Source organism: Suncus etruscus, chromosome 7 (assembly GCF_024139225.1).
Source record: "Suncus etruscus isolate mSunEtr1 chromosome 7, mSunEtr1.pri.cur, whole genome shotgun sequence".
Lineage (NCBI taxonomy): Eukaryota > Metazoa > Chordata > Mammalia > Eulipotyphla > Soricidae > Suncus > Suncus etruscus.
Genome location: NC_064854.1, coordinates 5574361 through 5850286, shown reverse-complemented (window position 1 = coordinate 5850286; position 275926 = coordinate 5574361). Strand labels below are relative to the sequence as shown.

General features: G+C 36.5%; 1 protein-coding gene and 1 non-coding gene across 2 annotated transcripts; one reads left to right on the top strand and one right to left on the bottom strand.

Moving 5' to 3' along the window:
- Positions 1-65708: 65708 nt before the first annotated feature.
- On the bottom strand, positions 65709-65809 carry LOC126014873 (small nucleolar RNA U13). The gene has a single exon (XR_007497835.1). It is a non-coding gene; the product is annotated as a small nucleolar RNA U13 (small nucleolar RNA).
- A 43365-nt stretch (positions 65810-109174) lies between these two features.
- VWC2 (von Willebrand factor C domain containing 2) lies at positions 109175-275422 on the top strand. The gene is made up of 3 exons (XM_049777284.1): positions 109175-109996; positions 147338-147467; positions 275024-275422. The coding sequence occupies exons 1-3, from the start codon at positions 109295-109297 to the stop codon at positions 275173-275175; spliced, it is 984 nt and encodes a 327-aa protein (XP_049633241.1). The 5' UTR covers positions 109175-109294; the 3' UTR covers positions 275176-275422.
- Positions 275423-275926: the final 504 nt, after the last annotated feature.

Below are 275926 nucleotides of genomic sequence, written 5' to 3'. Positions count from 1 at the left end.
TGTTTATTTTTATATTTTTTAAAATCTGTTTAAATCAGGTTTAAGGTACATACCTTGCCTGCTGTACTATCTCTCCAGATCGGTTTCATTTCATTCCCAACCGCAAGTTAGACTTTCTTTTACATGTGTATTTTTCATTCATATTAATTTTTGATAGAATATTAATGTTTTGATTTTTGTTTTGTTAATGTTAAGTGTTAAGAGGAGCCATCACCAAATTTAAAGTTTTCTAGGGATTTCTACTCTTAAGCTTGGAAATTTTATGAATTGATTAATTACATGTAGATGGTCTATATGGAGAATTTCCTGTGAGAAATAAGATCTAAATTTTATAGCTTTGAGCATAGGGCCACCTGATTCATTCCTGATACTACACATGGTCTTCAAGCACTCCCAAGAGTAATCCCTGAGCACAAAGCCAGGATTATAGCATAAGGATCATCTGTGTGGCCCAGAAACAAAAAATAGTATTCTGAGTTTCAAGAAACATATACTTCTCAACCATGAAGAACATTTCACATCTCAAACTGATATGTGAAATCTCTACTTTCCCCACTCTGAAGAGTCTGTGTTCTCTTGTGCACAACTCCCTCTCTCTTCCTCTTCAGATTTGTAAAAGCAATTTTTAAATACAAATTTTATATAAATAAGTAAATGTCTTTGTCCCACAAAGTGAAAAAAACTTTTTGTTTCTTTGTAAGAATGTCTGACTCAGCCTCTAGGAAAATCAATATGGAGACTTTTCTAGTGACAGAATTTTCTATTGACAGATAAATGAATAAAAGTGTTATGATATGTAAAGGAATAAAATATAGCCATAAGAAAATATAAAATTACACATTTGCTGCAATTTGGATGGAGCCAGAAAATATGCTGAGCAAAGTAAATTAGATAAAAAAAATAACAAATACTCACTTGTAAAATACAAATAAAGTCAAGAAAATGGGTGGTATTAAAATATAATAGACCCTTGGTCTTTATTTACAATACTGAGAATGCAAAGTAAAAGGTCAGTTGGTAGGAGGAAAATGATGAGTCGACCTGAATGTTGGTTGAGTGCCTGGGACATGTGATGTTGCAAAGGGGAGGTGACTGTATAAGTCAGTTATAATTAATACATGAATACTACTATAATTGTGTGGAACTATAATAATCAAAGAAATTTTAATTTGTATGTCAGAATGGGGTTAAAGGAGTACAATGGGACCCTGAGACATTGATGGAATCAATGATGGTATTCATTTTGGGTGTGGAATTGAAACATATGCCTGAGCTTTTATTAATAATATTGCAAATAATAGTAAATAATAATGATATAATTTGTTAAAATAGTCCTTAGAAAAACAATGACGGTCAATCAGGAAAGATAAAACCAAGGAAGAGCCTATGGGAGGCATCACTGTATCCAGCTTTTCCAATGGAAGTCAGCTGGAACAATTTATCTAGCAGGATCGTAACTCAACACGTGGAACACATGTCCTGCTTTCCCTTAATGCCCTAAACACATAGAACTCATACCTTGCTTTCCCCTACGCACAGATCTCACATCCTAATTTTTCCTAACCTGATTGGCTGAAGCATATTGTAAGTATCCTTTTCTCACCTAAAATAAATTGAGTAATTTCCTTGAGATTGATCCCAGATGGTTTGAATCTATATGTGCTCGCCCTATGCTATCTGGCCCCAGGCTACGCCATTCTTCCTGGGCATGGTCTCAAACTCGCCCAGGATCTGACATCACTGGCATCTTCTGCTTTTGACATTCAATATGAAGCAGGAGACAAGCAGTAACAGGTATTTTTAGACAGATGAGTTCCCCTGTGTTTTTCACCAGAGGGAAAATGGGCCAATGGTCCCCGAATGAGCATTGTCCATTCAGTTGTTGTATGTAAACTGGGCCTCCGGCAGACCTAATGGGTGCCGTCCCTTTTGTCATCCTAGGTTTTGTATCTTCACTTTGTTTCTCCAGCTTTCTCTCTCTTTACCAACCTTAGGTATTATACTAAAAGGGATAAAGCTACATTAGGCAGTTTGCTGCATGTCCTGTGGCCCCAAGGACCAAAATTTACATCTGCACAGAAAAAATCATTACAGTAGACCACCAGGAAAATCACTCTGTAGTAAGAGCCAGAAAATGTTTTTTAACTGGGACACTTTGTAGAGCATGTTGTATTTAGCAGCCTGCATCCAATTTAGGGACCAAACCGTCCTTCTATCAACTTTTCCACCAATATCTCTGCACTCCAATGCACTCCAACATAGCCTTACAAATTTAGACCCCTCCTTTTCATCTCTTTATGAATATTTTCCTCCTGCCCAAACAGAACCACCTCAACCCCTTGTAGGTCAACTTCTAGATTCAGCTCTGTTTACCAAAAACATGGGTGTTCCTGATATTTCTTTCACCTTTCATCTCAGGAAACTCACTCCATTCTCTACCACAAGTCAACTACCCTCTGCTTATTATCTACCTCTTCCTTTGTCACCAAACCTCCTAATAATGTGGGTCCTTTTTCTACTCCATTTCATCAGACTTACTAAGGTCAATTCCCTCCAATGGGCTTGAATTCTACCCTGTCTTTACTGTTCTGGAACACTACTCACTTGTTCTCTTTACATCTTTCAGGAACTCAATAGTTGTTAAAGAGGATGGAATCCAAGCCTCTTGGACCAGGTCCATCTTCCACTCCATACAGAAATCTCTTAATACCGCCCCATTCAGATTGGAAGGATGTGGCCAGGGTTACCCTACCAGGTTCCTTGTTTCTACAGTGGGAATCCTTTTTTTGTGACCAATGTCACAAGGTGGGTTGGCATAATAGTAAATATAGTGCATCTCCACTCCAGAGGTGGAAATTCTCCACCTGCTAGTGTTGGGGGCCAATGGGAAAAACCCTCATACCCTAATCCAACAGCATCTGGGCTACTTTGATCAGGTATGCTTTTGCGCAATGGATTTCTGAAAACATTTTACTCCTACAAATGAAATTTCCCAAGCTACTTATCTTGCTTTGTTTGCCAAAAGGCCACATAGATTTTATTGAAGCTCTAAAGAGAGGATTGAACGTAAGATCTCTGTCCCCCCTCTTACAAAAGGAAATTCTGCACCAATTTGTTCGGAGGGGATGGACTCTGAGAGCAAAAGGGTTTGTGAGGGCATGAGGTATGGTCCTTAAAGAGACTGGATTGTTAGAAAATAGGTTGATGGGTTTGTCTCCTAACAGGCAGCGGCCATGACCACTTGTCCTTCAGGAGCCCCCTCCCAAAAAAAAAACCCAAAAAAACCTAATTCCATTAAAATTAATTTAACACAATATTTTACCCCTTATTTAGTTAGGAAATTACAAAAGTTGATGTGTCTGGTTTTGTGGACAAGTCTCCACCCACTCCAAAGAGACAGAGGAGACCTGGGCACCTGTCATATTATTACCTGTCAAGATTGCATTGCAGCATTGCCCAAGATAAAGGAATATGTCGCTGTCTTAGCCTCCACCCACAATGCTCTTTCTTGCCCTACTATCTTCCTTACATACCAATTACTCTGCATCCCCTTCAGCCCAGTAGAAATTTTCTGTCATTTAAGCCAACTTATGCAAATGAGCTAAAATAGGTAGTGGAATATATGACCTATGTTATTTATTAATACAACTATATTATTGCCCAACTCATGGGAGCCTAGAGGCACAGAAAAACCATTTAAAATTTGAATATGCCTCAAATTATGTACCTCCTATTATTATTTACACTTTTGGATTTATCATCAGTAAAGCCAAAGGACAGCATTATTTCAAATTTTCAATTGGATTTGGCCTCCAGTATCATTAACACTAGAAATGCACAGGATGAACAAAAGCCTACAAATTATTAAATGTGAAAAATTAGGGTTAAAATTGGCACACTACAACTAGATAGCTGCAAATATTATTCATTTAGGGGGAAGATCTTTTATAACAGACAGTGTCCTTATAGTGCTTATATCACTGTCAAAGGCTGCTGAAGAAAATGAAAACTTCTAAGGCAAGATTCTAACTTGTAAAATCTTTAAGGTTGCTGTTGCTATGAGTCCTAAACCCATACACTTGGTATGAAATCCACAATGGCCTTTGAATTACAAAATTGTATGAGTTAAAGGAGCTTATAAAGGAAGTTGTTTAGATAAGGAACTTTTCTATAGTCTTTGGAAATCCTTAGTTTTTGTAATATATAAAGAAGACAAGGAAATGGAAAAAGCTGATTGATTTGAGAATGGTGAATGCAGCAATTTAAGCTCCAATACACTTACAGCCAAGTGTACTCTTAATAGCAGTGATTCCTAGAAATTAGAAATTATGATAACTGATTTAAAATTTCCTTACTTTCTCTTTGACAGAGGCCATGAGGACAGCCTTTCCCAGTGTCTTAGAGAATATAATTATGTCCCTCAGAACAGAACTTTTAATGCTAACAATTTCTCTGTCTTAAATTGACATACTAGACCATACTTGCCGGCTTTATACCAATAAAGCTTCTTTGACCCGTTTCAATATAAAATAGCCAGGGATCAGAGTCCAGTGTATGAGTTTGGGAAACATGGGGCAAAGCTCCATTCAGCTAACAGGGTTACTTTTGCCCTGAGAACTGTCCTTTCCTTTCTCAGTCCAACATCAGTTTTATCCCTGTCACCCTAGATGGGTCAGAATAACAGCTGGAGCAAATTGATTGATCAACTGTGTGTGTGTGTGTGTGTGTGTGTGTGTGTGTGTGTGTGTGTTGGACACTATTATGTTTGTAATTAATGTCTCTATGTATTGTACTTAAGCAAAGCCCTTTTTCTGTGCGCATCTATCCCAGCCATTATTTGTTGCTGCCCCTTAGATGATCTAACTAACTAGCTATGTTAGATGATGTTAGATGACCTAACTTCATAAGATGTCACATCTCTTTTGTTTGTTTGTTTGTTTGTTTTTCGGGCCACACTCATTTGATGCTCAGGGGTTACTCCTGGCTAAGCGCTCAGAAATTGCCCCTGGCTTGGGGGGACCATATGGGACACCGGGGGATAGAACCGGTCCTTCCTTGGCTAGCACTTGCAAGGCAGACATCTTACATCTAGCGCTACCTCGCCGGCCCCAAGATGTCACATCTTTAATGACATAACAATCGCAGAGTCCATTATCCCTTCAGATCAACACCCTTGGACCCTCGAGTGCTGCTCCCCTCTTGTTTGGTACCCCTTCAAGCTTTGTGCCACTAGAATAAGAGGACTTCTACTTGTGATCAGACCACATTGATCAGCTTTTCGAGTGCGGCTCTGGCACAAGGACTGATTTCAGCCTGGGATTTTATCCAGCAGCTTTGGGAGATCATTGATATCTCCATTGCTTCCAGGGCCCCTTCCAGTGACAGATTAAAGCATTCACTTAAATAGTCATCCAAAACCCAGGTAACTTAGATTTTATCAGAGCAGACGAAGGCGGGATATTTGTATTTCTTGGGGAACAATGTTGTTATTCTATCAGTGAACCAGGGATAGTGGAAATTAGCATCATCTGATGGATAGCTGTAGCAACCAGGCCATATAAGCCTAGTATATTCCCATGGGCCTACTTCATTTTCTCCCCTACCATTTTTTATATAGCACCCTGCCTATAACCAATTTACCAATCAAAGTTCCCCATCCATAGACATTTTGTTCTATGACTCATTACAAATAAATTATTTGTAATAAATATTATTTGTAAATAATTCGTAAATAAAATTATTTGTCTTAAATTATTACAAATAAATTACATAATTGTAAGAATGGAGAGTTAGCTTTTATATACTTATATACTTGTGGCAATATCCTTGTTTGCATAGATCCAGTTAAATGGATGTCATAGTAAAGGATGGTAAAGAGGTTCCTATCTAGTAGGCCTAGGAACTCCCGAATTCAAATGTTGTAGGTGGATTTAAAAAAAAACTAAATTTTTTCATGTAGGCTTGACCCTTAGATTGGCCTTACATGCTAACACCCAAAAATATGGATTCCATTGAGGACCTCAGATGAACATGGGGCAGGCTTTGTATCATATGACATTGGACATGAGTGAGTCGAAAAGCTCAATTATATTTGTTACAAGGGAGATGCCTTAAAGTGACAGCCACAACTAGAAGAAAATGGGCAAAATGGAGCCTCTATCTCCAAGACATAGAAGGACCCTTTGGGGTTAGGTAAACTAAAATATGGGCTTGAAGCCTGCAGTTGAAAATATGACCAAATTCTCCTTGGAAAATGCCATGCCACCTTGCTCTAATATAAATATAGGTTATAGTAACTATTTCAGTGCTTACTAAATCTGTGAAAAATACAGCCACATTTATTAAAGACAAAGGCAGAGAGAAATCAGAGTCTCAATATTAACTGTGATTTTTAAACATATCAGATTTAGAGTTATATGTCGGTCATGCTTAGTTTAGATGCCATATGCACAATTTTCTGTATGACAACTAAAATGGACTTTACTGATGAGTATATAATATGAGAATACTTTGGGGAGTTTGGTTCAAAGATGAACCAGAAAGGCTGATCTCCTGGGCCAATGGAAGAGCACATCCATTGTTAAATTTTATTTTATCTCACAGTATTTTTTAAATTTTATTTTATTGAAACAATTGTGACCTACAGAGTCCTTCACAGTTGAATTTCAGATATACAATGAGTCAGGGACCTTCCCATTACCACTGTCAACTTGGGAGACGTAGGTCTCTTTGGGCTGCCATTGGTAGTATGTGGAACATTATCAGCCTAGTTTTGGTTTGAGATCAAGCCCAAGTTTCTACTGGAAAGACACCTCTCTCCTCTGGTGGCATTTGTTCCTGGAATTCTCGTTTATTGGGGGTGGAAATAATACTCTGTTGGCTTTGATCTAGATCATTCAGGAGAAGCTCTCTTTTAGTGAAGAGGGACAAAGAAAATAATATTTGTAGTTAAATTCAGTCTGGTCTCTCCTATGGGGGGGTGCAGCCAAGAGGGGCTGAGTTAATAATAGTTTTAAGTAATTTGTTGAGTACAGTATTGTTTCCTTTTATTATTATTTGGAAAATATATTCCAGCATGTCATCATCTCTAATAATATGAATAATGGCAGATCTTTGAAAGACACAGAATAGGGTAAAAGTCTTTAATTAAATATCCAAAAGACCAGAATAGATTTAATCCAAATTGGGATTAGAGTTTTTGATCCACAGAGGAATCACGGCTTTGATCCACAGAATTATAATTTTGATCCCCAAGAGGGCCATTACACTCTTCTTGTTCTGGATGCCAGCTTTTAGCCCAGAATAGTAGGACAGGTGGCAAAAGTCAACAGGAGCCAGGAGTCCGGTAAACAGATTCTTCAGCAATTCAGCAGCCACCATCTAGCAGGAGCAATCCAGCTGACTCCAGATTTATATACCTCCAGGCTTTATGTACCTACCCCCCAAGCCTACTCTCCTCCAATAATATGGGGCTAGAGTCTGGTAATTGATGTCCTAACCCTTAATGGTACAATGTATTAATTATTAATTATAAAGTCTTAGTGGTGTGGATGGATGGTGAGGTCTTTTTTGGCTTGGCCTGGTGCCTGCAACCCTTTCAGCCAGTGGGTCTTTAGGTATCAGTTAAGGACTCTAAGCTAAGCAGCCTCTTTCCTGCTGCTCTGCATCCATCCTGTCTCTTATTTCTCCCCTTGCTGTGTTGCTCTTCTCCTCTCCGACCATGCAACCCCTTTATTAACAACCACAAACCCTTCCCAGCTGTGGTAGTGTCTCACCTTCCAGGTGAGATGGGCAGGAAGTTGGGGAGGTGTAGCAGTACAGTAGCACTCTTATGACTGATTAAAAGCCATTAAAGTCTTTATTTCCTTATAGTCTACCATTAATTTTTTGATGCAATGAATCTGTTATCATGTTGTTTGAATTATTTTTTATTTTAACAGCATACTGTAAATACATCTCCAAAATAAATGTAATTGAATACTTTGAGCTTGATTTTAATAGAAACATTCTGGCTTATTTTTTTTAATATTGTAAAAAGCATTTAATGGCTTTGCCAATTAAGATAAATATATTTAACAGGATGCATGCAGATCCAGTGTTGAGAAAAATGCATATAATAATCTAAGATTGACCTATAAAAATTCTGTTCATCTGTGAAACCAAATTATTGAAGAGTATTTAAATATACAGTTATTTGAAAAGCTTGGAAAAAGTAGAGTAGAATAAAATATGATCACATTTTGTTTTCAACACTACTGCATATCCCTCTACAGTTAAGAAGGGGTTTTTTACTAACACTATTTTTGAGAAGTTAGATATTATGTCAAATGTCTCAGATGACATACTTCTTCTGCAAACCTAAATTACTAATTGTTACTAGCCATATTAGACATTTTTCCCTTCACATTGAGTAAAAAATCACTCATATAGTCCCTTGTCTTTAAGAAAACTTATTTGGAGTAGATAAAATAGTGGGACTGTGCTTGAATTTTTATTGACTCTCTAAAGGTGTAGAGGGTGAATTGGCATTGAAAGTACCAATCTCTAGGTGGTTATCAGAGATGAAGTGAGAGTGTTAGCAGGAAAATCCATCTTCTCTGTCAACAATTTGTAATTGAGACAATAAAAACTTAAATTAACCCATTAATCATTTAAACAAAGTGACTTGGAATATAAATCTGAGTCTGGAACAGCCACATATATAAAAACATGAAAAATAAAAATAAAGAGTAAAAATGAGATATAGAGGATTTGGAGAAAGACAGAAAGAAGTGACAGATAGGTAAATAATGAAGTGAGTAATAAAAAATCAGCTTCTCAAAGAAATGAATGAAGAAGCGCCTTGTCCACTATTGTCATATTTTTCAAGTTTACTTTCTGATTCTATGATCTGTGTGAGATTACCAATTATCATTCATAGCTTCTTATTTTGTTTGTTTAGACTAGTCTCAATTTACTCTCTTGAAAATATATTATAAAATTAGCTATACAACTTCCTTAAAGCTAAGAAAATGTAATGAAATATATAGAGAAAATGGTAATAAAATAGCACAGCCTATGAATTAAAAAAATTGTGAGATTTCAGTCAAATCATGAGGAAAAGTTAAATTAAAAAATTTAGCACTAGGGCCCGGAGAGATAGCACAGTGGCGTTTGCCTTGCAAGCAGCCGATCCAGGATTAAAGGTGGTTGGTTCGAATCCGGTGTCCCATATGGTCCCCCGTGCCTGCCAGGAACTATTTCTGAGCAGACAGCCAGGAATCACCCCTGAGCAACGCCGGGTGTGGCCCCTCCAAAAAAATTTTTTTAGCACTAGATCACTCTGAGGACTTCAAGGGAAACCTCTCCTGTGCCTGTCTGTGTTTCTGAATATCTGAAGGTCTCCTCAGAGGCCTAGGAAGCGCACCCCCAAAGAACTGCATTTTGAAGCTGCCCAGTGAGTAACCTCTGGCTGTGGGGGTCGCCATCCAATAAGCTGAGCTCTCTGGCCTGCAGAGGCTCCACCCTGCTGTGCCTTTGATCACTCTGAGGACTTCAAGGAAAACTTCTCCTGTGCCTGTCTGTGTTTCTGAATAGCTGAAGGTCCCCTCAGAGGCTTAGGGAGTGCACCCCCAAAAAACTGTCAACTACAGGCAGCAGAAGAATGCGGCTGTGCACTCCTTTTAACCAATGAACCCCACCACAACATGCAGGAAAAACCACACTACAAGCATGACAATGGGGAAACCTCACAGGCAAACACCAGGCACAGAGAATGAAGACGAAAGCTCAAATGACCTAATAAATTCCAACCACCTGATTAACCTCTTGGATAAGGAACTTAAAATAGCAATATAAAAGATGTTTGTAGAACTCAAAGAAAGCATAGATCTATCTGAACAGAACACAAAGACAGACATCAGAAAACTCCAAACTGAAATAGCAGATATGAAAAACACAGTAGCTCAACTGAAAACCTCAGTGATGGCCTCAACAGCAGTGTAACAGCAGCTGAGGAGAGAATCAGAGTACTGGACGATGAGATGTAGAAAAACTCAACACAGCAGAAGAAACTGGAAAAAAACATTACGACAAATGATCAGGCAATGGAAAAAGTACTCAAGGAATGCGAACAGAAGAAAATAGAAGTCTTTGATAAACTCAACAGAAACAACATAAGAATCATTGGAGTCCCAGAGACCCAGATAGGAGATCTCCAGGAAGAATCAACTGTCAAAGACATCATCAAAGAAATACTCCCAGAGTTAAAGACTACATGCAAACAAATCCTGCATACCCGAAGAGTACCAACTAAAAGAGACCCAAAGAAAAACATCCCAAGACACATCCTTGTTACAATGACAAATCCCACAGATAGAGATAGAATACTGAAAGCAGCAAGATCAAAAAGGGAAATTACATTCAAAGGAGCATGCCTAAGACTTACAGCAGACATGTCACAAGAAACTCTCAAGGCCAGAAGACAGTGTTGGAATATTGTGACAAGACTGAATGAAATGAATGCCTCACCGAGAATATTGCACCCAGCCCAACTCACGTTCAGGTTTGAAGGAAGAATACACAGCTTCATGGATAAACAACAGCTCAGAAACTTCACAGATGATAAACCAGCCTTAAAGGAAAAACTGACAGGTCTACTCTAAGACACGAGAGACCAAAAAACACAGCACACTTATCTACAAAGATGACATTAAATCCTATGACAATCATTTCCTTAATTGTCAATAGACTAAATTCACCAATTAAAAGACACAGAGTGGCAAAATGGGTAAAAAAATGAATCCAACCTTCTGCTGCCTACAAGAAACACAACTGAATAGTTAGAACAAACATAGATTCAAAATAAAAGGCTGGAAGAAAATCATGCAACAACACCCTCAAAAAAGCTGGGGTGGCCATATTAATATCTGATGACACCAACTTTATACTCAGAAAAGTGGTAAGAGACAAAGATAGACACTATGTACTAATCAAGGGAAATGTGCAACAGGAAGAAATCAGACTATTAAACATATATGCACCCAATGAGAGACCAGCAAATTATCTAATACAGTTACTGACAAATCTGAAAGAAGAAATCAATAATAACACAAGTATTGTGGGAGACCTCAACACGGCCCTATCAACACTTGATAGGTCAACCAGACTGAAACCCAACAAAAACATACTAGCCCTGAAAAAAGTAATGGAAGAAAGAGGACTAGTAGATATATAGAGGACATTCCATCTCAAAAAACCTGGATATTGTCCTGGAGAGATAGCACAGCAGTGTTTGCCTTGTAAGCAGCCGATCCAGGACTTAAGGTGGTTGGTTCAAACCCCGGTGTCCCATATGGTTCCCCGTGCCTGCCAGGAGCTATTTCTGAGCAGACAGCCAGGAGTAAACCCTGAGCACCGCTGGGTGTGGCCCAAAAATAAAAACAAAAAAAACAAAAAACAAACAAACAAACAAAAAACAACAAACCTAGATACACATTCTTCTCCAATGTACATGGGTCATTCTCCAGGATAGACTACATGCTGACTCATAAAACATACCTCCATAAAATCAAGAGGATAGAAATCTTGCAGGCTACTTTTGCTGACCACAAGGCTCTGAACTTAGATGTGAACTAGAAAGCCACACAGAAGAAAACTTTAACAATTGGAAATTAAATACCCTGCTACTGAACAACCAGTGGGTCTGAGATAAAATCAAAAAGGAAATCAAAACTTTCCTGGAAACAAATGACAATGAAGACACAAACTGCCAGAATCTATGGGACACAGCAAAAGTGGTCCTGAGAGGAAAATTTATAGCTCTACAAGCACACATAAGGAAGGAGGAAGGAGCATACCTGAATAACTTAATGATGCAGCTCAAAAAATTAGAAAATGACCAACAAAAAGAACCAAAAATAAGGAGACAGAAGGAAATAACAAAGCTGAAAGCAGAAACCAATGAATTGGAAAATCAAAAAACAATCCGAAAGATCAATGAAAGCAGAAGTTGGTTTTTTGAAAAAGTAAACAAGATTGATAGACCATTGGCAAAACTCACAAATAAAAAGAGAGAGAGACAGAGAGAGACAGAGAAATCTGATAACTCGTATAAGAAATGAAAAGGGGGAGATCACAACAGATATTGCAGAGATCCAAAGGGTAATCAGAGACTACTTTGAGAAACTTTATGCTACTAAACATGAGAACCTAGAAGAAATGGAAAAATTCATGGACAATTATAACCTTCCACATTTAAGTAAGGAGGATGTAGCATATCTAAACACCCCCATCACTATTGAGGAAATTGAAACTGTAATCAAACATCTGCCCAGAAATAAAAGCCCAGGCCCAGATGGATTTCCTAATAAATTTTTTCAAATCTTTTGAGAGGAGCTACTACCAATCCTAGCCAGGCTCTTCCATGAAATTGAAAAAAAAAAAAAAAAAAAAAGGAACACTCCCAAACAGCTTTTATGAAGCCAACATCACCTTGATACCAAAACCAGACAGAGATGCTGTCCAAAAAGAAAATTACAGACCAATATCCCTGATAAATGCTGATGCAAAGATCGTCAACAAAATCCTGGCAAATAGGATCCAATGCATCATCAAGAAGATCATATACTATGACCAAGTAGGTTTCATCCCAGGAATGCAAGGATGGTTTAACATCCGTAAATCTATCAGCATCATATACAACATCAACAAGAAGAAAAATAAAAATCACATGATCATATCAGTAGACACAGAGAAAGCATTTGATAAGGTCCAACACCCATTCTTGATCAAAACTCTCAGCAAGATGGGAATCAAAGGAACCTTTCTCAATCTATTTGAAGCCATCTACCACAAGCCAATGGCAAATATTATCCTCAATGAAGAAGAACTAAAATCCTTTCCTCTAAATTCTGGTACAAGACAAGGCTGTCCACTCTCACCACTCCTCTTCAACATAGTACTGGAAGTTCTTGCTATAGCGATCAGGCAAGAAAAAGATATCAAGGGAATCCAGATAGGAAATGAAGAAGTCAAGCTCTCATTGTTTGCAGATGACATGATACTCTACTTAGAAAACCCTAAAGACTCTACCAAAAGGCTTCTAGAAACAATAGACTCATATTGCAAGGTGGCAGGCTACAAAATTAACACACAGAAATCAATGGCCTTTTTATATACCAATAATGGTAGTGAAGAGAAGGAAGTCAAGAAGGCAATCCCATTCACATTAGTGCCACACAAACTCAAATATCTTGGAGTCAACTTGACTAAAGATGTGAAGGACCTATACAAAGAAAACTATAAAGTCCTGCTCCAAGAAATAAGAGAGGACACATGGAAATGGAAACACATACCCTGCTCATGGATTGACAGGATTACCATCATTAAAATGACAATACTCCCCAAAGCATATACAGATTTAATGTGATCCCCTTAAAAATACCCATGACATTCTTCAAAGAAGTGGATCACACACTTATGAAGTTCATCTGGAACAATAAACACCCTCAAATAGCTAAAACACTCCTAGGGAAAAGGAAAATTGGAGGCATTACTTTCCCCAACTTTAAACTGTACTACAAAGCAATAGTTATCAAAACAGCATGGTATTGGAATAAAGACAGACCCTCAGATCAGTGGAATAGGCTTGAGTTCTCAGACAATGTTCCCAGACATACAATTATCTAATTTTTGACAAAGGAGCAAGAAATTCTAAGTGGAGCAGGGAAAACCTCTTTAACAGTGGTGCTGGCAGAACTGGTTAGCCACTTGCAAAAAAACAAACATAGACCCCCAGTTAACATCATGTACGAAGGTAAAATAGAAATGGATTAAACACCGTGATATCAGACCTGATTCCATAAGGTATATAGAACAACACGTTGGAAAAACACTCCATAACATTGAGACTAAAGGCATCTTCAAGGAGGAAACTGCACTTTCCAAACAAGTGGAAGCAGAGATCAACATATGGGGATGCATTAAACTGAGAAGCTTCTGCATCTCAAAAGAAATAGTGCCCAGGATACAAGAGCCACCCACCAAGTGGGAGAACCTATTCACCCAACACCCATCAGATAAGGGGCTAATATCCAAAATATACAGGGCACTGACAGAACTTTAAAAATATATCTAATCTCATCAAAAAATGGGGAGAAGAAATGAACAGACACTTTGATAAAAAAAAAAAATACAAATGGCCAAAAGGCACATGAAAAAATGTTCCTGGTCACTAATCATCTTCAATACAAGATGAGATACCATCTCACACCACAGTGATTGGCATATATCACAAAGAATGAGAACAACCAGTGCTGTGGGCGGCTGTAGAGAAAAAGGAACTCTTATCTGTTGTGTATGTAAATATTTTAGGGGATTATTATATTACTGACCCTACCCTGATCCGTGATTGTGCCCTACCCTAGGGTGCGACCTGGCATTCTGCCCCCACCTTAGGGTGGTACCTGATTCTGCTTCCACCATTGGGTGGTATCTGATCCCACCATTGGGTGGTACCTGATTCTGGGGGATAAAAACAAGGGTCTGTGGAAGGCGAGAGGCTTTTGGTTGGAACTGATGCTGAATCTTTGGATTTCAGTCTTGTCCACCGAATAAAGCTAATATTTCCACAAGCCTGACTGTCTGCAAGCTGTTTACCTGCCGTTTCACCTCAGAACTGTCGTCTGGACAGGGTGGCAGACACGTGCTCCGAGCTGGAGGGGAAAGACCTCATCCTTCATCTCTCCATCAGTCAACCTCTTCAGTGGTTGACTTGCAACACTTATCCACTGCTGGTGGGAATGCCGTCTAGTCCAACCTCTATGGAAAGCGATATGGAAAATCCTCCAAAATCTGGAAATTGAGCTCCCATTCGACCCAGCTATTCCACTCCTAGGGATATACCCTAAGAACCAAGAATACAATACAAAAACCCCCTTTTCACACCTATATTTATTGCAGCACTATTCACAATAGCCAGGCTCTGGAAACAACAAGATGCCCTTCAACAGATGAAAGGCTAAAGAAATTGTGGTATATATACACAATGGAATATTATGCAGCTGTCAGGAGAGATGAAGTCATGAAATTTTCCTATACATGGATGTACATGAAATCTATCATGCTGAGTGAAATAAGTCAGAGGGAGAGAGAGAGATGCAGAATAGTCTCACTCATCTATGGGTTTAAAGAAAAATAAAAGTCATTTTTGCAACAATCCTCAGAGACAATGAGGAGGGCTGGAACTTCCAGGTCACTTCATGAAGCTCACCACAAAGAGTGGTGAGTGCAGTCATAGAAATAACTACACAGAGAAGTACCATAATCATGTGAATGAATGAATGAGGGAACTGGAAAGCCTATTTGGAGTACAGTGAGGGTGGGGTGGGATGAAAGGAGATTTGGGACATTGGTGATGGGAATGTTGCACTGGTGTAGGGGGTGTTCTTTACATGACTGAAACCTAATCACAATCATATATGTAATCAAGATGTTTAAATAAAGGAAGAAAATTAGCACTAACTTATGTGAAGTAACTTGTGTTAGTTTATTAGGCATTAAACAATTCTCAGTTGGGCATATTACCTATAATAATATATCAATACATCCTTTATTCTAACCCAGCTATTGAAGCCATAACTTTTATTAGCATGTGTATCCAAGCCCTTCTATATCAAAAATTTGAATTAGATCTCTGGCCTCTTCAGATTGATTAATCATGAAACTCATGATTCTTTTCTTCTTTTGACTTTTTGACTTTTTATTTATTTTTTATTCTTTTCTTCTATCTATAGTATAAAACCATTGTGTTTTAGGGTCTATTACTTTTAATTGTCTCGTGTTTATTTAACAAGCATATGTTTTTACTTAATTTAATTTTGATGTTACAAAAATGGTTCCTCATGCATAGAATCCCAACATGACATCTCTTACGAGCGTATTTATTTCCCTGTCTCAACTCCATCTTTTGTATGAGTTACCACATTAATTTTCTTGTAAATCTTTGCTAACTCACTGTGTATCTTTAAGTTAGGGTCTGTTCTTTATTTATAAAAACAATGTCTGGAAAAAACTAGATATTTGACATGGCAAGCACACATCTGAGTAGTAGCATTGTTGTGGGTAAGAAGTTGCCTCATCTTGTAAACTCTCTTCATTTACTGTTTATTTCCCAAACTCACTGATGTTACAACTTTCAACATTAGAATAGTTGTGTTCAGACTTGTCTCCTTGACCAAACATGAATTACCTACAAATTAGAAAAGCTGATACAGTAGAAGAATAACTGGGTCACTGTCCTTACTATTCAAATTAATTTTTGATTGTAGACATAAATAATTCATTTACATGTTGTCCTTTGTGGGAGCTAAGGACTTGAAATAGGCATATTAATTGTTTGATCCATACATAATTAATTAAGAGACAAACATCAATGCTTTTATTCTATTAACATAGAGATAGAATATTTAATATGCTAAATATATTTGATGTAAGTTTAATATGAGTGACAAAATATATAGATGTGTTTCACACTTGAAGAGAAATTATTATAATTAAAATCTCTAACTTGAACTGCAGTTATAGTAAAATGAGTAGGGCATTTGTCTTGCATGGGTCCTATTCATATTTTATTTCTGCTATCCCATATATTGCCCTGAACAGGCTAGAGGAATTTCCAGAGAGCTGAGCCATAAGTCACCCCAGAGCATCACTGGTATAGCCCCCAAAACTATAGACCCCAATAATCTTTTATTTTGCTACTGGGCCACTTCAACAAGATAAGTTTACTCAGCTTAATTCTTTACCTAAAATAAGACCTATAGATGTGCATGCCTTTTTTGATATAATAAAATATTACACAAATTATTATAATCATTAGGCTTTAAAAATTATACATACATCTAATATTAAGATGGCTGGTTCCAGGGCCAGAGCAGTGGCATTAGAAGTAAGGTGTCTGCCTTGCAAGTGCTGCCCTAGGATGGACTGCAGTTCGTCTGGGGCCAGAGTAGTGGCGCTAGAGGTAAGATGTCTGCCTTGCAAGCACTAGCTTAGGACTAACACATTTTGATCCTCCAGCGTCCCATATGGTCCTCCAAACCAGGGGCGATTTCTGAGCGCATAGCCAGGAGTAACCCCTATGTGCTACCAGGTGTGATCCAAAAACCAAAAAATATATATTCACTTGTTAAGAAATCAATTTTATTAATTTTTGTTAAAGAAATCATTTTTATTGTATAAAGTACTCCCCAATAATTCAAATTTCTGTATAACATGTAAAATATTGATAACTAAATTATCTAACCTATTTTCCTGGATATATTTGAAGATAAACTTCCAATTTTTCTGTTAATTTTAATATTTTATTTTTGTAAATTATCTGAGGCAAGAGTACAGCTTCTGAGTTTCACTCTACAGCCATTGATTTCTTCTAGGCAAGGATCCTCACAAATAAAAAAAAAACCACTATAAATGTAATGAGAAAAAATTGCAGATTTCCACCACATGTAGTGAGTGAAGATAATAGTTCTGAAGACTCAACAAACATCAGCCAACTATATAACCTTTCTGATCAAGAGTTGAGAAGAAATGTTAAGGCTGTCCAAAGATCTCAAAGAAAACATGGAATAGACAACCCATCAGACTCGCTAGGATCTGAGACTAGAACAAGAAAATTTCAAAGGAAATATCAGGACTGAAAAATTTGATAGACAAAATGAAAACACTTACTGGAAAGCCTCAATTACAGAGTGACAGCTGCTTAAGACGGAATCAGTGAGCTGGAAGATGAGCTGTATAAAATATCTATTCAACCTAAGAAATTCAAACAGGGCCTTAAAAACTGAACAGAAGATGGGAAATATCTCCCAAATAAGTGAAAAATATAAATAGACCTTGCTATAAATTTAACAGAATATAAGAATAATTTGGGTCATAAAGGGTCAGAAAGAAAACCCTAAGAAGAAACAAGTCAAAGACAGCATAATTGAGAAATTCCAGGAGCTGAAGAGTGATTGCAAGATCATTCTGGGTTCATAAAGAGTAGCAGCAGAAAGAAATACAAATAAAAGCAACCTGAGGCATATTCTAGTCACAATGGTGAAACCATCTGTAGAGAAAGAGTACTGAAAAGGAAATGCCAAAAATAGAAATTACAGGCAAAGAAGCAAACTTAAATTTACAGCACTGTTATCAAAAGAAACCCTCCAGCCCCAACGGCAGTGGTGAAATAAAGTAAAAAGAAAAGAAAAAAAAAAACCTCAATGAAATGAATACCTCACAGTTCAAAGTAAAAAATTGGAGAATACTCCTCAAAGTAAATAACTTCATTAAAATAACTGGAGTGCCAATCTAAATCAGAAGACATAGACTCTAGGCGTAAAAAGATTATATGTAACAGCAAGACTTATGTCTTAATAATCAAGTTTTATGTCTATAGGAAGAAATCACACTCCTAAATAAAAATTCACCAATGGGGAGCCAGAAAAATCCTTATGACATCAAATGGGCTAAAAGTACACAAGGATATCTGGCCTTGAAGGAATGAATGGAAGAGAGTAGTTATATATATACATATATGTATGACTTTTTATCCTTACCAAACTGAATATGCATTCTTCTTCAATGCACAAGGGGTATTCTTCAAGTAAGATAAAATTTGGGAGTGTAAAACATATCTCAATAAAATCAAGAGGATAGAAATTGTATTGACTATTCATGGGGCTGAAGCAATAGCACAACAGTGGGGCATTTGCCTGGCATGTGACTGACACAAGACGGACCTTGGTTTGATCCCCAGCGTCCCATAGGGTTCCCTGAGCCAGGAACAATTTTTGAGTGCAGAGCCAGGAGTAACCCCTGAACATAACCGGATGTGGACCAAAAAGAAAAAAATAATAAAAATACACTGCTGAAATTCATATGGAGCAATAAATGTCAAGAAATAGCTAAAGCAATTAATATGTAAATAAGAGGAAAGCAGTAATCATTAGTCATTAAAACAACATGGCTCTGGAATAAAAACAGACCCAGAGATCAATGGAACAGACAAGAATATTCTGATATTAACATATAGGTATGTTGGGTTACTTATTCTATCCTTAGGTGTCTATTAATTAATTTATATTAAAGGGACAAAAAGTACAACATGGAGCAAGGAAAGCCTGTTCAATAAATGGTGCTGGGAGAACTGATCAATTAAATAAAGAAATAGTGAACTTAGACCTTTATTGAATGCTGTTCACAAAACGTGGATTAAATATCAGACCTAAAACCACAAGGTAGGTAGAGATAAACATATGAAGAATAGCCTATTACATTGAAGCTTAAGAAATCTTCAAGGAAGAAACACTACTGGCCAAGCAAGCAGAAGCAAGCATAAACAAATGGGGCTATTTGAAACTGAGAAGCTTCTGTATTTCAAAGGAAATGGTGACTAGGATACAGAGACTATCTCTGGAATGGGAAAAACAATTCACATAAGATCTATTTAATGAGACATTTATGTTTAACATATACAAATCCCTGCTAGAACTCGGCAAGAAAAGAACATTTAACAACATCCAACAATGAGGATGAGAAATGAACAGACATTTCCCTTAAAATGAAATACTGATAGCCAATAGTACATCATATCTTCTATATCACTAATCTCCAGGAGCTTTAAATCTAAAATACAGTGAGATATCATCTCACGCCACAGAGACTGGCACACATCACAAAGAAAAAGAACAAGCAGTAGATGTAGGCAGAAAGGGACTCTCGTTCTCTACTTGTAGGAATGATGACTAGTTCAATTATTTTTGAAAAATAATACAGATATTTCTCAAAAAATGTTAAATTGAGTTTTGATATTATCCAGGAGTACTACTCCTAGGGATATATCCTTTAAACACAAAACACAATTCAGAAAAGCCTTCTGCATTCTTATCTTCATCACAAAAATATTTATAATAGCCAGAGCCTGGATACAACCCAGTTGTATCCCAGTGGTTAAAGAAACTATGGTACATTTACACTATGAAATGCCATGCAGCTGATAAGAAAAGTGAATAAAGAAATTTGCTTATACCTGGATGGATATGAAGATTATTATTCTGAATGTAATGAGTCAGTGTGAAAGGTATCAGCATAGAAAAATCTAACTCATTTATGGGATTTAAGAAAAAATAAACGATAGTATGGTAATAATATCTAGACAATTTCAGTTGAGATCCAGGAGAAACAATAGATAGTAGGAAGCTTGCCACAAATAGTTAAGCAATAAAGTTAGGGTACAGAAAGGACAACTATGACAATGATAATGGGAACTGATCACTCTGGACAATATCTTTCTTCTCTTTTGGACAATATCTTGATGTTGAATGGAAATAAAGCAATATGCATGGTACGCCTTCATTAACAATTGTGCAAAAATGTGAGAGAGGAGTTAAATGGCTGTCCTTGAGGCAGGCAGCAGTGAGGTGGGAGGAAAATTGGGGACATTATGACAGGAAATGTTCAGGGGTGAAGGAGGCTATACTTTTTAAGAGTGAAACCCAATAATGATCAACTATAATTGTTTTTAAATAAATGAAAAAAAGAGAAAGTTAAAAATATTCATGGTTGAGTCGATGGCTTCCAATTTCTACCACTAATCCATTCATTGGTTTTCTCCTCCTTCCACCCATGTCCCTAAGACCACTTTCATTTTTTAAACCGGACTACTCATTGGGAACATCTGGTGATGAATTTTGTAACAGCAATGATGTCATAGATAATACACTTAAGTGAATGATAAATATGTAGGCTTGGCCTGTTACCAGTTTATTCAACATGATTTCCACTTAATGCAGTTAGAATCGGCAGCTACGGTTGAGATACCGTCTTTAGGATTGAAATCCTGGAATGGTCAACTGAAACAATTGTTCTGAAAGTCTCCATGGGAATTTTTCACAACTTTCCCTCTTCTTTATCCAACCAATACTAAACCGTTTATCTCTCAAACCACTTGTACACTAAAGCCACTTTCGTGTGTTCTGACTTTGGACCAATGGACCTGTAACAGCTTTATACAATAACTGATTCAGCTTCTTGAGTAATTCCTGTAAGATGTTCTTCCTTCAATTCTTTGTGCAGTGTCTAAAGAAGTGAGATGTCCACAAGTAGAACTAGTAGTGTCTGTCTTCTAAAAATTCTGAAGAAATACACTTGTTATCTTTAAAAATCCCCCAAACTTGTTACCTTAAATAATAGTCATAATTATGTTTGTTCCCATGCCTGAATCTACAAAACAGAGAGAGTGAATAAATATAAATCCACAAACCTATGAGTTCCTGTAGACCAGTGCTTCTCAATTATTTTCTGTCATGCCCCCCTAGGAAGAAAAAAAAACATTTTTCACACCCCCACCTGCAACTGTAAATAGTATCTTTATTTAAAAAAAAACTTTAACCTGCAAAACAAAATTTATAAAATAATTTGAGCTTATTTTTTCCTCAGAGGTGATGTCTGGATTAATGGCTACAATGAGCACGTTTTGCAATGCATAGCTTTTCGAAGCTGGGTCTGAAGCAGGACACAGCAACTCTCAGCTCCAGAGACATACAGAGACATAAACACGGGGCTTAGCTTGTTATGACAGTCTTTGCTGAGGTGAAAGGAGCCCCATTTTACGGAACCTCACCCTCGGGGGGTGGGGGGGCGCCCCACTATTTGAGAACCACTGTGACAGATTGTGATGTTAATGTACTCAAATACTCAAGAAAGTATCTGCAAAGATGCCTCCTTAAAGTGAATTCATTCATATTCTCTTTTCAGCTTTATTGTTTTCCACAAAGCAGAACAGGTCCCAAAAACATTATAATAGAGTTATCAATCATATTATTATTACCTCAAAAATTTATTTTTATGAGCACAAGGATGCTCTCCTAAGTTTTCATGGGACGCTAGGAACAGAAGTTATTCTCTCAATTCTATGTTTTACCATTAAGTGATATATGATTAGTTTATATTCATATTATCACAAAAATTAACATAGTCATTAAACTAGTTTTCCATGTTATATTTTATTTTGGAATTTATTATTGTTGAATTTTCTAATCTATATGAGAAAATACTACTTAATTAAAAAGTATTCATGTTATTTATTGGTACTTACTGCTTATTGCAGAAAGCTAATTAGCGAAGATTAATGGAGTAAAATGACTGATTAATAGTTAGGTTTAAACTTAATTATCTCAAGCTAATTTTATTTTTTTCTTATGTTTAACTTGTAATTATCACAGTATTACTCATTAAAAGTTTTGGTTATTAAAAATCATTTTAGGGCTGGAGTGATAGCACAGCAGTAGGGCTTTTGCCTTGCACAGGGCCGGCCTAGGACGGACCCGTGTTCAATTTCTAGTATTTTATATGGCCCCCCAAATCTGCCTGAGTGATTTCTGAGCATTTCTGGGTATGGCCCAATCCCCCAAATCATTCTATAAATTATGATTCTAACTTGCCTTTATTTTAAATTACTTTTAAATAAGGTAAATCATTCTTACATTACAAGTAAGAAAGTAAAATCCGTTAAATACTTGCCCAAATTCCCATCTTCATTGTTAATAGTTCAAAATTGATGTTGTTGACTTTTTTTTGGTTGAATATATGGCTTTTTTGGAATTTATAGTGAAAGTTTTCAACATGTTATATGTTTTGTACCACGAATATTTTAACAATAATGTAAACAATATACCATAGCATATTGTTCTGTGAATCATTTTCCTCAATTGTAATTTTTCATTTCTTATAATTAAATAAAGTGTATATATTTTAAACTCTCAAGTGCTGAAGTTAAGTGTTGATTAAAGATAAATAAGCAATGATTTAAGCATAAATGTAAGTTTTAATCAAGTAACATCTGTCATTTGTTGTATTGTTTGTCCTCTCAGAAGTCCTTTATTTATGAAAAATGGCTCTTACATTATATTCTCATGAGATTACTTCAAGGACAAAATGAGGAATGAGGTAATGTCTATAAATCCCATTGCATTGTGACTGGCACATCAAAAATGCTGAATTATCCTTGGGTCCTTTTCTTCACCCTTGGTCATACATAAAAGTATTTCAACTTCGTCTAACTAAATCTCTGTGCATAAATCACAATCCATTTGTCTTAATGACCCTTGCCTTACTGTTATGGGTCTGATAAATGTTGTGTATTGAAGATTAGAGCAGGCAAAAATATTCAAATCTTTATGTGATCAATACAAATCAGTGGTTTTGTATCAAAAACAAGGGTATTTTTCTCCAGAATAAAATGCATTAAGTTTACACTTAGGATAATGAAAGTTGGGATAGATAAAAGTAAGTAGTATGTAAATAAAAATTTCCTGGTAACAAATCCCTTGTAGCTTCCACTAATCAAGAATACTCAATATTGGTTTGTGGTTGTAGATAGCAAGTTATCATTTATTTAAAATAGTAAGCCCATATTAAAATATACTATCACAGTGATATTAAGAGCCTATATTAAATTTTCCATGATTTTTTTCATGAAAAAAAATAAAATCATGAAAATCCCCTAATTATATTTATCAACATGGCACTGCCTTAGGACATGTCCTTTTAGTATCATAACTCAGAGCCAAATTAAGATCTTTGAAGATGCTTTAGAAATAGCTCAGTTGACAGGATTATATGCTCTGTAAATGCAAGGCCCTAAGTTTTATTGCAGCACAGCATTATGTTTTTTGACTTCTAGGTTATATCCCTAGGAGTGGTATTGGATAATAGACAGAAGCTCAATTCCTAGTTTTTGGAAAACTATCCATAGCTTTTTCCAAAAATCTGGACCAGTTCCCACCAGTAGAGTATGAGATTCCCTTTCCCACTGCATCATGCCAGCACTTCTTGTTCATTGTGATGTGTGCCAGTCTCTGTGGTATGAGATGAGATCTCATTGTTTTGACTTGCATCTCCCTGATGATTAATGTTGTGAAACACTTTTTCATGTGCCTTTTGAATATCTGTATTGCTTCTTTGAGGAGATTTCTATTCACTTCTACTCCCCAATTTTGGCTGAGGTTAGTTTTTTCCTGCAAAGTTCTACCAGAACCTTGTACATCTTAGATAATAATTCCTTATCAGATGTTAATGGGAAAATACTTACTCTGATTCCATGAATAGTATTTGTATCCTACTCACCATTTCATTAGAGATAAAGAAGATTCAAAGTCTTATAGAATCCCATTTATTTATATCTGCTTTCACTTGCTTGGACAGTAGTGTTTTATCCTTGAAGATACCTTTAACAGCAATTTTATGGAGTGTTCTTACTAGGTTTTTTTTGTTTCCATCCATGTGTTTCTCTAGGCTTATAAGCAAAAGCCTTAAATACTTTGTTGTCCAATATTTGCTACATATATCTTGATTAGAATTAGTACTTTTTGCTCTATTGCTCTCTATTTAAAAAAAAAAGACCGTCCCTGAATCTTATTATTCTTTCAATTGAGTACTATGAGATCAGAAATAAGTCTGTCTTTTGAGATTTTTAAAATCAATTTCAAATGACTTCCCTAATTTTTTTCATACTTTGAGTCTGTGTCTATCCTTATGTTGCTATGTGTTTTTTTTTATCAGAAGCAAGTGGATGTATTTTGTTTTCTAGTTTATCCTGATACTCTGTGTCTATTAATTTTTTTCCCTTTGTGGCCACATCCAACAATATTCAGGGGTATTCCTGACCCTGTTTCAGTAATCATTCCTACCAGTCATCACGTGACTATGAGATACTGGTGATTAAAACTTTATGCCACTTGGAAGGCAAATCCCATGTAATATCTCTCTACCTCCTATTCCTGACCTTTTGATGGGATAGTTTAGTTCATTAAAATTCAGATTTTTATTGATATCATTGAGTGTTTTGCTATTTTACTTTGAGGGTTGTGGTTTTGAACATTCGCTATGATTTATATAAGTGCCTTTTCATTCAGAGCATGTTCATTCAGACCTAGTTTCACTGTCACAAATATTGACAGCTTTGGTTTGCTTGAGAATGTCATTTATTTCTTCATGCCATCTAAATTAGAACTTCGCAAAGTAGTGAACTCTACATTGAAAGTGTCTTTCATTCAATTATTTTAATATATTATTCCAAACTTTTCTTGCCTGTATAATTTTGTATGGACAATCAATTATTATTTTTCCTTATTTTAATGTTTTTTCTTCTACCTTGCTGATTTAAGAAATCCTTCTCTATTTGGACCTTTCATTTGCATTAATGTTTGTCTTGGAATTGTTTTGTTTGACTTTATTTTATTTAGTACTGTTTTGGCTTCTTAACACGTGCATTGCCTTTTTCCAGAAATGGTGAAATTTTCCCATAAATCTTTCTTCCCCTTTCCTTTTTATTGACCTTCAATATATTCATATAATTTAATCTTTGCTCATTTAGTACCTTATTATCTGCCATCCCTTTGTCTCTCTTTTCTTTGTCTACTTCCTTATCAATACTGGCTTGTGTTTTATCTCTAAGTTTGTCTACTTGGCTTTCCCCTGTGACATTCTTCTAAGTGGGTTTAAATAGAATATTTTCCAGTTCCATTTGTATGGAATCTCTCATTCTCTGAAAAAGTTCATCATTAAATTGGTTGAGTTTATCATCTATTGATTGCTTGATTTCACTGGTGAGTGTTAGCTTAATTCCTGCTGCCAGTACAGTGAATGTAATTTTATCTCCTCATCAATGAGGCTGAAGCATTTTGATGGGCGTTAGGACTTGCCTCGGTTGTCCCTACTGTGACTACACATAAGCTTTTTGGTTTTTCCACTTTTCAGTGATTTTGTGAATATTAATGGTGCCTGTTTAGATTCACAGTTACTTAAGAACTTCTCTGTTGAGTTTTTTATGCCATATGGCTACATAGTTTGTTCAGTTTATTTTCTTGTATAGATTTTTAATTTAATAGTATACTTACATATTATTTTGTTTCTATTAAAGGCACTTGTCAACAAGTAATCTCACGGTCTGTGAGCAATATGACTTTTTTTTTATCTTGACATCAATAGTGAGTAAATAATATTTATTCTAGAATATCCAAGAAGGACAAAACAAGTTCTCCATGTTGAATCTTCACTGTGGTGCTATTCTTGAACCATTTGGCAGATGAAACTCCATAAAGAAACTGTTTCGGGGGTTCTCCTAGAGGCAAAAAATTGCATGCACAGTTAGTTGAGTGTGCCCATAAATTTTTCCACTTGTTAATTAATTAAACTGAAATTTAAGACTGTTCACTGTCTGAGAAATAGAAGTGCTATGTTACACATGGCCCTGATATAAGAGATGTAAGTAATAATGCTTAGTGCATCTGCATGGTTTAGGCTTTAAAGAATAGATGGGAATGGTTTTATGTCTAGTTTTGGCTTATTGGCAGAGGGGAGTGTCCTAAAACCCAGGCTAGTACAAATGTGGTAAGTTGTTTCAGAACAAATTCCCTTTAAATTGAGTGATGTTATCTCATCAAGACGAAGAAACAATGGAGGGCACCAAGACCAAACAGTTGTATGAACATTGAGTAGAAATAAAAAATGATCAGACTTAAACACAAAATGCAAAGCCAACAACAACAAAATCGATACCCAAGATGCAACAGGCTAGACACAGAAGGGACTACTTATACTAGCAGCACAGGAGGCAAAGGAGGGGCGATATAGGATGCATGCTGGGAACAGGGGTGGAAGGAGGACAACATTGGTGGTGGGAATACCCATGATTCAATGTCACTATGTACCTAAAATACTACTGTGAATGATTTGTAAACCACTTTGGTCAAAATAAAAACTACTATTAAAAAATGTTGAAAACTTAGAAATAGGGATTGCATGATAAATCACTATATCCTTCTATCTCCAATTAGAACCTAGAACAATCAACTATTGGAGTGACATCTTTATCTTTTATTTTATTTTTAATAGTTAAATTATCTAATTGAATCACCAGGAGATGTACAGTTAAAACATTGTTCATGGTTGAGTTTTAGTCATTCCATGTTTGGCACCCATCACTTCCCCAATATTTTTCCTGCCATCCATATTCTGAGTTTCCCTCTCATTCTACCTCCTGCTTTCTCCTTACCTGCCTCTGTGTCCTTTACTCTTTTAACTATCATTTCTCTCTCACTCTGCTATTTTTTTCATATGCTTCTATATCATTTCTTTTTTTGTTTGTTTGTTTTTGGGGGGGCCACACCCGGAGGCACAGAGAGCCCGGGTCTGTTCCAAACCATCTGCAAGCAAGGCAAATGTCCTACTGCTGTTTTATCACTCCAGCCCTTTTGTATTTCTTTTTTATATATCTTCTTTCTTCTGGGGTTAGAGGCATACCCAGAAATGTTCAAGGATTACTACTGGCTCAGCATTCAGAGATTATTTCTAGCAGTCCTCAAGATATTATATGGGATACCAGAGAACAACTCTAGTCAGTCATATACTTTTACTAGAGGCAAGTGCCTTACCCCTGTACTGTCTATCCTGCTCCCATTTTTTATATTTTCTTATATACATTTTTAATTTAATAGTATAATTAAACATTATTCTGTCTCTATTAAAGGCACTTGTCAGCAAGTAATCTCACAGTCTGTGAGCAATGTGATTTTTTATCTTGACATCAATAGTGTGTAAATAACATATATTCTAGAATATTCAAGAAGGCCAAAACAAGTTCTCCATTTTGGATCTTCACTGTGGCGCTATTCTTGAACCATTTGGCAGATGAAACCCCATAAAGTAAATGTTTCGGGGATTCTCCTGGAGGCAAAAATTTCAGATGCACCATCGCTCCAAACATAGGGAAGGACATCACCAAGAGAGATGCCAAGTCCCTCATAAATTGTGGTTCCTATTCAAGCTTGACTTTGAGCCATCCCTCCTCCCTCACAGAGAGCTCTCGTTTAAAAAGTGATGACCTATCAACAGTATGTTGCTCCCCAGGCACTGTTAAGCCCCAATATTTGTGCTTATCTTCTCCCTCCTGCCTCACTTATCCCTATTTATGTTTCTGCTATGTCCTTCCTGCCAACATCCTGCACAAATACCAGTTCCTCTGGTCTTATATAAGCATTGTTGGAATGAAATAAAGTATCTCTAGTCATCAACCTGGGACCCATTTTTTTCCCCCAATCATAAGCTCAGGAAAGAAATGTCCTCAATCCTAAAGACACTAGAGGGATACAAGTTGACCATTGCCAGGCAACTCGTTTTGCACACCCCAAATATAGTTAAGTATATAATTAGTAATATCCAAAAAATAAAAGAAGAGGATACTGAAAGTGAAAGGCATGTGACATTTGGACACTGGCTAATAAAAAAGATACTTACTCCATGAGATCTTTGCTTTCTTCTTACGTCCACCTGCATATATTTATTATAACACGGTTCTAAAGGGGGTATTCTGTAAGAAAGTAATTACATCCAGGTGGTATTTAATTTTTTTCTTCTTTGCTTATAATCACCCCTGATTATAAATAAGTGAAATTTAATATTGTGTTCATAATTTAGGTGTCTTCACCTTGTGAAAATTAACCACAGCATTTCTGTATTTCTGTGTTTTTATATGCAAATTAAGACACATGAGAACTTAAATCAACAGAACTGAGTCTAAATCTCCAGCCGTTCATTCAACTTGATTCTGAGCAGTTTTCTGCCTTATAATAGTCTACATTTAAAAGTAAAAATATCTTAGTATTTTTACAGTCAGTGTTCCTGGGGAGATAGTTTCAGCCTATAAAAGTACCTGGAGGACAGCATTTCCCTTTGGTTATTATTATAAGAGCTTGCTTTCTATAACCATTTTCCAACTTTTCATCATGAAACAATTTAACAAATGTTCAGTTTAAATTAGCTGTTAAGTTAATAACTCACTTATTTTTTGTAAAAATAAATTGCACTCTTTGTATCCGAATAAAGATAGAGTTTTTATTTTAGCTAATAATGCATCTGAGAACTTAGATATTCTCTACACAGTCTAAGTAGTAGGTGAGCTTTAGTAGATAAAAAATTTCATCTCCTATTGATGCTGCACACAAATCTTGTTGTGTTTGTTAATATAGTCTTTCAGGCCTTGGCTTTAACTGGGTGATAGCAGGCCAAAAATCATAATGTGAAGCAATGAGTATTTATTTATGTAATTACTTGATTTGCATAGCTTATTCCACTCCCATCTAGGGTTGCGTAGACTTAGCCAAGATCTGGGATGCGAGGGTGAGAGTACGCAAATGTTTAGTGCAACATCTCCCTCTGCAATTCATTTGTTGACTGGCTTAGATAAATCATTAACACTCCAGACCTCAATATCCCACCCTGTGTAACAGTGGTGATAAGTATAACTAATGTAAAAGTATTAAATCTATTCTAGCATATGTACAAATCTAAGGAAGCCAGCCATCTTAATTTCCTGAAATAATCAACATTTATTGTTTCAAAATTATATGAAATCAAAATTACTTTATTAATTTCTACTTCAATCACTGGTCACACACTTCCTATAAAACTAGAACCCTATATTGAGTATTTTTATGAAGTGTATTTTTAGGAAATTGGCCCCTTAGCTCACTTAGTTAATACAGGTACATTGCTTTGAAGATAGATGCTACCTATCAAAATTTATTATTGTAATTTTCAAATACTTCTCAAGGAGAGCCCCATATGCAAATGAAACATTATGAAGAAAGAAATAATTGGAAGATTCTTTTGTGGGAAATCGTCTTCTGGCTGACGAATTAATTGTCGCTAATAGAGTACAATGGATTGAGTCACTGAATCAATTCTTCAGGAATAATCAAGCATCTGCCATCCCTTGGTGAGGGCTAATTAAACTATAGACGAGGATAATTGTCATTACTCCTGGGGTAAACAAAGGTGACATCAAAGCGGCTGAGGTTGTCCATATATCAATTAATTATTGTATTTAATATACATAATGTGCATTAGAGATTCACATTTTATGTAGTAATTGATGATGGTAGTAGGGAGGGTGAGCTATGAAAGATAACTAGAGAGTTATTTTCTACTAATACAGAAGCTATGAAAGGAAAGTGCTTTAACCAGCAACTGGCTAAATATTATAGGCACAGGATTAGATAATCCTGGAGCATTTAAAAAAAAGTGACATTTGTTTGTTCTGTATGTTTACAGTACCAGGGATTAAATTCAAGGGCATAAACATACAAGTTAAGAGTTCCTCCACTAAGCTACACCCCAAGCCTGAGAGGAGGTGGTATTTGAATGGGTGACTGGCTATTTAAGACAAATAAGAAATTAATAAAATTATGGAAGAGAGGGAGGAAAGACTATGCAGCTCTGACTTTTAAGCAGTAAAAGATGACCATTCTCAAAACTATATTGAACATATGACAGTGCTTGGAATGGACAAACTGGGCAGTGATAGCCATGATGATAAATGAGAGCAGTGGCAAAAGTCTTCTGATATCATCTGCATTATTACTTAGAAAACCAAATTCTGTTATTAGAGAGGAATATCTAATGTACACATTTCTAATCTTTCCTCAGTCATTGAAGTTTCCCTTTTCAATGAATGTACCTCAAATTAAAGACAAGATAAGTATAAATAATGTTAAAGTATTAAGTCTATTCTAGCATATGTACAAATTTAAGGAAGCCAGGCATCTTAATTTCCTGAAATAATCAACATTTATTGTTTCAGGATTATATGAAATCAAAATTACTTTATTAATTTATACTTCAACTCACTGGTCACACACTTTCTGTAAAACTAGAACTCTATGTTGAGTATTTTTATGAAGTGTAATTTTAGGAAATTGGCCCCTTATATATGGGGGTAGCTAATTGTTTGCTATTTTAGATCACAGCTCCTACCTCTTCCCTAAAAGTCAAGAGTAGAGGGTCCTGCAGCGGCAATGATAAAACAGGAGGTAATGTATTTGTGTTACATGATATAGTAATGATTTTGACCCTGGTTTGAACTTCTGGCAGCATATAATGATCGCATGTAACAGTCAGGTTTCACTCATGAACATAGATCCAGGCATAACCCATAAGCACCTGAGGATGTGGCCCCAAAACACTCCCCAATAAGAACAAATAAGCAGACAATTCCTTTCCAAACTTAAGGCAGCTAGGCACTGTGAAAGATAAGTTGAGTTCTGCCTTATTAAACAGTATTTGACTCTTCACAGGTTATAAATATGGAAACAAGGGCACAAGACCCAACAAAGCTAGAAGAAATTAAGAAAGTGGCATGCAGACAACCCAGGACGAACCTGGGTTCAATCCCTGGCATCCCATATGGTCCCCTGAGCCTGCCAGGAATGATTTCTGAGCACAGAGCCAAGAGTAACTCCTGAGAATTGCTTGGTGTGACTCCCTCCAAAAAAAAAGATGCTAAAGCATGCCATGTCAGTCATCTCTTTCCCCACACAGCTGCCTATGAACCATGTTCTTTGTGAGGACCTTGACTATGTGCAATATCTATTATATTAATTACTTTCCGATTCAGCATATAAAAAGGACCTTTAATTGGACTGTGCAACATTCAGTTTCTATGTGGAGAAGTGTAGTCCACTGAAGTTCATCCCAGAATCTTTCCCAGAGTAGGAGAGTTAGTTACCCAGTCATGAATACTTTTTATTCACACCCAAGACTCAAGAAAGAATAAAATATATGTATTTGAATTTGTCTTGTAAATAATAATATAATAAATATGTGATTGTACCAGTTGTTTTATTTTGGACCCATCCTGTTGGTCCTATGGATTACTATTGGCTGTGCTCATGAGTCACTCCCAGGGGAGCTTGGGGAAATCATAAGAGATGCTGGATATCAAAAAAAGGTCAGCTTCATGTAATGCCAGTACCTGGTAAGCACCCTCTGTACCATCTATTCATGTTCTGGAAAATGAATTATACTATATCTAATATTCTTGCTTAAGAAAATAGAAATCTACTTTCAAAATGGTTTGTGAAATCCCTTGATCTCAGAGTATTATAATGAGAAGGAAAAATAGAGTGGTGGGAGAAAAAGATATTTGAGGAAAAATGAGAGGTGCTGGTCAATAAAGATTTAATTACATCTTGGGGCCTAAGAGATAGTTCAGTAGTATGGCATTTGCCTTGCATGGGGCCAACCCATTTCTGGCATCCCACATGGTCCCCCCAAGCCAGCCAGGAGCAATTTCTGAGTGCAGAGCTAGGAGTAACCCCTCAGCACTGCCAGATGTGGCTCTAAAAAAAATTAGTTACATATATGGTTCAAAAGAAGGACATAGCTAAATATCTAAACTATTGAGTCAACAACACTGAAATCATGATACCCCAAATTTAACAGCACAATGCAAAATGGTACTCTGTGTAGTTATCAGAAGAGGAAGAAGAGATGTGAGAAGGAATCTGGGAGGTTGACAGTGGTGGAGAAATTGTTGGGACATTGTATTTCTAAAACACAACCATAAATAACTTTGTAAATCATAGCACTTTAATAAAAATTCTTAATTACATGTTATCTGCATACAATTCCAAAATGACACATGCTTGACTGCCTTCCAGTCTATTTTTCTCCATTTCACCAAAAATTTCAGTAAGACCCTAGAAATGTAGGTTTATTCATCTGTGATGAATAAATTTTAAAATATTGTACAAATTGGCCCAAATTAGAAAGCCTTTGTTTTTATTATATAAATTAATGACCAAATGCCTATTATCCTGCACATGAAGATATTTACATGATATTATCTCTACAATGTCAGAGAAATAAAATAAATAAATGAGAGAAATACTTATAAACCCCATGGTTTGTAAAAAACTTTCATACAAAATATATAAAGATTTCTTATATACAAAGATAAATTACCCAGCTTAAATATCAGCAAGGATTTGAATAGACATTTTCCTTTAAAAAGACACAAAAATGGCAAATAAGCACATTGAAAGGTTTTCAACATTTTTAATCGTATCAAACTTTATGCCTAATGCACAATAAGTTACTACGTCACATCTGTCAAAAATTAAAAAGACAATAAAGCATGTTGGAAAGAATGTGCTGAGTCTCAAAATAATTTACAATTAAAGCAGCTAGTCACCAAAATAAAAAATACTCATGTTCGGAGGGGCGGGGCTTTGGACCCCGGGTGCGAGCGCGAACTGGTCGTCCCAGTGAGCCACGCAAGGTGCAGAATGCTTTTGAAAGCCAAGGACTCTTGACTGTGGAGAGAGCATAAAAACCGGCTAACCTTTGCAAAAGCTGGCTCCCTGTGTGTGACACCAGGCGGGGAAAATCCGCGAAAGTACACCGGCCCAGTGGGGCTCAGCTGTGAAAGACTGTGAGTGTGACCTGTCTATGTCTGTCTACTGTCCTCTTGCATGAAACTCTTGCGAGTGGGGCAAAAAGAGCCTCCAGAAACCTCGCTCGCCCAGACGCCATTTTCAGGGAGGGACTTCAGAGCATAAAAACCGGCTAACCTTTGCAAAAGCTGGCTCCCTGTGTGTGACACCAGGCGGGGAAAATCCGCAAAAGTACACCGGCCCAGTGGGGCTCAGCTGTGAAAGACTGTGAGTGTGACCTGTCTATGTCTGTCTACTGTCCTCTTGCGTGAAACTCTTGCGAGTGGGGCAAAAAGAGGCTCAGAGGAGCACGGCCGCTCCGCTTCGCTACGCGGCCGTGCACTCTTTCTAAGGAAAGAACTCCATTGCAACAAGAAGGAAAAATCACACTAAGAACGGCGCTATATCACAGAAGCAAACATTTCTCTCTGGACTGTCTTCTCTGTTGCATGCTCGGGCCTAAGATTTGTCCCAGTGTGAGGCTTCATCCACGGAGGACTCCCCTCCCTTAGAGGCAAGTCAGCCCATCCAGAAAGGGAGGAGCCAGAGGAGTGTGCTGCCTACATCATATAGACAATGAATACCACTACAACACGTAGAAAAAACCCACAATACAAGTGTGACAATGGGGAAACAACGCAGGCCAGCATCAGACATAGAGAATGAAGATGACAATTCTGAGGACCAGATAATGACTGAACAACTAATCAACCTCTCAGATAAGGACTTTAGACTAGCAATATGGAAGATGCTCAACAGACTCCAAGAAACCATGGATCGAGTTGAACAGAACACTAATAAGAACCAAGAAAATATGAAGGCAGAAATGACAAAACTCCAAACTGAAATAACATGTCAACTAACAGGACTGAAAAAGTCAGTAAACGAAGTGAATGACAAAATGGATAAGCTCTGGGACAGGGTATCAGAAGCTGAGAATAGACTTGGTGCTGTGGAAGATGAGATACATAACAATTCCATACAGCAGGAGAGATTGGACAAAAAACTTAAAGCAAATGAGCAGACAATGGAAAAATTAGTCAAAGAATGGGAACAGACGAAAATAGAAGTCTATGATAAGCTCAACAGAAACAACTTAAGAATCATTGGAGTCCCAGAGACCCAGGAAGAAAATTTCCAGGAAGAATCAATGGTCAAGAACATCATTAAAGAGAAACTTCCAGAGCTAAAGAATATATGTGATCAAATCCTGCATGCCCGAAGAGTACCAACCAAAAGAGACCCCAGAAAAACCACCCCAAGACACATCCTAGTCACAATGACAAATCCCACAGATAGAGACAGAATTCTGAAAACAGCAAGATCAAAAGGGGAAATCATGTTCAAGCAAGCTTCCCTGAGATTTACAGCAGACCTGTCACCAGAAACGCTCAATGCCAGAAAGCAGTGGTGGGATATTGTGACAAGACTGAATGAAATGAATGCTTCACCCAGAATACTATACCCAGCAAAACTCACTTTCCGGTTTGATGGAAGAATACATGGTTTCACAGACAAAAAACAGCTCAGAAACTTCACAGACACAAAACCAGTCTTAAGAGAAAAACTGAAAGACCTAATCTAAGACAAGACTACCCAAAAGACACACCAAATTTTGAAATAAAGATGGCGTTAAATCCCAGGACAATTCTTTCTCTCAACGTCAATGGACTAAATGCACCAGTTAAGAGACACAGAGTGGCTAAATGGATCAAAAAAACTCAATCCAACCTTCTGCTGCCTACAAGAAACGCACCTGAATAGTCAGAACAAACATAGACTCAAAATAAAAGGCTGGAGAAAAGTTATCCAAGCAAACAACACCCATAAAAAAGCTGGAGTGGCCATACTAATATCAGATAATGCAAACTTTATACTCAGGAAGGTTGTAAGGGACAAAGACGGACATTTTATATTAATCAAGGGGTACGTAGAGCAGGAAGAATTCACTCTCCTAAACATATATGCACCGAATGAGGGGCCAGCAAAATATTTAATACAACTGTTGACAAATCTGAAAAATAATGTCAACAACAACACAATAATTGTGGGGGACCTTAACACGGCTTTGTCAACACTGGACAGGTCAACCAGACTGAAACCCAACAAGAATATACTAGACCTGAGGAGAGAAATGGAAGAAAGAGGCTTAGTGGATATATATAGGACACTCCATCCCCAGAAACCTGGATACACATTCTTCTCCAATGTACATGGGACATTCTCCAGGATAGACTACATGCTGGCACATAAAACATACCTCCATAAGATCAAGAGGATAGAAATTTTGCAGACTACCTTCGCTGACCACAAGGCTCTGAAATTATTTGTGAACTCCAAAGGGACTCAGAAGAAACACTTTAACACCTGGAAGTTAAACAGCCTCATGCTCAATAACCAGTGGGTCCGAGATGAAATCAAGGAGGAAATAAAAAGGTTCCTGGAAACAAATGACAATAAAGACACAAACTCTCAGAACTTATGGGACACAGCAAAAGCAGTACTGAGAGGAAAATTTATAGCTTTGCAAGCACACATCAGGAAGGAAGAAGGAGCTTACCTGAGTAGCTTAATGACACAGCTAATAGAACTAGAAAATGCTCAACAAAAGGACCCAAGAATAGGAAGACAGAAGGAAATAACAAAGCTGAGAGCAGAAATCAACGAAGTGGAAACTCAAAAAACAATACGAAAGATCAACGAAAGCAGAAGTTGGTTCTTTGAAAAAATAAACAAGATTGATAGACCACTGGCAAACCTAACAAAGAAAGAGAGAGAGAGAAACTTGATAACTCGTATCAGGAATGAAAAAGGAGAGATCACTACTGATATGACAGAGATTCAAAGGGTAATCAGAAACTACTTTGAAAAACTCTACGCCACTAAAAATGAGAACCTGGAAGAAATGGATAAATTCTTGGACTCTTATAATCTTCCACGGTTGAAGGAAGAGGATGTAGCATATCTAAACACCCCCATCACCATTGATGAAATTAAAACAGTAATCAAATGTCTGCCGAAAAACAAAAGCCCAGGTCCAGATGGATTCACTAATGAATTCTATCAAACTTTCCAAGAGGAACTACTGCCAATCTTGGCAAGACTCTTTCATGAAATTGAACAAACAGAAACACTTCCAAATAGCTTTTATGAAGCCAACATCACCTTGATATCTAAACCAGACAGAGACGCTACCAAAAAAGAAAATTACAGACCAATATCACTGATGAATGCAGATGCAAAGATCCTCAACAAAATCCTGGCAAATAGGATTCAATGCCTCGTTAAGAAGATCATCCACTACGATCAAGTAGGTTTCATCCCAGGAATGCAAGGCTGGTTTAACATCCGTAAATCTATCAACATAATACACAACATCAATAACAAGAAAAATAAAAACCACATGATCATATCAATAGATGCAGAGAAAGCATTTGATAAGGTCCAACACCCATTCTTGATCAAAACTCTCAGCAAGATGGGAATGGAGGGAACCTTTCTCAATATAGTGAAGGCCATCTACCACAAGCCAGTGGCAAATATTATCCTCAATGGAGAAAAACTGAAAGCCTTCCCTCTAAATTCTGGCACAAGACAAGGCTGTCCTCTCTCACCACTCCTATTCAACATAGCACTGGAAGTACTTGCTATAGCGATTAGGCAAGAAAAGGATATCAAGGGAATCCAGATAGGAAAGGAAGAAGTCAAGCTCTCACTGTTTGCAGATGACATGATACTCTACTTAGAAAACCCTAAAGACTCTATCAAAAAGCTTCTAGAAACAATAGACTCATATAGCAAGGTGGCAGGCTACAAAATTAACACACAAAAATCAATGGCCTTTCTATATACCAATAGTAATAAGGATGAAATGGACATTAAGAAAACAACCCCATTCACAATAGTACCACACAAACTCAAATATCTTGGAATCAACTTGACTAAATATGTGAAGGACCTATACAAAGAAAACTATAAAACTCTGCTCCAAGAAATAAGAGAGGACACACGGAAATGGAAACACATACCCTGCTCATGGATTGGCAGGATTAACATCATCAAAATGTCAATACTCCCCAAGGCATTATACAGATTTAATGCCATCCCTCTAAAGATACCCATGACATTCTTCAAAGAAGTGGATCAGACACTTTTGAAATTCATTTGGAACAATAAACACCCTCGAATAGCTAAAGCAATCATTGGGAAAAAGAATATGGGAGGAATTACTTTTCCCAACTTTAAACTGTACTACAAAGCAACAATTATCAAAACAGCATGGTATTGGAATAAGGATAGGTCCTCAGATCAGTGGAATAGGCTTGAATACTCAGAAAATGTTCCCCAGAGATACAACCATCTAATTTTTGATAAAGGAGCAGGAAATCCTAAATGGAGCAGGGAAAGCCTCTTCAACAAGTGGTGTTGGCACAATTGGATAGCCACTTGCAAAAAATTAAACTTAGACCCCCAGCTAACATCATGTACAAAGGTAAAATCCAAATGGATTAAAGACCTCGATATCAGCCCCAAAACCATAAGATATATAGAACAGCACATAGGCAAAACACTCCAGGACATTACAGGCATCTTCAAGGAGGAAACTGCACTCTCCAAGCAAGTGAAAGCAGAGATTAACAGATGGGAATATATTAAGTTGAGAAGCTTCTGCACCTCAAAGGAAATAGTGCCCAGGATACAAGAGCCACCCACTGAGTGGGAGAAACTATTCACCCAATACCCATCAGATAAGGGGCTAATCTCCAAAATATACAAGGCACTGACAGAACTTTACAAGAAAAAAACATCTAACCCCATCAAAAAATGGGGAGAAGAAATGAACAGACACTTTGACAAAGAAGAAATACGCATGGCCAAAAGACACATGAAAAAATGCTCCACATCACTAATCATCAGGGAGATGCAAATCAAAACAACGATGAGATACCACCTCACACCCCAGAGAATGGCACACATCACAAAGAATGAGAATAAACAGTGTTGGCGGGGATGTGGAGAGAAAGGAACTCTTATCCACTGCTGGTGGGAATGCTGTCTAGTTCAACCTTTATGGAAAGCGATATGGAGATTCCTCCAAAAACTGGAAATCGAGCTCCCATACGATCCAGCTATACCACTCCTAGGAATATACCCTAGGAACACAAAAATACAATACAAAAACCCCTTCCTTACACCTATATTCATTGCAGCTCTATTTACCATAGCAAGACTCTGGAAACAACCAAGATGCCCTTCAACAGACGAATGGCTAAAGAAACTGTGGTACATATACACAATGGAATATTATGCAGCTGTCAGGAGAGATGAAGTCATGAAATTTTCCTATACATGGATGTACATGGAATCTATTATGCTGAGTGAAATAAGTCAGAGAGAGAGAGAAAAACGCAGAATGGTCTCACTCATCTATGGGTTTTAAGAAAAATGAAAGACACCCTTGTAATAATAATTTTCAGACACAAAAGAGAAAAGAGCTGGAAGTTCCAGCTCACCTCAGGAAGCTCACCACAAAGAGTGATGAGTTTAGTTAGAGAAATAACTACATTTTGAACTGTCCTAATATTGAGAATGTATGAGGGAAATGTAGAGCCTGTTTAGGGTATAGGCGGGGGTTGGGGGGGGAGGAGGGAGATTTGGGACTTGGGTGATGGGAATATTGCACTGGTGATGGGTGGTGTTCCTTTTATGACTGAAACCCAAACACAATCATGTATGTAATCAAGGTGTTTAAATAAAAAAAAATTAAAAAAAAATACTCATGTTCATTATTCTATTGTTTGTAATGCTATAAAATCAATAGGAAATGGAGAAAACTTGTTACTAGACTCTCATACTCCAGACAAGAACAGTGAGTGCAACAAGAAGTAAAAGAAAACAAACAAGAGAAAAGGACTATTGATAGGCACAGGGTTTCTTTATATTGTACAAATATTCTAAAATTACAGTGATGTTTATACAATTCTACAGGTATAATGAAAAATATGACACACTGAGGAGCTGAAAGTTATGAATCTCAATTACATTTTAAGCTTCGCCATAAAGGAAATAGAACGCTATTGATTTAATTCATCACTGTAACCTGAATAATTTCCTATTATAATTTCCTATTCAAATTATTTGAATAATTTCCTATTCAAATTACTATTAAGTCCATATAACTTATAAAGCTCTCAAACTTATTAAAACCTTGACGCCAGTGTAGGAGGACTTCTAGATAGCTGTCTTTGCATGGCAGAGGAAATGAGCAAATCCCTGGAAGAGAAAACCTAAGGTGAAATATCAGATAATTTATTCAAAATTGAACTGCAGCTGGTAAAGAATGTCAAGGGTCCTATCCCTGATCTTGAAGACAAAACACAGCCAGCACCACAAAAATAAAGGAATAGAAAAGAGAGTTTAAAATTGGAAGTGTAAAATATTTAATGCATAATAGCAAGAGAGAAAAGGAATATTTGAGTCATAATAAGTCATAAAAAGATGAGAGAGTCTAGGGGCTGGAGCAATTGTAAGTGGTTGGGCATTTGCCTTGATATAGCTGACTTGGGTTTGATCCTCAGCCTTCTATATGGTCCCCTGAGCTCGCCAGGAGCAATTTCTGAATGCAGAGCCAGGATTAACCTCTGAACACTACTGGGTGAGACACCAAAAACAAATAAAAAATAGAGAGAGCCAGTCTAATGGAAGAGATAATACTTAATGACTTCCCAGTTATTGGAGAGAGACATGTGCACAGATTCAAGAGACCTTGAGAGTATCACAAAATAAAACCAAATAGAGGAACATGAAGACACATCTTTGGTGGTAGGAATGTTGCACTGGTGAAGAGAGGTGTCCTTTTTATGACTGAAATCCAACTACAAACATGTTTGTAATCATGATGCTTAAATAAAGATATTGCTAAAAATAAATCAAATTTCAAAAACTAAAAATATATGTAATTTATTTAAAGCAGGAGGGGAGAGAAAAATCTGAAACAAAAGAGAGATAATATAAAATTCACAAAAGATCTCTTCTACAAAACCATACAAGAATGATATTTAAAACACTTTATGATTAAAATATTCAGCATAGGGTCCTCTCCCTTGCAAGGCTTCCATTTTGATTTAAGGAGAGGCTACAATTAATTTCATATGAAAAATTATTCCATATATTTTCCGTACTTAACCCATCCTTTCAACAAATACTAAATAATCTGCCAAAAATTCAAGTGGGCTGAGCAAAAATAGCCAAGATCTTCATAGTAAATATATTACAAATCAATTTGTATTAATAATTATCTGGGGGACATAGAAATAGTATAGTGAGTAAGACACATATCTTTCATACATGTGAGGTATGTTCAATCCCAGTCCCACATATGTCTCCTTGAGCACCAACCAACAGAAATGATAGTTGGATGTAGAATCAGAAGTTTGAGAACCAGCAGATTTTGCTCCCAAACAAAGAAAAATTATCTCAATGTCAAAAAAACTAAACTCTCTAATTAATCAAAAAGAATAGAGTAGCTAAATGGGTCAGGTAGCAAAATTCAGCTATGTGCTGTTTCCAAGAGTTACCCTTAAATTCAAAAACAAATGTGGTCTCAGATTGGAAAAATGGAAAACAATCATACAAGACAAAATAGATTTTTTTTAAACATGATCAGAACAGATATACTTGTATCATTCCAAATAGCATCAAAACTTAAAGATGGGGATTGATACCACTTAATGTTAACTCTTATTAACTTATATGCACAGTATTAAGGAACAACAAATTTTAGAAATATTCTATATGCAAGATCTAAAGAGACACTGTAGTGGAAACACATCATTTACAGACTTCACCAACCACTCTTAACTATTCAAAATATCCAATTAAACTACAAAAATGGAGGAATTATCTATAGAAAAACTCAAATCTATTGTAACATTTTCTATAAAATCAGCATTACATAAAATCATTGTGTTATCATAATATAAATAACATCATACAAAACATTACATATAAATCAACAATAATGAAAACAGCAGGTACAAATGCTACCTAAAAGGAAAATTTCAGACCAACTTCCAAATTCTTTAATCCAAATTCTTGCTCACTTTCAGTTCAATAAATTTACAGTGAGCATACACTGACATCATAATTCTAGTCAGCTATCCCCACAAGAACACTCAAATAACATCTCTACACTGCAAAAGTCACAGTGGAAAAGCAACGCAGAACTGTACCTTGCTTAGTAAATGAAGTTAGTAGCTATGAAGACCAAACTAGTAATAAGGATGTGTATAACCTCACTGATGAAGACTAGAGAGAAAATGTGGAAAATGTTTATGGGACTTAAACAGATAATGGAAGACAGCCTGTAAAAATCCAAAGGATATGAGGGCTAAAATAAAAAAAATAAAATCAGAAATCACAGAATTAAAAATGTACTATGTGGCATCCAGAGAGGTAGGGCAAGCGGTAGGGTGTTTACCTTGCACTTGTCTGACCTAGGACAGACCACGGTTTGATCCCCCACTGTCCCATGTGGTCCACAAAGTCAGGAGCGATTTCTGAGTGCATAGCCAGGAGTAACCCTTGAGCGTTACTGGGTGTGGCCAAAAACAAACAAATAAATAAATAAACAAAACAAAAAATAAAAGAACAGCAAACCAGAGAAGTTCTTTACTGTGATGAACAGGAAAGGGCTGAGTAAAGTATAGAACTGACCCACCTTTCCTGAAAGGAAAAAGGCCCACAGTCATTGATCTAGCCAGTCACTTTCCTAGGTGGCAGAGATTGATAGAGAGAAAGCATCAGTTTTCCTTCCGTGTGTGGGATACTGCCGCCTCTTCTCCCTTCTCCCAAATAGTCACCCCAAGAATCCTCACCAGCATCACTAAGAATGAGAGTTTCTTTTCCACCACATTGTTATTAATACTAGTTTTCTTGATTTTTTTGTATGATCTGCCATTTCCAATGATGTGAAATATCTCTGTTGTTTTTTTGTATTTGTATTTCTTTGATATAAGTGATGATGTTGACTTTTCATATTTAATGGCATAAGAAAATATCTGCTCCACTCATCTCTGCATTTTTTAAAATGCTAATCTGATTGGCAGCTTTGACTCTTGTCCAGTGGGGATCAGTAGTAAAGAATTAGACAAATAAAAAAACTTATGAAGACAAACACATATGGACTGTGTTAGTTTTAGGGTTGCCTAGGAAGCCATCAGTGTGCTCAGAGGCAGGTCATTTATTTAATACAATATCACTCCTTCACGACACTGGAGTCTTAACGAGTGAGTCATTGTGGACTGACATAATACAGACAGTAAAGACTTAGCAGTTAAAAGACATTAAACACATCATCCTTCAATAGGTAGCTGGAGAGCAGAGGCAGGGGATTTTACATAGCCTAGCAGAAAGCAACCTTAAAGTATAATACTCTGACAATTTTCTGTTCTATTTTTGCCACTCTACCCTTACAGCTAAAGATCTATCATGTTTTTGTCATGCTACGCCTATGGCATTATTATATGATGTTGGGGAATATTTGAAGCACACAGGTATTTGTCATGGACCCTATGCTTTCCTGCTATTCAAATCTTTTCTGGGTGCATCTTCACAAGCACTTTATATTCTCAGATCTAAAATATTTTCCAAGAGGAGTAAATCAACTGCGGGGATTTTAGTTAATTGTCTGACTTCACATATTTGATTCAATATTTTATTGTATTTTTATATTTAATTTGCTAAGTAGAATTTTGACCTTATTTTTAAAATGTATTATAGTCTCAGTAATATGGTTATAATGCTAAAGTTTATAAAATGGATGCACACTGTTACTAAGTACCACAACACTCAAAGGATTCTCCACTACTGTTCTTTTTGTTTGTTTTTTGTTATTTCGGGCCACACCCATTAGATGCTCAGGGGTTACTCCTAGCTAAGCGCTCAGAAATTGCCCCTGGCTTGGGGGGACCATATGGGACGCCGGGGGATCGAACTACAGTCCTTCCTTGGCTAGCGCTTGCAAGGCAGACACCTTACCTCTAGCGCCACCTCGCCGGCCCCTCCACTACTGTTCTTATGTCGCATCTTGTCCAGTGTTCATCACATCTCTCGCCCCCATTATTTTTATGTTCAATGTGAACAGTTTAATTTGTACATTCATTAATATGTTGAATAAAGAGATACAAGAGCAAGTATATATGCATAGAATATCAATGGTTATAAAACCTTTAGATATATATTATATTTATTTAATGCTGAAGAAAAATCTATAGTAATAAATGGGGCTCATTGTTTGAAAAGTTTTTATCACATATTTTGCCATTATATATGCTATTATGTATTTTAGCATTTCCATTATTTCCAAAGTTAATTGCAATGTATTTAAGTATAATTGAACATAACAAATAAATGCACTCAAATTTAATCTCTTACACACAAAAGTTCAAAGTTTCTATCAGGAGCATCCTTAAACAGTTCTACGAATAATTATGAGGAAGAAAGATGAGAGATCATACAGTGAGTAAAGTACTTATTGTGCCCATGGCTGACTGATGTTCAATTTCTGATACCACATACACTCTTGCAAATATTTTCAGAATAATATGTCATTTTAGAGCCAGAAATTAATGTTTTTGAGATATCAATTTATAATACCACAGAGACTAATACTCAACAAAATAAATAACCATTTTAGCATGAATGTGGTCAGAAAAAAGGACCCTCATTCATTTCTGATTGAAATGTTTAATAGTTCAGCTTTTCAAAAATATCTGGAATTTCTCCAAAAATTAGAATGTAACTTTTATATAACCAGCATTTATACTTCTGAAATATATCCCAAGGGCCCAAAATCACAATGCAGAAGACATCTCTACTTCTATGTTTATTGCAGCATAAGTCACAATATTTAAAATCTGAAAAGAACACAAGTATTTGAGTAAAAAATATTATTTGGTAAATAAACTGTGGTTCAAATATGCAATGACTTATTACATGACCATAAAAAGACATGGAGTAATGCAACTTACTGCTTCTTGGATTTGGAGAGTATCAAGTTAAGTGAAGTTAGTCAGAGGGAGAAGGACAGACATGGAATGACCTCTCTCAAGTGTGTATATAATGAAATATAGTATGGGAATAGAAAATGCTCAATGATAATAAAAATGAAAAGTATGAGAACTGGTCTTGATGAAAAAGTTGTACATTGAGGTGGTGGTGGGGAGGTAGGAGAGGGAATGAAATAGTAAGACAGTCATGGGAAAAAAGTACCCTCCATAGAGGCAGTTTTGGGAGTAGGGGGTAGAGAAAAACTTGGGACATGATGAAGGGAAATATCTGCTGGTGAATGCATTGGTGGTGGAACATGTTGTGCCTAAAACAGCATCGTGACTAATTTTGTAGCATTGTAATCGATAGTGATTTAATTAAAAATCAACACATAATTTAAAATTTAGAATTTTGATCAACTTTGTAGTTTATAGTAATGTTAAAATTTCTATTATCAATGTACAATATTACAAAATACCGTAAACACTATATTGTCCATGAATCTCTTCTTCTATACTTATGTCACTTCTTGTCAAATCTTCCTTACATCCTATAAACTCCTTTTATTAAACTCAGGTCAAGAGTTTGACACTGTCTATTCACTCACATGTAAAAACGATAAACCAAGATTATAGATTCTTTCCTACTGTTAGAAAAGCAAGTTACGTATATTACCTGGATATAATAAGTTCACACAGGTGTACCATTACTCTTACAGGAATAAAGATGAGAGTGTTTCCACTGCATATTCCATGGAAGGAAAAGGGGAAACTATATCTGTAGTGAGATTTGAAAAGATACATAATGAAATGAGTGTGGAGGGGAGGAAGTAGAGATGCTGAGGATGAAACCCAGGGTTTCAGTAATGCAAGTGTTCAACTACTGAGCATTCTGGAAATAAAGCTCAATATTAAAAAAAAATTCTCAAATTTGCATTACCCTGTAAGAAAAAAATATTTTTGAAAACATTTTGATTTTGTGCTCTGCCCAACAGTGCTCAGAACTCTATGCTTAGAGATCATTCCCGGTGAGTACCAGGGGTCCAAATTCAGTGCCAAGTATTGAAATAGATGGTCTATATGTGAAGGGAGTACTCTATCTACCACTGTACTTCTTCAACTATAGAAAGGGGTTCTTAAACTACATTGCAGAACATACTTTTTTGTTTGTTTGTTTGTTTGGGACTACACCTGGCAGCGCTCAGGGTTTACTCCTGGCTCTTTGCTCAGAAATTGCTCCTGGCAGGCATGGGAGACTATATGGGATGCTTGGGATCAAACCCTGGTTAGCGCATGCAGGGCGAATACCCTAACCACTGTGCTATTGCTTTGGCCCCGAAAAGAACATAATTTGTTGCCATTATTTCCTTCATTATAATTGAAAATAATGTGAATTTGGGAAAAATAAAGGATAATTATCAAATTTATTGTATACCCAGATATCAACCGATGATTATATGCAGGGCAAAATTCAAAATTATAAAAATATAATAGGAATACAATTTCTTCTAATGTGATGCAAAAGAGCCACAGGCACCTTAGATCAATGCACCCTGAGGGGAAGAGAGGCACTAGGACAAGCAGATGGGGTTTTTCATCCAACCCAGATGGGCTCTGCCCAACACATAGTCTAAGAAAATGAAACAGACAGAAAAACCAGCAGTAGAGTGCTTTTTAATTCTGGAAAAACATTTCCACCCCAGGTCAGTGACCTCTGAGAAGAGTGTGGCCTCTCTGCTTCACTTCATAGACATGTGATTCTTTAATCTAGGCAATGAGTTCCACCACAGCAACATATAAAAATATCACCACACTGCAAAGGTCACAGTTGTAAAACAACACTGTACCCCATCATGCAAATATACTGGTTTGTTGTTTAAAATAATATTGAAGGCCCTTAGGAGCTGGATGGTGATGGATGGCTTTTCTTCTCCAGCCCGGGACCACGTGGCTTTGCAACCCCCTTCAGCTGTCCGGGTGGCAGCAAAGAGAAAATTTACTCACATGCAGGCTTCAGGAAATATCAGTTTTTCATGAAATATCATGAAAGTATTCATGAAGGATCAGATTCATGCCCTATTCACCACATGTGTGGTCTATCATAACCATTTACGCTGGATCCTTATTCAGTCCTGCATTCTAAATGGTCCCTCAGCCATCTCTTTCTCTGGCTTCCTCCTCCATTCTCCATCCAGCCAAAAATCCCCTTTTGCCTCTGAGGCAAAACCTTTTATAACCTTCCAAGACCCCTCCCAGAAATGAGAGGATCTATTAGCAGGTAAGATTACACCAGAGGAAATGGGGGTGGGTGATGGTGGTGGTTACACTGGTTGATTCATTATCTTAGCTATTATACTAGGTGTGGCAATGAACAATGATTTATATATGTCATTGTGAATGAAGGTTTTTAAATCTTCGGGGTAGATACCCTAAAGAGGAATTGCTGGGTTATATGGCAGGTCAATTGTAACTTTATTGAGTACTCTCAATATCATTTTCTAAAGCGTTGAGCAACATTCCACCATTTTTTTTTCCCACCACATCCCTGCCAGTATAGATGGTTCCTACAGGTTTTTTTATGTGCCATTCTCACTGGTGTGTGAAGAATTCTGATGGCTGTGCTGATTTGGATTTAACTAATAATAAGGGATATTGGGCTCTCTTATCATGCACCTATTAAAAAGTTTCATTTGTATAGCAGAGTTAGATTATATTTAGTAATTATTAAGGAAAATGGATTTGGAGATTAAAATATTACTTATTTCAGTTTTAAATTACATTAGCACATTAATTGTTAAATGATAACCAGCCTATCTGTGAATTTTTAAGGCAGACATGGAGTTCATTCTAGCTATGAATATATTGAAGGTATCCTCTTCCAACATAAGTTGTTTGGTCCACATTGACAAAATAATGCTAAATGAATTATGCATTCATATAGCTATAATATCTGCAAAACTTGCTGAACTTTTAAAATCAGCAGCCAATGCAGCACCTTGCTTGTTTAGGATGTTACTTCTGTTCTTAAACCTCATGAGGCAATCTCTACTAAATTCAGACTTTTTTTCCTATGGCTAGCTTCCTCAGCCCCCTGTAATCACAAAATGAAAGGAAATTTAGGGTCTCTCTCTCTCTCACTCTCTCTCTCTCTCTCTCTCTCTAAATTTGTCCTTTACAGATATGCATGCAATACTATGACTGTTTTTTGATTTTCTCTCTAGACTACCAAACTTTGTTTTTTCCACAATAAAACAGTTCAGTTTCTACGCATTCCTGCATTAACTAAAGAAGCCTTTAGAAACCCCTTCAAAAATGTTCCTTTACATTCACCATTTGACTAAGTGACATAACAGGCTTCTATTGGGCTTTGAAATGCATTCCTCCCTTTATTACTAATGATACCCCATAGAAAAACATAAATAACTAAACAACCAAGAATATACAGTAAAATTGTCATCTAGAATTGAAGGTGAGATAAAGCATTTTGCAGACAAAATGTATGAAATTTGCCAACAAAAATTTGCTCTGCACAAATTGGTAAAGGTTTCTGGGCTGGAACTATATTACAGTGCACAGGGCACTCATCTTGTGTCTAGCATGGGGTAGACCCTCGGGTTTCTATATGGTTTAAGGAGTACACAGGAGGGATCTCTGAGTGCAGAGCTTGGAGAAAGTCTCAAGCACCACCAGGTGCAATCTTCCCATCCACTACAAAGAAATAAATATTAGTTTTCTCTGCAAAGTTAAAATATGTGACATGTTGAATAAAGAAAACTTACAAATCAATCTCGCCCTTAAATATAGATATTAAGTAAATATAGGGAATTAGTCACTCATAAGGAAAATGTAAATGTTGAAAACTAAAATCAATATGTACAGTTACAACATTTAAATGTACAAATATGATGTCAAAAACATAAAATGTGATATATTAGTATAAAATTATGTAATATTAATACATCAATAAATCACAATATAAATTTTGATCACTGTAGTTTTTATCATCTTAAATAAAATGCATTTGACGAAATTCAACATCCATTGAAAATTATGCATTAATAAATTGGGTTTAAAGAGAATATTCAGTCTATAAATGTCATATGACAAGTCCTATATTATCTAATAAATCTGTCAGGAGTTATCCTTGAGAGCAGAGCCAGATGAAGCCCTGAGTAACATTGGGTATAACCCCAAACAAAATTGAACGAACAGAAATTTAAAAAAGCATATGTTGTAGATATGTTATAATTAGAGAACCCTGAAACAAAGAAGAGACACACAGGATCAAGGTGAAAACTCAAATATTTGAAGTGTATAATTTGCACTTCTGAGGTCTTTAACACATTTCCCCCAAACTCTATGCACCACTGAGTATGTCCTTAGACAGCCCAAGACCAGTTCAGGAGTTGTCCTGGTGGTCTTGAAAATGGACAGGTTTTTTTCTCTGTACCACTGAGTTTACTAAGCACTTTCTTGCCACATCTAAACACCAAGACATTAAGTACTTCCCTCTGAAAAATTTATTTTGTATTTAGCAGACATGGAAGGAAATACCAACCACAGGTATATTGAAACTTCGGGAATTTTATGGAGATTAAACAGGCATTCAATGTGTTCCTTTCAGAAGCAATTTTAAAATAAAGCTTAATTTTATTAAGAAACTCAAATGTACAGAAAATATGTTCACAATAGAAAATGATTCAAACTAAGAAACAAAATAATAAATTGGGTACTCTCTAGAAGTGACCCAAGTAGAAGACAATCTGGAGGTCAACTGCTTCAAGCAGAAATAAAACAGATAAATTCACTAGCTCAGTTATTGTGGCAAAGAGATATATGGTAGCCTTTCTGTACTTCGTCCAGCTGCCTATGTTCACAGCAGTTGCATTAGGAATGGTAAAGTGCAAGAGGCCACCCTGCCAGAGGCCAAGAAGGCATGACTTAGACAAGAAAAAGCATTTTTTGGAGACCAGGTTTAATAAGGGAATAGTGAGGTTAGAGAAGCTAGGGACCTTACAACCAATCCCCAGGGAGAAAGAGAGAGTGTAAGAGAGCTAAGGTTGAGACTAAGGCCAGGGATCAGTCAGAGAGAGGAACAGAGAAGAGGGAAAGGCCAGAGAAACAGGACAGTAGAAACAGCGAGTCCAGCCAACAGTTTTTTCCAGTATTCTGGCATCAACCTTCCAGTGTAGCTGTCCAGGAAATGTAGCCAGCTCTTGGAGAAACAGTCAGGAAAAACAATCACCCTGCAATCGAGCTAAATATATAGCAAATACCTCTACATTAAAATTATCAGGGGGTCCCTTCTAACTGATTTCTCCACTCATACAGTGACAGACCCATTTTATGGCTGTTTAGGGTCTATGGGGGCCTATATAATACAAGGGATAGGGATGCCTTGGTAGCATCTCCATACCAAAAAAAAGAGAGTATTTTGATAAACTGACTAGAGAATTTATTCTGTCACTATGTCAGGGTTTATCACCATCAAATATTCAATAAGATCACTAAACCAAACTAAATACAAGGAACTGTCGGTGATATTTTGAGAAGACAGTTTTAACTAATTAGAAACTCGAGAAACTAGTAGTATCTATGCTTCTCAGTTTGGCCATCTTGGGCCAAGTCTATGTTCCCCAAATCTAACGTCACTTCTGTAGATTAAGTGTAAACCTATTCTCCTTTTTCCTTCTGGTAAAACCATTCTACCTTTTCCAAAACCAGGAACCATAGTCTTGCAAAATTCTCAGGTTCAATTGAATATTGAATATTTGCGAAGGATAGAGTCTCATTAGGCCTCAAAATAATATTTATTTCCTTGTACAGATTACATATGCATTCAAAATCCCCAACACACAACAAGCAACAGTGTGTTGTTCTGTAATGGCACTGTCTTTCCTTTCACTTTGTTCATTTTTTTTTAAATAAACATTTTTATAGGCAGTATGTTCCCAGTGGTTCAGGTGCTCAGACGAGTGCTGTAGAGCTGATGGGTGTTGACTAGTGTTTTAATGCTATTGGACACCTGGTAGAACTTGAGAATAGATTTACACACTAAGATGCACCAAAAGTCATAGGGTGCCCCATTGTTTCCAGCTATATCAAACTTTTCCATTAGCAGTCAATATCGTACGCCTAAGAATTTTCCTCATTCATATGTAGTATCTGAAAGAACAAAGGAAAATGATAGACAAACTCTGAATTTTTATGAAATAATTCAGAATTAAGACTGTGGATGGGGCAGATACCTTGAAGGGGAGAAATACTTGTATTCACATATCACTTACTGGGTTTGTAGCAAAGGTGTATACTCACAAAGATTTATAACATTTCCAAAACTTGTATCAAAAGTTGAAGAAAGAAAATAAATAGAATTTCTCTGAAATAAAATGAGTGGACACTGGGGATAAGAGACAGTGTTCAATATCATTTATTATGAGAGAAATACAAATCAAGACAACAATGAGAAATCATAAAAGACCAGTGAGAATAATATATCGAATACTGGGGGGGGGGGGAATCTGTGTTGGAAGGGATGTGGTGGAAGTGAAATCTCATCCATTGTGTGAAAGCTTAAACACCTTTGGAAAAAAGTCTAGTCTTACATTAAATATTACGCCAACAACAGTCCATTACCAGCCAGCCATAAAAGGGGCCTTCCCTTTTATGAAAGACCCTAATCATAATTGTCTGGCTGAATCTATAAACTATCACCTTCGGGGAAGACTTTGGATGGAGAATTGTTGGCAGTTAGAAGAGATGATCAAAACAATAATTAGACTGAACTGTTTCTACTCCTGGCGAGGGCATTTCTCCATGATTTTGACAGACCTTTGACTAACTTAGGCTGTATCCTTTTGGACTATTTATCCTCTTTACATTGTATACCTGTTCCTTTCACCTGGCCCTCAATCTGATCCTTTCCTGGTTCCAAACCCATCTCTCTCTTCTTCCATCTCTCTCACCTGGCCTAAAGGTTTGTCATAGACCCCTGATATTCTCTTAGAAATAATTAAAATATTTTGTCAGAGTCTCGCCTGCAGGCCTTTGTGGAGACTAGCAGCATGGGCCCATGTCTAGAAATTTATATCGATCAGTGTGAAGATTTCTTAGTAAGGTAGTAATCAACTATTATAAAGGCTAGTGATGCAACTTCTAAGTATCTACCACCAGATAACAAAAATATTCTGGGGCCGGCGAGGTGGCACTTGAGGTAAGGTATCTGCCTTGCAAGCGCTAGCCAAGGAAAGATCTCGACCGCGGTTCGATCCCCCGGAGTGCCATATGGTCCCCCCAAGCCAGGGGCAATTTCTGAGCCCTTAGCCAGGAGTAACCCCTGAGCATCAGATGGGTGTGGCCCGAAAAAAAATATTCCTTTAAACGGATATACGCACATCATTATTCTTTGCAGCTCTGATTATAGTAACTACTCTATGAAATCAATCTATGACAGAATAACGGATTATGAAGATAGGGTATACATGCATTATGGAATACTATGCAGTGGCAAGGAAAATGAGATCATGCAATTTTCCGCATTTTGTATAGAACTAGAAGATGATATCATGTTATATAAAGTGAGGCAGAAGAACAAATGCAGGATATTCTGTAGATAACACAATTGGATGGAATAATGCATCTATAAAATAATAATAATAAATAATTAATAACAATAAAATAATAACTATCACTTAGGACTCCCGTATATAGGAAGAAGGATAGAAAGTAAAATAAATTTGGAGATATAATAAAATTGAGAAGTATCGGGGAGAGTGTTTATGTATGAACTGTAGTGCTTCAGTGGTGTGAAGAAGAGGTAAATCTATATATAAAGTGGTAAATATGTATATAAACCCCAGGGCCAACAATGCAGAAATAGAAAATTGAAACTGCAACAAACACAAATAGAAATCTGCCTGCCATCCAGTTATTCTCTATACCCCAGCTCAGTGCAATCATCCTATTTTTATCCTTATTTTAGCTTCCCTCATATAACTAGATATCTTCTAGTTATCCATGCTGGAATGAATTGCATAATTTCATCATTATTTACAGCTTCATCGTATTCCAATATGTATATGTCATATCTTCATGATGTACTCATATATTTGTTGTACACCTAGATTGATTCAACATCTTAGATACTGTTCTGCAGATCCAAACTTCAACAACCAAACTTAAAATATGTCTTTCAAGATTGCAGGCTGGGGAATAATGGGAGGGAACCTGCAGACACGGGTAGAGGGAAGTTGATTGACACTGGTAGTAATATTGGTGTTGGGACATGTAGGTCTAAAATTAGACTATAAATAACTTTTTAAAATGTGGTGTTTTAACCAGATGTTTAATGAGCCTGCCCAGTAAGCTGGTTGAGGGGTTTGATTGGGAAGATAGAAAGAAACTGGGAAGGGAAATTGACAATGGTGTTTGGACTAGTGCTGGAATATAAGTGTTCATAAAACTCAGATATGAATAAGTTTAATTCATGATATCACAATAAAAATTAAAATTTAAAAATATTTTAGCCAAGGTTTTAATAATAAAATATGAAATAAAATTTTGCTCACACAATTTCTCCTCACTCTGCTCAGAGTTGATAATTAAACAAAAAGTTTTAAACCATAGTGGTATTTTCTATATTCTTTGGATGATCCTTTAGAAGCAGAGAGGTTCTAGTCACCACCAGACTTTCCCTGAACTAGTGTGTAATATAGAATTGCTGCAGACATGCCATTTTCAGGATATTTTGCTTGAAGTCTCTAAATTGTCTGGGCTTTTCCCATGGACGACCCTTAGCTTGCAGAAATAAAATGAACTTTCTAAGTTCAACTTGTTTACATAATTTTCTCTGTCAAGAACTGGAGAATTTCCAAGTAACATAATGATTGGCAAGTAAAAGAAAACAAAGGACACATATCTCAGAGATACAACTCTAGAAATCAAATTACTGAAAAATATTTCACTGTGTACTTTCAAACCTTTGCAGTATCACACTTAAGAACATATTTTTTGCTTTCAATAGATGGTATAATTCCTTTGTATTCACAAAGCTCTAGGAGGACAGTGTCTGTGAGTGGCCATAAGCTACCTAATATTCTTTTATGGACTCAAGAAGTAAGACTCATCTTTGGAAGTGACTTCACATTTATAAAATACACATTATTTAGAATAGACAGTCACTTTTGAGAGGTAAACAAAAGTCTGAGTAAAATCATAATGAGAACAATGACACACTGATTCCCTATTCTATTCAACATGATTGAGATGCTGTTGGAAGCTGAAAGACATTAGACGATACAAATCTCAATTTAGGATGCAACTATGATATTCTTCACCAAGTCAGAGTTCAGCAATGATGTAACCTGATGCCTACAGAAGATACCACATTTAGAAGACACCACATTTTACCAAGGAGTTTTCAAAAGAGTAAATGGGAAGAATGACCTACCTCCACTCAAGAGCAATACTTATTAATAGGTAAAATGAAAGACTGTTAAAAATCCATAGATACTTCCCACTACAGTTAATATCAAAATATAATCCAGTGTTTCCATTTAACTTTCTAGTTTCTCCTATTAATTATGAGAACACTGATATTTGTTATATTTGAAGAAATCTCATATTAAGAGGAAAGTACATTTTGAAAAATAGGGAAATAAAATAATAGGAATGTATGAAACATAGGGAAAAGGCTGGGAGAATATAAAAATGAAATAAATGGGGGGCCTGAATGATGATGCAGTGGTAGGGCGTCCCCAGGATGAACCTCTGTTCAATTCCTGGCATCTCATATGGTCCCCCTAGCCAAAAGTGATTTCTGACAAAGAGCCAGGAGTGACCCCTGAGCATCATCGGATGTGCCCCCCCAAACAAACAAAAAACAACAAAATAAATACCTTTAAAAAAAGAAAAAATACTACTCTATAAATAATTAAACATAAGTATCAACTATATGCACATGAGTCTAGACATAAATTTTATTATTAAGGACCACCCCTAGCAGTGCTCAGGGGTTACCCCTGGCTCTGTATTAAGAATTACTCCTGGTGGTATTCCAGAGACAATATGTGATGCCAGGGATTAAACCAGGTTGGCTGGTGCAAAGCAATGTATATATTTATTTAATGAAAAATAAATAACTATATTTCATTAGAAACCTGTACTTCCATAATAAATAGAATTAAGTATATACATGTATATATTTGACAGATCGTGATGTTAAGTGATGTTAAGATAGTTCATAGATTTTAAAATATATCCAAAAGGAATAAAGGGCCCACAAAAATAACTTGACTGCACAACTTAGGAAATTGGAAAAGGACCAAGAGGAACCCAGAGCAGGCAGGAGGAAGTAAATGATAAAACTCAGGGAAGAAATTAATATATTGAAAGAGAAGACAATTATAGTTGAAAATGATAACTCTAAAAAAACTAGGTGCTGAAAGTCGGTAAAGTCATATACATAATACCTATTTAGTAAAAATTTTACCAACCATAGTGTTCAAAGAAAAAAAGGAAGAGAGGGAAAGAGAGAAAGGTAAGAAAATTTTCTGCCACAGACACAGGCAGAGGAAGGACAAGTGGGAAACTGGGAAACGTTGGTGGCAAAAACTGTGCACTGGTGAAGGGATGGGTGTTGACCATTCTATGACAGATATGTAATCCTGAACAACCTTGTAATTATGAATCTCATGGAGATTCAGGTAAAGAATTCGTTTACCAAAATTTTAAATTATAAAAAAGAAATTAATGTATTGAAATACAAAAAATAAAACCCAAGAGATTAATCAACTCAGAGTTGGTTCTTTGACAAAAATTAACAAGATAAGAAAACTCTAGCAAGATTCACAAATCGAAAAGGCAAGGGGCCGGGGTAGTGGTGCTAACGGTATGGCGTCTGCCTTGCAAGCACTAGCCTAGGATGGACGGTGTTTCGATCCCCCAGCGTCCCATATGGTCCCCCAAGCCAGGAGCAATTTCTGAGCACATAGCCAGGAGTAACCCCTGAACATCAATGGTTGTAGCCCAAAAACAAAAACAAACAAACAAAAAAAAACAAAACAAAAAATACAAACATAAAAAACAAATCCAAAGGCAAGAATATTCTAATAAGTCAAATCATAAATGAAGGTTTGGTTGCGATTGGTTTCTTTTCCAATGAAAGCCAAATTTCCCTTTTTAGCATAAATATACTTTTATGCTTTGTAGGTCTATTTAAATTCCCCTCTTAAATTTTTCTTCATTCTCTTCACCCTTACTAATTTTACATTTTTGAATGTATTTATTTCATATGAATATTAAAATGTATTAGCCCAAAATTATACATAATATTATTTTTGCGGGGGGTTCACACCTGGCAGCACTCAGGGGTTACTCCTGGCTCCATGCTCAGAAATCGCTCCTGGCAGGCTTGGGGGACCATATGGGATGCCAGGATTTGAACCACCGTCCTTCTGCATGAAAGGTAAATGCCCTACCTCCATGCCCTCTCTCCGGCCCCCATGTTTTTAGTTTTTTACTTTATATACTTGCAAGACAGATTTTAAATAATCTACTACTTCAAAACAATAAATCATAAAACTCTAAGTTATCAGAAAATGGTAGTGATGTCCTATTTCTGGGGTAGTTTAGCTTGAAGATTGGTGAAACTTAAGTAAGGAATAAGCCCTTGGTTGACAATATCTTTAGTCAAATCTCTCTAGTCCATAACATGATATCTTGTTGGACCAGGCAGTGGTCCTCAAACTATGGTCCGTGGGACACATATTGTATTTGCATCTGTTTTGTTTCTTCATTGCAAAATAAGATATATGCTGTGTGCATAAGAATTCGTTCATAAGTTTTGCTTTTACTAGAGTCAGACCCTCCAATGGTCTGAGGGACAGTGAACTGGCCCCCTGTTTAAAAAGTTTGAGGACCCCTGGACCAGGAGCTAATCACATTACTAACTCCTGCATTTCCCTCCTCATTTGTGAAAGAGATCTTAGAGCCAGAAATATCATAGAGAACTCAATATTCCAGATCAAGAGGCTGATGAAGACCAATTACATTAATTATAAGAATGAAAATATATACTGTTATTAAACATTTAATAAAATAATCATAGCAAGTAGTATATAAATGTATGTGCATGAAGATTATACTTCTACTATCATTTATACCAGATAAACCAACAAGTAAGCTGCATAGATCCCCCCCAAAGTAATTTTTTTTTCTTTTTGAGCCACACCTGGCAGTGCTCAGGAGTTACTCCTGGCTCTGCTCTCAGAAATAGCTCCTGGCTCGGGGGACCATATGGAATGCTGGGGATCAAACCCACGTTTGTGCTGGGTCAGCCGTGTGCAAGGCAAACACCCTAACATTGTGCTACCACTCGCTCCCCCCAAGTAATTTTTAATGAAAGTTCTAAAGCATCTACTTATATTTTGTGAAGTAAAATCTAAGGAGGAAATAGTTTTTTATTTAAAAATATTTATATACAACATTTAAATATATATCCCTATAGTTATAATCTACATAAATTATAGAGGATAAAATTTGTGAAGCATGCCTTTGGTTTGGGATTACATCACATGAATAAAAAAATTGTTCTATTCTGCATAAAACCCTCAAGAGAGGAAACATCACCAGGGAGCCAGGGTATGCCAATAAAATGGTAGAACATTATTGAATATGACATTTGGATAAACAACATTTCAGTAGTTATCAGGATATATTCTTTCTGTGTAATGTCACTTTATGTAACATTCATGACAATTTTATTTTATATTGAAAAACATGATGACCAATCAATTTTCAAAGGGCAATACTTCCTTTCCTTGCAGTATTCAACTTGTATTGCCACTTTTTCTTTTTATTTTTATATGACAGTTAATCAGGCTTTATATTTCCCTTGTTGACCTTTATTTCAATTGAGAAAAATTGCTCCAGGTGGAATTTGTTAGAAATTTTCCTCCTCTGTTTCGAACTGAGTTGGAGGCTCTCTAATTAAGGTATTTCTATTCTATTATAATATTTCTGTGGCATTTGCTACATTTTAATAAATTCATTAATATGCACATTGTAGAAGAATAGGGAACATATATAAAGAACATTATATTTTATAGAAAGAACCATAATTAGTATATTTATTCATATCCTTCCATGTTTCTATTTAAATAGATTACAGTTGTTCTCTAGTTTTAATGATATCCAATTTCCCTTATAATATAATACTTTCATATATCAAAATAGCATTTTTTTTTTGGTTTTTGGATCACACCGGGAGGCACTCAGAGGTTACTCCTGGCTCTGTGCAAATAGCTTATTTATTAAGAAAAAAAACTTCTATGCCATAATTTCTTTTAAAACATCTTTTATTAATTATTCTAGAAAATCTTTTCTAAGTAAAGACAGACCTGTAGGGATATAAATTGACAAGAGCTCTTGGGAGATTCTGTATGTTAATACTCTATTTTTATCAATGAACTAATTTACTACAAACCATTTACAGCTAATATTATGCATAGATGGAAATCGTTTAAGATGTGTGAAGGAAATAAAAGTGAATTGTGAATCGGATTGAATTCTAATTTCGCAGGGTTTAATGATACTGTCAGAAAATAGGCGAGTTCTCGAGTAAACATTTTTTTCATCAGGCTACATAAAATGTGAGAAAAACTTTAGGAATGAAATAAAAAGAGGTTCAGAAATATGTCATGATTACACATGATTACACATGATTAAATGGGAGCTACCAAGGCATGAACAGAATAAAACTCTGTGGGAAAAATCACATTTAATTGAATGCTTCAAATTGATGAGCCTCAAGTCAAAAATGACTAACCAGTAGCCATTAAGAAAGAAAGGACTACAAATAATATAATACTGTTATAAAAAATACTGTTATACTGGAGCCGGAGCAATAGTACAGCGGTAGGGTGTTTGCCTTGCATATGGCTGATCTAGGATGAACCTCGTTTCTATCCCGGCATCCCATATGGTCTCCAGAGCCTTCCAGGAGAGATTTCTGAGCAGAGAGCCAGGAGTAATCCCTGAGCGTCACTGGGTGTGGCCCCCAAACCAAAAATGAAAAAATACTATTATATAAAACATATATAAAATATTTATATAAAATAGAAATATTTAAAATAGTTTAAAATATAAATATATACAATTAAAATACTGTTACATAAATGCTGTTCTTTTAAGTATCTACAGTGGTACCAGTTACCCTGAAGGAAGATGGATGTGGTGTAAAGATATTCTTACCTCAAGAGATTGGAATTATGTCCTTACCATCAGACTCAGCATGGAGGAGGGATGGCACTAAAACTAGGCCAGGGTTGGCGCTTAAATTAGGCAACATTTATATAAGCCAAAATGTGTCAGGAAGATTTGCTAGACAATTTTCAAGGAAAAGAAGATCGACCATTTGCAATTGCTTTCTTTTATGAGAAAATATGTCTATTAATCATGCATCTTCCTGGTTTTCAGTAAATAATGCTGACTTTCTTTAGGGAATACTGAAAAATTAAAGCTCAGAACTTATGTCCTCTAGTGACACTGGTAACAGCAGTGGAATAAAAATTAAATTAATATGTATTAGGCTATCTCTTTTGAACCTGAAAAAGATTAAATGCAGGCAGAAACCTGGAATCAAGTTCTTGTTGTTGTTGTGATACTTGGAGGTTTAGGAAACATATTCTACCAAAAATTACCAGAACTATCAGAACCCAGGGACTCATACATGCTAGATACAACATCCCACTGAAAGTCTGTGTCTAGCTGTGAATACCATTAAATAAAAGTTATGCCCCAGTTTGTGAAGGGGACTAGAACTTTTTTAAAATTTATTTTTAATTTTTATTTCAAATTTTTATTTCAATTTTTATTGAAACCATTGTGATTTACAAAATCCTTTATAGTTGGGTTTCAGACATAACAGAATCAGGATCAATTCCACTATGAAAATCCACTTTCCCCCCATTAATGTCCCCCAAGTGTATCCCATACCACCCCATTGCTCCGCAGCCTACCAATATAACAGGCCCATTTTAAGTTTAAACTGTTAAAGTTTGGGTCTCTTTATTCCATTGCTGTTATCTTTTGGCTTGGATATTTAATTTTGTCCTTTTTAACACTAGTAATGTGCTTGAGACCACTTTGCCCTTGGCCCACATTGTTCATATTCATGTTTCTACTCTTCTACTTAGTTTCTTTTCTTCCTTTTCTTTCTTTCTTTCTTTCTTTCTTTCTTTCTTTCTTTCTTTCTTTCTTTCTTTCTTTCTTTCTTTCTTTCTTTCTTTTCTCTCTCTCTTTCTTTCTTTCTTTCTCTCTTTCTCTCTCTCTCTCTCTCTTTCTTTCTTTCTTTCTTTCTTTCTTTCTTTCTTTCTTTCTTTCTTTCTTTCTTTCTTTCTTTCTTTCTTTCTTTCTCCTTTCTTCTTTCTTTCTTTCTTTCTTTCTCTCTTTCTCTCTCTCTCTTTCTTTCTTTCTTTCTTTCTTTCTTTCTTTCTTTCTTTCTTTCTCTCTCTCTCGCTTTCTTTCTTTCTTTCTTTCTTTCTTTCTCTCTCTTTCTTCTTTCTTTCTTTCTTTCTCTCTTTCTCTCTTTCTTTCTTTCTTTCTTTCTTTCTTTCTTTCTTTCTTCTTTCTCTCTCTTTTTCTTTCTTTCTTTCTTTCTTTCTTTCTTTCTTTCTTTCTTTCTTTCTTTCTTTCTTTCTCTTTCTTTCTTTCTTTCTTTCTTTCTCTCTCTCTTTCTTTCTTTCTTTCTTTCTTTCTTTCTCTCTCTCTTTCTTTCTTTCTTTCTCTCTCTCTTTCTTTCTTTCTTTCTCTCTCTCTTTCTTTCTTTCTCTCTCTTTCTTTCTTTCTTTCTTTCTTTCTTGCTTTCTTTCTTTCTCTCTCTTTCTTTCTTTCTTTCTTACTTTCTTTCTTTCTCTCTTTCTTTCTCTCTTTCTTTCTTTCTTTCTTTCTTTCTCTCTCTCTTTCTCTCTCTCTTTCTTTCTTTCTTTCTCTCTCTCTTTCTTCTTTCTTTCTTTCTTTCTTTCTCTCTTTCTTTCTTTCTCTCTTTCTTTCTTTCTTTCTTTCTTTCTTTCTTTCTTTCTTTCTTTCTCTTTCTTTCTTTCTCTCTCTCTCTCTTTCTTTCTTTCTTTCTTTCTTTCTTTCTTTCTTTCTTTCTTTCTCTCTCTTTCTTTCTTTCTCTCTCTCTTTCTTTCTTTCTCTCTCTCTTTCTTTCTTTCTCTCTCTCTCTTTCTTTCTCTCTTTCTTTCTTTCTTTCTTTCTTTCTTTCTTTCTTTCTTTCTTTCTTTCTTTCTTTCTTTCTTTCTTTCTTTCTTTCTTTCTTTCTTTCTTTCTCTCTTTCTTTCTCTCTCTCTTTCTTTCTTTCTTTCTTTCTCTCTCTCTTTCTTTCTTTCTTTCTTTCTTTCTTTTTTCTCTCTCTCTTTCTCTCTTTCTCTCTCTTTCTTTCTTTCTCTCTCTCTCTCTCTTTCTCTCTCTCTCTCTTTCTCTCTCTCTCTTTCTTTCTTTCTTTCTTTCTTTCTCTCTCTCTTTCTTTTTCTTCTTTCTTTCTCTCTCTCTTTCTTTCTTTCTCTCTCTCTCTTTCTTTCTTTCTTTCTTTCTTTCTCTCTCTCTTTCTTTCTTTCTTTCTTTCTTTCTTTCTCTCTCTCTCTTTCTTTCTTTCTTTCTTTCTTTCTTTCTTTCTCTCTCTCTCTCTCTTTCTTTCTTTCTTTCTTTCTTTCTTTCTCTTTCTTTCTTTCTCTCTCTCTTTCTCTCTCTCTTTCTTTCTTTTTTTCTTTTTTCTCTCTCTTTCTCTCTCTTTCTTTCTTTCTTTCTTTCTCTTTCTTTCTTTCTTTCTTTTTTCTCTCTCTCTTTCTCTCTTTTTCTTTCTTTCTTTCTTTCTTTCTTTCTTTCTTTCTCTCTCTCTCTCTCTTTCTCTCTCTCTCTCTTTCTTTCTTTCTTTCTTTTTTCTCTCTCTCTTTCTCTCTCTTTCTTTCTTTCTTTCTTTCTTTTTTCTCTCTCTCTTTCTCTCTCTCTCTTTCTTTCTTTCTTTCTTTCTTTCTCTCTCTCTCTTTCTTTCTTTCTTTCTTTCTCTCTCTTTCTTTCTTTCTTTCTTTTCTTTCTTTCTTTCTCTTTCTTTCTTTCTTTCTTTCTTTCTTTCTTTCTTTCTTTCTTTCTTTCTTTCTTTCTTTATTTTTTCTCTCTCTTTTTCTCTCTTTCTCTTTCTTTCTTTCTTTCTTTCTTTCTTTCTTTCTTTCTTTCTTTCTTTCTTTCTTTCTTTCTTTCTTTCTTTCTTTCTTTCTTTCTTTCTTTCTTTCTTTCTTTCTTTCTTTCTTTCTTTCTTTCTTTCTTTCTTTCTTTCTTTCTTTCTTTCTTTCTTTCTTTCTTTCTTTCTTTCTTTCTTTCTTTCTCTGCCACACCCGGTGATGCTCAGGGGTTACTCCTGGCTATGCGCTCAGAAGTCACTCCTGGCTTGGGGGACTATATGGGATGCCAGGGGATGGAACCACGGTCCGTCCTAGGCTAGCGCTGGCAAGGCAGACACCTTACCTCTAGTGCCACCATGCCGGCCCTACTTAGTTTCTTTGCTCCTTGCTATACTCTGGTGGCAAGTGTGTTCAAGAAAACTCCCATTTAGACCATTGTGTTTCTTCATGCAGCTATTCTAAATACCACATATAAGTGATTTCATTCTGTATTTATCCTTCTTATCTGGCTCACTTCACTTATCATAATACCTTCCTGTTCCATCCATGTTGCAGGAAATTGCATGGTTGCATCATTCTTTGCAGCTATGTAGTAGTCCATTGTATAGATGTATCACAGATTCAAGATCCACTCTTCTGTTTGTTGATATCTAGGTTAATTCCAAGTCTTTGCTATTGAACTGAATGCTGCAATGAATACCGGTGTGTATTCTTTTAGGTAACTGTTTTTCTGTCCTGGGGATAGACACCCTAAAGAGAGATTTCTGGGTCATATGGCAGTTCATTTTTGAGTTTACTGAAAACCATCCATACTATTTTTCACAGGAGTTGGACTAGGCAGCATTCGAAATATAGCGAAGACAAAGGAAATAAAGGGAAGGAAGGAGCATGGAGATAGAATGACTGGCATGTAATGCACTGAGGCCACTTTCCAATAAGACTGTGAAAAAAAATCAGTCCCTAAATTTTCTCCGGATAAGATGCTTTTTAAAGCATATTTGCCACCCTTCAGTCCTCAATCTTCGAAAAGAAGATTAATTGTTTTAATTAATTAATTAAATTAATTAAATCACATTTAATTACTGTAATGTCAAATTGAGGGAGGACTAGTATCCTAAGATAAGTAAGATATGCCACCCACAAATCAACTTGAGTGTGCATAAATCTAAGGAACCCAGAAGTAGAGAAAATATATTCAGAACCTCAAACCTTCATCCTCGGAATTTACTAGCCACTTCCCCATTTGAAGTTGATTATAAATTTACTCAAAGAATAAATGTAGATGATCATAGTATCTGAAAAAAGTTCAGCCTCAATTATCATCAGGAAAATGCAAATATATTAATGAGATAGCATATCATACCAGTGAGAATGATGTATATTAACATATACTAAAATGTACCAATCTCAAAGACTGTACACATTGTATGTCACAACAAGTCTACATAAAATCAAGAATATAGAAGTCACATAAATTTTTCTCTCAGACATAATACTTTTAAAATGAACATTAGCCATTAACGTGAATGGGAAAGAAGCAAAATACTTGAAAACTAAACTATTCTGAGTAACTGGTGGGTGGTAAAAGAAATAGGAAAATAAATAAATAGATTCCTGGAAATGAACAGAATGAAGACACTAATTGTCAAGAATATATTACACACAAAAAATGATAGAAATAAGGAAATTCATAGGAATGCAAATATTTGAAGATGATGTGTTACTATACTTAGGTAACCCTACAGATTATAAAAAAATAATGCAATAAACTTGTATAGTAATGTGCCAGACTACAAAATTACCATGCAGAAATCTCAGCACTCCTCCCCTTACAAGCAGTTAAGTAGACGATAGAGACATAAAATTAGCAATGCCATTCAAAACTGTGCCACAAAAGAATCTAGTACCTGGTAATCATCTTTAAAAAGGAGGTTAGAGATGTATATAATGAAAACTATAATTCACTGCAAAGAGAGAAAAAAAGAAGATACATAGAAATGGAAACACATACTCTTATCATGTATTAGAATGTCAAAATAAAAATCCTACTCAAATCGCTTTAAGGATTAAATTCATAATTTTTAATAAAATGCATTATTTTTAAAGACATACTGGTAGATTAAATACTAGTGAAATTTGTATGGAGTAATAAAAACCTTGGATAGACAAAGCAACACTAGGGAAATAAATTATGAAAGGATTTTCCCCAACTTTGAATTGTATTATAAATTAATATTAATAAAGACTACACAGTACTGGTATAAGAACAAACTCTATGATCAATAGAAGAAAATTGAGATCCCAAAGATAGATATTCCCAAGTATATAGTCATTTAATCTTTGATGAGGGAGTAAAGAAATTCAGCAATACTGTTTCTTCAGGAATGGCATTAGAAAAACTGGTCAGTGATACTTGAAAAAATTCAGATCCTTATCTTAAACTACGCACAAAAAATAATTGAAAATAGATTGAATACAATGACAACAGTCTGGACTCCATATATTATGCTAACAAATGGTTTAATGCTAGTGGCTAATTAAATGGAAGCAAAAATAAACAAATTTCTCTACATCAAATTAAGAAGCTTCTGCACTGAAGCAAAAATTATAACCAGAATAGGAAGACACCCACAGACTAGATAGAATAATTTAATACCAGTCATTTGACAAATGATTAATATCCAAGAAAAATAATGTACCTTTTGTACTTAAAGAGAAATTATACTTAAATATGAATAGAGGTTAAATACAAACTTGGTCAAAGAATATAATGACAATAAGTATGCAAAAAATGTTCTACCTCAGTTATCACTAGAAAATGCAAATAAAAATAAAAATGAGATATTTTATCATACCAATGAGAATGGTGCCCATCAAAATGTACCAAAATATCCAGTGTTGATGTGGCTGAAGTTGAAAAGACCCTTGAACCATGGCTTGTGGGAATGTCTTCTACTGTTTTAACCTTCTTAGAAATATGAATACAATTAAAATGATTAATTGAAATACCATAGAACTGCCCAATTACACTTCTCTGCATATATTTTGTATATTTTGTCCCTATATTTATTGCAGCACTATTCACAATAGCTAAGATTGGTAAATAAACCAAATGTGTATGAGCAAATAATAGTTCAAAGAGACTGGTTTATATTCAGAAAAGAAAACTATTCAGCTATAACAAAAAGATAAAAAAAGAAAATGGGATGAAACTAGAAGACATAATGTTGAGTGAAGTCAATCAAAGGAGAGTAACAGAGCAACATCTGACCTCATGGGACATTTAAACAATATAAGGGAACAACCAATTGCTAAAGGAAGCTAAATCAGAAATAAAAATGGAGACATGACAATTGATACCATAGACATTTAAAGGATCATCAGGAATAATCTTGAAAATGCTTATGCCATGATATAGGCTGGAAGAAGCTAAATTTGGGGACACCTATAAACTCCAAAAGTTAAATCAAGAAAAAATGGAAATGCTAAAAGGAACAATGGTTATTTAAAAAATAAAAATGGCAATGTAAAAACTCTCCCCAATATCAAAATTCAGATCCAACTGGGTTCACAAGTAAATTATTTCAAACCTTTAAACCTTTAAAACCTATTATTATTAAATTATTATTATTAATCTACCAATATAATGCACTGGTAGATTCCAAGGTACTTGATTTTCTGAGGCACACTTGTGTATAGCATTTTTTAAAATATTTTGCTTTTCTCTTTCACTATTTGTATATAGACAAGCCATGAACATTTTTGCATGTTAAATTTGTAGCTTGCCACTTTACTGTAACAATATATTTTTTCTAGATGCTTTTTGTAGTCTTTAGGATTTTGTATATATAGTAGAATTCAATTCACAGTGATAATTTGAGTTCTTCCCTTTCGATCTGTATGCCCTGATAAATTCTTGTGATATATTTGTGCTATGAAAGTAGTTCTAGTACAATAGTTAATAGAAGTGATGAGAGTTGTACAACCTTGTGTCTTGCCTGACTTTAGGGAGAAAGTTTTAAGATTTTTCTCCATTAAGTATATTGTCAGTTCTTGGTAAGTGGCTTTGACTATATTGAGAAAAGTACTTTTAATTTCCATTTTATTAAGAGTTTTATCGTTGATGTGTGTTATATCTTATAAATGCTTTATCTGCATCTACTGAGATGATCATACAACTTTTTTTTTCATGACAGAAGGGTCATGTGCCGATGTAATAAGGTTGTAGGGTGGCACATATCACATAGGCATGTGAAAATCCAATCATCATGCTTATGAACCAGAAAAGGATTGATCATACAATTTTTTTTATTGATTTGGTGATTATGTTGGTTTATCCGCATATGTTAAACCATCCTTGCATCCCTGGGATGAATCCTACCTGGCTATGATATATGATCATTTTGATGCATTATTAGATTCTGTTTCCTATGAATTTGTTAAGGATCTTTGCATCCATGTTTATCAAGGATATCAGTCTGCACTTTTCTTTTTTGTGTGTGCTTTCTGTCTGTGTTTGGTAGCAGAGTCATGTCTGCTTCATTAAACCTCTTTGGGAATGTTTCTTCAATTTCCTGAAAGTGTCTGAAAATAATTGACAGTAGGTTCACCTTAATAGTTTGCAAGAAATCACAAATGAATACATCTAGATAAAGAAATTATGACACCTCTACACAAGAGAATATTATACAGTTGTTAGGAAAAAACAACTCATGAAATTTGGTTTTACATTGGTAGCTCAGTAGAGTCTACTGCTGAGTGAAATGAGTCAGAGGAAGAGGGACAGAAATAGAATGATTGTACTAATCTGTGCAAATTTAAAAAATAGTCTGAGAACAGTACTTAAAGATAATAGAAATAATGGGTGGGAAGTGCAGGGAAGGGAAGTGCAAGAGAAGGGACCACTATAACAATAATAGTTGAAAATTATTATGCTGTGGTCAATAACTGGGAATTGAAGGAAGTAAAGTGATATGTATGATACCCTTTTAGAATTTTTTTGCAACCACCGTATCTAGAATTTAAAAAAAAAAAGAGAGAGAAAGAGAAGAAAAGTGTCTGCCATAGAGGCAGGCTGGATTTGAAACTTGCAGAGAGGATGGGATGACAGGAGTTTAACTGGGGATATTGTTGGCCCAAACTGAACATACTTAAAGGGATGGGAGTTGTGATACTGTATGACAACACTTGACTATCAACAACTTTTAACTCAATGATTAATGAAAAAAGACCTACTGAGAATCCTTCTCAGGCTCTCTTAGAAAGTCAAAGAAACAGAAACCTTATTAAACAGTTTATATGATAACAAAAGCAGACAAAGATACAGAAACCTTTTTAAACAGTTTATATGATAACAAAAGCAGACAAAGATATTCCAAAAATTCATCCAAAAATATTATACACCATGCCAAGTAGAATTAATCCAGAGGTTGCAAGAATGATTTGCCATATACAAATCGACTGAAATAATACAGCATGTATGCCAGAGTCCAGATAAATGGGTCTGAAGTAGGGTTGCAATGAGGATTAAGAAAACAAGACAAATATTAGAGAGGCAGCAACATGGGGTGAAGGGGTTAACTGCCTCGTGGACAGAGAGTAACATCTGTGCTCCACATAGGATATTTACTTCACAGGAATAATCAATTATAGAAAGAAGTATGCTGAACAAATTCCTACCTAATACTAATTAAGCCTAAGGGAGGTTTTACATTTTGTAAAGGGATGTGTAAGGAAAGAGGAAAGTAAAGTAAAATCTCTGAAGATTGTCTTTCTCCAAGAGGGTGGCAGATAAAAGACTGAGCAGGATTCTTGTCCCCAAGATGTTCCTTCTGGATCCCACCAGCATTAAGGTAAGAGTCCTCAGATTTCTATCTGTACCTTCTCTGGGACTATCAGCTCCCTTACTAAACTTATTTACTTCTTGGAAATCTTGATGTTTGACACATATCAATATAAAGAAGAGTAAAAATCGCACGATCATATCAATTGATGAAAAAGTAGTATTTGACTAAATCCAGAACCCATTCATGAAAAGAAATTTCAATTAAATGGGAGCTTACAGAACTTTTCTATAAATAGCTAAAGCCATCTACCACAAAACCATAGCAAACATTGTATTCAATAGTGACAAATGAAAGTTTTTTTTCTTCAAGATCAGATGCAAGACAAGGCTGTCAATTCTCTCCACTACTATTTAATATAGCATTGGTAGTCCTTGCCATAGAACTTGGATTTAAAAAAAATGAGATGGTAGGGGCTGGAGTGATAGCACAGATACCAGAACCTATGGTGGTTGGTTTGAATCCCGGCATCTCATGTGGTCCCTGTGCCTGCCAGGAGCGATTTCTGAGCAGATAGCCAGGAGTAACCCTGAGCACCGCCAGGTGTGGCCCAAAAACAAAACAAAACAAAAAAATGAGATGGTAATTATACCCAGATAGAAAAGAAAATTAAATTCTCAGCTTTGAAATGATATATAATGAGAAATCTCTAAGATGCCACAAAAAAAAACTTGCATAAACAATAGGTTTTATAGCATCTTGGCAGACTACAAAATCAATACCAATAATTCATGACTCTTATATATGCAAATAGTTAAGTAGAGGAAAGACAAATATTTTAGAAACAATCCAATATACAATTGGACCTCAGAAAAATCAAGTAATTAGGAGTAATCTTAACAAACTAAGTAAAAAAAAACCTACATAAAGAAAATTATAAATCACTACCAAAATAAATAAAAGAGGACATGAGTAAATGGAAACACACCCTCCATTTATGGATTGGAATGATTAATGTTGTCAGACTGAAAATAACGTCCAAATAATTAGAGGTTAAATGTAGCCCCTATATAAACACTCATGACATTTTCCAAAGAAACAGATAAATCTATGTTTAAATTTATATGGAGTAATAAAGCCCCCATCTTAAAAGCCAAAGTAATCTTAGGCAAAAGGAAACACTCATGACATTTTCCAAAGAAACAGATAAATCTATGTTTAAATTTATATGGAGTAATAAAGCCCCCATCTTAAAAGCCAAAGTAATCTTAGGCAAAAGGAAGACAGGAGGTTTCACTTTATCCAACTTCAAACTTTATTATAAAGAAAAAGACAGGTTTTAAGATCAATGAAATAGAATTTAAATTAAAAACGCTGAACTGCAGATATATTGAGTTCATTTTCAATAAAGGTGCAAAAAGTATGAGGTGGAGCAAAAAAGCTTCTTCAACAAGTGTTCATATACTGGTTGGTCACATAGAAAAAAAAAGATGAATTCAGATTCTGTAACACAAGGCACAAAGTAAAATAAAAAAAAATTGACCTTCAGACATGGTATTAAATAGAAGTCGTGGCTTGGGGCCGGCGAGATAGCATGGAGGTAAGGCTTTTGCCTTCCATGCAGAAAGTCAGTGGTTTGAACCCCGGCATCCCACATGGTCCCCTGAGCCTGCCAGGGGCAATTTCTGAGCGTAGAGTCAGGAGTAACCCCTGAGCACTGCCGGATGTGTCCCAGAAACCAAAAATAAATAATAGAAGTCTGAGTTTGGTTTTTGCATGTGGTTGACCAGTTGTCGCCATATCACTTGTTAAGGAGGTTTTCCTTGCTCCACTTGCTGTTTCTTGCGTCTTTATCAAAGATTAGTTGATTATATGTCTGGGAATCAATCCCTAAATACTCACCTGAAGCTAAGTCTACTTCAATACTTGAACTACTCTTGTCAAAGCATTCGTTTCATGAAGATTTGTCACTATATCCCATCACTGAATTTGGGCCTGTGGATTGCTTGCAACAAATCTGCTGTAAATCTAAGGATGCTCCTTCGTACATAATTTTTATCTTTGATCTTGCTGTTTTAGTATTCTAATCAATGAATCAATCAATCTAATCAAAGTTTAATCAATGAAACCAGGATGTTTCTTGCAGTGCTTTCCTTTGGAACATTTTAGTTGGTACTTTTGGGCATGCATGATTTGGCTTCATGCACTCTTTAACTCTGGGTGTTTCTCTGCAATGATATTCTGGACTGTTGATTATTCATAGAGGATTTTCTTCCTGGGCCTCTAGGACTCAAAGGATTCTTATATTGCTTCTGTTGAGTTTATCAATAACTCCTATTTTCATCTGCTCACATTCTTTGATGATTATTTTCCATTGTCTGATCATTGTTTTAAGGCTCTTTTCCAACCTCTTTTGTTGTATTAAGTTGCTATGCATGGCATCTCCCAGGTCACTGATTCTGTCCTCAGCTTCTGTTACTCTGAGGTATTCTAATTAGTTTTTTATTTCACCTAACAAGTGTTTCAGTCCTGTTATTTCAGTTTGAAATTTTCTCATTTTTACATTCATATACTCTTGATTCTTATTTTTGGTTCATTCAGCTCATTCTATGATTTCTTTGAGTTATTTAATCATTCTCCAGATTTCCTCTCTAAAGTCTTTAACAAAGAGGCTAGATAGGTGGCTGGTACTTATTGGGCGTGCAGAGCATAATGGTATTCTGCATTTTTTGCCATTATGTCCTTTGCAGTGTGGTGTTTTCTACATGTTATGTTGGGATTCATTGACCAGAGGATATCTATCACCACAGAGCAAAGCAGCTGTGAATCAGAGCAGTCTCATTGTGTCCCTTCTGGGCCATATTTCTGCCACTTCCAGGATTTGGGGCAAGCTTACAATACCATTTATTAACCCTCCAGATGGTTCCCTTCAGCTGCTACTATTTTATTAAAATTTTTTGAATCCATGTTCAAAATCTTCACAAATGATATTGATCTACAATTTTCTTTTGATAGAATTTTGTAAGCTTTGAGTATAATTATAAAGTTGGTTAGACAGAAAGTGTTAGGAAGGATGCTTATTTCTTATATATTTTGGAAAAATGTAATTATCAAAATCTGCATCTTTGATGGAACTGGAGGGTATCTTTTTAAGACAAAATGAGAAGAAGAAAGACAAATGAACTCACTTAATTATGGTATATTGAATAACAGGAATGGCAATGTATGGTATCAAAATGGGAACACATAGATTGATTTCAGAGTGAAGAAGGATAAGGAAGGAAAGAAACTAAGTACAGGAAGAGGTAGATGGAGCTAGAAAAGGGTAACAAGGTAGAGGACAGGTGTCTTATGTTGTATTGTTTATATATAATTAAACAACAGAACCAACAAAATTCAAAGATTAATATCCAAACTGCAAAACCCACAACATTTCAAATGTGCCTGTTAAGAAGATAGGCTTAGGATTAGGTGAAAAATTCAAAATGTTGTTGGAAGTAAATAACATTGGTGATAAGTGATAGAAAATTGTTTGTCTGAAATATACCTATGAATAACTTTCCAAATAAGGCTGGTTCATTGTAATTTTTAATAAAATATATGTAGGGCCCAGAGCTGTGGCACAGCAGTAGCGTGTTTGCCTTGCATGTGGCTGACCAGGGACAGACCATGTTTTGATCCAGAAGCCTCCCATATGGTCCTCTGAGCCAGGAGTGATTTCTGAGCTCATAGTCAGGAATAACCCTTGAACGTCACTGGGTGTGGGCCAAAAACAAAACAAAAAAAATTAAAATATATGGAGAAATAATGACTAAATTATGTTTAAAGTAAATTTACAATCATAATTTTAACATAATGATTTTAATATCCACTCAGTAAATAATAGAAAATACAAAAAAAATAAATATAAAAGATGTGAATAATATTATAATCCAAATTGCATTGACATTAACCCTGCCTGCATCACCAAAATATTTGGTAATTAGAAGGGGTCTCTGTCCATGGGATATTTATCAGATAGTGAATATGTAATTTATCAGACAGAGAATATGTAATTGATAAAATAATTTTGTATATTTTAAGATATTGTATTATCATAAACAAGTATTTTCAAACTGAATTTAAATCAAGTTAAAAAATCAATGCCAAAATAACAAAGAAATAATATAATGATAAATCTTTTCCTGTGGATTACAAAAATCAGATTCTTAATTGGGGGAAAGAAAAATAGGAAGAGGTGAGCTAGAATTGATAGAAATTTCTTCTGGTGTAGTGATGGAACTTTGTACATAAAAAATTTACACTGTTTAAACCATGGTATCTAAATTGTATAATTTTGAAAAAGTAAATGCTCAAGATAATCTCTAATTCCAAATATTAGGGAAAATTCGCAGCATAGTTTAACTTAGAAATGAGACCAAAAAAAAACAAAAAAACAAAACTCCATATGTACTTTAAATTGGTTGATGAAAAGAATGTCAACTGTGCTCATTAAAGTGAATTTGTTGGATATGTAATCACCCAGAAAACAAATATGTTCAGCTAGAAAAATGGAGAGAAACTGGAAAGGTGATTTAGGAACTCTTAATCACAAATTACTGGAAGGCAGAAGGCTTTATTGGTGGGGTCCTGCATTCACTCTTCTATCTGGCACATCATTCAGAAGAAGACAAAGCAGAGAAATTTTCATTAGCTGCTCCAGGCCAGCTTGATATGTAAAAGCCTAGCTAGGTTAGATTAGCATAGCTAGGCAATTTGTTCATGTTTGCTTTTCTTCCTGTGTTTACTGATTCTAAAAGCAATTCATACAGTAGGTGAAGGACAATCAGAGCTCTCAGTCACAAGGCTGTAAGCCCCTGAACCCATGCTTTTCTCTCTCATGTGTTTTGTTTTCTGAATTCTTGCAGCTCCCTTCCTCAGGCCTGTTAAATTGGAGCTGCTCTCCAGTGTACATTTAAGTTATAAATAGTTATGTTTATTTTATTTTCTCAAGCTTATATTTTGTATAACTTAAAAAGTAAACTTAGTACTAAGTTGTATTTGGAAAACTTGGGAAAGAGTGCAATGCCATTATGCAATTATGCATGTTCTTTTTTTTGTTTGTTTTGTTTTTGGGCCACACCCGGCAGTGCTCAGGGGTTACTTACTCCTGGCTGTCTGCTCAGAAATAGCTCCTGGCAGGCACGGGGGACCATATGGGACACCGGGATTCAAACCAACCACCTTTGGTCCTTGATCGGCTGCTTGCAAGGCAAACGCCATTGTGTTATCTCTCCAGGCCCCATTATGCATGTTCTATTTGAATAAAAATATAAGAGGCTGGAGCGATAGCACAGCAGTAGGGAGTTTGCCTTGCATGCAGCTGCCCAGGATGGACCTGGGTTCGATCCCCGGCATCTCATATCGTCCCCCAAGCCAGGAGTGATTTCTGAATGTATAGCCAGGAGAGGCCACTGAGTGTCACCGGGTGTGACCCAAAAACCAACATACAAAAATCATATAAAAACATTTTTTTCAACTATTAAAATATTTTCATTTTATTGTTAAAATTCAAGCTCATAATTTTTAATATGAAGAAATGAGAATATATACAATATATATTTACAATTTATATTTGCAATATAACTTTTTTTAAAATATGTATTCCAGAAAGTAATATAATAATATTTCTTAATATTTAAAACAATTAAAATTAAATTAAAAATATAAATGTACAAATATTTCGATTAACTTTACAAAATAAATGATGCAAAAGTCATATTTTAAAGTTATTCAGAATAGAACTTTAAAATTTTTTTCTATCATAAAAATATATGGGTAGCAATTAAGGGGGACAGATATTAAGAACATTTACTATTTTATAATATACATAGATGTTTGATAATATTGTATATCTGGGATTTATATAAGTCTTATTTTAGGTTGAGTGTATCTTCATAAATTTTCAAATAAAAATGACCAACTCATACCACAATGTCCAGTAATTTTAGGTTAAAATGCAAATGCAAATTAAGTGTATTTTTTTATTTAATTTTTTGAGGGGGGTTTGGGGCCACACCCGGCAGTGCACAGGGGTTACTCCTGGCTATCTGCTCAGAAATAGCTCCTGGCAGGCACGGGGGACCATATGAGACACCGGGATTCAAACCAACCACCTTAGGTCCTGCATCGGCTGCTTGCAAGGCAAACACCGCTGTGCTATCTCTCCGGCCCCTTAAAAGTGTATTGAGGTTACATTCTCTACTCAATAAAGAAAACAAAAAAATTTAAATTGCTGATTGAAAGCTAGAATGATTCTTATATATCAGAGAGCCAGACTGGTACCTCAAGTACTATATAGGGTCCCTTCAGCACTGATGGTATCTAGAAGAGTTTATAGTAAGCCTTGAGTAACATTAGGCATCCCCAAAATAACTAATTAAATAAATGTTGAAAACCTTGGTTTCGCTAAGGAAGTTGGACAATGGGAATTTTAATATATGAGAAATCTCACATTTATGGGTTAGATTGGTTAGGATGCTTGCCTTTTACTTGACCAGAATTTGATCCCTGCCATTCTGTGTCATCCTGAGTAGCAGGTTCCTGGGTTCAGAGAGAATATTAAGCTCTAAGCATCCTATGTGTCCTAAAACCCAAAATAATTTAATAAATTTACATTTAAAAAAAATAAAACTCACGTGCTGGAAGTATAAACTTTACAGCCATTTGAGGGAAGTCATTGAGCAATGCATTATAAAATTATAAATATGCAATGTCACAGCAATTTGACCTTTCCCCAAAAAAAGACAGGGTATGAAAGAATATATGCTCATATCAACTTTTTTCTTAAAAGCCAGAAGTAGAATAAACTGACATATTCTTTATTAAGTAGATGAATAACATATTACGGTAGCAAATACAGAAGCACGTCAACAATCAAAATCAATGGCTTTCTGGGTCGAAATCAGGCCTTTGCCTGCCTGAACAGGCAGAACTAAACAGGCAGGAGAGTCTCAAGATATTTCTCTTGAAATCTGCTTTAATAAGTAAAAGAGAGCGGCTGGAGCGATAGCATAGCAGGTAGGGAATTTGCCTTGCACGAGGCCAACCAGTGATGAACCTGGGTTCAATCCCTCGGCATCCTATATGGTCTCCTGAGCCTGCCAGGAGTGATTTCTAAGCACAGAACCAGGATTAACCCCTGAGTGCTGCAGGGTGTGATCCAAAAACAAAAGCAATAACAACAACCAAAACAAAAAAAGCAGGGAGAGTAGAGGCCAGGGGACGTATTACAAACATATAGGCCTAGAGAGGGAGGTAGTGATTGAGGAGGGAGGAGAAGACAGACAGACAGACAGACAGACACACACACACACACACACACACACACACACACACACAGAGTCAGACAGACAAACAGACAGACAAGAGCTGAGTTTGAGACCAGGATAAGGTCAGAGGGTCAGGGGTCAATCTTCTCCACAACTGCCAGCACTCTCACCATAACCCTCCCTGGGGTAGGGACTTTGTATACCCCCAGTCAACTGCCAGTAATGTATGGGCCTTCATAAATGGGGCTTTTATGGGTTTTATGGTTATTACATGGTTGTTAAGGGGTTTTACATTAATGTAGGGTAAGATTTCTGGATTCAAGCCCCCCCCAAAATTTTTTTTTTCAAAAACAAGCCAGACAACAAGGCTGTAGGCATTGAGTCGAAGATGTAATTTCAAACTGTGACCTGGAACATAGAAGAGAAATAATGATATTCCAGTATGGGTGGGTGATAATTTTAATGTATCAGGGAAACACAATAAAATTTAACTTGTTTGTATATGCCCACCAAGACATGTATTTCTATATTGAAAGTCTATCTTAAATGTCTATATTGAAGCTCTAATTCGGTACAGGGTCCAAATGATTTTAATAACACATTTTATCTAGAAGAGATGAATTTAGGCTGTTTCTTTGAGCAGTAAAGTAAGTTCTAAAAAGGAGAAATAGAATTTGATCAGGAACCAAAACAACAGCCATTCATGTTTTCTGATTTCCTCCCCCGGAAATATAGTGCTACATAACTCTGGGTATAAAAAAAAAATCTTAGTTTTCATTAATAGTATAATTTTCAGAGTGTAATCTGTCATTTCTTGCTTTATTCTGTGTGTAAGTCAGGCCATATCTACTATTCCTTGATGCTTTTGGCAGGTTTACCTTTATTTTTTTTAGGAAACACAAGTAAAGTGTGAAATGGAATCATTTTCTGAGAGAGGCAGGGCACTTTTTGGGTGGGAGTGTTAGTCCTGAAGGGGTTGGTTGCCTGATGGAATATATAGAAAATTTTGGGAGTTTCTGTCCTTTGGCTCGGCGTTTGGGCGTGCCCCTCCCCCCAGAGACCCCTGCGGCCCGGCTGGGGAGGCCTGAGTGAGTTTCTGTCCTGTTGCTCGGCGTTTGGGCCGGCCCCTCCCCCCAGGGTGGTGCCTAGAACGGCAAGTTGAGCGACCCGAATAGACGGGGGAGATAGGGAGATAGGGAGATAGGGCCAGCCATCTGGACTTGCAGGTGACCTAGAGCAGTCCACCCCCCTGGACCCTGGAGTGGACCAGGGACTCCCCAAGGGCTTGGACAGAGCCTGCAGGGTCGAACTGAGGGAACTCATTCAAGGGAGGCTTGGAGGGGGCGGAGCTCCATTGAATCCCAGAGAAAGGAGGGTGGATTGAGAACTAGGCTCAATAGCGCCAGTAGACATTGTGGCCAGGAGTGGAACTGTACCGCTGACAGAAATAAGGAGCAGAAAAGGGACAAGACCCACTGCAGGAAGGCTGAACTCTAGGTAGCAAAGGGGAGGAGAAAGCGCTAGGTTCAACAAACTCACCCAACAGCCCCTCTAGAAACACCTTCAGGAAGGAGACCAAAGCAGGCCGAAATTAGAAGCCACAGCACTCCAAAACACACCATTAAATACAAAGAATTATGCGTAAATCAAGGAGATCTCTTATAACTGGAGACACCATGACAAGCCCTATCAAGTTTCCAAGTCCACCAAAACGCACAGATCCAGGGGAAGAAGACCTAAAAGCGGTCATGAGGAAGGAAATGCAAGAATTACTAAAACAAATGAAAGAAACCCTAGCAACCGAGTGTAAGAAATCCATGGACGAACGAATCAGCCAAATTAAAGAAGAAATGTCAAAGAACATGAGAGATTCCATACAAAAAGAAGTGAAGGATTTAAAAGACAAAGTAGCAAGCCTTACGAGTAGAAACACAGAGTTGGAGAAGCACATCGAAGAACTCGAAGGAAAACTGCAATCAAAAAATGATAAAGAAACCAACAAAGAAATAAAAGGCAAAGCACTGGAAGGAAAAATCCAATATCTAATGAACAAGGACAAAAAAAACAATCTAAGAATTGTGGGTATACCAGAAGGGGAAGAAATAGGGAAGGGGGAAGAACAGGTGGTCAGGGAGATAATAACAGAGAACTTTCCCACCCTCTGGAAAGACAATTCAGGACAAATCCAAGAAGTCAAGAGAGTCCCTAATAAAATAGACCCTAATAAACCCACACCAAGACATATAATAATCCAAATGGCAAAAAACAAAGAGAAAGAGGAACTCCTGAAAGCAATAAGGGAGAAAAAAAACCTCAAGTACAAAGGAAAGGACATAAGAATCAAACCAGATCTCCCATTTGAAATAATTCAAGCAAGAAGACAGTGGAATGACATATTTAAACGACTGAATGAAAGAAATTTCCAACCCAGGATCCAATACCCAGCAAAACTATCATTCATATGGGAGGGCAGACTAAAAACATTCTCAAACATGAACGGACTTGAACTATTTGTGCAAACTAAGCCGATCCTAAGCGACTTACTCAGAGACGAATTACACAGTCCAAACCCCCGATTGTAACAACAACCACTCCACACAATACAACTGCACAACAGTCCTCTCTATCAATAATTTCCCTAAATGTTAACGGACTAAACTCTCCAATTAAAAGACACATAGTAGAGAACTGGGTTAGGAAAAATAAACTGGACTTCTGCTGTCTGCAAGAAACACACCTACAGTTACAGGATAAGCACAGGCTTAGAATAAAAGGATGGAAAGTAATTATTCAGGCCAATGGAAAACAAAAAAGAGCAGGGACAGCCATTCTTATATCAGACCATATTGTATTCAACCTCAAGAAAGTGATCAGAGACAAAGAGGGTCACTACTTACTGATCAGGGGAACATTAGATCAAGATACACTAACCCTGGTCAATATCTATGCACCTACTGTAGAGTCACCAAAATATGTGAGGCAACTACTGGAAAACCTGGAGAAACACATGAAGGGAATTGTGATAATAGTAGGGGACCTCAATACTCCACTATCACCACTGGACAGATCCTCCAAACAGAAAAATAGCAAAGAAATAAGAGCTCTAAATGAAAAATTAGAAGATTTAGGGCTAATAGACTTATATAGAGCCTTCCATCCCCAGAAAGTAGAATATACATTTTTCTCAAACCCACATGGAACCTTCTCCAAAATAGACCATGTCTTAGGATACAAAGCCAACCTATATAAGACCACAAAGGTAAGGATCATTAGAAGTACCCTTTCAGATCACTATGCAACAGAGCTTATAATTGATGTCAAGAAGAAGCAATGGAGGAAAACTAATTCCTGGAGATTAAACAACATGCTGCTTAACAACAGCTGGATCAAAGAACAACTCAAGGAAGAAATAAAAAAATTCCTTGAGACGAATGACAATGAAGAGACAACATGTCAAAATTTATGGGACACAGCAAAAGCAGTAATTAGGGGGAAACTCATAGCAATACAGGCCTATGTCAAGAAACAGGAAAATAACAAAACCAACAGTTTAAAAGATCACCTCAAAGAATTGGAGCAACAGCAACAGAGAAATCCAACCACAACCAGAAGGCAAGAAATAATAAAAACCAGAGCAGAAATAAACAACATAGAAACTAAGAAAACAATACAAAAAAATCAATGAGACCAGGAGTTGGTTTTTCGAAAAAATAAACAAGATAGATAAACCATTGGCAAAACTCACCAAAAAAAAAAAAAGAGGGAAAACACCCAAATCACTAGGATCACGAATGAAAGGGGAGAGATTACAACAGAACCCCAAGAAATACAACATATCATGAGATCATATTATGAACAACTTTATTCAACTAGGCTAGAGAACCCACTAGAAATCGACAGATTCTTGGACAAACACCCTCTTCCAAGACTGGAAAAGGAAGATCTAGAAAGTTTAAACAGTCCAATCACTTCAGAGGAAATTGAAGATGTAATTAAAAAACTTCCTAAGAACAAATGCCCAGGTCCAGATGGATTTACAGGTGAATTCTATCAAACATTTCAAGAAGACTTTTTACCACTGTTCCATAGGCTTTTCCAAACCATAGGAAAAACAGGAATCCTACCCAACTCCTTTTATGAGGCTAATATCACACTCATTCCCAAAGAAGGCAAAGACACCACCAAAAAAGAAAACTACAGACCAATCTCACTAATGAACATAGATGCAAAGATACTCAACAAAATCTTAGCAAACCGAATCCAACACTTCATCAAAAAGATCATACATCACGATCAAGTGGGATTCATACCAGGAATGCAAGGTTGGTTCAACATACACAAATCAATAAATATGATACATCACATCAACAACATGAAAGACAAAAACCACATGATCATATCAATCGATGCCAAGAAGGCGTTTGACAAAATCCAACATCCTTTCATGTTAAAGACACTCAGCAAAATAGGTTTAGAAGGCACCTTCCTTAAGATAGTTACAGCTATTTATGAAAAGCCTACAGCCAACATTATACTTAATGGCGAGAAACTAGAAGCATTCCCACTAAGGTCAGGGACTAGACAAGGCTGTCCACTCTCTCCACTCTTATTCAATATAACCTTAGAAGTCCTAGCAATCGCAATCCAACAAGAGAAGGGAATCAAAGGAATTCAAGTAGGGAAAGAGGAACACAAGCTAGCTCTATTTGCTGATGATATGATGATATACATCAAAAACCCTAAAGAGTCCACAGAAAAACTTCTAGAAAAAATCAACCAATACAGCAAAGTGGCTGGATACAAAGTCAATACACAAAAGACAGTAGCGTTTTTATATACAAACAATGAAGTTGAGGAGAGAGAGAGATTAAAAATACAATCCCATTTAAGATAGTATCAAAAAATATCAAATATCTAGGAATCAACCTTACAAGAGAAGTGAAAGACCTATACCAGGGAAACTTCAAAACACTTCAGAAAGAAATTGTAGACGATCTAAAGAAATGGAAGAACATCCCATCCTCATGGATAGGTAGAATTAACATAGTCAAAATGACTATCTTACCCAAACTGCTATGTAGATTTAATGCAATCCCTATCCAAATCCAGGCATGATTCTTTAAAGAAATAGAACAATCAATTACAAAATTCATCTGGAACCACAAAAGACCCAGGATAGCCAAACACATACTGAAAAATGAGAAGTTGGGAGGCATTTCATTACCTAACTTGAAACTATACTATAATGCCATAGTAATTAAAACAGCATGGTACTGGAACAGAGACAGGACCTCAGACCAGTGGATCAGAACAGAATTCCCAGACATAAACCCTCAGATATACAGCCAACTAATATTTGATAAAAGAGGCAAGAATATGAAATGGAACAAAGAAAGCCTATTCAACAAATGGTGTTGGTACAACTGGAAACTCACATGTACGAAAGTGAAAATCGACCCATATCTCACTCCTTATACAAAAGTCAACTCAAAATGGATCAAAGAACTGGAAATTAGACCTGAATCTATAAAGTTTATCGAGAATAAAATAGGCAGAACACTCGAAGACCTTTATATCAAAAGGGTCTTTGAGACTGGAGCACCAATGGCAAGAACGTTAGCATCAAATATAAACAAATGGGACTACATCAAACTAAAAAGCTTCTGCATGGCAAAAGAAACCCTACTTAATGCAAGAAGACAGCTAACAGAATGGGAAAAAATCTTTTCACTTGATATATCAGATAAAGGGCTGATATCTAGAACATACAAAGCGCTCAGAAAGCTGAGCCCCTCAAAACCAAATAAAGCCATAAAAAATGGGGAGATGAAATGAATAGACACTTCTCTGAGGAAGACAGAAGGATGGCCAACAAACACATGAAAACATGCTCACCTTCACTCATCATCAGGGAGATCCAAATCAAGACAACAATGAGATACCACCTCACACCAGTGAGGTTGGCTCACATTAAAAATAATGGAAACAACTTTTGTTGGCGAGGATGCGGTATGAAAGGAACTCTCATCCACTGCTGGTGGGAATGCCCCCTAGTCCAACATCTTTGGAGAAAAGTCTGGAGAGTGCTCAAAGAACTCAGAATTGAGCTGCCATTTGACCCAGTAATTGCTCTCCTAGGCATATACCCCCAAGATGGAAGGACATTCATTCCAAAATACGTATACACCCCACTATTTATTGCAGCAATCAGTATAATAGCCAAATCTTGGAACCAACCTTGATGTCCAACAACAGATGAATGGATCATTAAGATGTGGTATATATATATATATACAATGGAATATTACATGGCAGTTAGAAATGATACAATCACAGACTTTGCAGCAACGTGGATGGACCTAGATCATGTTATGTTAAACGAAGTAAGTCAGAAGACAAAAGAAAAATACAGAATGGTAGCACTATTCTGAAACACCTAGAACACATATTTTATACACAACTAATACTTAACAATCAAATAACAGGGTTTAACATGGTAGAAACTCCGAACACTGTAATAGTCAACATATACGTGGGAGCAGTGTCCAAAATACATGAAAAAGGAATAATGCAAAATTTTGATTACACAATATACCATAAAGAAACAATAACAACAGAAACGGCAGCATAGAGAGAACAGGTAGGTAATCAGACTTCTACAACAAAAGCCCACAATAATCCCTTGGAGTTCGTATACAGGAACACAAGTATAGAACACCAAGGGAAATCACGGACTGCAATGGCAACATACCATAACACTACCTTTTAATGCCTTTATCTTACTATATTTTAAATAACTTCTCAGCTTTTCTGTCCACAGGCACCCTTGGATACAAAGGGCGGACAAACTAAGGGGGCAATTCGGGATACCACACGGGATACCATACCTTGTATGCACTACGAGATGGCCACAAGAAAACTCTTTAACATACACTTTATCTCTAGGTAATATCTCCATTTAGGAATTGAAGCACGTGATCATTCAGATCATCGAAGCAGTACCTGAGACGTACAGACTTAAACCACAGGCTCGATTCTTCGAACACTTTTAATTAAACCAGCATTCCCTTGCTATTCTCTCCTCTCTTCTTACTACTTTTCTTTTCTTTTCTTTTTTTTCTCTATTCTGCTTAATACTTTTTTCCCTTTTTCTTCCCCTTTTCTCTCTAAGGTATTTTCTCTTTTCTCTTCCTTCATACCCTTCCCATATACCTTCCCCTTTCTCCCCTCCGGAAATCCAACTATCCCTTTACCGCTCAATCCCATCCAGATCTTCCACCATATTAAAATTTTTCACCCTCAGTCCTTATTCTATTAGGCATCAAGATCGACCTCCTACTCAACGATCCAGTACCCTGCACCCAGGCGAGGGGACACCCAGATAAACCCTCACCTCGTCTCCTGAAAGAAAAGTCAGCCAACTCCCCTGTGGACTCATGCTGCGAGGCCCTCCCTATTAACTCTCCCTAACGCTGACTGTTCCTTGAAATTGGGCCTAGCTCCAAAAGTATCCCCAATGCAAGAACTCTTCCAAGACCTCCCTGCCGCAAATTTTAATAATCTGAAGAAGGTCAGGGGATGTGTTAGGAAGATGCCTGGGAACCCACACACCACAAGAAAAACCCAAAAGACAATGGGAAAAACTGTACTTCCAACATAGGCATAAAACCTGTAATACACCACCTCTTACCTGCTCTCCCCCAAATGTAAGGTAGTCCTCTGCACCACTTTGGTTCCTTAAAAACTTCGCTAACTTATTTTATTTTTATTTATTAATTTTTGTTTTGTTTTGTTTTTTTGTTTTTGTTATGTTTTGTTTTGTTTTTAATTTATTTCTTTATCTTTTTTAAATTATTGTCCTACATATATATTGGTGAGCACATACTTTTTTAATTCCCCTTTTTTTTTCCCCCCTCATTTTTGGGTATGTGACCCATCAATCCACCCACAAATATACAAACATTATAATGTAGCACCACTTCCCCCGGCAAAGGCACACTAAGTAAAGGGGAAATCTTACATAAAAAAAAAAATAACTAACAAGTTTAAGAAAAATCATTTAAGTTCAGTTTAAAAGTTTTTAAACAATTGGCGATTGTTAATTATAAAATTTTTTTTTGAATGCTGAAGTCTTACAGAAGTCAGGAGGCATTCCCATGGCATTCAAAAATAACCATTTTACCTCCTGCCAAGCTGTTTTCTTACAGACTTCCTGCAGCTTCCCGCAGTCCTGTCCTCATTCACTTCAAATCAGCCTGTCACCCCTCCTGCTAGCCCACCATTCCTGCCAGACCTGTTTCTGACTGACTCTGCCTAAGGGGAATGCGGAATGATACTCTGCCTGGCAGTCCTTCTATAAACCTTCAGCATGCCCACTGCTACCAACAACCCTGCTGACCTCCACTGGGGAGCTGAGACTCATCAAGGCATACCTTTGACACAGGTCATGGGTGTGGGACCTTGCTTACTCGGACCATATATGCGCCCCCCCTGTCCAACTATCAAACATTTGCAATCAAACCATTGTGGTTAATAACACTTCCATCTTCATTGAAGCCCCCAGCTCCACTGGACATTCTCCCCATATTGTTACTAAAATGTTTCTTGCTTATCATGACTATTAGCTTTGTTAATGCCTAGATTAACCATCAAACCTGTTGGTCCAGTTTCCACCTCGAACCTCATCCTGCAGATGGTCAACGCCTCCACCATCACTGACCATGCCTATCTGCTATTCATCTCAACCGCCCTTCTGCTTTGGCGACCCCCTGCCTGTCTCTGACCCCTTCGCTCTGCAATCCAGCCCCAAGCCTCACTTCGGCATCACCTTGGAACAGGTGGTGGAACTTGAACTTTGCCTTTTGGTACCCAATATGATTCCCCCTAAAATTGTAATCAAATTCTTGTCGTTGATTTCTCCTTTCAGTTCATGATTGCCCCCAATTTAACGTTTTTTGCCTGTTTCACTAGTTTATCTCCCCCATTGTTTTACATTTGTTTCTTTAGTCCTAGTACCACTGTGTTTTGGTTGTTTTAATGCCTAAATTGACTGTTAGATCAAAAATTGCCTTATTACCTCTTAAATATAATCTTGTGTCTCTCCCCCGCTGCAGTACAAAATCAAACACTGCCATCACCCTAGCCTTATTAAAAGGCCTAGGTGTTATTGGTGTAAGCACAAATATTTATTCATTGGTTCATACTCTAGAATCTGCTAATGCCTTATAACTGTTGCTAAAAATGTTTACAAACTTAAAGAAGTTTACACTATTGTTGATTTCCTAGCAAAGAGTGCAGAATAACCGCCGTGGTTCAAAATTAACATTTTTTGAGGGAGGGGGGAATTTGTGTCATCCTTAGAGTAAAATGTTGCTTTTTAAAATAAATTCGGCTTAGCTAGAGATAGCATTCAACACATAGAGGATAATTTAGTAAATAGATAAAAAGATATAGAGCAGAGTGAGAGCTGGTACAAAAATTGGTTTTCTACCACTCCATGGATAACAACAGTGCTCCCAGTCTTTTTGGGGCCCTTCATTGGCTTTATGTTGCTTGTTTCCTTTGGTCCTTGGGCTTTTCGCAAACTCACCACCTTCGTAAAGAATCAAGTGGATGAAGCAACCAGAAAGGACTCAAAGGTTCTATACCAACAACTATGCACCTCAGAAGACCAGCTGACACCTGACATCTCCCCTCCTGCCAACTCTCCGCCACTTAAGTTTGAAGTTATCAAGGAGCTGGCGCATAGACCTCAATCTGTGTGCTTGCGCCTTGCCAAGCTTTGGAAACGACTGAATCAAGGGTAGCAGATGCGGTGACTGGAAGCCCCACACCTCTTCACCCAGTGTGGCCAGTCCACCGAGGCACGTCTGTCCCTTCCATATTGTATACTAAAGAGGGGGAGATGTGGGAGATCGAGCACCCCACATATCAAAGGAACTCTGAATGAATTTTCCACCGCCTGCCTGATTCAAGCCACAAAAGTTTGCATAGCCCCGAACCAACAGAAAACTCTGCAAATAAATTTAGCTCAGCACAAAGAATCTGGCTTAACCAGATGCCTTAACCTTTCCATGGAACCTGTTTTTGTAACTGCTCTCAAGCATGTAGTTATAGATATGTTTTTGTAAAGTTTAAATTATGATCCTTATTGCTTGCACAACAGATAGATCTAAATGGAAAATAGGCTAAACAAATAATTGTATTTGCGTAAATATCAATTAGCTATTTGTTTAAGAATTTGCTTCCCCTCCCCCCATCCTACCAGGTTCCTCTTTATCCTTCCCGCCATCAAAATGTGTTTATTCTCCCATTGGTTAAAATTGTTGTACTTGTAAAAAAAAAATAAGATAAAATAAAAGAATTTCCATACAGTTTCCCCATGGAGTCTGAACCAGATAATATTGTCACTAATTGTGAAAAGGGTTACTTTTGTTACCATATTCCCAACAACATAGATTGTTTTGTTTGTAATCATTTTTATTTATGCTATTGTCACTGGTGTGCTATGGTTTCTTGTTGTTTTGACTTGTATTTTCCTCATAATAAACAGCATGAACACGTAAAAAAAATTTATTAAGTAGTTTATCACATATTTTAATTTACCTTCAAAATAACAATAAAATTATGTATCAGCAAAAAAAAAAAGAAAATTTTGGAGGTACACCAGTGTTGGATATACAGACATTCAGAAAATTAATATGCTTAGCTAGAAAGATGTTAGTCTGAGAAGGGCCTAAAGGGTAATTTAGGGACCTTTAATCACTAAATACTGGAATGCAGGCATCCTTACAAAAGGCTTTATTAGTGTATTCCTATTTTTACTCTAATCTGTCACCTCTTCTAGAAGAAAAATTCAGAGATCTTTGTATCAGATACATTAGGATAATCTTGATATGTAAAGACCTAGCCAGTCAAATTAGCATATATATGTAACAGTCCATTAGTGTTTGCTCTTCTTCCTACATTTACTGGTTCCAAATATTAAATACTGTAGATGAAAGATAGTCCTGGCTCTCAATCCACAAGGCTATGACCTCCTATTTTTCTCTCTTATGTTTGTCTTCCTTTCTTTCTGTGTGTGTGTGTGTGTGTGTGTGTGTGTGTCTTTTGGGGCCACCCCCAGTGATGCTCAACAATTACTCCTGATGGGTTCAGAATTTCACATAGGATGCTAGGGATCAAACCCCAGGTTGGTTGTGTGCAAAGCAAACACTTTACCCATTGTACTATACCAGTCCTATTTGTCTTTTCTGAATCCTCAAACTTCAGACCCATTATCCTAAATTTGGTCCCTGGCATACTAATGTGTATTGTGTGTGTGTGTGTGTGTGTATTGTGTGTGTGTGTGTGTATGTATGTGTACTGATAACACATATTCATTTGTCAAATTCCTTAAAGAATTTAAAATCTCTGGTTTGTTTTATGAAAAAATGTTTAAAAATGTTTGATAATAAAGTTTATAAGGTTGGGAAGGAGGAAAATGGGAGACATTGGTGGTGGGAAGATTGCACTGGTGATGAAGGGGGTGCTCTTTTTTTATAACTGAAACCCAACTATCAACATGTTTGTAATCATAATGTTTAAATAAAGATATTAATTAAAAAATAAAATAAAATATCCAGAACTCCAAAAATAATAAAAGACTGTACTTAAGAATATACAAACCCTCATTTAGTTCACAAATTGCTGTTTTAGATTGCTGATTCCATCCTTGATACAATTATAATACAGAATCAATAAGAACCACTATGAGCTTTAATAAATGCCATATTAAACGGAGGAACTTGTGGAGATTATGCTATGAAAAGAGAGAAAATAGTGAAAATGTGGGCAGCTATGCTAATGAATGATTGTAACAGCTTAAGTAGAGAAAAATGTTGGAAAATTCAGATCCCCCAGGACAAATCTTCTCATTACAGTGCAAAAGAGACAAGTGATTAGAGATGTTAGTGTCCCTCACTGGGAGATGCTTCAGGAATGTTCTTTCCTAAATCCTTTAAAATAACTTGGTTAGGTTTATTTCTATCTGATCGGGAAATTTAGTTTTATATTTGTAATATTTAAATGTGCATTGTTTTCACTTAGGTAAAATTACAAGATTTTCAAAAACATCACGGGGGGTCTGTGATAATATTTTCTTTTTGTAAAGGGATACATATGTTATTCAACACTAGGAAATGCTGAGTATTTCTAAATGGTTTTATAATTGGAAGAGATCCAAAAATCAGATTAGATGCTGGTCTGCCAGGAAAAAAAAAGTAACAGAGCTGGCAAAGATAACTGCACAATTCAGAAACAGTCTTGCCTCTGAAAGCATAGTGGCAGATCTGCTGGGATAGCATGAAAGGAATTTTTGTTTATCAAAAGCAGTGGTTTTATTTCTGAGTGAGTGAGCATGCTTGAGAAAATTGAAGATAGAACTAAAAACTATTTACAGTCAAGCCATTATGGTAGAATTTTCATGTCTGCAGAGATATTTAAAGCAAGTATTTGAATTGTGATATATCTGAATTCGACGAATTATCTATTTTTATATGTTAGTACTTTAGAAATTGCAGAAGAGAGAATATTATGATTCAAATTAACTTGAGCAAAAATACATACATTTTAATATATACATTTTACTTTTACTAAAAAACATCACTGAAAGACTTCCTAGAGGCTAAAAAAGACCCCAAATAACATTTTCAGGAATTAATTTGTCTTGTTTTAGTGCTTCAATTTTCTTCTCAGCCTCCCTATTTTAGGTAGAATTACAATCTTTTATTTCCATGGTGGGGTGCAGACAGTGTGGGTCACACTCAATGTTGTTCGAAGGTATTTCCATTCCAGTGTATAAAGATTATATCAGGTTAAAACCAGGTTAAGATCAGGAGTTCACACAGATCTAGAAATCATCAGAATATTAGGAAAATAAATCCCTTGGGTACGTTATGCAAAATATATAATCCAGCCATTTAAAAATCAACCATAGCCTATATAGTATCTACAACACTTGATTACTCTGGCATTTTAGCCTGAGTTTAATAAGAATAATGTCCAATGGGAAATAGAGACAATTTTAAAGCAGAAGTCATAGTCTTTACCCCTAAATCTCGATAAGATGACATAATCACATGAATATTCCTAACCATCCACAGTCATTCAGGGACTTTGATGTGGTTGGCTCTGTGAGAAAATCAGATTAATACTAAATAGATAATATAATAAATCTGATTAGTAATCATTTGCATATACATGCTGAGTGGAAAATATTTACATATCTATTTTATATAAGCATAAAATATAAAATTATATGAATGCTTAGTAGCAATATATTTGGGTATAAGGAAGACATTATTTGAGTGCAAGAGAATTATTTGGACACAAATTAGTGAATTCGTTTTAAACAGAAGTAACTTAGGTAAACTATACTTAAAGCTTTAAGCTTTAGTCATCAAATTTCTTGATTAAAAACTTGATTGGTTTTTACATTAATAGAAAACAGAATGTGAATCATATATTAGGACAACTTAAATAGCATGAATATAAGAAATAGATTGATGGATGGTACAAGAGACTAACACTATATGTGTATGGTAGAAAAGCCATGTTCACCATCAAATTCTAGGGGACATGTAGGTGGCTTCTTCATTGACAGGTGGTAGGTATAATGTGGTAAGACTATGACTATGATATCGTTTAAATACCATAGAATTTATTTTTAACATATTTAAACATAAAAGTGAATCATCAAAATGCAGAAAGTACTGTCTTCTTAACCCAGGACTATGGAGAAAATGCAGACATTTTCTGATGCTTAAGGAGAGGAGTTTATTTTATTCCGTGTATTCAATGAAGTTTAACTTGCATGTTCATACATGGGAGGAAAAATAGAAGTGTTTGAAAAATGTACAGAAAAAAATTAATATACCTATAACCCATAAGAATCAATGCAAATCAGTTTTGTTTATGATTATTTATTGTTGAAGGTTAGGTAATGTGATTGCAATATTGTGAACATTCATAGTTTTAATGAACAAAGCTATTGTACCTTTACCAAATACACAAAAGTTTATCCCACCACTATGAATGTGTTATTTCTAGTTCATTATATTATTCCTTGCCCACATTGCTTTTCAATTCTAAGGTATATTTTTTGTTTTATTTGTTTGGTTTTTGTTTTTTAGGCCATACTCAGTGGCACTCATAGGTAACTCCTGGCTCTGCACTTAGAAATCACTCCTGTCGGGTTTGGGGGACCATATAAGATGCCACGAATAGAAAACAGTTCATCCCAAGCCAGCCACATGCAAGGCAAACACTCTACTACTATACTATCACTCCAGTCCCTACATTCTAGTTTTGAAGTCAAAAGTCAATTACCTGTCCTCATGTGGTGCTATCCATCTCCTTGTTTAGTTTCTGTATTATATACAGATGGGTGATATTATCTAGTATTTGTTAATATCCCTTCAACTGACTTATCGTTTTAGTCACAATTTTATCTCATTTACATCATATTGCATTACTTAATTTCTATTGTGACATAATATTCCACTTTGTATATGTATACCCCAACTTATTCATATAATCATCTTTCATTGGCCACTCGTGTTATTTCTATGCTGGCTATTTAACTTACTGGGGCTAAGAAATAATTACAAAGAAACATAAAAAAGTCAAAGTCAAAATTATAAAATGTTTTGAATTAATGCTTTTACAGTGTTGGGACAGATATCCAGAAGTGCATTTGTATGGAAACCCTATTCTGAGTTTTTAAAGAAATACCCATATTCATAGATAACGACACAGACAACCACAATACGCAAAAAAAATTTTCAAAAGGTTTTTTTCAAAAAACTTACCAAAAAGTTGAAATCTTTCAAGAAATCTTTAATAATATAGAGCTGTTTTTATGATGAAGCAGTATGCAGAGGTTCGGTGGCAACAGACAGCTTCAAGATATATAGAGAACACATACATCAAAATGCGCTTGTGTCATGGTAGTTGCATTTATTTATTATTTCAATTATAAACATTTGTCATGCTTTGGCTATGTGCCACAGATGTTACAGGACCTATAAACTAGAAATATAGCCTTATAGTGATTAGAATTAATGGGGTTGGGCCTCAAATATGAAAGATAACTAAGCAAATATAGACATTATTCTGTAAGTGAGTTGAGATTTGAATATAAATTAAGACAATTAAAGAATTCATAGACAGATTTATGTTATGTTTGGTGTCACCTGGTTCTAATTTGAAGAAGCAACCTTCATTTCCTGAGGATGAATCAATAGATGTTGTTGATTTATGGGAATCTTTATGTACAGGAAAAATCTGTTTAATTGGGCCAGATAACACCATCGAATAGTATTGTGCCCTATAGAAACCTTCCTCACTTTCCCTCATTCTTTGAAACTAGTCATGTATCAGGATCACTACTTGAAATTTCTATACTTTTGCTTTAATTTCATATTTGTCTTTTAGTCACTATCCTTGTTCCTTTATAACTGATACTAAATATTCTCATATTTTGAATTTGTGGAAAATAGTTTTGGGTAAAGATGCCTGCTGTTATAGGTCCTTTAACTTCAAGTCAAGGAATTTATGATAATATGCTAATCACATTCTCTGTAACCTAGCTAACAACTGAAGCCCAAACTCTAAGCTCCAAGTGTATTCTCCACTGCCTTTCTTCAGGATGAATTTGTCATAACGCTCTATCTCCTAGTTTGCTGCTCCTCTCTGGTAATATCTGGAAAAGCGCTAGAATGCATCGAATATTTCAAAGCATCTTTGTTATGCCAGAAGCTACTCAGGTGGGGAGTGAGGAAAGAAGTCCACAAAGAAAGATACATTTGCCTTACTCTGATGGAAGACATACGTAAAACTCAACCACCTGGAAATACCCTTCACTCTTTAAGCCACATTCTAGAACCTCCCGTGCCCGTGGAGTCTGGCAGCATGGTGCACATGCCACATGGTCTGAACTGGACACACTGAGTCCAGACGTGAAGAGCAGCATGGTGAGCTGCCCCAGCACCCCAGAGGCTACCTACCACTTGGTGCGCATGTCCCCAATGCCTACATGGGACCCAGTGCGATTTACAGAGCAGCCAGGTGAGTGCTCCCACCCCCCAGAGGATGTAGGGGTTGCACATGTCCAGATGGGATCCAGCAAGATTCGCAGAGATGCTTGCCACCTCAGGTGGTGGCAGCATGTTTCAAAAACCCCAAGGTCCAAACGGGACCCAGAGAGACATTCAGAATGGTGTGGTGAGCTGTTCCCAACACCTGGCGGCTACAGCTTGGTGAGCACATCCTCCTGGACAGGACTTAGTCAGATGTACAGAGCAGCATGCTGAGCTATACCCATCCCCAGAGGGTGCAGCATTTTGTGCACAGCTAGCAGCCCAGATAGGACCCAGCAAGACATGCAGAGCAGTGTAGTGAGCTGCTCCTACCACTGGAGGTACCAGAATGCTTCACATGCCCCATGACCCAAAAGAACCCAGTGAGAGCTGTACAAACGGAAGTGTGAACGCTCCACTCTGCTCCACATCCTCTTCTATCTCCTAGTCCATGAACCCAAGTGCAATGAGTAGAAGACACAACACTGCAAAGGACATAATAGGGAAAACAACGCAGAACACCACCATGCTTAGAAAATGAAGATGGTAGCTTGGCAGACCCAACATGTAACAGCCACCTTATAGCCTCTCCAATAAAAACTTAAGGAGGAAATATGAGGGATGTTTAAAGAACTCAAAGAAACCGTGGAATGAATGAATGAACCACAAATAAGAATCAAGAGTGTTGCAAGTAAGCCCCTGAAGAGGTTGACTGATGGAGGGATGGAGGATGAGGTCTTTCCCCTCCAGCTCGGAGCATGCGTCTGCCACCCCGTCCAGTCGGAGGTTCTGAGGTGAAGCGGCGGGTAAACAGCTCGCAGACAGTCAGGCTTGTGGAAATATTAGCTTTATTCGGTAGACAAGACTGAAGTCCAAAGCCTCAGCATCAGTTCCAGCCAAAAGCCCCTCGCCTTCCACAGACCCTTGTTTTTAGCCCCCAGAATCAGGTACCACCTTAGGGTGGGGGCAGAATGCCAGGTCACACCCTAGGGTAGGGTACAATCACCAATCAGGGTAGGGTCAGTAACATAATAATCCCATAAAATATTTACATACACAACAAAGAGGATATGAGATAAAAACTTAGAAAACTTTGGTGGAAGATGTAGTGCTGAAATTTTTATGTATGAAACTCTACCAGCTTTGTAAACCACAGTGTTTAAAATAAAATCTTTGTGTGAGTGAGAAAGAAAGAGAAAAAGAGAGAGAGAGATCTGTCAAACGAAACAACCCAAGTGCCCGACAGCATATGAGTAAATAAAGAAGCTTTGGTGTATCTACACATATAGAATATTACTCAGCTTTAAAAAAAGATACTGTCTTGCTCCTTTGGTTTCTACATGAATAGAACTAGAAAAAAATAAGTAAAATAAGTATCAATTTATATGATCACACTCATGTGTTGCCTATAAAGACACAAAGACTAGACAATGACTCATAAAAACATAACAGAATTGATGAGTAGAGTGATCTGATAGTATACAATAGAGAATGATGGAAGGTTATTGGGATTTTGGTGGCAGTGTGCATAGTGTAGTAACATTGTAAACCTAAAATATATACATCTGTATTCTTGACATCCTTACTATAATAAGCATTTTAATAAATCAAAATAAAAACCTATATATTTTAATAAAAAAGAAATGATAAAACTTCAAACTGAAATAACAGGACTTAAAAAATTGATAGATGAAATAAAAACTCCCTGTAGTAGCAGAGTAACAAATGCTGAGGACAGAAGGAGTGATCTGAAAGACAAGACATATAACACCTCCATACAATAGAAGAGATTTAAAAAAAGAGTATCAAATAAACCAAACAGACAACAATCGAATTCTAGTAGAAACTCAATAGAGACTACATAAGAATCATTGGAGGCGAAGAGATCCAAAAGTAAAACCCCCAATCAAGAGCATCATTGCTGAGAAGTTTCCAGAGCTAAAAAGTGCATGCAACTACATTCTGGATGCCCAAAGAATACCCAGGTAAAAGATATCCAAAGAAAATCATCCCAAGTCACAACCTAGTCACAATAATGAACACACAGTTAGATACAGAATACTGAAAGCAGCAAGATCAAAAAAGAAAATTATATACAATGGTTTCCTTGAGATTCACAACAGATTTATCATGAGCAAACCTCTAGTCCCAAAGGCAGTGATGAGTAGCAGTGACAAATCACAATGAAATAAATTCTTCACTAAGAAAACATCACCATGCCAGACTTTCATTCAGATTTGAAGGAAGGATAAACAACTTCACAGATAAAGAACAGCTTAGAAACTTTACAGACTCAAACCAACTTTAAAAGAAGAGTTGAAGGGTCTACTGTGAGGCAATACAGACCCAACAAGCTCACCAAACTCTGACAAAAAGATGACAGTAAATACCATGGCAATCATCACTCTAAATGTCAGTGGACTAAATGCCCCAGCTAAGAAAAATAAAGTGACAAAATGAATCAGAAGACTGAATCTTATATTTTGATGCCTATCAGAAACACATCTAAATAGGTGAGCAAATATAGTCTCAAAATCAAAGGTTGGAGAACAAACATCATAGAAAACAACTCCCTTAAAAAGGCTTGGCGGTCGTACTAATATCAGACCACATAGGCTTTAGGCTTAAAAGTTTAGACAAGATAGAGATGGCCATGTATTACTAATCAAGGGATGTGTACACTAAGAAGAAATTACACTTCTAAATATATGAAAACACAATTATGGTTCAGAAAAAATCTTAAAACAACTGCTGATAATCTTAAAGAAAGACATAAAGAGCAACACAATAATAGTGGGAGACCTCAACGCTGTCCTGACACCCCTGGATGGGTCGGTCAACCAGGCTAAAAATTACAAATATATACTGGATCTGAAAGACAAAATAGAAGAGTAAAATGGCAAGTATATATAGAGCTCTTCATCTCCAGAAAATTAAATACACATTCTTCTTTGAAGGACATGGAGAATTCTCCAAAATGGGCCACAGACTGGCTCAGAAACATACCTTCATAAAATTAGGAGGATAAAAATTGTTTCTACTATTTTTTCAGACCATGATACACTGAAAATAGAAGTGAATTACAAACAGAAATGTAGATATGACTTTAAAAGTAAGAAATTAAGCAGCTCAGTAGTGAACAACCAGTGGGTCAGAGATTAAATCAAAAAGGAAATCAAAAGATTCCTGGAAACAAATGAGAATGAAGACACAAATCATCAAGATCTATAGTACACATCAAAAGTGGTGTTAAGAGGAAAATTTATATCTTTATAAGCATTCATCAGAAAGGAATAAATGGCTCAGATAAATAACTTAATGATCCAACTTAAGAAATTAGAAAAGAGCTATAAAATGAGCCAAAAGTAGGCAGACAGAAAGAAACATAATTAAAAAAATAAAAATAAAAAAAAATTAAAAAAAAATTATTTTGTTTGTTTTTGGTTACTGGGCCATACCTGTGATGCTCAGGGCCTACTCTAGTTTTTGCATTTAGGGGTTATTCCTACAAGTGCTTAGAGACCATATGAGGCACCAGGGATACAACCTAGTTCAAATATGTGTGAAGAGGAGGACGGAAGAAAAAATATGTGAGAAGCAAATTCTTTGCCAGCTATACTATCTTTAGTCCTCACCATCTCTTTATCAAACATTTAAATTTATTATTGCTGATGAATTTTACCTTTGAATTATCCATTGGTTTTTCTTTCCTGTTAATTGTCTTTCGTTGTCCCAGATTAATTGCTTTCTATAGATATTTTTAAATTATCTTTAAATTGTTAAGTAATTATTTAATATGTAATATAATTATTCAATAAATTATTTTAAAATTAATTTCTATCATAATAAATGATATTGTCCTTAATAAAAACATAGAGTTGGAATTAATTAACTGGACACTCCCACAAAAATCAAAAATACCAATGAAAGCAAGATTTGGTTCTTTGAAAAAAATTGATTATGACAAGCAGAATCAGAAATGAAAAGAGCCATGTCAATACAGATATTAGAGAAATTCAAAGAGTTATCAGAGATTACTCTGAGAATCTTTATGACACAAAGAAACCTGGAATAAATAAATAAATTCTTAATTCCTGTAATATTTCAAGGTTGAACAAGATGAGCTGTAATACTTGAAGGAACCTATCACTATTGAGAAAATTAAAAGTGTAATCAATCAATGGACTCCCCCAAAACAAAAGCCAAGGTCCAGCTTGATTCACAAGTGTATTCTGTCAAATCTTCAAAGAGGATCTACTACCAGCCATCTATATGATCTTGCAGTAAGTTGAAGAAACAGAAACATTCCCAAAGAGTTACTATGATGTTACTTTTACCCTGATTCAAAAAGCAAAGGCACCACCAAAAAAAAAAAAAAAAAAAAGGGAAACATAGGCCCATCTATTAGATGAAGACAGATGCAAAGATCATCAACAAATATTAGCAAATAGAATCCTTTAACTTGTCAAGAATCTTATGTACCATGACCAACTAGGATTAATTCCAGGGCTGCAAGAATGATTTAACATATGCAAGTTAGTCAATATATATACCATATAAATAAATAAAAGCCATATGATCATACCAAAAGATGATAGAAAGCATTTGACAGGCCGGAAAGATAGCACAGTGGTAGGGCATTTGCCTTGCAAGTGGGCAACCCAGGACCAACGTTGGTTAGAATCCTGGCATCCTATATGGTTTCTAGTGCCTGCCAAGAGTGATTTCTGAGCACAGAGCCAGGAATAACCCCAAAATGCCGATGGGTGTGGCCTAAAAGCCAAAAAAAGAAAAGAAAAAAAGAAAGCATTTGACATAGTTCATTTATGATTATAAACTCCGAACAAGATGGGAATTTAAGGAACTTTTCTCAATTTTGTCAAAGCCATATATCAAACCCATTTATATTCAGTAGGGAAAAACTATAAGCCTTTCCAATAAGATCTGACATAAGAAAAGGATGAACTCTAGTTCCAGAGGTCTGTCTGAGACATATGCAACAGAATGGGACTTCTGGAAACATAACAAAAGACGCTATCCCAGGCCCCCGTCCTAGGATCAGCGCAAAGACCAGGACCACAGAAGACGGATTAAAACGACACTGAAAGAACAGAACTTCTAGAACCACAAAGAAAGACTTCATCATAATTTCCACTCCCTGACCTGTGCAGATACCAACACCTCTAGATACAGAGGTCTGATGTTATCACCCAGGTCGGAGCAGAAGTCTTCCAAACACCACAAAAGCACCAAGCGGAGAGTAAATGAACCTGAAAGGAGTCTATAGTTAATCCCATGACAATATACTCCAAGGGTGGAGAATCCCTGTTTCTCTTAGGCAAAGGAAATTCCTTTTCGAATGACCCCAATATTTACTGTGCATGTGCAGGAGGGAAAAAAAAAGAAAAGAAAAAGGCAAAAAGCACAAAACAATTATTATTATTATTATTATTATTATTATTATTATTATTATTATTTATCTATTTTTTGTTGATTTCTTTGTTGTGGTTTGGCTATTAAAGTGGATATCTCCATTTATATTTATTTATTTATTTATTTTCTTCTTTTCTTTTCTTTTCTTTATGGGCTCTGCCATGTTTTTTGTGTGTGTGTGTGGTTTTTGGGTCACACCCGGCAGTGCTCAGGGGTTATTCCTGGCTCCAGGCTCAGAAATTGCTCCTGGCAGGCACGGGGGACCATATGGGAAGCCGGATTCGAACTGATGACCTCCTGCATGAAAGGCAAACGCCTTACCTCCATGCTATCTCTCCGGCCCCTAGCTCTGCCACATTTTTTATCTCAATACCATGGCTTTTATGTGGTGCTTACCCTTTTTTTTTTTTTTTTGGAGTGCTCACTGGATATTTTATTTGACACTTCTTTTTGACACTTCTTTTTGTACTGTTGTGGTGTTTCACCTTTTCCCCCTTCGTCTCTCAAACCAAGGATGAAAACCTCAAGGACTCCGCCCATTTCCGGAGTATTTGATTTTTTTTTCTTTTTTCCCCAGGTTATTACTTTTCTCTTCTTCAAACAAAACCACATAACTTGAACTATCTAGTCCCACCTCCTAATTGGGGGGGGGGACAAGGGAGGTACCAAGACCAAACAGGTGTAAGACCACTAAGTAGTAAGCTAGGCACAATGGGGACCACTTATTCTAGCAGCCCTGGGGGTGAGGGAAGAAGATATGAGAGGGAGGAAGAGAACGGAGGTGGAGGGAGGACAATTCGGTGATGGGAATTCCTCTGATTTTATGTTAATATGTACCTAAAATATTATTGTCAACAATATGTAAGCCACTATGATTAAAATAAAAATTATATTAGAAAAAAGAAAAGGATGTCCCTCTTATTGCTTCTATTTGATACAGTACTGCAATTATTTTCCATAGCAATTTGGTGAGAAAAAGACAGAGATGTAATCCACATAGTAGACTGAAATGTTTTGTTTGCAGATGACAGAACAAAGAAGCTAGAAAATTCTAAAGACTGCACATAAAGCTTCTAGAAACAATCGATCTAACAAGTGAAGTAACTGGGTACTAAATTAATACTCATAAATTTATAGCTTTTTTATACACAGATAATGAAAGATAAAATAGATATTAAAAACAATTTTATTTAAAATTGTGCCTCAGAAAATCAAGAACTTTTGAGTCAACTTAACTAAATAGGTCAAAGATCTTCAAGAAATAAAATAGAACATGAGGAAATATAAATATATACCCTGCACATGGATTGAGAGAATTAACATCATTAAAATATCCATATTTTCTAAAGCATTAACAGATTTATTGAAATCCCTATAAAAATACTCATGACATCTTTCAAAGTAGTGGATCAGATGCTCCTGAAATTTATATGCAGCAATAAACATCTCCAAATAGCTAAAGCAATCCTTGGTAAAAAGAAGATGAAAGGTGGGGCCAGAGCGATAGCACAGTGGTAGGGCATTTGCCTTGCACACAGTCAATACAGGATGGACCCTGGTTTGATTCCAGCATCCCATATGGTCCCCTGAGCCTTTCAGGAGTGATTTCTGAGTGCAGACCCAGGAGTAACCCCTGAGCACCATCAGGTGTGACCCCTTTAAAAGAGAAAAAAACAAAAACAAAACGAAAAAGGTTTCACTTTACCAACTTTAAACTGTATTATAAAGCAGTAGTCACTAAAACAGCATGGTATTGAAATAAAGACAAACCCTCAGCTCAATGGACATTTAGCCCTCATATGATACAGTAATATCACTATTAGGATAAATTAGGAACACAGAAACACAGCACAGAAATGCCCAGCCTTCTGCACTCCTATGTTCATCACAGCACTATTTACAATAGTCATATTTTGGAAACAACTCAGGTGCCTGAAAACAGATGAGTGGCTAAATGAACTGTGGTATATATCCACATAATGGAACACTACACATCCATTAGGAAAAATAAAGTCATGAAATTATCTTGTACAGAAGTGGACATGGATAGTATTATGCTGAGTGAAGTGAGTCAGAGGGAAAGGGGTATACATAAAATAATCTTACTCATTTGTGGGATATAAGTAAAACAAGAGATACCATGGACATAATATCCAGAGACACTAGAGATGAGAATTGGGAGGTACAGTCTTGAGTAGGAATCTTGCCATAAATATTAGTGAGTGCTATTTGAGTAGTTGGAATTGATTATTCTGTACAAGAACTCAGTGCTGAATAGGGAAATAGTGACATCAAGGCACCCCACCATTAACAATATGTCTAAAACTCTATGTCAGAAACCAAAGAGAAAGTAAGAGAAGAGGCAAACTGCTTGCCCCAGAGAGAGGCATGGATGGGGGAGCGGGGAGTGAGAGGAAAATGGGAGACATCAGTTGCAGGAGGGTGCACTGGTGAGTGTGGTGTACATTCTATGACTGAAACTCAACAATGAATAATTTTGTAACCATGGTGCTTAAATGGTGCAATTAAATATTTTATAAAAACATTGTACTGTCACATCCTAGCAAAAACTGCCTTGAACAGTCCGAGAGCAGTTAAAATAATTATGCTAGATCTGGATTTCCAGAGACTAATCTGATTCCTATCTCCTGGAGAGAAAGTTATACTTAGGCCAGAGAAGTATTCATGAGAAATCCCATACATCATAGAAATGTTTAAGAGAGGATTCCACATTCTTTGTAGCAAACCAGAAAAGCTTAATCAGAGTAACATGGCACCAAGAATGTGTTTAGATATTCTCCTTAGAAAATGTTCAAAAGTAAGATTGAAAACCTTAATATAACCAAGAATTTTCCATCTGTTTGGTGTTCCCAGGTTCTTTACTGCAAGGCAAAATAGTCTGTCATCTTTAGTGTGACAGTTTTGTCTAACTCATTTTTTGTACTTTTCAAATTTATGAATTAGGGTCAGAGCTACAGCACAGTGGCAGTGTGTTTGCCTTGCATGGGACCAATTCAAGAAGTACCCTGGTTCAATTTCTGGCATCGCAGATGGTTTCCGAACCTGTCAGGAGCGATTTCTGAGCACAGAGCCAGGAGTAACCCCTGAGCCCCACCAGGTGTGATCCTCAAACAAACAAACAAACAAAATACAATTTGTAAATTCTCCTCTTTGTTTTACAAAGATTTCTTTTGAAAATTTTTATTGACTTTTATATATGTGGTTAGCAATGTTAACACAATAGTTGACTTTATAATTTATTAAAAAATACCTTTGAAAATATTCTTCCCTGGCAAATTATTTACCACTGATTTAGAAGAATGTCTGTGAATTATGCAATTGATTTTCTGCACAAATACTTCAGTCATTTGGCATCATGACAGAAGAGATAAGATCCAAAGTGAGTGTAATCAGGTAGCTGAATAACAAGCTTTGGGAGTGGTAACTCTCAAAGTCAGGCCTGCACAAAAATGGGTGAAAAAGAGTGAAGTTGCTGCCTCTGCCAATTAAAGTCTATTATAGAACTGAACTTTTAATTAGCAACTGCCTTGACAATTTGGATTTTGAGAGAACATTCATTAAAACTTTACCTAAGCAGTGAAAGTAGCTTCTCCCACTCATTAAGGGGAGGTAACTATCAACTATCTGCCTGAACCACGAAAATTCTGCTGACCCAGTATTTCAGGTGACAGTGATATTTACTCCCTCTAGCCCCTCAAAATGAAGGTGTACAGCTAATTGTTGCACTGTCCTAATTATAAAATATATATTTAAGTTAAAGTAAAGCATCAATTTAAAAAAAAGCAAGTTATTATTTTTTTTTTCCAAACAAAGAGCAGCAGGATACATTGAAAAGCTCTGGATTCTCTCCCAACAGAGCTGCCACTGTTACCCTATATGGTTTCATTTTTTCACACCTGGAACTTAAGTTCCATTAAGTTCTTTATTCTCAGGAAACAATGCTGAATTTCCTCATCTACATAGACTGGAAATATTGGAGGCAGACTACGTCTCTCCCTTCCCTTATAGAAAATGGTTGCTTGTTTTGGGTTGGCATGTTTAGATATGCTCAAGACATACTCTTGGTTCTTTGCTGGAGATATCATTCTTGGCATTGTTCAGGGCACCATCTGTGGACTTCAAGGGGTCATATGTGGAGTTGAAGATTGAATTGTGGTTAGCAAAATTCAAAATAAATACTTGCATTTCTGTATTATTTTGCCAGATCCCTAGCAAAGTTATGTATTTGAAAAAAAAATGTTTTGTAATGTTCATTAAAATAGGCATAATTCGGGGCCGGTGAGGTGGCGCTAGAGGTAAGGTGTCTGCCTTGCAAGCACTAGCCAAGGAAGGACAGCGGTTCGATCCCCTGGTGTCCCATATGGTCCCCCCAAGGAAGGGGCAATTTCTGAGCGCTTAGCCAGGAGTAACCCCTGAGCATCAAATGGGTCTGGCCCAAAAAAACAAAAACAAAAAAAAGGCATAATTCTCTTTTTTTTTTTGCATAATTCTTTAAAAAAAAGAAAAGAAAAAGCCCCCCTCAATATTCTGAGGGAGTTCTTTGTTGAGAAAATTCACAATACTGAGTATTCCTATTTCTATAAGACCCTCTGTCTCCTGTGATTCTCATTCTATTATTATTGTTATTTTTATTTTTATTATTATTAATTATTGGTGGTGCTCAGGCCTTACTCCTGGCTCTACCATCAGGCATCATTCCTCGTGGCGTTCAAGGACCACATGGGTTGCTTCATGCAAGGCAAACACACTACCTGCTGTGCTATCACTCCAACCCTTTAGCAATTCTTTCTATGTTATATCTTTTTGGTCATTTTAACCTGAAAAACACATTTCATATTTCATTTCAGAATGTCTTTCTGCTCTCAAGTTACAAATACATGCCATGCTACCTTCTATTCCCACATTCAAATTCCTTGCATATTTCTAGGAGCAAAATTGAGTCTTCCAACTTTCCCTTCTGATATGGCTGATATGCCATAGGCTCATGGCAAAGCTGTTATTGCTCACTGAGACAAATATTATCTGTATCTTGGGTGTAGAAACCTTACAGGATAAAAATTAAGTAATCTTCATCAAGGCAACATGGATCGAACAATGTTGTACAAAGAAACACTCCACGTAATGTCTATTTATCTTTTATTATTTTTTCTACTTATTTATTATTTTTACTTTTTGTCTACAACTATTATAATAGTTTCTAACTACATAATTCAAACACCACACCATTTTCAGTATACCTACCTTGCTTCTCCAAGAAACTAACACCTTTCTCTCTCATCTTCTCCACTCAATTGTATGGATCAGTGCTCCCAATTTGTCTAACTATTTTTGCTTCCAGATTGTGTTATTTTATTTTATTTATTTTTAATAAAATCTTTATTTAAGCACCATGATTACAAGCATATTTGTAGTTGGGTTTCAGTTATAAAAAAAGAACACCCTCCCTTCACCTGTGCAACCTTCCCACCACCAATCCCCCCCCATCCCACATATGAGAGAGATCATTCTGAATCTCTTCCTCTCATTCTGACTTCATTCAGCATATCTATGTTGCTGTAAATTGTTCGAGTTTATTCTTTCTTAAAGATGCATAGTATTTTATTGTGTGTATACACCACAACTTGATATATTCATCTATAATTGGAACATAGAATTGGTTCTATATCTTGGTTATTGTACATGTATAGAAATTAATATAAATGTGCATGCCATCCTTTCAAATTAATCCTTTTGTGTTTGGGGAACAAATCCCAAAATGTGATATAACTGTTCGTTTTATTTCTATTTTTTGAGAATTTTCCACATTACTTCCATAGAGGTTGAATCAGTTGCCTTTCTCATCAACACTAGATGAGGGTCATATTTTTACTGCAAGTTTGCCAACACTGGCTATCTCCAGATCTTTTGGAATGGGCAATTCTCAAAGGTGATATCTCATTATTGTTGTATTTGCATTTCCATAATTATACTTTGTGAGGAGCACCTTTTCATATGCCTGGATATATGTCTTCTTTGGAGAACTGTCTTTTCATTTCTTCACCAGGAGTTATTGGATTTTTTGAAGGTGAGTTTTGTGAGAGTTTTATAGATCTTGGTTATCAAATTACCAAGAAAAAGAATTTTGTGCAGAAGTATTATGTGCAAACATTTTCTTCCATTAGGTAGAATATCTTTGTATTAAAGTTTGAGTTGTGTTTGGCTTATGGAAGCATTTTAATTTGATTTGATCCCATTTGGTTGTTTTTATTTTTGTTGTCTTTACCACTGTGGTAACCTCATTGGAGTCCTCTCTGCATCTGTAGGGCATTTGCCTTGCATGCAGCTGACCTGGAACGTATCTAGGTTTGATTCCCAACATCCAATATTGTCCCCCAAGCCTGCCAGGGATAATTTCTGAGTGCAGAGCCAGGAGTAACTCCTGAACACTACCAAGTGATAGCCCAAAACCCTAAATAAATGCATTAATTAATTAATAAATGAATGAATGAATAAATCAATAAGAAGAGTCCTGTGACCAATTTCCTGGAGAGCTCTGCTGATGTTTTCTTCAATGCACTTTATGGATTCTGGTCTAATCTCAAGGTCTTTAAACCACTTTGAGTTTACACTTGTGAAGCGTATGATATATGGTTTTAATTTCTTTTTTCCTTTTTTAAAAGATGGCTATCATGATTTCCCTACATTTATTGAAGAGATTATTTGCAGCATTTCTCATATTAGTTATTTTTTCATATATTATCTGGCCTTAAATCTGGATACCTATCTCAAGATTCTCAATTTTTTTTCATTAGTCTGCCAGTGCACCTTTGTACTAGGACTATGTGATTTTGATGATATATTTTTGTTGTTTAATTCAAAGTTGGGAAATATATTATCTCCCATCATTTCTTGTTTTCTTTGAATTGCTTTTATAATCTGGGGAGTTTTGTAGTTCTATACAAATTAAGTAAATATTGTTCTGTGTGTTTTAAAATGTATATTAGAATTGAATAGTACATTAAATTTATATTAAAATTGTACTGGAATTCTAATGAATTTGTATAGTACTTTGGGTAGGAGGTTCATTTAAACAACATTGATTCTTCCAATCAACAAAATGAGATGTGTCTTCCTTTTCCAGTTATCTTCTAATTCTCTTAGCAGTAATTTATAGTTTTTCTCTATATGTCTACTATCTCTTTATTTAGTTTTTCCTATATATTTGATTTTCTGACCACTATTTTGAAGGGCATATTCTTTAATTTCTTTTTACCTGGTTCATTTTTTTATAGATAGGAATGCCACTGATACTATAAATATTAATTTAGTATCCAGCTGCCTTAATGAATTTGTTTGTTATTTATAGAAGTATTTTTGTCTTTGGGGAGGTTTCAATATATAGATTATGTCATCTGAAAATAGTGGTACTTTTTTTTTGTTTGTTTGTTTGTCTTTTGGTGGTGCTCAGGGGTTACTCCTGGCTCTGTGCACAGAAATCGCTCCTGAGAGATTAAGAGGACCATATGCGATGCCAGGAATTGAAGCGGGGTGCAGCCTGGGTCAGCCGCTTGCAAGGGAAATTCCCAACTGCTGTGCTATCTCTCTGGCCCCTAACTAGCGGTGATTTTACTTCTTCGTTTCCAATTTGGATTTTGTTCATATCTTCTCTTGTCTGATTTCTGTCGCAAAATCTTCCAAAACTATGGAGCATAAGAGTGGGAACAGCAAATGTTCTTGCCTTGGGCCTGATGGTAGAGGAAATTCAGTTTTCACCACTGAGTATGCTATTGACTGTGAGCTTTCCATTAATAGCTGTTTCTATCTTGAGACATGTTTCTTTTTATTATTTTGGGGAGGCGTTTTATCATGAGCTGGTGGTAGATATTGTCAAAAGACTTCTCTAAACTGATTGCTATATAATTTACATGTTATTGCTCTATGATTTACATGTTCATTTTTATTGATATGTCACATTACATTAATTGATTTGTGCTTATGCCATCTTTGTATGAACACCACCTGGGATTAGCCCAACCTGTTTTATATGTGTTTCTAGATGAAACTCATAAGGATTTTGTTGAGGATTTTTGCATTAATGTTCATCAGACATGTTCATTTATAATTTCCTTTCTTAGTAGTTTCTCTGTCTGATTTAGATATCAATGTGGATGTAGCCTTCATATAAGGTGTCTGGGAAGACACCTCAATATTTCCTTAATATTTTGTAAGAGCGAGATTAGTATGGCACTAAAACTTCTTTGAAGTTTTGGCAGAAGTTTCTTGTGAATCCTGGGGTTCTTTTGTCCTTGGGGAAAATCTTTCCGTTCAACTTTATTTACGAAAGATTAGTATATTCGATCTTTATAATATTTTTTGGTTTAATCTTGAGAATATACTTCTAAGAAATCATCTATCTCTTTTAGGTTCTAGAGCTTGGCTGCATAAATAATTTCTATTATATTTTGTATTTCTGCGTTGTCTGTCATCTCTAATCCTATTTTTTAATCTTTTTTTTTTTTTTTTTTTTTTTGGTTTATGGGCCACACCCGGCGGTGCTCAGGGGTTACTCCTGGCTGTCTGCTCAGAAATAGTTCCTGGCAGGTACGGGGGACCATATGGGACACCGGGATTTGAACCAACCACCTTTGGTCCTGAATCGGCTGCTTGCAAGGCAAACACCGTTGTGCTATCTCTCCGGGCCCTAATCTTCTTTTCTTAATGAGCTTAGTAGTGGTTTTGTTGATCTTGCTTCTTTCAAAGAACCTGTTCCTGGTTTCTTTCATATATTTTTTAAAATTTTTAACATCGTTCATTTCCACAATTTTATACTGTCCTCTGACTTTTATTTGCTTTGGGATTCATTTTATTGTTTTTTTTTTTTAGTTGACATATTGACTTGTTAATTTGAGCCTATTCCTTCTTCCTGGTGCGTACTTCAATAGCTGTATATTTCCAGCTTAGTACTGATTTAGCTGTGTCCAGTAAATTTTGGTAGTTGGTGTCTTAATTTTTATTTTTGGAAGATTTTTTTCTTGTGTGTATTCTTCTTGGATCCAATTTTTGTTTAGCAGTATGTTGTTTAGTTTCTAGTTAATTTGTTTTTGACTCTTTTAATGGTTTATTTCCACTTTTGTGGCTTTATGATCTGAGATTCTTGGTAGGAACTCTACTTATGTATGTTTATATTGTGTACCAGGATACTGTCTATTATAGAGACTATCTTGTGCAACACGGAGAAGAATGTGTATTCAGTTTTTCAGTGACCAGTGCTATGAATCTGTATATTGGACAGTTTTTGAAGATGCTCATTTAGGTCTCTTGCTTTTTTATTTACATTTTTCATGAATGAACAATCTAATTATAGAATATTGAAGCCTCTTACCACTCTATTGCTACCATTGCTATTTTTCTCAGGTCTCTCAATAATTATTTGACAAATAGAGCTCTATTTGGTGCATATATGTTCGTGAGAGTTAAGTGATTATGATCTAATAATTTCTTGATCAGCATATGTGACATCCTTCAATATATATTACATTTTTAGAGCTTAGGATAATTTTATTTTATAACTCATTTTTATTATAAGATAACACTGCGAGATAAACAGTTAAGAAGTCGTCCCTAATTGAACTTGAGTCATTCAACATTCCAACACACATCCCTTTCTCAGAGCTTATTTCTCACCAGCGATATCTCCTTTTTGTCCTTGCAGACACTGTGATTTTTAATATTGTTCTGTAAGTATATCAAGCATATCACTTTACACCTTCCAGCACCCAGAGCCTGATTTCGAGAGAAAAGGGCACACATATGAATCTGTACATTCTCAGAGATTCCCAGACAACACTAAGAATTTCTATTTTAGCAATGAATATTATCCATTGAAAGTATTTCATTTTGAGATGAATTTTAATAGATAATTTTCCTCCCTTAAAAAAAAGTAACATATCTACGAAGATAAAATAAATTACTTTGGGGCCGGGCGGTGGCGCTACAGGTAAGGTGCCTGCCTTGCCTGCGCTAGCCTAGGACGGACAGCAGTTCGATCCCCCGGCGTCCCATATGGTCCCCCAAGCCAGGAGCGACTTCTGAGCGCATAGCCAGGAGTAACCCCTGAGTGTTACCGGGTGTGGCCCAAAAACCAAAAAAAAAATAAATAAATAAAAAAAATAAATTACTTTGACTAACCCAGAAGCCAGCTGAAAGTTCAGCAAACCCAGGAGTTAATTCAAATGGCCCTTTTGTGACAGACATATAGAGGGTTAGCAGGTTCCATAGGGGTGACCGAGGCTGAGAAGAGAAAGGCCAATTCACAGAGTCTCCGGTGCAATTAATTTGAAGTTTTTTGAGCTGCAATTGATTTAAAATAATTCGAGACTTCCAAATGTAAAAAAGAAGGAAAGAAACTCCTAATAGTCTGCTGCGTTAATTTGGCATTCGAGGTCCAAAGTTATTTCCAATTTGATTCCAGTTTTCCCACTGTAGCAAAACCAAGCTGTCCAAGGAATAGAAAGCAGGAGGAGGCCAATTAGGAAGGAAGACACTAGGGTAATGTAAAGAGAAAGGAAAGGGGAAGGAAAAGTCAGGGTTAGGGAAGGGAAGGAAAGGGGAGAGAAGGGAAGGGGGAATGGGAAAGGAAAGGGGAATGGAAGGGAAAGAACATGGGAAAGGTGAAAGGGGAAAACAGCAAAGAAAGGGGAATGGGCAGGGAAAGGAAGGGAAGGGAAGGAAAAGGAAAGGGGAATGGGTAGGGGAGGGGGAAAGGGAAAAGAATGGGTAGGGAAAGGGGAAAGGGAAAGTAATGAGAATGGGAAGGGAACGAAGGGAAGGGAAAGGGAAATGGGAAAGGAAAGGGGAAGGGAAAGAAAGGGAAGAGAAGTGAGGGGAAAGAGAATGCAAAGGAAAAGGGGAGTTCGAAGGGAAAGGGGAGTTCGAAGGGGAAGGGGAAGGGGAAGGGAGGAGAAGAGAGAGGAGTGGAGGAAAGGGAAGGGAGGGAAGGGGAAGGGAATGGAAAGAAGGGAGGGTTGAGGAGGGAAGGGGAGGGAAGGGGAAGGGAGAGAATGAAAGGGGAAGGGAGGAAAGGGGAGGAGAGATAAGAAAAGGAAAGGGGAGGGGAGGGAAGAAAATCAGAGACCCGAGATGAGATGAAAGGTCTAGGGGAGGGCAAGATTCCAAGGAGCAGCCCTGGAGCACACCCAGCCTGCCAGCCCTGCGGCTGCGACTGGGGAGTTGCGCAGGCCGTGGCTTGCAGGCAGACAGGTGTGTGACGCGACGGGCCACGCAGAGGCGAGTGGGTTGAGGTCACAGAACACCACAGCAGCGAGGGGAGCCTCCAGGGCGACGCCCCCCACCCCCAAGCTAGAACCGCAGTGCCCGGACACCGGGTGAGCTGGGGAGGCAGGAGCGCGTCCGGGAGCGATTTCCAGCCGCGCCCCAAGATCCGTGTCTCCATCCTTCCAGCGCGCCTCGGTCGCTCCATCCTCGGGATTGCTTGGGCAGGAGAGTTCGGGCACCTACCGGGGGGGAAAGAAGCCCACCCTGCCCTTTGGAGACAACTAGCCTTGGAGAAGGCAGCGAGGACCAGACCAGAGGTGTGTGCAGGGGAGACCCCCATGGACGCTGCAGAAACGCCCGGCCAAGGAGAAACACCTGGTGGGATCCTTCATAAGGGTGCAAGTGCTTGGCGATGGCTAAGGTCTCTGTGTCCACTGGCGTCTGCTGTTCCTGCGCCCACCCGGGACCTGGGTCTGCCTCAGATTTTGCAGCCCAGCCCGTGCCTGTAAAACTGGAGCATTCCTTCTACTGAGGGTGCTTATGGCCAGGGGCGCGCCGGCTTGAACCCTGGTCCCATCTCTCCTCCCTGGCTATCTGCATCTCTACCAGGAGCTTCTACAGCCGGGTGACTATCAGTGGGAAGCACTCTGCTTGCCAGGGCTAGGAGGGCGTGAGCAGAAGACCCCTCAAGGAAATATGGAGCTCCTGATTAAGGGTGAGAGGTGGCACAGCCCGGAGTGCGCCTAGCTGCAGGTGGAGTAGAGGCAACTTGCAGCAAAGGAGTGTCGTTGCATGCTGTGGCTTCTAAGACTCTCAGGTTCCCTTTGGGAGGGAGACAGAAACTTTGGGCTCCAGAAAGGCTTGGGGAAGGATAGCCCAGCGTGTGGGAGACTCTGCCCATCCTGCATCCCCCCCAATGTTTCAGGGAGGGGTCTGTCCCAGAACCAGACCCTCTAATCAGTTAAAAAAAATAATTTTAATAATAATGACAAGAGGAAACCAGCGCAGCAGCAGCAGCCTAGTATTGGAGCCCCTACCGAAACTTTGGGGATCCTGATCCTAGTTGGAGGTTGGGCGCACGGTGCTGTGGGGTGCAGAGAAGCCTGGCCAGCGCCTTCTTTCTGGAAGCGCAGCCTTCAAAAGTTGTTGGAAGCCGGAGGGCAGTTGCCTCGCAAGTGGCTCACTTAAGGTTCGATCCCCGGCATCCCATATGGTCCCTCCTGAGCCTTGCCAGGAAAAAAACAAAAACCAAATAAAAATCGAAGGACTAATCTTTCACTCCCCTTTCACCAGGAAACCTTCCCCTGCGTCCCTGCTGTGTCACCAATAGCTGCCTCTGCTGCAGAACACCAGTGTGGCACCTCTGAAAAAGTGAGCGAGCTAGTGAGGGGTCCAGTCCGGGTCCGTGCGCCTGGGGTCCCCGGGGTCTCCAAGGGGACCAACCCATCTGGGCGCCAAACAAACCCTCCTCTCCCACTTCCTCCTCCCTAGCTGCTCGCCAAGGGCCCGAAGGGAGAGAGCTAGATGCTGCACAGCCGGCTCGGTCCTGGAACTCGGTTCCACGAAGGGCTCCGCGCGTGGGGATGTCCAGGAACCCGGCTGCGCGCCTCCACCAGGCAGGCGGCTCCTCCCGCCCGCTTGCGCGCTCCGGCCCGTTAGTCTAGGACCCAGCCCCGCGCCAGGGCAGAGGGCTGGCGGGAGCCCTTGGGGGTGCCCAGCCGGCTGCTGCGGCCTCGTCTCCGCGGGGAGGGACAGCGGCACCCCGGGGGGCCGTGGAGGAGCCCAGCCTCGCCTTGCGCTGCGCTCCCCGCCTGTGCGCGCGCGGGGACGCGGCCAGGGGACGCCCAGCTGCAGGGCCATGGCAGCGGGCGCGCTGTCCAGCTCCGTCCTGGTCACCTGCTGCCTGACCGTGGCTCTGTGCAGCCCCAGCCTCCCGCTGGAGACCTTGGCACAGGCGCCCGAGCTGCCCGGCCAGGAGAAGAGGGACCACGCGCCCCGGGACGCGCCGGAGAGGGACCCGGCGGGCGACGGTGGAGGTGGCCGGGACTGGAGGGGCAAAGGCGGCCGTGCGCTCTCCGGCCGGGAGGCTTGGAGCAAGCAGAAGCAGCAGCAGCAGCAGCAGCAGCAGCAGCAGCAGGCCTGGATGGTTCCAGGCTGGGCGCCCCCAAGCCGAGATCTGCAGGTTCGGTCCCGGGGAGACCTTCCGCCACCGCCGCCCCGGGAACCCCTGGCCTCCTCTGCGCCGCAGGGGTCCAACCTCCCTGAACTGGTCCCCACGCCCGAGCCGCTGGAGGAATACGTGTACCCCGACTACCGGGGCAAAGGCTGCGTGGACGAGAGTGGGTTCGTGTACGCCATCGGGGAGAACTTTGCGCCCGGGCCCTCCGCCTGCCCCTGCCTGTGCACCGAGGAAGGGCCACTGTGCGCGCCCCCCGAGTGTCCCCGGCTGCACCCTCGCTGCATCCACGTCGACACCAGCCAGTGCTGCCCGCAGTGCAAGGAGAGGAAGAACTACTGTGAATTCCGGGGCCAGACCTACCAGACCCTGGAGGAGTTCGTGGTAAGAGGCCTCTGCCCCCCCTCTTCCCTCCCTGTGCGACTTTAAGACTTCTAGGAAAGGGGGCGTCCTCCTCCCGCTCTCCCCATTGCATGATGTCCCCCACTCTGATGAAGAGTTCTCTGGTTCTTAGAGGTGTACCGAGTTTTCCCCTCTCTCTCTCTCTCTTTTCCTTAATCCAAACTGTCTTTATTTTTTTTTTCAGTGTAGAGATTATTATTTTTCTTTTGGAATCAACGTGGCCAACACGCAGGAATTCCCTTTGCTTTTCCACCATGAAATGCTTTTATTATTATTATTATTATTATTATTATTATTGTTAGAATGAGGCCCTTGGCACTGAAGGAAGCATCCAAACACTTATGAGTACTTGATTTTTCTGTTTCTACTTTGAGTGGATTGCAATATGCTCCCCTTGTTTTCAAACACAGGCTAATTTGCCTACCACTCACGTGGGTAAGATACATTCTTCGCTCATAGTTAATTAACGGAGGCAATGCACCTAGATAAGCCATTTCCTCAGCTTGTGCATTCAGGGCATCATGCAGATGTTCTAAAATTCAGAGACAAGAGTGGCTTATTGCGTGCCAACACAGAGCAGATGAGAAAAACAAGAAGCAACTTTTCAGGTTAAACACTTGTCTTCGTTTAGATTAGCGGCTACTAACCTAATCTAAGATGTATATGAGATCTTCAGCTATATAGTTTTTTGCGGGTCAATTCGGTTTAGCCTGTGCCGGTCTATACCATTGACTGTTTTCTCTTATGTCTAATTTTTGGAGAAGAAATGAGCGCAAAATATTTAAATAAGTGTGTTGGTAATTGTGCTTACTAGTTCGATTCAATGATCAAACTAAAATGATTGAACTCTGCAGCATCACCCTCACATTCCATGCAATGAACCCCAAGCTTGTCCCTTATTTCAAAGGATGAAAGTGATGCCTTCATCAGTCTCTGCTCATTCCCAGTGGTTGATGTCTGAAAGCCTAGTCTTCCCACTGGTGATCCATGGAGAAGCTTTTACAAGCAACCACTGTGCAATTAATCCCCCCAATATATGTTTCCCTGGGAGTAATCTGGACTTTGCCATTTGATTTGCATGCTAGAGATTTTCCATGCTGGCACCAGAGGGCATCCTGGCATCTCCAGTCCTCAAAGATGAGCAGTGCATTTGGGTGTGTGTGTGGGGGGGGGGGAATGAATCCTGCAGGGGTTTCCAGGGGTTCTACATGATAATTTGGGCTCAAAGATATGCAACTGAGTTTGCAGATTCAGGATGTTGCCCAGAACTTGAAGGAACCTAACAAACTACTAATAGAAGACAAATGTAATTCAGGCAGGAAAGATTTATAATGAAAGCATGGTAGGATTTAGTTAGAAAACAAGAATCATCACTCTGGCTTGACAACTAAGTAGGACAAGATGGGAACACAATATATCTCCCCTCTGGGTTTCTTTTAGTTTGTTTTGTTTGGGGCTTCTGTTGGTAAGAAAAAAAATAAAAAAGAACAAATGAGTCAACTCTATTTAACATCTGTATGACAAAAGGACAGATCTTCCTAAGATTTATCCAACTTCGGACACCCAATTCTGGTTCTAGAAATTTCTGTTTGATAATACTTCACATTGGGGCTGGAGCAGTGGCGCTAGTGGAAAGGTGTCTGCCTGGCAAGCCTATGACAGACGGACCTTGGTTTGATTCCCCGGCGTCCCATATGGTCCCCCCAAGCTGGAAGTTATTTCTGAGCACATGGCCAGGAGTATCCCCTGAGCGTCAACCGGTATGCCCCCCCCCCAAATTAAAAATAAACCTTAAGAATAATACTCCACATTTTTAAAAATTGAATTCTTTTGAGAAACAAAGACAGCTTTGATTAAAAACAAAAACAAAATACAACCTATGAGGCCCTGGTTTTAGATAATAAAAACCATGCCCTTTTATCAAAGAGCTTCTTGTCTGTAGGAAAATCTGTCGGACATTGTATTTTTCAGGCCATAAGACGCACTCCTCCCTCTCCCCCAAAGTGCGTCTTATGGAGCAAATGCTGCCTGGAGCTGAAACCTAAGTGCAGGGGAGGAGAGCATCTAAAAACTATGTGTGCCTTATGGTCAGTGAAGGTCGCTTATAGAGTGAAAAATACAGTACTCTGAGGCTCCACATTCAACATAATAATGAGGGTTGAAAGTTAACCATATGTGCTGAGAAGGTCTAAAGGAGACCATTTTATCTTGACCTGGAAGGAATGGACACAACAAAATTCCCTTGAGTGCTTTAGAGCCATACTGGGAAAAAAAAAATCTAAGAAATATAGACTCAAAAATAGCACTTAAAACTAGCATTAAAAAAATCACTTTCTTTTTGCACTATATACCCCTTCCTCTTTTCTTAGAGTGGCTCAAGAGGTAAACGATGGAATTAAGAACAGTAACACATCACAGAGTAGTCATGTGTTGACATAAGTTCACAGGTAGAAAGAAAATTAAGGGCCCGGAGAGATAGCACAGAGGTGTTTGCCTTGCAAGCAGCCGATCCAGGACCAAAGGTGGTTGGTTTGAATCCCAGTGTCCCAGGAGCTATTTCTGAGCAGACAGCCAGGAGTAACCCCTGAGCACCGCTGGGTGTGACCCAAAAACAAACAAAAAACAAAAAACAAAAAAAAAAAACAAAAAGAAAGAAAGAAAGAAAATTAAGATACTTATTTTAGTATCTAAGTTTTAGATTCTAAGTTCTGGGTACTTTTTAGCTGCCTTTTCTTATGGGGTGGAAGATCTCTCTCTTTTTTTATTATTTATTTAAATTCTTGGTTTCAAAAGTTAATGACTGGTGGCTGGAAAGATACTATAGTAGAGAGAATGTTAGCCTTGCATCTGACAAACCCAGTTCAAGCCCAAGCACTCAATATTGTCCCCTGATCATTGCCAAGGATGTGAATACAGATCCGGGTTTAAGTCCTGAATACTGACAGATGCAGAGCCCACAAACAAACAAAAAGCCAAAAGTTGACCACTTTGGATACAAAAGAGGATGATAACAAAAGGGAAATGGAAATCATTATGATCTTTAGAAGAATTTAAAAATATCAGTCAGGCTCTTTTTAGGCTGTGAAGTCCATCTTTCATCAAGTGACACTTTATTCTTAACTTTTAGCAGCTAATTACTAACTGCTGTGGAAAACGCAAGTGAATTATATCCCCGCTCCTATAATATGTCCAGCTATCTAATTATTTCATTGTATATATCCTGCTTGTTCATTTCTATTAGAATAAGGTAATTTTCTAAGCATTTCTCTGATTTAGTGTTGTTCTGCACAAGTGTTTTAGTGTCTCTCTTTTGGCTTTTTTTCAGTAGACAGAAGAGAATTCAGTATTTTGTTGTGGCTATTGAAGTTATGCATCAAGTCTTATTTTTATACATAAGACCAAGAGGTCATTTTCTTATAATAATGGGAAACCGCATGATTCTGAGGGCCGTCAACAGTCATATCTGCACGTTCACTTTAGTCAATGAGGCTTGACAAAAATGACATTTTTTCTATGGTATGCAATTTATATTTGTTTAAAAAAATTAATTCAGTTGCGGGGTGGGGGTTCTATAGGGTCATATTTGCAAAGCTAGTGACTGTAAAAAGAGAGGTTAATGAAGGCAACCTGTGAGGAATTCTTCAGTTGGAAGGAAGTAAAAGACCTTCTTCTCCCTGTCATTGTGTTTGACTTCCTTTGGGCATGTGACTACTTTTTGTCATCTATCTACATGCTTTGTGTTCTCTGCTCTTTGCCACACTACAACTTGGGTTAATACTCAGTTCACTTTCAATCAGTATCAACAAAATACCTCACTGCGTTCACAAAATATAATATAATAGACTCCTCTTTATAGAGAAGTTTGTAATTTGAATATCAAAAATGCAATTACTAGCAGGATTTTATAGACTACTCAAATTATACCAACTATTCTCTACTCCAGTAGATATCAGCAGGCACCGACTTTAAATAAGGAAGCTAATTTTTTGGTCTATAATTTTTATAAATGGTTTTTATGTACTTTCTGCTTTCTTTATTCATTAGCAGGACTGCTAACATTTTACTATTGGCTACATTTAGTAAAGATTTTATTGTTTTAGGAATCTAAGATCAAGGATTGTCTTCTTTGGATTCTCTATCATTTCTGTTTCTTCATGTGACCTTATTCTTCTCAGCATGTGTCTGATATTTACTATTCTTGTCTTGTAAGAATATTGATAAGTTCAATTGGTATCAACCATCTGACTGTCTTCATTTCATCTTAATTACCCTTTTTAAAGACCCAATCTTTAAAGACAATTAAAACTTGAGGAATTAAGATTAAGAATTAGATCAATTTGGGTGGAAATCCATCAGTACAGATGGGTGTCAGAATCCAGCCTGTAGCACAAATTCTTCATAACTAGAATTGACCTCTAACCATGGGTCCAGGAAATATAAGGAATGTGATGCCAGAAAGATGCAGTCACTACTTTAGGTACAAGAAATATTTAAAAGAAGGTACAAAATGGTGGTAATAAGCTCAGTGCCTCATAAACATAATTAAGCAACCTACTTCAACCACTTATTTTTTGTTTATTCCAGAGTACCACTTCACTTTCTAGTTATTGTACTACTATGTTATGATTCGTGTATGTAGTTTCAGCGAGACACAAAAGGCTTTATGCAGCAGCTTCAATACCTACTCAGCTCCATGACTACCACAAGGCCAGAACAAAGTCAAATTAAAATCCATTCATAATTTACTTTTGGTTTTGGATGCAGCAAAATAATGTGTTCCTTTTGATGATAGTGAAGATAGAAATATGTCTGCAAGTTTGTGTCTGTGTTAGAATTATTAGATTTTTGTGTAAAATCTTCAAATAAATCCACTTACTTTTAATTTACGGAGAGTTACAGCTTTCTACTTTTTCTTTTTTTTTTTTTTTTTGTAACATTATCATTTCAGTGTCTACAAATTGTTAACAAAGCTAACCACAAGCTCTAATGGGCAACTTTAATTATACTTTGAAGGAAAGAAATTCATTAATTATTAGTAAATGATGCTTGCTAGTAAATTGTCCTTTAAACAATAAGGACATGAACTGGGTGAAGCCAATGAGATTAAATGATCTAGTAAAATGATCCAAGCTAAATAAATTAAACCAAACTTTATAGAACTTGATCACCTTATCTGTGATTAACTACACTTACTGCAAACATTTCATTTCTAGAAGTCTATTAATGAAAATAAAATTACTTTAACTATTCAAAAGCTCTATCTAAATTATCTTTGCTGAAATTATGATAATGTGTCACTAAAGAAAAAGGTGTGATTATTCATGGTTTTTAGTCTCTTTTTATTCTGAATGGACTGCAGTCGCTAACCAAGAATAATTTATTTTTATTTACATTTGCTAAGCAAAGTTATTTAGATTGAAAAACGTGTGTTCTTTTATGTAAGACAGTGCAGCATATATACTCTTAGTCCCTCTTATTTGAACCCTTTTCAGATTTTGCTATCTAGTTTTCTCAGTATTTATCATTTTGTCTAAAGCAATGTAATTATTCCAATAAAAGTAAGAGTCAAGGAGATAGCTCTAAAGTTTCCCCTGAACCTTGTAACCTAAGTGGCCACAATATAACTCGTTCAGATGTTATTTACATATCTCAAACAATATTTCATTTCAATCCTTTATAAATAGGGGAAGGGTACAGCTATGCCACAAGTACCTCTGTTTTATACTTATATTTTGTAATTTACATAATAGATAAATTAATAGGAAGTACTTTTGGGGGTTGGTTTGGGCCACACCCAGTGGTGCCGTGGGGTTACTCCTGGCTCTGTGCTCAGAAATTGCTCCTGACTTCGGGTACCATATGGGGTGACGGGATTCAAACCACAATTGGTCCTGAATCTGCCTACCGCTGCGCTATTGTGCCGGCCCCGGAAGTGCATATTTTAAAGGAAAGGAAACAGGTTCTAATAGATAATTATGATCAAAATATCAAGCTAGTTAAACACAACATGCAGGAAGCCTTAGTCTTCTTTCTTTTCTTTCTTTCTTTTTTGGTTTTTGGGACACACCCAGTAATGCTCAGGAGTTAGTCCTGGCTCTGGGCTCAGAAATCACTCCTGGCAGGCTCCGGGGATCATCTGGGATGCCAGGGATCACACCTGGGTCCTTCCTAGCTCAGCATCGTGCAAGGCAAATGCCCTTCCACTGTGCTATTCCTCCGGCCCCCTGAAGCCTTGGTTCTATTTCTAATACCATGTATCTTCTTACAACACTGGAAGCAAACAAGAGCACACAACTGAGAGTAACTTCTGCATAGGCCCACCAAAAAATATGAAGAACAATCTACAAAATGCTAAATGGCTCCTAAATAGTGAAGCCAAGATTTGAATTCTGATATGCACCTCTAACTCTACCTTCAAAATCAGATGGTGATAAAATGGCACTTTGTGTATGGTAGAAAAATATTCTGTATAAGGGAAAGCGAAATCTTGCTCAAAGCTGAGTAAGATGTCTGGATTTCTAGCCAATAAACACGGAATCAATGTAGGTTATTTAAAATGTGGATTATATTATATTGTTATGCCTGAAATGACATTGTCATTTCTGTCCTTCAAAGTGTGGAAACATGTAAAATCAATATATAAATATATCCATGAGTTGGGTGAGGCCAGTCCAAGAACCATGTTTATAACCCTATAGTATAGGCGGATGGGTTGATAAAGTTGGGAGACAACAGAGAAATAATACACCAAGCAGTGAGGAAAGGATTAATCAGAGTCAGCCTGTGTTTTTCTTCATGGCCTCTCTCTGCCATGTGCTGCCTATGACATGTGCTTTCTCTCTCTAACCCCAAACCAGACTCCTTTATTCAACCAACCCCCAAATTCCAGATGGGGGGCAGTCTAGTCATCCAGGTGGCTTTTACATCTCAAAGGAAGAGGTTAGGGAAAAAGGAAATTGGAGGGAAGGGTTCACTTTACAGAATCTGAATTATAATAAAAATGAAAGCATTGGTTCTCGGAGTTCCTTGAAGATCAAGGGGACACAAGTAGGAAGGACTCAAATATGAAGCTCACCACAAAGAGTGACAAGTGCAGTTAGAGAAATAACTACACTAACAACTAGCATGACAATGTTAATGAGAGAAGTAGAATGCCTGTCGTGAATACAGGCAGGGGTGGGGAAGGTGGGGTATTGGTGGTGGGAATGTTGCACTGGTGAAGGAGGTATTCTGTATATGACTGAAACCCAACTACAATCATGCTTGTATCATAATGCTTAAATAAAGATTTTATTTAAAAAAAAAAGGGGGGGTGACACAAATTATGGTGAAGCATTGCTTCTTTGGAGCACTAACAGGGAATCTCTGGATCATTAGCTCAAGAGAATAAGCATGTGGTCTGAGACAGAGCAGTGGTGCAGGAATAGGGCCCTTGCCTTGCAAGCAACTGACCTACGAAGTCCCATATGGTCCCACAAGCCAAGAGTGATTTCTGAATGCATAGCCAGGAGTAACCCCTGAGCGTCACTAGGTGTGCACCCCCCCCAAAAAAAAAAGCCCATTAAAATAAATCTTAAAAAAAAGTTCCATCTAAGACAATCAAATACACAGTTGGCAATTGTGAAAAGGATGATTCCTTAGTGGTACACATCTGTTATAATTAAATGTTTGTTTCTTTAAAGGGGTATTTTCTCTCCTTCTGACCACATTTCTGTCTCACGTGACTTTTTATAATGCCCCTCTGTATGCAGGAGAAACTATTTCACCTTAGGAAACTGGTGTTTTAAATTCAAATTCATACATCAAAGGAGGCTTAGATCCCACACTTTCAGGTCTCATCCCCTCCATTTAGATGAAAATTGAGCTTTTGATCTTTGAAGACAGAGCATATACAACCTAAGACTGAAAAAGACATTAACCCTTACTCTGCTCCATTGTGAGCAAGCTGCACACACTTAAGACTTCTTATTTTCAGGTGGTTTAAGACTGAGAGCATCTTGTTTGTCACTAGTTGTGTAAGTGAAGAGGTATCTGTGAAAGAAATTCAACCTAAACACTCTCAACACATATTTTTACATATCTACTATGCAATTGTTGTGAATATGTTCTGTGAAGTGGTAGGATATATTCTAGGTTTCTTTAGAGAGGTGACTGATGTTTGGGAATATTGTCAAAAGAAGGTGTTGGGTGTCATCATTAAGAAGTGATTGCGTTTTTGGGCCGGAGAGATAACATGGAGGTAATACGTTTGCCTTTCATGCAGAAGTTCATCGGTTCGAATCCTGGTATCCCATATGGTCCAGGAGCAATTTTTGAGCATGGAGCCAGGAGTAACCCCTGAGCACTGCCGGGTGTGACCCAAAAACCACACACACACACACACACACACACACACACACACACACACACACACACACAAAAGAAACTTCTTAAAAAAATAAAAATAAAAAGAAGTGATTGTGTTTTCATACATATTTCCTTTTAGATAGTGCGAGCAAGTATAGGTCTCTTTTTTTTGTTTGTTTGTTTGTTTGCTTTCGGTTTTTGGCCCACACTCAGTGTCATTCAGGGAGGACTCCTGGCTATTTGCTCAGAAATTCCTTCTGGATGGCTCGAGGGGACCAGATGGGATGTTGAAATTGAACCTGGATCTGTCCCTGGTTGGCCACATGCAAAACAAAGGCCCTACCTCTGTTCTACTACTCCAGCCCGATAAGTTCATTTTTGATTTTTATGTGGGGCCACATTGTGGTTTTCATGATTACTCCAAGCTCTTCATTCAGAGATCACTCTGGAACAATATTGGTGGACTAGGCAAAATGTGGTACATGAGACAGAACCAGTGTTAGCCAAGTGCAAGACATGCCTGCTGTAATATCACTCTGGCCCAGAACTATCATTCTTGTATTTATTAAAATTATTATTTTTATTTAGGTGACACACACAGCAGTGCTCAGGATTACTGAAAACTCTGCACTTAGGAATCTTCCCAGCTGTGCTGGGGGGAATAATATGGAATGCCAGGGATCAACCCAGATCAGTAGCACGCACAAGCACATTACTTGCTGTATTCTCTCTCTGGCCCCTAAAATTATATTTAATATATTAGTTCTAGGCACTAGGATGCTGGGGTAAAATGAACATTTAATTCAAAGCAGTGATTTATTGGGAAGAGTATCTAAAGGAAATCTGAAGGACACAGGCTAAAAGCAATCTGTCTGGACTCTATTGTCATCCGTGGCCCATTTTAAGTGGCATTGAAATTCTGGGGCAGATGTTGTAGAGGATATGTAAGAGTTTATTCTAAATAGAGCACTTGTGAGTTTAAGTAAGGGATGTGATGTTCTATTCAAGTTTTCAGACTCTTTACAGCTATTATTCCCTGTAAGGTTATGACATACAACTGTAAATCCTTCTAGTCTCTTATCAGTTATAAGGTTGGGATTGTACCAGCTGGTTTTATTTTTTTCTGTTTCTGTTAGGCTTAGGGTTTGGATAGGATATAGAGCATGCTTCAATTTTTTGTGATAGATAATGCCATTCATCCTGTGAGTTCATGGTGCTGTGAGTTTTCAAAGAGCCCTAGTCCTCTGAGAAAGCATTCGCATGCATAGTTAAAGCCACTATATAGCTGTGCATAACACCACTGAAGAGAAAAGTAGTTTTTAGTTTTTCTTTAATATTGATAAAAACTCTCCTTGGCTGGAAAGTTGGAAGACTTACCACCCAAAACTCCATCTTTCACAATATCGTAGACATTATAAAATCACACCTCCTTAAAAACACAGCAAAATGCCAAACACATACACACATGAGAAATTAATTATTAGATATAGAAATCAAAATTCAAAGAGGGAAGTAAACCTTTCATCACAGCTTTCTGTAGGGATTTCTAGCTTTTGATGTTCATGGCCGGGCTGCGAGTCATGATAATTCATGATAATTATAAAGAAGTAGATCAAGGTCTGACACATGAAGACAGGTTCCTCTTGTGAGTCTGTCCTGTCAAGGGCAATGTAATGTATTCTGTTTTTCAGAGCTGAAAAATGTTCCCTGAGATGGCTGACCCCAGAGAACATGTTCTCATAGGGGTCTGCTGGAACCAGCAGTGGGTGAATGGGCCTATATCAGGGTCATCTCAAGGGTTAAGAAAACAACACATGGGGCTGGCGAGGTGGCGCTAGAGGTAAGGTGTCTGCCTTGCAAGCGCTAGCCAAGGAAAGGACCCTGGTTCAATCCCCCGGCATCCCATATGGTCCCCCCAAGCCAGGGGCATTTTCTGAGCACTTAGCCAGGAGTAACCCCTGAGCATCAAATGGGTGTGGCTCAGAAAAAAAAAAAGAAAGAAAACAACACAAGGGTCAGAGTAATGACACAATGGATAAGGTGTTTGCCTTGCATGTGATCAACCTGGGTTCAATCCTTGGCATTCCAAATGGTCCCCTAGCCTTCCAGCAGTAATTTCAGGGTGCAGAGTCAGGAGCAACCCCTGACCATCATGAGTTGTGGCCCCAAAACCAAAAGAAGAAAATAAAACAAGATAAGAACTTAGCGATAGCACAGTAAGTAGAGTATTTGCTTTCGAAGTGGCCGACCAAGTTTCTATCCCTGGCATTATATAAGAGCTTGCCAGGAGTTGTTATTTGTTTGTTTGTTTGGTTGGTTGGTTGTTTTTCTGAGCACAAAGTCAAAAAAAAAGAAAACAAGACAGACATAAGAATGAAAAGCATGTTCAGGGATTCACAGCCTCATGGACTAAGAACCCTGACTGTCCTCCACTTACAGTATGTATTGTTCAGGGCCAGAAAGAAGGGCAGACACTAACAGGCAAATACCTACCTAATACTAATCAAAACTTTGTGGGTTGATACATGTCAAAAAGCTATGTAAATCCCTCAAGATAGTAGAGGCTATCTATAAAAAGCCCAGAGCCAATATACTGGTTAAAAATTGAAAGCAGTTTTACTGAGGTCAGGCACTAGGCAAAGATATCCATTGTCTCCACACTTATTTAAATAGTATTAGAATTCCTAGCAATAACAATCAGGCAATAGAAGGAAATCAAAGGAATTCAAATTGGAAAAGAGGAAGTCAAAGTATCTATCTTTACAGATGACATGCTGATATACATAAGACCCTAAATATTACACAAATGGCTCCTAAAAACAATGATTTAATACAGCAAAGTGGCCTGCTACAAAGTCAATACACAAATGACAATTGCATTTCTTTATTCAACTAATGACTCAGAAGAGAAAAAAGATCAAAAGGTCTATCCCAGTTAAAATAGTGTCCAAAATTATCAAGTACCTAGGAATCCACCTGACAAGGGCGGTGAGAGACCTATACCAAGAAAACTTTAAAACACTTAAGAAAGAAATTGAATAAGACCTAAGGAGATGAAAAAGCATTCCATGCTCATGGGTCAGAAGAATCAATATTTTCAAAATTACCATCCTACCTAAATTACTATATGGATTCAATGCAATCTGTATCAAAATGCAGACAACATTCTTCAAGGACTTAGAATAACCAATTAAAACGTTGTGTAGAATCATAAAATTCCTAGGACAGCCAAATCCATATTGAAAAGACAAGGTATGCATCTCATTAACTAACTTGAAGCTCTACTACAAAGCAATAATGAGGAAAACAACATGATATTGGAACAAAGAGAGATTTTTCAGACCAATGGGTCAGAATAGAATATCCAGTGACACACTCCCAGGTATATAGTCAATTAATCTTTGACAAAGGAGCCAAGAACTTGAAATGGAATGAAGACAGTCTCTTTAACAAATGGTATTGGAGCAATAGGATAACCACATGTAAGAAATTAGAGATTGATCCATACCTCACACATTACACAAAAGTCAATTTAAAGTGGATCAATTGAGATTAGATTCAAATCCATAAAGTTCATTGAGGAAAACATAGGCAGAGCAATCCAAGACTTACACCTCAAAGGAGTCTTTAGTGATAGGATGGCAATGGCAAGGGCTATGGCATTAAATATGAATAAATGAAACTACATCAAACTAAAACATTTCCATATGGTAATAGAAACATGGCCTACAATTGAAGAAAGCTAACTGGATGGGAGATAAATTTTGTACTCAAAACATCAGATAAAGATTTGATATTTAGCATATTCATAGTACTCACAAAGGTTAACTCCACAGGAGGCCTAGAAGGCCTCCTGGTTCACACTCAGCAATACTCAGAAGTAATACCCAGAAATACATTATGCTGGGTTATATGCAAGGCATGTACTTTAATACTTTACTATCTTCTTGGTTCACCTCTTTATTTTTCTCACCTTCCTCTACTTCTCTTCCCTTTCTCCATTTCTCTTCCTTCACCACCCTGCCCTTGTCTTTGTCCCTACCACTCTCTTAAGAATACTTCCTAATATGGTCTCATGATCTATAACTTCCTCCATCACATTCCTATGTAATTGATGGTGCAGTTCTGGGGTCATTGGTTCTCAGTCAATGACCAGGCTGTCTCAGTAGAATCTCTGTCCTCATGCCATGCAACGTCAGCAAATGAACATGCTGCCTCTGCTAATGCATCATGCATGCCCTTTTTCACGGAAAACTGCCTTGAGTTCTTTTGTGCCAATATTGGTTGGCAGCTGACCCTGTCATATATGTTGACATGTCATGACAGGGTGGACCAGAAAAATAAATGATTTTGACAAGACTACTGTCTTTGCCCTGGCCTCACAGGGCAGGGTGTGCAACGAACTGAGAAACAAACTATGCTCTGATGATTTTTAAAATATATCAGCTCAGTCCCCCCTCTTTGTTTGTCTGAGAATATTTTTAATCCCTCTCCCCAATCTAAATGGGACAATTTTTCTGGGGAGTGGGTTCAAGGATAAAAAAATTATTTTATTCAGTAATAAGAATGTGTCATTTCACTCTTTTCTTGCCTGGACTATTTCACATGAGAGAGAAGTTGTGGTTCTTATTTACTTTCCTTTATATTTAACATTTTTCTTCTCTCTTAATACTTTAAGTAGTTAATTTCTCTCTTTCTCTCTCTTTAGCATTTACCATTTTGATGACTGTATGTCTTGGTATAGTTTTGTTTGAGGTCAAGTCTGCCTCTCTTTTCCCATGTGTTGTTCTCCCAAGTTGGTGAAGGACTGATCCTACTTTTATATACTTTCTCTCAGGTTAGAATTATGCAGTCACTAGAAGTTCTCATTGGTTATACCCAGTACTAAGGTATATTAGGTAAAGTCCAGTGGCCTAGCTTGGCCATCCTGTAGCTTCCCTCATTAGTGTTATTACTCATTCAGGTCTATTCCTGGGCACTTCTCTTAAGCCTAGAGCTTCTCTAATTAGCATATCACTTAATCACACAAGTTGTGCCTGAGGGGGTCCAAACATGTTATGAGCAAAATATTATCATCTCGTTTGGCAAAACAGCATAACTATTGAAAACATTGTCAGTGTCCAAAACTCAGGATCCACCATTGAAAAGACCACCAGGGAGATAGGAAGTCATGTAAATGCAAGGGAGTTTATTCCAGCCACTGGGGTCCTACATCTCCTAAGGAATGAGGACCCTGAAAAAGGCATACATGGAAATTTTAAAGAGTACCAAGGGTTCAATTTAGGGGATCCCTGCCTTTGAGTATTGATCTTTTTAAAATTATTGGTCCTTAATACAAGGTTGGGCTAAGAGTGGTTGTAGTTTAAATGTAGTAGCAGACAAACAGTTATGGTGGGCTGGCTGTCAAATTCAGTGAGGGGTGATCAGGCCTCTCCAGATCCAGGGTGTGGTGTCATCTGGCTCTCTGTCCACCGCTGTTTGGTCTCCAATATCTGATCAGGAGGTCAATTCCTTGAATATCTCCATAGTATCAGGTTCTAGGTCCTGGCTGTTATTCCTAGGCCTGGTCTTCATACTTCAAAACTGCAGGCCGTCATGGCTATACTTAGGTTCACAGCAAAGTTAGTTTACAGTTAACTTCTTTTTTTTTTTTTTTTTTTTTTCTATTTTTTTTTATTTTTATTTTTAATTATGAGAACAAGGGTGCAAAGAAAGAGGACAAGGTAAAGTTACAGTGGAAGGACAATCACCCATAACATAATTCTCAGAAGTCCCCTCGCAGATATCTTAACTTTGAAATTTCAGCCAAAGAACATTAAGATAAATAAGACAGAATCCATGTACAATTGCTTTGTCCCTCAAGTCCCCAGATTGTAACACATTATAATATTTCTTAACAGTACACAAAGCAATCTAAAGCCATAAAACTTACGTAACTCCTTAAACATACAGGCATAGTATTTTCTACATTTCCATATACATGCATATTAGCTTATGTTAACCTCAAATTTTAAGTGAGTTCTTTTTAAGGATTAGAGTCAAAGGAGCACAGTAAAAATGGTGTTAGAGTGGCAATTGTTGTTTGCATAGGCCCACCAAAATATGAGGGACATGGAAAGAAATAACCTTGGCCTAAGTACAAAGAGACCCGACCCCTGAAGTTTCCTGGCACAAGACCAAGCCTAGGCTTCAGGCAAGCTAGATCATCCAATCCAATACATTGTCTGTAGTGCCAACACACTTTTATTTTTCACACTGTCTCTGTTGTTGGTATCATGTTTCTGTATTAAAGATCCTGGAATCTGCATATCTTACATTGAAGTCAGGATGTGGAGCATCCTCTCCTTTCACCTCACAATCAAAGGGCAATGCAGGGAGCCCTGTCCTGTAAGCAGGTCATTGTCATTGTTAAGTCTTCTCAATGTTAAGGGAAGTCTCTTTTGAGCAGGTCAAAGTCTGAGCAGTGTAGGACTTCCGTGGTAGAGGATTGCTTCCAGGTGATGTTATAGACCAGCCTGGATGTTTCGTGGATGGCTTCCCTGGTTCAGGGGAGAATGGATTATGCCCTTTCTTCTGAGGTCTGTGCCAGGTCGTTATGTCAATGTTCAGGGTGTAAGGTCTCTCTGCACTACAAGATTTGTGTGTTCCAATTTCTATTAAATAGGATCTTATTTGTATGTATAGTATTTTCCCATTTTAATGTGCCTATGCAAATAAAAAAGCAATGCCACATGGTGTTATTGGCGCATATGGGGGCCATAAGAACAATTCCAATGATTCCCATGACATGGTTCAATCATAAGCATTAAACTGGGGGACTCTTCCACCAAAATTTTTTGTTAAACAGTTCAAAAAGAGAAGATAAAAAGTGGTTAGAATCATCACTTTATAAGACAAAATTTAGTAAGAATTATAGCTGTCCGAAAAAAACCACAAAATATTCTAAAGAAATACGTGTCCATTTTATGTATCTTGAAATAGTTTGGGGTTGTCACACACAATGGACAGCTTTGGACTGTGATTAGGATTGTACACTACTGAAGTTAAAAAGAGTAATGTAGGTTAGTGATGTTTGAGAGGGGGTTAGAGAGTTAAGGAGTAAAAAAGAGTTTTGTATGGGTGTGGGAAAGGGTAGAATACAAAGTGAACATTCTATATATGCAAAACATAACATAAGAATAAGGGATATTCTGAAAACATGAAGTATATGAAGTACGCGCGGGGGCTCATGCCCCCGCGCGGTTCTGTAGTTTTTGGATGCCTAGGGAGGAATTTCTGCCCCCCTCCCCCCAGGGCCCAATTAACCAGGTGTGGCCTTGAAGACCCACCAGGATTGGGGGGACCTTGGTCCCCTGGACTAGGTGTTCAGCCCAGGGGGCCTGTGGCTAGCTGTCCTGCCCAGAGCCCCCAACATACCAGGCAAAGACACCCAGAAATCCTGGCATGCGGAGGTACTCTGAGCCCAGCCGAGCCTCTGTAGTTTTTGGATGCCTAGGGAGGAATTTCTGCCCCCCTCACCCCCAGGGCCCAATTAACCAGGTGTGGCCTTGAAGACCCACCAGGATTGGGGGGGACCTTGGTCCCCTGGACTAGGTGTTCAGCCCAGGGGGCCTGTGGCTAGCTGTCCTGCCCAGAGCCCCCAACATACCAGGCAAAGACACCCAGAAATCCTGGCATGCGGAGTACTCTGAGCCCAGCCGAGCCTCTGTAATTTTTGGATGCCTAGGGAGGAATTTCTGCCCCCCTCCCCCCAGGGCCCAATTAACCAGTTGTGGCCTTGAAGACCCACCAGGATTGGGGGGACCTTGGTCCCCTGGACTAGGTGTTCAGCCCAGGGGGCCTGTGGCTAGCTGTCCTGCCCAGAGCCCCCAACATACCAGGCATATACATACCATACAGTTAACTTCTAAACCAAACTTTGAATTCTAACATCGCTCAGTTTTAACACAAACATCACTCTGTTGAAAACATACAGCCTCAGCTGCTCTCTTCTGTACACCTGGTTTTTTCATTAGTCCACATGTAACTGAGCTGGAGTCTTTGAAGTCCCTTAACTATTTTCAGGCATTTATTACAGAATTGGACTAGGGTCCAGTGTTTTTAGTTATTGACAACTGACACAAGATGCTCAAAGGAATTTTCACAGATACTCAAACTAAGTTTAGATGCTCAATTGGCCTCCCTGTAGACAAGTTATAGTTGGAGTATATGAGTTTTGTCATCAAAGCTTTTGAAGCTTATACATTACCGTCTCATCTTTATGACTTACTGCTGCTTATCATTACTGCTGTCACCTCAAATGAGAATGAAATATGATGTGTAGGAAAAGGGAGATGTAAAGGTTTTTTCTACTTAGGATTCTTGGCATCATGAGAGAGAGAGAGAGAGAGAGAAGAGAGGAGAGAGAGAGAGAGATGAGAGGAGAGAGAGAGAGAGAGAGAGAGAGAAAAGGTGTATACATAACTTCTATACTATTATTTGTTGTTTCTTACAGTCTCCACTTTTCCCTGTCACTGAACCTTGTTTCCTTACATGGCATGTTCTTGAAAGAAAATGGAGCAAAGCAGATCCCATAATATATCCCAATATTCATGTTTTAAAAGCCTATTCTTTGGAAGATATTTAATCTGAATTATTATATATGATGTAAAAATTAAATTCACCATTTATTTTTTTTACCAAGAATTAATCTTAAAATAATATTTTGTATTTATGGGACATGGTGCTAATATTTAAAGTTTTGATAGACAAAATTATTGTACTTATATCACATCTAAGTGCTCAGGATTCTCCATTACTATCCTAATATATACCAGTTTCTCTCTTTAAGAAGTATTTACCTGTATCCGTTTGCTCTACTTCCAAAACAAAATTGCTCATTTGCTCAAATTCCAAAAACAAAGGTGTTATTTATTTTTAATTTACTTTAACAGACATTTTCGAGTTTCTTTGTGGTTTTAGTCTTCCCCAAGAAGGTAATCATACTCAGTGAGTGTCTGCTATTAAGGCTTAATCTATCAATTTACATATGAAAGCATCTAATCAAGTTCTATTCCTTGTTCTCAGCAAGGAGCAGAGAGATCCTAACTCATGACTTGAGTATGGGTTTTACTTGCAGCTAAGAGTCACCACTTGTCATCCTCCCTCTGCAATACCCTGTCAGTATAAAGCCATATAGTAAATTTGGGGAGCTGGTCGTTGGGGCTCTTCATCTGCTTCTAGTCCACATGTTGAATGCAAAAGGAATATTTATTCATTTAGATGGTCATACCTGGGCCTGTGGAAAAAAAAAAAAACATTCTTTATCTTGGTGTTCTGCAACTGAGAATTCAAGATCAGTGTGTCAACATCACTGAGTTTTGCTAAGGACCCTCCTCTTGACCTGCAGGTGGAAATACGTCCTCAGAGGGTATAAAGAAAGCAGGATTGTACCTAGTCTCTGCTTCTTATGACTTACATTAATTCCATCATGAGACCCTCATCACCTTAGCAAACTTCCCTGACCTCCCAAAACCCTGAATCCTAATCCTTCATGTTGGATGTAGGGCTTCTACATAGAAGAACATGGTAGGAGATACCAAAGACTCAATTCCTACTATGTGCAGCTGTTCTGGTTTTTAATTTGTCAGGTCATGTACTTCCAGACTTTTTCCAGTGGTATCTTCAACCTAGAAAAAGTGCTCATGCTAATTTTTGATATTGAATTACCAAATAAACTATATCCTGAAAACTGTGCTTGCATTTATCCCTCATATGTAAGCTCATGCATGATTTGAGGAAATAATTCACAAAATTATAAGCAAGACACTGTTAGCTTCGATCTAAACCATAAATTGGGCTGTTATTCTTTGGTGCCTGAGAAGAAACATGGTTTATTCTGGGCTGCCACATTGTTGTGCTGTTAATCTGTTGTATGGTAAATGGAGTTTTCTTCCCTAGAGAAGGATTGAAGCTGTCAGCTTCTGAGAACTTTTCTTAATTAAGTCCCTTTGTGTGCAAATCTTTCCTCTGACAGAGAGAAAAAGACAAAGAGAACAAAGGAGTCTTTAAAAATGGGTGAAGAATAAAGATTTCTATAGCTCTGTGACTGTCTAGTATTGTAGGTGCATCTAGTTCCTTTCTGTTTTTTGTTTGATTCTTGTTTTATGAGTTGCCCTTTTCCCCATAGGGGCGGGGGCATGGAGAAGCTCACAGAGACTCCCCATCATGGTGACCTTAACTGAAGAAGGGGGACCGCCAATATTTGGAACCAGTGATAGTCTTAGAATGTAAGATTTAGAATTAACTGTAACCTAAAATGTTGGATGTTAGCATAGGGTGTGCCCTTGCTTGAAGATAACATTGCTTTGTCTTCTGTATGCTGCTTGATTGAGGAAATTAATGGCTGTAAACCTGGCTTTGCTGTGAGCAAAGTGCAGCCATGATGGCTGTAGTCTTAAGGTCGAAAGACTAGGCCCAGAAGAACTTCAGTTCCTGGAATCAGGCCGTAGGGGTAAATGCCAGGAATATACATTCATATAAGGCTAAACAGCAGCTGATAGCCAGCCAGATGACAACTGCACCCTGAGTCTGGCCTAGGTACCCCCTTTAAATTTGACATGTGAGCTATTTCTCAGGGTCCTCATTTCTTAAGAGATGTTGGACCCCAGCATGCTGGAATAAACTCCCTTGCATTTATATTACTGTCTGTCTCTCTGGTGGTCTTTTAGGTGGCAAATTCTGAGTTCCAGATTTAAACACTAGGTGCCTCAGTATGTTCTTATGGTCTTGCTGCTTTCTAATCGGTGGTCAGAGCTTTGAAAAGCATTGGAGTACTGTGGAAGAAGACCACATTTTCCAGTTAGGTAACTGAAGAAAGTCTGGGTAAGATTTAGCTTGAAGACATATTATTATGAAGCTCTGGTCAGCCTAGCATCTTCTAGGTGTCTTGCAAAAAGTCACAGAGACTGATGAAAGTTGACAAGGCACCGCTTGGTGCATATAGTTTATAGACGATCTGAGACCTATAATCATTACCAAATTCAATCGCTAAAAATCTCTTCCTTTGAGGCACTACAATAGTTAACCACTTTCTAATTTGCTTTTATTTATTCTTGGACAGTTTAAAAAACCCATAGCTTTATTTTCACTTCTCAGAGAGCAGTGTTAAGAAGGGATGGCTTTTAAGTACAAAGAAAACCCCATGATTTCTCACTCTGTCATCATGCTAACAGGTTTGTTACTGGACACTTAAGAAAAACAAAAACAGAAAAAGCAGGAATTGGAAAGACACTTTTACCGTCCTTATGACAAACTATAATGATTTTTGGAGTTTGCTCATTATTAGAGATCAAAGGAGAGACTGATTTAGTGTGCAGCCTTTCTTTTCTTTTCTTTTAATAATATCTTTATTTAAACACTGTGATTACAAATATGATTGTAGTTGGGTTTCAGTCATAAAAAGAACACCCCCTTCACCAGTGCAACATTCTCATCACCAATGCCCAACTCTCCATTCCCTTGTATTCGAGACAGGCTTTCTAGTTCTCTCATTCATTGACAGTGTTATAATAGTTCTCAGTGTAGTTATTTCACTAACTGCACTAGACACTCTTTGTGGTGAGCTCCCTATGGTGAGCTGGTCCTTCTGGCCCTCATCTCTGGGAATTATTTCAATAATGTCTTTTTTTTTTAAACCTATAGATGAGTGAGATTATTTTGTGTCTATCTCTCTCCCTCTGACTGATTTCACTCAGCATAATACATGTGCATCCATGTATAGGAAAATTTCATGACTTTACCTCTTCTGATGGCTGCATAATATTCCATTGTATATATGCGCCACAGTTTCTTTAGACATTCATCTGTTGAAGGGCTTCTTGGTTGTTTCCAGAGTCTGGTATAGCTGGATTATATGGAAAGTAAATATCCAGTTTTTTGAGGAATCTCCATATTGTTTTCCATAAGGGCTGGACTAGACTGCATTCCTACCAGCAGTGAATGAGAATTCCTTTCTCCCCACATCTCCAACACTGATTGTTCTTGTTATTGTTTTTTTTTGATGTGTGCCAGTCTCTGTGGTGTCAGATGGTACCTCACTGTTGTTTTGATTTGCATCTCCCTAATTAATGATGTGGAACTTTTTTTTTCATGTGCCTTTTGGCCATTTGTATTTCTTCTTTGACAAATTGTTCATTTCTTCTCCCCATTTTTTGATGGGGTTAGACTTTTTTCTTGTAAAGTTTTGTCAGTACCTTGTATATCTTACATATTAGCCCTTTATCTGATGGGTATTGGGTGAATAGCTTCTCCCATTCTGTGGGTGGCTTTTGTACCCTAGGCATTATTTCCTTTGAGGTGCAGAAGCTTCTCAGCCTAATATAGTCCCTTCTGTTTATCTCTGTTTCAACTTGGAGTGTGCTGTCTTTTCATCTAAGATTCTCACCATTATCTATAATTTGAACATAGGTCTTTAGGTGCTTGGATTGCAAGTGGTTGACTTGGTTCACTCCCCAGCACTAAGAATGGGACCCATAAAGATCCCTAAGGGTGACTCCAGAGCACTGAGAAATGAGTCACTTCTAAGCCTTGCAGTCACTTCTAAGTCTTCCAAAAAGTAAAGTGTGAAAAATAAAACTCGAATTTATCAGCAGTAGGATGTTGGTCTTTAGTTTTAGAACATTTCTTTTAATCCCCACATTTGCTGATGGTGGAAAACATAGCATCAGTGTAAAGTCTGTATGTCTGCTTGGAATATATTGGTCTTTGAGAGCTTCTGAATCTTTTTTTATTGAAGTAATTACTTAGCAGGTTATTTCTCACCATATGAAGATACTACTCAGTTTTATTTATGAACCACAACAAAGCTATCATGCAGGGCTTGGAAGGATTTACGCAGTCTAATCTGTTAGAAAGGTGACTTTTTCTTTTTTTTTCTTGTCCATCCTGTAAAGCTTAATCCCTAGGGTTTTGGAACAGCAGAATTAGATCCCTTGGGCCATCCTGGTGCTCCTGGGACTATGACTATAGGCCTCTTTTAAGGTCCTGGCATTTGGGGTTCTGCCGTTAGATTCATGGTTTTCAACCACTAAGGCCACTGATTCACATTCTGTTCTTCACCCTAGAAAGAATCGGTAATGCCTTTGGAATCCTTTTGTCTAGTCAAGAAATCATAAAATTATTTGGTTTATACCTTCCCTTACAGAAAAATTAGTCTACTGAGCATGTCCCTATATATCTTCTTTTAGAGAACAAACAGCAAGCACCACTCACCAGCCAATTGGATCTGATGATACCTTCATGCCCTGTATCTCCTCAGTGTTTCTTCCCTTCAGAAAGTACTAAGGGATCCACATCTGTTCTGCCCCTTGACCTCATTTGGCCACACGTTCTTGTTTTCTAAGTTGACCCTCTACCCTTCAATTCTAACCAAAAGCAAGAACACTATGTACAATCAGTTTAGCATCTAGTAACCTAACCTAACCTTGTGCTATGTTCTCTTTTATAATGCATTTGTCCATCCTTCTGTTTAACTTTGCCCATAAGAGGATTGAGCATTGTGGGCCAATCACCAATTGCCCGAGATTTGGGTTTTCTGTGGTAGAACTTCTATGCTCTAGACCAGCAATCTTTCAGGGAGACTTTCGGGGATCCTGATAGTTAAAACCCTTCAAAAGAAGGGAAGAAAAGGAAAATCAAGTGTTCTTTTGAGATCTTCTGAATCTTCTTATATTGGACTAATCACTCAGTAGTTCATTATTTCTCACCACATGAAAATGCTACCCACTTTTATTTATGAACCACAAGCAAGCTATCATCCAGGACTTGGGAGGATTTATGCAGCCTAATCTGTTTGAAAGGCGATTGTTTTCTTCTTTTTTCTTGTCCCTCCTATAAAGCTTGATCTTCAGGGCCAAGGAACAGTGGAATTATATTACCTCAGGATAGCATGGTGCTCCTGGGGCTCTAACTATAGGACTTTATTTAGTCCCTGGGGTTTGGGGTTCTGCCCTTAGATTCACTGGTTTTCAACCACTTTATATTAAAGATTTTCAGTACCTCCGTATTAATCTTTTAGGTGTCATTTCAGATCCTGAATGTTGGGAGTGGGAATAACCAAACAAACACTGCTGCTGATGGGAGAAATTGCTAAAGTGGATAGGAGAGCTGATTAAATGTTGACTAGAGTTAACTGTGAATTATGTATGCTGCAATATCTTAGCTTATGCTTCTATTTCCTTTCTGTGTTTGAATTAATTCCACTGCTGGAAACATGACAATGATTTGGGAAATTGTTCTGAGACTTTTGTGCTTTCCAGTTAGGTGATCTTGATACATCTGTCCTCGAGCTGGCAGCAGGGGCTTTCATCTTTTATGCCTCCTGCTAGTCCTGCAGTCACAGTGAAAGTGCAGATTGGAAGTATAAGAAAAATTGCCTTCTGGGATAGTGACTATTTCTGACAGAATAGGGACTATACTTTAAACAACCTGAGAAATGAATGCTGGAATACCATGATCAAGATTCTGGGGGCAGAAAGGTAATGTTGCTGTGGGATTTATGCTTCTGTGAGAGGGAGCAGGTAAAAGTGTCTGTAAATGAGTTTCTGCCTGCCACATTTGGACAAGCATTCAGGGCTGGAAGGCAAGCAGGATTCATATTTAAGCTGCTTTCTCCAGTAGTTAACAACTTGATACTTCTCATAATTAAAGATACAACTAATTAAATGAAGCCAAAATTCTTACAAATTAGATGGCTAATTACAACTGAGGTCATTAATGAAAATTATATGTGATAAGATATAGGACTGCTTATATATTATTTATTAATTTAGAATTGTTACTCCAAATCTCGCAACCACTTACTACATGTCAATCATTAATCCATGGAGGAGGCACTGAATTTAATAATAGTATCCAAGCGTGTAGATTTCATTGCACCTTTAGGATTTGTTTAATGTTTACATTGTGATGCTTATTCATACTTAATGTTTTAAAACAGTCAATATTTATGTCACAGTTTTTACTGCATCTATACAACTGAGGCAAACATACTTTCTAGTAAATATATTCTACTTTTATTATAACCAAGTTGATATCTCTCTTCAGTTTCTGCTATATATATTATTCACAATCGCTACATAAAATTCCAAGGACTGAAGCGATAGGACAATTGCCTTGGACACCACAGCTGGCTCACATTTAATTCTAGGCACCATGTAGTCCACCAAGCACTTCCTGGAGTGATTCTAGAGGACCAAGTCAGGATCAAACCTTGAACACAATCATGTGTGGTCCATAATTATTAATAAAAAACATTCCAAGATGTGTCTGTGTTTGTTTTTATTCATACTTGAGACTTTTCAAATATTTTTCCAAACATTTTGATACACCTGTAATTAATAAAACAAAATATCTAGTAGATATCATTTTTTAATTTATGGGAAGCACTGTGATTTACAAAGTTATTCATAGATGAGTTTTTGACATGCAGTAATATAGGACCAATCCTACCACCAGTGTCAACCTCCCTCCATTCATGTTCCCAGAGTCAATTCCATACCTCCTGCCTCTCACTGCCATTTTACCAGGCACCTTTTGAAGTTTGGTTGTTAAACTTTAGAGCTTTGAAACTTTTAGTGCTGTTGACTCTGTGGTTTAGATATTTAGTTCTGTCCTTTCTCTCTTTCTCTCTCTCTCTTTCTCTCTCTCTTTCTCTCTCTCTTTCTCTCTCTCTCTTTCTCTCTTTCTCTCTCTCTCTTTCTCTCTTCTCTCTTTCTTTCTTTCTTTCTCTTTCTTTCTCTCTTTCTTTCTTTCTTTCTTTCTTTTTTTCTCTCTTTCTTTCTTTTTTTCTCTCTTTCTTTCTTTCTTTCTTTCTTTCTTTCTTTCTTTCTTTCTTTCTTTCTTTCTTTCTTTCTTTCTTTCTTTCTTTCTTTCTTTCTTTCTTTCTTTACTTTCTTTCGGCACACCCTGTGACACTCAGGGGTTTACTCCTGGCTATGTGCTCAGAAATTGTTCCCTGGCTTGGGGAACCATATGGATGCTGGGGGATTGAAACCACAACCCCATCTTATGTCAGCCATGTGCAAGGCAAACATCCTAACTGCTGCACCACCGCTCTAGCCCCAGTTCTGTCTTTTCTTAAACCCACAATGTACCTGAATCCCTTTGATCCCTGACCACCATTATTTCACATCTGTCTTTTTCTCCTTTCACTCTATTTCTTTTCTTCTTCTTACTATATTATGGATTCTTCTTCTTCTTCTTCTTCTTCTTCTTCTTCTTCTTCTTCTTCTTCTTTTTCTTCTCTTCTTCTTCTTATTTTTATTATTATAAATGCTACATATAAATGACAGCATTCTATATTTATCCTTCTGCTAGATAACACAATTTAACATATCTTCCAGTTTTATTCATGATTTAGTGAATCACATGATTGCATCATACCTTAAATCTATGTCGTATTTCACTGTATATATGTACATACTACAGATCCATCACACATTCTTATGATTGTGGACATCAAGGCTTTCCAACTCTTAACTATTTTATTGAGTATGACAATAAATAGAGGTGTAAATATGTCCTTTTCTAATAAATGTTTTTGTGTCCTAGTAAAAAGATAATCAAAAGAGGCATTGCTGGGTCATATAACACTCGATTCTGAGTTTATCTAAAACTCTTCATACTTTTTTCCATAGCAATTGAATCTACAACATTCTAATTAGCAGCTAATGAGAGTCCCTTTTTCAACATACCTTTGCCAAAAGAGATTATTTCCAGTAATTTTTATATGTGCCATCCTCACTGGTGGAAGATGATATTTCACAGTTCTCTTGACTTGGATTTTCTTAAGAATAAATAGTGATGAGCATCTTTTCATATGTCTGTTGGCCATCTTCCTCAGAGAAATGCCTGTGTATTTATTTTCTCCATTTTAACACAATTCTTAGATTTTTTTTGGGGGGGGGGGTTAATCTTTGTGAGTACTCTCTATATGGTATTTACCAATGTCTGTGTATTTCTTTTTTTTTTTTTTTTTTTGGTTTTTGGGCCATGCCCGGCTGTGCTCAGGGGTTACTCCTGGCTGTCTGCTCAGAAATAGCTCCTGGCAGGCACGGGGGACCATATGGGACACTGAGATTCAAACCAACCACCTTTGGTCCTGGATCGGCTGCTTGCAAGGCAAACGCCGCTGTGCTATCTCTCCGAGCCCATCTGTGTATTTCTTTTCCTCATTTTTAATGCAGTTCTTAGATTTTGGGGGGATTAATCTTTGTGAGTACTTTGTATATATTGTTTAACACTTCATCTGATGTGTTGAATGTAACTGTTTTTTTTTTCCCACTCAGCTATATTTTAGTTTTCACCCATATTTGTTTTGCCACACAGCAACTTTTTAGTTTGATTAAGTTCCATTTGTTTAGCTTTGATTGTGTAGTCTTTGCCATTAGCACTCATTTAGTTTAAAAACTCATTTGAGATCGAGATCTTGTAATATTTTCCCTGATTTTTTTCATTGTTGGGCCACATCCAGTGATGCTCAGGGGGTTACTCAGAAATAGCTCCTGGCTTTGGAGACCCATATGGGATGCTAGGGATCAAACCCCCGTCCGTCCTGGGTCAGTCACGTGCAAGGCAAACACCCTACCATTGAGCTGTCGCTCCAGCCCATATTTTTCCTATGTTTTACTCAGTGTACTTTATAGATTCAGAAGTTATCTCCAGAACTTTGGTTCACATTGAGTTGTCATTTGTGCAAAGTGTGAAATATGAATGCAGCTAAAATTATTACCACAATTGGTAATCCAATTGTCCCAACCCCATTTTACGTTCTAGGATATTTTGTCAAAAATTAGTTGGCCATATTCTTGGAGTGCATTGTTGGATATTCTGTTCTGTTCCATTTGTCAGAAAGTCTGTTATTGTATCAATGCCGTGTTGCTTTGATTACTATATCTTTGTAGTTCTGCTTCAAGTTAGGCAATGCTATGCCTCCCAGTTTCTTGTTTCTCAGTATGGTTTTGGCTATCCAGAATCTTTTGCTTCATCACAACTTTTATAATTGTATGCTCTAAGTGCTTGAATAATGTTGCATGAATTTTGACGTTCATGGAGTTAGGGGTTACACTGAATTTATTAGTAGTTTAGGTAAAATGTTCATTCCCATAATATGAGTCTCTAATACACAAGCTTGCATTTCCATTTCCTTAGATATTTTTTAATTTCTTAATATTTTATAATTTTTCATTGTATAATTCCCTCATTTATTCTAAGTTTGCTTTGTTGTTGTTGTTGTTGTTGTTGTTGTTTTGGGTCACATGGCTACGCACAATGATTACTCAGGATCTGTTTTCAGTGAGCCAGCTTTTCTTTTTCTGGTAGGCTTGAGGAACTACATGGGATTCTGGGGTTTCAATCCCAGGTTGACCAACAAAGCAAACAACCTAAGAACGGTACTGTCTCTTCAGCCCAGCAATTGTTATTTTTGACACTACTTTATATAGGCTAGAGTCTTTTTATGCTCTGTTTTGTTATTTACATTAAGGAATGCAATAGATTCGTGTGCATTGTCTTTGTACCCAGCCACCATTCTGTATTGGTTTATTGCTTTTAGGAAAAATTTTAAGAGTTTTTGGGTCTTCATTTCACATCATTGTGACATTTGTAAATAGAGATAGTGAAACTTCCTCTTTGCTAATATGGGTATTTTTGTTTCTTTCTCTTAATTGTCATTACTTGGACTTATGTTACGTCAAGAGGAAACAATGAATGTCTTTGCCTTATGCCTGACTTCAGTGGGAATGCTTTCAGTTTTTCACAGTAAAGAGTAATATTAGCTATGGGTTTTATTTAGAAGGCTCTTCTTATCTTGAGAAATGTTCCTTTCATCCCTATTTTGCGGAGTCTTTTAATTATAAGTTGGTGTTGGGGACTGTTTAAATATTGCTCTGCATCAGTTGATATGATCCTATGATTTTTATCTTTTCTTTTACTGATGTGCTGTATGAAGGTAATTGATTTGCTTATTTTGAATTGTCCTTCCATTCTCTGGAATGCACTTAATCATGGTGTATGGTTTTTTGATAAATTCTTCTATTTGATGGGCTAATTTTTTGTTGATTTTTTTTCTTTTTGCATCAATGCTCATCAGGGAGATTGGTCTGAACTTTTCTCTTTTAGTAGTATGTATGTCAACTTTTGGTATTAGCATAATATTAGTTTTGTAGAAGATTTTAGGAAGGATTCCTATTATTTGATATTTTGGAAGATATTAAGGACCAATGGCAGTAAACCTCAAAATCTTTGATAAAACTAACTATAAATCCCTCTGGGCCTGAATTTTATTCTTAAGTAGATATTAATTACTCCTTAAATGTCCTTGCTTGTGATTGGCCTGGCTAGGCTTTCTACTTCCTCCTAATTCAGCAAAGTATCTCTATTTCTTCTAGGTCCTCTAGTTTAACAGAGTAAAATTATAGTAAGCTCTTATGTTGAATTTCTGGAAGTTCCATTGTAATTTATCCCCTTTTATTTCTGGTACAATAATTTTAGCACTTGCTCTTTTTTTTCCTAATGTTTCTTGCCAAGAGTATGTCTGTCTTGTTTATGCATTCAAAGAACCAGCTCCAGGTTTCAACGATTCTTTGTATTGTTTTCTTGAGTTCTATTTTGTTGACTTATTCTCTGGTTTTTGTTATTTAATTTTTTTTATCTGGTGGTGGGTTCTGTTGTTGTTTGTTCTGCAGATATGTAAGATGTGTGTTTGAGTTGTTGATTTTATCTTTTTCTTCTTTCCTAATGTATGCTTCTATTACTGTGAATTTCTCCTACTATTTTTTTTCTATGTCCCTTAGATTTTGTTAACTTGATTCTTAATTATTGTTAATTTTGAGGAAACTTTTTATTTCTTCCTCAATACCCTCTTTGATCTAGATGTTATTAAGCAGCATGTGTTCAGGTTCCATGTGTTAGTGTTTCTCCATAACTTCTTTTTATTGTCAATTTCTTGGTGGAACTGTGGCCTCATAGGATGCTTGGTACGATTCTTATGATAGTAAAATTATGTAATTTGGACTTATGCCCTATAATGTGATCTATCCTGGAAAATGTTCTGTGTGCTCTAGAGAAAAATGTGTAGTAATATTGTTGAGGATGGAAGGCCTATATAATTTGACTAGTCACAGCTCTTTCAGTTTCTCATTTAGAATATTAATGTACTTACTGATAATTTACCTATTTGATCTGCCCTGTAGTGTATAGCATGTTGAAATCTCCCACTCTCATGTTTCAATCTCTGGGTTTCTCAAGATATGTGGTAAAAAGCTTTAGAAATTTTTCTGACCCAATGTTTGGAGGTTATATTTTGATTAGAATTAGTACATCTTTGTCTATTGTTCCCTTCATCAATAAATATTGCCTATCTTTGTCTTTGATTACATTCTTTGGGTTGAATGAAATTTGGTCTGATATATTGCTATCCCAGCTTTTTAAATTTTGTTTTGTTTTTCAGTGCTTTGCATAACTTCCACATCGTTTTACTCTGAGTTTCTATCAAAAATATTATCGATATATTCCTATAAGCAGCAAATGTGTTTGTTTTTTGACCTATCCCACCACTCTGTGCTTTTTGATGTGAGAGTTTAGTCCAAAGATTTTCAAGTATATTATTGACATAAATAGCTGTTGTGCAATTTTACTTTGTTGAGTTTTTGCTTATACAATTGGTTATTAACTATCTATAGTTAATTCAGAGCCAGTTTGGTTATTGTGAATGTTGTCAGCTCTTTTTTGTATGAAAATGTTTTTAAATCCCTCCCTTTAATCTACATGAGATGTTTAACTTGGAAGTGAACTCTAGTATAAAAGATTCTTTCATTTAATAATAGGAATATGCTATTCCATTCTTTTTTTGCCTTGACTGTTTCACATGAGCAATAAGTTGTGATTCTTATGTACATTCCTTTATATTTAACATTTTTCTTTTCTCTTAATACTTTAAGTTGTTCATCTCTCTGTCTCTCTTTAGTTTTTACCATTTTGTTTACTGTATGTCTTGCTGTAGTTTTGTTTGAGTCTATTTTGTTTTGACCTCTCAAATTCATACAACTATCTCCAGAGAGAGGAACTTTTCTGCATTGATCTCTCCTTCTACTTTTCCCTTTTCCCCACCTTCTGGCATTCCTAGGATTCAAAGATTATTCCTCTTATCTTTGTTAAGTCTCTTGAAAAAGATTTCAAGCTTTTGACTCTTTTTTTAAATTGCTTTATGTAAGAATAGTTCCTTAATTTAATTTAATTTAATGAGCACAACCCTTCAGCAATGCACCCTTCCAGTCATCCACCACCTAACTCACTTGCCTTATTCTAGGGAGAGCAATTTTCATTTCTCACTCTCTCATTCTCTCTCCTTCTCTCTCTCTCTCTCTCTCTCTCTCTCTCTCTCTCTATCATTTTTGACACTGTGGTTTTCACTACTGTTAATGGAAGAGTGACCTCCTTGTTAGTTTTTCCACTTTCTGTGTAGAGTTCTTGTCCAGAGTTATCAATTCCAACTATCATTGTCCTAGTAGACCCTTTTCTATTCTAACTATACTCAATGCTCTTTGTTGCATGCTTTCTACCTTAGGACGGAACTCCTGACCATTGTCTCTATTGTATCTAGGTATTATTACTACACTATCTCTTGTATTTCTTATCATCTCCAAATCATGAGATTATCCTATGAATATACTTTTCCCTCTGGCTCATTTAACTTAGTATAATAGGCTCCATATATATCCTGTATAAGAAAATTTTATGACTTCCTATTTCCTAATGGCAGTGTGGTATTCTATTGTGTAGATATACCACATTTTCTTTAACCACACATCTATTGAACACACATTTTCTCAAAGAGAAAATACAGATGGTCAAATGACGCATAAAAAATGTCCTCATCACTAATCATCAATTATCTCATACCACAGAAACTAGTACAAATTACATAAACTAGAACAACCCATGCATGCACAGATGAGCAGAGAAAGGGACTCTCATTCACTGCTGGTAGGAAACCAGACTGGTATAGCTTCTGGAAAACAATATGTGCATTCCTCAAAGAGCTAGACATTGAGCTTCCATATGATGCATCAATACCTATATATACACTAGAAACACAAAAACACAATATAAAAATGCCTTCTGCATTTTTTTTCTGCCTTCATTTTTTGTTGTTGTTGTTGTTTTTGGGCCACACTCTGTAATGCTCAGGGGTTACTCCTGGCTATGTGCTCAGAAATCGCTCCTAGCTTGGGGAATCATATTGGATACTGGGGGATCAAACCGCAGTTCATTCTAGGTTATCACATGCAAGACAAATGCCCTACCGCTTGCACCACTGATCTGGCCCCAAAATCCCTTCTGCACTCTTATGTTCAGTACAGAACTATTTACAATAGCCATAATATTTTCCTTTCTTTTCTTTTGTTCTTTATATATTTTTTAAAATGATTTAAGGAAAATGTACCACATAGTTGATGCAGTTGGTCATAATGCCTTTCTTTCCAGATGAGTAAAAGCAATGTTATTAAAATAAAAAAGGAGCCTGTCTCTTGTCTCTCTCCTCCTTTCTCCTCACTCTCCTCTCTCTCTCTCTCTCTCTCTCTCTCTCTCTCTCTCTCTCTCTCTCTCTCTCTCTCTCTCCTATTGCCATCTACATGATCCTTGATTAAACATGGAACAGAGTTAATAAAAAAAATAAAAAGAAGAAAGGGGGTGGGTGGGTGGGAGGAAGGACTCCAGGAGAGGAAATGCAACTGTCAGAAATCAGGAACACCAGATTTCCTGGTGAACCTGCCTCTGTCTGATTCAGTGTCAATCCACCATCTTCTGCCAGTGGAAAAAAAAATAAAAATAAAAAAGGAAAAAAATAAAAAGGAAAAGAAGAAAGTTAAAAAAGGAAAGAAAGAAAGAGAAAAAAGAACAGTAGCAAGCACATTTATGAAAACTATTGTATTTCCAATGAAGTCATTAATACAATGGCAAAGGTTTAGCAAGCCCTTGGTAGCTGTCCTTTCTGTTAAATTGGTTCTTCCTATAGAGATATAAGTATTAAACAAATGATGTTGTCCAGAAATATTAGCACAGGAGCCGGAGAGATAGCACAGTGGTGTTTGCCTTGCAAGCAGCCGATTCAGGACCTAAGGTGGTTGGTTCAAATCCCGGCATCCCATATGGTCCCCCGTGCCTGCCAGGAGCTATTTCTGAGCAAATAACCAGGAGTAAACCCTGAGCACCACCGGGTGTGGCCCAAAAACAAAACAAAACAAACAAATAAAAAAAGAAATATCAGCACAGTTACTGATACTATGAATTTTAGGGGCGAGTACTTAGCTGCCAAGACTGGAAGAAGGAAACATGGAAGGAAGTACCCAGACTACTCCAAGATGCTCTGTTGATATCAGCCCCAGAACTGGTATACCTGAAATTTGGCTAGACAGGTGCCCCTGAAGGGAATTGTAGAGGGTCAGTGATAAGGCAGGGCCTTTGGGAAAATAGAGATTTTGGGTGATGGAGTCAGCAGGCACGGCTATGGCTGGGCAGTCCTCTCCTCCCAAGATGACCATCTTTCTGCTGCATGGGCCAGTGTACCCATGATCCTTCACAGCTCTGTTAACTACTAGCTCAAGAAAAGAGTTAGTCTATGGAGCTGGCTTGATTGGAACATGGTAACTAACTACGTTTGTGGGCAGCTCTTTTTTTCTTTTTTGACTTCCTCATTAAGCTGGCTTGCCATTCTTATTTAAGTTCCTGTGCAAGATTCTCTTACTGTGACAATCTGCTTCTTTGGCTTGCTAGCTCTTTCTATAGCTCCTTCAATTCCATATTTATGGATTCTCTCATCCACCGAAAAAGTTCTTCTTTGAGTTGATTGAATTTCTTGCTTATTGATTGCTTAATTTCACTGGCTAGTGCTTCCTTCATTTCTGTTGCCAGTGCATTGAGTGTTGATATTTAGGTCTTCATTGGCCAAGCTCAGCATTTTGTTGGGCTTGCAGATTTGCCTAATTTTATCTCTCCATATGCAACTGCAGTTGAGCTCCTTATTTTCCCCCATTGCTCTTTGTATTTTTTGAGATATTAATGTTGGAGTTTTAGATTTTTCTTAAATGAGAAGTAATGTGTTTAATTGCCTATACTAAATGGTGATTGCTTTTCAGGCTATTTTTTTCTTACTATGTAGAATTATTTGAGTATGCTGAGCAAATTGTAAACTATTTACTCAGTTTGGTTAATGGAGTTTTGAGGCTATATACTTTCAGAGAAATCGGAGGGCACATCTCACCTGCCTGGAAGTAGAGCAAGTATTTAGGAATTTATTCATGAGAAAGTACTAGTTTACAGGGTAGAAATGTAAATGTAGAAATGGTAGATCTGGCCAATTTCTTTCCAGAGACTTGGGGGTGTGCTGACAAGGTGGCTGGGGTCCTAAATTTTCAAGGGGGACTGTGCAGTTTCAGGATGACAGGTCATTATTCATTAATCTGTATTAGATCTGATGCTGCTTTTTATAAAATTCTCTTTAACTATCCATCATGAGTATGAATATATGAATACTGATGTATGAAAAAGAAAAGTTCCCTGAATCCAAGTACTCTGCTTTTCAGTTTTATCTGTCAACTTCTCAGTCACCTCTCATTTGTGTCCTTTCCTTCTTCATATTAATCATCTAACCATAGGAGATGAATGAATTAAGAAGAGAGATGAGGTACTTAAACTACTAGATAAGAATTCTTAATTATGAAATTATGCCTATTAGAGTCTTAGCATCAGCTTGGGATTCAGTCAGATCTTGGAGAAAAGTGACCATGTACAACAGTCTTAGGTTCTAGATTCAGACGCCTTTACCTACTCTCCCATGTATGCTATCCCATCCATTCTTTTGAGCAATTAAATAGAAGGAGAAATAAGACCATGTCACCCCAGATGCTGATAACTGATTTCAGCACCATGTTGTGACTGCAACCAATAGTAGAATCTTGAGCTGCTCTCTCAGACCCACTCCTGTGCTCCACTCTCAGTCAGGAGGAGATCTAGCATGTCTTTCATAGGTAAACCTGAGTTGAAGCTGCTCTTTTAGTCTTTGATCATACTCAACAACTGGACTATCGTGCCTTGATGTAATATTGTGTACAGAGGAGAATCCAATTCCCTGCTGTCTAGTATGTGTTGTGATGAGTTTAGATTTTGTATCGGTATGGCAATGAATTTTATTTAGTTACATTTCATATGTCATTCATAGGGGACTGGGTGATAGCAAAAGAGAGTAAAGTAAACATCCTTAGTTTTAGTTCCAAATATAGATTCTAGTATAGGACACAAAAACTCTGAAGCTGGGTCTGGAACAGCTATACTAAGAAATAGTACAAATGGAAGGGTATTTCTTGTATCCATGGCTGACTGTGGCATGATTCCCCCAAAAATCTACTGGTTTCCTGAGCTCCTCCTTAAATGATCCCTAAGCACAGAACCAGGAGTTCTTATCACTGTAAGATGTGGCTCAAAACCAAATAAAGAAAACTAATATTTGAAATGGTTAATCTACATAATGAGATGTTTTCCTTGGAACACATGACAAGCAGTGTTAATGAGGCAATGAAAAGTGAAAACAGTCTACACATGGTAGGTCATTGTGGGAGCATCTTGCAGATAAAGACCTGCATTATTCTTGTTTGCTTCTTTGGAACAGACCTGAAGGCTTAAAACTGGACAGTGACCAGGATCATTCAGCCAGCAATGAGTGAGGAACACGGGATGTGAGTTGTCTTTCCCATCACTTGACGTTAGCATCAATAAAAGCTCTGCTAGGGTCAGGTACCCAGCAGCTGATTGGAGAGTTGTAATAATATGGCCCCTTGTAAAATAAAAATTATTTATACGTTGGTGAGATCACCCAGGCACTATGTTCCTAATCCCTTTGGTGGATGGGTCTGATGAAGTAGAGTAATGGCAAAGAAATAATAAAAGCAGTCAGAAAAGATATTCATTGGAGTCAGCTCTCTGCCATGTCTCTCTTGTCTGTGCTCTCTCTCTACCCAGCACAAAGCCAGAGCTCTTCCTTTATTCAAACCAATTCCCAAATCCAGTGAGGGGGAAGATCAAGTCAGATACAAAGCAACTATCTAGTGGCATTTTATAAACCGAAAGAAGAAGTTAAGGAAATAAAGAAGTTGAGGGAACACCTTTGTTTAGGCTTTTTTTTTTTTTTTTTTTGTACCTAGATTCACCCTACAGTCCCTGTCCTGGGAAGAAGTCACTGAAATGCTGTTTTCACCTGGGGAACATGAACTTAGAACATCCAGAGACTTTTGACCGGAATAAGAGCATTTGCCAGGATAAAACAGACTGTGTCCTCTGAGGGACGAGCATGATATGAGGCCTGCTCCCAAAGTTTTTGCTCTCTGCTCTTTTTGTTCTCAGATGACACTGGGCAAAATCCTGTGAATATCTGTTATTCCCTGAGATGACAGACTCAGGGCTGTTTGGATTATAAGCCTCAAATCACACAGTTTGTTTTATTTATTTTTGGTGAAGTAAACAATATCAAAATACTTAAATAGGATTTTACTAATTTATTTGCTTTTTTTTTTTTGTAATTTTTTTTTTACTTGGGAACATGATTTAAAGTGCTGTTACTCTTGGAGTTTCAATCAGACATTGTTCTAGCACTGAAACTATAATAATGGTGAAGATATTCACATTCTCTTCACCAATGACTCAAGTTTGCTTCTCACCTCATTCTTTTCCTTCACAATTCTCTAATCCTGGGCCAAAGGTTTGCACCAAGGAAAGGATGTGTTCTAATCCCTTAACTTATCTTGCTACTCTACATATCACATATAAGTGATTCACTGCAAGTCTCTCTCTTTATAACATTTGATGATCTTACTGGAACAGTACAGAGATGCAATATTATATAAGGCCTAACATCAGAAAAGAATGTACAGTTTCTAGGCCACTGAACTCCGCAAAGAGTCCACATGTGGACAGCTGCTCTCAAGTGCCTGAAGCTTTTCTGAGTTTCAGCTGCATACACCTTTTTTGTCTTTTTTCTGAAAGCCTCCCCAGGGACAGGGTGATGACTGTTCAGGCTTTTCCAATTTCCAAGTCAAATCCTCACCACATCCTGCAATCTCTACTCTCAAGATTTAGTGTTGGATCACCTTAAGAACATCTCATATATAAAAATAAAACTGTCAACTCAGGATTTCTGTTTCCAAACCCAAAATTGTTTTCTCATACTGTTTGCTCCACTTATTACAAGGATGCTTCAGACTGGGTTGAGCATTGGTAGAAGAGAAGAAGCAAGGAGGTCAGCAGGATTCTGGAGAGCATATTATTATGGTAGCAAGAAAACCTTAGATGTACAAAGATGTTTATAAAACTATTTTTGTATAACATAGTATTAATTTTAACTTTTGCTCTTGTATTGCAAATTAAATCAGGTCAAGATTTTGTCCTGGGCTATTTCAAAGATGTTCCAGATTTTATTTCTTTAATTTGGGGAATAGAATGTGCTCTCTCTCATAATATCTCTCTAGTGCCCTAATATAGAACTTCTATAGCATAAAATAATCAGTCATTTTACTTTATTTTATTGTACTTTGATGTATTTGTACCTGGCTACCACAAGTGTAAAAATGTTTGAAAAATGGTGTCCTACCTCATTTAATTTAGAGCAGTGGATTTTAATCTTTGGTCCACAAACTGGTGCTAAAATACTGTTCTTAAAGAGTTGAAAATCATATCAGTCAAGACAAAGCTAAGTATCTGTGATGTTGTGTTATTTTACAATTATTTATTATATGGTTATGACTGTAGTACACAAGATTTAACTGGCACTCCCCTGCCTATGGAATTTAGTTTGACACTTCCACCCCCATTGTCTTTTTTGGTTTAGATTTTGAGGGACTAGACATTGTATTTCTCAAAGTTTACCCTGGCAAAGCTTGAAAGAACCATATGCCCTGTCAGGGATTGAAACTGGGTTGGGCACATAAGTGGCAAATACACTACCCTCTGTACTAATTTTATAGCTCTCTATTATCTTTAAAGCATGTAACTCTGCTTCATAGTTCCTGTTGACTTCTGCTATTTCATTCTTTGTCCTGGGCCATTAGAAATAAAAAATCACCACACTTGCTTTTTGAAGGAAAAAAATCCACACCACAGAGTGCCATGGGAAGAAATGACAGTGTGCGGTCTTTCCAGAGATGTTTCTATACTTGCCTGGAGAAATTCAAAGAATCACGCTAACAGATCAAAAGTACAGAAAGGCAAATCTAAGGCCAGAACCTATGGGTGCCTTGAAACACGGGTTGATAGTAAAGGAAGAGCAAAACTTCTTCTGTGAATTTTGAAGTTAGAAGCCCTGGCTTTCATAAAAGTTCTTTCTACAGCAAGATGCTTAATATCCTCGAGTCTCATTTTCTTTAGCAGAAAATAGATCTAGTAGTTGTCTACAAATGAGACACAGTGCAAATATTTCAGACAGGTTCTGGTAAGGTGCATGGCTCCAAGAGTCGTTGATCTTTGCTTCTGGTCTCTTCCACATTGAAAATGTTCCAAGGCCTGATTGCATTGTAGTTGGCAGGGATATGGAAAAGAAAGACCTCTGAAGGATTAGTGAAGAATTACATAGGATGTGGGACTTTTTTTTTTAAGTAACAAAACATTTTGTCAATATAATTAATAAAGAGGCAGAAATGCAGACGATTTAAGCAGGAGCTCTGGTTGGAGATAAAGGGGGGAGTAGGAAGACTGAGGCTCAGTGTGTTTATATTCTGGAAAAACCTGCTAAGGCTGTATCCAGACACATTTGTCCAGACAAATGAACTGGAAGATGTGTTTAGCATTCTTAAATATGAGGTTTCTTTGTGAAAAATTTTGGGGAAGAAAAACATACATTTGGAGAGTCTGGATGATAGAAGGTTTGACCATAACTGTGGGCTTCTGTTTCAGGTGTCTCCCTGTGAACACTGTCGCTGTGAAGCCAATGGGGAAGTACTGTGTACAGTATCTGCATGTCCACAGACTGAGTGTGTGGACCCTGTTTATGAGCCTGACCAGTGCTGTCCCATCTGTAAAAATGGTAGGTGTTCATTATCCGTATGAGTTCACAGTTTAGTGCATGAAGTTGATGAAAGACAGAGGGAAGGGTGAGTTTGAATAGATGTGCTTACAACTCCTCTGCATCTGTAATAACCTGTAGGTCCTAGGGTACATCAGAAGATATTCTTTAGGAAGGCATATCCTTTTATTAGTCACTTCCATATGATACTGGAATTAAGAATATGTTTGTTAGGATATTTCAGGAGATTTATATTATGGGGAAAAGACTAATTCTGCCAATTGTTTTTCTGAGGAGGGAGAGGGGTATGTGGGAGGGCTTTAGGGATACTGATGGAAGGAAGATGGAACTTCTGCATATGGAACTCACCTTAAGACTCTCATCTCCATTGTATTTTTTGTCATAATTGTTGTGTGAGTGTGAGCTTGGAATAATGCATGCATTAATTGTGGAAGTTGTGGATAACATAGATACAGTTCAAAGAAGAAAGACTGAAGCCTAGAGAAGGGAGTTGACTGCTTCCCTCTTAAGGATCCCTCTTCCCCCACTAAACATTTTCTAACAATAGTTAAGACTATTGAAATTTTGCTATGAGCACCTGAATGATAAACTCCCTATGTCTCACCAGCTACACCAACGGTCATCAAACTGAGTCACACTTGTTCTACCTGACATAGAAAATGATCTCTGCCTCTCAATTTCTCAGATAACCATAGAAATTGGATTGGATTGAAGAATTGCTCTTTTTGGAGAGGAAAGTCAGTCCTACTCAGGTTTTCCAGGACTGTTGCTTTTCTTCCCTCATGGAAAAGAATTTCAGGAGTAGATGAGTTGTAAAATACAAAAAATTTAATAATTCAAGAAAATGAGGAGAAAAAAGGGAGGTGAATGAGAGAGAGAGAGAGAGACAGAGAGAGAGAAGCAGAGAAAGAAAGGGAGAATAAAAGCAAAGTAATGATGATGCGAAGTTCTAAGATGAAGGTGCATGCCATAAATAAAATAAACATTACAGGAAGATATTTGGGCTTATTTCATATAATTTTACCAAACTACCTCTACAAAAGTCTGTTGCTGGATAGGTAGCCTAGGGGAATTTTTTGTTTGTTGGTTGGTTGGTTTTTAGGCCACAACAAGTGGCACCCAGTAGTTACTCCTGACTACTCAGAAATCGCTCCTGGCTGGCTCAGGGGTCCATATGGGATGTTGGGGATTGAACCCGGGTTCATCCTGAATTACCCACATGCAAAGCAAATGCCCTACCACTGTGTTATCACTCTGACCCTCACCTAAGGGAAATTTTAATGGGTTTAGCATGACCTGTGTCCCAGCCCTATAGACTTTTTTTCTTGGGCATTCAGCCTTGGAGACAATATCTTAAAGGTTTTCTGATCTCCTAAGATAGTCGATGTGTCCCAAAGGTCTATGTGACTTTAGGCTAATTTAGGTTCAAGATAGGTTTTTCTACTAATACATATTTCATGATCCCTATTTCTGTGCATGCAATAAAACTACTGTTTGTAAAAACAAGTTGCATCTATAAAAATGAGGAAGATGCTTTTCTTACTCCACTTTATATTTATTATCTATAATCAAATATTTATTGGTCATTTACCTTAGGGTCTGTTTCAGGATATTCAAGTCTACTTCGTTTATCTATAGGTTTGTCTTTATTCCAATACCATGCTATTCTGGTTTTATAGCTTTGTAATAAAGTTTGAAGCTGAGGAAAAGTGATGTCTCCCATCTGTTTTATCCCAAAGATTGTTTGAGCTATTTGTAGAGGCTAATTGTTCCATACTAATTTTAGGAGTATTTAATTTATTTCTTTGAAAAACTGTATGGGTATAGGGATTGCATTAAATCTGTTTAATGCTTTGGGTAGTATTGCTATTTTAATGATGTTAATCCCTCCAGTCCATAAACAGAAGATGTGTTTCAATTTCCTCATGTCTTGGACTAGTGTTTTATACTTCTCTTTGTATAGGTCTTTGATTTCTTTAGTTCACTTGATTTTAAGTACTTGATTTTTCTGAGGCACAATTGTGAATCAGTTTTTTAAGAAAACTTCCTTCTCTCTCACTATTTGTTCATAGAAAATACATGTATTTTTACCTACAGTTTTCTGGACTGCTACTTTACTATGAAGATATATTTATTGTAGAATAAAAGCATGCTACGGTCTTTTGTATATTGACTTTGTAGCCAGCCACTTTGCTGTATGGGTTTATTGTTCAAGAAGGATTTTTGTATAGATATTATGATTTCTAAGTACAGAATTATGTCATCCACAACTATTGAGACAAAAGGAAAAGAAGAGAAGAGGCAGAGAGAAGAAAAGAGGCAGGTGAGACTGAAATTGGGGATATTGGTGGTGGTAAATGTGCACTGGTGAAGAGTTGATCCCTTGGTGAAGATGTTGAAAGATAGTATGATTGAATTTCAATCGTTAACAACTTTGCAATGTGCATCTCACAGTGATTCAATTAAACATTTGTTAATTAATTAAACAAACGTGAGGAAAAAATATCATTTGCTTGAGGAAGAGTTTCCGTTTCTAGCATTGAAGAGGTTCTCTTAATTTAACTTTGTTTTGGCAAATAGTTTCTCTGTTTCCAGAAAAACATGTTAATTGGGCTCATTTACTTTTCATTTCTAACAATTGACTATTTCTTACCAGCAAATTAGGCAGAAGAGACTACCAACATTATTCTGAGTGAAAGCAAGCCCATGATAGGTCAAAAGCCTCAGTTTTCTCATGAAAGAAGGAAGAGCAGAGTGTTCTTGATTGTTGGGTGTAAACCAATCCTGGGAAAAAGGGTCTGGAACAGAGTGGCCATGAAGATTTAATAATCCAAGTCAAGGATAAGGGTGATAAAGTAGAATAGGCTTCCAATTTTGTGCTACAGAGCCTTCCAAACCAACAATGTTTATTGCCATTCAGGGGACCCCAGTATCAACCAGATGAACTGGACTTGCCCTCACAGTGAAAACCAGAGGGAGAAAAACCTTCACCTTGAGATACAGACCAGAGGAGTGCAGCAGCTCCTCTTAACTTCATGGCTATGCAATTTTCTTAGTCAATAAACCCCAGCATAACATGTATAAAACACCACACTTTAATTGTGAAACAACTCAGATGTCCACCATGCTTAGAGAATGAAGACGGTAGCTCTGATGACCTGACAAGTATCAACCACCTACATAACATCTCAGATAAGAACTTTAGAGAAGAAATATGGAGGATATTCAAAGAATTCAAAGAATGCATGGAATAAACTAAACAAACCACAACCAGACTCAGAAGATATAAAAATAGAAGTGAGGAAAAAAATCAAACTGAAATAACAGGGATGAAATACTTGATAGACAAAATTAAAAACTCACTGGAAAGCCTCACCAGCAAAACAACAGCTTCTGAGGACAGAATCAGTGAGCTAGATATTGAGCAGCTTATCAACTCCATATAACAGAAGAGGTTGGAAAAGAGCCTTAAAAATGAACAGACAATGGGAAAATTTCTTAAAGAATGTGAGCAGATGAAATTAGAAATATGGGATAAATGTAATAGAAGTAACATAAGAATTATTAGAGTCCCAGAAACCCTAGAATAAAATATCCAAGAAAGATCAACAGTCAAGATCATCATTGAAGATAAGTTCCCAGAACTAAAGGGTGCATGCAACCTGAATGCCTTAAAAGTACTAGCTAAGAGAGATCCAAAATAAAGATCCCCGAGGTACATCACAGTCACAAAGATGAATACTTACAAATAGGGATAGGTTATAGAAGTCAGCAAAATCAAAAAGGAATATTGTATACAAATAAGCATCTTTAATATTTACAGTATATTTAACACAAACAACCCTCAAGATCTAAAGTCAGTGGTGGGAAATAATGACAAACTCAATGTAATGAATGCTTAGCCAAGGATAATTCGTCCAGTCAGACTTATATTCAGGTATCAAGGAAAGTTACACTGTTTCACATATAAACAATAGCTCAGAAACCTTACAGAGTCAAAACCAACTTTAAGATAAGAACAGGCAAGGTAGACCCAACAAACACTAAACTAAAAAAATAGGACATCTAATCCAGAAAAATAATCTCTCTCAACTCAATGGACTAAATGCACCAATTAAGAGACAGAGAGTGACAAAATAGATAAAAACATTTAATTCAAACATTTTTCTATCTATAAGAAATATACCTGCATAGTAAGAGCAAACAGACTAAAAGCGAAAGACTAGAGAACAAATATTGAAGTAAACAATTACCTTAAAAAGGCTGTGCTATCCATACCAATATTATAAACTTTAGGCTTAAAAACATTACAATAGTCAGATATGGGCTTTCTTACTAATCAAGAGGTGTGTAAACCAGGAAGAAATCACACTCCTAGACATATATATCACCCAATAATGGTCCAGCAAAATACTCAAACAATGGCTGATAAATCTGAAGAAAGACGTCAGTAGCAACACAATAATAGTGGGAGACTTCAACACCACCTTACCACTCTTTGATAGGATAACAAAGCTGAAACTTAACAAAGATTTGGCTTTGGAGCTAGAAATAGTATAAGTTCTATGGAGCCAGAGCGATATCATAGTAGAAGGGCATTTGCCTTGCAAGTGGCTGACCCAGGATGGATCTGGGTTTGATCCCCAAGCCAGGAGCAATTTCTAAGTGCATAGCCAGGAGTCACTGGAAATGGCACAAAAACCAAAAAAAAAAAAAAAAAAATTAAAGAAATAGAATAGTATCTAGTACATTTACAGAGTTTTCATCCTCAGAAAACTGGATATGCATTCTTCTTCAATCACATGGGACATTCTCCAAGGTAGACTACATGCTGGTTCATAAAACATGCCTCCATAAAATCAAGAGGGTAGAAATTGTTTCTACTAACTTCTCTGACCATAAAACACTAAAACTAGGGGTGAATTACAAGCAGACATGAGAAATAATTTTAAAAGGTGTAAATGAAACAGTTCACAGCTAAACAACCAGTTTGTGAGAGACAAAATCAAAGACGAAATCAAAAGATTCCTGGAAACAAATGAGAATAAACACATGAATTAACAGACAGGAATTATCATAATTTGTGGACAATACAATAAAAGCTCTATTATTGCTATGCAATCCACCCCAAGCTGGGGAAAGTCCAGTAACAGACAAAGTCCTATATGGAGCTGATGTAACCTAGAGAGGCCTTTATGTTTCAAAAACCTTGGGTGAAGAGTTGTGGGAATAATGCAGAAGTTTGTATTGGAATAAAAATGGTATGACCTAACATTGACCACTATCATTTATGAATAGATGGTGTTTTTAGCCTCCCTAATAATAAGACTCTTTGAAGCTTGAGGTATTGTTATAGTGTTTTTAGATTTGGATACTGGCACACAAGATTGGGCTCACAAAGAAAGGGAAGAAGGAAGAAAGTTGTAAGAAACAACTTGGAGTACATAAAAAAATCTGAGTTGGGGCCTATAAGCATTATACCTTAGGATCTGGCAGAGGGGATCTCTTCTACAAATTTTCTACTTACCCACTCATTTTTTTTTTAAAAGAGAAGGTTAGAGTCTGTATGGGCAGTTATTAATTGTATGCTTGGGTGATAAACTACTTGTTTCCTGTTGGTAAGGTATGTGTATTAGAAGAGGGTCTATTAAGAGCTCTCTTGAGCATGCCTCAAAGGATAATTAGATAGTGAATGTTTTGATGCCCCTTTATTTCACTATATGGGACAATAATTGATTCAGTATGGAGTACCATCTTTCTTTAGAAAAGTATTTGACAAAAGATTGATTCTGGGGATCTGATCATTTGAATTATGATGAAATAGTGAGAGCAGAATCTGAAGCCATCACATCTTCGGATATTATCTCATATTTTCCTTGACTGTCAGATTGTCTCCGTATAGCCTCAAGGCCTGGCGCTTTGATTCATGACAGAAGTTGTAGAATTTTTCAAAAACATGAAAAATGCTTTCATGGCATGAGCAATTCAGAGGGGGAATGGGCAAACTTTTGAAGTCTTCATCAAGTGAGGAGTTGCTATATTGGGATGTGATGTGACTAACCCAGTATAATATGACTATAAATGGCTAATTTGGTAACAGGACTGTTCTTAGTGTCTGAAAAGATTTATAGAAGGAGAAGACTGGAAGGGTAGAGATGTGTGTGAAGCCTCTCTAGTGAAGAGTTGACGAGTGGATGTAATTTTTTAGTATCTGGCAACTGACTAGACAAGTCAGCCACTTCTTCCCCTCCCCTATATCTCCTCTTCTTTATGTTGTTTTGCTATGCTAGTATTGTATACACTTGTAAACAAGGATTGTATAGATAGGATTGTATACACTTGCTTAGATATTTGTGATGTTTATTGACAAACATCTACTAATACACAAATAGATAGCTATATGCTATATATATGTATCTATATATATATATATGTAGCTATATGCTATATGTTATATGGCTATAGACAGCCATGCTCTATAGTTGTGCTGCACCGGAGACTGCAATCTTTGCCCTGGTGACAGGATTATGAACAGTAGTGCTTACAGAATCGCACTTGGCATGTAGATAATGTCTGAAGGAGAATTTTTGGCCTCATGCCCATTGGACAGGTGCTCAACCATTGACTCACATTTTGGGCCATTAAGGTACCTCTAGTTGAATAAAATAGTATTCAGTCACTGTCTTGCTTAAACATTTAGCATCTGGCATCTTAATAATTCAAGAGACTGTGTGTATTCCTTATCACTTATGATACAAAGCTGGAATTAGATAAGGTATCCTTATATAAATGTCTCAAAAATTGGAAAGACTGATATCATTATAAGTCCTGGAAATTTTAGAAAATTTTCAAAGCTACAGAAAATTGAAATAATTGAGCAATGAAGAATTTCATAAACTTTTTAACATTTGACTTAACAGTTAGGCATTTTATTTGATCTCTTTCTGTCTCTGGTTTTATGTGTTTCTCTCTTCATCTTCTTAAATAACCTAAGATTTTCAACATGTTTACTTATTTGTTCTTTCCTGTAATGCATGTAAAAAACCTGTTTATGGCACTAACGAATATTTTCAATATATTCATTTGTTCTTTACCATAAGGAAAGCTTTTGTTTATGGCATTATGAATATAAAGTCTATTGAATAAAATTTATGACTTTTTAGTAATTTTTGCCCTTAGCATATGTATAACTTAGGATATAGTCAGAGAATCACATTTAGAAATCATTTAAATTAATTAAATGTGTATATATTGATGTAAAGGTTTTTATTTTTGTTTTTATCTTTATTTGATGATTAAGATATTTATTTAAAAAAGTCAAAAGTCAAATCTGCATAGAGCAGTGGTTAGAGACTCAAAGTATACTTTATATTTTTTATTTCATTGATTATTTGGGAGAGAGGAAATATTTGTTGCTCTAAAAGCAAACTTCTTTCTTTTTCCTTTTTTTTTTTTTTTTTTTTGGTTTTTGGGCCACACTCAGTGACACTCAGGGGCTCTGCACTCAGAAATCACTCCTGGCAGGCTTGGGGCACCATATGGGATGCCGGGAATCAAACCCAGGTTCAACAGTGTGCAAGGCAAATGGCTTACAGCTGTGCTGTCTCTCTGACCCCAAACTTCTTAATGTACTACTATTTGCACTTGCACTTTGGAAGAGAACTAAAAAAGGATTTGAGAACTGGAAGATTGAAAATTCATAGAAGGAAAATGAATGTGGTTTTTCCAAATAAAATAGATTCAGTACAGATTATATGTCAACGCATTCATGTCTTACTTTCAGGAATGCAACTAGTAATAAATTTAAAAGTTGTTTGTCATGTAAACACTATTGAATTTTTTTATAACACATTGACCTTGTAGAATTTCCCTTTTGGCTTCTCTCAAATAGAATATCTTCAATTTTGACAGGCATAGGGCATTTGGAATTTTTATTTTAATATTTACTTCAATCATAAAAACTCTTTCAGAAAATATTATTTTCTAATAATTGACTAAGATTAGTGAATATTTTCTATTCTATCCTGACTTTAATCAAAAATGTTTTTATAAGAAAAAAATAAATGCTGATAGGTCACAGATTAGGGTACATAAAAATGATGTTTTGTGTGGAACTAAATGCTTGAGTTGACTTAGCTTGAATGGAAAATGAAGGCTTTAATTCTTGATCTTTCTAAACTGACCTTTATTTCTCACACTGTAATATGTTGACCTGTACTTTAAACATAGCTTTTTCTTTCCACAGAAAGAAAATTGCAGTTAAATTGCAAGCTGCCAAAACCACTTGTGTCAAAGGAGCAAAAGTTTGAAAACAAAAATGCTTTGGCTATTTATAAATAACCTCAAAATGCAACTTAATGAATTCACTTTGTTGTCCTAGAATAAATAAGTCACAGAATGGTTTTCTTTTGATAAAAAGGATTCTGTGAACATCCCCTTCCTTGCACTGGTACAAGTAGTGTTTTCCTGGAGTTTCTACCAGTGGTACAAATGACCTTTAAGGAATTCAAGTTTTCTCTAGTGTAAACTTCTACCAAAGTATTTTCCCTGGTGTACCTCAAAGTTTTACAGTGCCTCTTTAAAAAGTGAGGTGATAGTGTCATGGGTAGAGTGCTTGTCTTGCATATATGACTGATTGAGGTTCAGTCTTGGCATTCTATATGGTTCTATGAGTGATTTTGAGTGCAGAGCCAGGAGTAACCCTTGAGCATTGCTGGGTGTGGCCCAAAGCCCAAAAAATACAAAACAAATAAAAATTTTATAGTGACCATTCTCTCTTTATTTTGATCAGATATGTAGACATTGAGTAACAAAGATCCCTTTTCATGTATATAAATATATATTTATACATACATAAATTTATTTTATAGATTTAAAGGAAGAGAATGGATGAAATGAGAGCACTGATGTATGCTTATAGGATGAGCTGTGGTCCTCTAAGCAAGATGTACTAGGAAGGAAGAGGGAAAAGAAGAAGGAAGGAAGAAAGGAAAGTAAAATACTATTTTTGGGTGGAAAATAAATCTTATTATAATTTTTATTTGTTATGGGACCACACCCAGTGGTATTCAGGGATTACTCCTGTTTCTGTGCTCCTGAAAAGTCTCAGGGGACCATCTGGGTTTATGAGGATTGAATCTGAATTATCAGAGAGCAAGGCGATTGCCCTGTCTCCATACTATCTTTCCGGTCTCAGAAAATAAAATTAAATATTTTGGGAGAGGTTTTGGCCTACATACAGGAGTGTTTAAGATTTAATCCTCGCTATGTCATTCCTGGTCTGCTTTGGGGACCAATACAGGCTGTAGGAGATAGAAACCAGGTAAGCTGCATATAAAAGGCCAATGAGGGGAATATGTGAGAATGAACATGAGGTAGGATTTTTCATTTTTACCCTGTTAATAATAGTTTCAGCAAGTTACAATGAATTCATAGTTAATTCTCGTGTCATAAGTTGGGCATGAGAATTAACTCCGTTTATGCAATCTTTGTACAAACATCCCTTTCTGAGGGAAAAACCTGACAATGGACTCAATGACAATCTCAGGAAGAGTATCATTATTGTTTGATTTTGTTTTGGGGGTCACACCCTGGCATGCACAAGGGGCTACTTCTGACTCGGTGAATGGAGCTTACAGTGTTAGGGTTAGAGTTGACACTTGTCAGTGCTGAAAGTCAAAGACCACCTCCGATAATGCAAAGTGCAAAAGGGAGTTTATTTGGTTAACCGAGGTCTGAGCCTCATCCAACTAAGGGAGTTTTGGCAAGGACCCCGAGTCAAATATTTAAGCAGTTTATATAGAAATAAATCACAAGCGGTAACAGTGCAGTCATTTCATTGTATAGCTGTCTTAATTAATTTCATTTTATAGCTGTCTTAATTAATTTGTCAATGATTTTTCTGGCTCAACTTTGGTTTTCTAGGGAGACTGATTCAAACCCTGGCTGTCAATGATTACTCAGATTCAAACCTTGGTTGTCGAGGAAAACTCTGATTAGAACCCTGGTTCTCAAGGGAGATTATCAGATAAAGCATTCCAAATTCATCATGGTTTTATTTCTGAGTTAACTCTCTCTCTCTCTCTCTCTCTCTCTCTCTCTGTCTCTCTCTCTCTCTGTCTCTCTCTCTCTGTCTCTCTCTCTGTCTCTCTCTCTCTCTCTCTCTCTCTCTCTCTCTCTCTCTCTCTCTCTCTGTCTCTCTCTCTCTCTCTCCATCCCTCCCTTCCTTCCTTCAGCTAGGAGTGGAAAAAATACACTTTATTAGAGTTTGGGCCACTCTTAGTCTAGAGTTCCTTTTTATGGACTTAGGGAGGAATCTTGGTGTTTACAACAGTAGCCAAACACAAAGAGCTCACACCCTGCTTTCCCTTAAAAACACAGAGTTCACACCCTACTTCCCTCTAACTCGATTGGCTGAAGCACATTATGAGTATCTCATTCATACCTAAAATAAACTGAGTAATCTCTCCAAAGTTGCCTCCTGCCTGGATGGTTTGAATCTCTACACACAAGTCATCTGCTGTCTCAAGCCCTGCGCGAAACTGTCAGGTCACAAACTAGTTAGGGGTACGACATCCGGGTTATGCATGATGGAGCTTGGGAAATAATGTGTTTCCACCTCTCTTTTTTTTGCAAAACTTGTAGTTCAGCCCCTTAAGCTATATTCCACCACTCCTCTCTTTATTGTGGCTTACTTGTGTTCATAAAAAGGATTCAAATGATTGGATTAAAAATATTAAAAGCAGAGACTTCTGATAGGTGAAAAAAGTAAAAAGTGAAAAGTATACCAAATAAACCACAATATGACAAATAAACAACATTGGGTTCTGTCCAAGGTACTGCATATGATCCCACGAACCCTACCAGGAATAATTCTGAGCATAGACTCAGAAGTAAGCTTTACCATAGTTGTGTGTGCCCCCCAAATTCACAGTAAAAAAGAAAGGATCACTAAATTTTAAGGATTTAGCTAAGTAAGGATTTAACTTAGTAAGTACTAAGTACTAAGGATTTAGCTTGTTGTTGAAATATATTATAGTGGTATATAGGAAAAAAGGGTTCTTTCCAGTCCATGACAGTAAGTCAATTGAATAGTGACAAATGAAGGTAAACCATCTGGATAACAATATGAAGATAAAAGGTATTCTAACTCCCATTTCATCATACAAAATTATATACAAAAAAATAAAAGAAAATTAAATTCCAAATATATTATTAATTGAAAAAAAGCCAAAAGAGTAATATTTTTAATAATATCTTTATTTAAGCACCGTGATTACAAACATGTTTGTAGTTGGGTTTCGGTCATAAAAAAGAACACCCCCCTTCACCAGAGAAACCTTCCCACCACCAATGCCCCTATCCCTTTTGATTCCTATTTTATCATACAAAATTATATAAAAGAAAAATAAAGAAAATGAAATTCCAAATATATTATTAATTGAAAATGGAAAGCCAAAAGAGTACTTTTAGAGGAAAACAAGAGACATATTTATAATTTTAAATTGGCATCATTTGTTTAAAAGACACTGAAAGCATTAACCACAAGGTAAGAATTGATATTTGAAGTTAATTGAATTTAAAGAAACACATTTCATCAAATAACTCTATTAAGCTAGTGTAAATAGCCCACATATATTGTAATGCTTATATCTAGCAAACAATTAGCAGTTATTACAAACAATATTTTAAACAAAAAATGGAGAAGAAAAAGTACAAAGCTCGAGAGAGGATTCTATGGGTAGAACAGTTGCTTTGCAAGCATAAAAAAATGACCTCAATCCCTAAAATCCCATGTAGCCTTCTGAACCTGAATGACCATTAATTCTGGAATGCAGAGCAAGAAGGAGCTTCTGATTATCAGTGGTTCAGTTAAAAACATCCAACCCATAGTGAGTTTTGGGTACTAGATTGCTATTACTAGAGCATATTATTTAATTTTTAATCAAAAACAATAGATTCCAAGCCAAAAGCACCATTTGTGTGGAATTTTCCTTTCCTTTCTATTGTGTGTGTGTCCTCTAGGAAATACTTGTTACCTTCCATATGTCAGAGGTAAACTGTGATGAGCCCAATAACAAAATACAATCTATTTAGAGTTAGGGCTGACTTTAATCCTGAGATTGAAGATATAGGCTATCAGAAGCCCTGAACTGGAATAAGCAGATTGTAAAATAAATAAAGATTGTTTGGGGATGATATTTAGAAATTTGATGCTATTTCTGTGACCATATATATACTAAAGGAATTTAATTTTTGTTTATATTGTTTCACCCATAGTAAAATTGATTTCATTTCACTTAATGTTGCATTTTCAAAATACCTACCTAAAAAGCTAAGTGAAAACTTAATGTTCTTTCCTAATTGTGATCTGTGATAGCATATTTTTATGAAGACCAGAGAGGAAATGACAGAATTTTTATTTTAGTGAAAGCATATATTAATGTTAAATTGAAACTGATACATTAAGGTTCAAATAGTAAAAATTAACATAATAATTGAATAAGAATGAAGAAATTAAACATCAAAGGAATTTAAACTGGGTTAGAGAAATAATATAGGTGTAATACCTGTGTATAGCTGAACTCAGTTGGAAAACTCTCACCACGTACTATCTCCCAATTATCTATGAACAGTCAGATATGACCTAAAGCAGAACAAACTGATAACACAAAAATGTTGTTAATTACTATGAGTAAGACAGTTGTATTAGAATTATTGATTCTTCTGATCCCTGAATAAGAGATCTATTTACATGGCTGTGTCTTCTACTACCTCTTTCAAAAATAACTTATAATATTTAGTAAATTGGTATTTCACCTTGATTTTAAAATTGATCCCTAGATATTTGAATTTTTGACCTATTATAAAACATATAGATCTTGTTTATTTCTGTTCTACATCATTGTTTACATGGAAGAACTTCTGAATACTGATTTGGTAGCCTGATATATAACTCTAAGAAATTGTTTCTAATCACTTTAAAATGGAGTCTTTAGAGTTTTCTATATACAATAGTTAGTAATTTGTAAAATAGTGATAGACTGAATTCTTTATTGATTTTAAATTCTTTAGTATCTCTTTTTTATCTATTGTTGTAGTCAGGACTTCTACTATTATGTACAAAAGTATCAGTGAAAGAGGATATCCTTATCTGGTACAAGACATTAGAAGAAAGGCTTTCAGTTTTTCTACACTAATCATGAAGCCAACTGTGGGTTTATTCTATGAAATTTATACTATTTAAATGAGTGCATTTAATCCTCATTTTGAAAAGACTTTTCACCACAAACGTGTTCAACATCATCGTAATCTTGCTTCACATCTAATGATATGATTCTGTGTTTATTTTCCTTTTTTATTAATGTAATATATAACATTATTTGATTTGCATCTCTTGAACTACAGTTGGATTCCTGGAATGAATTTCACTGCATCATGTTCATGATGCACTTAATTTATTGTTGTAATGTATTTGATATTTTAATGAGTGTATTTTCATGCATGCTTATCAGAGCTATTGGCCTGACATTTTCTTTTATAAAAATCTCTATCAGCTTTGTCTATCCAAGTAATGTGAACCTCACTGATACAGTTCTTGTGTTTTTCTGGTTTTTTTCCCCCACTTTCTGGTAAAGATTAAGACAAATAGGGAGTTAGACCTTTGCAAAAGTTTGGAGGATGTCACTAGTGATCTGAGATATAATGCTTTTCTTATCAAAACTCCCATGGCAAATGAAAACGTTCCACATCGCTTATCGTCAGGGAGATGAAAATTCAAACAAAGAGATAGCACACATCACAGACTAGCACACATCACAAAACACAAGAACAACTAGTTTTGGCATAGATGTGGGGATAAAGGGACTCTCATTAACTGCTGGTCTGAATGCAGACTGGTGCAGCCTTTTTTGGGAAGTAATAGGTACATTCTTAAAAGCTAGAAATTGTGCTTCCTTAAGATCCAGCAATATTACTCCTAGAGATATACTCTAGAAAAACAAAATTACAATACAAAAATGCCCTCTGCCCTCCTATGTTCAGCACAGCACTATTTATAATAGCCAGAATTTGGAAACAACCAAGGTGCCCAGCAACAGATGAGTGGCAAAAACAACTATGGTATATCTACACAATGGAATATTATGGAATCATTATGAAAAATCATGAAATTTTTTTATGCATGGATGGAAAAGAAGATTATTATGCTGAGTGAAATGTGCCAGAAGAAAAGGGATAGACATAGAATAATCTCACTTATTTGCAGGATATAAGAAAAACAAGAGATAGTAAGTATAGTAGAGAAAGGTCTACTGACAATGATCATTGGAACTGATCATGCTGGACAAAAACTTGGTGCAGAAAGGGAAGAAAGTAACATGCCAGGCACTACTCCTTTAATAGTAGAGATGCATATAGAGAGAAGAAAATTGTCTGCCCTAAGATAGGAGGGACTGGGAATTTGGGTGGGAGGAAAATGGGAGACAACAGTGGCAGGAAGGATGCACTGGTGAAGGACTGTGTACATTGTATGATTGAAATCCAACAATAAAAATTTGTAACCATGGTCATTAAATAAAGCAATTGAAAACATAAAATTCCCATAGCATTTTCCAAGGATACTATATTTTAAGCAGTGAGATATTCTGTTTATTTTTACCAATTTTATTGAGGTACCATTATTTGTATTTTACATTGATGATAGTTTCATGTACACATCTTTTAGGCATGTTATTCTAACACCCAGTCTACCGACAAAATACTCCTCCCAACCATCCTCTTTCCCCTGCAAGCAAGTTCATTTTCATAGTCCAACTCTCATTGCCTTTGGCCATTTGCTGCTCTCTTATTATGGATCCTTATATTTCAAAATAGAGAGATTTCATCCTTTATTTGTTCCTCTCCTGCCTGAATGAGTCACTCAGCATAACACACTCTAGTTCCATTCACAAAGTGTAAAATTGCATGATTTCATTTTTTTCTTAGACTTTCATATTCGATTGTTCATAGCATTAACATTTTCTCAATTCATTTATCCATTACTGGGCATTTGGGTTGTTTCCAAAGTGTGTCTATCACTAAGTGCATCGGTGACTATAGTTATGCATAATTATTTTGGATTAATATTTTTGCAATTATGAGCTTTATGCTAAGAAATGAGATCACTGGTATATGAAAGTTCTTACTTTTTTGTTTGTTTTGATTTGGGGGCCACAACTGGTGATGCTCAGGGGTGACTACCAGTTCTGCACTCAGGAATTACTGATGGTAGTTATGTGGGGGGAGAGAACCATATGGGACCAATGGATCAAACTCAGGACAGGTGCATGTAAGGCAATTGTCTGCTGTGATATCTCACTGGCTTCTCTATACTTACTTATATGAGAATTCTCTTTATTACTTATTAAAGAGATTAAACTAGATAATATTTTACCAAGAGTGAATGAGGACTCCTTTTTAACAACATCCATACCATCACCGTTTGATTCCATGCTTTTTTTTGCATATGTCATTTTCACATGTTTAAGATGATGTTTCATTTTTTTAATTTGTATTTTCCTAATTATAAATAATGAACTCTTTCTTCATACGTGCATTCATAATCTTTATGTCTTCTATGGGGATGTTTCTGCTTATCTCTTCTCCATTTTCAGATGTGGCTATTGGATTATTGTTGTTGAGCTTTGTGATTACTTTATGAATCTTGGATATTATTTTTATCTCATATGTGTGCACAAACATTTTCTCTCTTTCAGATACCATATTTTTATTTTAGTTTGAGTTACTTATGTTTTGGGGCCACAGCCAGCAGTTCTCAAGACATACTCCTGGCTCTAAGCTCAGAAGTTACACCTGGTAGGCTTGGGAGACCATCTGGGATGCCCGAGAGAGAGGCCAGGTCATTCAGATGTAAGGCAAATTCAGTCTGACCCCAGTTAAAGTTTCTTTTGCCAGGAAAAAAACTTTTTAAATTTGGTATAGTCCATTTGATTATTTTTCTTTCTGTTGTCTTTACATCTGGTATTAAATAACAAGACCTATCTAAAGTTTGTTTTCTGATCAAATGCAGTCTATGAATTCTGGCCAATTTCAAGGTATTTAATCCTCTGTAAGTTAACTTTTTGAACACTTTTCCAGTGTTCCAATTTTTAAGTTATGCATATCCAGTTTTTCTAATACTTCCTGTTGACAACATGGAGTTCCACTTCATCTATCAGCTCTATTGTTATGTATAAACTCTCCGTAACTATGAGAATTTATTCTCAATTATGTCTTATTGTTCTGTGAATCTTTATTTCAGTGCCACACTCTCTTTAATTACTATAGCTTTATAGTAAAATTTAAAGTCAGAAAATGAAACATATTCCTTTATTTTATCAGAATTGTTTTGGCTATTTGGGGAGTTCTATGCTTTCATACATGTTCTAGCAGTAAGTAGTCTAAATTCCTAAAAGAATTTTACTGGGATTTTAATGGGGATTGCATTGAATTTATATAATGCTTTGGGTAGGAAGGTCATTTTGACAATGTTGATTCTCCCCAGGGGTCTGCAACCTTTCAGACATAAAGAGCCACTTGGACCCGTTTCCGAAGGAAACTGGGAGCCGCAAAACCATTGCAACATTTAAAACAAATATAACACTGCATATATTGTTTCTTACCTTAATGCTATATACGTCACCAGGTACGGCTGCCTCCATTGGCTCCGCTCCTCAGCTCCGCCTCACTGCTATAGATATAGCGGAGAGAAGCGGAGCTGAGATTAAAGCAGTATTTTTTTTTTATGACATCGGCTCCGGAGCCGCGGCAAGCCTTCAAAAGAGCCGCATGCGGCTCCGGAGCCGCAGGTTGCCGACACCTGTCCCAGACCATGAACATAGAATATTTTCTATGACCTGGGATCCTGATTTATTTATTTCCAGAGGCCCCTTACAGTTTTCATTTACAGTTTATATGAGTCCATAAACTCTTGTTATATTGATTCCTACATCTTAAATATTTTTGACATCTATTTTGAAAGATTTTGTCCTTTTCTTAAAATTTTTTTCTATTAGTTCATTATTTGTGTGCAGAACTTCCAATCAATTGTATTGATTTTATAGTCAGTTAACTTGCTCTATTGTTTACTGCTTTTTAAGAGATTTTTGTGGTATCTTTTGAGTTTTACATACATTTTATGTAATTTGAAAATAGTGTTAATTTTAAATTTTACTTTCTAACTTTGATATCTGTAGTTTTGTTGTCTGATTACCATGGCAATGGTTCCAAATTGGTCAGAGTAGAGATAGTGGATGCTTTGCTTGTGCATGATCTCAGAGAAAGGCTTTTACACTATTTTATCATTGAGAATGATATTCACTGTAAATATGTTGTAGACAGTTATATTTTCTTAAGAAGTGTTCCTTTTATTCATGATTTTTGTTGAAGTTTTTTATCATGAATATTTGTTGAAATTTATCTAGAGCATTATCTGTATCTATTGATGTGATTTTTATCTTTCTGTTTGCTGCTATGGTATATGAAATTAATTATCATACATTAACCATTTTTGCATCCCCTTGATGAAGTTCACTTGATCCTGACATATTTTGTTGGTGTACAATACATTGTTATAAGGCTTTGGTTGGCTGAAGTTTTATTGAGAACCTTTGTATTGGTGGTCATCAGAAATTTTGGTCTATAATTTTAATAATATATATTTAATATGTAACATAATATAATTCTATATGATTTTTTAATAACCTCTATTTACTTTTGAGATACTGACTTCATAGAGGCCATGTTTCTTTGACATTTTGGAAAAACTTGAGATATATGACCACTAGGGAAAGTTTTAATAGAACTCAGTAGTAGTGAAGTGATTTGGACCAGAGACTTTGTTCCTGGAAGATTTTTAAATTAATGCTTAAATTTCTTATTCACTGTTTAAATTATTCTTGGCTTAGTTTCTTCAGGTTTTCAATTTCATCTTTATTCAATATTGATAAATTTTGATTCTAAGAATTTATCTATTAATTTTAGGTTCTCTATTTTGGTAATCTAGTGTTACACATAGTAATATCTTACGATATTTTGTATTTCTCAAATGTCTGTTGTAATATTTTCACTTTCATCTCTGTAAATATCTATGTATTTGACTTTTCTCTTTTGGTGAGTCTGAACTTTCTAAGAATTTGTCAAGCTTTTTATATCTCTTGAGAGTATAACTCATGGATTCAATGACCCACTAGTCTAGTTTGTTTGATGTCTATATCATTGACTTCTGCTTTGATTTTCATTATTTCCTTCTACTTACTTGAGATTAATTACTGCTCTTTTTCTAGTTTCTCAAGATGTGATTGATTTGAGCATATTCTTTGTGTACATGTGTCCAACTCTGATATTCCTATGTATGTCAAATTGATAGAAGCACTTTTAGCTAAACAGCAGATGAACCTCATTAAGTTTGAGGGCAAGTAACTGAGGAATAGGCTGACCTCTGTAAAATTTCCAGAGAAGGGAAATCCCTTAAAGTAATTAGACATGGCTGTATTTTTATTAAGAATGATGGCAAAGAATCACTGACCAAGGATGTAATTGAGGGATACTTGAAATACAAGGAGTAGAATTGTTGATTTAAAAATGGGCTAAGTTTGGGGTCTGAGTGGTAGCACAATGGTAGGGCAGAAGCCTTGCATGCAGCTGACCCAGGAAGGATGTGGGTTTGATTCCTGGCATCCCATATGATCCCCCAAGACAAGAGCAATTTCTGAATGCAGAGCTAAGAGAAACCCCTAAGTGCTGACAGGTGTGACCCCAAAACAAAACAAAACCAAACAAAAAAATGAGAAAGTGGCTTGAGAGTAAGTCTAACAGGTAGGGTAGTTTAGTAGGCAGTCTAGCTAGTTATTTGCCTTGTAAATAAGAGACTGAGCTTTGATATATTTGATATCAGACACCCCATGTTGCCCTGAAGTGACCAGGAGTGACCCTTGAGCATAGAGTAGTAACTGAATACAGCTGATTGTGGTCCAAACACCAAATAAATAAGTAAAAACATTCTACCACAAATGTAAACTTCTGTTGCTGTGAATTTTCCAATTAGTCATACATTTGTTTTTGTTCCATAAATTTAATCTGCTCAGTTATTTCAAGGGATTTTAGTTCTTCTTTGATTTAATTTTTGAGCCAATAGGACTGTTGTTCAGTTTTTAAACTTGAACTTTTCCTAACTTTTGTTCTGTTTGTTTCCTATCCTTGTAACATTGAAATATGAAAGAAATTTGATATAATTTCTATGTTGGGACTTTAGTAGTATTCCAGTTGTATTCTGGCTTATTGTCTATCCTAGATAATATGCTGTGTAACTTGTAGAATCTGTATTTTTCCGAATTGGGAAATAACTGACATCTAAAAATTAAAAAGATCACAATTAAACAACCAGTGGGCTAAAAAGGAATTCAAAAATATTACTGGAAACAAATAAGTATGAGGACAAAAATGACCAGAACTTGAGGGAAGGATACAACAAAAACTGCATTAAGAATATAATTTATATCTTTGAAAGCATTCATTTGGAAGGAGAAGGCCTATATATACATATAATTTAGGTGCACAGCTTAAGAAATTGGAAAATGACCAACAGAGTGAGCCAAAAGCAGACAGAAGAAAGGAAATACAACTTAGAGCAAAAGTTAATGAACAGGACACCAAAAACAAACAAAAAAAAAAAAGGAAAAATCAATGAAAATAGGAGTTGATTTTTTAAAATATTTTTATTTAAACACCTTGCTTACAAACATGATTGTGGTTGGGTTTCAGTCATATAAGATGACACCCCCCCAGCACCAGTGTAACATTCCCATCACCAATGTCCCAAATATCCCTCCTCCCCTCTCCACCCCCACCTGTACTCTAGACAGGCTTTATATTTCCCTCATATATTCTCATTGTTAGGATAGTTCGCAATGTAGTTATTTCTCTAGCTACACTCATCACTCTTTGTGGTGAGGTTCATGAGGTGGGCTGTAATGTCCAGCCCCTCTAAAGGAGTTGATTTTTGAAAACATAAGCAAGATTAATAAAGCAGTAAGATGCTCAAAGAAATATAGGGAAAATCCTAATTAATCAAATTAAAAATAGAAGTGGAATGTCACAACAGATACTACAGACTCAAGAGGTAACTAGAAATTATTTTGAGAATCTTTATGTCATAAAACAAGAAATGATAAAACCTTAGACTCCTATAACCTCCCAATATTAAACCAAGATGATATGAAATACCTGAAAAGACCAATACTTTTGAGGTTATTAGAATGATAGTCAAAAAGTCTTCCCAGGGTCCGGAGTGGTGGCACAAGTGGTAGGGCATCTCCCTTGTACACACTAACCTAGGATGGACCACAGTTCAATCCCCTGGCATCCCATATGGTCCCCAAAGCCAGGAGTGATTTCTGAGCACATACCCATGAGTAACACCTGAGCATCACCGAGTGTGCCCCCAAAACAAACAAACAAAACTCTTCCCAATATAAAAACATAGGTTTTTATATTGTATTAGCTAGTAAATTCTTTTAAACTTTTAAATAGAATCTTCAAAGAGCTAATCCTTTTCAGGCTCTTTCAAGAAATTGAATAAACTAAAAAAACTCATAGCTTGTATAAACCAAATATCACCCTGATAGTAAACACATACAGAGGCACCACAAAAATAGAGAATTACAGATTGATATCCTTGTTGAACAGATGCAAATCCTAAATAAAATACTAGCAAACAAAATCTAACGTCTCATCAATAATCTTACACCATAACCAAATAGGATTCATCACACGGATACAAGTTGAACATAGCAATACTCCATATCAAATAAAGGGAAAAAAATCATATGACCATCTAAATAGATTTAGAGAAAGGATTTGACAAGATCAAGTACAGATTCTTAATAAAAATTCTCAACAAAATAGGAATTGAAGGAACTTTCCAAATAGAGTGAAATTAGTCAATATAGTCAATTGAAGTACAAGACTGTGGCAAACATTTTATTCAATAGGAAAAACATGAAACCTTTCCTCAAAGTTCTGGCACAGCAATAAGGTTACTCTCTCCCTACTTCTATTTAATAGATTGCTGTAAGTACTTGACATAGAAATTATGCAAGAAAAAGATAGCAAGGTCGTTCTGATAGAAAGGAAGAAGTCAAACATTCACTGACAGATTTTTCAGATGACATGACACTATATTTAGAAATCCTAAAGACTCTACAAAACAGCTTCTAGAAACAATAGATTTGTATTTTAAAGTGTCAGGCTACAGAATTAACACACAAAAATCCATGGCTTTTTTATAATACAAGTAATGAAAGAGAAGAAAGAAATATTAAAAACATCCCATTCTTGAGCCAGGAGTCAGCCCTGAGCACCATTGGGTGTGGCTCAGAGCAAAAAAGAAATGACATAATTTATTTCAAAATTATTTTATTTTTTAATTTTGAGTTTTAAAAAGTAATATATTTAAGCCCCATGATAGCAAACATATTTGTAGTGACTGCACCATGACCATAAACATGTTTGTAGTGACTCCTGACTCAATGCTGACTCCTGGTGGTGCTCAGGGAAGAATATGTGGTTCCAGGGATCAAACCCAGCCCAGCTACATAAAAGAAAGAATCTTAACCCCTGCATTATCTCTATAGATCCTCATTTTTTTGAAATTTTTAAAATAAAATTAAACCATGTATTTTGATTGGGAAAACTACAACTATCATGAACCTCAATTTCACTGGTAGAATCTTGTTTAGAATAATAAATCTGGTCTTGGGAAACATTACAGGGGTTAAGGTACTTGACTTGCACGCAGATGATCCTGCTTTGATCCCTAGCTCTGTTTGGTCCCCCATATACCACCAGGAGAAATCTCCAGGCACAGAACTAGGAGTTGCTCCCCAAGTGAAAAATAAATTAATAAAATTATCCCATTTTCAGTGACCGTATTTGCCGGCGTATAAGACGACTTTTGAAACAAAAAAAAAGTCAACCGAAAATCGGGGTCATCTTATACACCGAGTATATCCCGAAAAATGTTTCAATATGTCGCTAAACGAAAATTGAATGTTGCCACAAAACGAATTTTCCAACTGGATCCTGCACCAATCACTGCCAGGCTGCTCGGACCGCCTCTCTGACTCAGCCGATCCAAGCAGGCTTTGGATGCATGCAAATGAGACACTGTTCTGGACCCGAATCTACACTGTCAAAAGCTGCTGAGACGGGCCAGAGTCAGAGAGGAAGTCTATGACAGTAGAACCTTTGGACCTTTGCTTGTTGTGATTGGCTCACTGTGGTCCATACAGTCGCAGCACAGGAACGTTCTGCCTGATACAGCGAATAGAGGCCTAGACCTATGTTTTAACTGCAAAATTAGGGGGTCGTTTTATACGCCCGATAGTCTTATACGCCAGAAAATATGGTATGCCACAGAAAATCTAGTACCTCATAATCAACTTAACTATAGAGATGACTGTAATTTACAAAGAAAACTATAAAACAACTTCAAGGAAAAAATGAAAGGACACCTGGAAATGAAGACATTTATCCTCTCATGATTTGGAAGAATGACATTAAAATGGCAGTACATGGGACTGGAGTGAAAGCACAGTGGTAGGGTGTTTGCCTTGAAAGCAGCTGCCCAGGACAGACCTGGGTTTGATCTCCAGTATCCCATATGGTCCCCCAAGCCAGGAGCAATTTCTGAGCTGGGTGCATAGCCAGGAGTAACCCCTGAGCATGACCAGGTGTGGCCCCAAAACCAAAGTAAAATAAAAATAAAATGGCAATACTTCCTGAAGTATTGTACAGATTCAATACAATCCCCATAAGCATACCAATGTCATTTTTCAAAAACAATAGGTCTAACATATATAAAATTCACATGAATCTCCACAAAGTACAAAGTCAATCCTTGGGAAAAAGATGTTGGGAGACATCAATTTCTATAAATTCAAACCATATTATAAATCAATAGTCATTAAAATAGTATGATCCTGAATAAAGAATTAGATTCATGGAATAGACTTAAATTTCCTGAGACAGACCCTCAGGTATATGATCAATTGATCTTCTATAGAAAGGCAAAAAATAAAAGTAGAGCAAGGACATCCTATTCAATAACTGGTGTTGGGAAATTGATTAACTACATAAAAATAGGTAACTAAGACTTTATGCCATGCAGAAAAGTCAAATCAAAACAGATTATAGGCCTTCTCTATCACCAAAACATAAGATACACAGAAAATATAGACAGAACAATTCATGACATCAAAGCCATGGGCATCCTCAAGTTTGAAACACCACTGACCAAGCAAGTGGAAATCAAGAAACAAATGGGGAAAGTTAAATTAACAAGCTTCTGCTTCTCAAAGGAAATAGTGATCAGGTATAAAGACACTCACAGAATGGGAGAAGCTATTTACTCAATAACCACATGAAAAGGGACTAATATTTAAAATATAGAAGGCACTGTAGAGCTTAACAAAATTAAATCCATCCAAAAATGGGAAGAAGAATTGAACAGAAACTTCCTCAAAAAATAAATATGATGGCAAAAAAAGCACTTGAAAAAATGCTCCACATCTTTATTCAATGAGACACATATCAAAATAACAATGAACTATCATCTTACACCAAGTAGATTAGTACATATCAAAGAACAAGAATAACCACTGTTGGAATAGATGTGAGAAGAAAGGAACTCTCATTCTCTGCTAGTGAGAATGTCGACTGATCTAGCCTTTTCGGAAAAAAAATATGGATATTTCTCAAAAGTCTAGAAATTGAGTTTTCATATTATCTAACCACACTTCCCCTATGAATATACCCTGGGAGCCTGAATACGCAAAGCAGAAAAGTCCTTTTCACTCCTATGTTCACTGCATTACTCATAATAGCCAGAATCTGAAAATAAACTAAGTGCCCTAGAAGAAAAGACTGGATAAAGAAACCATGGTGCATCTACACAATGAAATACTGTGCAGCTGTTAGGAAAAATGAAGCAATGAAATTTGCTTATACATGGTTGAATATGCTGAGTAAAATAAACCAGAGGTAAATGTATAGATATAGAATAACTGCATTCATTTGTGAGATTTAAAATAAGATAGCATGGAAATAATATCCAAGGACAACAGAGATGAGGTCTAGGAGGACCAGTCCATGGTAGGAAGCTTGCCATCAATACCAGTGTTAGGGCAGAGAAGGAACCATTATGACAATGAAAACTGCAGGTGGCCACTTAAAATTGTCTGGCAGATAGGGGAGGACTAGAGGAAGAAGGGGAGACTGGTGGTGGGAATTGTGAGTTGGTGAAGAGTGTTGTATGCTGTATGACTGAAAATCATGAGTAACTTTATATCTCTAAAAATATTTCAACTATCTTTAACAACCTTTTAACCAGAGTGTTTAAATAACATTTTAAATAATATTAATAATGATAATTGCATTTATGGTGATAATTATAATAACAACCCACAAAGAGAAGCACAATATACTTCTACTTCACTGGCACAGAGGCCTCTGTTGAAATGTCTTCTTAATAATGATTTTTCCTAAAAGTGAATATAAATATGTTTAATCAAAAACTACCATTCTAGTGACATAGTATAGAAAGAAAGAAAGAAAGAAAGAAAGAAAGAAAGAAAGAAAGAAAGAAAGAAAGAAAGAAAGAAAGAAAGAAAGAAAGAAAGAAAAAGAAAGAAGAAAAAAAAGAAAAGAGGAAGAAAGAAAAGAAAAGAGGAAGAAAGGAAGGAAGAAAAGAAAGAGAAGGAAGGAGAAAGGAAGGTAGAAAAGAAAGGAAGTAAAAATGAAGGAAGAAATAGGAGGAAAAGGAAAGAAGAAAGGAAGGAAAGAGAGAAAGAAAAATGAAAGGTGAAGGAAGGAAAGGCAGAAAACAATGAAAGAAAGAAAAAGAAAGAAAGAGAGAAAGGAAGGCAAGAAAAGTTCATGAGTAAAGGAAGAGATAGAGGGGTGCTATATCATTAGCACATAGGTATGGTACTGCATTGCTCATGACCAAGGTAAATTCAATCCAGGGAACCACATCTGATTCCCAGAACCATGCAGCTTTCTCCCTGATCCCAGGGCCAGCAATAAGCCCTGCCCACTGTTGATTTTGGCCCCTCAAATAGAGAAGAGAGAGGAATTGCTAGTTTGATATCTGTAGGAACCTTTTCCCCTCCTACTTTGAGTTCTAAATTAGAACACAAATAACTTAAAATGCACTTCTGTTTGCAAACATTGGTCTACTCTTATTTTTTTTTTCTTTATTTTTGGATCATATCACATCTGGTGATACCCCAGACTTACTACTGTCTTTGTGCTCTGGGATTATTCTAGATAGGTTTATGGAACCATATGGGGTGCAGCGGCTTGAACCCAAGTTGACCTCATTTAAGGTAAATGGCCTATCTGCAGAGCTATCTCTCAGTCCCCTATATTTTAAATAAATAAATGAAGTTAGAGTATTTATAAATAATTGTTACCTGATTATAATGATGATGATGTAGGTATTGTGTAGGTATTTATTTATTTATTAAAATTACTTAGTTACCATGGATTAAAAAGTATTCTTGATTGGGTTTCAGGCAATCCTTTTGACAATGTCCACTTCCATCTTCCAATATCCTGTTTTCTTTGCACACACCAGTTGGCCTCTGACACATTTTTTTTTGTTGTTGTTGTTTTGGTCTTTGGGCCACACCTGACATTGCTCAGGGGTTACTCCTGGCTCTGCACTAAGGAATCACTGCTGACAGGTTCAGGAGACTTTATAGAACACTGGGACCAAACCAAGGTCAGCCATGTTCAAGGCAAGTGCCCTACCTGCTGTGTTATAGCTCCAGCCCCTGATACTTTTAAAAATAACTTTTTGGCCATGTGGTTTGTAGTTGTGTTACTCTCAGGGTTTTATACATAATATTTTATTGCCTTTCAGCATCCCTCCTCCCCTTTGAACAATTCATTCCACTATTATAGTGCTTTCTTCTCTGACCTGATTCCCTGCTACACTTTATAAATAGTTAAACTTTAAAAATACTGTTGAAAATAGAATTTCAGACATAGGAGGTTCCAGCTCTCATCCCACCACCATCTGCAGACCTCCACCACCATCATTCAGCCTATCTGTGTAACAGGCACATTTTGAAGTTTATTCATTATAGTTTGAATCTCTTGCTAACACTAGTAGTGTTGACTCTAGTGTTCTACATACAAAAAGATGCCTCACTTCTACACCACAGATGCATCTTATATCCTAATCTTGTCCCTATCTTACTACTAGACTATCTTTCTTGTTTACCCACTGAATTTCTTTCTTTCTTTAATTTATGTAATCTAGGGACAGAATTTGTCCAACTATCATACCTTCCAACAATAATAAAAATTGAAGTATAGGATCCCATCAAATATGGAAGTTTCTGCATCACCAAGAAACAGGTTAAGGGGGAAGAGCAATAATACAGTGGTAGAGTATTTGCCTTGCATGCAGCTGGGATGGACTCGAGTTCTATCCGCAGCATCTTGTATGGTCCTCTAAGCCTGCCAGGAGCGATTTATGAGTACACAGTCAGGAGTAACCCTGAACACAGCTGGGTGTGGCCCAAAAATTGAAAACACGCACACACATAAACAAAAAGGTTAAAATTAAATAACACCATAATGAATGGGAGAAAATTTTTGTACACAGTATGTCAGATGATGCATTATTATTAAAAATATACAAAATATAGAATACTCACAAAAATTAACAACAATAACTTTAATATACCCATTTAAAAAATTCAGGATGAAATGAACAACCACTAATTTGATTAAGTCAGTAGCCAGTAGGCAAATAAAAAAGTGGTAATTTTTACATATTATCAAGATATAAATTAATAGAAGAATGCTATATCACACACTGGTGATGACACATGTAAAAAAGATTAGAAAATACACGTGTTTATAGGAATGTGGTAAAAAAATACTCACAGACCACAGAGATAATATAGTGGTTAAGATAATTTCCTTTCATGTAACTGAACATGGGTTCAGTCTGATATGTAGAGATATTTGAGTAGCCCAAGGAGTCATTTCTGAGAATAGTCAGGTATGTGGTCCCCAAACCAAAAAGAATAAAAAGAACTCTCAAGTATTGCTATTGAGAATGAATATAGCCTACCTTGACCCCATGGAAACAATATGGAGTTTCCTCCAGAAAGTAAGACAACTCCTTATGACCTGGTGACATTACTTTTGCCTCAAAAATATTCATTTGAAAAGATATCCACCTACCTATGTTCACTGTAGCACTTACCTGATTATTATGCTGAATTGTTTTTTCCGAGTGAAGAGTACTCCTAAATTTCTAGCTGGCAAATGAATGGCTACTTTTGTTTGTATGCTTTCAAAAGCTAAAACTGCATTTGTCCATAGCTCAGATAAAATTGAGACTCGGGACACAGAGCAGTGTTCATTTCCAATTTCCAGTATGCCTTTGAACTTTCTAGAGTAGGCGTCTAGGAGTCTCCATTTTCTCTCTTCTATTATAAAGAGACTCACGCAAGTTTGCTCAACTTCTGACCTAGGAAATATTCTCCAGACTGCTTCTGAGAGCAAGATATTCTGTGAATGTATTTTCTCAGAGCTCAGATCATAATACTGTTATCCTGATATAGGACTTATGGCATTGTTTTCATAAATGTGTCCTACTATTACATTGGGTTTCTTTCATTGAACATTTATTCCCTATTTTAAATATTAAAGTGGAGTCTGTGCTTGTGCATATAGGTACATATATTATAATACTTTGATATATTTTGATTGAATTAACTGTGGATGCAAAAATGAAATAAAATGAAAGTGCCTGCCCTAATGTTATGGTACCTGTCAAACCCTAGAGAAGAGATACCAGTCAAGAGATAAGGGAGGGTTATAAACCTGGGTAAAATTTCAGTAAACATCACCAGATGTGTTGATTTTGTTTATTTGTTTATTTTTAAAGTATTTAACTGGAATAAGCTCTCAGGAAATTAATAACTAGGTCAAACTCTTGGGATAGTTTTATAATTATCCTATTTTGGCCTGCTATTGTATCAGTGGTTGTGTATATTTACAAAGCCTCTGGATTTTGATAAGCTTGGTAACCTTTTGTATAGTTTAGGTTTTTTTTCTAGCTAATTTATTGTTAAGTATAGTTTAGTTTTAAGTGCTGATTGTTTCATTATTATTCTCTAAGCTTTGAAATATTGTAAGGGCATTTTTCTTTAATGTGTTCTACTTTTCTCTCTTTTAACAAAATAACTTTTAACAGAAATTTAAATAGTAGTTGATGTTGAAAAGTCAGTAATTAAAATACGATTTTTTGGACTATCATGCAGTTAAATAAGGACTTCAGAGTAAGATTTTGATTAAACAAGTCAATTTTTCTTTAGCTTTTACTTATAAAATTAAAATATTAAATAAAAATAAATTTCATGGTTTTTACAATAAGGTAATATGATGGGTTTAGACAAGGCTCATTAATTGATAAAGTAGCCATTAATTGATTATTTATATACTATATGCAAAGAAATGGCTAAATAACCTTCTAAAGATAATTATATAACAGAAACAATGATTTCCCCAAACGGGGGAGGCAGAAGAGAATTTTTGGGTTCTGGTAGAAGAACAAAAAGGGATGGGTATTTCTAACAGAGGACTTATATATTGAGGACTATATCTATCCTAATGGACTACAATAGTCCTATATCTTTTCAGTGAAAGGAGAATTGGATCTATGGCGCAACTGCATGAGGATGGGTTTAGGCCTGTGCACAGAATATTTTCCCATGATATTAGGAGCCAGATAAAATCCCGAAGCAACAAGACACCAATGGACAATTTTTACCACAAACTATTCTACTTGAATTATAGCTTCCTACTTCAGGACCTCAGGAGCTCAGAAGAGCTCCTCTATTTTGAGTAAAAATACTTTTATGGAAACATTTTGCTGGACATTTAGAATTAAATTATTTGGAAAGTTAAGTTATATTATATTAGTTGAAAAGTAATTGTAACACTAGCCTTAAGATTAAGAAGATATCATTCTCCTTGATGAAATTTTGTCATTTTGTTCAGTTTGCTCATCAACTTCAGTTTCTTTAAGTAACTTTGATGAGGATGAACCACATCCATGCCCATTTATTTTTGTGTATGTAAGTTTTTATAATTCTTTATTTAAATACAATGGTTAGAGATTTGTTCATGATTGAGTTTTAGTCATACAACATACACCACCCTTCACTGTTGCATATTTCCCACCAACAATGTTCCCAATTTCCTTCCCACACTCTCCCAAATTCTCACCTGTTGGCCTCTTGGCATATATTTCTCTCTCCCTATTGCACTATTTCTCTCTCTCAATATTCCATTTATTTCCTTTTTTGACAAGATGGTTTGTACTAATATTAAAGAATGGCTATGCATCATGCATATAAATTTATTTACTTTTAGCACAACAGTTTTGTACAAAGTGATCGGTTTCAAATATCATTGTCACAGTGGAAATATCTCTGTGCTAAACGCAATGTTCCACTATTTGTGTCAAGCTTCCTATAATGGACTTGTTCTCCTGGACCTCATATCTGAATATTATTCCATACTATCTTTCTTCCTTAAATCCCACAAATGAGTGAGATTATTTTGTTTATCCCTTTCCTTCTGACTTATTTTACTCAGCACAATAATCTCCATATCCAATCATGTATAAGTAAATTTTATGTCATTTTCCTAACAACTGCGTAATATACCATTCTGGATATGTACCAAAGTTTCTATAGTCATCTGGTGTTGGGCACTTGGATTGTTTCCAGACTCTGAGTATTGCAAATAGTGCTGCGACAAACATATGAATGCAGAGGGCTTTGTTGCATTGGGTTTTTCCTTGTTGTTGCTGTTGTTGCTAGAGTATATTCCTAGGTGTAATATTGATGGATCATATGGAAACTCAATTTCTAGTTTTTTTGGAGTATCCATATTTTTCCCAAAGGCTGGAACATAGGCATTCTCCCAAAAAGCAAATGAGATTCCCTTTCTCCCTGAATTTGTGCAAGCACTGGTTGTTCTTTGTGATGCGTGTTTGTGGTATGAGATGATATCTCATTGTTGTATTGATTTGCATCTTTGCAACTGATGATTAGTTATGTGGAACACATTTACATATGGCTTTGACCATATTTATTTTTTCTTTGAGAAAATGTATGCTCATTTGTTTTTCTCATTTTTAGTTGGTGTTAGATGATTTTTTTTTCTTGCCTTTCTATCAGTGCTTTGTATATCTTAGATACTAACTACTTATCAGTTGGGTATTGTGTGATAGTTTCCTGCATATTTAATGCAATCTAATTTAGTTATTTTTGCTTCCACTTACTTGAACAGTGGTGTTTCATCCTTGATGATACCTTTAGTTCAATGTTATGAAGTGCTCACCTGTTTTCCTCTATGTACCTTATGGTTTCCTATGGTATGAAGTTCTTCTAATTAATTTTGATTTGATGTTTGTGCATGGTGATAGAAGTCTGAGATAATTTTTTAAATGTTTTTGACCAGTTTTCCCACTTGTAGAAGAAGCTTGCCTTACTCCATTTTATGATTCTTGCTCCTTTATCAAACATTACTTGATTATATACCTGATGTTAAGTCTCAGAATATTCACATTTATTTCATTGATCTGAGGACGTGTTTATTCGAATGCCAGGCTGTTTTAATGACTGCTACTTTATAGTACAGTTTAAAATTGGAGAAAGTAATTCCAAGAATTACTTTTCAAGATTTATGCCAAGAATGGCTTTAGCTATTTGTAGACAGTTATTTATCCATGAGAATTTCAGGAGTGACTTACCCACTTCTTCAAGAAAGTTCATGCGTAACCTTATGAGGATTGCATTAACTCTGTACAATACTTTGAAAAGTATTGCCATTGTAATGATGTTGACCCTCCTGATCCTTAATCAGGGTATATGTTTTCATTTTCTGGCATACTTTTTTATTTCCTGAAGCAGTTTTTCTCCTTTTAGGTCTTTTATCTTTCTAGTTAAAATGACTCCAACCTACTTCCTTGATTTTCTGAGGCTCAATTTTTTTTTTTTTTTTTTTTGGTTTTTGGGCCACACCCGGCAGTGTCAAGGGTTACTCCTGGCTGTCTGCTCAGAAATAGCTCCTGGCAGGCACGGGAGACCATATGGGACACCTGGATTTGAACTAACCACCTTTGGTCCTGGATTGGCTGCTTGCAAGGCAAAAGCCACTGTGATATCTCTCTGGGCCCTGAGGCGCAATTATTAATGAAGGTATTTTTAATATCTTTTCTCTTTTCTGTCATTATTTGTGTGTAGAAAAGCCATTACTTTTGTAGCCTACCACATTAATAGACAGTTTATTGGTTTTAGAAGCTTTTTGGTCTACTTTAGCATTTTTAGCTAGAGTATCACGTCCTCTGCAGTGAGAGTTTGTTCTTTCCTTCCTTAGTGACCTTGATATATTTTTCTTGCCTAAGTGTTATGGTAAATACTTCCAGAACTCTATTGAATAGAAATCATGAGATTATTCAATCTTGACATGCCAGATCTTAGAGAGGCTTTTAGTTTTCCCATCCAACGCTTGCAATGAATTTGCTGCAAAATGGCTTTGACAATATTGAGAAAACTTACTCCAATTTCCATCTTACTGAGGTTGTTTTTGTTTGTTTTTGTTTGTTTCCTTTTTGTTTTGTTTTGTTTTGGTCACACCTGTAACGCTCAGGGGCAAATGACCTACCTCTTACGCCACTGCTTCGGCCCCTTACTGAGTTTTTATTATGAACGGGTGTTAGATTTTGTCAAATGCTGTCTCTCTATTGACATAATCATTAAATTTTGTTTTTACTTTTATTAATATGGTATATCATATTGATTTACTTGTGTATGAAATGTCCCTGCATATCTGGAATGAATCATATTTGGTCATGGTATATAAGCTTCTTTAAGAGTTATTGGATTCTATTTGTTAGTGTTTTCTTTATGATCTCTGCATTTGTTTTAATTAAGGATATTAATTAATGTTAATTAATATTATATTTCACTTATAATGTAGTGCTTATGTGTACTTGGTATATTGGTGAATTTAGCATCTCAGAAACCCTTTAGGAGTGTTTCATTCTCATTTTTGAGGAGAGACTATGTTTTGCCTGCCTTAGCCTTCTGAAGTCTCAATTTTTGTTTCTGAAAATTACTACAGTTTCCATCAACAGCTTTCTTCAGAGAGCTCTTAAATATCTTTAAAAATACTTGAAAGTCTAGTCCTGCCTCCCAGTTAGAGGGGGAAATAAGGGAGGCACCAGGACCAAACAGGTACAAGACTACTAAGTAGTAGGCTAGGTACAGAGGGGACCACATATTCTAGCAGCCCTGGGGGTGAGGGAAGAGGATATGGGAGGTAGGACAAAAACGGAGGTGTAGGGAGGACAAATTGGTGATGGGAATCCCCCCTGATTTTATGTAAATATGTACCTAAAATATTATTGTCAACAATATGTAAGCCACTATGATCAAAATAAAAATTATATTAAAAAATAAAAAGTTTGTCTGGTCTCAACTGTGAGGCTGAATCTTACAGAATTTTGTCCAGTCTCAAACAATAGGACTGAGACTTGCAAAAGGGATGGTATTTCTAACTATATTATTCATGCAAGGTTTTATCCTGAAGATAATTCTTCATTTATTTTCGTTCACCATTATTCATTTGTTGAAAGATCTTTGATCAATAATACATCAGTCTGAAATATCTCAAGCCTCTGTCCTTAGCCAAATGGAAATATGCTGTCACAAAGGAATAAAACACTTCATCACTTGACAGCTATCTTTATCACTTCACAATATGATCAATTATACCTTACCAGAGGCATTTTGTATTGTATTCCAAGCACTTTCATGTGCTGTTTTCTACCCTGTTTCCCCCCAAATAAGACAGTGTATTCTATTAATTTTTGCTCCCAAAGATGTGCTAGGTCTTATTTTCAGGGGCTATCTTATTTTTCCATGAAGAAGAATATGGTACACATTTATTGTTAAATGAAAATAAAGGCAAGTTATTAAATGTATATAGTAGTTGTCACCACAAACCAGGCAAACCTTTAATCCTACAAAAGCCAGTTGGGGCGGCCCTAGCAACTAGGTTACAGTAAATTAATTTTCATTCAGAAACAGATCCTAGGGTATGCCTTATATTTTTCCCAGAAGGAAACCTGTAAGTAGGTCTTATTTTCAGAGGATGTTTTATTTTCAGGGAAACATGGTAGTTGCAATGAAGCTCTCAATGGTAGGCAGTGTGAATCCCTATGCACATAATGTCTAATATGTCTTTGTCTACAGGAGAAAGGAACATTGAATATTTTCAGTAGATGGTGTTCCATAGAATGTTAACTACCTTCTTGTTGATGGGAATATGCAATCTGCTCTTATACTAACATCAAAACTCAAATCTTTTATATTTTTCTCTCAGGAAGATAAAATTCAGGCATAAAATGGTCTGTTACACCAGCAGGTATCCATAAGCAACCAGTTGTGAAAATTGCATCTCATCTTTTCTAAAACAAATGCCTTCACTTAATAACATTACAGTTTAATAATCCTGACAGCTGTGAAGTGAATTTATCTTTCATCACACATCCCAGGAGTATATATTGAAAGCCATCACTGAGAAAAACATTTCTTTATGGGAGAAAAATATCACCAATTCTTTCCTAAAAAACAAATATATTTCCAGTTTTTTTGAGGAATCTCCATATTGTTTTCCATAAAGACTGGACTAAATGGCATTATCACCAGCAGTGAATGAGTTTCTTCTCTTCACATTACCACCAGCATTGATTGTTCTTGTTCCTTGTGATGTGTGCCAGTCTCTGTGGTATGAGATGGTACATCATTGTTGTTTTGATTTGCATCTCCCTGTTGATTAGTGATGTGGAGCGGCTTTTTGTGTCTTTTGGCCATTTGTATTTCTTCTTCTTCGAGAAACTGTCTGTTCATATACACAACGAAATATTATGCAGCTGTCAGGAAAGATGAAGTCATGAAATTTTCCTATACTTGTAAACTGTTTCACTGAGTGAAATGAGCCAGAGGGGGAGAGAGAGAGAGAGCAACACACACACAGAATAGTCTCACTCATTTATGAGTTTTTAAGAAAAATAAAAGACATTATTGTAATAATGCTCAGGATAAGGGCTAGAAAGATCGGCTCATGATATGAAGCTCACCACAAAAAGTGATTAGTGCAGTTAGAGAAATAACTACAATAACAACTACCATGACAATGTTAATGAGTGAGAGAAGTAGAATGCCTGTCTGGAATACAGGCAGGGGCTGGGGGAGTTAGGAGATGAGGGACATTGGTGGTGGCAAGGTTGCACTGTTGAAGGGGGTGTTGTTTTTATGACTGAAAGCCAACTAAATTATGTTTGTAATCATGGTGTTTAAATAAACATATTTAAAATTAAGTAGATATATAAGATAAAAAAATACTTATGTGGGATGTATTTGTATTGTGTGAGTATTTCTGAGATAAGTAGAGATTCATAAAATAAAGATATATTCCCTGCAACTAAATCATATCCCACAACCATGACCCAGGAAACCAATGTTTTTTATATAATAAGTATGTTAGAACTCTAACAATAGTGTCTATATTTTAACCCATATTTTATTCAAGTCTCAAAACCCTGGACTATTTAGAGAACTCTTTGATAAATTGAGGCTGAACACATGATTATAATGATACTTTTGCCACCCCAAGGAGTGTGCCAAATTTTACTGCCTCAGCATCCAGGTCACCTCATGTGAAAAAGGCTAAAAATGAACAGAATTTTTAAAATGATTGGAAGGCAACACGAGAAGTCTCGCTGGACATTGAAATTATTCTCTCTTGATTCCTTAGAATAATTCAGTTGCTGTGAAGCTAAATTTGAACATACATACATTGAACTTTAATTAGACTTTTAAAAATACTTCAATTCTAAAAATCTTTTCTTGCGGGCCCGGAGAGATAGCACAGCGGTGTTTGCCTTGCAAGCAGCCGATCCAGGACCAAAGGTGGTTGGTTCGAATCCCGGTGTCCCATATGGTCCCCTGTGCCTGCCAGGAGCTATTTCTGAGCAGAAAGCCAGGAGTAACCCCTGAGCACCGCCAGGTGTGGGCCAAAAAAAAAACAAAAAAAAACAAAAAAAAAAATCTTTTCTTGGGTGATAAATTACAAATATTTCAGCCCATTTTTTTGTGACAGAAATAAATCTATAGTCATTTCTCCAATTAATTTGCATGTTTTCTTCTCCCTTTATTTTACTTAACATCAGAAAGTTATGTTGTAGATCAGTAACATAAAAACTTAAAATGTATTTCTATGTTTAAAGAAAACAGAAACAGGTATAAGCTTTCATGTCAGCTTCCTCTAAAGTGGAAAAGGAGAGTCCAGGTGGGGGAATGAAAATTGCCTAGAGAAGCTTGGTGCTGCCACTTAATTCAAGTGCTAGATTTGGCTTCACCCCTGTCCACTGTTTCATAAACAGATACACTAGACATTTTTGAGGTTCAATTTCTTCAATAAAATTGGTATACTGGGGGACAGTATATGTGAAATTATCTTAAAAATTTTGTTGTTGTTTTTTTTTTTTTGTTTTTTCGGGCCACACCCATTTGATGCTCAGAGGTTACTCCTGGCTAAGAGCTCAGAAATTGCCCCTGGCTTGGGGGACCATATGGGATGCCGGGGGATCGAACCATGGTCCTTCCTTGGCTAACGCTTGCAAGGCAGACACCTTACCTCTGGCGCCTCCTTGCCGGCCCCTGTCTTTAAAATTTAATGAATATGTAATGTAAATGAGAAATCCCTTACAAGTAAATCACTACAATTCATTTATGCAAAGTAACACAATTTCTCTCTCTAAAAATAATTCATAATATTGTATGTAGGAAAAATTTGAAGTTCAAGGAAAAGCATTATACGCAATTTCCCAACTTGTCTCAGTGCCCTTTACCTCCTTAACACTTGAGCCATCAATCATCTTGAAACTGTACAGATTTGGCCAATTTCCTTTCACTATTTTCCTTGTTTTTTTTATTATACCGGAAATGCTTAAAAACTCTAATGAAATAAATAGAACTTTTTTTTTCAAGTTCCAGTGCCAATGACCATCTCTGGTATTCCATTGCCTGCAAACCGTCCTACAAACCTGTGGGCCCTTTGAGGAGATATTCCTTGTTGAGATTTTTATGTTCCATAGATACTGACTTGCACATTTTTTGTATTATAATTTTATTTTTCATATATTTTTGTGTAGTCACCATGAAATTTAAAACGTATGAATTATTTGGCTTCAGGCATAAAATGTTTCAATACTGATCCCTATACCAGTGTTCACTTCTCTCTACCAAAACACCATTACCCCCTAATTACCACCAACACTCAAGTCTGCTTCTTTTAGAGATACCATTTTATCCCATTTTAGTTTTTGCAACTATGCTTACCAGTAATGTTGCTAAGAGAATCTCATATGTGGTCTTACCATTTTTCACATTTCTTCTCCTCTTCTCCCTCCTGGCTGAGTGCTTCCCTCTAATCATTGCTTCCTCTCTGTTATATCCCTTAACCTCCTCAGGTGACATGTTTCTTACTCAGCACCAAATCTAATGTTCTTTGCTTCCAAGGTCTTTGGGGATTCACTATTCATTCCATCATTATGTTTGCTTATAGATAGCATATGAGAGAGGTCATCCTGTGTAAATCTGTCTTACTCTAAGTTCATTCAGCATAATATAGTCCAAGTCTTTCCACATAAACACAAAACAAAAATACATAAATATTTTTATTATGGAAGAGTAATATTCCAATTTGTAGATATATTTTTATAACAAATTCTGATTGTCATTGAATATAGGGGCACTCTATTTTTATTTTGGGTCTTAAACAGTGTACAACAAGTGTGGCCGGAGAGATAGCATGGAGGTAGGGTGTTTGCCTTGCTGAAGAAGGAAGGTGATTTGAATCCTGGCATCCCATATGGTCTCCTAAGCCTGCCAAGAGCGACTTCTGAGTTTAGAGCCAAGGAGTAATCCCTGAGTGCTGCCGAGTGTGACCCAAAAACCGAAAAAAGAAAAAAAAATGTAACAAGAAGTGAAGTTCTGGAAAAATGGGAAGCTCAATTCCTAGGTTATTTTTAAGGATCCTTCATATTGTGTTGTTTTTAGGAAAGTCAGCATACCCAAAAGTGTTATATGAAAGTCCCTTTTCTCCCATATCCACTCCAGTACTGGTTGTTCTTTTTGACATTTGCTAGATTCTGTGGTCTGAGACGATAGCTTAATGTTTTGATTTGCATCTTGCTGAAGTTTAATGATGTGAAGCATTTTTATGTGCTTGTTGGCCATATCTATTTTTCGCCATCGTTTTATTTATCAATCTTTTTTAAACTTTTTTCAAAGGTTTATCAATATATTTTTTTATTTTTTTCTAAGAACCAAATTTTGATCTCATAAATCTTTTGCATTGTTTATTTGGGGGGGAGTGTTATGTTCACTCAGTTTTATTATTTCCTTCTTTCTGCCTCCTTTTAGTTCCCTTTATTGATCATTTTCCAATTTCTTTAATTGTGCAAATTATTGATGTGGTTCTTTCTTCCTTTCTCATAAATTCTTGCAGTGCTGTAAGCATTCATCTTAATACCACCTTTGCTGTGTCCCACAAACTCTGGTACTCTTGTCTTTATTCTTATTTGTTCAGTAGAGTGCTGTTTAATTTCTAAATATTAGAGTTATTTCTTCATATCTGTTTGTAATTCACTTCCATGGACTTAGAAGATAGTCAATAAATTTTCTGTTCTCTGATTTTGTGGACTTAACATATTTTTCAGCATATAAGACTACTGGGCATATAAGAAGATCCCCTACTTTTCCTGTTAAAATATAGGGTTTGAGCACCAGAAAGCTGCACACCAGTGATGACACCGGTGGCTGGATGAGGTGCTGCACTCCGTAACTCAGTCCCTCTGTGTGTCCTGAAAGATGAATCAGGTCAAGCGGAGGGCTGAGCGATGATGCCTGGCAGCTGGATGGGATGTGGCGTTAGGAGGGGGGCATAGTACTTGTCCCCGAAGCAGGAGTAAGTTTCAGCATGCCATATACGAGCCTAAAAGATGACCCCCGACTTTTAAGAAGTTTTTCATTGGTTAAAAAGTTGTCTTATATGCCCGAAAATACCTTATGTTTTTTTGGCCCAGCATGTGATCATCTTGAAAAATGTCCCATGTACATTGAAGAAAAATGTTTACTAGATTTGGGGGGGGGGGATGAAAAAACCATATTAGCATTAATGCTTTCTTCCAGTTCATTTCACAAAGCCAGTATTTTCTTGAGTTATTGTTTGATTGATCTATTAAGATGTGATAAAAGATGGTTAAAGTCTCCAGAACTCTTATGTTACTATTGATGTCTTTTGATAACTATAATAGCAGTTGCATAAGTATTTTACTGGCCTGTATTGGATGCATATATGTTTAGGAGTGTGATTTTTTCCTGATGTAAATATAAATATGCCTTGATCATTTATAACCATATTTTGATTTTTTGGGGCCACATCCAGCAGCACTCAGGGGTTACTCCTGGTTCTGTGCTCAGAAATTGCTCCTAGTAAGCTTAGGGGACCATATGGGATGCTGGGAATCAAACCTAGGTCCATCACGGGTTAGCCATATGCAAAGCAAATGCCCTACTACTCTGCTATTTCTCTCTGGCCCCATTATAACCTTTCTGAGACTGAAGTCAATGTTGTCTGTTAATAGTGTGGCCACCTCAACTTTAGTAAGGGAGTTACTTGCTTGGAGCATTGTCTTCTAACCTTTTATTTTGTTTGTGTTTGCTCTGACCATTTAAATGTCTTTCTTGTAAGCAATAGAACGTTGAATTCAACTTTACCTTCCATTTTGCCACTCAGTGTCTCTTAATTGTTGTATTCAGTTAATTGACATTGAGATACAATTACTGTCATGGGGTTTTATGTCATTTTCTAGAAGTTTGTGGGGTTTGTCCAGTTTGCCTTATCTTAAAGTACCCACATCAGTTCTCCTTTTATATTTGATTTTGTGTCTATACATTTCTTGAGCTATTGTTGATCATGCTGTCTGTCTTGTCTTGAAATCTCAATGAGATTATGGCAGGGAAAAATATTTCTGGTGAGACTTTATTTTAGTCATATTTTTCACCATATCCTACTACTGCTTCAGACCTGAAGGTTTGCCTTAAGCAAATATGTTGTACATCTTAATGACACGCCTTTATATGTGATTTACTTCTATGAACTTGCTGCTTTCTGTATTCTATGTATATTAATATGTTTCATAATTTTGATTGGGATATGCTGTGGAGTTTTTTATTTGAAAGTCTTTTAGCTGGTATCTTTAATTATTCATGATGTGTGTGCATGCAATCTCCAGTTCTGGAAACTTATTAATAATAATAATATATTTAACTGTGGCTTCTTCATAGGGATTGCCTTCCTCCACCTCTGGGATATCCATGATTTCAATAAATTCATAATTTCTTAAATTTCTTCCAAGATTCTCCTGTTCCTGTTCATTTATTTTAAGACCGTTTCTCATCTCCTAATGTTGTGTGAAGGTGCTATGCAGCTCATCTTTAAGCTCACTTATTGTACCTTCACTTATTCTATCTTCTTCAGAAGCATTCAGTGAGTTTTTTCTTTCAGTTATCGAGATTTACAGTCTGTCATTTCTGTTTAAAATTTTCTCATTTCTGCCTTCATAGCCTCTTTGTGTTTTATTCATCCTTTACACTGTTTCTTTGAGTTGGCTCAAAATATAAAGCATTTTCATTCTGAAAACCTTGGACTGATATTGATTCTTCAGGATGACAATTTTCACCCCCTATATGTTGTAGGGTTCTAAACTTCTTTACCATGTTTTTGTTTGTTTGGTTGGTTTTATTTTCCTGTAGTCTTCAGTGCATCTTTTCCATTTTGTTTTCAGTATCCTGTTGGCTGCCAGGGAGATCTCTGGAAGATTTTCATTCAGTTTTATAATCACTGCTTTGAAATGTGGAGGTAGCTACTGACTCTGCTCCTTTCGATACTCTTTTCTCACTGGCCTATTATGGCCAAGAATGTGAACTGTTGTGTGGATCAAAATACATAATAATGATCTTTCCAAGTTCTTGATTACTTTTAAGTAAATTTAGAGACTAAGTTTTACTTTCTTATTTTGAAAACTATGGCCTAAAAATATTTGTTTTTTTTCAGCTCTTTAGAATACCTGCTGACTCCCTCTTCCCAGTTTTTTTTCCACTCTTACACTCTTCTCTTGACTCTTTCAGTGTCCAATATTTCACAAGTAATTGCTTCACAATCAGATCCATAAAAATAATCATCATAATATGGTTTGGCGCTCATTGTCTAAAACACTGCATGAGAATAATGAAGATGTTTTGATTGTTCCCTCTGGGTTCTATGAGTAATAAAATGCCTGAATCTCACTCATTAAGTTTTTATAAGCAAAGAAAAATGAAAGGATATTTGATTTAAAGAAATTCATTTCCATCCAATATACATTTTAGAGGAAGCATATTTATATATATTTTCTCTTAAAATGTTAAATTATATAAGTTAAAATTTGACTACTACTAAAATATTTAGTTTACCAAAATCACTAATAATATTTGCTTATAAATTCTAATTAAGCTTGTAAGAATCTGATCTTTGCTTTATATCTGAAAGAATGTAATTTATTGCATGTGATTACAAGCTATAATACCTCACTGGAATTAGATTTCATTTAGTTTTATGTTACCTTTACAATTAAAACAGGCTAAACATAAGATCATTTCAATATAATATTATCAAAATTCTACAAATTTACAGTAGCACCCAGAAATAACAGCACAAGTTTTGTTTGGGAAGCCTAGTGGGGCATTACTATTATCCCTATGAACAACCTGAGTTCTGCCTTGCCTTCCCAGACAGAGATGTTTTTCTATTTTGCACTTAACTGTTTCACTATTTTTTTTTGGTTTGTTTTTGGGTCACACCCGGCCATGCTCAGGGGTTATTACTGGATCTATGCTCAGAAATTGCTCCTGGCAAGCTCGGGGGACCGTATGGGATGCCAGGATTTGAACCACCGACCTTCTGTATGCAAGACAAATGCCTTACCTCCATGCTATCTCTCTGGCCCAACTGTTCCACTATTAATGCTCTAAAAGAAATTTAGTAAAATTGTGAAGAGAATAGTTTGTAAGTATTTATTATTGATTATAAGAATTTTCATGATTATATAGTTGCACAAAATTTTGTCTCTTATGACTTATTAATAGCTATGTATAAATTTAATGAAAGATACAACTAGACCATAACACATCAATCTACCTAGGAATCACTGATCTTTAAATAAATGATTACTGAAAGGAAACTACGGAAACAAATTGTTTAAGTTTTATGGTAGAGAACAAACATTGTTCTATTAATTTCTTATGGAGAGCCTCTTGTTCTACATTCTGAAATTTATTCTTTTTCAATTTCTACATTTTTGTATTTGTACTAAAATGTAAAACATGTTAGTATGCTGACTTTAAGAGCAGTAGAAAAATATGACGTGAGTAATATCATTTGTCATCAATTTCTCTCAGGTGATCAAGTAAAATTTTGGCTCCTATTTTTTACCTCAAAGTCAGATACATACACAAAGATGAATTTCTAAAAAAAATGACTGAATAATAAATTGCCAGAGTCCAGCTATACTACATTCATCCATTGCAGAGATTAGAGAGAAAAGTATCAGCATACTATTTTTTCTAAGTTATCTATTGAAACTTTATTAATGTTTTTTGGCAGCATTATAGTTACCAACTTTTGTTATCCTTTTTCAAAACCTGTATGTGATAAAATTTTAGAGCATTAACTGATCTTATATCACAACAGATAGTTTTGTAGAATTTTTAAAGCCTGGAAGCAATGGATTTTGCCTGTAACTTATTTTTATGCTCACCTATCACTTTTTTTCCTCTAAGATATGAAAAGGTTTAAAGATATAGAGAGGGATGCTGAGGCCAAGATGATTAAAATTGGAAAACACGTTATCTGAATCTTGAAAATGTCCCGTGTGCATTGGAGAAAAATGTTTGTTAGGTTTTTGGGAATTAAAACAAAAATTGGGGGGAATGAAATCCATATAAGCATAAACGTCCTTTCCAGTTCTTTTCACAAAGCCAGTATTTTCTTGAATTATTGTCTGGTTGATCTATCAAGATGTGATAAAACATGGTTAGAGTTATCATATCTCTTATATTGCTATTGAAGTTATTTTTTTCAAGTATATTAGCAGTTGCATTAAGTATTTTACTGGCCTGTGTTGGGTGCATATATGTTTAGGAGTGTTTTATCTTCCTGATGTAAATATGTATGCCTTGATTGTTAAGAAATGAAACTCTTGGTCTCATAAACTTTTGAGCCTGAAGTCAATTTTTTCTATCACTAGGGTGGCCACCTGAACCTTTATAAGGGAGTTATTTGCTTGAAGCATTGTCTTCCAACCTTTTATTTTGGTTCTGTGTTTGTTCTAACTATTTAAATTTCTTTCACTCCAAAATTTATGCAAAAACTTGGATTACTCACATGAGCATAACAGGCAAACTCAATAAATAAGTCACAAAAGGTGAGTTACCAAATGAAATTAAGATAAATGCCCTCTCTCTAAAAAAAAAAAACAACACAAGCCTACTGTGATCAATAAGATGAAAAGAGCAAGATATTTCTAAGATGAAAAACTTTTACCTTGGGAACAGAATGGAGGGAAGTTCTTCACCCAATTCCTACATGTCATACTGGAACATCCGGCATAAAACTGTTTTTTATATATGAATCTAAATCACCAGAATGTATCTTGGAAACCTCTTAAACCCTTCCTGCTGTATAACATTTTTTTATCCCAACTGTCATAGTAGCAGTCCTCAGCAAATACCATTAGTGACCTTTATTAATCACAATGACAGATGCCGTGTTAGAGCTCTTCTTTATGACATGTACTGAAAGAACCTGTCACCCAAGCTAATAGCTGTGCTAACTGGCCACGAGGATATACTTGCTTATGCCTTGAAGACAATAAACTTGATCCTCTTCGTCTAAAAATATTACTGCTAATGAGGAAGTCATATCCTTATAATCAGAAAATGCACTCCCAGACCTGAGAGATATTAGGGATGGAAAGGTGCTTGCTAATGTATGGCCCAACCCCAGTTTGACTATGGGTACAATATACAGTTCCCTAATTATAGTCAGGAGTGATCCCTGATCAGAATCAAGAGTAAGCCATGAATACCACCAGGCATGGCCCCATAAAACCAAGAGAAAAGAAAACACACCCCTGGTGTTCTGATCTAGGACCCCACGTCTCTCTTAGGTCCATTCAAATTTGAAATACTGGTGTCCTTATGATCTCGTGGACTAAACTACTCAGCACCACAAAGATAGCTTCTGGAACTGGATACATAAGTTCCCTGGACACTTGCTATTATGTACACCAAATTTTCCTTCGAGGTTTATATCACCTTGGTGGAGAGTAGCTGTTGGGCGTTTGTGACTACATACACTTGATTGCATCTATTCTTGCTTAAATTTGGTTTCTAGCTATTTCCTCTTGCTACTAGCAGTGAAGTTGTTGTTGTTGTGTTGTTGTTGTTTTGCTACACCCAGTGGCATTCAGGGTTTACTATTGGCTTTGCACTCAAGTATGCAGGCTCAGTGACCATATGGGATGCCAGAACCTGAACCCAGATTGGTCACTTGAAAGGCAAATGCCCTAGCCTCTCTGCTCTGACTGCTGGTACTAGCAAGCTTTACATCAGGATATAATATAGGTTTATTTTACTTGAATAACACTGTTATCCCTCCCCCAACTTCCTTCCAGCTCACCTAGGTAGGAGGAATCTGTGGTTGCTATTAAAGGGGTTGCCTTAGGGGCAGAGGAGGGGATTCATGTGTTCAGAGGGATTCAGTGGGGTATTGAGCAAGAAGGCTCAGCAGAAGTAGGCAGCATGGAGAGATGGCAGAGTCAGGTTTAAATGCAGGGCAGATAAGATACTCTCACTGGGAATTGAAAGTGTAAGCATTTGATTGCAGTCTAGATCAATGTCTCTTAAGCATTTCCCTTTCATAATCATATATGTGTGTGTGTGTGTGTGTGTGTGTGTGTGTGTGTTTATCTAAATCCCCTGCCCTACCTGTTGTCTTCCTATTCTCATTTTATGTAATTTTTTACCTTGGCATGCCCTGTTTTATTCAGGAGGCCGTATGGCTTCCACTTGATAAAGGCTGATCTATACCACTGAATTTTGTGCCATAGATGCTGCAAAATACAGTTCTCATTTCCTGCTATGCAAGGGCACATGTCCTTAGCACTAGAATCCTCTTAGGCACTGGAAAATGCTAATCCCAGGTAGCTACATAGATCTGTCATGTGCCCAAACTGTTTCTAAACATAATCCCCTCATCTCTGCTCAGACAGCTTGACTTTAATTCTACAAATATTGTGTAGTAAACAGCAATTGTAAACCTGTAAAACGAGCCCACTTAACCTTGGGGTTGTGACTACTGCAAGGCATTCTTGACTAATTTGGAGGGAGTTGTTCAGCCCACATAAGCTCAGGGCCAGGCCATGGTAATTCTCTAGCTTTGTGATCATGAATTCATAGTCATTCTACAGTCATACTCAAGCATAGACCTGTGTCAATAAGGTCTCATAAAGTTAACTGGCATGAAGAAGAAATGGAGAAATTCAATTGTATAGTGATGAATGAAGAAACACCCATGGCAGAACCCAAGTCACATAAAAATATTTTAGCTTTCATAATGAAGAATTTTAAACGGTAATCACATTGAAAATCAGAAATGAGGAGCTTAGTGTAAGAGAATTTCATATCTATGAAATTCATATAGAATTTCATTTACATAAGAACAGAGAAACTATGAGAAAAATACAAACAGAAACAATTGAGCTGAATATATAGTACCTGATCTTTTCTCTTTCACATACCAACTTTAGCTCAAATGAAATAGAAATTTACATTAGACACAGTTCCCTAAAATATATAAAAGAAAATATTGGCAAATAAATTATTATGTTGACTTTAGTGGTATAATCACTGATCTTTTTCTTTTTGATTTTTCAGGCCACACCCATTTGATGCTCAGGGGTTACTCCTGGCTAAGTGCTCAGAAATGGCCCCTAGCTTGGGGGAACCATATGGGATGCCGGGGGATCAAACTGTGGTCCTTCCTTGGCTAGCGCTTGCAAGGCAGACACCTTACCTCTAGAGCCACCTCACCAGCCCCATAATCACTGATTCTTTTTTTTTTTTTTTTTTGGTTTTTGGGCCACACCCGGTAACGCTCAGGGGTTACTCCTGGCTATGCGCTCAGAAGTCGCTCCTGGCTTGGGGGACCATATGGGACGCCGGGGGATCGAACCGCGGTCCGTCTCCTAGGCTAGCGCAGGTAAGGCAGGCACCTTACCTCCAGCGCCACCACCCGGCCCCATAATCACTGATTCTTAATTGGCAAGAAAAACAAAAAAATACCTTATAATTTTAAATAGATGATATTTATTTATAATGAGGTATGTTAATTATTATTAATTATTATTAATTAAAATTAATAAGTGCATTTATTACTATGTTTTTAATTTAGTCACTGTAAAATTACAATGAGTCTCATAATTTAAGTTAAAATACCAAATAATTTTAAATCAATGATATTTATAATAAGGCATGTTAATTATTAACTGTTATTAATTAAAAATAATAAATACTGTATTGTATTACTGTTTTTTTAATTTAATTACTCTGAAATTACAATGTTTGTGTTATAGGCATGCAATGTTCCCACAAGGAAGAAAATTTCACCAATGCCTCCCTCATCTCAGTTGCCTCCTACCCACCAGCTTGTTTCTACAAACACACTTTAATTTTATGTAATTTTCACAGTGGTTTATAGTTCTACTGCTGCTATGATTTAATATATACTTCAATATTACTTCACACCTATGAGAATGTCCTATATGTTTAAAAAATTACTAAACACAAATGCTGGTGGAGATGAGGAGGAAAAGAAACAATATTCGATTATGAACTGGCTCCTACTACATCTCAATATTAGTTAAAACAATATGGATGTTTTCAATAAATTAAAGATAAAATTACCATTAGGATTCAATCATTTCAATCATCAATATGGATCCAGGGAATGCAAAAATACCCATTGGAAATGCTAGCTTCAGACATGTGTTCATTGAATGGCTATTTACACATAGATAATATGTGGGAAGAGGACCAAATACCAAAGGACATACATATCTAGAAGGTGTATAATTATTTACAATACTACTCTCATATTTAAAAAAATGAAATTAGGGCTGGAATGATAGTACAGCAGTAGGACAATAGCCTTGCACACACTGACTTGGGATGGATCCAGGTTCTATCCCCAGATCCCATATGGTCCCTTGAGCCTGACAGGAGCAATTTCTGAGCACAGAGCCAGTAGTAACCCTTGAACACTGCCGAGTTTGGCCCCAAAACAAATATATATGTATATACCTTTTCTACAACCTGGTTAAAATGAATATGGAGTCATTCTAAGCAAAATAAGTCAGAGCAAAAAGAAAATATTGCAAGAATCACTTAATTTTGATATATAAAGAAACAAGAGAGGAATAGACCAATATTCAGTAAAATCAATGGCCTAAATTTTGGCTCAGTATTTTTTCTGTTATTGTCTAGTTGATTTTTGTTTATTTTTTTAAATTTTGGTCACATGGTTGTAATAAGACAGTCTTATAATTTTTTTTTTGTTTGGGGGTAACACCCAGTGGTGCTCATGGGTTTCTCCTTGCTCTGTGCTCAAAAATCGCTCCTGGCAGGCTTGGCGGACCATCTGAGATGCCGGGATTCGAACGACCGTCCTTCTGCATGCAAGGCAAATGCCTTACCTCCATGCTATCTCTCTGGCCCCCTTATAAAATATTTTTATTAATGTTTTGAGGGTATTTTTTAATTTAAATGAGTTCTTCAGCAGAAAACTATTACTCTGTGTGTGTGTGTGTGTGTGTGTGTGTGTGTGTGTGTGTGTGTGTGTGTGTGTGTGTGTGTGTGTGTGTAGGAAAGGTGTTATACCTAGCTTTGGTCAGAATTATTCCCATCTTTGTGATCAGTTCATTCCTGGTGGTGATCAGGGGAAACCCTATGTTGTGCCAGAATTGACCACTTCTCTTGCTTTATCACTGTCTTATTTCTTCAACTCCTGATATTCATTTAATATACCGATGACGTTAGATTTACAAATCATCAGATATCATTTGTGAGAAAAATTCGAGGAATTTTATCTAAAGATTTAAAATGATGAGTCTAATGGAAAGCAGTATTTCAGCTAAGTATCAACAAACATAGATACCAAAATTAGGTTATTTTTATAACAACCACACTATTGTCATTGGAAGATGGATAATGTTTAGTTCAAGTGAAATTTATGTATTTTATGCTTAGTAAATTTATGTTAGGGATTCAATGTGATGACTCATGAAGAAGAAAAGTATGCTGATACAATAAACATCAACAATTAATAAAGGCCATCCTCTAAAACAGTTTATGAAAAAATTAAATATTGGTGGAGCAATAAGGATATAAAATATTTGAACTGCCTATTTTGTTACTTGATTTCTCCTTTAAGCTTGAGAGAAGCTTTGCTGATCATCTGTTAATTCTTAATACTCTGTTTTATGCTTGTAAAAACTGGTGTTCGGGTTCAGAGCTAAAGAATGAGATCAGACAATTAAAATAAAGCAAGGCAAGACTTTATTCTGTCAACCACAAACCCCAAACTGGCTAGCCAGGGACATCTCCCAGAGGAGGCGACCTCCCCCAAGGTCACAGGCCAGTTTATATAGGAAAGATATAAAGAGATTCTAGCTTCTGATATCTTTAAATAATTGGCTGTTGTCTAGTGTTCCTTCCTACCGCTTCCTAGTGAGATAAGCTACCTGGTGTGGCCAGATAACTTCAGGTCCTGTTAAATGGAAACTTAGGCTTGAGAAAGAGAAGCCTGAGACATCTACAATATTTGGCCCTTTACAAAATGGTGACCCTAATTTTCAGAACCCAGGGCCCCATGCTGGCAGGTCTGAAAAGATGAAATTTGTAGAATGGAGCTGGTCCATTACTACATAGAAATTGTATTGTCTACAGAAGGTCAACAAATTCTGAACTAGGCCAAAGATGTGTGATTTCTCAAAAGCTATTGTTAGAAGATGTTATCAAGCAAATAATTGTTTGAGAAGTCAGACAGCTCATGAAAACCTATGACTGTGAATATTACTTAAGTGTTATGGGAGATATAAATTTGACAAGTACTTAAGAATAAGACTGATTGCCAGGGGAGGCCAGCAGGTGATCAGATGATTAGAATTATTATCGTCACCACCAGAGAGGGGCAAGCTACTAGAATTTCAGCCAGTCAATCATGTTCATGTAGTAAAGTTCTATTTAAGCCCAGCAAAAAGAAATTTGGAGAACTTCTTGGTATTTGTGCATATAGGAGACTGACACACCAGAAGAGAGCAGGGAGGCTTTGTTTGCTCCATTTGCTCCATACTTTGCTCATTTTTAAAGCTCTTCCTTCTGGTTACTGAAAAATAATATTCACTTGATAATTAATTGGTGATCTAATGAGTAAAATGATTTCTTTAGAATGTAGTTCTAACAGATTATTAGAACATGAAGAAGATGCAAAGGGAAACCTCCGAATTATGATAATTGACCTTCTAAAGTCTGAGACCAGTTGATCAGCACCATAACATCTTGAACTTGCATTCAGCCTCTAAAGTATGGAGTGATTTTGGAAAATTGAGGTATTAACCAATAAAATCAGATACTCTCTCTAGGCATGTAGTGTCTGATTTATTTAAATTTTCAGACACTCTGATGTTTATTTGAAATGTTTAGTTTGCGTGGACAATGTAAATTATTGAATACTGAACAGCAGATTACCAAAACTTGATTGTGAGTGAAAGTATTCAAAAGAATATTAAAGCCAACAGAGTGAAGAAACCAGGGTATATTTTTTTTAGAGAAAATGAAGCAAATGTTTGAAGAATTAATGATACCTATCAAATAAAGGTGAAAAGAGATGAAACTTCCTCAAGGAAATATAAATGGCCAAAAGGTATAGGAAAAACTGCTACATATCACTAATTATCAGAGAGATGTAAATCAAAATAACCATGCAATGTAATCTCATACAAAAGATGTTTCCATACATCACAAAGAACAAGAACAACCAGTACTGAATAAGATTAGAGGAGAAAGGGACTCACATTCAATACTGGTAGTAATGTTGATTGGTTCAGCCTTTGTGGAAAACAATATGGATATTCCTCAAAAAACAGAAATAGAGCTTTCATGCTACCCATCAATTCTGCTCCTGATATATACCCAAAGAGACCAAATATACAACGCAGAAGCATCTTTAGGTCTATGATCAAAAGAGCATTAGTAATAGAATCTGTAAATAACCCAAGAGCCTAAGATGAATAAATAAAGAAACTTGTAAATCTACACAATGGAAAACTGTGCGTCTAGTAGGAAAATGAAGTCATTGAATTGGTTTGTGCAAGGATAGATATGGAGGTATCATGCTAAGTTAGATAAGTCAGAGGGATAAAGATAGACTATCTGAGATATTTAAAAAACAGTATGGTAATAATAATACTCAAATATAATAAACATGAGGTCATTATGACTAGTCTATAATAGGAAGCTTGGCACAATGGATGGGGTGGGGAGTGAAGTTAGAACAAAGAAGAGACAAATATGACAATGACAGTCAAAAATGATGTCCCTGGATAGACTGGGTGCTGAAAGTAGATAACGTGATATACATGATAGCCTGTAAATAAGAATATTTAGTAACAAAGAGAAATAGAGAGAGAGAGAGAGAGAGAGAGAGAGAGAGAGAGAGAGAGAGAGAGAAGAAAAACGTCTGCCAGAGAGTCTGGTAAGGATGGGAAAGTATGGACATTGGGGACACGAAATGTAGACTAATGAAGAGATGGATGCCAAAGTATTTTATGACTAACTCAATCACAAATGGTTTTGTAACTGCTTAACTCAGTGATTTGATTAAAGTGTGTTAAAATAATTAATAACATAGTTTAGACAAGGAGTAGGAAATGATGTAATAACCTGGAGATTACAATGAACTTAACAAAATTTGTACTTAAGTTAGCTTAGTTTTACTCTATGTGAATTTTAGTGTTTTCAGTTTAGTTTTGGTGATTTTTAATTTTACCGTATTTGTGAAATTGACTTTTATTCCTTTCCCCTCAGCCCTGTCTCCAATCTGCTTCCTGTATTAACAGTTATTTGTTTTGTTTTACCTCACTGTTGGAAAACTTAATATGAAAAAAAAATAAGACAGCATAGGGTTTTGTGTCTGGCTTCTTTGATCTATCATGTTCCTCCATCTTATTTCACTATTTTTGGTTTGTGCCAGTCTTTTCGTTTAAATTGAATTTTTAAGTTTTGTATTTTTTATTATTTTGATTTTGGGCCACATTCAGCAGTACTCAGGGATTACTCCTGGTTCTGTGGTCAGAAATTATTCCTGGCAAGCTCAGGGGACCATATGGGCTGCTGGGGATCAAACTTGGGTCCATCCCAGGCCACATGCAAGACAAAAGTATTATCACTCTGGCCCCAGAACTGAATTATTTTGTATGAACATACAGCACTACTAATTACTACTTTATGATTACCATGCTTTATTCATTTACTACTTGGTGAATATTGAAATTACTCTCTTTCTTGTTAATAATAAGGATAATGTAACAAATATTCAGGTACAACTCTTTGTGCAGATATTTTTAATTAATTTTATTAAAACTTCTAAGAATATGTGTTAAGCTTTTAACTTTTTGGGAGCTTTGTGAGTAATTGTTTCACTTTTTATTTTAGTAATTTATGCTTCATAATAATACTGTCAGTACATAACTGAATCGTATTGTGCTCTTCTAGGTTATTCAAAGACTGGAAAAGTAAATAAACATATATTGATAAGGATAATGTTACTGACTTATATACCTTCTCTATAAACTACAGAGATACAGACAGATTGAATAATTTGCTCTTATAATTTAAATGCTTTCTTAAGTATGTCAAGCAGTGGATATTGGGGAAGAGATAGAAGGTCAATTGATAAGACTATCAGGGAAAGTTCAGTAAGTAAATTTATCTGTATATCAAATACAATTTTTTTCTACCGCTATAACAAATAGGGAGAAGACTACTGTAAAGAGAAGAATGTTTGCCATCCACATTGAAAAAATAGATGTTATGTTTTTCTGATACACAGAGATTGTTGCACATGAGAGAGAATTCTTTTATATATAGGAATATCTCTCGCAGGCAACCTCCACATAATTCTTGGAATAAAACCAACATTTTACAAAGATGTATTCTGGGGCTTCTGGTTCTTTTGGGGGGCATATTTTTTGTTCTTTCCCTTCTTTTGTATAATAACAAGTTTAGGTTCTTTAGATGGAAGAATACAACACAAGCAACCTGGGGGTAAAGGAGGGGGATATGGGATGCAAGCTGGGAACAGGGGTGGATGGAGGACGACATTGGTGGTGGGAATGCTCCTGATTCAATGTCACTATGTACCTAAAAAAATTACTGTGAAAGTTTGTAATCCATTTTGGTCAAAATAAAAATAAGAAAATAAAATACAAAAATATTCAGAAAGATGGAAATCATAACTATTTTACTTCTAGATCCAAAAAATTTTCCATTTCAGAACACACAGGGCTATATTCAGGCACAGTATAAGTCGAAACTTGAAGAATAATATACATTCAAGTAAATAAATCGAACTTTTTGGTCTTCCATACAGTTAATGTAAGTCCTCATGAGTAAGAAGAGGTTATTAGATATATTGGTGTTAGGAATCAGGGCCAATGATAGTTGGGAATGATCAAGAATAATCTAGCCTAAAATAGGTGTTTGGAATAAAATATTATCAAATTGTCTTTGGATTATTGAAACCAAGAACATCCAGTTCCCTGCTAGTTTATAGGGCCAATCAGCTGAGAATGCGATCACAGGGAAGGAAAAAGTTTTATTGGCTACAAGCTGACAGATGGGAACATGGAAGATTTATGTCCTCAGAGCAATAACCTTGTCTGAACATCATGAGAAGCAGTATTTATAGAGAGAGAAAATAGGATGCAGACCAGTGGATGTGAGAATGAAGAAATCTGTTCTATCACAGGGTTGTTCCTGGAGGCATACTCCAAATGATCTGCAAATCTAAAAGTAAAGATTAAGCTTTGAGGAAAAGCCCAAGATGAGGACAACTCTTCCTACCCAGAAGAATTTTCTGCAATTCAATTATTCATTTCTTTTGAGACCTTTTATGGGAATTGAGAAGTTTCAGTTGTGATTTTAAAAATAAGTTTATATAGCACATGTGAATTATTATATAAGTAATTCACACCCTTGTTAAAACTTAGTGTTAACCACATATAATTCTAGACATTCTGTTAGCTTTAACTCTGATTACTTTTGATCAAAATGTTTTGATGAAAAATATGACACTTCGTATACCTTAATTTTAAAAATGCCTTTTCAAAGCATTGGCTCAATTTTTATTGAGTTACATGATTACTACTGATTTGAAGAGCTTAGTTTCTTGCCTATTTATTTTTAATGATGTCTTTCAAAGAGAAGTCTTTATTCTGGTAAGGTATTAATACAATTTTTTCATGGTTTATATTATCTTTGTCTTATATTTGTTCATTCAAGTTCATAGAACTAACTTTTGTGATCATCTGGAATTTTAATGATTCTAAGTATAAGAATCATTGTCTATAGTTCATACTTTCTGTAATGATGTGAAGAAAGACATAGTATTTGTTTTTTTACATCCATTAAGATTTAGTTATCTCTGTTCCATTTATTGCAAATAATATTCATTTCCTTTTTTGTTTTGTCAAACATAAAAATACATTGTAAAATAATGACCTAATTCTAGACCTTCTGTTCTATTCTGTTGATCCACACCTTTATGCAATTGTCAGGGCAAGAAAAACATAATGAACTCATTTTTCAGAACAAAGTGAGTTCATTTAAAGAAAAGGAAGAGAATAGCTGAAGTTTTAGTAAAGTGTGTAGGCCATTTTTCTTGTTCCTAGTCAATCCAGGTTCATTTTTCCACATCCAATATGGTTCACTGTCACCGAGAACTCCCAGGAAAGATCCCTTGGGAGTTGAGCCAGGAGTTAACTCTGAGTACTGTTCAATGTGTCCCAAAATCTAAAATTAAGTCACACCCAGGGGGATAGCTTCTCCGGTAGGAGACCAGAGAGAAATATGTGCTGACAGAAGGTAAGCAACCTGATGTACTCAAACCTGATCAGCTACAAGATAAATTCTACATAAAGCTCCCCTGAGACTTTCCTAGCAGTGGGGAAAAATTAGACTGTGATATAAGAAAGATACACCTCAAAATTTCGAATAGAGCAATTGTAAATCAGTGCAAAATCCACCCTGCCTCGTGGGTGAAGATTGTAATCCTGAAGAATCAATCAATAGTAATCCTTTGTATAATCTTTCTGAAATGGACTTCAGAGGTGAACTGCTTAAGGGGTTCAACCTGCTCAAAGAAATCATGGAACTCACTGCCAATTAAATGGAAGAGGATATCAGAGTCAAAATGAGAAAAAGTACAAACAAAAAATGATAGGGCTTAAAAAACTTGAGAGGCAAAATGAAAAATTTACTGGAAGGCATCACTAGCAATCATTAGCGCTAAGATTAAGTGCAAGAAATCTCAGGCAATAATAAAAATGATTAAAAATATCTCCAGGCAACAATAGAAGATGGTAAAAGGCCTCAAAATAAATAAACAAATGACCAGAGAAATTATAAATGAATTAAAGGACACAAAAGAAGAAGCATTGGGTTCCTAGAAATTCAGGGACAAAATTTTTATGAAGACACAATCAAGTACATTATTGTAGAGAAGATCCTAGAGCTTAAGAAACCATGTGACCATATCACCTATCAAAGTTATCAACTAAAAGGGAGAAGTAAAATCTAGAGATCTTAAGGTTATCAGATAAAAGACACAAAAACATACAAGACATATCCTGATTAAATATATATATATAAGGTATATATAAGTATATATATTAAGTATATATGTTACTATATATCTTCCTTCAAAGTAAATGTTTCTTTACTGACCTTAAGTCTACTTGTTTTATTAAGAATTGACAAGAAGATGTAAATAGAACTACTCCTACTATTGTGTTGCTATCAAAGTCTTTTTTCAAGTCTATTAGAAATTATTTTGATACTCTTATTGGTCCCTCATTATGTGCATATGTGATTAGTAGTATTGTAATAAAATTATTTAGGCGGCTCCTTTATTCCCTATTCATAAATGCTTAAAATCTTAAAAACTTTCTTTTTAGCACTGCTTTTGCTATGCCTCAAAAGTTCTGGTAGCTTTTCTCCTCATTCTTATTTTTTTGTAGGAGGATTTTAATTTACTCTATGACCCCACTGGTTGCTCAGTTATGAGGTCTTTTATTTCTGGGTATTTATGTTATTTCTATGTTTATGTTTGTTATTAACTCCTATTTTCATCACATCCTGGTCTGATAAGATTATTGATACAAATTCTAGCCTCTTGACCTTAAGAAAGATATGCTTTGGGGTTCAGCCTGCGGTTTATCTTGAAATATGTACCATGCATAGTGGAGAAGAATATGAATTCAGCTATTAGTGAAGAAAAAGCCACAGATATAAATGCTAAGAATATATAATATATATAATATATATAATATATATAATATATAAGTATATATATAAGTGTAAGATACATATCATTTAAGTATATATAAATATAAATCACTAAGTATATATCATATAAGTATATACATATTTAGTTTACACACTAAGTCCTCCTCTTTCATTTTTTTTCTTCATAGCCAATATTCTTGTTAAGTATGAGTCTGGTTGATCTGTGAGAGGTATCAGAGTATATTTAAGTCACCAACTACTACTGTGTTGCTATCAATGTCATTCTCTTAGTAGTTGTTTTAAATATTTTTCTGGCATCTAATTGTGTGCATATATGTTTATGAGTGTGATCCCTTCCTGATGTAAAGGTCCCTTCAATAGCAAACAAAACTCTCTATCTATTATGACCTTTTTTGAGTCTGAATTTGATGTTGATATTAATATGGCCACTCTGATCTTTTTCTTTTTACATTTTGAGTATTTATTTCAAAAGATAGTGGTCATCATAAATTAAAAACTTTAAAGCTGACAAACATATATATTATAAAACCAATGTAAGCAGTACAACATTTTATTAATTACCTGATACATACACTATATATTTAATTTTTACAATAATACTGTTATTTACCAATGTTGTCATTACAGTCATTCAGACATTCAGTCTTGAACACCAATCCTATCACTCATGTGACCTTTCCTTCAATTTTACCCAATTTCTCACCAACAGACTAACATGTTCTTGCAAATTGCAGAAACAAAAAATTTACTTCATATTATTGTATCAATACAAAGGCAATTGAAAGTATCAGAAGTTAGATACAAATAAATAAATATAAATTAATTTTAAATAACCGTTATGCCTCTCCATAGTATTACTAAAATCAGTATCTAAGAATGTATTGGACACTAGTTGAGCCTTCTGAATTACTGTTTAGGCTCATTGCGCTTAGTAGATTTCTTTTAATTTTCTCTCACATTTTCTATGATACTACTGGGCTGATATTGCTTGGGTGTTGGATGTGATGAAAGTGGCTGTGGCTTCAAGCAGAAAGGGAAATCTTACCCCACTCATTCTCAGAATGCCACAGAGGTATAAGCCTCGATCACACTACTTGGGAATGCAGCCATTATTATCTTCCAGAACTTGGTAGAGGATCTGAGACATTTTTCCTCATCAAAGAAGTTATATATTTGATTAATATTGGGTAGATCTTCAGGATATCAATGAAACAAAGAGATGAAGAAAGGTAGTTTGATTAGAGCCATGTACTTAATGCTGTGCTGGAACCTTTCTGGGTGCTTGTATGTTTCAGAGTATTCTTGTTTTTAAAAAAAATATCTTAATTTAAGCACCATGTGTTTCACAATATTCTGACCTGGGGGTGAGATGGTGAAATCAAAGTACAAATTCCCAGCTGCTTCCTAAATGCTTTGAGTGTATGGGAACCAGTGTTTGATATTAATTCTTATTTCATCGGTAATAAAAGGGCAAGAGTATTTGATTCAAGAAGGTAGCTCTAGATTGTCTTTCCTTAAAAAACTCATCCCTTGTATACTTAATTGACTTCTACCCTATTATAATGTTTCTAAGGTTAATGTAGCACTGTCACACTTGGCCTTTAACAAAATAAAAATGAATACCATGGAAATTACAATTTGATTTTCATTCCACATGGTAGAAGTACAAGTACCTATTCTTTACTTTCTATGTTGCACAATAATTTCTGAAATAGGTTATGCATGTTCCTCGACTTCATAGTGTGAAGTCATACGTGTAATTTTTAAGTCTGTCTTCCTTGACATAACAGAATCATATTGACTTATTCATGAGACCATACTTGTCTATATTTTGGTTCCCTTTGTTGATAAGTAGTTCTGAATAGTACAATGAACCATAATCTCTAAATCCATTCTTCTATGGATGGAAAGACATTGTGGCTTGGTAGTTAAAGTTATTCTATGTGCAGTAACTTTATGTCATTATGTGAACTGCTAAAATTTTCAAAACACTTCACCAAAATGTTGCCTTTAGCATATATAATTGGACACTCATACTAATAATTTATGAGTATCACTTGACAAATCTCACAGACTTTCGGAATTCATCCATACAAATTCCCAAGGAAAGGTTATGTCTCTAAGTAAGATAATTAAGCAATTAGAATGCAAAGGGGTACAAAAATGCCCAGGAAAGAGTAATATAGCAGGAAAGAGTAAACTAGATAGTGAATGTCTGCCACTGCTCTAAAAGTGTGTGCAATTAAAACATAGAAAAAATAAAATAATATCATATAATATGATAATATAATGTAGAGACAATATCAGTCAAAATAGGATAGGAAATTATCATGACTTTGTAGTTTTAAAGAAGACTACTGCTGATTAGCTATAAGAAAGATCCTACCCTCTGATTTCCAAGTACCAATTTTACGTAATGCTTCTCTCAACGCATAAAATGTCAGTTGCAAAGTAATGTTGTAGAAGTGAATAAATGGCCTTCTTGTGAGATCACTCATAGTTATTCAGGCATTCCTAAAGCTTGGGAAGTACACGTATTTTTGACTGTCATTTTGTTTTTTCTGCCATTACTTGTAATCAACCTTTGCTGACTGAGTCTGCAGGATGTTTTTGGAATGATTCATGACAAATGAAATTTGCCAATCTTTCTACTCTAGCCACTCTAATGGGTGAGTCCTGGCATATTGTATGTGCCTGTTCTTTATTGCTACTTTGTTAGATTACTGATCCACTATTTTCAGGAGTTTCTAGGGATTTTCTTTAGCACAACTTGGGGTCCTGACACTTGTTTAAATTGACTTTTTTTAATACTGATATTTCAAATTCAGCTTTCAGATTATTAAAACTATTAAAGTTTCCTACTCATACCATAACTATCTAAATTTTAAGGCATCTGAAATGCCTTATGCATTATAAAATTCTTTTACTCTCAGATTCTTCATGGGATTGACAAACACAAAAATTACATATATGTGTATGTAAATGTATATATATATATATATATGTTTTGAGGCCACACCCAGTGGCACTCAGGGTTTACTTCTGGCTCTGCACTCAAAAATAATTCCTGACAGGCTTGGGGACTCTATGTAATGATGTCGAATCTGGGTTGGCTCTGTGCAAGACAAACACCCTACCCATTGTTCTATTGCTCTAGCTCCAAGCAAAAAAGATATTAAGACAGAATATATCAGTAGAAAAAATGTAATAATTTATAATAAATATAAATAAATAATGTATATGTATACACATATAATGGTTTATTATAAATATAAAATAAATATAGATAAATAATAATATTAGTAGGAACACATTTAGTAATGTGTAATTTACATTGTTGTAAATAAGGCTGTCAGCATCAAGGAAAGAGGATTAGGTTTCAAATGAAATGGAGCAGTTAATTTTGAATAATACAACTCTCCAAATAGTTATTTTTTCTAACTCAATACAAGTTAAGCAAAAAAGAAATTATTCTTGGGGATATGCCTAAACCCAAATATGTCCCTAAACCTAGATATGGTCCCTAAACCATATCTAACTAATCTATAATCTTTAAAATTGCAGTTATATTTGAGCTAAGTCTCATATGGCCTGAGTTTATCTTCATTTTCCAAAGGGATATGTATTGAAATATCTTGGAAAACATATCTCTGAACAGACTTGAAGATGAGACAGTAATACTGTAGGCTTCCCCTCTTTCCAGCTATGTTCGTTCATTTGGGAGTTTCTTTATGGTTTGCTGCCTTCCAGTAACTGCTCAATATTCTCAGTTTAGACCCAGATACCTTGGGAAAGTCTCTGTTACCCTGTAATACCAATATTGGTGCACACTGATTCCATTTCTGGTCTGAAGCACTAAACTATTTAGGTCAGTGGATATTTTTATCTCCTTTCTCACCAGGCTCCCTGACACTGTGAAGGTATCTTTTCTATCGGAGCACCTTCAACTTTCTAAATTGAGTTCACTAGATCCTCCTGAAGTTTCAGCTCTATAATAATTAGCACATTCAAAACAAGACAACTCAGTCAATGGTTATAGTGTTGATGAGGCTCCTCATTAAAAAACTGATAAATCATCTCTTGAGATGCCTCACATGCTTAGTGATTTATATGTTCATTGATTTTCAGCTCTCTTTTGGACTATTTTTGGATTGACCAGCTTCTAGAACACCATTTTCTACTTGTAGTGACTTTTATACCCTTATAATATATATTTCTTGATTATTCACATGTTCTCAAGAATCTGGGCTTCTTCTGTGTTTAAGGAAAATTTCTATGTAACTGTATGTGGTATTAGTTTTTGGAACTCTTCTTTGCCTCTTTCCAGTTCCATTCTACTCTATCTCATTGTCTTTAGCAGAACATTTGATAAAAAGTATTCTGTCTTATGTTATCACCAGTCATAGAATCTTCTGCTTCCTTTATAGTTTCAAAAATAAGTGAGGGAGCCTGCTGCCAGTCAGGTAAGCAAGCTATTCTGAGATAGAGAGAGAGAGAGAGAGAGAGAGAGAGAGAGAGAGAGAGAGAGAGAGAGAGAGAGAGAGAGAGAGAGAGAGAGAGAAGAGAATGGGAGAAAAGCCTCAACCTCCTGTTGGCAACCAGAATCTCGTAGCTGGCCTTGCTTAGAGGAAGAGAACCAGAAAAAAGAGTCATCTGCAGAATCCAGGACCCCACCAATGGCAGGTGAGTTGGCCTCATTCTGAGGGACAGAACCAGTGAAGAAAGTTACAGAGATCCACTCCACTTCATGACCTAGCACTTTTCCTAGTCAGTGAACCTCAGAAATGCACATAGAAAAATCCACATTGCAAGCACGAAAATGGGGAATCCACACAGATATTTATCATGCTTAGAGAATAAAGATTGTAAGTCTGATGACCTGACAAGTACCAACCACCTATATAGCATCTCAGATAAGGACAGAAGAAATATGGAGGATATTCAAAGAATTCAAAGAAAGCATGGAACATCTGAATGAATAACAACCAAGACTCGAAGATATGAGAGCAGAGATGTAAATAATTTAAACTGAAAAAAAAAGGGCTGAAAAATTTGGTAGGCTAAATAAAAAAACTCACTGGAAGAACTCGCCAGCCAAGCAACAGCTGCTGAGGACAGAATCGGTGAGCTGGAAGATGAACTGCATAACAACTCCATATAACAGAAAAAGTTGGAAAAGAGCCTTGAAATAAATGACCAGACGATGGAAAATTCCTCACAGAATGTGAACAGCGAAAATAGAAGTCTTGGATAAATTTAACAGAAAAACATAAGAATCATTGGATTCTCAGAGACCAAGGAAGAAAATCCCCATGAAAGATAATAGTCAAAGACATCATTCAAAGAAGTTTCCAGAACTAAAGAATACATGCAACCACATCTTATATGTCCAAAGATTACTAGCTTAAAGGTATGATAATATCAATAGATATGAGAGAACACTTGACAAGGTGTAGCACCCATTCATAATGAAAACTCTCAATAAGATGGGAATTGAAGGAGCTTTTGTTAATATTGTCAAAGCCATTTATCACAAACCCATTGTGAACATTCAACTCACTGGGGAAAAACTAAAAGCTTTTCCAGTAGATGGATCTGATAGTTTCCAATTAGCTGAATAACATTTTATGAGTTATGTAGACCTTGGATCAAACATCAAGGTTAACTTGATACAGTTCACTGATATATTTCTTTATCTTCTACTTGCTATCCCCAGTGGCTAATTTATTGCCAGGAGGTACTCTGTAGGAAACAAATATCAATTATCTAGAGAATGAATCTGGGCAGAAATTTCACCACATTTTTAGAATCCCATGCTGAAATGTGCTGATATTGAAGTGTTCTAGGAGTAGGATTCCACTTATATAAAGCATACTCATGTTTATGAACAAGTTGGCCATTAAGCATAATTAGCCCTTGTCAATGTCTATGTTCTGTGAAGAAATATTAGTAAAAATGGTTTGTGGTAATAGGGTAGATAGAAATTAAGTTTCAAAACAAATGAAAAGAATTGAACATTTGCGCCAAACACAAATTCACAAACTGTCTTCTTCGTTCCTCCTCCTCTTCCTCCTCCTCTTCCTCCTCCTCTTCTTCTTCTTCTTCTTCTTCTTCTTCTCCTCCTCTTCCTCCTCCTTCTCTTCTTCCTACTTCTCCTCCCCCTCCTTTCCCTCCTTCTCCTCCCCCTCCCCCTCCCCCTCCTCCTCCTCCTCCTCCTCCTCCTCCTCCTCCTCCTCCTCCTCCTCCTCCTCCTCCTCCTCCTCCTCCTTCTTCTTCTTCTTCTTCTTCTTCTTCTTCTTCTTCTTCTTCTTCTTCTTCTTCTTCTATCTATCTCCCGGCTCTCCTCACCCCTATTCTTCATCATCCTCTACTTCTTCATCTTCATCATCATCTTCTACTCTTCTTCTCATCAGTCTTTATATCTTTCTCCTCCTCTTCATCATCATCATCATCACCTTTTTCTTCATTCTTTTTATTCCTTATTCTTCTTCTATTTATTCCTTCTTTTCTTCTTTTAACTTTTAACGCTATATTAATATCATGGTTAAAATTTTGTTCATGATTTACTTTGTTATGCAATGTACACTCCACTCCACTATTGCACACTTCCTGTCACCACTCCCCAGTTTGGACAGTGGCACTCCCAGTACTGTTCAGACACCCCTCTTGGCTCAATGGCATATTCAATGCTAAGATTTGAAACAGGATTTAACATAAGCCACACTGAACAAGAACCTTAATCTTTGACTATTTTTCTGGCACTATTACCCAGCTTTACTTCAAAAAGTCTTTGAAAGGTTCATGCAAAATATAGAAGTAGTTATTTAAATTTTATTTGACTTCATTAGTATTTCTTCCTATTTTCATTTAGTCAACATTATTTAAAGTAATATTAATTGTGTTTCAAGCATGTTGAATTTTAAGATAATAAATACATTAGATTTAAGTACTAATTTAATAATGACAGCTTACATTAGATCCCTAGCATCCTTCTATATGGACATTTACAGTTTTAAAAGTAAGGTCATAAAGGAGAATAAGAGATAAATTCAGGAGTAGGATTATGACCTTCAATGTTTTCCAAAGAGATATTTTTAGAAATGGATTTCACATTTTTCTTTACAGTTTGGGATAGAAAAGAGAAAATATTTTATCTTTTATGTGATGCATAATGCTAATGGAAATAAAATGTATTGTTTAGGTAGAAACCATGTGTTTCTTATTTTGAGATTTGAGAGAAATGTTCCCTGAAATCCTTAAAATATAATATGATAAAATATTCAAATTCTTAAAAAAAATAAAGTATAGAAATCTGTTTAGAGTCTTACTAAGTATTTATCAATGGAACAATGCAAAGCACAAGTCAGCAGAAGCAATTTGAATAGCAGTTTGTGAAACTCTCCAGTTCCACTAGAAATAATCTAGTTTCAAATGCTCTGGCTTACTTCAAGTATTAAATTGACAATGCCAATTGGATTGGAAGACTGACTTTCCTGAAGGCACTCTCCACATCTCTCCTTCATATTTAGGCTTATCATCTAGTAAGATCCAGGAGCATGTACCTATAAAAGTAAAACACTAAATGTGAGGTATTTCTGATTTGATATCTTTGAGCAATACTTATAAAAGGCACATTGAAAGTTATTTGTAATCTCTTATATAAGTGATTAATTCTTTTTTTTTTTTTTTTTTACAAATAAGCCAGCTTTCTTTTTGTGGATAACTGGTTGAAATATAAGGTTTTATGGCAACAGGCATGAAGCCTTGGAAGAATTTGAAGCTCCACTTGCCTCCTCAAATTTCTCAATAGGAAGAGAAGTCCTGGGGGGTTCTGGATGTGATGCTTACAACTATAATAATATCTGAGTCCAATGTTTTGGAGGAGAAACCTTTATCACTTATTGGGTATCTTTTTTTCCTACCTTGGAGACTTCATGTGTTTATCAATGCTTGGAGAATATTACACAGCAGTATATAACAGACAGAGAAAATAAAATGTTCTATTTTTTGTAGGATTATGATGGTCTTATTATTAATTAAAATTAACTTATACAGAATCAGCATATTCAAAGTTAATATTCTGGAAATATTTTGCATACATTAGATAATTTATGCTTTACAGTGACTATAGGATATAAATATATTCTATCTTTAAAAATAAGATATTTTAATGCTTACTTTATTCTTACACATACCACAACTGTAAGACCCGATTGAAAAAACTGCATTAATTTTAGCTTTCATTCTCCTTGTAGAGAGATTTAAATAATTTGGGAATAGAAGTAAAATATTCTATATATTTATAAAGCAAGTAAATTTTAGACAAGTTCAATAAATAGTCACAAAAGATTGATAAAAGAGTGATTAATTATAAAATTGTTTGAAGGGGGGCCGGGAAGGTGGCGCTACAGGCAAGGTGTCTGCCTTGCAAGCGCTAGTGTAGGACGGACCACGGTTCGATCCCCCGCCGTCCCATATGGTCCCCCCAAGCCAGGGGCGATTTCTGAGCACATAGCCAGGAGTAACCCCTGAGCGTCAAACGGGTGTGGCCCCCCAAAAAAATTGTTTGAAGGGAAAGACTCTTCAAGCATTAAAACCAACTCAGAGAGTGAGTGCAGTAGGTTGCCAACTGGAGCGGGTGGAAGGCGGCCATTAAAGGGAACCTTGAGCTCCCAGAACAGGCCAGAGAGTGAACCTGCACTGTCTGGCAGAAAGGGGGTGGTGATTGACCAGGCTTGACTGAGGATAAGGGAAGGTCCAAAACTCAGCAACATCACACAACATCCCGAGAGTCACATCCCGAGAAGGGACCCAGCCCCATGCCACAGGTGGCAAAAGCAGGCTGAAACCTGAAGGCACTGCACTCCAAGCCGAGCCAATAAATGCAAAGAAAGATTGGTAAACCAAGGAAAACATTAACAACAGGGGAGATGGAGGAAATCAGAACAAGTTCCCAAGTCCACCAAAATGCACAGACTAAAGAGAGGAAGACCTAAAAGCAGCCATGAGAATAAAATTCCAAGCCATGCTAGAAGAAATGAAAGACACACTGGCCAGAGATTTCAATAAATCAATAGATGAACAAATGAACCAATTTAAACAAGAATTCCTACAAAATATGAAAAACTCCATACAAACAGAATTAAAAGAAATTCGTAAAACCATAGGAAGCCAGAAGAGCAGAATTGCACAGCTCAAGAATCACATAGAACAACTCAAAGATAAACTGCAAACAAAAGACAACAAAGAAGACAACAAAGAAATAGAAGGTAAAGCACTGGAAGTAAAAGTCCAGTATTTAACAAAGACAAAAGAAACAATCTAGCCGGTCCAGGACCAAAGGTGGTTGGTTCGAATCCCGGTGTCCCATATGGTCCTCCGTGCCTGCCAGGAGCTATTTCTGAGCAGACAGCCAGGAGTAACCCCTGAGCACCGCCGGGTGTGGCCCAAAAACCAAAAAAAAAAAAAAAAAAGAAACAATCTAAGAATTGTAGGTATACCAGAAGGGAGGAAACAGGGAAAGGGAAAGAACAATTAGTCAGGGAAATAATAGTGGAAAATTTTCCCACCCTCTGGAAAGACGCATCTGATCAAATCCAGGAGGTTAAAAGAGTCCCCAATAAAATAGACCCTAACAAACCAACTCCAAGACACATAGTAATTCAAATGGTAAGAAACAAAGAGAAAGACGACCTACTTAAAGCAATAAGGGAGAAAAAAACCCTCACATACAAAGGGAGGAACATTAGAATCAAACCAGATCTCCCATATGAAATACTTCAAGCAAGAAGACAGTGGAATGACATATTTAAACAACTAAATGAAAGAAAATTTCAACCTAGAGTCCACTATCCAGCAAAACTCTTATTCATATGGGAGGGAAGACTAAAATCATTCTCAAACAAAAATGAACTCGCACTATTTGCACAAATAAAACTGACCCTAAATGACCTATTCAGAGATGAATTACACAATCCAAACCCCTGATTGTAACAACCACCCTAAACAACACAACTGCACAACAGTCCTCTCTGTCAATAATCTCCTTAAATGTTAATGGAATAAACTCTCCCATTAAAAGACACATAATAGAGAACTGGATTAGAAAACATAAACCAGATTTTTGCTGCCTACAAGAAACACACCTACAAGTACAAGATAGGCACAGGCTTAGGATAAAAGGATGGAAATCAATTATCCAGGCCAATGGAAATTAAAAAAAGCAGGGACAGCCATTCTGATATCAGACCAAATTGCATTCAACCTCAAAAATGTGATCAGAGACAAAGAGGGTCACTACTTACTGATCAGGGGAACACTAGAAGTGCTAACACTGGTTAACATATACGCACCTAATGCAGAGCCAGCAAAATGTATGGCAACTGCTTGCAAAACTGGAGAAACACATGAAGGGAAATGTAATAGTAGTAGGAGATCTTAATACTCCACTATCACCACTGGATAGATCCACCAGACAGAAAACTAACAAAGAAATAAGAGCCCTAAATAAAAAATTAGAACTGGAGCTAATAGACTTATATAGGGCCCACCACTCCCAGAAAGCAGAATACACATTCTTCTCAAGTCCACATGGAACCTTCTCCAGAATAGACCATGCCATAGGATACAAATCTAACCTGCATAAAATCACAAAGTTAAGGATCAATAGAAGCACCCTGTCAGAGGGTCAAACAGGGTCAACAAAGGTCAAAATTGACTGTAAAAAGAAACAAAGGAGAAAATCCAACACCTAGAGATTAAACAACATGCTGTTCAAAAACAGCTGGATCAAAGAGATACTCAAGGGAAAAATAAAGATTCCTTGAGACAAACAACAATGAAGAAACAACTTGTCAAAACTTGTGGGACACAGCAAAAGCAGTAATCAGGGGAAAACTCATAGCAATACAATCCTATGTCAGGAAAGAGGAAAACAACAAAATTAGCAGCTTAAAGGACATCTTAAGGAGCTGGAACAAGAGCAACAAAGAAACCCAAACACGACCAGAAGACACAAAATAATAAAAACCAGAGCAGAAATAAAGAACATAAAAACTAAGAAAACAATGCAGAAAGCCAATGAGACCAGGAGTTGGTTTTTTGAAAGAATAAACAAGATAGACAAACCACTGGCAAGACTCACCAAAAAAAAAAGAGGGAAAACACCGGAAAAAGCAGGATCACAAATGAAAGGGGAGAGATTACAACAGATCCCCAAGAAATCCAACACATCATGAGGATACATTATGAACAACTATACACAGTTAGGCTAGAGAACCCAGAAGAAAGTGATGGATTCTTGGAAAAATACCAACTTCCAAGACTAGAAAAAAGGATTTAGAAAGCCTAAACAGGCCAATCACGTCAGAGAAAATTGAAACAGTAATTAAGAAACTTCCCAAGAACAAAAGTCCAGGTTTTACAGGTGAATTCTATCAAACATTCCAAGAATTACTTCCATTGATCCACAGGCTCTTCCAAACCATTGAAAAGACAGGAATTCTCCCCAATTCCTTTTATGAGGCCAATATTACTCTGATTCCCAAAGAGGGCAAAGATACCATCAAGAACGAAAACTACAGACCAATCTCACTAATGAACATAAAGGCAAAAATACTCAACAACATCTTAGCAAACCGAATCCAGCACTACATCAAAAAAATTATACACTATGACCAAGTGGGTTTCATCCCGGGGATGCAAGGCTGGTTCAACATCATACACCACATCAATAATAAAAAATACAAAAACCACATGATCATATCAATCGATGCAGAGAAGGCATTTGACAAAATCCAACACCCATTCATGTTGAAAACTTGCAAGTCAGCCCCTGAAGAGGTTGATGGATGGAGGGATGGAGGATGAGGTCTTTCCCCTCCAGCTCGGAGCATGCGTCTGCCACCCTGTCCAGCCGACAGTTCTGAGGTGAAACGGTGTGTAAACAGCTCGCAGACAGTCAGGCTTGTGGAAATATTAGCTTTATTCGGTGGACAAGACTGAAGTCCAAAGACTCAGCATAAGTTCCAGCCAAAAGCCTCTCGCCTTCCACAGACCCTTGTTTTTACCCCCCAGAATCAGGTACCACCTAATGATGGGATCAAATACCACCCAATGGTGAAAGCAGAATCAGGTACCACCCTAAGGTGGGGGCAGAATGCCAGGTCACACCCTAAGGTAGGGCACAATCACCAATCAGGGTAGGGTCAGTAACATAATAATTCCCTAAAATATTTACATACAGAACAGAAAACACTAAGCAAAATAGGTCTGGAAGGAACTTTTCTCAAGGTAGTTACAGCTATCTATGAATAGCCCACAGCTAACATTATCCTTTTTTTTAACATTATCCTTAATGGTAAAAAACTGAAAGCATTCCCACTAAGGTCAGGAACTAGGCAAGGATCTCCACACTCTCCACTCTTATTCAACATTGTCTTAGAAGGCCTAGCAATAGCAATCAGACAAGAGAAGGGAATCAAAGGAATTCAAATAGAGAAAGAGGAATTAAAACTATCTCTTTTTGCAGATGACATGATGATATACATGGAAAACCCTAAAGAATCCACAGTAAAACTCCTAGAAACAATAAACCAATATAGCAAAGTGGCTGGTTACAAAGTCAATACACAAAAGACAGTAGCATTTCTCTATAAAAATAATGAAGTAGAGGAGAGAGAGATTAAGAATACAACTCCATTTAAAATAGTATCAAAAACATCAAGTACCTAGGAATCAACCTTACAAGGGAAGTGAAAGACTTATACCAGACAAACTTCAAAACACTTCAGAAAGAAATTGAAGAGGATCTAGAGAAATGGAAGAACATCCCATGCTCATGGGTAGGTAGAATCAACATAGTCAAAATGATTATCATACCCAAACCCCTCTATAGATTTAACGCAATCCCCATCCAAATTCAAACATCATTCTTTAAAACTTAGAACAATCAATCATAAAATTCATCTGGAACCACAAAAGATCCAGGATAGCCAAACACATACTAGAAAAATAGGAAGCTGGGTGGCATCTTGCTACCTAACCTGAAGCTATACTATAAAGCCATAGTGATCAAAACAGCATGGTACTGGTACAAGGACAGAGCCTCAGACCAGTGGGTTAAAACAGAATTTCCAGACATAAGCCCCCAGATATACAGTCAACTAATATTTGACAAAAGAGCCAAGAACTTGAAATGGGACAAAGAAAGTCTTTTCAACAAATGGTGTTGGTACAACTGGAAAACCATTTGTAAGAAATTGAAAATTGACCCATACCTCACCCCATGTACAAAAGTCAACTCAAAATGGATTAAATACCTTAAAATAAGACCTGAATCTATAAAGTTTATTGAGGAAAACATAGGCAGAACACTTCAAGACCTATATATCAAAAAAGTCTTTGATGATAGAATGCCAATGGCAAGAGCTTTAGCATGAAACATAAACAAATGGGACTACACCAAAATAAAAAACTTCTTCATGGCAAAAGAAACTCTACTTAACATAAGAAGACAGTTAACTGAATAGGAAAAAATTTTGCACTCAACATGTCAGATAAAGGGCTGATATCCAGAATATACAAAGCACTCTGAAAGCTGAGCCCCCCAAAATCAAATATAGCTATAGTTAAATGGGGAGATGAAATGAATAGACACTCCTCTGAGGAAGACCAAAAGATGGCCAACAAACACATGAGAACATGCTCAACTTCACTCATCATTATGGAAATCCAAATCAAGACAAAAATAAGGTATCACCTTACACCAGTGAGAATGGTTCACATCAAAAATAATGGGAACAATTTCTATTGGCAGGGATGCGGTATGAAAGGCACTCTCATCCACTACTGGTAGGAATGCTCCCTAGTCCAACATCTATGGAGAACAGTCTGGAGAGTGCTCAAAGATCTCAGAATTGAGCTGCCATTATATCCAGCAATTGCCCTCCTAGGTATCTACCCTCAAGTTAGAAGGATATTCATTCCAAAGTATGTGTGCACCCCTCTATTTATTGCAGCACTCAGTATAATAGCTAAGTCTTGGAACCAACCTCGATGTCCAACAACAGATGAATGGATTATTAAGATGTGGTATCTATATACAATGAAATACTACATGGCAGTCAGAAATGCTACAATCACAGACTGTGCAGCAATGTGGATGGACCTAGAACATATTATGTTAAACGAAGTAAGCCAGGTGATGAAAGACAAACACAGAATGATAGCACTATTCTGAAGCACCTAGAACATACACCTTATATACAAATAATACTCAACAATCAAATAACAGGGTTTAACAGGGTAGCAACTCCAAACACTGTAACAGTCAACATATACCAGAGAGCAGTGCCCAAAACATATAAAAGAGGTACAACACAAACCCTTGACTACACATTATACCACAAGAAACCAGCAACAACAGAAATAGCAGCATAGAGAGAATAGGTATATAATCAGCCTTCTATTACAAAGGCCCTTAATAATCCCTTAGGGATCTTATACAGGATTACAGGTAAGAATACCATGGGAAATCACTGACCCCAATGGAAGCATTTCATAACAATTTGTTTTAATGCTTTAATCTTACTATATTTAAAACAACCTCTCAGCTTTTCTGTCCACAGGCGTTCTTGGATACAAAGGGTGGACAAACTAAAATGGCATCTCGGGGCTCACTCACACGAGATACCATACCCAGCTTGCACTATGAGAATGTCCTGATAAAACTCTTTAACATACCCTTTATCTCTAGGTTATACCTTCTTTTAGGACCTGAAACATGTGACCAGCCAGACCACTGAAGGAGCAATTGTGACCTACAGACTTATACTACAGGCCCTACTCATCGAACATAGTCAAGCAAACTAGTATTCCCATGCTCTTTTCTCCTCTCTTCTCACTACTTTCCTTTTTTTTAATATCTCTTTTTCTTTTAAATTGATTTTCTCTTTTCTTCTTTCTGCCTCTTCCATATACTTTCCCCTTTCCCCCCTTTGGAAATTCGACTATCCCTTCACCCCTCAATCCCACCCTGATTTTCCACCTCATTAAAACTCTTCACCCTCAGTTCTTAACCCATTAGACATCAAGACTGACCTCCTACCCCAACGAACCAGTACCCAGCACCCAAGCGAAGAGACAATCAGTCAAACCCACACCTCGTCCCCTGCAAGAAAAGACAACCAACTCCCCTGCTGACTCATGCTGAGTGGTCCTCCTTACCAACCCTTCCTAATGTGGACTGTTACTTGAAACCAGACTTACCCATAAAAGTATCCCCAATGCAAGAACCCGTCCCAAGACCTCCCTGCAGCAAATCTTTTACCATTCTCAAGAGGGTCAGGTTGTGTGATGAAAAGGTGCCCGGGAACCCACACACCACAAGAAAATTTCAAAAGACAATGGGGAAACCTATACTTCCATCATAAGTATAAGACCTGTATTTTTTTTCTTTTTTTTTTTTATTTATTTTTTTTTTATTTAAACACCTTGATTACATACATGATTGTGTTTGGGTTTCAGTCATAAAAGGAACACCACCCATCACCAGTGCAACATTCCCATCACCCAAGTCCCAAATCTCCCTCCTCCCCACCCAACCCCCGCCTGTACCCTAAACAGGCTCTACATTTCCCTCATACATTCTCAATATTAGGACAGTTCAAAATGTAGTTATTTCTCTAACTAAACTCATCACTCTTTGTGGTGAGCTTCCTGAGGTGAGCTGGAACTTCCAGCTCTTTTGTATAAGACCTGTATTACACCACCTCTTTACCTGCTTTTTTTCCCAAATGTAAGGTAGTCTCTTGCATCACTGTGTCCCTTTAATCACTTTTTATTTCATTTTTTAAATCTTTTATATATATATATGCACATATATTTTTATTTCTATTTTTATCTTTTTTGGGTGTGTGACCTATTTCTGTTTTCTTCTCTTTCCACCCCCAAATGTACCGGCAATATAATGTAGCACCATTTCTCCCTGCAAAAGCACACTAAAAAAAGGGGAAATCTTACATATAAAAATGAGCTCTTACCTGCTAGAGATAAGAACTAATTCCTCTTTACAATACAGGGGCATCTCCCACCTTGAAAATATGTCACGTGGACCCAACTTAGACCCCAGCTGATTAGACACCAACCGTCCAGCCTTGAACCCTAGATCCCAGACATAGAAACGACACAGTTCTTCACAACAGCCACAGGAAACAAATCCCATCTGGGACATCCTTAATACCGCTGGGCCACCAACAAGTGCCAGCTCTAATATGATATCCTGACAACGAGGAAACTGGGAACAAATTGACCTAAGAGCAGGTTATCCTACCTCACCAGCTAATGATAAGACAATATCAGACTTGTCACCCTTCGATCTGTCCAAATGCCAAGATAACAATTTACAGAGGACTGGCTGATAGAACCATGACCGGACTATATGTATCCTGGGACCAATAAAAAAGTCCTAGTCTAGGGTTTGAGCTACGACCTGCACAACAACCATGATCTCTAGTTCCGGAGGTCTGTCTGAGACATTTGCAATGGAATGGGTCTTCTGGAAACATAACGAAAGACGCTATCCCAGGCCCCTTCCTAGGATCAGCTCAAAGACCAGGACCACAGAAGACGGATTAAAACAACACTGAGGGAACAGAACTTCTAGAACCACAAAGAAAGACTTCATCATAAGTTCCATCCTTGGCCTGTGCAGAGACCGAGATCTCTAGATACAGAGACCTGATTTTACCACCCAGGACGGAGCAGAAGTCTTCCATACACCACAAAAGCACCAAGGGGAGAGTAAATAAACCTGAAAGTAGACTATAGTTAATCCCATGACAATATACTTCAAGGGTGGAGAAACCCTGTTTTTCTTAGGCCAAGGGAATTCCTTTTCAAATGACCCCAATATTTACTGTGCCTGTGCAGGAGGAAAGAAAAAAAAAAAAAAACAGGCAAAAAGCACAATTTTTTAAATCTAGTTTTTGCCAATTTATTTGTTTTGGTGTGATTATTGCAGTTGTTGTCTCCGTTCATATTTAGTTTTTTTTCTTCTTTTCTTTTCTTCCTTTATGTGCTCTGCCATGTTTTTTATCTCAAGACCATGGCCTTTATGTGATGCTTATCTTTATTGTTGGAGTGTTCACTGGATGTTTTATTTGACACATTTTTTTTGACACTTCTTTTTGTACTGTTGTGGTGTTCCACCTCCTTTTTCCCCTTCGTCTCTCAAAACTAGGATGAAAGCTTCCTGAAGGACTCTGCCCATTTTCAGGTATTTGATTTTCCCCCAGTTTATTACTTTTCTCTTCTTCAAACAAAACCACATAACTTGAACTATCGAGTCCCGCCTCCCAACTAGAGCGGGAAATAATGGAGGTACCAAGACCAAACTGGTGTAGGACCACTAAGTAGTCAGCTAGGCACAGAGGGGACCACTTATTCTGGCAGCCCTGGGAGTGAGGGAGGAAGATATGGGAAGTAGGATGGGAACGAAGGTGGAGGGAGGACAATTAGGTGATGGGAATTCCACTGATTTTATATTAATATGTACCTAAAATATTATTGTCGATATGTAGGCCATTATGATTAACATAAAATTATATTAAAAATAAAAAATAAAACCAACTGAAAATTATCAGTGAATTTTCTACTCAAAATTTAATATTTCTAACATAATATTATGTTAGAACACATAATATAATAAATACTCTTACATGTAAACAAAACTAAGTAATATATTTCAGTAAAAATTTGTAGATAAGGGGCCAGGAAGGTGGTGCTAGAGGTAAGGTGTCTGCCTTGCAAGCACTAGCATAGGACGGACGTGGTTTGATCCCCGGCGTCACATATGGTCCCCCAAGCCAGGGGAGATTTCTGAGCGCGTAGCCAGGAGTAACCCCTGAGCGTCAAATGGGTGTGGCCCAAAAACCAAAAAAAAAAGAAAATTTGTAGATAAAATACTAATACAGGTTAGAACATTCAATATAGAGATATTTATTAATTATTTAAAAGATATAAAATCCTTTTCAAACTAAAAGTAAAAATATGTTTCTTATTTAGCAAAGACTAACCATGATCATCATGAGTGAGTGCCATACCTAAGTATATGTCCTGGGAAGTTTAAGTAAGATTCTTTAATATTTGTTCTTTAAGAGCCTTTAATGTTTCTTGCAAAACTGACTCCAAGACCATGAATTCCCTAAACTGATGCCTCTCCCTGAAGCTCTCTGTAGTTATTCCAAATATGAGCAATAATCTAAACATATGGTGCATTCATTGTGATCTTTTTATTTGGTTTATCTCTCGTATCTATTATGGATCAAGAGTGTCATTTGATATCTCTGCTATCAATCTTATGAGCTTTAGTTTGTAAGTTTCTTTTTTGTTCTTGTTGCTTCTTTTTTCTTCTAAGAATTAATGACTCCTTCTTTTTAGATAATTTCCAGAAAATCAAAAAACCAAAGAGGGGGGCTGGAGAGATAGCACAGTGGTAGGCCATTTGCCTTACACACAGCAGATTCGAACAGAGATGGTTTGAATCCCAGCATCCCATATGGTCCCCCATTCCTGCCAGGAGCAACTTCTGAGCGCAGAGCCCTGAGTGCTGCTGTGTGTAACCCAAAAACCAAAAACCAAAAAAAAAAAAAAAAAAAGACTAAAGAAGGATGTTACAAATATGATCATGTTACAAACATGATCAAAATTAGATTTCAGTCATAAAATGCATTTGATGCTTCTTGTTACTTTTAATATTCTTTCTCTACCTTCGGAATTTGAGTAGAAAAATTTGGGGGAAATTTTTTATAGGTGTTTTCTTTAGCTATTGTTTCTTCATCAAATTTGCCTTCCTGTTTTTTTTTTTTTATCTCAAATGATTCTTATTCTGTTCCTTTTGAACTCAGCCCATAGTTCTCTCATATGTTGATCATAGCTTTCAGATTATAGTCCACATTTTCTAGTGGTTTCTTCCATCTCATCTGAGAGCACTTTCATCGTTTTTATCAACTGCTTTTAGTCTGCTGTATAGGGGTTCTATTGAATTCTTATTTTTTCTACCACCCACATTATCTTCATTTTTGCTGGTAATTTTCTCATTTCAGCACTCATAACTTCTTGTGTTTTACTGACTATCTGTGTCACTGTTTTGTTTTAATATTTTAGGTCATTAAACATCTTCACAAAATGGTTGCTATAATCATTTTCTAAGATTTTACTGAGCTTGTTATTTCTGGTTGAGACTTCTATGTTATTGTTTTCATTATTTTTAATGATTTTTATTGAGACCAATGTGAATTAGAATTCTTTCACAATGTATTTCAGTTACCTAGTGACAGTGAATTAGGGCTGTTGCCACCACCAGTGTTGACCTCCCTCTGCCACTGTTCGCAGCATCAACCCATACCTCTGCCTTTAGCCCCTTGGTCTACCATTGTAATAGGTTCTCTTTGTGTATAGCTATGGTTTGGATCTTGATTCTCTTGTCTTTGAGTTTTTGATATGTAGGTGTGACCATTTATTTCCACTCAATGTTCCTGAGACCGCTTTGTCCCTGAGTCTCATCCACTTTATTTTTTTCAATATGTAGGAAGACATAGAAATATGAGAAAGAACAAGATGATTCATGTTCTCTGGTTCTGTGAAAAAAAAAAAAAGGCAGTCAGGAGCCTTTGTCTAGAAGCTATAAATATAAATAAAATTAAAAGAAGAAAAACAAAAAGAAGAAGAAAATGGGGGGCAGATGTGGTGGTGGACTTATCTGCATCTTTCTTATTGTACTCACTGCACTGCTACTATATTGCTAGTACTATGAAACTTGGAAGCGCCATCACACAACCAAATATGTAACCAAATACCCAGGAGCTGTGGAGCTGTGCCTTTTGATATGGTGAAGTGGGTTGGATGTGAAGGCTGCTGGGACTAATTTGAATGACCAAATTGTTAGCTAGAAAATAGCAACATTTTTCTGGAAAAATATTTATATCATATATGACAAGTCTCTCAATAAAAATATAAAAATTATTCAGTGGACTGGGACAGCATAATATAGAATTTAGGGTGCATTCTTTGTACATGGCCAACCCTGGTTTAATCCTCCATCTCTATATGGTGAATCTAGAAACTGTCACAGACCACAAGCTTGAGGAACACTACATATTAAAGGTCCATTTCTGAAACTCCAGCCTAATTGGTCAAGTATTTCTAAATAAATTAAAGACTGTTTGGGAGAACCCCTAAAATTAAAAAAATGAACATAAAGAAAAAGTCTTTAAAAATGAGCAGACTATTATAATTAGATTATATATTATATAAGTGTAGATGGACACAAACACAATGGAGAGCTGCTTCTTAAGAGAAAACAAGAAAGCATACGTAACAAGGCTCTGTGCAGCGAAAGAGATGCCAAGTGGAGTAAAAGCATCTTTGACAGAGGGACCAGTAAGTGTGAAATTTCTGAGATTGAGAAGAGTTGTCATTGTCAAGACAGTAAATAAATTGCCATGGGCAGAGGGCAGAAGGGGAGTGTCAGGAGATAAATTTAGAGCAACAGGAAGGGGCATAGCATGCACCAATATGTTTCTTTACAAATGCAGTGAGAAGCCACTGGAAGATTTAAACAAATAATTTGTTCCTGGATAGATGGCAGAATGGAAAGGGAAAAACAGTAAAGCAAACTAAAATCAAAACTCACAGACATAAAATACACAATCATGAAAAGGTGATGCAATCAATTTTGCAGGATCACATAGCTACTTAGAAAGTCTGGATTCCATTGTGTTCCTTGAAAATATGTATGTTGTAGGGCCAGAGGGATAGCAAAGGGATAGCATGTCTTGCATGAAGCCAACCTAAAAATTCCTGGGTTCAATCCCCAGCATCCCATATGGTCCTCTGAGTCTGCCAGGAATGATTTCAGAGCACAGAGGCAGGAGTAACCCTTGAGCACCATCGGTCTGGCCCCAAACCCAAATATATGCATGTATGTATGTTGAAGCTCTGATTCTATGAAATTTTTTGAAGAAAGGCCTTCAGAATTATTTATCTGTGTGAACTGTAAAAAGTTTCATCTACAGACAAAGCAAATAAAACCTCTGTCACCTGCAGTTTGGACTTCCTATTCTCTGGAAATTTAAGAAATGTCTATTTTTAATGCCATTTGTCATTCTTTTATGACTGCCTGAGCTGTGTAAGAAAGATAGAAAGAGAATTTGAATTTAACCGTCTTTTCACATAAGATTCTGGTTCTATGATATTTTAGATGCAATGTTAATTTATTTTAAACTCCCTTTAGCTTACACTCTTTTGTCAGAATGTTCTAATACTGAATTTTGACAGAACCCAGGAAGCCAAAGTGTTGTTTGTTTTCTATACATTTCTTAAAATAAAACCAAATTCTTATCGGATATGAATTGTATTCTATATTCATTTATTTGAAGCATAGGTAAATTATTGTAATAATTCTTGAAAAAAATGAAGAGCCTTTTACCTAAAAGATATCTGGATTGAGAATTACCACATATAAATTAGGACAGGTCTAGTCTGATATCGTAGGTTCATGGAGTTGTGGTCATGTCCAAATGGTACAAAACTACAAAGGATGAATCCTAAACAGAAACCGACTTCCCTGAATTAACTTGATTTCATAGAACTTGATAATAGGTCTATAAGTTTTTAGAAAAAAAAATAAGAAATAAAAACAGAAGTCCAACCTTTATGGAAAGTGATATGGAGATTCCTCCAAAAACTGGAAATTGAGCTCCTGTTCGATCCAGCTATACCACTCCTAGAGATATATACCCTAGGAACACAAAAATACAATACAAAAATCCCTTCTTCACACCTATATTCATTGCCGCACTATTTACAATAGCCAGACTTTGGAAACAACCAAGATGCCCTTCAACAGATGAATGACTAAAGAAACTGTGGTACATATCCACAATGGAATATTATGTAACCATCAGGAGAGATGAAGTAATAAAATTTTCCTATATATGGATGGACATGGAATCTATCATGCTGAGTGAAATAAGTCAGAGGGAGAGAGATAGATGCAGAATAGTTTCACTCATCTATGGGTTTTAAGAAAAATGAAAGATATTTTTGCAACAATCCTCAGAGACAAAGAGAGGAGGGCTGGAACTTCCAGCTCACTTCATGAAGCTCACCACAGAGAGTGGTGAATGCAGTTAAAAAAATAACTACACTGAGAACTATCATAACCAGTGAATGAATGAGGGAACTGGAAAGCTTGTCTAGAGTACAGGTGGGGGTGGGGAGGGATGGAGGGAGTTTTGGGATATTGGTGGTGGGAATGTTGCACTGGTGAAGAGGGGTGTTCTTGACATGACTGAAACCCAAGTACAATCATATTTGTAATCAAGGTGTTTAAATAAAGATATTAATGAAAAAGAACAGAAAAAACATTCATAGAAAATAATATAATGAAATAAAAGAAATAAAGGTAAAAAAGAGTAAGGGTAGAGAAAAATAATGACATTTATGGTAAGTTCCTCTGATAATTCCATTTTCACACTATTTTATTATTTTATTGTGATAACAAGCATGTAATTGTTTTCTGTTTTAAGGACACCATGCTACACTTGCAATCTAAATATTAATAACCTTTACCACAGTCTAGTAGACATTTTTATCCACTGCACACTTTGATAATCACCGTTCTGTGTTAAACCACATGTATTTAATTTTGAGATGACATATTTCAAACAAAAGATTTAATCAACATTTAATCAAGAGATTAAATGCTTTTGATTTGAGTCCTCAGAAGTACTCCAGGGCAGTAGAACGGCAGAGAGTAATTGAAGGGCGGGGTGGGGGGAGATTTAGAGCGGGACAATATGAAAATACATAGAGACTATCTAGATTCTTTGATGAATGCCATTTTAAAAAGGAAAGAAAGTTGAAATACTTAGTCTAATTTGTGGACATAGTAGAGGACGGAACAGAGTTGTATTTTTTCTATGGGAACTATGACACATGCCTCATCAGAATGAGATTGTTAGTTCTGGTTTAGGAACATATACACTGCCTTTCTCATATGAAGTCTCTCTTCACCTTGTAACTTTGAACTTCCTAGATAAAGAATTTAGCTTTCACTGAGTAATAGACTATGTTACTCATCTAGGATATCTTTTAAAATGTTGGTTTTCTATTTACAAACTGTTAAAAAGAACAGCAGGACACAAAAGTGGCCTTCATATAAATATAGAGACAATTTTAAAGGGTCACTGCTAAGTGGTAGGAATCCTTTGTTGAGTATAATATCAAGAAATAGAAAGTGAGACCGTTTTATAAACTTTGATTAAGCTATAAGTTTTATATTTGATTAATATCAATGATAGTAACCTTGGCAAGTTTTGTGCTATCGAGTAATTCTGTTTTTAATATTTATTTATTTATTTATTTTAATTAATCATTCTATTTAAGCACCATGATTACAAACATGTTTGTAGATGGGTTTTAGTTATAAAAAGGACACTCCCCTTCACTGGTGCAACATTCCCACCACCAATGCTCCATCTCTCTCCTTTTCCACCCCCTGGCTGTCTAAAGCACATGTATTGTATTTGACCTACTACTGTGTCAGATAGCAAGAGTTTGCCTATGTGGCTGTGAACTCAGAACCAGTATATCAGCAGTAATGGGACATAAAGCTAGCTATACTTAGTCTCCAGTCACCATCAGCCTAGAATGTGTTTGGTAGAGAGGAGGAGAAAGAATTTAACATAAAGATTTTATGTTACTATAAACGGCAAAGCCAACATATCAAAAAAATTGTCATTAAAAGTAAACACCAAAATAAATGCATGTTATATGTACCCAGAGTTCTTAAGATAAAAGGCCACATCACATCATGGGAATCACACAGATCACCAACTTTAAGGAGAGAAGAAGCCACTTTATTGCAGTATCCATGGATAAAGAGAATACAGTAAAAATGATACAGAGCAAATTCAATTGAATAAATTTAAATAGTTCAGGTCCTAAAGGGATTACTTCTAATTTTCTGGTCTCAGACTCTGAACGCCCTCCCCCACACACACACAAACACATGAGGGAATAACTGGGCTGTTAAATCTGAGTTGGTAAAAAGCAAAAGATTTTTGCGACCTGTGGTACATCTTTACAATAAAATACTATCAGCTATTAGAAGAAATGATGTCATGAAATTTGCTTATACATGGTGGACCTGGAGACTATTATGTTGAGTAAAATAAGTCAGAGAGAGATAAGTACAGCATCATCTCACTCATCTATGGGATTTAAGAAAAATATAAGACATAATAGTAATAATACCCAGAGACAATAGAGATGAGGGCTGGAAGGACCAGCCCACTATATGAAGGTGACTGCAGTTAGAACTGACAACTATCATGACAACTGTAGTGAGTGAGAGAAGTAGAATGCCTGTCTCGAATACAGGCAGGGAGTAGGGGAAGGTAGGAAATGGGGGAACAATGGAGGCAGGAAAGTTAAACTGGTCAAGGGTGTGTGCATTTTATGGCTGAAATCCAATTATGAATGTTTGTAACCACTGTGTTTAAATAAAAGAAATCATTTTTTAAAAAAACTAAGATATTCACTGATATATCTGAATGGATATAAGATTAATATATGGTGAGAGTCTGAAAAAAATATGATTTAGACATTTGCACTGGAAAGGCAAACCCCCAGTATTGTAATGTCCTACCTCCACTGTAAGCTGACCCTAGAAAAGAAAGGTGAGAAAATATTTCAAATGAGAAATTCTTTAAATAAAATATAAAAGACTAGACTGATATGGTACGTGGAACTTTTCCATTCTCATGCATGTGCTAGCCCTGTTTCATATCAGTAAGAAATAACATGGTTTTTACTGTTGAGTACTGAATACCCCCTTAAGGAACATGGGAAATCTTTCAGTTTTTAAATATTTTTATTTAGTCACCATAAAATTACAAAGTTACTTATGATTGGGTTTCAATCATACAATATTTCAACACTGATCCCCAAGGTATTTACGTCTTTCCCCAATGCCCTCAGATCCCCAAATGCTTCTAATCCACCAGTCTGATTCTACAAGTATGACTTTATCTTTTTTTCAGTCTTTATTTGTTTGTTTGGTTCGTGGGTTTTGGGCACTTCCTGCAGTGGTCACAGGTTACTCCTGACTCTGTATTCAGAAATTACTACTCTTGGAAGGCTCGAAGGACCATATGGGATGCCTGGCCTCGAACCTGGGTAGGTCACATACAAGCCACTGTCCTACCTGCTGTGTTATAGGCCTGGCCTCTTTTTTTAAATTTATAAATAACTTTTTTAATTGAACTATGAGATACTTAGTCAAAAAGTTATTCATGATTGATGTTTTACCACAGAAATTACACCAATATTATGCCCACCTCTCTGTCTTATTTCCCCACCCGGGAAGTGGCATGTTTGCTAATGAATACTGTTTGTTATGTTCTATGTTTCCACTGTCTTTGGGTACTCATTAGTCCATAATTACATATCTTTCTATCTATGCCTTATCTGAGAGAGACCATTCAGTCAGTATCCTGCCTTAGGCTGGTAATCGTTTTTTAAAATACTTTTTAAAAAAATGAATTGCTTTATTTAAACTGCATGGTTACAGGGTTGTTCATAATGCAGTTGGATATTTTCACAGACAAAGTTATTCATGATTGAATTTCAGTCATAAAGTATACAACACATTACAAAATTGCACATTTCCCATCAACATTGCCTCCGGTTTTCCTCCCGTCCTCCCCACTGTCTGCCTATTTAGCGGAAATTTTTCTTCTCTCTCGCTCTCTTTTCTCCCCTTTCTCTTGCCATCTCTCTTCCTCTCTTATTCTCCCATTTTAGATAGTATGGTTCACAAAATTGTTATTGAGGAGAATCATGCCTATAATTTTATCTCTGTTTAGCACCCAAGTATTGTTTAGAGTGGTAATTTCTCTATAATGTCATAGAGATCCCCTCTCTGCCCTAACTACACTCACCCACTTTTTGTGGGGGAGTCCTACCATGGACTGATCCTCCTGGCACTAGCCTTATTTTGTCTGGATAATATAACCATACTATCTTTTCTTTATATCCCATGAATTAGTATGACCCTACTATGTCTATTTCTCTCCCTTGGACTCATTTCTATCAAGATGATATATCATTGTTGTCTTGTTTTTAATTTGCTTAATTATATGAATATTTTTCATGTGCCTTTGGCTATCTCTTGATCTTCCTTGGAGATATGTCTGCTTATTTCCCCTCCCCTTTTTAGATTTTGTGGAGTTAATCTTTGTGGATATTTTACATTTCCTAGATATCCACTGATATATTGCAGATATTATCTAATACGTTGAGTGAAAATATTTTCTCGCAATCAGTCTGCTGTCTTTCAGTTTTAACCTATGTTTCTTTTGCTATATAGAAACATGTTAGTTTGATGTAGTTCCATTTATTTAGATTAGAGGCTATTGCTCTTGGTATTGGCATCAAATAATTGAAGACTCCTTCGAGTTGTAAGTCTAGGAGTGTTCTGCCTACATTTTTATCAATGTATTTTAAGGAGACAGACTTTTTTTTTTTATCAAGGTCTTTGATCCACTTTGACTTTTTTGTGTTAGGTGTGAGCTATAGATCAATCTTTAATTTCTTACACTTTGTTAGCCTATTGTCCAAACACCATTCACTGAAGCAACTCTCTTTATTCTATTTCATGTTCTTGGCTCCTCTGTCAAAGAATAATTTTGGGGATTTGCCAGTGGATATTCTATTCTGACCCACTGATCTGAAAATATGTCTTTGTTCAAATACCACTCTGTTTTGGTCACTATAGGTTTGTAGTACAGCTTAAAGTTAGGTAATTAGATGCTTCCAAGTTTCTTGGTTTGTTTCTTCTTTTTAGTATGATTTTAGCTATTAGGAGGTTTTTACGGCTTCAAAGGGACTTTCTAAGTGACTCTTCTAAGTTCTTGAAAAATGTTGTCTGAATTGGGTTAGGGACTGCATTGAAGATATATATATATAGTTGATTATGTAAAATGGTCACTTTGATAATATTTATTCTTCCCATCATGAACACGAATTTTATCTGATTAGGTCTTCAATTTCTTTCTTAGGTGTTTTAATGTTTTTATAGTATAGGTCTCTCACCTATTTTGTTGATTCCTCGATACTTGATGGTTTATGACACTATTTTAAATATGATAGACTATTTCTCTGCTAGGATGCTGACATCTGTGTGGCTTCTGTGGGAGTCCCAGGTAGTATCAAACAGAAGAGGAAATTTAAAATATGGTTTTATGCTTCTATAGAAATAGGAATAAAGTTTTTACTGGAGGAGGCACTTGCCATCTTTCAGTTTTCTATTAAACTGGAGACAGAAATGAAGCAAGGACAATTCCCCAGAACTTTTTATTGAAAGGGATTATAGTTATATAGGTCTTTTTCCTTTATTTATTTATTTGTTGTAAATGTGTATTAATATTAGTTTTTTTAACAGTATTCTTTATGTTCCTGTTCTTTTCTGCTCACTAGTAAATATCCCAATGTATCTCTTGGAATCATTAAGCTTACCATTTTTGGACATCACTATTTATTCTTGGAAAATTATATCTTATTTTTATACACAACCATAAATGGCACATTTTTATTTTACTTTTTCTAACTGAAGTCTGTGAATGAGAATCGATTTTTATAAGAATATGAGGTCACTTATGACAAAGGAGATTTCTCATCCAATTGATTCAGAGAGAAGAAAAGCAAGATAATAACATCTTGATGGAATCCTTGCCACTTAGCTCAGCAGTACATCACTTGTTTTGCCTGTATGAGGCCATGGTACAATGAATAGAAGAAAAACATAATTTTTATAGAGCCTGTGATGCTTCAGATAATAAAGGATTGTATGCCTTTCCACATCATTTATTCTCATATATGTTAACTTCAGTTTCTTTAAGTCAATGAAACAAGTAGTAGCAGACTAGGACTGATGAGATAGAACAGGAAGGATTCTTGCCTTGCATGTAGCCTATTGGGTTTCAATCTCTGGTATCTCATGTAGTCCCCTGAGAACTTCCAGGGGCCCAGAAAACAACCAAACACAAAAATAACCAAATAAAAAATGAATAAAAGATGATTATATTTTACTCAGTTTCAAACTCTATTAGTCTATTTTGAATTACAAATGAGAAAGCTGCCTTTTCTCTCCCACCATCATTTGTTGGCTTTTATTTCCACTTCACAATTGTTTTAAGGTTTTTTGTTTGTTTTTATTTGTTCTGTTTTTTTTTTTTATTTTTTATCTATTGTAAACCATGAGAGGAGAGGCGAAGAGCTACCTGGATGGGTTTTGGGACCACAGACCAGTTCCACCAGCTAACCTCCTTTTAAGATATTATAATCAGAGCTCTGAGCGAGGCTCACATGTCATGAGAATCCACTCTTCCATGACACTCCTGACTCAGTGTTGACCAAAATCCGAAGTCGCTCACTGGTTTGATGTGTGATGTTGAATATGTATCTGTTCTGTACTGACGACCATGGCATAAATGCATCTCTATTGTTAAAAATAATTTCTGAATGCAGAGCCAGAAATAAACCCTGAAAATGCCACAAGTGGCACAAATAAACCCCTCCCCCCAAAAAGGCGATAAAAAAGCAACAGGAGAGAGAAGCCCTCTACACAGTTATTTTCTCTTGTACTCCACTTACTATAAACCACTTTTGAAAGTCCAGCCAAATGAGTGGGAAGATATCTATGGTTTATTTTGAGAAGCTTGAATATGTTTTTGTTTTTGTTTTTTTACAACAACCACCCAGCTCAATCTCTTGTCCTAATGATTCTCTACCTATATGTGACTCACAGATTCAGAGATCTCAGCAGTTCAGTCGTCTGCATCTGGGCAGCTTCGTGATGCTATGGGATAATGCTTTTATGACTCTAAGCAGAAATTTAATCTACTGACGAAATATTAGTAAACTCTCTAAATATTTAACAAGTGTTAGGTAACAATTACAGACAACTATATATTTTTCCTGAGCCATTTTCATTTATTTTATCATTAGTTTCATTTTCCAGGCAAGATATTTATGATTGCTCTGATTTCCTTCATTTTTTTTCTAATAGGCTAAACTTTTATCTTTTTATGGAAAATATGTATGATGACAGTACTCAGCTAGAGATCTGCTTACTGTAGGCAGAGCCTGTAGTACAAAAGTCCAAGTTTTTCTCCTAATTTACTGCAGATGTTAGTTATTTTGCTCCTCTTATTGTTTAATTCCATTGAATCACCATGAGTTACAAAGTTGTTAATGATTGAGTTTAAACATACAATATTCTAACAATAACTCCCTTATTAACATCCACTTTCCTTCACTAATGCCCTCAAATTCTTTCCTGAATCCCAACCTGCCTTTATGACAGAAACTTTTTACTTATTTTTTTTTTTTTTTGGTTTTTGGGCCTCACCTGGCGGTGCTCAGGGGTTACTCCTGGCTGTCTGCTCAGAAATAGCTCCTGGCAGGCACGGGGGACCATATGGGACACCGGGATTCGAACCGACCACCTTTGGTCCTGGATTGGCTGCTTGCAAGGCAAACGGCGCTGTGCTATCTCTCCGGGCCCAACTTTTTACTTTTTATGTCCTCTAAAAGGCACTGTGGTTTACCATACTGTATTTAAATGGTATAATGCATGTTTATTTGCCTTCTTTCAGTACCTTGCCCTAGCCCAAAGTTACCATCGTCTTACAATTGTCATAATGTTCCCTTCCCTGGCCTATCCCACTTCTTAACCCTTGCCTGATTGGCATGCTTCATACTAAAGGCCAGTACTTCTATTCTTCATTTCTGTTGTCTTTGTACATAGTAGTTTCTCTCTATTATGATTCTTTAGAATCTACACAAGAGATCACTCTGTGTCTGTCCACAGCTCTCCTTCCAGCTAATTTTGTTCAACATGATACCAAATACATCCATGTATAAATAAAAGACAATGACTTTATCCTTTCTCTAGGTCAAGTAGTAAACCATTACATATATGTACCATGATTTTTTTATTCAATCATGTGTTCTTGGACACATGAGCTATTCAGTTCAACTATTTTGAATGGTGGGTGCTACAACAAACATAGTAGTACAGGTGCCTTTTCCACATTTTTGAGCACCTACAATATATTCCCAGGAGTGGTATTGCTGGGCCATAGGGGAGCTCATTTTCTAGTTTTCTGAGGAATGTCCATATTGTTTATAAGAAAGCCTGAGCCAGTCAACATTCTTACCAGAAATGAGTGAAAGTCCCTTTCTCCCTTAATGTGCCCCAGTGCTGGTTCTTGTTTTTTGTTTTATTTTGATTTTGATGTGTGCCAGTCTCTGATAACTGAGATTATATCTCATTATTGTTTGAATTTGTATTCCTCTGATTATTTATAATGTAGAGCATTTTATTCATGTTCATTTTGGCTATTTGTACTATTTTTTAAGACAGGATTTGATGTTAAATTTTTCTATGTGGCTGACCGTAGTTTACTACTTTGGTTATTGCAAAAGATTTCCTTGCTGTTCCACTTCATAGTTTTTATTTTTTCCTTTAACATGTATATATGTACATATATAGCTGAGTCTCTATGAATTTTCGATTTTATTCCTTGAATACCAAATAGGAGTGAGACAATTCTGTGCTTATCAATCTCTCTCTCTCTCTCTGACTTATTTCACTCAGCACAATAGTCTCCAAAGCCATCCATGTATAAGCAAATTTTGTAACTTCATTTGTTTAAACAGCTAAGTAGTATTCCATTGAATATATGTGCCACAGTTCCTTTAGCCATTCATCTGTTGTTGGTCATCTGGATTCTTTACAGATTTTGGTTATTGAAAATAAGTGCTGCTATGAACATAAAAGTGTAAAGTATTATTGTAGTGTGTTTTTGCAGTCCTAGGGTATATCTCTGGCAGTGATCTTACTAGATCATATGGAAACTCATGTCCAGTTTTTTCTAAAGAAATCTCCATATTGTTTTCCAAAAAGGTTGCTCTACACTACATTCCCACCAGCAATAAATGAGAGTTTCTTTTTCCCCACATCATGTCAGCAGTGGATTTTATTGTTGTGATGTGTCCCGGTCTCTGTGGCATTAGATGGTACCTCATTGTTGTTTTGATTTGCATCTCCCTGATGATTACTGACGGGGAGCATTTGTTCTTGTGCCTTTTGGATCTGTATTTCTTCTTTGATGAAGTGTCTGTTCATTTATTCTTCCCATTTTTTGGTGAGGTTAGATGTTTTTCTTGTTAAGTATTTCAGTACTTAGTATATCTTAGATGTTAGCCCCCTTATCTGATGGCTATTGTGTGACAATTTCTCCAATTTAGTAGGTGACCTTTTTTTTTTTACCATAGTCACTGTCTCCTTTGAAGTGCAGAAGCTTACATTGAAACATCACTGTGATTGTTTTTTAATCTTTCTCTTTTATTTCATTATGTTCATGGAAACAATAAAAGGAAAAACATGAAATTTTGCCTGTTCATTTTGAAGCCTGCCACTCTATAAGTTTATTGTTTCTAGGTGCTTTCTCTAGATTTTTAAGGCTTTATAAATGTATAAATATATCATGTATAAACATATTGAACATTTGAGTTTTTCCATTCTGATTTGGATTATTTTAATGTCTTTTTTCTTGCTGAATTACTATAAATTACTAAAAATATTACAGAAGTGGTGAGTATTGAGCAATTTTCCTTGTGCTTGATCTTAGTTAAGCCTTTTACTTTTTGCCTTGGAGGATGTTTCTTATGGGCTAATAGTAAATGACTTTGTCTATGTTGCAGAAAGTTCCATAAGTAATCATATTCTTGAGAGTTTTAAATCAGAAATGGGTTGTTGATCCTATCAAAAGCTGAGTCTACTGATATTAAAATAAGATTTCTAGGTTTTCTTATATCGGTATGATGTATTATGTAAATTCACTTGTTGATGTTAAATTGTTCTTACATCTCTGGGATAAATTCCACTTAGTTATAGTATATGATTATTTTTATGAGTTTTGAGTTCAATTTTTCTTGTACTTTTTGAAAGTCTTTGCATCTATGTTCATCAGGAATATTAGTCTATAATACTGCGTGTCTGTTTACTTTGGTTATCAGGATAATGTTTGCATCATTGATACTGCTTGCGAGTGTTTCTGCTTTTTAGTTTGCCCAAAAGGACCTAAAAAGTTTTGAAAGAATTCACAAGTGAATCTGTTTGGGCATGGGCTTTTGTTACTGGGGGAAGTTACTACCATTAGATTTCTTTTATCATATAGATCTCCTCAGGTCCTTCATATCTTCTTAGTTCAGACTTGGAGGCTACAGTTTTCCAAGAATGTATTCATTTATTCTAGGTTCCCTTGTTTTTGTGGCATAGAGATTTTCAAATAATGTTGGATGATTGAATTTATGTCATATTTGCTGCAATATGTCCCTTTACCTTTGTGATTCAGATATCTAGGTATGTCTCACCATCTTGCTATATTTATACATATACACATATGTGTTTGTCTGTAAAAAGACACATATTTTTAATTGACTCTCCATGAGATACAGAAATAAAAATTGTTGATTTTTGAGTTTGTCATACAATATTCCAATACCCATCCCTTCACCAGTATAATTTTTCTATCACCAATATCCCCAGTTTTTCCTGTCACCCTTCTTTACCTGTCTCTTTAGTAGACAATTTTTATCTTTTTTTTCTTATTTTTCCCATTTTAGGTACTGTAGTTTGCAATATACCCACACAAGTGTATATTGAAGCCTTTGACCACAAGAGGGAACTCCATAATTGATTATATTAATTATCTTTGGAATCTGTGTAAAAGAGCATTTTAAGAATTTAAATAGAAATGCCCAATAGTTCTGAAAATATTTAGGTACAGACTCACTTAATCCCATATATCCAGAATAATATATGAAGAAAGATATATTAGCTAATATTCAGTAGAGAAATATCGATGCCATATGTACACATTTTCTAACAATTTCAATTTCCTGAAAAATATACTATTTAACTATACTATTTAACTCCTAGTAATGTATGGGTAAATAAATTTAGGGTAACGAGAAGGCATGGGAAACCATGGTCTCTAATCATGAATTGTCAGAATTTGCTTCTCAACATAAACTAGATCTGACCATGAAAGCTAAATCATGAACAGGGCAGCAACATCATAGAACTACAGATCAAATATGAAGGAGCATGTCAGGAAAAATTCATCGTGCTAAATATTTTACACTTGCAGATATGTATACTCAGTATTAAAAATACATGGGTGGGGGGTTATCAATAGTAAGCAAGTAAGGTGTTTGCTTGGCAGGCAGACAACTCAGGTTCAACCTCCAGAATCCCAAATGATCCTCAATCCCCACCAGGATTGATCCCTGAATACAGATCTAGAAGTGATCCCTGAACACTGGCAGTTGTGGCCAACAAAAATCAACCACAATAAATAAAGTACGTGGGTATACAGGGACTAAAGACTCCACAGAGCTACACACAGCTAAGGAAAATGGTAGCCTGGTTAATTAGTAGATGGAATTCAGTTATGTTTAAAGAATACATCAGGTTTAATCACCTATTTCCAAGTTACTTTTGCATAAATCTTACATCTCAATTGGGGTTTCATTTCCTTGATCACAAATACTAAGCTGGTGATAATTACATCGTGCTTGTAGCTGAAGTATGTTTAATTCAGGATGCTTTGGTGACTGGTGATTATGTTTCATATATATATCTGAGTCACCTAGAAGAAAGTGCTTAATAAGCTTCCTGTTTATGTGTTATTGTTTACCTCAATCAACTTCCCAAGCATTCTCATACATCACTTAAATCTTCGTTCATAGGATGGTAATAAAGATGCTTATGTGGGGAAATTTCTTTTCTGAATTGAAATGCAGTTTTCCAGTGTATAACTTCAGAGGGATAACACATAATTAAGAAAATATGTTGCTTAGCTCTAAAATATAAGTACTTTTTGAAAATCCTGCAAATGAAATAGTAAATGTGCTTAAATGTTGGTAGGCTATGGAGTAACCCTTGTCATCTACAATTCGAGAAGAAGCAGTTCTTAATTAGAACTCTTAACATTTGATGTAGTGTAAGTATTTGTGAAGCAGACAGTCGGGAAAGGCAGCCCTTTAATTGAGGGCTTCATGAGAGAAGAGCAGCAGAAAGAGATAAGGTTCTGAAAATGTGTGACTTAGTCCAGGCAAATAGAGCAGAAGGAGGATGACAGATGAAGAAAAATATTTTAAGACCAGGACTTAAAGTATAAAGTAAAAATCTTATATGCTATAAAATTTATTGCTATGTCCACTAGCCTTAGATAATTTTACGCTTCACCTGTTGCATATGTAAATATTTTATGGGATTATTATGTTACTGACCCTACCCTGATCGGTGATTGTGCCCTACCCTAGGGTGTGACCTGGCATTCTGCCCCCACCCTAGGGTGGTACCTGATTCTGCTCCCACCATTGGGTGGTATCTGATCCCACCATTGGGTGGTACCTGATATTCTGGGGGAGAAAAACAAGGGTCTGTGGAAGGCGAGGGGCTTTTGGCTGGAACTGAGGCTGAGACTTTGGACTTCCGTCTTGTCCACCAAGTAAAGCTAATACTTCCACAAGCCTGCCTGTCTGCGAGCTGTTTACCCGCCTTTTCGCCTCAGAACAGTCGGCTGGACAGGGTGGCAGACGCGTGCTCCGAGCTGGAGAGAAAAGAACTCATCCTCCATCCCTCCATCAGTCAGCCTCTTCAGGGACTGACTTGCAACATTCACCTATCTTAGATAGTCTTTGGGAACTACACAAATGCAGTACTCAGGAATTACTTCTTGCTCTGAACTGAGGAAATACTCCTGGTGCTGTGCAGGGAACCACCTGGGGTGTTGGGGATTCAACCAATGTACACCTCAGTACCCCCAAATTTAGAATATGAGTAGTATAAATATACATATATCACCAGTAAAATAATGAATAACTGGAACAAGAGAGATGACTCAACAGACTGAGTACAGGCTTTACAAGTCAGATGTCTGAATTAGATTCCTACCATTGCAAATGTCTTTATTCTGCCCCAGCTAGTTCAGAGCAGAGAGTCAGAAATAGTCCTAAAGCACCAGTGGGTGTGACCCCAAAACTAAGAATTAAAATTGAGAATAAATAGCTTTTTTATTTTGACAGTTTTATATAAAACCATCTTTGGAATAATTGAAATTAATTGAAAGTTGATTAACTAAAATCAACTTGAAGGGATGACAAGGACAAAATGCAAAAGTAAGATAGCATTTGTATTTTATTAAACTTATTTAAAATAAAACATTGAACCCATTTTATCACAGTGATTTAAGTCTTGTGTACACAAGTTTGAATATGCACAGTTGAATTTTTACTTAACGATAGACTTAGTTTTACTTTTACAGTAGTTTTCTCTGGGGTAGCACAAAAAATGGAATTGGAGCTAGTCATCATCAGAGGGGACCCTCCCTCTTTGTTTATTTATAAACATTTTATATTTTATTTATTTATAGTATATTGATATTAATAGACCAATATATGTTAAATATTTAATAGACTATTAACTATATACTTTAGATTATTTACATATAATGATTTATAGTCATCAATACAACAATAAAAAGCAAAATTAGATATCTGCAAACACATACTCATAAAACAATTATAAGTATTTGCTCGGTCGAATTGGGAAGGTGTGAAATGCTCTCTGGAGCAATAGTACAGCAGGGAGAGTGATTTCTTTGCATGCTAACAACCTGAGGCTGGCATTTCATAAGGTCCTGGATTCTACCCAAAGTAACCTTAGAATGCTGTGAGGAGTATGTTCTGAACACCATGAGGTATGGCTCAACCTAAAAAAAAGTGGAATGCTTTTTCCTCCTCGTTTTTTAGAGGAACTTTTAAATTCCCTGTCCCCATGGAAAAACACTTCCATTGGCAGTTTGTGTCAAGGTTTGTTTTTTGCATATGTGTACTAATATCTATGGGGACACAAATCAGTCCTTAACCCGACACCTCTTTGTCCATCCATTTCCTTCCTCAACCATCCTGACTCATTGCAGAAAGTGGAGTTCAAAATTCTAAATTCCCAAGTGTGTCAGTCTTAAATTATGCAAAGATGCTGATGAAACATCTTGACCATAATATCATTTAAGCAGGTGCAGACTTGTAGAAACAAAATGAAAAACATCATATTTTTATAGGACAAAATTTTGAGTGGACATAACTAACAGAAATCTATCCAAAATGTTGGAATCAAGTCTCTTTCCATTGTATTGAGGAAGAGGAGAATCCTGTGGTGAACTAGAGAAGAATCCATTTCTTCCATGACTGCAGCTCGACATTATTTGAGTGTTCATTTCATTGTTATAAGGAAGCTCAAGTGAAGGAAAAATCTTGCTGATGTCTTTATAAAGATATTTTTTAAGACACTGTGTTCTAGACATTTTGGGGACATTGTGTCCGAGTACCAGTCTCATCTCGCAAGGGTGTCAAATTCTCTCCACTAGTGTCTCCAGGTTTCCTCCTACACCCTCCAGACTTGCCATTTTGAAAGGAAGGATACTATTTGAGTGTGTGTGGTCTTCATATCCTGTTTTCCATGTTAATAATTCTGTGGTTTGTATAATGGCATATCATTGTATATTCCATTCCTCTACACCAGATACTTGTGTATCTGAGGTCATTGACTTCAGTCCCTTATTACGTCCCATTAATTTTTAATAGTTCACCTCCTCTATTTCCTTGTTGCAAAATCTCCCTATATCTGGGGGAAAGTGATTGAGTTTTAACACTATAATACCTTGGATCCCCTTGTCCAGTTATTATTCTATATACTACATATAAGAGAGGTCAATCTTACTTCAGTTGCATTAGAAATGCACATCAAAAATAAAGCCATAGCAAAGTGAACAGGGTTGCTTTGCACGTCTGATCTGGATTCAAAACCTGGAACACCCTGGAGCCGGAGAAATAGTTCCAGAGGAGGGTGCTTGCTTTGCATTTGGAGAACTCGGGTTGGATTCCCAGCATCTCATATGGTCCCAGGAGCACCACCAGGAGTAATTCCTGAGTGCAGAACAGGAGTAACCCATGAGCAATTAAAGGTGTAGCCCAAACACCAAAACCAAACTAAACAAAAAAAACTCGAACCTGGGCTAGAGTGATAGCACTCTGGTAGGGCATTTGATTTGCACAAGGCTGACCCAGGATGGATGTGGGTATCCCATATGGTCACCTAAGCACTGCTGAGTGTGGCCCCAACCTTCCCCCCCAAATATTCTAGAACTCCTGAATCCTACAACCATCTGAGCACAAAACCATGACTAAACTCTGAGAATTGCTTGTGTGTCTTCAAAATCAAACTGCCATGCCATGAATAAATTTCTCCATTTAAGGGGAACTCAAGAGGCCCACCAAATGTATTCCTGGATTTCCCTGGTGTGGAGAACTGAAATAACCCCGAGGGGGATCCTCAAAAGGCCTGCTGTGGATGCTTCTTCCCCTGCATGGATAGTTGAGGAATTCTTGAAGAGATAAATTCATGCTATGGTATTGACATTACATATTCTGTCATATTTGACTATCTCTCCTTTGTAAAATCTCAGGCCAAAATATGGCCTCCATCAAATTCTTTGGCTCAGAAATCCCAGCACCAAAGATTACTAAGCAAACACCTTTGATGAATAATATTTAGCACCAAAATAAAAAATAATAATTTTCCTCGTTTTCAAATATGTCCTTGCAGCCTCAGCTTCTGGTAATCAAGGGCGTAGCCAGAATGCAGATCCTGGGCTATTGACTCTTCCCAGAAAATGGAAACTACACCTTAGTGGATTTAGCTCTTTTTTTTCACTTGACCTCTAAAATAATAGAGCTTATCCAAATGAAGATCGTGTCCCGAGAATTTTTCTACTTCTTAATAATCCCTTATTTTTCATTGAAAGTGAGTTGCTAGCGCTACCTTCAGTTATGACCTTCTCTTTTGTAACACAGAATTCTTACGGCTCACTACCATAGCTTGATATAGTGTTTACTGTTAAACTCCTCTTTGTAATTGTAAACATTCCTCTCTACCTATGACTGACTTTTACCCCTTATAAAAACTCTCTGCTTAAAGAATATTTTTGTCGCATGCCTGCCACAAAATGTGTTGACCCCACATACTTGTGTGTGGTTTCATTATTTCATATTTCTCCCAGAAGCTTGTGATCACCACTTTCCTCTCGTGAAGAATATTTCCCAACTAGAGTTGCTGAGATGCAAGACGCCTGCAGCACCGAACCAAATTCTATCCCAATTCTATCCAAGTTGCAATAAAATCCATGATTTAATCATTCCTTGCAGTTGCATAATATTTTATAGTTGAGAGAGCACTTTTATTAATATTAATCTGTCATTAGACACTTAGGTTGATTCTATATCTATTTATTTTACTCATGCTTCAATGGATAATGATCTGAATAAGTAAATTTTGAATACATATTTTTTTCTACTAAGGCTAGATACCAGAAGCAGAATTACTAGGTCATATAGCAGCCCAATACTATATTTACTTAGACAACTCCTTACTGTTTTCCATAGGATTTGCTTGAAGCAGATAAAATTCCACCAAGCAGTAAATGAGAGTTCCTTTTCAGCATATTCCCACTAATACTGATTTTCCCCACTTTTTTTTGATATGTGTAGTTCTCACTGATGTAAGATAATATTTTATTGACACCTTGATTTGGATTTCCCTGATAATAATTGATCACTTTTCTTGTATTTCTTGGCCTTTTATCTGTCTTCATCATAGAAGTACATGTTTATTTTTTCTCACTATCTTGTAGGGTGTTTATTAATCACCTGTATGCTCTTTACATATTTTTGGGTTTGGGTTTTTTTTTTTTTTTTTTTGGATTTTGGGCCACACCCGGCAATGCTCAGGGTGTTACTCCTGGCCATCTGCTCAGAAATAGCTCCTGGCAGGCACGGGGAACCATATGGGACGCCGGGATTCGAACCAGCCACCTTTGGTCCTGATCGGCTGCTTGCAAGGCAAACGCCGCTGTGCTATCTCTCCGGGCCCTCTTTACATATTTTTGATATAGATCTTTTTTCTGTTTATTTAATGTTTATATAATAATTTCTTTCATTTACTTAGATGTATTTTAGTTTAGCTTGTTTCTTTTGACATGCAGATTTTAATTTGATGCAGTCCCTTTAATTTTTATCCTGTTCCTTTTTCCATTTGCATCATACCATTTTTTGGAGTTACAAATCTTGAAGTCTTCTGACTATATTTTCCTAAATGCACTTTACAGATTCTGATATGATCTTAACATCTCTATTCTACTTTAGATTGACTTTTATGTAAGTGTTAGACATGAACTCAATTTTAACTTTTTATGCATGATGATCCAGCTTTCCAATCACCATTTGTTGAAGATCTTATGTTTATTTCATTTCATGTTTTCAGATATTTTGCCAAAAATTAACTATCTATAAGTATAGAGTCTTATCCTTTTTCTTATCTCTTTTTGCATGATGATCCAGCTGGTTTTGACCCTTTGGTTACAGAGTCTAGCTGTATGCTAGTATCATGCTGTTTTGATCATAATTGCTTTAAAATTATGAGATACCTACATGTTTCTTATTTTTCAGTATATCTTTGGCCATTCAGGTTCTCTTTATATTCCTCAGAAACTTTAGAACTGATTTAAGCTTTCGAAGAAGGTTGTCTGAATTTGGATGGGAATTACATTGCATTTATCTAATGACTTAGGTAGGCTGATCATTTTGAAAATATTGTCTAATACAGGAACATAGAATTTTTTTGCCATGTCCTAATGTCTCTTATCTCTTTTGTGATATAGTTATTTTTTGTTTAATTTTAAAATCTTTTTTTTTCATAATGACTTGTTTCTTCTTTATTTGGCTAATTTATGACCCTGTTTCTTTTTTTTAAATATATTTTTTATTTAAGTAACATGATCATAGTTGGGTTATAGTCATAACAAAAACACCCCCCTTTCACCAGTGTAACATTACCCCCTCTCCCCCCTCCCCTGTCTGTATTCAAGACAGGCATTCTACTATAGTTATTTGTTTTTTAAGTTCAGTAAGTTGTATTTTTTTTCCTTAAAGGATAAGAGTAAAAAAAATATGATAAATGTGTGATAGTGGCAATCATCGTTGTTTGCATAGGTCCAGAAAAATGGGGAAAATGGAAAAAATATCCTTGACCTGATTACAAAAAGGCCTCACCACAGAGGTTTATTGGCATAAGAACGACTCTGGGTTCCAGGCATACCAGTCCGTCCAACTCAAGTCATTCTCCGTGGTCCCGGTGAAACTTTTTCACACTTTAGCTATTGTTGGTATCAGATTCTTATATTTAAAGACTCTGGATTCTGTGCATTTCTATCATTGATGTCAGGCTGATGTGGAGCATCCTCTAGTTTCAGCATACCATTCAATGCGGAGCGATCTGCCCTGCATGCAGACTGTTGCTGAGTCATCTGGGTGTTGGGAGTACTCTTTGGAGTAAGTCAATGCCAAAGCAGTGGTAGGTCTTCCCTGGTAGAGGCTTGGATCCTGGTAATGTTGTAGACAATTGTGGTTGTTTCCATAGATGGTATCCATTGTTCAGGTGTGTGTGGGCGATGCCCATTCTTCTGAGGCCTGAGCCAAATTATTATGTTCAGGGTAAAAGGCCTAATTACATTACAAATTTCGTGTTCCCATCTCTATTAGATAAGAACTTGTTTGCATATGTATTATTTTCCCATTTTAATGTGCCTATGCAAAAGAGAAGCAATGCCACAAGATATTGTTGGTGCATCTGGGGGCCAACAAAGAAAGTCCAACATTCCCCGTAACTTGGTACATATATGAAATTTATACAGAGATACTCTTCTACCAGTATTGCTTATAAAACAGATCTCACAGGGGGAAAATCAAACAATCAAATAACTAATCTAGTGGGCAAAATTGTCACTATATGAGGATATTTGAAAAGAGTTATAGATGTTAAGCATCTGAGATATATAAAGGATACACGTGACCCTTTTATGTTTTAAAAATAGTCAAGAGGGAGGGGGGTGTTTTCGAGACACCACTTTGGTCTGTGATTTGGACAAGCTAAGAGAGCATGGAGCCATGCCCTCCCCTTGTTGCCTGCTGAAGCTTCCGACTCCCCGAGAGGCTTTTGCTTCCTAACTGCTGGAAGTTGAAAGTTCACCAGTCCCCTCCCAGCCTGTTGTAGGAGTAAGGAAGCCTGGGGTCTCTTTTAAATTGCACCTCACCAGAACCCAGTTGCTGGGACACTGAGCAGTTGTTCAAGAATAACCCTGGGGATGGAGAGGAAGGAGAGAAAAGGCTGAGGGGGGCAGCTGAGGCTGCATCTTCACCTTATCTTGGCCAAAAAGCCTATAGCATGAAACCTTGCCATGACGCATTGCCTGCTGAAGCTTCAGACTCCACCCAAAAATTACTGTGAAAGATATGTAATCCACTTTGGCCAAAACAAAAATCCTTAGTACAGAAAAATGGTTAAATGTGGGGTAACAGGAGCTGGAAGTGACGGAGTAAAGGAATAAAATGAGCACCTGCACGGCGTTCAGATAATGACAAGCAGAGGAAAAACAATAATATCAATATATTTCTCATAAAGTTCCGTGTGGAGGTGCTAGCCCCCGCGCGGTTTCACAGTGAACAGGTTTAATAAGAAAAATACCCTGGTAAGTCCTAATGCCAGTCCCGCACCCTTCCTAGGCCTGGTTACAGAGGCATGGCGGAGGGCTGCCAAAGGCCAGGCTGGCAGGACCTCCCGGCTCAGCTCCCAGGAAGGAAAGAGATCCTTCTGGAGCCAGAAGGTCAGAGACCCCACCCCAGACCATCCCTTTGGAGCCAGGAGGGAAATGGGGAAAGCCTAGGAAAACCAGTTAACTCCTCCAAGGGACCCACCTCGCTGCCTTGCCCAGCCATGTGGCCAGGCAAAGCCCTGGAGTACCGAAGGAAGGAGGTAGAGAGGTGCTGGGGTGACCCATGTCTCGCACTCCTTCCTAGGCCTGGTTACAGAGGCCTTTGGCATGATGGAGGGCTGCCAAACGCCATGCTGGCAGGACTAATTTTAAAATCTTGGTGAGTTTTTACACCGGTTTTAAAGGGATAGACTTTTTGATCACTGTCTCTTTTGCCTATATAAATATTACTAATTTTAATGCTACTAATTTGTGTATTAACTCTGTAAATAGCTAATTTGCAATATTTGGTTATAATTTTTAGAAACTTCTTTTGAACTCATTAGGGTCTCCTATATTATCATGTCTTCTGAAAAGAGTGATATTTTTTCTTTCCTTTTCAAATTTGGGTTCTTTTGAATTCTTTTGTTTGATTTCTGTAGCATTCTACTAAATGGAATAAAAGTGATGAAACTGAAACTTCTTGCGTCATACCTGATCTTATAGGGAAGGATTTGAATTTTTATTCATTATGAATGATCCTATTATGGACTAAAAAGTTCTTAGAAGGGAGGGCATATATGTTGCATGCACTGATCTAGGTTATATCCCTAACATTCATAATGTTACCCAAATCCCACCAGAGACATACCTGAGCACAAAGCCAGGAGTAAGTTCTGATCATAGACAGGTGTTGCCAAAAAAGCAAAACAAAATAATAAAAGTATGGCACAAGCTGTGGACTTGTTGATGGCCACTGTTATCTTGAAAAAGTTTCTATTCTATATTTTATTGATAATTTTATAATGAATGAATGTTCTATTTTGTTAAAATATTTTTCTGCCTCTATTGATATTTATCATCTAAGGATTTGTATTTTTTCTTTTAATATGTGATGCACTATGTTAATTAATTAGCATATGCTGAACAGTCCTTCAATTTTTGGGATAAATTGTACTTGATCAACCTGTACATTTATTAGTATAATATTATATATTATAAAATATATAAAAATGTTATATTTACATATACATGTATAGCATAATATATAATGTATGATACATAATGTTATATATTAGCTGTTATATTCAATTCTCTTAAATTTTGCTAAGGGTTTTTGTTGAATTTCATCAAGGATATGTTTTGAAATGTTTTCCTATATGCTTTTGGTACAAGTGTAATGTTAGTTTTATATAAGATTAATGATTCACATTTCTTTAATATTTTGGAAGAGTGTAGAGTATGGGCAATAAGTCTCTGAAGACTAGTTCAAGTCACCAGTGAACTCATGAATCAGGGATTTTGTTCTTGGATAGATACTAAACTGCTGTTTTTTATTTATTTACTTGTGATTGCCATGTTTAGATCGTCTACTTCCTCATCATTTTCAAAGACATGATTCTAAGAATCTGATCGTACCATCAGTGGAATGGGGTATTTGAGCCTGAAAGGGTATGGGGAATTCAATGAGCCTATAATCGACTATTTATGATTAATAGCTCAGACTATTGACTGATGCCCAGTAGCAATTTTCTAAGGGCTTCTCCTGCCTTTTATATTCTTCTGGCTTTCTTTAAATTACTCTATGTAATTAACCAAAAGGGGGTCCCTCATGGGGTAAGAGGGGAGTTAGTCCTGAAGCTCAGCAAGGAACAGGAACAAAGATACAAATTTGCTTGTCAGTGGAAGCTAAAGGCAGATTCAGATCCATACATAAAACACAACCTGAATGTTACTTCAGGGTCAGTCCTATCCATAGGTGCCAGGAACATGTCGCTCCAGGGATGCTGTTGAAGGGCATTCCCTCAGTTTTTGGACCATTCTCACAGGCAGCCTTCAAAGATCTGGGCCTAGATCATGCCTGAACTCCAACATTTACCATTTCCCCCCTAAGTTTGCCAGCTTAACACCATAAAGCTATTAATGGTATCAGTAGGTTCTGAATTTTAGAGGGATATGTTAGAATTTCTCCCCTTTTATCTCTTATCTGTTTTAATATCACATTTTGTTTTGTTTTGTTTTGTTTTCATTTGAGGGTCACCACCAGCTGTGCTCAGGGGTTACTCCTGGCTCTGGGCTCAAAAATCACTCCTGGCAGGCTCGGAGAACCATATTGGATGCTGGGGGACCAAACCCAGGTGGGCCTAATGCAAGGCAAATGCCCTACCCACTGTGCTATTTCTCTGGTCCCTATGTGGACATTTTCTATTTTGTTTCCTGATGACTATGATGGTTTATTGATCCTGTTTATTGTTTTGAAAAACCAGATGATGGGTTCATTGGAAGGTAGCTACGCTAACCACTATACCACCAAAGCACCAATTGGGTTCTTTGATTCGTTGTATTACTTGCTTGCTTTCTCTACTATTGATTTATGCTCTAGATTTTATTATTTGCTTCTTTGTGTCACTTTTGGGTTCATGTCTTTTGATTTCTCCAGAGTTTTGAGATGTGTGTTTAGGTTGTTGACATAGGATTTTTCGTTTTACTTAAGGTATCCATCATTGCTGTGAATTTCTCTTAGTACAGATATTGCTGCCTTCCATAGATTTATGATAGATTGAATACTCATTCTCATTAGTATATAAAGGTCTTATAAATTTTCTGCCCACATACAGTAATACTTCGAGACCTCACTCCCTCTTTGGCATTAGACAGATCAATCAAATAAAGCATCAGTAGAAAGACATGAGCTCTTCACTCTTCACACCTAGAAAGTTGAATATGCAGTTCTTTTGAGGACATGAACATTCTCCAAAATAGATCACATGCCAATACATAACTCAAACATACATTTACAAGTATAGATATCTACAAAGTACTCCCTTAAATTACAAAGCTTATTTCTTTCTTAGTTCTGGATTTTGGTGCTCCCTTTAGCTCAGTTCTACTCTCATGGGAGGACATAATGGTACTTATTGCAACTTAATTATACAGCTTAAGGTTTTACTGAAATTATATTATATTTATATTACATATAAAACATTACATGTTTTAGATATGCCTAAATATAATTCAACATATGTACATATTGCATTGTCAATAATTTGTAGTCCATTGTAAAATATACTTTTATAACCAATTGACTGGTAGTTTTATCCACATTCATTCCAGTAATCCCTAATCAAATTTACACTTTAGAAAGTCATTGTTTTTGAATTAAGTTACATTTAACATTTTGTTTATTTGTTTATGTATAACAAAATCAGTGAAAAGTTAAAGTATTTGTCTTTCTAGATGCTTATCCTAAGGAAATAGTTTACAACTCAAAGGTCAAAACTGAAATATAAGGCTGTCTAAGCAGTATAAGAAATCAATAGAAGAAAGGGTCTTCCCTCCTTAGGAGATATTAGATGAATGCCTAATGAATGCTGATATCATAAAAATCCAACATTTTCTATATTGGAAGCAGTTTTGTATGATGTATTTGTCATTTTATCCTATATCTATGAAGTGGAAGCAGAATTAATCCATATCAAATAATTCTAAAAATATATAATAAAATATTTCTGAAAGCTTGTAGACCACACATTAATATCTATATGCAATCTATTTCTCAAGATATATTAAATAATGTTTTAACATAATTTATATTTAATTTAGTACTTTATTTAAATGCTAAATCAGAGAGACTGTAGAAGTAACTGATAGAGTCTCCAGATCGGGAGCCAACACGATTTTTCCTTATTATAAGCCTTGACATTTTCTACTATTTTAAGATCATTTCCTATTCCCCTTTTTGCTGACAGCCTTTATCAGTACTCAATCATTCCTTGTCAACACAGTTTAATTTAGAATGAATAAATATGAATAATTAGCTTGAAAATCATTCTCTTAATTACAGTTACAGTGTTGATTTATTTGCTTAGCATTCATATATAAAGAATATGACATAGTCTGCCAAGTTAACTCTAAATTAAAAAAATCTAAATTTAAAGTACAGTTTCTTTGATATGCTCATGGCACAAAGGTTTTGCTCATTTGTTTTGGTATGTTTTCAGAGTTCAAACACATTTAACCACATTTATTCCTTAGGACAGTCTATGGTTACAGAGATTTCTCTGATAATTTTACATTCTTGTAGAATTAAGAATAGTGCCTGAAAGAACCAGATGAAATTGTAATCTATCCATCACTGTAGTGTTGAGCACACAGTGATGGTGTTCAAAATATTCATTGATGGGATAAAATTTTAATTCTGTCCCACAATTTTTTTTCTTCTCCTGAAGAGCTACAATTCTTTGAAAAATTTCCATTGAGTTCTATTCATTCGTGGCTTTCTTTTTTCATTTGTTTATTTGCTTGTTTCATTTTGGTTTTTAGGCCACATCTGGCCATGCTCAGAGGTTGCTCTTGGCTCTGTGTTCAGAAATTGCTTCTGGCAGGCTTGGGGGACCATATGGGATCCTGGAGATAGAACTAAGGTCAGACCCGTGTTGACCACATGCAAGGCTATGATCATCTGTGACTTTCTATGAATGGACAAATTCTGAATTGTAACTTTTATAGGTCACATGTGTTTGTGATGGAAAAACAGATATATGGTTTGAAGATTGACAGCATTATAATACAACATTAAAAATTACTCCTATAGGGCCTGGAGAGATAACACAGCGGTGTTTGCCTTGCAAGTAGCCGATCCAGGACCTAAGGTGGTTGGTTCGAATCCCGGTGTCCCATAGGGTCCCCCGTGCCTGCCAGGAGCTATTTCTGAGCAGACAGCCAGGAGTAACCCCTGAGCACTGCCGGGTGTGAACCCAAAAACCAAAAAAAAAAAAAATCCTATAGTGTACTGTCATATTGCAAGCAGATTTTATTTAAATCAATTGACAAAATTATGTGAGATGACAATTAGTTTTTTTTGTACTCATCATTCACAAGGTGTACATATATAATACTGTATGCTTTTGATATCTATGGACTTTTCAACCACAGTTTTAAAAGCTAGGAAAGAATAAAAATTTAAATAATGAAAATTAATACCTACAACAATATAAAGTGACTTAAGGTGACATTTTAACCCTTTACAGTCTTCTAAACTGTGAAGTTTTCTATCTTCTTAGGTACAATGTTCTATATTACTTAGGTCAGGATAGAATATGTAAATACCAAATATATAATACCTTCCTTTTCACTTCTAGTTTTCTTTGAATGTCCCAATTTTTACCTTTTATCTTCTTTAATATAAAGAGGTAAAATAAATACCTGTAACAATATAGGAATTGACTGAAGGCTGCAATTTAAACCCTATGTGCAGTCTTCTAAACTGTCAGGTTTTCTGCCATCATGGGCACCAGTGTTCTAAATTATTTAGGTCAGGTTAGCATACCTAAATACCAAATTTAGACTACCTACACTTTTTTATTTATAGTTCTCTTTCAATGTCCCAATTTTTATCTTTTTCCTTGTTGAATATATAGAAGTATATTAAATTACCTTTTTATACCTTATTTTTTATTCTATAAGACACACATAGTTTTTAGACAAGAAAAACAAGAAAACATTCTAAAGCAAATACTGTGCTAAAATATTTAATAAACTATAACAGAATTACTTGATTGTTCATAGTATGTGGTATGTCTGTACAATAAAGGGAGTATCACACTGCAGAGGTCAATTGGTTAGTCTTTGCTCTCCTCCCCTGCTCTCAGGCTTCAGTTCCAGGCAGCATTCGATCCATAAGATGAAAAGGCATTTTCTCTCATCTCTTTTGGAGAAAAAGTGCATTTTCTGATATGAAAACTATGGTAATTATTTAATTTTGTCAGGTACAACTAATATCTAAAACAAATATATACTTAGTTTATGTTATTTTGTCTGTTCTTGTTATATATTTTAATCATTTGTTATTGCCAACTACATATTAATTATTGTAAAGTGTAGTTGCAAAACAAACCCAAAAAAGTTAAAAATAAAAACAGCTTAATGAATTATACCTCTATCTAAACTCTAAGTATGCATAAACATCATTTGTGATTTTTTTACTTTAATACAAATTTTACTTTTTTTGTTTCCTTAAGAAATTCTCCCTGCAAATTCTTGTCAGTGCTGGTTGTCTTTACACTTTGTGATGTGTGCCAGTGTCTGTGGAGTAAGGTGTTATCACATTTTTGCTTTGATTTGCATTTTCCTGATGATTAATAATGTGGAGCACTTTTTTATATGTCTTTTGGCCATATGTATTTCTTTGTTGAGAAAATTTATTGCACATCAAGCAACAAACAAACAAAAACAATGCTTCCCTATGCAAACTAACTTGTATTAAGAAGTCTATGTCAGGTCCAGAGTGATAGCACAGCGGTAGGGTAATTGCCTTGCACACAGCCAACACAGGAAAGAACCCAGGTTCAATTCCCGGCATTCCTGATGGTCCTTCGAGCCTGCCTGAAGATATTTCTGAGCGCAGAGCCAGGAGGAAACCCTGAGTGTCACCGGGTATGACCCCAAAACCAACCCCCCCAAAATAAGTCTATGCCATTTTATATTAGTATGGCCATACCAGCCTCTTTGAGAATGTAGTTTACTTGAAGGATTGTCTTCAAAGCTTTGACGTAGAGTCTGTTTGCTCTATTTAAATTTGTTTCTTGAAGGCATAAGAATGTTGCCTTGTTTTAAAGTAGCCTTTTTCTTTCTACTTAGAAAATTGGTTTTGAGTCTTTCAAGCTTCCGAGTAGTTATCAAGGAAGTTGTGCATTGTTTTCTCAAATGTGAATGCATATCTAGCTCTGTAATGCATTCTTATTTTTGTTGTTTTTGTTTTGGGGCCAAACCCGGTGATGCTCAGGGGTTACTCCTGGCTAGGCACTCAGAAATCGCTCCTGGCTTGGGGCATCAGGAGATTGAACCGAGGTCCATCCAAGGTTAGTGCGTGCAAAGCAAACACCTTACCACCTGCTCCACTGCTCCGGCCCTGTAATGCATTCTTGGTTATCATTTGTTTTCTTGTTTGGGGGGTTTTTTTTGTTGTTTTTTTGTTAAACTATATCACACTTTTGTTTTCAGGGACTGCTGGATCCCTTGTGATAAATCTGCTATAAATCTTAAAGATGATCCTTTTTGTTTTTCAACATTGATATTGCTAATTTCAGTATTCTAACTTTGTGTATGTTTTTCATCATTCTGTTTAGTATGTTTCTTGAGCTGCTTTAATTTTATTACATTTTAGCTGGTACCCTTTGGGCTTGCATGCTACAGGCTCTGACACAGACTGGAGCCACTTCCCAAGTTTATGAAACTTTGTATTTGACTGGTGTCTGAACTAAGAGTTTTTCCTAATATAGAAAGTGTACATCAACTAGTAGTTCCATAAAGAAGAAAGATTCCAGCTGAAAGTGAGTGGGGCCATGAGAGAGAAGACCATGACAACTGTCTCTGTCTCCCTGACAACAGAGGACATCAACAAGCACTCTCTAGTCAAAACCAAAACAAAACAGGAACCGAAGTGATAGTGCAATGGTAGCCATTTGCCTTTCACGTGGCTGACCTAGGACAGACCTTGGTTTGATCCCCAGTGTCCCAGATGGTCCCCCAAGCCAGGAGCAACTTATGAGTGCATAGCCAGGAGTAAGCTCTGAGTGTCACCAGGTGTGCTTCAAAATCCAAAATAAATAAAATAAAATAAAATAAAATTTTCCTGTTCACTTACACCGTCTGAGAACTAGAAGCTGCCAGGATGTATGTGCAAATGCTCCTTCCAAAAAGTTCAAAAAGGAGATGGGGATGAGACCTTTCATGATTTAAAAGGTTATGCATTGCTCTAGGAATGTCCAAGCTTCCGATAGTATAACTATGTTCAAATTCTTCAGCACGAATGAATAAAAAATAAAGAAAATAAAAAAAGGTAAAGGAAACATTAGCAAAAGTTTCCACCTAATCATGTGGGAAAGCCTTTATTAAAGAAGTCAATAGGACCAACCCTCTGGGAAAAGATAGAAACAATTAACCCAGCCATTGCCAATTAATATATTAATATAACATTAAAAAAAGCTGTTAAGAAACTATTTGGATGTAGCTGTTCAAAATACTGTCCAAAATTATTGGATGTCACTCTTAGCTAAGAGTCAAACAGAAAAATTAGTCAAGGTTTACCAGAAAAGTGCTTGGTCATATTGCCTAAAAGTATTATTTCTGCTAAAAGACAAGACCTGTTCAATATTTTAAGGAGAAGCAGTGGCTTCAACCAAAATAATCCTTACTATGCCATCAACCATGTATGACAGAGTGTTCAGCCAAGAGGGTTGGCCCAATGAGATCAAGTCTCAAGTTGCTACCCCTGAAATGTCACCTTAACAGTGAGGCAGAAAGGCCCCAGGCTGTCTTTGGGCAGCCAGGGAGGAAACCTGGGCAGTGATGACCATTCTTGTGAGGCCAGGAGCCAGGAGGCGAAAGAGGCCAACGTGGTAGTTCTAACTACAGCAGCCAACGTGGAGGATGAGGAAACAAGCACTCTGGAGGCTGGATGATTGGAAGTAGAGGTAGCAGTGGCTCCAACAACGACCTACACTGGGAGGTGCCACCAGGGAGGCAGGGAGCAACAGAAAAAAAAAAAAAAAAGAAACCAAAAGCCAGTTACCGCATGGCAATCTTGGTAGCAGGCATGGAGGGAGAGAGGGTAGAAGGTCAAGGAAGAAGCTAGGAAGACTGAAGGAGCCAGAATTGTCACCAAGATGGCCAGTTTGAATTGCACTTCCAGAAAGGAGGCTATCAGTATAGTCATTCTGTCTCTGTCAGTGACAGGGGAGACATTGCACTAGTTGAGGCTACAGACCTTGACATCTTGCTAGAGCTCATGTAATATTAACTTAGATTTAGAGTTTGTAATTCAGCCTGGGTTTTCAGATGGTACCAGATGATGAGGGGGCAAGCTGATCCTTCTCTGGTTTGAGCCTTCAAAATTCTTCATTGGAAATCTGTTCGTTGATATTCTCTCTCTCTCTCTCTCTCTCTCTCTCTCTCTCTCTCTCTCTCTCTCTCTCTCTCCCTGTGTGTTTCACAAATTCAAGTCTTCTGTATATTTGACAGACACATATAGGACATATACATACACATACATACACATATAGAAGTAATTTTTGTTGTTAAAGATGATGGCCATGTCTGATCAGTAGACTTAATCAGTTGATATGACCAAGTTCACAGTTGGAACTTGCATATTTTGTTGAGAGATTACTTGATTAGTAGTTTTAAAAATTTTATTATGCATTTTTTAAAATGAGGATAATGAAAATTGGCATATATTTATTTTTGAGTTGACCACTAAAATACCCTTCTAGTAATAAGAATCCTTTCAGAAATTATCTTTCAAGTACTCTAAGTCTTGTTTCCTCAGCACAATTATGCTCAGAAGGACTTTTTGATGCAGAGAGGTTTTTGTTTCACACAATAGAATGGTTTAGGTCTGTTCGGAGTAACTGAGCTCTTTTGCACTTCCAGTAGTCTGATCCTTTCCTCAGAATTCTGCAATATATGTGCAATTCTTATGTAAGTCACTATGATTAAAATCAAAATTATATTTATTAAAAAAAAAAGCCTGAGCAAGGGCCCAGAGTGATAACATAGTGGGAAGGGTGTTTGCTTTGTATTAACCAACCCTGATTCATTCCCTGGCATTCCATATTCCCCAAATCCTGCCAGAAATAATTTCTGTGTGCAGAGCCAGGAGTAACTTGGGTATGGCCCCCAAAGAAACAAACAAATCAGTGCAGAGCTAAAATCTCTAAAGATCATAAAGCCCAATTTCCATTGTATGCATAGGCATTTAATTAAGCATAGCAGCTCTAACATAAATGAAAACTAAGTTTATCTTTCAACCTACTGTGTACTTGAAATATGTGAGCGAAAACAGCAAACTGAGATTTGTCTTACAACTGGCTTAGCAAATACAAGTTAGTTTGCATTAGGGAGTTTTCGTTTTTGTTTGTTTGCTTGCTTGCCCTGCAAGAAACGCAATACAAGCGCACACAACCAAGGCCTGTTTCAGCTTAGTGCAGGAAGCCCTTTTTATTGGTGCAGAAAACAAAAGCTTTACTGAGTTGATGTTTCACTGTCCTTTACAAACTCTGCAGGAAGCTTCTTGCTGGGTTTTTGTCTATATAAACATTGTCAAGCTGTGAGTGAAAATGGCTGGAGGTATGCTTTGTGCGAAAGGTGAGCAATGAAGTCTTCATTTTCTCTCTTTAGAAATAATAACTGGCAAAACTTGGAAGTAAAAGGACTGTACTTTAGTAAGTGAAAAAAGACTGTGATAAAATCAAATGGCGGAACAGTATTCAATGCTAAAAATAAACTCATATTAATAAAAAGGCATTTATGAAACAAATATATAATATTACTTGAGAAAAGTTTATCTGAAAAGCTACAGAATGTCTGATTCCAAATATATATTTTTCTGAAATAAGAATTATCTATGGATATATATAGAAAGTGCCATGTTGGGGCCGGAGAGATAGCATGGAGGTAAAGTATTTGCCTTTCATGCAGAAGGACAGTAGTTTGAATCCCGACACCCCATATGGTCCCCCGAGCTGGCCAGGAGTGATTTCTGAGCAAAGAGTCAGGAGTAACCCCTGAGCACTGCCAGGTGTGACCCCCCCCCCAAAAAAAAGACATGTTCTTCAAAGGAAGGTCCAAATAAATTAGCAGAGAATAGAGAATTTATAAAAAGGTGAAATTATTCTGTGTGACTAAAAAGCATATACATCCTATTTGATATGTTTAATATTTGTCTTAGTCCACATTTGTTGATAAAGACTTGTCATTTAGATTTATTAATTAAATGTAGTGCTCATGTGAGGGAATTGTGATATTGGAAAAACTTCATATATAGAAACAGGATTCGTAATTTTTTAAACTTCAACTTTGCTATAAATGTAAATAGACTTTACAATAAAGTTTATTTTAAAAAATCTATAAATATGGATGTGGAGCATTAGCACAGCAGTAGAGCAATTTGCCTTGCATGTATCCCACCCAAGACAGACCTGGGTTTTATCTCGGCATCCTATATGGTCCCCTGAGACTACCAGGAGTAATTTCCGAGTGCAGAGCCAGGAGTAACCTCTGAGCACTTCTGGGTGCAGCCCCCACAAAAAAATCAATAAATATAAACCTTCATACTAATTGGGTAAAGAGATTGAAACCATATGATTTTTTAAAAAATCTTTAATCAAAGAACTATGTTATACAGTTATTGATATCGGGACCGAAGAGATAGCATGGAGGTAAGATGTTTGCCTTTCATGCAGAAGGACGGTGGTTTGAATCCCAGCATCCCATATGGTCCCCTGTGCCTGCCAGTGGCGATTTCTAAAAATAGAGCCAGAGTAACCCCTGAGCATTTCTAGGTGTGACCCAAAAACCAAAAAAAAAAAAAAAGTATTGATATTGAGCTTAAGCATATCATATTTCAATACCAACCCCACCACCATTATCAATTTGCTTCACCAGAATTGTGCATTTTCTTTTTTTTTTTTTTTTTTTGGTTTTTGGGCCACACCCGGTGACGCTCAGGGGTTACTCCTGGCTATGCGCTCAGAAGTCGCTCCTGGCTTGGGGGACCATATGGGACGCCGGGGGATCGAACCGCGGTCCGTCCTAGGCTAGCGCAGGCAAGGCAGGCACCTTACCTCCAGCGCCACCGCCCAGCCCCGAATTGTGCATTTTCTATCATTACAAGGTCCACTCTCACCCTGAGAGGCACAATACCAAGTTTAATGATTGAAGCTTAGATCTCATGTTTTTGATATTGTTGAGTCTGTGTTTTGTATGTTTAACTATATAGCACTTCCATATAACCAATGCAACAAAAGCCCCATTATTATTCATTGTTTATCTGCTTATTAATTTATTGATATTATTATTTATTAATAAACAGCACCATTCATTACTATTTATTATATTATTAATATTATTTATCAATAGTATTTATGTATCACTGTCTGTTGTTTATAATAATATTACATTATGTATTAATATTTATCCATTATTCAATATTATTATATTAATGTTCTTGTTGTTTATTGATATTTTGTATATCAAATTTTCGTTTGTTTTTTTAATATTTAGTATATTGAATTGTAATTATTATTATTCAATATGCTATATTGAAAACAATTTTAAAAAATTCCAACATTTCTTATGATAGATACCCTCAAATGCTAAATTACTTAACTTAGCAAACGATAGTTATCCAAGAATTATAGTTAACAATGTGAACCTCCTAAGATACAGAACAACATAAAAATAAATGTTCCCTTTCATGACTGCTCTTATGCTGATTGTTATAGGCAGCACAGTAGAATTAAACAAAAGCATATGAAATGATAAAGTAAAATACTTTTGCTATTTGTAGATGAATCACTGTTGAATAAAAAATTCCTATGAATTTTGAAAGAAAATGAAATTCCTAGAAGTAATGATAAAGTTCAGCAAGACTGCAGAATACTGAGTAAATACACAAACCAAAGCATTATTATAATATACTAAAAATAAATGTTTGAAAATGGAAATTATGAATACATTACCATTTCGACTAGGTAAAAATAAATGAAATACCTAGGTTCAAGTCCTAGAAAATCTGTGGACCATAAAAACAATACACTACAGTAATAGATGAAAACACCACCTTGATCAAGGAAAATTAAAAAAAAAATCTTGATTGGAGACTAGTGCTCAACAAACATGTCAATATGTTCTATTCTGGAGTAAAGTTTAATTATTTCTTATCAAAATATTAGCAATATTGCGGGGTCCTGAAGCCCCCCAGGGGGCCCGGCCAGCAGGAATTAGCTGGGAAGGCTTCTCAGACAACCGCACCTTTATTTAGCTGAACAGAAGCACGGCCACACCTGTAAAAAATCTGAGAGAGGTTAATAATAAAGACCCAAGGCAATGTCTCACTGCTCAAAGGCAACTTTATTTGGCTACAGCTCCTTCTTATATAGTGAAGGAGAAGGGGGCAGTACAAAGGTGATGTCAGTCATACTTTTGGCGCGAAGGCCCATACAAGGCAAGGATATATTTCAGGTTTCAAGGAACAAAGAAAGTAAATCATGCTCTAAATAAGGAAGTGGGCAGTGGGCTAGGGGCTGGATGACCTTCAAGTTATGATGAACGTGCTGTTTCTATGGAAATTTCTAGTGACCTTCTAGCTGCATTCCTAATTGCTTGACTATCAGGAGGTGGTGCAAGATGTGCTTGCCTCAGTGATCTTGAACAGACAATGTAGCATACACTTATTGATAACAGCCTAGTTCACTCCGGAATGTGGTCTTAAGGAGTGGGGCCTTGTTTCTGATAACGGTACCGGACAGTGTTGCTCTCCTCCGGGCTAGAGTTAATTATATCCTGCAGCTGCACATTCCTTTCTCTTTAGCTCAAAAACTTACAGCAAGACTGCATGTAGCCTTTAGGTAAAAGGCTGGACTATGGCAGAAAGAACAGCAAAATGGCCTCAAACAAGTCACAGTCCCCAACACAATATTGTTCTTAGTCTAGAAAAGTATAGGGGCCTGAACTATAGCTTAATGAGTAGGGCATTTGCCTTGCATGTGACCAACTCAGGTTTGATTCCAGGCATCCCCTATGGTTCACCAAGACTTCAGAAGTGATTTCTGAGAGTAGTGTCAAAAAGTAATCCCTAAGTACCACCTAGTGTGGCCCACAAACCAATAAATAAATAAATAAATAAATAAATAAATAAATAAATAAATAAATAAATAAATAAATAAATAAAAGTAGAAATGGAAATATTAAGGGTCAGTCAAACAAGTGAATAAAATAGACATGAGTACCGTGAGATTTATTTTATATAGTTATTATTATATTATCTATTTTATTTTTTAATATTTTTTATTTAAACACCTCAGTTACAAACATGATTGTGGTTGGGTTTCAGTCATATAAGATGACACCCCCCCATCACCAGTGTAACATTCCCATCACCAGTGACCCAAATATCCCTCCTCCCCTCCCTGCCCCTACCTGTACTCTAGACAGGCTTTCTATTTCCCTCATATATTCTCATTGTTAGGATAGTTTGCAATGGAGTTATTTCTAAACTCATCACTCTTTGCGGTGAGGTCGGCTGTAACATCAAGCCCTCCTCTCTTTTGTCTAAGAAAATTGTTGAGAAATGTCTTTCATTTTTCTTAAAACCCATAGATGAGTGAGACCATTCTGCGTCTTTCTCTCTCTCTCTGACTTATTTCACTCAGCATAATAGATTCCATGTACATCCATGTATAGAAAAATTTCATGACTTCATCTCTCCTGACAGCTGCATAATATTCCATTGTGTATATGTACCACAGTTTCTTTAGCCATTCATCTGTTGAAGGGTATCTTGGTTGTTTCCAGAGTCTTGCTATGGTAAATAGTGCTGCAATGAATATAGGTGTAAGGAAGGGATTTTTGTATTGTATTTTTGTGTTCCTAGGAGTGGTATAGCTGGATCGTATGAAAGCTCAATTTCCAATTTTGGAGGAATCTCCATATCACTCTCCAGAAAGGTTGAACTAGTTGGCTGTGTGCCAATCTGTGTGGTGTGAGGTGGTACCTCATAGTTGTTCTGATTTGCATTTCCCTGATGATTAGTGATGTGGAACATTTTTCATGTGCCTTTTGGCCATTTGTATTTTTTCTTTATCAAAGTGTCCATTTCTTCTCCTCATTTTTTGATGGTATTAGATGTTTTTTCTTGTAGAGTTCTGTCATTGTCCTGTATATTTTGGAGATTAGCCCCTTATCTGATGGGTATTGGGGGAATAGTTTCTCCCACAAGGTGGGTGGCTCTTGTATCCTGGGCACTATTTTCTTCGAGGTACAGAAGCTTCTCAGTTTAATATATTCCCATATGTTAATCTATGCTTTCACTTGCTTGGAGAGTGCAGTTTCCTCCTTGAAGATGCCTTTAGTCTCAATGTCATGGAGTGTTATACCCACATGTTGTTCTAGATATGTTATGGTTTCAGGTCTGAAATCGAGGTCTTTAATCCATTTGGATTTTACCTTCATACATGATGTTAGCTGGGGGTCTAAGTTCACATTTTTGCAACTGGCTAGCCAGTTAGGCAACACCACTTGTTGAAGAGGCTTTCTTTGCTCCATTTAGGACTTCTTGCTTCTTTATCAAAGATTAGATGATTGTATGTCTGGGGAGCATTCTCTGAGTACTCAAGTCTATTCCACTGATGTGAGGGTCTGTCTTTATTCCAATACCATGCTGTTTTGATTACTATTGCTGTGTAATACAGTTTAAAGTTGGGGAAAGTAATGCCTCCCGTATTCTTTTTCCCAATAATTGCTTTGGCTATACGAGGGTGTTTATTGTTCCAAATGAATTTCAAAAATGCCTGATTCACTTCTTTGAAGAACGTCATGGGTATCTTTAGAGGGATTGCATTAAATCTGTACAACGCTTTGGGGATTATTGCCATTTTAATGATGTTATTTATGCCAATCCATGATCAGGGCATGTGTTTCCCTTTCCATGTGTCCTCTCTTATTTCTTGGAGCAGAGTTTTATAGTTTTCTTAGTTTAGTTCCTTCACATCTTTAATCAAGTTGACTCCAAGATATTTGAGTTTGTGTGGCTCTAATGTGAATGGAGTTGTTTTCTTAATGTCCATTTCTTCCCTATTATTATTGGTGTATAGAAAGAGCATTGATATTTGTGTGTTAATTTTGTAGCCTGCCACCTTGCTATATGAGTTTATTGTTTCTAGAAGCTTTTTGGTAGTCTTTAGGGTTTTCTAAGTAGAGTATCATGTCATCTGCAATCAGAGAGAGCTTTACTTCTTCCTGTTCTATCAGGATTCCCTTGATATCTTTTTCTTGCCTGATATATATAGCAAGGACTTCCAGTACTATGTTGAATAAGAGTGGTGAGAGCGGACAGCCTTGCCTTGTGCCAGAATTAAGAGGAAAGGCTTTTAGTTTTTCTCCATTGAGGATAATATTTGCCACTCTCTTGTGGTAGATGGCCTTAACTATATTGAGAAAATTTCCTTCCATTTCCATCTTGCTGAGAGTTTTGATCAAGAATGGGTGTTGGACCATCAAATGCTTTCTCTGTGGATATTGATATGATCATGTGATTTTTATTTTTCTTGTTGTTGATGTTGTGTATTATGTTGATAGATTTACAGATGTTAAACCATCCTTGCATTCCTGGGATGAAACCTATTTGATCATAATGAATGATCTTCTTGATGAGGCATTGAATCCTATTTGCCAGGATTTTGTTGAGGATCTTGGTATCTGTGTTCATCAGGGATATTGGTTTGTAATTTTCTTTTTTGGCAGCATCTATGTCTGGTTTAGGTATCAAGGTGATGTTGGCTTCATAAAAGCTATTTGGAAGTGGTCTCATTTTTTTTCGATTTCATGAAAGAATCTTGCCAGAATTGGTAGTAGTTCCTCTTGGAAAGTTTAAAAGAATTCATTAGTAAATCCATCTGGGCCTGGGCTTTTGTTTCTGGGCAGACATTTGATTAGCGTTTTAATTTCATCAATAGTGATGGGGTTGTTTAGATATGCTACATCCTCTTTATTCAACTGTGAGAGGTGATAAAAGCCCAAGACTTTCCAGGGGTATCAAAGTCATGGCCCGTGGGCCGTTTGTGGCCCTGCCCTAAAGTAATAATTTTTTGTTTTGTTTTGTTTTAGTTGTTTGGGTCACACTCCCCAATGTTCAAGGCTTACTACTGACTCTGCACTCAAGGATCACCCCAACTTTTTCTCCTGTGGCCCCTAGGTATATTGAGTTTGAGACCCCCGATTTATCCATTTCTTCCAGGTTCTTATTTTTAGTGGCATAGAGTTTCTCAAAGTAGTTTCTGGTGACCCTGTGAATCTCTGCAAAATTGGTAGTGATCTCCCCTTTTTCATTTCTAATATGAGTTGTCAAGTTTTTTTTCTCTCTTTCTTTGTTAGTTTTGCTAATGGTCTATCAATCTTGTTTATTTTTTTTTTGAAGAACCAACTTCTGCTTTTATTATCTTTCTGATTGTTTTTTGGGTTTCCACTTCGTTGATTTCTGCTCTTAGCTTTGTTATTTCCTTCTGTCTCCCTATTTTTGGGTATTTTTTGAGCACTTTCTAATTCTATGTGCTGCAACATTAAGCTATTCAGATAGGCCTCTTCTTCCTTCCTGATTTGTCAACAATTATATTAAATATTTTGCTGGCCCCTCATTCGGTGCATTTATGTTTAGGAGAGTGATTTCTTCCTGCTGTACATATCCCTTGATTAATACAAAATGTCCATCTTTGTTCCTTACAACTTTCCTGAGTATAAAATTTGCATCATATATTAGTATGGCCACTCTAGCTTTTTTGTGGGTGTTGTTTGCTCAGATAATTTTCCTCCAGCCTTTTATTTTGAGTCTATGTTTGTTCTGACTATTCAGGTGCATTTCTTGTAGGCAGCAGAAGGTTGGATTGAGTTTTTTGATCCATTTTTGATCCAGACACTCTGTGTCTCTTAACTGGTGCATTTTGTCCATTGACATTGGGAAAAAGAATTGTCCTGGGATTTAATGCCATCTTTATATCAAAATTTGGTGTGTCTTTTGGTCAGTTTTGTCTTAAAGTAGGTCTTTCAGTTTTTCTCTTAAGACTGGCTTTGAGTCTGTAAAGTTTCTGAGCTGTTGTCTGTCTGTGAAACCATGTATTCTTCCTTCAAACCTGAAAGTGAGTTTTGCTGGGTGCAGTATTCTAGGCGAAGCATTTATTTTATTGGGTTTTGTCACTATGTCCCACCACTCCTTTCTGGTCTTGAGTGTTTCTAGTAATAGGTCTGCTGTAAATCTCAAGGATGTTCCCTTGAATGTAATTTCCCTTTTTGATCTTGCTGCTTTCAGAATTCTGTCTCTATCTGTGGGATTCGTCGTTGTGACTAGGATGTGTCTTGGGTATTTTTTCTGGGGTCTCTTTTGGTTGGTACTCTTCGGGCATGCAGGATTTGATCACATAAATTCTTTAGTTCTGGAAGTTTCTCTTTAATGATGTTCTTGACCATTGATTGTTCCTGGAAATTTTCTTCCTGGGTCTCTAATGATTCTTAAGTTGTTTCTATTAAGCTTATCATAGACTTCTATTTTCATCTGTTCACATTCTTTGACTAATATTTCTATTGTCTGTTCATTTGCTTTAAGTTTTTTTCCAGTCTCTCCTGCTGTATGGAGTTTTTATTATCTCATCTTCCATAGCACTAATTCTATCCTCAGCTTCCGTTACCCTGTTAGAGAGCTCATCCATTTTGTCATTCAATTCATTTACTGAGTTTTTTAGGCCTGTTATTTGACCTGTTATTTCAGTTTGGAGTTTTCTGATTTCTGTCTTTATATTTTCTTGTTTCTTATTAGTGTTCTGTTCAACTCGATCCATGGTTTCTTTGAGTTCTTTGAGCATCTTCCATATTTCTTGTCTAAACTCCTTATCTAAGAGACTGACTAGTTGGTTGGCCATTTTCCAATCATCAGACTTGCCATCTTCATTCTTTTTGTCTGGCGCTGTCCTGCATTGTTTCCCCGTTGTCACACTTGTATTGTGGGTTTTTCTATGTGTTGTGATGGTATTCATTGGCTAAATGATGTGCTTGGCCACGCTCCTCAGGCTCCACCCTTTCTGGATGGGTTGACTTGCCTCCAAGGAAGGGGAACCCTCTGTGGATGAAGCCTCACACAGGATCAAATCTTGGGCCTGAGTACACAGCAGGGAAGACATTCTGGGGAGAAATGATGGGCTTCGGGGATCCAGCACATTTTCTAGTGTGATTTTTTTCTTCTTGTTGCAGTGACATTCTTTCATTAGAAAGAGTGCCGGCCATGAAGCGAAACAGAGCGACCATGCATGCTCTTCTGGAGTCTCCTGGAGAGCAATTTTTCTGGGCCCTTTTTGGCCCACTCCTGTGAGGTTCAGGAGACAGGACAGTAGAAAAACACACACAGGCAACACTCACAGTTTCTCACAGTCGGAAACCACTGGACAGGCGTCTATTTTATTTATTTTAATACTTAGTATGTTAGTATTAGTTATTAGTATATTAGACTAGCCATTTTATGTGTCCAATGCCTCAATCCTCAGAACCACATGGTTTTCTAAGCCAAAATATAACGTAATGCTTCTTATGTATTTTTTATTTTTTACTTTCCTCGAATATTCCATTGTTTCTAATAAAATCTTTATTTAAGCACATGGTTACAAACATGAATGTAGTTGGGTTTCAGTTATAAAATGTACATTCCCCTTCACCAGTGCAACCTTCCCATCACCAATGACCTTCACAATCCTCCCCCACTTGTTGCCTGTCTTTGAGACAGGCATTCTACTTATCTCATTCAGTACCATTGTCATGATAGCTGCTGATTTAGTTATTTCTCTAACTGTACTCACACTCTTTGTAGAAAGCTTCATATCATGGTTCTGTCCTTCCAGACCTCATCTCTATTGTCTCTGGATATTATTACACTGATGTCTTTTATTTTTCTTAAATCTCACAGACGAGTGAGATCATTGTGTGTTTATCTCTCCATCTGACTCATTTCACTCAGCATAATAATTTTTTCCATCCATGTATAAGCAAATATTATGAATATATTTTTTCCTAACAACTGCAGCATTCCATGGTGTATATGTACCACAGTTTTTTTTTAGCCACTCATCTGTTGTTGGGCACCTGGGTTGTTTCCAGATTCTGGCTATTGTAAATAGGACTACAATGAACATAGGAGTCCAGAGGACATTTTTGTATTGTTTTTATATCCCTACGAGTGATATTGCTGGATTATATGGGAGCTCAATTTTCATTTTTTTTTTTTTAGGAATCTCCATTCCTCAAAGAAAGGCTGGACTAGACAAAATTCCCACCAGTATGAATAAGAGTTTCTTTCTTCTCACATCCCCACCAGAACTGATTGCTCTTGTTCTTTGTGATTGGTGCAAGTCTCTGTGGTTTCAGAAGACTCATTGTTATTTTTATTTGCATCTCTTGATGATTAGTGATCTGGAGTATTTTTTCATATGTCTTTTGGTTATTTCTATTTCTTCTTTGAAGGTGTCTGTTTATTTTTCTCCCAACTTATTTTTGGGGAATTATGGGGTCACACCCAGCAGTGCTCAGGGGTTACTCCCGGCTCTACACTCAGATATTATGCCTGGCAGGCTCAGGGGGCCATATGGATGCTGGGATTCGAACCACCATCCGTCTGTATACGAGGCAAATGCCCTACCTTCATGCTATCTCTCTGGCCCCTCGCCCAACTTTTTGATGGGATTAGATTATTTATTCTTGTTCAATTCTGTCAGTACCTGAGTATCTTAGATATTATTCCCTTATCTAATGGTTATTAGATGAATAGTTTCTTTCATTCTATGGGTGGCATTTGTTTCCTACTCACTATTTCTTTTGAGGTGCAGAAGCTACTCAGTTTAATGTAATCCCATTTGTTTATATCTGCTTCTACTTGTTTAGACAGTGTAGTTTCCTCCTGAAAGATGCTTTTACTCTTAATGTCATGGAGTGTTTTAACTATTTTCTCTTTTATATACCTTATGGTTCTGGGTCTGGTATCAAGGTCTGTAATCCATTTGATTAGATCGTTGTGCATGGCATTAGACCAAAGTCTGAGTTTGCTTTTATGTCAGTGTTTTATTTTGACTGATATCATTTTTGTGATTTGCACTACTTCAAAATCACACCAATATTCAATGCACATCATCCTCTCTCAAGGACCCCAATACTGGCACATTTTAGCCCTCTATTTCAGCACACTCAATGATCTGTTCTTTGTATGTCTTAAGCCATTTGTTAACACGTTGCTGTACATGAGAGAGATAATACTGTATCTATCCCTTTCTTTCTTACTTCAACAGTTTTACTGTGTTTTTATTATGAAAGTAGATGCTAAAGGGTGCAAATTCACAGTGAATTGAGGCTAAGGCGTGTAGTCCTAAGGTGGTGCTATCTGATCTGCCCAAAGTTTATAAGACAATATTTCAAGCAAACAACTCCCAAAATGCTAGGATGTACATACTTCAGGCTCAAAAAGTTTATAAGAGAAGCAAAAGTCATTTCTTACTGATCAAAATACATACACACAACAAAGAACTCATTCTCCTAAATATAAATGCACCTAACAAAGAATGAAAAATACACCTAAAATATTTTTAAGATGACTTGAAAAAAGATATTGATAGCAACACAATAGTAGTAGGAGACTTCAACAGTGCTCTGTCAACTTTCAGTATATCAACTACGTCAGTGGTCGGCAGCCTGTGGCTCTTTACACTTTTAATTAGGCTCTTCTGTGTGCCAGGCGGTCGCTCCAGGAGTCAAGACTCTGCTCCTAGCCTCTGCCAGTGCGTGCCCTGTGTGCAGCTCCACTGGCTCCAAGAGTGTAAGATGATACCCAGTATTAACCCTAAACAAAAATGTTCCCCCAATGTCATCCTTTCTTAAACCTCTTCCTTTGATATGTAAAAGCCCAGTGAATATGTACTTTTGTCTCTCTCTCTCTTGACCTGAAGCCTTCTGGTATTGGGAATTGGTTTTAATAAAGAAAGAGGTGTTCTAGCTTTTTGGGCTCAAGGCAGAGAGTACAAAGTAAAAGGCCATAGACTCCATGATCATCCTTTCCTGGCTAGCTTGGTTTATTATTTCTTTCCTGCTACCCTGCTTCTTCAGATCAGGTTGGGTGGGGTTTAGAGATACAGTGCCTGGAGTGATCTTAAAACACATATTTTATTTTGCACAAGGGTGGGCATCTTCCATGAAGGGATTCTCAACTCAGACTTTTCTTTTCCATGGATTCTCATGTTCAAAGTACTCATGATTAAAGTTGTGAGCTAATGCCCTTAAATGCTGTTTTTCGTATTGATCATGACTTTCTGCATAATATAAGTGCCAATCAGAAATTTTTTGCAAGAGTGGAAACATTTCAACATCTCCTTCTCAGACACAGCTATCCCAGAATCAGATTCTTTTTTGAACACATCCATCTTATGTCTCACTGTAAAAACTACTTGTGAAACTCCCCTGCAGAAAAATATTAAGTTCGTAGAGAAAATGAGCAATGTCTGCCAAATACACAAGCTTAGCTACCCATTCCTTGTCCAACTGGGGCTGTACAAAGTCAGAGTCTGCTCTCACAGCAACTGCACTACTTCTTCCCTCTTGCCAACAAGGCAAAAGAGCGCCCTTCCCCTGAACAGCCACTTCACTTCTTCATGGAGAAGATGCTAGTAGTGGGCATCCATACTCTCACCCAGGGTGGTGAATAGCCTGGATTTGATCACAATTGTGAATCTCACAAATTATATTTACCGTGTCATCTGTCACAGAGTTTAGTTCAGCAGGGAGTTTGTTTTTTTTTTCTTTTGAATCCAATCTATCATAAATGAGTGGATACAATGTACTGGTGTGCAACTTTTGTTTCTTGTGACTACACTAAAACACTGAGCCATGCACAGTGCATTATCTGTACATACATCAACACACATCAGATTATTATTCTGAAATGAGTCAGAAGGAGAGATGTAGACACAGAATAATCATTTTGTCATATAAAAATAACAAATGGTAATATGGTAATAATATCTAGAGAAAATAGGGATGAGGGACAGGAGGACTAGTCCATGATAGGAAGCTTGCCATAAAAAGTGGTGAGCTAACTTAGAATAGAGAAAGGTACATTATGACACTGATAGTTGGAACATATCACTCTGGACAAGAACTGGATGCTGAAAATGGATAAGTAACATGCCTGGTACCTTTTAATTAACAATATTGCTAACCACGGTGTCATAAAGAAAATTTTGCAAACCGTGGTGTCATAAAGGAAAAGAGAGGTAGAGAGAAAAAAATATGTCTGCCCCTGACACAGGCAAAGGAGGGTGAAGGGGAAGGAAACAAGGCACATTGGTGATGGGAAAAGTGCACTGGTGAAGGGTGGTGTACATTCTATGATTGAAACTCAAGTATGAATAATTTCATAACAAATATGCTTAAATAAAAATCATTTTAAAATGTTTCAGGCACTCTATCATAAAATTCCTTTATGATCTATCATATGCCTTTAACAAAGTGCCATTTTTGTTTTTGTGTGTATTAGTGTGGTTTCTTGCAGCACACACTATAAAGTGTCAATAGATTTTTTTTTTCCTTTCAGTGAAATCACTACTTTTCTCTGGAACACTCCTTGCTTTTAAAGATTGTTAAAAGGTTTTTATCTTTTACCTGTTTCATCTTAATATTGTAGGGTTTCAAATTTTCAGCACATTTTGGTTATCAAGAGGAAACATTTTGAAACGTTTTGCTTACTTATTATCAGAAATCAAAGCATTTTTCCTCGAAATGGGTGTTCACTATCCAGAATTAACAAACAATCAGTGGATTCAAAAACTGTATTTCATGGTGGATGTTACGTTTACATCTAAATCAGCTTAATCGTACACTACAGGGGAAAGGAAACACAATTTTTTCGATGTTAGAAGAAGTTATTTCGTTTAAAAACAAATTATCTGTTTTTGCTCAAGATTTTGACAGAGAAACTTTGATTTACCTTCCAAGCCTGTTGAAACATTGCCAAGAATTTTTTTTTTTTTTTTTTTTTTTTTTTTGGTTTTTGGGCCACACCTGTTTGACGCTCAGGGGCTACTCCTGCCTATGAGCTCAGAAATCACTCCTGGCTTGGGGGGACCATATGGGATGCAAGGGGGTCGAACCTCAGTTCGTCCTACGCTAGTGCTTGCAAGGCAGACACCTTACCTCTAGCGCCAACTCTCTGACCCCAAGAAAATAATTCTGATATTGACATTACCTATTTAAAAACAGCACTTTTAAATATAAGGGAAACTTTTCTCGAGAGGTTTCAGAATTTTAGAAACAGCAAAGTGACGTTGGCCTTTGTTATAAAACCTCTGGATGCCACTGTAATGGAATTAAATTTTTCTCCCTTTAATATCGACATTGGCAACTTTGAAATGCAATTTCTGGATTTACAAAACAAAGAACTGTGGAGCTTGAAACTTGAACATCTATGTGCTAATTTAGAAAGATTGGAGAAACACAAATGTGAACTTAGTTCACAGCACAAGTGGTCTGCTTTGAAAGACCTGGAGAAGGAAGATAATTAGATTTTTAACACCTGGAATAGTATTCCTTACTCATATAATCAACTAAAAAAGCTAGCATTTGCTGTTCTTTCCTTTTTGGGTCTACATATTCATGCGAACAATTATTTTCAAGCATAAATATTATCAAGAGTAAATTGAGAATTTGTCTCATCGATGATAACCTGGAATTGTGCCTAAAATTAAAAACAACAACATACAATCCTGACTTACTCAAACTATCCAAGGAAATGCAAGGCAAATGTTCACATTAGTGTTTGTGACTTTGTCAGTCATTGTCAAGATGTAATTTTCTCTACATTATAGGGCAAATTTTATGGAATTTAACATTATTGATAAATAATATCTTTCTAAAGTTTTTGTTTTATTAGTTGTGCTATTTGTATCCTCCCGACCTATATGGATACTTGCATGCAGAACATTCTCAATAAAAACTTATTGAAACTAAAAACAGTGTACCATCCTATATATTTTCGGTTTTAAAAATGTGGCTCTCGGGGTCAGAGAGATAGCATGGAGGTAAGGCGTTTGCCTCTCATGCAGAAGGTCAGTGGTTCGAATCCCGGCATCCCTGAGCCTGCCAGGAGTGATTTCTGAGCATAGAGCCAGGAGTAACCCCTGAGCGGTGCCAAAAAAAAAAACAAAACAAAAACAAAACAAACAAACAAAAAACAACCTCCCCAAAAATGTGGCTCTCAAAATAAATTTCAATTGTGGTTTTGGTGAGATTTAGCTCAGCTGATAAAAAAAAGGTTGCTGACCACTGAACTAGGCTAAAGCTAAGTAAAGAAATATTTGCCTTGAAGCAACAAATGGGAGTGGATCATATATGTAGGGCTTTTAATCCCCCAAATGCTAAATGCATATTTTTCTCTGGTTCATATGATAAATTCTATAGAATAAGCCTGTAACTAAAATAGAAAACATTAATTACAATAGTCAAAAGAAGTGTAGTATCAAATATAAATTCAAAGGATTATAATTACAAGAAAAATACAAAAGGTAAAATTTTTAGAGTCCAATACCAATCTGTAAAGATGAGGGGTCTGGAACTCTGAAAAGACTGGCAAAAGACACTTGATGGGTCTGGAAAAGCGGGTTGAAGCTTGGTACAGAAGATAACATCAAGCTGAATGAAGAAGGAAGGCCAGTACAGTCATCCATGTGTTGGAGCATCCCCAAGCATTACATCATTACAATCATGAGTTGGTTGGGCTTCTACATTTCCTTTGGGATCAGTGCAATCTTGGGGTAGTCATTGTAGAAATGGTCAACAATAGCACTGTGTATGTGGATGGAAAACCAGAAATTTAGATAGCACAGTTTAACCTCCACAGAATCAAAAAGATAGAAACCATACCAACAACCTTATCAGACCATAAAGCATTAAAAATAGATGTTAATCACAAACAGAAATAAATAAAAAAAAACAATGACAACATATGCAAGCTAAGTAGCTTATTACTGAACAACCAATGAATCAGAGAAGATATCACATGGGAAATTAAAAAAGGCTAATATCCTTGTTATAGTTACAAAGATCCTAAACAAAATACTAGCAATAGAAAAAAGATCATTCAACATGACAAAATAGGACTCATCGAAGGGATTAAAGAATGGTTTTGGTTAAACATACATAATACATACAACCTAATATACATATTATCAATAAAAGAAAAAATAAAAATCATATGATCATATCAATAGCTTCAAATAAAGCATTGTATAAGGTCTGGCACCTATTCATAAAAAATATCTCAACAAAATAGGAATAGACAGAAATTTTCAAAATCATCAAAGATAAGCCCACAATCCCACTATAAACATGCTCAGGGGAAAAAAACTAAATGTTTTCCTGAGTGATCAACATAACAAGTTTGCCCACTATCATCACTTCTATTCAGTATTTGACTAGAAATATTTTCCAGGACTTTTAAGAAAAATATACCAAGGAAATCAAGACAAGAAAATGAGAACTCAAGCTCTTACTATCTGTGGATGTCTTTTCTTAGAAAATTTTAGATTGTACCAAAAAGCTACTAGAAAATATAGATTTTTTACAGTAAAATGGCAGGCTACAAAATTAACATGCAAATATCTGTGGCTTTCCTATAAAGATATGATTAAAGATAAGAGATACTTAAAAATAATATCATTCTCAATTGTACCTCATAAAAATCAAGTACTTCGGATTCAACTTAACTAAAGACATAAAAAACCTGTACAAATAATACTTAAAAACATAAATTCCAGAAATAAAGTTGGACATGAGGACATTAAAACACATTTCCTGCTCATGTATCAAAATTATTAACTTAATTAAAATGGAAATAATCCCTAAAGTATCTTACAGACTCAGTGAAATTCCTATCAGAACTTGAAGAAGCATACAGTTTTTTCAAATAAACAGATCAAACACTCAAGAAATTAAAATGGAACAATAACCATCCTAAACTTTCCTCAGGAAAAAGAAAATGGGGTCATCACTTTCCATAACTTCAAGCTGTAATATAAAGTGGTTAGTAATTAAGATGACCTGGTATTTGAATCAAGACAAGTGATCATTGGAATAAAATTAATTTTCTTAGACAGGTCCCCAAGTTAATTTTTGGTAGGACCAAGATTATGAAATAGAACAAGCAAAATCTCTTCAATTATGTGGTACTGGGAAAATTTGACAACTACATGCAAGGAAATAAATTCAGACCTAACTCAAACATCTTGCACAAAGGTCAAATCAAGATAGAGTAAAGACATTGATATCAAACCTGAAACCATAAGATACATAAAGGGAAAGTAGAAAGTACTTCCCATGCCATTAAAGCTAAGAAATCTTCCAAGTATGAAACATTACTGATCAAGCAAATGGAAATAAATTTTGTTGTGATGATGGTTTTGGAACTTGCTTCCAGGATTGCATGTTTTGAGTTACATAGCTTTCTGAAGGTAATTCATTTATTTCAGTGTTTTATAGGGGCCACATTCTTGGTTATGAGAGCAAATATATTCTTTATTGTACTACAGAAGAAAACACTTGGTACATAATAATAGTGCCAGATATCCAACTTGAATTCTAATGCGACTAAAGCAGGGTCTATATTACTGAGGCTCTTTCCTGGTCTTTCTGAACCTAACTGTACCAGCCTATTTTCTTAAATTTATACTTTACAAGTAGAAGTGACCATTTTTAAAATACTACTCTGAGATAGCATGTTTATGGTGGAGTAATGAATATACAAAAACCTATATGAACTACTATGTGTGACCACTTGGGTAATTCTTATAATTATTTTATTAACTAATGTAATGAAGATGAGAGGTGGCAGAGTGTATAAAAGGAGGAGAGGAAAAATTGAAACAAACATCTTATTTAATATGCCAAGTTAAACACATAGAAAGAAGGAGCACATAACCTTGGGGCCATACAAAAAGCTCATAATAAATACAAGAAAAACATATTGTTGGTGATAATATCTGTGGTATAACTATAAAACACACCCTTGTGTAACTCGAAGAGAAAGAAAATAAATTACATGTTCATAATTCAATAAAAATAAAAAAGAAGAAAGGTTGAAATCTATAAAATTACAAAAATTAATAGGAGACAAAAAAGTCAATGTAGGGGAAAGCTGGTGAGATAATACAGTGGAAACTGCTTTCTTGGCACAAAGTACAATCCTTGGCATCCTATATGGCATCCTATCTGGTCCTTCTTGTGTGCAAACACAACAAGAGTGATTCCTGAGTGCAAAGCCAGGAGAAACACATGAGCATTGCTTGCTAGGTGTGGCCCACAAACACACAAACAAAAAGTCAAGAGGATCCAACAAAATAAACACTACATTTGAACTTTTTCATTATAAAATAATAATTTAGCAAACTGGCAAAAAAAAAACCCCACAAACTTTTGAGGTTAACTTAAACTAATATACATGTACATGGAATGTAAAACAAATACTATGCCTTTAATGTGTAAGGAGTTACATAAGTTTTATGGCTTTAGATTCCTTTGTGTGCTGCTAAGAAATATTATAATGTATTACAATCTGGGGACTTGAGGGTCAAAGTAATTGTACATGAGTTCTGTTTTATTTCTCTTAATGTTCTTCGGCTGAAAGTTCAAAGTTAAGATATCAGCAAGGGGACTTCTTCTGAGAATTCTCTTTATGGGTGATTGTCCTTCCACTATATCTTTACCTTGTCCTCTTTCTTTGCATCTTTGTTCTCATAATTAAAAATAAAAAATTAAAAAATAAAATAATTTTCATTATATGATTAAATTATTTAAAATGTTGCATAACGCAGCAAGCAGAGAAGGCGTGACATCCTGGAACACTGAGCATCAAAACAATACAATCTTAGCTGTTAAAATCCTCTCCACCAGAATGTATTAGTTTCATGAAAATGTGAGTAATTTTAGTGTCATTTAGTCTTAGAAGCTAAAATCCTTCTAAAATGTTTCCCTAGAAACTCTGGTGATGGGAATTTACACTAATGGGGGACTGATGTCGACATTTTATATGCCTAGAATTCAATGATTAATCACTTTGCAAACCATCATTCCTTTAAATAAAAAATTAAAATAAATCAAACTAATTTCACATGGGTATAAGGTAAGCAGGAGACTATATAGAACAAAGTTAATGGTGATTAGTTGAGGTACTTCAACAAGACCCAAGTTGTGTTTGAAGTTTAGGATTTCCATAGTTTAATTTGGAACATGAATGCCTGCTCTACATTCAAGCCTCCACCCAAATTGGAAAATTAATCATTACTGCTGTCTAAATAAAACCCACCATTTTTGACTCTTAGTAATGTGCTTTAATCCCCATTCTTTCAAAATAATCGATTTCAATTAACAAATTTATAAAAGATGAAAAAATCCATCATCAGCATTTAAAAGATGTTTGAAGATGCACACCAGGGATACTTTTAATATCAGTAATTAAAATTACAACAACCATAAGTATTGGAAAAGAAAAACCTCAAGTATTACAGTGAGATATAAATATATCAAGGAAAACTCTTTAGAAGTGTCTGCTACACAAACATAAGATTAATTCATATAAGAATAATAGGAAATTTACTAGTAATTGTTTAAAAAATATAGGGCAAATAAGTGTTCTTTCTAGTTTATGCCTCAGGAGATCCTGTGAGATACGATTATTATTCTTCAAATGAGTTTTTATACCTAAAAACCATGAAACTACAGTCAAGATCACATTACTATTAAGTGGTACCAAGTTTTTGAATCCATAGTTTTCCTAAGCCATCAGTTAATAATTATATTATAATGTAAGTTTATTGTTCTGAGCAATTACAGCATTTTCTATGATGGAATGGTGAAGTCAAAGGTTATTGCATTATCAAATTTAAATCTCAAAGTAGACAAAGTAGAAATGTAAAAAGCATGCCATAGATAGCTATGATTAACATAAAGCTTATGGGCATCTCAGATGTCTAAGGGAACAAGAATTCAAAAAGAAAACCACCCTGAAATTTCCCCTTTAATATTGTCAAGTTATAACTTCTCAGATAGTAAAATGGTGAGGTACAGGTCTTAGGCTAAGGTACACAAGAAACAGTATAGTGGGCCTGAACATCATGATCTACCGGTTGGAAAGGTCTACATAAAAGCACAACTCACCAAAGGATAAACGAGTTCCGGGTTTGTAGCTCGAAAGATGGAACTCAAAATAATGTGTTAAGAGTATGGGGCTGCAAAGATGGTACAGTGGGTAGGGTATTTCCCTTGCACACTGCTGACCCAGGTTTGATCTTCATTATCCCTATGGTACTCTGAGCCTGCCAGAAATTATTCCTAAGAGATAGGAGTGCTTACCTGAGTACCACCAGGTGTGACCCCAAAACTAAACAAAACGAAACAACTGAAAAAATCAAGAGTTATTTCCATACAAGATCAATATGTTTGAAAATGTGCTTAGAGGCTTGGAAGTGACACTGAATTTGTTACATGGAGTCTTTCAGTTATTCAAATCTTTTCTCTACATGTACAATTAAAGTATTACTGTGTTTAAAATTAATCACATTGTTGTAATTTTACTTTTTGATTAGGCCCCAAGCTCTTGTAAGAATAATATTATTGTCATTCATAGCAACTTTAAATAATGTCATATTGATTGTATCAAAAAGGCAGAAGTATTGCTGGAGAGAATACTTGGGTAAGCCACTTGCCTTGCACGTAGCTGACCTAGGTTTGATTACCAGCACTTCACATGGCCCCCTGAGTACCAGAAGAAGTGATCCCTGTGTGCAAAGCCGAGCAGTAAGTCTTGAGCACAGCGGGGTGGATTTAAAAAAGACAGAAAGGATAGGGAGCAGAAGAATTTTATATTAATGAAATTCTGACTTTTCTTTGTCTTTCACTGTCCTTCATTAACAATAAAAAATTAAAAAATACTACAGATGCATACATATTGAATAAAACATTTTTTTCTGCATTTTAGGACCAAACTGCTTTGCAGAAACAGCCGTCATCCCTGCAGGCAGAGAAGTGAAGACGGACGAGTGCACCATATGCCATTGTACCTATGAAGAGGGCACCTGGAGGATCGAGCGACAGGCCATGTGCACAAGACACGAGTGCAGGCAAATGTAAGATCGGATAAGCACAGACTGATTTTTTTTAGTATATTTTACGGATGTGAATATTCTAAAGATTCTGGGAATTATCAACCAAAAGGAGAAGATCTTTGATGAGGAATAACGGAAAACTGTATGTCCTTTTTCTTGCCTTGTAAAATTTACTGCAAGAGAAGGAATTGGATGTGTTTCAAAATATCAAGAACTTTGGTCAAAAATTCTTCTCTAAATAAATGTGCTATTTTCACAGTAAGTACATAAAAGTACACTATTATATATGAAATGTATTTCTATGACCCCTCTATTAGATCTTATATAAATGTTTTCTATAGATGCAGATTAAAATGCTGTGCTGTCAACCCTCCTCACTGTGTACCTTCAGATCTTTCTCGGTTCTGATTCCATCACTGGAGATGGACTTTTATTGCTCCTGATTCTTGGAAGAGTGAACCACTCATTACTAATAAGGTAGTGAACAAAATTCGACTAGAGTCCTGCCAAAATTGCGTTTCACCAAATGCTGTTTCTGTGGAACATTCTATCTCATGTATGTTAACAATATATCTTTCTTACGTTAGTTGCTTTCTTCTCCATTTCACTCATTAGGGTGGTACAAGCACAAGGATGATAAGTCTTCTAATTCTTTCAAGATTCTCACATTGTGAGACTTAAATACACGCACATGTTTCATTTTCATTTTCGTTATTTTCTCTTCTAGGCATGGTTTTAAATAATTGTGTATACCGAGGAGCAATGGTAGGGGGGAA

Coding starts and splice junctions, on each gene's coding strand:
- VWC2 (XM_049777284.1), top strand. CDS start 109,295: ATGGCAGCGGGCGCGCTGTCCAGCTCCGTCCTGGTCACCTGCTGCCTG. Junction 109,997..147,337: donor AGACCCTGGAGGAGTTCGTG/GTAAGAGGCCTC, acceptor CTTCTGTTTCAG/GTGTCTCCCTGTGAACACTG. Junction 147,468..275,023: donor CTGTCCCATCTGTAAAAATG/GTAGGTGTTCAT, acceptor TCTGCATTTTAG/GACCAAACTGCTTTGCAGAA.